Genomic DNA, 243,793 nt, shown 5'->3' on the forward strand with positions numbered 1-243,793 from the left:
CAGTTTTACTTCTTCTTTTCCTATTTGTATTCCTTTTCTTTCTTTTTCTTCTCTGATTGCCAAGGCTAGGACTTCCAAAACTATGTTGAATAATAGTGGTGAGAGTGGACATCCTTGTCTTGTTCCTGATCTTAGAGGAAATGCTTTCAGTTTTTCACCACGGAGAATGATGTTTGCTGTGGGTTTGTTGTATATGGCCTTTTTAAGTTGAGGTAGGTTCTCTCTGTGCCCACTTTCTGGAGAGTTTTTATCATAAATGGGTGTTGAATTTTGTCAAAAGCTTTTTCTGCATCTATTGAGATGATCATATGGTTTTTATTCTTCAAATTGAAAAATGGTGTATCACATTGATTGACTTGCGTATATTGAAGAATCCTTGCATCCCTGGGATAAATCCCACTTGATCATGGTGTATGATCCTTTTAATGTGTTGTTGGATTCTGTTTGCTAGTATTTTGTGGAGGATTTTTGCATCTATATTCATCAGTGATATTGGTCTGTAATTTTCTTTTTTTGGAGTGTCTTTGTCTGGTTTTGGTATCGGGGTGATGGGGACCTCATAGAATGAGTTTGGGAGTGTTCCTTCGTCCACAATTTTTTGGAAGAGTTTGAGAAGGATGGGTGTTAGCTCTTCTCTAAATGTTTGATAGAATTCACCTGAGAAACCATCTGGTCCTGGACTTTTGTTTGTTGGAAGATTTTTAATCACAGTTTCAATTTCGTTACTTGTGATTGGTCTGTTCATATTTTCTGTTTCTTCCTGGTTCAATCTTGGAAGCTTATAGCTAAGAATTTGTCCCTTTCTTCCAGGTTGTCCATTTTATTGGCATAGAGTTGCTTGTAGTAGTCTCTTAGGATGCTTTGTATTTCTGCAGTGTCCGTTGTAACTTCTTTTTCATTTCTAATTTTATTGATTTGAGTTCTCTCCCTCTTTTTCTTGATGAGTCTGGCTAAAGTTTTATCAATTTTGTTTTTCTTCTTTGAGAATCAGCTTTTAGTTTTATTGATCTTTGCTATTGTTTCCTTTGTTTCTATTTCATTTATTTCTGCTCTCATCTTTATGATTTCTTTCCTTCTACTAACTTTGAGTTTTGTTTGTTTTTCTTTCTCTAGTTCCTTTAGGTGTAAGTTTAGATTGTTTATTTGAGATGTTTCTTGTTTCTTGAGGTAGGATGCTATTGCTATAAACTTCCCTCTTAGAACTGCTTTTGCTGCATCCTATAGGTTTTGGATCATCGTGTTTTCATTGTCATTTGTCTCTAGGTATTTTTTGATTTCCTCTTTGATTTCTCCAGTGATCTCTTGGTTATTTAGTAATGTATTGTTTAGCCTCCATGTGTTTGCATTTTTTACGTTTTTTTCCCTGTAATTTATTTCTAATCTCATAGCGTTGTTGTCAGAAAATATGCTTGATATGATTTCAATTTTGTTAAATTTTCCGAGGCTTGATTTGTGACCCAAGATGTTTTCTATCCTGGAGAATATTCCATGTGCACTTGAGAAGAAAGTGTAATCTGCTGTTTTTTGATGGAATGTCCTCTAAATATCAATTAAATCTATCTGGTCTATTGTGTCATTTAAAGCTTGTGTTTCCTTATTAATTTTCTATTTGGATGATCTGTCCATTGGTGTAAGTGAGGTGTTAAAGTCCCACACTATTACTGTGTTACTGTTGATTTCCTCCTTTTTGTTGTTTGTTATTTTTTGTTTTTTGTTTTTTTGAAGATGCAAAATTTTTTTTAATGTAATAATAGTAATAATTAAATTACGTACCTGTGACTTCTTGTAAGAATTCCAAACATGGTTGATTACTTCCAGAAATGCTTATTGAAACAGCCAGTGGGGTCCATCCTTCATAGTTCCTTGTGTTTGTGTCTGCTCCATGATTATATAATATCCATGCACAAAGCACATCATCCCTAAGGGCAGACAAATGTAAAGGAGTCTGTCTGTCTTCTAAGCGACCCAAGTTTATGTCTGCTCCTCTCTGAAGGAACATTCAGCAATAAGAGTGATTGCTTTTGATCACAACGTATCGCAACAGGAAACCCTTCTGAATGTTGATGTTTGCATTGTGGTCCAGGAGTATTTTCACACAGCTTGACGTCTCTTGGATAATGGTGAGCTAAAGTGGCGTTGTACCTTTATCATTGAGCTGGTCGACCTCAGCCTTGAACTCCAGTAGGAGTGTCCAGATTCTGGTGTCAGTGAACTGTTTCTTAACCTTTAGTGCATTTTCAGAGGCAGCAACAAAATACAGCAGCAGAAATGTGATCACATGAATTAAATGCTTAAATTTCAATCTAACAGATTCTCTTTATGGAGGATAGTGGTCAGAGGCTCTCTGCTGCTTCTCTGGTGGGTGGGTAGCCCCATTACTGCTCTCTCGCCTCCCCTAGCCACCTCAAACCTGTCTTCTCAGCTGCTGCTTCTCTTACTTCTTTCAGCCTCCTCCTCCACACTCACCAACTTCTCCATTGAAGAAACAGCCCAGGCAAGGCCAGACACGGGTGTCCTTGATCCTCCATGATGCCTTACGGCCCCAGCCCTGTGAGCATCCAGACTGCTGAGCAGACTGGAGGTGGCAGTCCTGGCCTACAGGCAGCCTCAGGGCAGGGGTGCAGGGAGGAAGTCCTGGCTCGGGTTGGGGGGGCAGTCCCGTCTGAGGGCTCGGGAGCAGGGGGCTGCTGCGTTCTGGGCTGGAGTCTCCCTGCTACAGGGGGACATGGGAGGTCTTGGGGCAGCGAGGTCCTGGGTCATTCAGGGTCCGATGTGCCAGCTGTGGGGGCTTCAGGCAGGGGGCTTTTAGGATGCACTTTGCACTGGACCACCCCTGCACCCTCCCTCCAGCACTTTGGGGTCACTGGGATGGGAACAAGCCTTCAGCAGCCAATCAGCAGCCACACTGGAGCCTGAGCCTGGAGCCATAAACCAGGTCAGGGGTGGGTGGGGGTGGGGGTTGGAGGCGACTTTGTTGGTTGGTTGGTTACTTCCTTCCCTCCTGCTTACCCCAGCAGCCCCTACCCCTTGCCTGCGGTCCAGTTTCCTCTTTTATAGCTGTTAGCATTTGCCTTATGTATTGAGGTGCTCCTATGTTGGATGCATATATATTTATAATTGTTATATCTTTTTCTTGGATTGATCCCTTAATCATTATGTAGTGTCTTTCCTTGTCTCTTGTAACATTCTTTATTTTTAAAGTCTATTTTATCTGATATGAGTATTGCTACTCCAGCTTTCTTTTGATTTCCATTTGCATGGAATATCTTTTTCCATCCCCTCACTTTCAGTCTGTATGTGTCCTAGGTCTGAAGTGGGTCTCTTGTAGACAGCATATATATGGGTCTTGTTTTTGTATCCATTCAGCAAGCCTGTGTCTTTTGGTTAGAGCATTTAATCCATTCACATTTAAGGTAATTATCGATATGTATGCTCCTATTACCATTTTCTTAATTGTTATGGGTTGGTTTTTGTAGGTCCTTTTCTTCTCTTGAGTTTCCCACTTAGAGAAGTTCCTTTAGCATTTGTTGTACAGCTGGTTTGGTGGTGCTGAATTCTTCTAGCTTTTGTTGTCTGTAAAGCTTTTGATTTCTCCGTTGAATCTGAATGAGATCCTTGCCGAGTAGAGTAATTTTGGTTGTAGGTTCTTCCCTTTCATCACTTTAAATATATCATGCCACTCCCTTCTGGCTTGTAGAGTTTCTGTTGAGAAATCAGCTGTTAACCTTATGGGAGTTCCCTTGTATGTTATTTGTCATTTTTCCCTTGTTGCTTTTAATACTTTTTCTTTGTCTTTAATTTTTGCAATTTGATTACTGTGTTTCGGCCTGTTTCTCCCTGGGTTTATCCTGGCTGGAACTCTTTGTGCTTCCTGGACTTGGATGGCTATTTCCTTTCCCATGTTAGGGAAGTTTTCAACTATAATCTCTTCAAATATTTTCTCGGGTCCTTTCTCTCTCTCTTCTCCTTCTGGGACCCCTATAATATGAATGTTGTTGTGTTTAATGTTGTCCCAGAGGTCTCTTAGGCTATCTTCATTTCTTTTCATTCTTTTTTCTTTATTCTGTTCTGTGGCAGTGAGTTCCACCATTCTGTCTTCCAGGTCACTTATCCATTCTTCTGCCTCAGTTATTCTGCTATTGATTCCTTCTAGTGTATTTTTCATTTCAGTTATTCTGTTGTTCATCTCTGTTTGTTTGTTCTTTAATTCTTCTAGGTGTTTGTTCTTTAATTCTTCTAGGTCTTTGTTAAACACTTCTTGCATCTTCTCAATCTTTGCCTCCATTCTTTTTCCAAGGCCCTGGATAATCTTCACTATCATTATTCTGAATTGTCTTTCTGGAAGGTTGCCTATCTCCACTTCATTTAGTTGTTTTTCTGGGGTTTTATCTTTTTCCTTTGTCTGGAATATGTTTCTCTGCCATCTCATTTTGTCTAACTTTCTGTTTTTAAGACATTCATCATTTTATGATATGCAGCAGAAGTGCTTTATGCATACTTCCTATTTTTGACACAGCATTTTTAAAAGATATGTTCTCAATGGTCAAGCTTTAATATAATTAATAATTTTTATTTCCTAATCAAGAACACTTTTAAGTGAAACTGAACTCCCTCCAAGTGTATGGCAGTGAGAAATACAAATACAAATGACCACTAGTACCGTTTGGTAATACTGCCTTGATTCCTGTCCAGGTGCAAAGAGTTTACCCACCATTACTTCAGTACAAATGTCAACATGATGGTGAAAAAAGGCAAACAAAGGCTTAATATTATTATGAAACTCATTTTGGTCTCAGAGTTACCTTGAAAGCTTCTTGGGGGATCTTCAAGGGTTTATGGGTCACATGTTGAAAACCTCTCATTTAATGCCTCTCCCAAAGTCATGCATCTAGTAAGGAGTGGACCACTTCTTGAAACTAGGGCCTATTGACTCCCCATCTAATAGTTTCTCCATTATATCACAGAATGCCAAAATGAGTGATACAGATATGAAGTATAATGTGCACTCATATTAAAACCAAGTAATTAAATACAGGCACCGAATGTTTATAGCAGCACTATTTACAGTAGCCAAGATATGGAAGCAATCAAAATGCCCATCAACAGATAATGGACAAAGAAGACATAGCATATATATATACAAAGGAATATTACTTAGACATAAAAAAGAATGAAATTCTGCCATTTGCAGTAACATGGATGGACCTAGAGAATATTATGCTTAGTGAAATAAGTCAGACAGAGAAATACAAACATTGTATGATATCACTTATGTGTAATCTAAAAAATAATACTAATGAATTATTAGAAACAGACTCACAGATATAGAAAACAAAGTAATGGTTAGCAAAGGGGAAAGGGAAGGGGAGAGTGGAAAATTAGGGGTGTGAGGTTAAGAGACACCAACTACTATGTATAAAATAGATAAACAACAAGGATATATTGTGTAGCACAGGGAATTACAGCCATTATCTTATAATAATTGTTTAAATAAATTGATTTATTTTATTTTTATTTATTTTTGGCTGCATTGGGACTTTGCTCCACGCGGGCTTTTTCTAGTTGCAGCGAGCGGGGGCTACTCTTCATTGTGGTGCACAAGCTTCTCATTGCGGTGTCTTCTTTTGTTGTGGAGCATGGGCTGTAGGCGCGCGGGCTTCAGCAGTTGTGGCACGCAGGCTTAGTTGCTCCGCAGCATGAGGGATCTTCCCAGACCAGGGCTTGAACCTGTGTCCCCTGCATTGGCAGGTGGACTCTCAACCACTGCGCCACGAGGAAGCCCTATAATAACTTTTAATGGAGTATAATCTGTAAAAATACTGAATCACTATGCTGTACCCCTGAAACTAATGTAATATTGTAAATCAACCATACTTCAATAAAACATCATCATCATCATAAATTTCTACCAGACCCCTAGTTAGAAATGCAATTAGTGGTTAACAGCCAGATATGATCATTTTAAGCTCATCTAGTCCAGGTCATAAAAATAGCTTAAATAGATGTGCTTAAAACCATGAAGAGATGGGATATAGCTAGACAATCATCAAAGAGACAAGGTGGACGTCCATTCCACAGACTGAAAATAACAAAATTTAACCTCTGTCACCTTTGGAAAGGGCTTTCATGTACTCGAAATCGTAGAGTCTTAAAACTAGGTGGAACCTAAGAGGTAATCTCATCCATTACCACGCCCCATACAGGACCCTCCTCACAGCATCTCCAGAGGTTGGACAAATCTGATGAGAAGTGGCTTACCCCTCTCAAGACCTTGTAACAGCTGTCCTTGGGTCTCATTTTTCTTATGGGTCCCCATACATATGCAATTAAATTTGATTTTCTCCTGTTAATCTGTCTCATGTCAATTTAATTCTTAGACAAACAGAAGAACCTAGAAAGGGAAAAGGAAAAAGTTTTTCCTTCCTCAGCGTTACCCTTTCTTTCTCCACTGATGGAGCCCTTCTTGTGTTCTGGGCAATATGCCATTTAATTCCCAGAATAGCCCTATGAAGTAGATACAATCAACAGCCACTCCTCCTTTTTTAAGGCATTATGGGTTGAGGATTTTTGGTAATCGTATACAGCTGTGTAACTACCACCCCAATAGTAATATAGAACAGTTCCCTCACACTAAATTTTCCCTCGTGCCCTTTTGCAGTCACATATATAATTTTTAAAAATAATTTTGTACATACTATTTTTTAATCTGAATGTTTCTCTTAACAAGATGTATTAAACATCTTTTGATGGTAATTAATATAGTTTTACAAGATAATCTTAATGTCTGCACAGCAGTCCATTAAATGAATGTTTAATAATTTATTTAACCAATGTCCTTTTTTCAGATATCTATTTTTTACAACGTCCTGCTCCCTCTTTCTGGAAACAACTTGTTACTTGTCTTATATTAGTCTAGTCTGCTTGTTTTTTTCATATCTCATACTTAGTCTAGGTTTTGCTAGTTTTGCTAACTCTGTGTCCTCTTTAAGGAGGACACAGTTAAGTGTTGGTACGTCCCAAGATTCTGTTGCTGAAACTTCTTACTCTGTAATCTTTTCCTAGGTGATCAATTTTCTCCCTAATTTTGAAACCGTGCACCTCATATTGGGACTTGAACCCATGTTCCGGGACTCAAACTCAGCCAAAACCCACAGTCTTCCAACTGAGATCACACACCTGGTTTCAGGACTTAAGGAAGCTCAGGTTCTTGACATCTCATCACAGAAAGAATTCAGTGAGAGACAAAGTGATAGGTAAGAAGTGGATTTATTTAGAGAGAAACACACTCCACTGAGTGTGGGCCATCTCAGAAGGTGAGAAAGGCACCAGGGTACCGGGGTTGTCAGTTTTTATAGGGGTGGGTAATTTCATAGCCTAATGAGTGGGAGGAATGTTCCAACTACTTGGGGGGGGGGAAGGGGCGGGGATTTCCAGAAATTGGACCACCGCCCACTTTTTGATCCTTATGGATCTTTGGAACTGTCAGGGCCCCTGTGGCCGTGTCATTTAGCTTGCTGATGTGTTACAGTGAGTGTATACTGAGGCTTGAGGTCTAGTGGAAGTCGACTTGTCCTCCATCTTGGACCCATTTGGTTTTAATCAGTTTATGTCACGTCCTCGGGCTATGTTATTCTTTCAAAGGTTGTGCCCTGCCCCCTTCCCTCCTGTTTCAGTTTCACTATAAACCTTTGGATCTCATCTTTATTTCTCTTCTAAACACCAAGATTCTTATTCCCTACCATCTACTAGGTATTTTTTCCACATGGGTATTCTTCTTGTAACTTAAACTCCACATGTTAAAAATTGAACTCCTATTCCCTTTCCAAAATCTGCTTCTCTCTCTTTTTAAAAAACTATTTCAGTTAGTGCAGGTGCTTCCCTTCTAGTCACACAGGAGGGAAACCTCAAAGTCATTTCTGACTCCTCTCCCCGCTCATCTCACATATCCAATCAATTAAGTGCTACTGATTTGACTCCAAAATACCTCTCAGCCCGTGCCCTTCCTTTCCATTTAACGGTTACTATCCTAGTTTTCAGGTCTCATGACCTCCTAACTGATCTTCCAGCCATAACCTCGTCCTTCTTTGATCTGCTCCTTATGTTAACTTTCTGAAACATCAGAGTTTACTTTCTGAAAGACGGAGATTATTTTCCTCTCCCGCTTCAAAATAACTGACAGCTCCCTATCGCTCACAAAAGCAAGTCTAAACTCTCCAGGCAGGCTTTCAAGGCTTCTCTCCACGTTGCGCTCCCACTCACCCACTCCTCCTGCAGGCTCCTGTTACCTCAGCCCTGACCGCTCTGAACACATTCCTGCTTCTGCTCTACCCTGTGACTATCCAGTCTTTAGTCTGTTTTGCTGATTCTTTGCTCGCTGTCTCTTACATGACAGGTGTTTGCAGTATTGCAGATGAGAATAAAAATTAGCTCTGCCTACTGGCCTGTCGTGGTCAGCAAGGTCTCTTACTGCCTCAAAGGCAGTCATGGTTTAAGAGCCCATATTGATAATCCTGAGTTAGGGGGGGGCTGGCAGTGAGGGAGGAGAAAATCTCTCTACATTTTTTCGCAGCAGAGAAGCACCGGATTCTGTGCTGGGAAAGAAAGCACGGTGTTCTCCATTCCTATGTAAAACTCTCCTAGAATTCTATAGTGCAGATGTCTTCCCAGGTGAATGGTATTTCAGTATTTTCCCCATTCCAGTGAATGGCAAACTGAGGTCTAGGAGAGGCTGAGCTCTGAGTCAGGCTCCCCTCCCCAAAAAGGGCGGCAGCCGTCCTGTGATTCAAAGAGAGAGAGACTATAAGGATAGCACCTCCTGATTGGCGCAGACTGAGTCAGACAAGCTTGGGGGCTGTTGATTGGCTCCGGGTTGATCAGGCGCTGTTGGGCTGTTGTAAATGTAAATAGCTCTGTGACCGGCAGTAACCCCGGTGAGAGCGGGTGGAGAGGGAGGCTCTTCCTCTCCATTCACGTCTGCGCCCTGACAGGCCCAGACAGGCAGGCCCTTTAGCAGGGGGGCTGGGCAGGACAAGGCTAGGGCTTGTATGTTCGTAGATCTTAAGCTTGAGCTGAGAGTTAGAACACTCGCCTGCAGGTCTGAGCCAGGGCTGGCAGCTTCCACACAGAGCTGCTTCCTTTCTGCTCTCAGCTTTGACTGTTTAAGACAGGTTAATGGAATGTTCTGTGTGGGGACGGAGGTGTTGGAGGGCGCTAGGAGGGTTGTTTTATGGGGTAACATAAATGGCTGTGGTGGGTGTGCCACAGGGAGATGGAAGCCTGCCCTCCTCTGTTTCCTGGTCACAGAATCCTGTTTGTTGAAAAGGCAAGAGCAGAGGCAGTGCATAAGTCCAGAGGGGTTCCTGCTGCCCAGGTTTGTGCGTTGACCGTCTTTCTACCAGAGGTGCAGCTTCTCCCACCCTCTACTCCGGGGGAAAGGGAAGTCTGTTGGGACTGGCTTTCTTGGAAGTAGGGAGCAGGAAAGGAACAAATGTGTACATGTTAAGAAGAAAGGGTGAGAACTGCCCTGGTGGCGTCGTGGTTAAGAATCCGCCTGCCAATTCAGGGGACACGGGTTCGAGCCCTGGTCCGGGAAGATCCCACATGCCACGGAGCAACTAAGCCCGTGCGCCACAACTACTGAGCCTGTGCTCTAGAGCCCCTGAGCCACAACCACTGAAGCCCGCGTGCCACAACTACTGAAGCCCGCGTGCCACAACTACTGAAGCCCGCGAGCCTAGAGCCCGTGCTCCGCAACAAGAGAAGCCACCACCATGAAAAGCCCATGCACTGCAACGAAGAGAGTAGCCCCCGCTCAAGGCAACTAGAGAAAGCCCACGTGCGGCAACGAAGACCCAACGCGGCCAAAATAAAATAAATAAATTTATTAAAAAAAAATTTTTTTTAAAAGAATAAAGGGTGACCCTCACACATTGCTGGTGGGGAATGCTGCAGCCACTGTGGAAAACAGTTTGGTGGTTCCACAAAGAGTTAAACGTGGAATTGCCATATAACCTAGCAACTCCACTCTTAGGTATAAAACCAAATGAATTGAAAACAGGTACTCAATTACTTATACACAAGTGTTCATAGCAACACTATTCACAATAGTCAAAAGGTGGAAGAAACTCAAATATTCATCAACGATGAATAGAGAAACCAATTGTGATATATTTATGCAATGGTATATTATTTGGCAATAAAAAGAAATGAAGTAGAGATACATGCTACAAGGTGGATGACCCTCGAAAGCATTATGCTGAGAGGAGGAAGCCAGACGCAGAAGGTCACATGTTGCAGGATTCCATTTATATGAAATATCCTGAATAGGTGGATCCATAAAGACAGAAAGCAGACTGGTGGTTGCCAGGGCCTGGCGGGAGCGGGGAGTTGGCCGAGTGGCTGTGGAACAAGTACAAAGTCTTCTTTTGGGTTGATAGAAAGTTTTCGGAACTGGATAGAGGTGGCGGTTGCACAACGTTGTAAATGGACTAAAATGTCACTGGATTGTTCACTTTAAAATGGCTAATTTTATGGTATGTGAATTTTACTTGAAACATATGTATATGAAACAAATACAGAGACCGAAGGGTGAGTCCTTACTGCTGTTCAGAATTCTCTGAGGATCCCGACTGTGGTGAGGAGCAATCTGCCCTTTCACTTTCCCTTTCCTCTGGTTGGTCACAGAGTTCTAAAGCCTGGCCTGACCCTGGCTGCTCCCTGCTCCTACGGGAGAGGGCCAGCAGGAGAGGGCCCCTCGGGCCCCTCGAGACAATCCTAGCTTGGACACAGAAGCGCCGCGTGAGTCAGCACAGCAGACACTTGGGCTTTGTGAGCTCTCTGTGGCCTGGGTGCAGCAGGCAGGGCAGGCCCGGGCGGGGGAGGAGCAGGCCCGGGTCCCGAAAAGGGGAAGGCTGTGCCTCTAGCCACCCCAGTATAGAATCTCAGCTGCTTGGAACCTGCAATTAAGGCCTGTGGCATTTGCCCCAAAGTCAGTATGCAAGAATCAGCACTGTGCCCGCGGCTTAGTAAGTTACTATAGGTCACAGAATGCAACCCCACTCCCTGTGACACTTCACACAGTTTGTCGCAGAGACAGAATTCACAAGACATGAGATCTTTCAATAATTTTATCAAGCACTGATTGTTCAGGTGCAGGAGACATTTCTAAGAGAAGATGCCCTTAAGGATCTCAAAACGTGACAGCAGGGTGGAGTACGGTTTGCATAAGTATAGAGGAAATGTCAGCTATGCTTCTATGGTCTGAGAGCTTAAAACTCAGGGGTGGTTGAATGTTAAAACAGGTCACGATGTGGAGTGAGTGGGTTCTTCTGGACCAGAGGACGTGTCTGCAATTTGACTGAATAAATTAAGCTCCCTGCCGTTGCAGCCAGGCTTTGCCTCTGAGTATAAGTGAATATCACTGGGCATCTACTTGCATATATGAGATTTATGCACTCTGGGTTTATCTAATTTGTCATCTACTTCACACCCGCACGGAGAGCAGTTAATGAGCAAAGTTCTGGAGCTGGATCACAGCATCGTTGCTCACTCCCTCACAGTGTATTTTCTCTCCCAGTGAACTCAGTTCCCTCATCAGTAAAACTGGGGTAATAATAGCACCTGCTTTCCATACCGTGAGATAATGCACTGTCCAGCACTCACTACAGTGCCTGGCTATCGTGAATGTTATCACTGCGTCCACGGGTCTGGTGGACTCAGAAGTTGGATTTCCTGCATCAGAAGGGTGTGGGGTTTCTGTTGATGCCTGGCCTCAATCCCTCTATCTAATGTAGAACACGGTACATATATGGATTTTTCCAAGCAATCTGGTATCGCAAGTGTTTCATCTAGACTTGCTATGGTTTACAGCAGCTGTCCTTTCTCATGTGGCTGGTGTCTTTGTCTCCAAAGACAAAGGAGAGACTTGGAAGGAACAGTGCAATTATAGAACAACAGAAAATGGTCCAACCTGAACATTTTAAACAAAATAGAGGGAAAGGGGTGGAAAGCCAGATATTAAGCAAGTGCCACCATCAACTTATTAAGGTCTGGCAAGGCCTCAATGAATATAGACTTGATGTTGGATGCTCAGAATCACTCTGAGAGAATCTTGCTTCTTGTCCAAGGTGAGGGTGACCTTACATTAGAAAGTGAGGGGGGCTGGTTCTGTGGAATGCTTAGAAGCCCAGGCATTGTCCAGGTGGCTTCTGTTGGAAAATGGAGCTTCTTCAAACTGTAAAAAGTCCTTCTCTTTTCCACATGAAGATTCTCAGATAAGGTAGTAAAAGCTAAAGCCTTTTCCACCTAATGATCATGAAGGCCTCTCTACCCCAAGAATTTATAAGCCTTCCCTGGGATTGTTTTTCCTGTCTTCCTGCTGTTGTTAATCAGCATTTTCAGGAAGCTACTCTATTAGCGGGAGGGACTACATTTCAGAGGAATGATTTGGATGGCCCAGCCTGGGTTGCCAGGTACAGGACTCTTTCCAGAGTGTCTCCTGCTGCTCCCTTCCTCTCTTAGTATCTCTGTTTTGGGTCCATGTGACCATGGGACACACAGGAGTCCTGACATTTCCCCAGGCCCGAAGTGCCAGCTGGTGTTAATGTGTTTGATCTAATGGCAGCAGACTACTGGCTTCCTGTTGCCAAGGCTGAGTTTAACCTAAAGTTACCCCAGGAAGGGCAGGAGAGCAGGGCGGGTTACTGGGGTATGAGTCAACCATTGTGGCTTCTTGTACTTCTTTTTTACTCTTAAAGATATAGGAACAGGACATAAATAGGGTGGTGAATAAGTCCCAAGAGACTGAATCACAGCCAAAAAACTCTCAAACACAGGGCAATCAGATTCACTTCACTTTTATTAGGAACAAACACAATCTCAGATCAGTACAACTAGCTTCAGAGTTGATATTAATAGAAATTATTCCAAAATTATTCTTAGGTCACAAATAACTACTATCCCACATAAAAAGGGAAAAATCCCACCCAATCAAGGAAAAGGTATCCTGTGTATGTTTCCATGGCAATGAGTTTATGCATTCTCAGATTTTGTCTGGCTAGTTATCCACCACTTATCTAATGGGTTTATTCAATCTCTCAGAGAGAACCGTATAGATCCATGATAGCATCCAGGACACATGGTTCATGGTGGACACAGTTCACGGTGGATACTGCTACTATAAAAATACTCAGGACTTAAGAGAATTCCTCTGCTGAAGGATCCCAAAATGCTTTATAAAAAGCATTAGTCACGCCTCAAAACTGCCCTTTGAGGTAGGTCAGTATTATTATCTCATTTTAACAGAAGGAAAACCGAGGCACATTATAGTTAAATGACTTGCCCAGGGTCACACAGCAAGTCCGTGGCACAGTGGTAGGAGAGGCCCTGGCCTTAACCACCCGTGTAACCTTGACATCGTGCTTTCTTTAACTTTTCACGCTGACCCATTTGAGCTACACTTACAGAGAATACACTCAGGATACTAGCTAACTAGGAGAAAAAGTTTCCATTTTAAATGCTACAACCATCTTTTAATATTAAAAAAAAATTATAAGTCAAATACATTCAAATTCCTTCCACCCTCCATCATATGTGGGCAATTAATAAAAACAGCCCTAAGAAAAGTTTCCAAAACAAAGCCCAGAAGGGAATCCTGCAAACAGCTATACTGATAATTCTCCAGCCAGGCCCCCTTTTCTACTAGCCACTTCTGCAGGCTCTCAGGTGCAAAAGAACTCCACAGAGGGAGCAGGGAGGAAGCAGAGCAGGCTCAGATGCAACACTGATTAAAAAAGATGTAAGGCACCCAGATAAGTTGTCAGCACGCCCACAAAGCAAGGACTGTTAGAAACTGGACCCCATCCAGCCTTGTGTAGGGTCATGGTATAGATCAGATCCATTGAACACAATTAGAATAGAAAGATAAAAGTTGGTTTTGATCATCAGGTGTAAAGCAGGCCTCTGATGACCTGTGGAATTAAAACTACCCCACAGGCATTTCCAAGGGGTAGGTACTTGGGTCAGTGGATCTAAACTACAGTGATCTTCCATTAGATTTTTTTCTACTGAGAGGAACAGCTCAAAAGACAAGGATGCCTTTAGTCCAGCCCAACCCCTGTGGCCTCCATCTATTCAATTAATACAGAAAGAAATGCTCTCCTCCCTTCCATCCTTGGGGCTCAACAGTGGACAGAGCATTTGGTACCATACATTTCCAATCTTAATAGAGTAAAGCCAGGCTTCTGCATTGACGACGGAGGTTACAGGGACAGGAGTGGCCCAAGGTTCTCAGACACTGATGTTTCTTCAGAACTCCTCTATACTATTGTCTGCCCTAGCCTGTGTTGTGGGGAATGCTGGTTAGTTTGCTGAACAGAGATGCTGTTCAACAAAGTTCATGGCATCTCACATCCCAAGTCTCAGCCAAAGCTTTGCTGTATACCCTGGCTCCAGGGGCCGGGACCTCCTTTTGAGTGAGGCACTTTGGAACTCGCCTTTGCTTCTTGTGCTTCCCAGTGAAGACTTGGCTCCTCCCACTTCTGCAAGCATTGCACTGTCAGCTGGGAGCACTGACTCAGGCTGGGCAGGCTTACTGAGCAAGCAGGAGGCATCCAGCATCCTCTCTGGTTCTGACCGAGACACTGGAGACTAAAAACAAACCCTCTTTTGCTCCATGGCTGGCTCACTGGCACAACATGAGCATTTGGCTTGGCTGTGCCTCATGAGAGAGAATGCCTGTGCCCAGGATGTCTCCAGCGGGGTTTGCTAGCCTTGTCTTGAGTCATCAGTGTGGTGGGGAAGCACAAGGGTGTAGGTGGAGACTCTGGAGGCCAAGTGAAAGTGGCAGCTTGCTCAACTTTATAAAGAGAAACAGTGGTTCAGCTACCCAGCTGCCTGGACCACAGTAGCCATCACTGCCTCTGAATATACACAAAGGAGGCTTGCCTATCCAGAGAAAGAAGAAAACATTGGGGAGGAGATAGAACTGGCAGGAGAAAATGGACAGACAGGGCAGAGCCAGGAATCCATAGTCAGGGTAGTTAAGAGATTCCTACCCCTCCCCCCAGGCAGTCCTATACTTTAGGCTAGAAGTTAACAGAGAAGGAATGAGTGAAAGGGTTCAACACTGTGGGGAGAAGCCTTCTAGTTCTTTCTCAGTCCAAGGAGAAATTGAAATTAATGAAATGAACCCAACATCTAACTTGTTTGTATAACCAGCTTCCATATTAGGACACCCAATAACTTACTCAGTAACCTTCCAAATCCCACAGCCATGTGTTCTCAGAGCCCTTCTTTTGTAATGTTCCCTCTTAGGAACTGCCTACAGACCCTGCCCCTCAACCTCTCCATCTCCTGTCCAGCAGTGAGAGGAAAGGAGACAACCCGCCTAATTCTTCCTCTTCTTCAAGCCCCACTCTCCTTCAGAGGGAAATACTCTAAAAGGATTATTTTAATATTCCAAGCAAAGTACCCATGGACATATAGCTCTATGTTTGACCCAACTCCACCTCCTAAAATCCTTTCTTTTTTGGGAGGCAGCTATGCTCACCACTGTACCACCAACACATCTTTTTTGGATGTCTCAAAATGCTGAAGCCACCTTATTGCTATGAGGGGAGCTGACCAATATACCAAAGATGGCACAGCAGAGAGATGAAAGAATTTTGATGATTCCATGAGCTACTGGAGTCACCAATTCTGGAAACAACCAACCTCAAGATTTCTTGTTATCTGGAATAAGAAATCTTCCTGTTATAAAAGAAAGAAGAAAAATCCTTCCCCAGCAGAGACCACTTTTATCGTAAACTAAATGCTTCTTCTTTATCCTCAGCCTAAAGTATATTGGGACATTGAGATTCGCTTTTGAGTTCTAGCATTGCCAAGCTCCACGGCCATTCCCCAATCAGAGTCAGGAGAGAAAGGAAGCATGCTGGGTGGTGGGCAGGCAGCTGGGTGTCCGATCACAGCAGGAGCTTCCTGCCTTGTTTCCCACTTCAACTCATCCTTATTTATCAATCATATCATGCATGCTAACTCTCTCCCCTGACAATTTACCTGCTTTCAAAGCTTTGTGCCAATAAAGTTATTTTTCCATTTCATATAGCAAAAGCCTAAGCTGAAGCTAACTGGGGGCCTTCCCAGAAGATTTTGTCATATCTCTAGCTTGAGCCACCCACCTTAAAGCTCAGGACAGCTCAAGGAAAGGGTTATCTGGGGCAAAGACCACTAGTTTTGGAAAGGTTGTCTAGGCTTTGGAAGCTGGAAACCCACCAATGACTGACCAGCTGCTTGCCTGGGGGGCATTGAGGGGGAAGAGAAAGGAAGGTGATAGGAACAAAACAAAGGGAAGGATAATGGGAGTAGAAGAGAAAGAAGAAAAGAAAAGAAATAAGAACATGAGCTTAGCATCATAAAGGCAGAGTTGTTGGCTTTCAATTTTAAAAGAAAATTTAAAAGAATACTGTACTGGAATGGGTTAACGTCATCATCTTTAGCATCCTGGTAGCATTATTCAGTAGTTAATAAACAGAACATTAAACCTCTGCCCAGCTGGCTTTTGGAAAAGGAAACCGAGGGACCCCAAATTCAGCCACTCTTGTAGCTTTCATCTCCAGTTCTTTTAATCCTGGCCAAGACGGCAGCCTTGGATACTTTCTTTCGGTCATAAGCCAGACCGATGGCAGCCATGCAATCGATGAAGAATGTGGTAAAGTTGATGTGCCAGCGGTATTCACTGGCAGAGTAGTCATAGGGAAAGGAGTGGTGGTAGTTGTGGAAGCCCTCACCTGGAACAAAGCAGAGAAAAGTTATGGAGCTACACTGGATTGCTGGCTTCTTGATCTTGGCACTCTGGTTACCTAGCGGAGTACCTCAAACCTAGTAGAAACCTGCCGCTGTTGAATGAATGAATGAATGAATGAATGAATCCAGTCTTTTAAACTCTGAACCAAACAGATTCCCTCAGAGGCATCTTAAGAAATGACTGGGGAGACCCTGGTCACCATGGCTCTCTGGGAGCCTTTGTGGGAGGAGGACGGGCAGTTTCTGAGAGGATAAGATGACTTGAGAGAAACTTCTATCACTGGGAGTGGATTTTAGACTGGAAAATTCCCAGAGCTTCACTAAATATTGGTATGAGACCCTAAAGGCTCTGTGTATACATGCATGTGTTAGGGTGGGGAGAGGAGAGAGTCCACAATGAAGAACCTTTGCTGTGTTTCTTACAAAGGTGAGCAAAGGAGTACACCTTTCCCCACTACATGGGTACTCTCTCCAAGGGTGGAAGGTACCAACAGAATCGGGCAGCAACAGTCAAGTCAGAAGAAAGAAGGCCCAGCCCATGGGCCCAAGTTTCCTCAGCCTCTGCTGGTTCAGAGTAGACTGCTCTGGCTTCTAATTCTTTGAGCTTTGACCCTAGGGTGGGGGGTGAAGCTGATAAACAGAAGCCCTCTGAGGGAATAAGAATCAAAAGGCTTAGGTAGTCCCTCTAAGCTCTAAGATTCTGAGATGAGCAGTTCACTTTGCTGGATAGAGGAAAATCAAAGAGATTCTGGATTCAGGATAATTTCTGTAATGCATCAAGCTGTGGAAACTCCAGACAGGGAGTTCTCTAATCTGCAGCAGGATCTTCTTTCTGAACCTCATTCAACAATAACAACACCGACCCTTATGAGGCTGGGGTAAAGCTGGGTAAAGAAGAGCTAATAGGGACTTCCCTGGTGGCGCAGTGGTTAAGAATCTGCCTGCCAATGCAGGGGACACGGGTTCGAGCCCTGGTCCGGGAAGATCCCACATGCCACGGAGCAACTAAGCCCGTGCGCCACAACTACTGAGCCTGCGCTCTAGAGCCCCTGAGCCACAACCACTGAAGCCCGCGTGCCACAACTACTGAAGCCCACGTGCCGCAACTACTGAAGTCTGCGAGCCACAATTACTGAAGCCCAGGTGCCTAGAGCCCGCGCTCCTCCGCAACGAGAAGCCACCACAATGAGAAGCCCGCGCACCGCAACGAAGAGTAGCCCCCGCTTGCCGCAACTAGAGAAAGCCCGCGTGCAGCGATGAAGACCCAACACAGCCAAAAATAAATTAAAAAAAAAAAAAAAAGAATAGCTAGTAAAAGAGTGTGCTGAGCCCTTTGAAGATGAAAGAGCCCCAGTAGAGTAATAATGGCATTAATAACCAAAAAGGAAGGAAGTCCTGCGATGCGAAAGACACCATCTAGGGCATCATCTCAAGGTACGTCCTTTCTCTGACTATCCACAGTGCGGATCATCAGTTTATCCAGTGTGAACTGAGTAGGAGGGTAGGAAAACCCCAAGGCTAAAGGTACTGATGGAGGATTACTAATTTCCATAAACGACTTTGCAGCTAGGCTCTGTATAAGCACTAGCCAGGCCCACACTTATCAGATTTAAACTGAATCAGACACACACACACACACACACACACACACACACACACACGTTGCCAAGGGAGGAAAAAAAGGGGAGGAAGGTCAGTGGGCAAAAGAAGGATGAGACTTTGCAACTGGGGCAGCAAGATACAGCCCAAGAGAGGCTCAAGGGGTGAGGCCAGCTTTAGCAGAGAGAAGAAGAGCATGTGACTGCGGGGGAGGTAATTCAAGAAGAAAAAGATTAGAATGGCAGGGCAGCAGGCTACTGGAGAACAAAGGGTGAGGTGATAAGCGGGGAGAGCAGGTATGGAGGAATGATAACCGAGACAAAGTAAGCTACTGGCAGCCACTTTGAATGGATGTTCATAAAGAGGCTGGGGCTGGGGAAGACAGATCTGTTTGCAGGACAGGACCGATCTCATTCCAGAAACTTCCATAATGTTCATGAATTTTCTATGAAAATAGCCTGTATGATTGATTTCAAACATGGTTCAGAGTAAGAACATGGACAACAGTACAAGGTGTCTGAAAGGAGGGGGAAGGTGCATGAAAGTTAAAAAGAGATGAAAAAATGTCTTTAGTGCAGATAGTAAAAAAAGATGGTCAGGGTTGAGAATATAAAGGAAGGTTTTAAAGACAACAAAGCGAAGGCTAGGCCGTGGTGTACGTAAATGTGTGGAGCAGGGAGGTTGCCTCGATATGCTGAATGACCAACAGCACTGATGACCGGTGTGGAAGAGGCCATGGGGTCTGCTTAAGGAAATCTAATTTCAGGCCTTAGTCAAGGTCTATATTTAGTTGAAAAGAGTGACGGACAAAAAAAAAATGGAGACAGATTGTAGAACCCTGTTGCCTTAGACTCTGGCTATTGGAACTGGAATGGTATAAATAAATTCTTGAATAGTCAGCATTAGATCAGTGAGCAGGTACTTGTGATCAAACTAACTGCTTTACTGGGAGTTCCCTAAGCCACGTTGAGGGGAGGGAGTGTTCCCAGCACAGAAGAGGAGCAGAAGAGAGAAAAATAAAGGACAAGAGATGAGAATGGTAGGTGGTGATAAAGGGCCACCAACAGTTGCTTTGATGTCCTTCATACTGGCATCACCAAGCAATAAGGCATGAAATACTTCAAGTATGGCCTCTCTGAAAATAGCAAGGTGACAAAAGAGAAGCTTATTGAATTAAATGACAGCTATTTGTTCTACATGTTGTATAGCACGTCTAAATGTAAAACACTAGGCTTACCAGCCACCCAGATCGGAGATGACTGGAAAAAGGGCAACCCAAAGGGGCTCATCATACATAGCATTTGGGGATTGTGCTGGAACCTGGAATCAAAGGCATTGTTATTTTTCACCCTTTTCTCATTTATTTATTTATTTTTGGCTGCATTGGGTCTTCGTTGCTGTGTGCGGGCTTTCTCTAGTTGCGGCGAGCGGGGGCTACTCTTTGTTGCAGTGCACAGGCTTCTCATTGCAGTGGCTTCTCTTGTTGCGGAGCACGGCCTCTAGGCGCACAGGCTTCAGTAGTTGTGGCACACGGGCTCAGTAGTTGTGGCTCACAGGCTTAGTTGCTCCGCGGCATGTGGGATCTTCCCCGACCAGGGCTCTAACCCATGTCCTCTGCATTGGCAGGCGGGTTCTTAACCACTGCGCCACCAGGGAAGTCCCTCACCCTGTTCTCTTTACATAGGACTTGCTGCTTAATTCTCAAGGATTTTTAATATTGCCCCTTAGTTTTATAGTGTAAAGACAGAGAGGGGTCATAAAATAGGTGAATCTGGTTTTTCTGGCTCCTAGCCTAATACCCTAAGCTGCAGACCACTAGATGTGACTTACCTACAGCTCCCAGTGAAACCAGGAGATTCTCTCGGGGGTTAATGGTCTTGTCATAAGGGCGATATCCGTACAGGTGGGCAGCACTGTTCACCAGCCAGGTGGCATTGAGCACAACGGCATAACGCAAGAAGGTGGCGACTAACAGGCTGTGTGGAAAAGTTTCACCCCAGCAGTAGCAGGGCACGACTGTGGGCAGGATGAAGCACATCAACAGGACAGCGGGTTTGTAGTACCTACATTGAGAGATCACACGCCCGGTCAGTGGAGAGAGGACTCTGAGACCTACTTGATTTTCTATTCTCACACGGTTGGGCTGTCTCTTTCTTTCTACATTGTGAGCACAATGTGGCAGGAAACAGAGCAAGAGGGAATGGGGTGGGAAATCTTCTGAGAATGTAGTGTTATTATCATACTTCTTAGATGAGGTAATGAGGGGTTAAATGACTTTTCTAGGGTCACACCACCAGACACCGGTGGAGCAAGGATTGGAATGCTTTGTCTCCTGACTCTAAATCCATTGCTCTCTTTTACTACAGCATAATACCACTTTGGTAAAACAGGTGGGGTCCAAATTACAGACTGAGTTCTCCTTCGTGGGTTTTTCCATCCTGCCTTTGGGCTTCCTTTCTCTTTATCAGTGCTCTTGGCAGAATCTATGTTTAGTATCTTGCCTCCATCTCCTGCTAGCCAGGAATCCTTCTCATCCTTCCTCTTCTTTTCCCTCAGAGAGGCACTCCGAATGTCCTAGATGCCTGCAGGTCTGTCCCTCTGGAGGCCCTGTCCCATTCTTCATTCTCCCAAATGTACAGCAGGCCACTGACATTCCGAGGGAGCTGATTTCCTACATCCCTTCAGCAGTCAAGTCTGATCCTCTTGTATCATTAGTAACCCCTGCTTCCAGCTCCTCTCCACTCCTACCACCACTTCCCTGCACGGATCCCCACTACCTCCCCACCTGTGGCCCTGCTTCCCACCTCTTTAGCTCAAGGCCTTCTTTCACCTATCCCCAGAGTGACCTTTCTAAAGCACACCTCCAACCATGCCACATTCTGGCTCAAAAGCCTTTTCAGGGTTTCCTATTGCCTGGGTTAAATTAAACCTCATCTGCTTTTAAGAATCCAGAAGAATGGCATCGGTTTCCCTTTCTAGCCTTATTTCCTACCACACCCTGTACTTCAAAGGACTCTGTTGCTGGAACACACTTCAGCTCATTCTTTCTGTTTGCACTGTCCCCACCTCCTCACCTGTGAAAATCTCTATCCATCAGTGGATTCCAAAGCTACTTTCTTCATAAGCCCTTCCCTGATGTTCCCACTCTGCAACCTCCCTCCCCTTTGTGCCTCTCCTGGGTATGGAAAATATTTTGCCACGTATCATAGGTATTTGGACACTTGGCTTATCCCTCCACTCCCCAATAAGCTATGAACTCCTTGAAGGTAAGGACCATGACACATTCAGCTTTGTATCCATGACCGTCCTAGGTCAACAAACATTTGTTGAATTTAATTGGTTTAGATAGCTCAGAGAGAAAGAAACAACAACAGTCTATGGCTATGGGCCTGTGGGCTATTAAAAATTAGGGTTTTAAATTATAATTTGGGATATGGAAACCCAGTAAATTTCTCAGCTCATGTTGACAAGTCCCAGGAGAAAAAAGTGGGTCACCAAATGCCAGGTCCCCAGCTCCATCATCATGTCACTCACCTCCTCTGGAACACCAACAGCTTCTCAGCTTTTAGGTCAGATAAGTTTAGCAAACCACCCTTCTCTTTGACGTCTGGGTGTTTGCGCACAAGCAGCCAACCCACGTGAGAGAAGAAAAAGCCACGTCGGGAATTGTGGGGATCAGCATGTGTTTCCGAAAACTTGTGGTGGGCACGGTGATCTCGGGCCCATTCGTAAACGTCATTCTGGAGGAACAGAGAAGAGGAATGAAGGCCTGAGGAGAGATACCCTCTCAGGCGAGTTCCAATGGCTGGGGAGTCTGCACAATCTCTTCCTTCTTTTGCCCCACAGGGACAACGTGGGGAGCCTTCAAGGCATTAAGTGCTATGGCAGAGATGATTATGTAACCGTGGGATATTGCCATGGAGAAGGGGATTAATTTGGTTTCCTTGTTTTTTCCTCTTGCTCCAAGCTAAGCCTTACACTACATGCTATCCTTTACCCTCTGCTACTGCTTAATAACTATGAGTTCCCTTTCTCCAATTCCCTTCATTCTATCTCTGCTATAAACTTCCTGCTTCAACAAACCTCAACACTTGACTTAGGCAGCCTGGTAGCCCAACATAGGACCATAGCGTTGGTCTACCTAAACCCTCAGTGACACAATTTCCCGATCTGTGAAATGGGGATAACAATAGCAGCTACCTCCTAAGATCGTTGTGAGGGTTTAATGAGGTAATCTATGACAAGTGCTTAGAATAGTGCCAGGCATATAGTTAGCACTATAAAAGTGTTTGATCTTCTTACCTGAAAACAACAGAGTTCATGAATCTGTGAAACATTAACTTCAGCCCCATTGTGGTGGAGTCCTAAGACATTCAAGTAGTGAATGTCTTGTTCAATGTCTGCCAGGGAAACCAGGGTCAGTTCCCGCCTTCAGTTCCTGCCTTATGCACTTATGAAGGACCACAATGGCCAGACTTTGTGATAACAGAGGATCAAAAATGACCCTATACACTGAGAGTATTTCCTCTTTATCTCCTACCTCCCTTTTCCAGTCACTCAGAAGTAAACTTATGTTTTATGGACTTCAGGACTGAACTTGAACTTGACTATAAGGAGAAAGTCAAGTGGCTGTCCAGGTGCTGCTCCTCTCCAGGCACTGATCGCCTCCATTCTGCCCCCAGATCGTCAATAAAGAGAGAGGAAAAAAGAGCTGAGCACAGTTGGCTTCTCACCTGGAATGCCATCGTGTTGGCGATGATCAGGAAGAGCCGCAGGGGCAGCCGAGCTTTGTAACTTCGGTGACTCCACAGGCGATGGGCTCCTGCTGTGACGCCCAGGGCACTAATCAGATAGTAGAAAAACGCTGCCAGGAGAAGACAGGGCAGGGAGTCATTAATCTGGGAAAGCATTCACATGATGTTCTCCTCAGGTCAGAGTCTGTGTGTTCTTTAGCCTCCGAGTGAGGATCTGCTTTTTCCTGAACTCCAGGGATACCTTGATCTCTTAGGCTCCTTTGATTTTATCACTTGAAAAATACCATCACCTCTCATCCTCTCAACCTAGGAGCTGGAATAAGCTTAGGAGTCCCAGGAACTTCAGACAGGCAGGACAGAGAAGAGGGCTCTCACCCCCCAGCCACTTGGCATTCTCATTCGTGAAGGACACTCTCCCAGATCGCATCTCCTCTGACCTTCTGCTAACCCTCTCCAAGGTTTGAAGGACCACAGACTACTCCTGCAGTGCTTAAGACACATAAGCAAGGATGGTATTAAAATATTTAACAGACAGTATGGTCTGGGCACTGACCAATTCAAGGGTCCCTGGGTTCTAGTGGACATTAAGGGGGCTCAGAACTAGGGCTATTTACCAGCTGGTACAAAAGCATTTCAATCTTTTAGCAGGTGGTGTGGCCATAGGAGGGGAAAATTTGCCCTGTATGTAAGTCATAGCTGCACAGCGTCTTAAGCTTCGCCAAGGATTTTATATTCTCCGATTCACTGGATACCTTGAATGGGGTTTAATATCCTCACTTTGCAGTTGAAGAAATAGAAGCTCAGAGAAGTTAAGTGTTTATCTGTCGTCACATGGCAAGTAAGAAATGGAGCCAAGATTTGAAACTAGATTTTCTGTCAATAAGCAGTTTATGTTCGAAAGTCTGGCACAAGGATGTGTACCATCCACCTCCCCAAGATAGGCACAAGGTTCCTGTGTCTCACCTTTGCCATGTCCCTCTGCCAGCCCACACTCCCTCTGCCAAGGCTAATTCTAGATAATAGCGGCACGGACTCAAAGCTGTGGGTGGAGCACCCCAATGCTGTCCTGCCTCACCTTCCTGGAGGCCTGCAGGCTCCGGGGGCGCCAGACAGAGTCTCTAACTGGGAGGCGGGTTGCTTGGCATACCTACCTTCCTCTGTTCAGTAACTCTAGGAGGCAGGGGCTGAGGCCTTGGTAGAGCAGTGACTGTTGACAATGTTTCATTCCTAGGGAAGCAGCTAGAAACAATGGATCCTCAGTGGCCACTGAACTTAGTTGCAGTTGGAGACACCACACATTGTAACAAATCGTCCTGTGTTCTTCAGCCATAGATACCAGTTTCCTAAACAAGCTCCCACCCCACCCATCTTCCTCTACCCTATCCTATTCCTCCTACAGGATGGGGAGGAGAGCCATGGAGCTAGAGTCTGTCCTAGTGAGAGCTCTACCCACAGTCCCTCTGGGCTGAATTAGGGCCCCCTATGATTTGCTGGTCTCCAGCCACGTGGTAATATCCTCCCACATGCAGTATCTTGCCTGCACCTGCACCTGGATAAATGACAGTTGAGCTACAGCCCGCCAATCACTAAGGGTGAAGAAAAATGTCTTTGGGCACAAAAGAAGAAGCACTCAGCTCAGAAGCAAGGAAGTTATTGGGGTTGTTTCATGCCACCGAAGACCCTGGCAAGTTGACTCAGAAAGCACATAAGATCCTTGCATTAACAAAGGAATTGGGAAAAGCACCCAAGCCCTCTGGTGCCTTTTTCTCTAAGGCTTATCTAATAGAAGGCCTTGTGTCAGTTGGAAATTCATTCTCTATTAAAGTCCAAATTGATGGTTAAGCAAAACCTCATAGCTTTAGTCCTAAGAAAGAGACTGGAGAAGTTTTGCCCCATGGCATCTCAGTGTAGCCAGAGATATCTCTTCAGCCCTTCCCTCAGGGCTCTTCTGAGACAAAATTGCTCAAAATTGCTCAGTCATGAGAAATGCTGGAATCACAACCATTTGCTAATTTAACACTGTCCTTAGGGATAAAACAAGAAAAGGTAAAGCCAAGCTCCTGAACTCCGGAGGACCCTCTGACCCTCCCCCCAACCCCCTTTTGTTCCTTAAGAGTTCTGATATCCCCATACCAAATCGGTCATTCCGTCAGCTAAGCCATCCACCACAGGGCCCAGGGACAGGAGTAAAATAGTCACAACTCATCCAGTCTTTGTGTGACACATTTCTCTGTCCAAAGGCACAGCACACACCCATGGGCAGGGCACCAAAAAGGTAGCGGGCACAGCCCTGGTTCGGGGATAGCATTCTGCCCCCTGCGCTAGCAGCCGAGGAAGAGGAGTGAGCAGCAGCGGTCTGGCCAAACTCTGGACTTTACGAGAGGCATACAGGGAGACCTGAGGCTGGAAGGGGCTTGCAGGTGACTAAACACCTGGTGAAGACTCCTCTACTGGGGAGAAGGGGTAGAAAGAGGGGTCCACAGTCTCCCTGGGGAATCCTTGTCCCTGCTCTTGATTCCTCACGCTGAACTAAAGTTCTGCTGGGTCCTCAGAAGGGCTAGAGAACAGATGTCCCCCTCCCCTCACAAATATAAGAGCCCTTCCTGGTCTGCAGATGAACAGATTTCATCTGCATGTGGCCGGCCCCAGCAATGACACACGTGTAACTTAAGGAGCACTACCTTTCTAATCTCAAAAAAAGTACCGTCGTCCCCAGTGTGTATCTGGAAAAATTGAGAGAGGGGATCTACCCAGCTGCATTTCTCTGTCTGTGGCCCCAAGAGGATTCCCCAAGACAAAGCTCCGTGGACCTCTTTAGTCTAAAAGCAACTTTAGACTAAAGAGGTCCTGGAGGACTCGGCTGAGACCTGCCTGCTGGCCCTACTACATAACTCCCTTCCAAGAGTGCAGCTGTCTGCAAGTGCCCCGCACCCCGGACTGCTCTGGAAATCCTACAGTTGCTTCCTGGAGAGGGAGTTCTGGCCCACCCCCCTCAGACAGTGGCGATGTGGGTCCCCTGGGTCTTTAGGCTTCCCTGCTCTCCCCTTCCGAAGTCAGACTTACAGTGGCAGAGGTGGAAATGCCCTCAGCGCATGTGTGTGTGCAGGGGGCAGGGCCCTGCTCTCCGCCCAAGCCCATGGATTCCTGAAAGAGCTGAGCTAAGGGCAGGGCAGGGATGCACTGGGGACTGTCTCCCTCACTGCAGCAGCCTGAAGGCCAGGGCTACCCAGGCTCAGGAGAGAGGGGCTGGAGCAGGATGAGTGGGGAATGGGACATGAAACACTTCTTTAACCTTATCTCATTCTAAGAACATTTTGTTGAGTGGCATGTGCAGTCCCCTGGAGACCTACATGGAGTCACAGAGCAGCGAATCTGTGTAACTTGGGTTACGCAGGAGACTTCTTCACCTGTCTATGTAACTAAGGAGCCTGACAGGGCCAAGGGTCAGGGCAAAATAATTTTGTGGATGACCACCGCTCTGTTCCTCCCTCTTCTACAAACTCTTCCTGAGTAGCTTCTCTCGCTATCCCATGACTGTGCTCAGCATATACCCTCTAAAGCCACTAGTCTAGTCCCATGTCCCCATGCCTCCCAGGTAGGGACCTTGATTCTTTCGTGGCTGGCAGGGCTGGGACAAGCAGTCAAGCAAAAGACTTGAAACAGAAAACCTCTTTCCGGGAAAGCTGACTCTCTGGCACAGTTCTGCTCACTTCAAAACCTGTGGCCCATGGTCTCAGGGGTTCCTCCCCAACACCCAAATTAAAGGACCCCCAGAACTGACACTCCTGCATCCCAACCCCGCTAGGCTCTGTTCCCAGCCCACCCAGCCTCTCAGGACACCAAAGAGAAATGGCTGGGAAAACCTCAGCCTGGAAGGGCTGGTGTTTCTGTTCTATGTAAGATCGTACTTTATCAAGAGTGGAGAGAACCTGGGGTACTGGGTCAGGAGGACGGGGGAAACTCTTACCCCAGAGCAAGGTGTACATTTTGCAGGTGGGGATCCATGTGATCCCATACAGGGCTCCCAAGTGTAGCAGAGACATGAGGATGATGTTTCTCCAAACATACTCAAGCTTGGGATTTGGGCCCTCCTTATCCTGGTAGCTTGGGTCATAGATGTCATCTCTTATTTCAGGGCGGATGTCTTCTTCCAAGTATAGGGGAGTCTTCTCCAGCTTGCCCCCTCCATTCTGCAGGAGCCTGGCGGGAGGCGCTGTGATAGTGGTGGTGGTTGTGTAGGAGCTAGAGATCTGGAAGGGAGAGGAAGTGGAGGGTCAGGAGAGAGGAGAGGACACGTGGACGTAGTAGGGGCCACTTCACTCGCTAATCAAGCTGGGGGAAGAGCGGGGTATAGGCACAGACCTGGCCCCAATACCCACGTTACCTGAGGGCAAGGTCTATCCCAGATGGAAGAGAAGGAAGTCCCTAGGAACGGTGCAGAGAGATTGGGGAGGGGGGGTGAAACCTCAAGGTGAAAGGGAAATAGGAAAGAGGAGTAAAACACTCGCACCCCAACGAACACACAAAGACAAGCCCGCACGCCTACATACGTAAGAGTACCGGCACGACCAGATTTTTCTTTAAAGCTTAAGAAACAAAAGTTGGGGACCTAAGTTCCCAAATTACAATCCCCATTCCCAACAAATTGAAGGCAGTACAACTCGCAAAAGATGGCTGTGTGCAGAGATCTCAACTCTCTTCCCCCACCGAGTCACTTAGAAGCCCGACCAGCGCCGGCGAACCCGCGGTCTGGGGGCCATTACTTGGAAGCTCACCTCCTCCTGCAGCAAGTGGGCCGGCATCTGGGCTCTCGGACGCTGGGATCACTTTCCCAGGGCTGAGACTGCGGAGCGGAGTTCGGGGCAGCCCGAACTGAGGGTAGATTAGTTCCCGAGGCCGCTTTTGCGCGGCGATCCGCGGCGCTGCGCTCGGAACCCTTTGCTGCACGGTGCGCGCTGGATCGGTGTCCGGACCCGACCTGCTGTGCGTGGATCTCCCCAAGCTGGTGATTTAAAGGCTAAAGCTGGCAGTGGGTGACCGGGTCCCGTATTTCCTCAGACCCTTTTATTCGTTGCCAACAAGGGGCAAAGTAAGCAGAGTTGGCTCACCGTGGGAGATCCGCATGGGCGGGAGAGGGGAGGAGACGCAAAAATTGGATGCTGCAGACACACCGCGGCTTGGCCGCCGCAGCCCCTGCCTCTGGCCCTGCCCCTGGGGAAATTCTAATGGGCTTCTGTAGACTCTGGCGCGTCATTGGCCGAAGGGAATTTGGTGCCACCTCGTCCTGCCGTTGCCATTGGCTCGGCGCAATCTGCTGTTTCCTCTGCCGCGAGCTCCTCACTCCCCCTCCCCTCCCTTTCTCCTTCTAGGCTTCTCTTCCACCGGCCGCTGGGCCTCTGCCCGGCACCCCGCCGCCTCGGAGGCGCTCGGAAGGGTCCTCTCTGGAAGAGGGAGAGGACCCGATCGGGGAACTGGGGAACGGGGGGTGGGTGCCAGCCCAGGACTGGCCCCGGGCACTTCGCGAATGGATGGGCACTGGGGAAGTTTCCCGGGGAGGAGTGGGGAAGCCACACGGGCGACCACTACACGCAACTGCACCCCCGCCTTCCCGCTCGCCGAGACGCGTAGGAGGGGAGACTTGCTTTCAAGCCCGGGGTCGCGGGCTGCGGGCCCAGCGAAGCCCCGCCTCGCTCCGTGGCGAGCGCTCAGGGGGTGGGGGGGGGGGCGGTCGGTCCGCGGCGGAACAATGGCTCTGCCCCGCCTACCAGCGGCGCGGCGCTAACCCCGGACTGCTGAGCTCGCGGGTCTCCAGCCTCGCGCACGCATAGATGCACTGATGTGTAAACCTGCACGTGCGCACGATGTTCAGCCACTGGGCACGCCCAGCAGGGGACGTTCACCGCCAGGCACCAGTGAGCTGTCCCATCCCTGTGCCCACGCCTCCAGAACGTGTGCGGGATGTTTTGGAGATTCTTCAGATTGTCGGGTTGTAGTTTTGGAATTGCCTTCATGGGGAAAGGCAGGAAGCACCAGACATGTGCTTTCACTCAGAAGCAAGAGAAAGTACTTGTAAGTGGAACAAGAATAGCTAAAGTGTAGTGAATTGTTACTGCAAGACAATCCACAAGAATCATTTCATTTAATCCTTACTTGTGACCCTGTGAGGTGGGTAGTCCTTTATTCCCTTTTAAAGATGAGAAAACTGAGCTATGGTGAGATTAAATAACTTGTCTATGGTCACAGCAGCCAGTAAATGATGGAGCTAGGAGCTGAGCCCAGAAATGTGATGATGGAGCCCAAGGTCGTAATCCCTGCTCAGAATCTTTGGTCCCTGACATGTTCTGACTTCATTTGTCCCTCATGGCCCTGTCTTTTCTGGGCCTGTGGGAGCGTTACCATGGGAGTAAGCTGGGAACCAGGCAGGCTGTGCATTCTCCCAGCCTCTGCCACACCCCTGCCTCCCCAAATACTATCCCAGGAGCCTTCCTCTGGGAAGAGGAGAAAGTGAGGAGTTTTGTGCCAACCACTAGCTTCTCAGGAAGAGAGGCACCCGGGTGCCTGGGAGGAGGACTAAGGAGCTCCCTAGTGGGCCACTGGTCTTGGGGTCAGGCCAGCTCCCTGGCCCATCACCATCCACCTCTGTTCCAGTCCTGGCTCCCTGTCTAGTACAAAAGTTTTGAATGAGATTAGATGTCTTCAGATATGGATAGCTATCTCGTCACGGCTCAGAAGCCTTCAGCAGGTGTGTGGGAGAGAAGTCTAAGCACATGCTGCTCCTCTCCAGGCTCTCCCTGCAATGTCTAGTTTGCTTAATTCCTCTGCCATCTACAGGGTTATCCTTCAAGGGAGAAGATTCAGGGTTTCTTTGGGGGTGTACCCTCAATTGTGGCCAAAGGTGGCTCTACCGTTGAGACCAGCTTTTTCTTTCTCTTTAACTGCCTGTTTCCTCCAGACCCTGGACTTCAGCAGAGAACAAGCTGAAAAATCAGAGTTCCCTGGAAACTGCCCTCCTCCTCACTTAGACTCAGGTAGGTATTACTACTGTTATCACTTAATGCTGGCAATATTATGTAAGCCAGGTGGTAGGTCATTCATTTTTCTGCCAGAGAAAGGAATGGGAGACCTGCCAAGACAAAAATGGAGAACAGGAGTATTTTATTCCTCTCTGAAGACAAGATGCTACCCTTGTCCCAAAGAGGGAACCTTTGGGAGTCTAAGGAAGGTCTGGATAAGGAGAGAGTTTGGGGGAGCCCATCTCACTGTTGATAACTATGATAGAAAGGTGAATGGTTCCCTAGCTTGGGCTTCCTCCCTGAAGTTCATCTGAGGCATATCACATGGCTATGAGTGTGTCACCCATTACTTTAAAACCCTCAGTAGCTTGCCGCAGCCCATAAAACATGGCTGTGTGGTAGGAGTAATATTATGGGAAAAGCATGAGCTTTAACTTTTTTTTTTTTTTAATTTTTTGGCCACGCCGCTTGGCATGTGGGATCTTAGTTCCCTGACCAGGGATTGAACCCGCACCCCCTGCACTGGAAACTCAGAGTCTTAACCACTGGACCACCAGGGAAGTCCCAGCATGAGCTTTGATATCAAGAAGTATTAGGTCAATGGCAAATTAGAAGTTATAAATAAGTATGTGATCAATATCTGTATCCAATTGCATTTATACATTGATTAAGATGATAGATATTTTAGCATATAATAGGAAAGTATAAAGTATGCTTGGGAGATGGAAATTGGACCTATAAATCTTGCTCTACGAAAAGGGGCACAGGGTACCATGGCAGTTTCTGAACTTTGTTTTGATTCTTCAACTCAAGAGATGAAGAAGAAACAGACCCTGTTTAGCTCGCTTAGGTAAATAAGATGTCATTAGCAAGAAGTCACAGATAACAGTCTCTCTCTTCTTCAGCCCTTCTCAAGTGTTCCTGGATCTGGTCTTATAGGCCAAGAACATCTACAAAAAGGCTGCAGCTAATATTATACTTAATGGTGAAATATTCAAAAATTATTCCCCTAAAATAGGGGAACAGGCAAGCATGTAATCTCTTACCACTTCTATTCAACATTGTACTAGAAATCCTAGCTAGCATAATGGTCAAGAAAAAGAAATAAAAAGCATAAAGATATGGAAAAAACAAGTAAAATTGTTATTATTTGCAGAAGACGTAACTTGTGTATGAAAAATGTACAGAATACACACACACAAAAAGCCCAAATCAGTAAGTGACTTTAGAAAGGTCAAGGATAGAAAGTCAATATAAAAAATTATTCCATCCTACATACTATTTAAAAACAATTGGAGAATGAAAATTGAAATATACTGTTTACAATAGCATCAAAAATATCACATACAAAGGATAAATCTAACTAAATATTTGCGGGATAGCTACACTGAAAATGACAAAACGTTGCTGAGAGAAACTTAAAAATTCTTAAAGAAATGGAGACAAAATAGAAATTGAGACATACTGTGTTCATAGATGGTTAGACTCAATGTTGATCTATAGATTAATTTAATCCCTATAAAAATCCAACAGATTTCTTTGAGGAAATAGACAAGCTGATTCTAAAATGGAAATGCAAAAAGGGTCTAGAGTAGCCAAAAACAATCTTGGAGGAATTAAGTTGGAGGAATTAAACTATTTTAATTAGGACTTACTATAAGGCTAGAGTATTCAAGGGAGTGTGGAGTTAGAAAAAGTAGAGACAAATAGATCAATGAAATAAATTAGAAATTTTGAAATCCACCAACACATATATGGTTAACTGACTTTTTACAACGGTCCCAGGTCAATACAGTGTGGAGGGGAAAGTCTCTTTAACAAGTATTACTGGGGCAACTAGATATCCATATAAAATAAATGAACCTCAACCTCTAGCTCACTCCACACACAAAAATTAATTTGAGAGGGGTCATAGAGCTAAATGTAAAACCCACGACCATAAAGTTTCTATTGGGTTGGCCAGAGAGTTCCTTCGGCTTTTAAGTAAAAATAAAAGGCACATTTTTCATTTTCACCAAGAACTTTATCGAACAACATATTCACCGTTTTGTTCCACTACCTTCTGCCATTTTCCAGGCAACTTCATAATTCCATCTTCCTAAAACTTTTTGTCTTTTTGAGCAAAGAACTGTTCCAGGTGCCTTTTACAGTCTTGAAGGGAATTGAAATTTTTTCCATTAAGAGAATTTTGTGAAGACTGAAATAAATGGAAATCCAAAGGTGCAAAGTCTGGTGAATACGGCAGATGAATCAGAACTTCCCACCCAAGCTGTAACAGTTTTTGCCTGGTCATCAAAGAAACATGCGGTCTTGCATTATCCTGATGGAAGATTATGTGTTTTCTCTTGACTAACTCTGGACGCTTTTCATCGAGGGCCACTTTCAGTTGGTCTAATTGGGAGCAGTACTTGTTGGAATTAATCATTTGGTTTTCCGGAAGGAGCTCATAATAGAGGACTCCCTTCCAATCCCACCATATACACAACATCAACTTCTTTGGATGAAGACTGGCCTTTGGTGTGGTTGGTGGTGGTTCATTTCGCTTGCCCCACGATCTCTTCCTTTCCACATTATTGTACAGTATCCACTTTTCATCGCCCGTCACAATTTGTTTTAAAAACGGAACGTTTTCATTATGTTTCAGTAGAGAATCGCATGCAGAAATACGGTCAAGAAGGTTTTTTTCTGCTTAACTTATGTGGAACCTAAACATCAAAGCCATTAACATAACCAAGCTGGTGCAAATGATTTTCAACGCTTGATTTGGATATTTTGAGTTTGTCGGCTATCTCCTGCGTGGTATAACGTTGATTGTTCTCAATTAATGTCTCAATTTGATCGCTATCAACTGGTCTACCTGACTGTGGAGCATCGTCCAGAGAGAAGTCTCCAGCACGAAACTTCACAAACCACTTTGACATGTTCGATCAGTCACAGCACCTTCTCCATACACTGCACAAATCTTTTTCTTTTGCGTTTCAGTTGCGTTTTTACCTTTCTTGAAATAAGAAAGCATAATATGCCAAAAATGTTGCTTTTTTTCTTCCATCTTCAATATTAAAGTGGCTACACAAAAATTCACCAATTTTGATAAGTTTTTTTTTAAATGCACGCTGATATGACAGCTGTCACAATACAATCTAACAAAGTCGTTTCAAATGACGTTAAAGGCAACTAAGTGCTACTAGAGCCATCTTACAGAAAAAACCAAACTCTTTGGCCAACACAATATATAAAACAGAGGAAAATATCTTTGTGACCTTGAGGTAGGCAGAGGTTGTTTGGACAGGACACAAAAAGCAGTAACCATAGAGGGGGAAATGGATAAATTAGACTCATGAAATTTAACATTTTCATGCAACTAAGAGTTTGCATGCTGCAACTAAGACCCGGCACAGCCAAAATAAATAAATAAATAAATAAATAATTTTTAAAAAAGAAAGTTAACATTTTCTGATACCAAAAGGAACTATTAAGAAAACAAATAGAGGGCTCCCCTGGTGGCACAATGGTTAACAATCTGCCTGCCAATGCAGGGGACACGGGTTCCAGCCCTGGTCCGGGAAGATCCCACATGCTGCGGAGCAACTAAGCCCGTGCGCCACAACTACTGAGCCTGTGCTCTACGGCCCGCGAGCCACAACTACTGAAGCCCGCGCACCTAGAGCCTGTGCTCCACAACAAGAGAAGCCACCGCAATGAGAAGCCCCCGCACCGCAACGAAGACCCAACGCAGCCAAAAATAAATAAATAAATTTATTTTTTAAAAAAAAGAAAGAAAACAAATAGACAGGACAGGGAATGGGAACATATAGTACAGTACATAAAAAGATAAACAACTCAAAAATGGCAAAAGATTTAAGCATAACGTTTCACAAAAGAAGGCATAAAAATGGCCAATAAGCACATGAAAAATTACTGAAAAGCACTAGTCTTAGATATGACGCCCAAAGCATAGGCAACAAAGGAAAAAATAGATAAGTGGGACTTCATCAAAATTAAACCTTTTGTGCTTCAGAGGATATTATCAAGAAAGTGAAAAGACAACTCACAGAATGGGAGAAAATGTTTGCGTATCGTATATTGGATAAGGAACTCATATCTAGAACATACAAATAACTCTAACAACTCGATAATAAAAAGGCAACTAACCCAATTAAAAATTGAATAGATATTTCTTCAAAGAAGATTCACAAATGACCTATAAGCACATGAAAAGATGCTCAACATTGTTAGCCATCAGGGAAATGCAAGTCAAAATCAAAATGAGATACTTCATACCCATTAGGATGGCTATATTCAATACCACAAATAAAAAGTATTGGTGAGGATATGGAGAAATTGAAATCCTGCTGCTGGGAATGGAAAATGGCGCAGCCTCTTGAAAACAGTTTGGCAGCTCCTCAGAAGGTTAAACATGGAACTGCCATCTGATCCAGCAATTTCACTCCCAGGTATATCCCCAAGAGAAATGAAAACATATGTCCGCACAAAAACTGGTACACAAATATTCATAGCAGCTTTATTCATAACAGCCCCAAAGTGGAAGCAACCTAAAATGTCCATGAACTGACTAATGCATAAATTAGATGTAGAATATTTTTACAGAGGAATGTTATTCAGCAGTAAAAAAGAATGCAGTACTGGTACATACCACGACGTGAATGAACCTTGACAATATCATGCTAAGTGAAAGAAACCACTCAACAAAGAACCGTATATGTATGACCCCACTTACATTAACTGTCCAGAATAGCGAAATCTATAGAAACAGAAAGTAGGTTAGTGGTTGCCTAAGGCTTGGAGGGGGCAATGGGGAGGTTGTGTGTGTTGGGGTGGGGGTGATGGCTAAGGAGTGCAGGGTTTCTTTTCAGGGTAACAAACATGTTCTGAAATTGATTGTGGTATTGGACGTACAACTTTGTGAATATATTAAAAACCACTGAGTTGTACAATTTAAATGGATAAATCGTATGGCATGTAAACTGTTTCTCAGTAAAGCTATTTTTTAAAACTATAATGAGATACCACTAACACTAGAATGGCTAAGTGATAAGGACTGAGAACACTAAATGTTGGTGACCATGGGGAATCACTGAAACCCTCAAACATTGTTGGTGGAGGCATGAAACAGTACAACTACTTTGGAAACAGTTTGGCAGTTTCTTAAAATGTTGAACATTCATCCATCGTAAGATCCAATAATTCCACTGCTAGGACTGTCCTCAAGTGAAATGAAAACATATGTCCACCAAAAGACTTGTACAAGGAAATTCATTATAGCTTCATTCATTATAGCCTCAAATGGGAAACAACCCCAAAGTTTGGCAAGAGGAGAATGGATAAACAATTTGTGGAAAGAATGAACTACAAACACGTGCAACCATGTGGATGATTCTAAAAAACATGCTAACCAAAAGCTAGACACCGAAAGTATATACTGACTGATTTCCTTTATATGAAATCTGGTAACAGGAAAAACTAATGTGTAGTATGAGAAGTTAGAGTGTGGTTGCCCAGGATAGGGGGATTTGACTTGGAAAGGGGCCCAAGGGAAGATTTTGGTGATTGAAATGTTCTATATCTTGTTTGCGGAGCTGGTTACCTGATTATATACAATCGTCAATATTCATCAAACAGAGTACTTATGATCTGCATAGTTTATTATATGGTAATTTTATCTCAACTGAAGTAGGAAGGGTTGGGAACAAGCGTAGAACCCAGGAAAGGGAGTCCGAAAATTTGCTTCATTCATTTTTTTATTCATTCATGTAAAGTGCAATAAATATTCATTGAGCCTCTACTCTAGAGCAGGCACTGTTCTGGGAGATAGGGACACTGGTGAAAAAGCTCCATGTTCTTGTCTTCATGGAGTTTATATTCTGGTGGGAGAGATAATTAAAAAAATAAACAGATATATAACGTTGAATGCAGGAAAAAAAAGAATAAAGGAATTTAGAGTAAATGGTTCTATGAAATGCAGGAACTTTGGAGATTCTGGGCATGGTCTGTGCTCAAGAGGAACCCAAAGCTCACAACCTTTTTCTTTTTTTTTAAATTGCTGTCCGCTGGCCCTAATAGTCCCCTGCTTCAACATTTGTGCCTATTTCTGGGTTGAGTTCCCACTTAGCTATGACTTTTCTGGCTCCTCTTTGGGACACAAATATGTACTCAGACTTGCTGTCCTGTATGTTCCTGGGCTGGACCCAGAGTAGACAGAATCTCCATTGGTGAGGCTGATTTCTAGGCTGCAGGTAGTTGCAGGGAACAGCCTGCAGGCAGAGCTTGCCAGAGGGACTGAGTCTCTTCACCTGGCCTCTCATCCCTTCCTGACCTCTGCTAGGGGTGAGGCGGTTTCTGAGGATTTCTGTGCCCTAGCTCTTATTTCATTTTTTTTCCCATCAGAGTCCGGCAGCTGAAATATCCCCAGTACTTGTGCTGTTGCATATACCTGACCTCTGGCTCACAGGGACACCTGAGAAAAGGGAGGTCAATTCAGAGGACTTTTCTACCTCTTCCCACTGCTGGAAGGGCAAAGATGTTGATTGTCCTGTCAAAATTTCCTCCCACCCACAAAGAAAGGACATGACCCCAAGCAGGCAAGCAGGTCACTGTCAAGAGAGAGGAAAAAGAGAGAGAGAGAGAGCTGCCTCTGGGATATAGAGGCGCTTATCAGCATGGCATCAGCCCCTCCCCTCGTGTGAAGGCCTCTCTTTAATGACCTTGCTGCTCCAAGCATGGCTTTGGGCGTCCCACTCTAAGCAGCCCAGCGAAAGCGCGGTAGGCTTCCCTGGGAAGCCATGATCTGCCTGGAAGAGGAGTCCTCCAGGTGTGTGGGTAGGGAGGGTGGCCCACTCCCGGAGGTTTCCCGGGCTTTCAGGAAGAAGCAGACTTGTGAGGCAAAGTTGCTTCTCCCTTTTTCACCTCCCGTGGTTGTGAGTCACTCTTGGCTGCAACATCAGCTGCCATGTCTGTCAAGACAGTCCCTCTGTTGACTCTGACATGGCCGGGGCAAGGGTTTTGAAATGTAGGGGCACACACTCTGCATGCTGGTCATTCTGACAGTTTACTAGTGTCTGTCTGCTTCCTGGACTCAGGTTGAAGCCTCCAGAGTCCCTGTTCTGAAGACTCTGGCAGCCCAGGCATTATGATACTGGCTCTGCATTGCTTTGTGGCCAACCACATCCTACCCTTGTAGGTTTCAGTTTCTCTCCCTGTGCGCAGTAGGCAAGGGGGTGACACAGTAGACGACTCTGCTGGGCAAATAAGCTGACACTTAGGAGTATGGAAAATAGCAAGATTCCAGAGCCTGTTCCTTTCTCTTCCAACTCTAGTCCCAGCTTCATCTCTGACTTGCTCTTTTAATGCTGTCCCTCAGTTTCTTGTCTGTGAAATGGGGACAAGCAGACTTAAATTATCATATACTTCCCTCGTAGGTGGGAGGTCAATAAATATCTAGCTCTGGTCTCCCAGGGGTTTGGGGAAAGGATGAGGGCCCTGTGATAGGCTTTCTGCACGTGTGTGACCTTTATCCCGAGAAATCTCGTGATTCTCGTGAACACCTGCTTATGACATGGATAGGCCCCAGCACTGGACACAGTTTGGGCCTCCCTTTTCCCTTTCCTTGTTCAGGGAGAGGGAGCTTGGGGACACATGCCTGGGATCATGGCACATTAGGCTGCAGAAGGAAAGAGGAAGATGGAATTGCAGCTTAGTGGTGGGGCCGGGTGCTTGGGTAACACCTCCCTTGAGGATCTGTGACTGTCCCCAGTCAGATGTCAAACGGGGCTGGAGGAGAAATATGTTCACAGATCTTCATGCAACCTGGACAGTCCAGCCCACTTGACAGTCCCTTCCTTTTGCCCTCCACGATCTCTGTAAGGAGAGGCCAGCAACATCTATAAGGTCTGAGCCTGGGGAGGTCAGGCTTACAGAAGGACCAGCTGTGAGCCTCATAGGTGCTCAGGGACATCAGGCCTGTCTCCTGCCCCAACTCCCCCCGGTCTGTCCTTCCTTACCCCCTCCTTCCTCGCTCTTTTACGCAGATCTAAGCCAAACCTTGGATGTACATAAGTAAAGATAATACATTCCCTTCACCTAAGGTCCTACTCAATGATGCCAGAAACTTGGCCCATCTCTTCCCCCATGACTAACGAGTACCCAAGCTTTCTCCCAGCCACTGTCGCTTCAGCCCCTCAGATCCTGAGGGCATCTCAGGACAAACAAGCACACTGAGACAGGGTATGACCGAACTTGCCCCACAATGCCATCCACACTGCCCATGGCATTGTGACATCAGGGCAAGAGGCCAGAGCTGTATAAACTGTCCTCACAACCGTGACCTCAGGCTTTCCCATGGGATCTGTCAATGTGGAGGAGGGATGGAAGCCAATGCCCACATCTGGCCCGGGGTTTGCCCCAACCTGTCCTCTGTGCAGAGAGAAGGGGCAGGAGCCTCCTGGGCTGTGGGCTCTTCCCTGTCTCATGGTCCAAGCTGAGTCACAGGCAGCAGAGAGCCAGGAGAGCTAGCATCAGTGGACTCCCTTTCTCCTGCCTGGAGGAGTGGGGACCAGGCTGCTCTGCCTTCTGGGTACCCACTGGCTTCTGGGGGAGATCAAGTGAAACAAGAGATGGGGCCCCCACACCCCCATAAATATATTGGTTCCCTCATTCAGTGAATGTGGAGTGCCACGTGGTCCCAGGCACAGTGGTAAGTGCTGAGGTCATAAGGAGGTCCTGCCCTTGGGCAGTTCACCATAGTGGAGGAGATCCTTGTAACTGGCTGATGGAGTTTAGCACAGGGTGCTATGGACTCCAGAGGAGAGGCACACGCCAGACCAGCATGGGAGAATCAGGGATGACTTCCTAGAGGAGATGGCAGTGCTAAGCCTCAAGGGGCCACTGGGATGGATGATGTGGAGAAGGGCAGTTCTAGGACAAGTTTAGAGGCTTAGAAGAGGGAGAGAGACTCAGAACTGACCCTCTGCTGACTAGGACCTGGAGCATGCTCCTCCAGGGCCCCAGGCCAGAGAGATGGTGCGAGGTCTTGTGCTGTGTGACCCTGGTTGAGGAAAGGCCGGTACACTAGTCCAGCCAGCTCCCTGTATGACCACACGTCTGTGTATCTGTACCATCCCTGGAGCTGTGACCTACCTCTCTGCAGCCCTTCTCCCCCAGATTCTGCCCGTCAGGCACAGAACAGCAGTGTGTGTGTGTGTATGTGCACGCGCACACACTCACGTGTGCGTGTGCGCGCACGCGCACACACTCACGTGTGCGTGGGCGCACATGCCTTTGTGTACGCACATACTTGCATATGCAGCTATGAGTGCCGGGGGAGGGGCCTCTACCAAGTAATTACTACCTGTCTCTGGGAGCTGGGGCTATGTCTGCAGATCAGAGTGAGTGCTACTGGGAACAGTTCATGTCTCTGGGCAGAGTGTGTGAGCCAGGGACTGACAATCTGGGCAGGTGAGACCTGGGGACCAAGGTCTTAGGACCAGGGTCCAGGACCAGAGATTTCACTGACACCCCGGGTAGGTGAGACCTGGGGACAGAGATCACGGGACCAGGGCCAGGCCTGGCGATTTCTGTGGTGACCTGACCTTCCGCAGGGGATCTTCCCCCAGCCCGGGAAGGCATCCCACACCTGAGCATTTCATCTATGGTGGGCAGCAGAGAGGACAGGCACATACAGGCCCAGGGCCTCCAATAACAAATACGTGAGCTGAAATGAAAGTCTTTCTTGCCCTGACTCTGTTCTGAGCTGAATGGGGAGGAGAGGGGTTTGCCCCAGCCTTGCTTTTGTGGTCAGAGAGAGGTGTGCCCCCATTTGCTTCGTACAGTGGCTAAGTGCCCTAAAGGAGTCTCACTGTCTTCCACAATTCCAAACCAGTGTTCCCTCTGTCCTACAGGTGGAAGGTTCGGGGCCTTAGCCATTCCATGCCCTTCGCCCCCTCTCTTTGGCTTCTCTCCTCCCTCTCCCTCCCCCCTTGCTGCTCCCTGCAGGCCCCTGTCCGTACCCACCCCGCACAAGGCACCCTTTCCCCAGCTGATCCAGCCTGTAGCCTCATGCACCCAGGGAGCACAGACAGCCTGCTCTCCCCTGCCCTTCCCTTTGCCTGACAGTAACCTCTTCCACAGCTGATGTCACCCTGCTTTGCACTGACACAGCAGCTCAGCTGGGCACAGCAGGGCTGCAAGGTCCAGAGGGCAGCTGGCTGTATTCGGAGCCAAGCTTCCCTCTGTGCCCCCCTACCCCCAGCCTCTCCCAGCCAAGAGTCTGCTGCTCTCCCTCTGGGCCAATTCCATCCTCGGAGCCAGTGTATCCACCTGGGGATTGAGTGTTGACTGAGGCTTCGCAGTGCCCAGTGGAAGGTCAATTCTCTGTTCTGAAGGGGACAGGGGTGGAGAATGGAGCCAGAGTTCTGGTCCTGCCCCTGGGGAGCTCGCAGCTTTCCAAGAGAAACAGGACAAAGCACAAGAGCTAACCAGGCAGGATCGTATCTGTTGATGGCAGACTGTAAACATACCATACATGTTAAGTGGGGTATGGGTTCAGGAAAGTGAGAGGGGCCCTTCCTAACAGAAGTGCCCCTAGAATTGATTAGAAGAAGAGGATGGGCCTGAGACAAACACATTTAGCATTTTTTTAAGTGTCGACTCCTGAGCACTGGGCTAGGTGCTCTGACAAACTACTAATATTTATTGACATATTTAACCTTCTTTTACAAGGCTCAGAAAAGCTGTGCCAGTCTGGGGCTATTGGGGTGGAGGATGATGTGGTGGTAATGTATCTCCTACATCTGCTGGGTGTGTGGTAGATACTTCATAGATTTGTCTAGTAAGTAGTGCTTTGCCAAGCACAGAACGATCGTGCTAAGCAGAGAGTGGGAATGAGTTGTGCTGGTCCTGCATCTCCCAACCCCTACCTGAAAAGGGAAAATCCCACGCTTGCCCCCAGCTTTGCCTTTGATGTCTAGGTGTAAATAATGTAATCAGGGTGGATTTCCAGGCTATTTCTCTGCTGCTCCCATGCCAGGGGTTGGATGGATGCCCTTTTAAAGCCCGGAGTTATTTCCTTCTATTTCCCTAGGGGACTCTGGGTTTGCAATGTCATCTGGCCCAGACATGCTCTTGCAGAATCCTTGGTTTCCCCATGTGCTCCTTTCAGGCAGCAGCCCAGAGAGCCAGCTGTATTCATCCCATCCCTGCCAGGCTTGTCTTTCAACTGAGGGCCAGCCAGGGGGAGGGAGGCGCCAAACCCAGAGTTCCGTGCACAGCGGTCCCCTCAGCCCCAAGAGCGCTCAGGGCACCCTCAGAGGCTATTGACTCAGTCAGTCCCTGTCATGCCAAGCACCCAGCAGTCTTCTTTCCTAACACCCTTCTTACCAAACTTCTGCTTTCCATGGGCAAATGCCAACTTCTTCCTCCTGACCCCCAAGAGCTACCTGGGCCTCTTGACCATGTGACAAAGCTATGTCTGCCCTGTTATATACTTGGCCTTGGCTGAGGCCAGAACCATACTGCCAACTCTGGGGCCAGAGGAGGGTCACCCGAGACAGCAGGACCCCAGGAAAGGGATGGGGCCTGGTGCTGGCCAACCGCTTCCTGCCAGGGCAGGCTGGTACCTGGGCCTGTGAGTCAGGGCTGAAGCCAACACCCAGCTAATCCCATTACCTCCTTCACTTTTCAGGGCTTATAAGCAAGAAGGCGCCAAAGGCAGGGCCTGGAAAAACTAGGGCTTTCTTGGGAGGGTGCATGTGCCTGGATCCATCCAGGAGAGCAGAGAGTCAGATGCAGGGAATGGGAGTCTGTTCTCGGGTCTCTGGGGTGGGGTTGGAAAGTGGGGAGTAAAGTCAGCACAAGAGGTGTGAGGTGGGGATTGGATTACCCCTCTCAGAGGTGGGGAACACAGATGGCCCTTGGTGGAGACTCCTGAGGGCTGAGGCTACTCCTTCTCCAAAGGAAGGTGTGGAGGTCATGAGAACAGGCCTTACAGACCTCCAACTACTGGTGGAGTAGTTGACCAAGAGCCTCCACCTGGGCCGCTTCTAGGTGTGCAGCCTGGGAACTTGCAATTCCTAGGAGCAGCCCAGCCAATAATTGAGCTTAGCAGGGATATTAAGGCAGCCCCTTTCCTGGGAGATACAGAATTCTCCTGGTGGTTTATTTTGGCTCCCTGTAGGTCCTGGCAAACCTTTCTTAGACTACCTATACTGCAGGAATCCACCCAACTTTCCTACCCTCTCTCCTTCATTCGGGGTCAGACTTACATTCTGGTCTGACAACTCTCCCAGCCTTCCTAGGCTCACTGCCTGTTTTCACTCACAGGTGTTTCCCCCACTAAAAACCTTTGTACCTTTATCCAGTCGTGGCTACAGCTTCTCAAAAGACCCATATTAACTCAGAAAGCTACTGTGTCTCCAGAACGATAAATCCCTGTGGGTTAGGACCGGTTAGCAGGGCCAGAACCTTTAGAGTTACCCAGAAGAAAAGAATAAGTAACAGGAAGGAGCAGGGGAGAGAAACAGTCCCTAGGTTGGAGACCCTCTGAGCACATAGCCTTCCAAACTGGTTTTGTCTGCACTTAAACTAACAAGAGACAGGGTGAGGGGCCTGCTGCCACCTGGTGGACATTTTAGGCAAAGCACCATTGCACCTTTTCACTCTGTTCTGTGATTCTGCTCAAGAGGGTGGGAGTGGAGAATTTATTCTGGGGTTTGGGGTCCTCTCTCCCTCATTTACAGCATAAATTAGAGGAACTGAATTCCAAACTTTGCACTCAAACGTTTATCCTTTAAAATCAGCACCATAGTTGTACATGTCTGTGTAGATGCTAAAAATCATTGGCTGTACACTTTAAATGGGTGAACTGTATGGTCTGTGAATTATATCTCAATAAAGCTGTTTTTAAAATTCAGCACCATAAGAGGAGTTGGAATGAACTGAAACTTTTATTTTTTTTAATTTTATTTTATATTGGAGTATAGTTGATCTACAATGTTGTATTAGTTGCAGGTGTATGAACTGAAGCTTTTCGAACACGAAGATGAGGATGGTGGGTTTCGGTTTCTTGGGACATCCCCAAACAGATATGCAAGGAGGTCAAACAGCAGGTACTCAGTAAATACTTAGTAAATTACGTGTGCAGTTAAATGGAGCCGCTTCTTTCATTGCCTCACCACGCACCCTTTAACCTCTACACCCCGACTCCTCCAAATCAGGTATCTCTAGCCTCCTCACTTTGCAAGGTCCCCTGAGAGATTCTAGTCTAAACATCCAAAAGCTTTTATCGGACCCCATGACCTTGTAGCACCATTTGATACTGTCCATCAGCACCCCCTTCTTAAAACACTGCTCCTCTGGCTTTTGTGTCTTGAAAATCCCTGTTCCTTCTCCTGTCTCTAATGACTCTCTCTCCCTTTTGGCTCCTCTTCCTTCCTCCAGCTCCTTAAGCCCTTTTCTCTCTTTGTTCAATCCAATCCTTTGGCAATCTTGACTGTTCCTGTGGCTCCAATAAACACTTCTAGCCACATGATTCCCACATCGCTCTCCCCAGTCTTTATTACCCTCTCAAACTCTAACCCAAATTGTTCAATGGCCTCTCAGATTTCATCATCTTAACACTTTAGACTCAAATATACCTAAAGCTGAATTCATCACCTTCCTACTGAAATCCGCTCCTTTTGATCCTTCTCCTCACCCCCCTTTTAATAGCATCACCACCCTTCCAGTTGTCCAGGTTTGAGACCTTAGATGTACTTTTGATTTCTCTCCCTTGCATCCCACATCCAACCAGGTGCATTATAATTGCAGCAGCTTATGCCTATGAGATTTCTCATATATCTTTCCATTCCTTTCTATTCTTATTTCACCGAAGGAAATTCAGGCTTTCGTTATCTGTCCCTGAACTAGCACAGCAACCTTCCAACTGATTTTCTTGCTTCCGATTTCTCCCCAAACCAACCCATCCTGTTGTCACACTATTTTTCATAAAATATAGCTTTAATTTCATTACTCTGTTCAGATGCTTTCTTTGTCTTTCTGTTGCCTAATGAATTAAATGTCTGGCATCTGAGGCCTTCCATATTTGCTCCCAACTCTCTTTCCAGGCTTCCTATTCTCCAGCCAAAGTGGGATTGTTCTTCCAAAAGAGGCTTACTTCCAAGTTCCCACCTGCCTCCCTTTGTACACTCTGCTGCCCCTGCATGATGACACACAGGAAGTCATTATCACTGTAGTCAGACCCAATTCGGAAGCCTAATGCCACCATAAGTTCTCTCTCTGATCCTCAATTTCTTCCACCCATAAAGTGGAGATAATGAAAAGCTATCCCATAGGATTGTGTGAGAATTAACTGAGATAATACACAGTAAAGTGTCTGGCATGTGGGTGGTTAATAAATGGTAACTATACTTTATTACTGTCTCTTAAAATATTATCCATCCTTCAAAATCCATCTCAATGCCGTTTCGTTCAAAATTCCTTTCTTGACCTTCCCACTTCCAAACCCAATCACCTCCCTTCCTCTGTTAGATGCTGTACTTCTCATTACATTACATATCATTGTAGCTATTTTCACACCTGTCACACATTTCGCTCATATTCTTCCCCAACTGTAATCTCCAAGGAAGTAGCAATTAGGCTTAGAGCAAGCAGGTGATAAGCAAATCTATTGCATGATGACTCCCATGTCAAGAAATGAACTGTACTGATATTTCGCTGACAGGGAGAGCTAGTGTGGTGAAGGCAACCAGCCAAGAGGTTCTCTGAGTCTCAAATGAAAATGAACCTCAGGTCTCTGTGAACATAACTACTGACAACTGGCTTTTTAAAAATTATTATTTTTTCCAAATATAAAAGTACTCATAATCATTGTAGAAAAAAATCAGCAAAATAAAAAGCATCTATAATCACACCATCCAGAGCTACTGCTACTAAATTTTTTATTCTTCAATATTACTCCTTTTTTTTCTGATGCATCAATCTAAGTATATACACAGGAAATTTGGATTCTGTAGATGCATATGCCAGAATTTTCATATAACATATATTGAGCATTTTCTTATGACATTAACTATTATTCAAAAATGTCGTTAATTTCTGCACAAAAATCCATTATGTGAATGTGTCTTAATTTATTTAATCTTTTCTTTTTTTCTATTGTTGGATATTTGGGCTTCCTCTTTTTCAGCTTTTTCTTTTTTTTTTAAACTGTGATCAATCATGCTGATAGAAATACCAAGATAGAGTTCTAGATTTGGGATTACAGGGCCAGTGGAATAAAAGAGAAGAAAGCTCTTGGTTCTGAATTCCTGTTCAGGAAATTTTTTAAAAATTTTGAAATACAATTGACCTTTATTGAGTTATGATTGCCATACAAAAAGCTGTACTTACTTAATGTGTACAACTTGGTGAGTTTGGCGATAAGTATACACCTTTAAAACCATCACCTCAGGAAATTTTTAATCAATTTGTAGTTTCACCAACTACTCTAGCTCTTTTATTCATTTGTCTGCTTTTCAGATTTTGAAGAGATAACCAATTTCAGGAGTGAAAAAGTGGTTGGATCTGTGTCTTTGGAAAGAACCTGAGCCTTGAGTAATTCAAGCTTAGCTCAACTCACATTCCAGTGACCATGCAGGGATAAAGATCACTGTACGTTTTAACATTTTTTGCAGTGTTGTAACTTTCTCCTTGTTTGGTCTTTTAACTCAGTCTGTTTCCTTGTGCATACTTTGCTGCAGGGACAAGAAGGGGGAAGAGAGATAGAAATCATCATTCCATTCTTCACTGGCCTCAGAAAGTTGGGTATAGCCACACAGCACTTTTGCTTCTCCCTTGCAGCACTTTTTATGATTATAAATCATGAATTATTTGTGTATTTGTTTAATGTTTATCTTCTTCACCAGAATGTAAGTTTCATGAGACAGGGGCCCTGATGGTCTCATTTACTGCTTCATCCCCAAAGTGTAGCATAATCCCTACCTATATTCGGCACTCAATAAACATCTATAGAATGAATTACCATTGGAAGGACTCAGGATGGAAGAATATGTGTCTTCCGTAATGGGGCTCTCAGAGGCGGAGACAAGGAGGTGTCTTGGGTGCTTGCCCTGAAACCCTGAGGTGCTGCTGGAAGAGTGAGCCCTGGGGAATCTGCCCTGGCACTCCAGTCTCCCCTCCTCACAGGCTTGGGACTTTCAGTCAACGGTGCCTCATTGTGAGATTTGGTGAGTGGCTCCTAGGGGAAGAAGAATTGCGTTCTCTCACGTCCTCTTCCCTGAGCCTCTCTACCCTCCATCCCTTTTCCTTCTCATGCCTTTCTTTCTCCTGGTATCTCCTCCCCTTTCTTTCTAGGCTGGTATCTCCAACTCTCGTGGAGCTCTTTCCTTCCCCACTCCACCCCCTCCAGCAGGTGGCCTAACACTCCACACCAGCTACAGAACCCTGCCTGCCACAGCGGGAGCTCTGCCTAGAAGGGATAATGCTGACGGATTATGTCAGGACACGTGAGCTCTCCGGATGACCGGACTACACTCAGCAGGAGGACATGATCGTGGCCTCAGACCCATTTCCCAGGGCTTAGTCAACTGACAACTAACTTACTTATTTTTGTTGATGATATCATCTGTCTCCTACCACCTGGGTTTGATTGCTTCCCTCCATCTGTCCAATCTTCTGTAGAAGGTATGGACAGATGGACATTGATGTCCAGGAGGGTCCTCTAGAAATGGGAGGAAAGCTGAGGGTCTCATTCAAAAGGGTTCTTTTTGGAGAGATGGAAGATGCAAAATGTATTCCAGAAGGACTTTGAAATCAGAGAGGTGGAAGGAAGGGAGAAAAAAGTTAAAGTGGGTCCTTTTGATGAGGAGATGGGTCACCTCCAGCCTCTCTGTGAGGTCCCTGGTGAAATAGAACAAAGGCTATTTTCTTGCTGTCCTGGGCTGGGACAGCTGCAACAGGACTTCATATACCTGGACCTTCCAACAGATCTGGCTTGTTCATTCTGGTGTATGGAGAAGCTGGGACTTGTGGTGGCCCCTGGTGCAGTGCTGTGGTGTTTGTTACATGAAAACAGGCAGGGGAGGAGTCCCTTCTGCTTAGCCTACTCAGGTTGGTTTGCTTGGTCCACGATGTTTGTTGTTGAAGTCTTGTGCTACTCGAATTTCAGTATTTTTTTTAAAAATAAATTTATTTATTTATTTGTTCGTTTTTGGCTGCATTGGGTCTTTGTTGCTGCTCGTGGGCTTTCTCTAGTTGCGGCGAGTGGGGGCTACTCTTTGTTGCAGTGCGTGGGTTTCTCATTGCAGTGGCTTCTCTTGTTGTGGAGCATGGGCTCTAGGGGCGCGCGGGCTTCAGTAGCTGTGGCTTGTGGGCTCTAGAGCACAGGCTCAGTAGTTGTGCCACACGGGCTTAGTTGCTCCGCGGCATGTGGGATCTTCCAGGACCAGGGCTTGAACCCATGTCTCCTGCATTGGCAGGTGGATTCTTAACCACTGCACCACCAGGGAAGCCCCAAATTTTGGTACTTTTACCATGCAGATGACTCTGGTGGTGAAGGTTAAGCTCTTATACCCAGGGTTCTTTCTTATGGATAAGTGATTTCTAGTGTCTTCCACTGAGAATCATTGCCATAGTGAGCCCTTGTTACTTATAAAGTGTTTCCTACTGTTTATGTCTATTGGGGTGAAAAAGGTTGAGTCACTATGTAAAATACAAAAGGTGGTTTGCAGCTTGTTTCTCCCTGTAGAACCTGGACTGTGAATCTCCCCAGAGTTCCTTTCTCTAAAGTATGCAAAGTGTCTTATCCCAGAGGAAGTTCTATGGAAAACTTATAAGGAGATGGACCACAAGTTTCCATCTCATAGACTTTGATGTCTCTGGACTCTGGTGGTGGGAATAGGATAACTCTCTTCCTGGTGTCTTCATGAGGAGAGCATGTGACCAAAAAATTTATCCCACTGGAGCAATGGGACCAATTCACCAAGTGGTTAAGAGGCTTCATGATGAAGAGGTACTTTTGGTTTAGATGACTCACAAGGCTTGTCATGTGGTTATAAAACTCTTCTAAGAGGTGCTTTCATTGAAAGGCTACTTGTATAATACTCTCCACCTGAAATGCTACCATTCCATTCTGTTGGTATCATCTGAAATGAAATGGGTGTAGACACAGAGAGTTCTGGGACCCTTGTCCTTCAGGGGCAATGACAACAGAGTCCTGGCTGAAGGTGTCTACCTTAACCATGAACTGCTGTGTGTGAGTGGAATGCACCAGGATGGATGCAATGGTATGATCATTAAATTTGTTGTGTGCTTTATAGTGTACAGAGTTTATAAAGACGTCTATATTCTATTTTAGTTTTAAAATAGTCCTTAAGGTCAACAGGGCTGGCCTTATTATCAACAATTTGCAGATAGGTAAAGAAAGTCTCAAAAGGGACTTGCCCAGAACCATCTGGTTTGTGTGTTGCTGAACAAAGAGTTAAACCCAGGAGTTCTGGTTTCAAGTTCAAGCCTCTTGGGTTTTGCTACAGGACTCCCCTGAAATCAGCTGCCCTTTTTAACAGAGTGAAGTCAAGTGCCAATAGAAGCTGGAGGGCATGGAGAACTGCTGGCCATTAAATCATTAGGAGATCCCACTTTATTACCACATTTACAACTTCTTGAGTAAGACTAAACCTCCTAGGATCACAGAACATCTTTCAAGAACATTTCTCAAGCTCTGTTGCATAACCTGTGCCCCCTGGGGGCATTATAGGTTGATCCTTACTTGGGGAGTGCTCAAGACTGAGCAGGGAAGCGCAGTGTTGGCCAGGTAGGTGATCGTGACAGGACATACACTGCTGGCCTTAAGCTCCCAGTGATACCGAGCAGTGCCCTGTGGGGCTCCTGGGCACAAAGCCTTTCTGTGTCCCCCATTTCTTTGATTACAGGATATAGTCTTCATTCAGCCTCCTTGACCTTCCCCGAGTTCCAATGGGCAGATTCAAGCAGTTACTAATTAGGGAAGGGAGGGGATGAGAGACCAGGGAGAAACAAACAGTCAAGAGAAACAGTAGTGCAGCCTTGGGGCAAGGTCCTGGTTCCCCATCAACGATACACACAACAATATCTTTGAGCTGTTTTGCAGATACTGAAACCCCCTCCAGGTGGGAGAAGTTAATGATTAATGATGGTATGCTGCCCACAGGCATGTAGACCCCAGACCAGTTGGAACCTGGAGGTTGATGTTGCTGACTCCTACTTACCTCACCACCAACCCATCAGAAGAATGTCCACAAGCTGAGCACGGCCTCTTTGAACCATTACTGTAAAACTTCTCACTATCCTCTCCAAGAGGGACACATAGTTTTCAAGGGCAGGAGCACACTGTGTCCCCCTTTGCCTGGCAAAGCAATAAAGCTGTCCTTTTCTACTTCACCCAGAACTCTAAGATTTGATTTGGCACCAGTGTACAGAGAAGCTGAGCTTTCAGCATCATCAGGGGTCTGGGACCTGTCACGTGATGAACCTCCTTGGGTCCATCCAAACACCTGCTATTCACAAGCCTCCCTTAGGATACAAAATTACCACAAAGGAATCAGAAACCATCTCCAGTTCCTTTCCCCACTTCTCTGGACTATACTGCTAGCTTCCTGTTCATCACCTCTGTCCCAGAGTTCAGTTTTGCAAGCCAGGGGTCCTTTTGCAATTGTTTGAAAAGCATGTGGGTGAGAGGTAGCAGCTCCCTTTCCTTCACTATCAGATGATTTCAGACAAAATGAGCAGTACAGGCCCAGTTCCTGATCCTTTGTCTTCCCAAAGAAAACAAACACCTTGGAATGTATGTCCCGATAACCAAAAACATGGAAAGATGGGAACTCCTCCATCTAGGAAAGCTCACAGAGTGCCCTTAACTCCAGCCCAGACAGAGAGTTAATTCCCTTCGTAATATCTGGGCCTGGGGCAGGAGCTCCATGCAGCAGACCCAGGGGTAGGACAGCCGCTATCTCAAATGCTGAGGTACATTTATTTATCAAGGAGCTGAGCCCAGCCCTGGGTTGTCTGGGATCAGGATCTCTTTATGGGGACACTTAAGACTGGTGGCTTCCACCAGGCTGATGTTGTACTGAGCACAAAGGTGGGCTTCAGGCCACCGCATCAGTAGAGTAGCCCAGATGGGGAGCCAGGAGCTGGAGAGAGGGCAGCTCCCACTCCAGCCATCAGGGAGGAGGTAACCACCTGCACTTGTGGGACCAGCCGCATACTGAGCCTGTAGACGAACGAGCCAGGGCATGTGATCAGAGGCTGGATCTGGGCACAGGCAAGGATGTGCTCAAGGGTCCTTGCCAGGGTTTTGATTCAGAAACCAAGACTGGATAAAAAGCGGATCAGCCTGGATACCTCTTCTATGAGCATTTTGTGCTCCTGCTTTGAGTTCTAGGTCCAGTACTAAGCAGAGCCACAAGATAAGATTCTCAGCTGAGCTGGGTCCAGATATACCTTCCCCTTAAGGAGTCCCAGATCACACAGTCCTTGCCCTTTGCTCTCTGATCCATCTTCCCAGTCAGTGCTTAGCCTTTTCCCTAGGCTGAGCCCTACACCTTCAAAGAAGACCTTTCTAGCAGCATAGCTCACCCATAAGCTACAGGAGGGCAGACCTCGGAAAAAAGGATACAGATAATCTGGAACTCTGCAGGCTTTTCCCCTCCTCATCAGTGGCCAGAGAGCCTGTCCCTTAAGTATCTGAAGCAGGGGGTCCTCCTGCCACTATCCTTCTCCCCCAGCTTTGGGGGTGGAATGAGGTAAGAGAGGGGGCAGCTCCAGGTGAGACAGTAAAAGAGCCTCAGACACAGTTGGCTGAGCCTGGGAGGGAGGCAACACTTTTCAGTCTCCTGTGCCTGCCCTTGGTCCCCACCCCAATCCATGGCGGCCCTTTCAGGAGCTTTTAGTGGACATGAACTCAGACCTGCTGTGGAGTCCGCCAGCCTCCCACTCCTCCCAGCCCCACCCATTGCTCTTTCATCACCTCTTCTGTCTGACTCAGGACCATCCCACCCAGGCCCCATCTGCAAGCAGCCCTCCTCTCCCCACAGCATTCACCTCTCTCACCCCTCCTTCCTTCCAGCCCCAGTCTCCACAACCTCCTATTCCCCATCAAGCCCCTGGCTCCCAGTTCCCTCCCACTCCCTTTCTTCTTGGCCCCGGCACTTGCAGCAAGACAGGGGCAGAGCCCCTGATAGGATTGATGGTCATTCCCCACCCTTCTTCTCCTCTGCTCCCTCCCCTGAACAGGCACCGCTTTCCCCCTACAAAAGGCAGGAGACAGAGGCTGTGTGAGACCAGCTGCTCTCACGCTCCCTTTCCTTTGCCCTCTGCTGGCTAGGCTGGGCTGTGTCTTTGTTCTCTCTTTCTCCAGGTGAGAGTGGGTACCTGAGGTGCCAGGTCTCCTGACTCATTCCCCATGAATGCTGTGCAATGTCCCAAGGGGCAGGAGCTACAAAAGCTGGGGAGCAGAGCCTGGGACAACCCCGCCTACAGTGGCGCCCCCTCCCCGCGTGGGACACTGAGGATCTGTACCATCTCCAGTGTGGTGCCTCCTCAACCCCAACCCAAGAAGCCTGAAGATGGACCCCAGGAGAAGGCACCCAAGACCTTGGTGTCCAGTTGCTGCCTTCAGATCTGTCGTGGCATCAGAGGTACCTGGTGGCGGAGAGTTCTCCTGAGATACTGGAGTCAGGAGAAGGGGTCCACAGAAGCTGTTGGAAGGGAATACAGTCTGAAGAAGAGGTGGAATCTCAGTGTGTCTTTGAGGTTTGTGAATGGTCTGTGTTAGAGCTGAATGCCCCAGAGTACAGAGGCTAGTCTAGTGGTCTCCCAGAGGGAAAGCCTGGCATAGTCATCTCTTGGGGACCCAGAAGAGTGTGAGGGAGCTAGTCTGAGGGAAGACATGGATGTGATGATGCCTTAGACTGCTCCACCTGGGGTAAGGTGACAGGTAAAAGGGCTGGCGTGGAAATGAGAATAAAGTCCAGGGACTGAAAGGTAGGGTGACTGGAAGCAACCCTGCTGCTGGGAATCCTGGGCATCTTTCCAATGTCCCTCCCTTAGGACTTTGGGGAACAACCTTGACTGAGAACATAGCTGAGAACCGGGAACTTTATGTCAAGACCACCCTGCGGGAGCTTTTGGTGTACGTCGTGTTCCTGGTGGACATCTGTTTCTGTGAGTAACATCTGTCTCTGTGTACATCTGTGTGTGAGAACATCTATGTGTACAACAACTGGGCACACACCTCTGTGGGCAACATCTGTGGGTACAGCCTCCATCTGTATAAGCAGGCTGTGCCCTGGGATCTTTATATCAATAATAACATTCTATTTTATACCTTTTCAGCTTAAGATTTTTTAATTAAAAAGAACTTGTCACTGAGTTCAGGAGAAAAAGGCAGACTATTGGAAAACTTTTAATACAGGTTACTTCGTCAAGTGTTACAAGGGGAATCCACTTTTTAAGTTCAAGTTCCTGATATCTACTTAACAGCCACTGTTTTCTATTAGCAGGTGGAAGTTTTTACCCTTCTGTAAAGAGTGGAAGACACTCCTTTTATTTATTTATTTATTTATTCATTTATTTGGTTGCACCAGGTTTTAGTTGTGGCACGCAGGCTCCTTAGTTGCAGCTCCCGGGCTCCTCAGTTGTGGCATGTGAACTCTTAGCCATGGCATGCATGTGGGATCTAGTTCCCTGACCAGGGATCGAACCCGGACCCCCTGCACTGGGAATGTGGACTCTTATCCACTGTGCCACCAGGGAAGTCCCAAGACACTCCTTTCTGTTCAGAAAAAATAGTTTGGTGGGTTTCACAGAGTTATTATACTAGGTCTGATCCACATTTCTTTGGAGGCAGAAGGAAAAAGATTCAGCAGGCCTTAGAGCGCAGATCCCTAATAAAAGGATTAAAGATGCAAATGGTGTGGTAGTCAGTGCAGCTAAGGTTCTCCCATGTGAAAGAGCACCATGCCACAGGCTTCAAGGGAAGCTTTTCTGAAGATCTATCTATAGATATAAGCTGGGAAGGTTTGGTCTCTAAGTTGAGAGAAGCAAGTGAATAGATCGGTGAACCATGGAAGAATAGAGTCAAAGAATTGGAGATAATAATAAAGGTGGACCAAAGAGATGCTATAAGGCCTACAGATAAACATGCTTTGCTTATCTATTAATTGCTTCTTTAAATTTTTGCACAAGTGAATTTTGGCTAGTTTCATAGAGTTGTGTGTGTATGCGTGTGTTGATTGAAGTTGCAGCTTGGACCTTACAGCTAAGGTGCCTCCATTACTAGGTGGCTTTATACCCCACAGAAGCCTCTGTTCTTTTTAGGATGCATGAATCGTTTGCAAGTAGAATCTGAAGGTCTGATTATATAAGTTTTGGTTAAAAATTTCATCATCTTTGTGAGCTATCCACATGTGTATGAGCCCTCTAGGAAAGCTGAACACTTGTTTTGGTTGTACTCTGTTGGGACTCACTCTGTGGGGATAGACAGGACAGTTCTGCGTGTTTACCACAGGCCATCAGCATGGAGTGAGGAGGCAGAGCACGTGGGGAACAACAGTCAAACCAGTGTACATTTTGTGGGGCCCATTTGACTCCTTTCAGCAATGACTCTCAGAAATTCATTTGTTGACATATTGACTTTTTGTCTCAACCATCTGCTAGGAAGGAGTGTTTCTCTCCTTTTTCAGATCCTGTGACAGCAGCTGTAACCTGCAGGCAGAGCCTTTCTCTATAAATGACTCGAATATCTCCATTTCCAGGTTAGCCTTTGGAGCAAGATTGGGAGGTTTCTAGCTCCCCAGAGTTAGAGTGAACCATTCTGGCTTCAGGGTGGGAAGCTTAAGTTCTGGGAGCCCAGAAGTCCTATCCACTTGTGTTCTCTACTTTTTGAGATCTCAATGCACTGACAAATACTAGATGGTCTGTAGCTTGCCAAAGTCTGAGTCGTGGACTCAGTCCAATAATTACAGAATCCTTGAGTGGCCAGGAGCTTTAGAGATCATCTAGTTCAAGGATGCAGAAATCCTTTCTCCAATATCCCTCCTGCGGTGCTCTGTCAGGTGACCAAGCAGCCCCATCGTGGGAACATCCATGGGAGTTTCACTCTTTCATGGGGCAGCTCTTCTACTGTTGGGAAGCCCTATTTCCGTTCATCCACTGAGCTCCCCTTTCTGTGCCAGACATTGGACTGAGATATACAGAGATGACTGATCCTTGAGCCTTTCAGGGGCTCATCTTCTCCTTTTGAGAACTTCCTTCTATTGAGCCATCTACTTCCCTGTTACTCTCCGAAGTGACAACCCTTCAACTGTGACTGAATATGGCTATCATGTTTCTCCTTGGTAATATGTTCCCTGGATTAGTTACCATCTAGTTTCTCACTAAACCAGTCATTATAATATGGTTTCCAGAAGTGGTATTATGCAGAAATTGAAGGCATGGGCTCTGAATTTACACAGACTTGGGTTCAAACACCAGGTTCTACCATTTACCAGGTGAGGGACCTTGAGTAAGTTGCTTAACTTCTCTGAGTTTCAGTTTTCTCATCTGTACCTACCCAATCCAATAGGATTATTACATAAGGTACATGAGGCAATATCCATGAAGTCATTACCTCAGTGCCTAGCATATAGTAAAAAATATTCCATAATGCTCACCATCCTGCTTGCCTGTCTCTAGGCCTGATCTATATGATGCCCAGTAATGGACAAAATACTCCATAGTCAGTCTGACCAGTTCAGAGTTCTGTGATGCTGTTACTTCAGTTGTATCCAGATTTGGGGAATATATGAGGACATGCAGAGGAAATAATTTCTAAACTAAAATCTGAAAAATGAGGAGAATTTAGCTCCCTGAAAGAGAGGTAAAGACAAGGGAAGTTTCTGGGGAGACAGAACAGCATGTGCCAAGCCCCAGAAGTGACAGAGGGCATGGTTTAGTGAGAGTGCATCAGTGTGGCTGGAGCAGAGAGTTTGAAGAACAAAGTAGTAAAAGATGACAAGGCTGGCCATTTAAGCAGGGGCGGGTCATGAAGGGTCTTATAAGGTACGATAAGGAATTGGGATGCTATCCTGAGGACACTGTGGGGAGCCACTGAAGAGTTATAAGCACAAACTGCCAGCCCCCTCAAGAACATTCTTATGAAAGAGAATTTGGAGGCCTTCACATTCTGATGGTTCCTACAACACATAATAAAATACTACTAAAACTAGTTTCCTAGGCCCCATGCTCTCCCAGCCCCTTCCTTCCTTCAGGCTAATCTTCAGGCAACATTGAGCCTTGGACATGGTCTCAGGAGGGCTTCTTTGGTGCTCTCCAGGGTCCTGACCTCACCTGTCTGGCATCTCAGCTTCCTCAGCCTCCCTGAGCTCTGGCCACCTGCAACTAGACTATATATTCTCAGTGGGGATGATATAACCCCCAAAGGGGTGGAAGTAGTTTCCTTCAGGGCAAAAAAAATCCCACTTAGATATTTCTATAGCTTTTTGGCTCTCCAAAGGGCTATAGTACATAAGCAAATGTAGAAAATATATGTGGTATTAACATACTTTTGCCTAGTTGTATCATATTGTACACTTCCACTTACAATTATATCATAGTTCCTCATGTTTGTAAGTTGTTTTTATATTTTCATTTTAATGACTACAGTCACACCACAATTAACTAAAGCATTTCTCTTGTTATTTCAATATTTGCCTAGAGTAGGTAAATATATCTATGCTTGCTGCTTTTTTTCACCACTTTTGTTGAATTATCTCCTTGGAATTTCCAGGGAGAGAAAATTACTACAAAGACAGGAATGTATTCTTGGTACTTGCTATGTGTTGTCATTTTGCCTCTGTAAGCAATCATATAAATTTATTATGTTGCTAGCACTGTAAGATCATACCAATTTTTGTCACAACTTCACTAACATTGGATATTCTTATTTATATTTTTTATTACTGAATAGGCATAACGTAGTACAATTTACCTTAATTTATTGGTCTTTGGTTACTAGTGAGGATGGACAATTTTCTCATGTTTGAATATACTATGTGTATTTACTTTTGTGTAAATTGCATAAGAAGTATATTTGAAGACAGGCAAAGAAGAAGATTGGGGGTGAAGTTTGGCACATTAGACCTTAGGTGAGGGACCAACCATCAAAGGGCTTATTTCCAGGATGTGGGTTCCTGGGGCTGGAAAGAACAGTCAACTAAGTCAGGCATCACCTGCACAGCAGTTTGGCCTGGGATGGGCCCTAGTAAACTATAGTGGTCAGCCATACTGACCACATTTCTTCTCCCTTATGCTTTACTCTAGGAACTGGGTGGGTCTAGACACCAGGGCTATTTGGAGTCTCATCTGGCTAAAATAGATCTATCTTTTTAATGCAGGCATTGTGGGTGAACCGTCGATCTTTTCATAATAACCATATCAGTCGTGCAGCCCTTTAAACCTTACAAAGAGCTTCCATACCTATTATCTCATTTGATCCTGACAGCGATCCTGTAAGGGATAGATATTATTATTTCCATTCGACAGATTAGGAAGCTGTTATTATTGTCATTATGAATAGTCCAGGAGTGATCAGTAATTCAGAACGGTCCCTGATGGGTGGAGTCAGTCCTATTACTGGGCAGAGAAAGTGCTGGAGAATGATCTTCCTGCCTCCACCCCTTCCCTCCCACTGTCATGCTGTTTCTTTAAGGGCTTCCAGCCTTTTGTCTTCTTGGCGTGATGGCTGTAGCCTTTTGTTGATGGAGGAAACATTGAAGGTCTTTGTGTGGAAACAATGGCTGTTTGTTTTAGGAGACAGTATTGTTATCTCAAAGGTGCACCTGGGACTGCCCCCACTCCCCCCCACAGGAGCGGCTCTGAGCCAAGACAAGGCTGGGTCTGGTCACCATGGAGCTGGGGAGGAGGGCAGAGACCCTTGGCCTTTGGTGACTTGTATCTACACACCAACTAACGTCAGTTGGATGTTCTTTATCTGCTACTGGTTGTAAGGAAATGCCTGCCTCTGTTCACTCTGCTTTCTTGTAGAGAATTTTAAGGTTCTGTCCGTAGATTGGTGGAATCTTGCATTAACAGGAGGGGCTGAAGTAAGCTTGGAGATCAGGAAGAATATGTCTTTTTTTAAATTGAGGTACAATTGACATGTAACATTGTATTCGTTTTAGGTGTACAACATGATGATCTGATAGATTTACATATTGTGAAAGGATTACCACAATAAGTTTACTTAACAATCATCACCACACATAGTTACAGTTTTTTTTCTTGTAATGAGAACTTTTAAGATCTACTCTCTTAGCAACTTTTCAAATATAGAATACAGTATTATTAACTATAGTCACCAGTCCTGTACCCCAGGATTTATTGATCTTATAACTGGAAATTTTTATGTTTTGACCACCTTCACCCATTTTGCCCATCTCCTGCATCTGGTAACCACCAATCTGTTCTCTGTATCTATCAGTTCAGGGGGGTTTTTTGTTCTTGTTTTGTTTTTGTTTTTTGTTTTTTGGTGTTTGTTTGGTTTTCTTTGTTTTTTAAGATTCCACAAATAAGTGAGATCATACAATATCTCTCTCTCTTTCTCCACACACACACATACACACACATCACCTTCTCCTTATCCACTCATCCATCAGTGGACACTCAGGTGGTTTCCATGTCTTGGCTATTGTAAATAATACTGCAATAAACTTAGGGGTGCAGATATCTTTTTGTGTGTGTGTGATAACAGATCAATTTTAATTCTAGCACCTGAAGCTATTCAAGGGTATGCTTTAAAAACTTCATGGAACTGTTGTACACATTCAATAAAGTGACAACTGTGCAATACCACTTAGTATCTCAAAATCAGGAACATACTTTTGAATTGTTTAAACACAATCCACAGAATTAAAAACAAAATCAGACGTTATCCACAGTTATACTAATTGTCAATTAAAAGTTTTACCACTTACTACTTTATATAACAGTCAATATCTAGTAGGGGATATAGGAAGTGATTTCAGACTCTCATCCCATTGTACTCTATTGGGAAGGTTTCTTGAGTAGCTATGTGACTGGCCAAAGGTGGGTACAACCAGGACCAGAACAGCATGTAAGGCTCTACCACAGTTTCTGTAGTTTTGACTTTTTTTCCTTTGTCAGCTAAAAGTGCACAGTGAGAATTAAATACTTATCTTTACACATACACAAGGTATGCTGTGAAAGCATATTTGCTTACAAACATATAAAAATACTTGTTAACTGGTTTGATAAGAAAATAATGTATAAAAGTATATAGCAAAACATTAATCATCTCTGACCCTGGAAAGATCAATTCCATATTTTATATTACAAACAAAAACAGTTTTAGTTTTTTTGAAACCCTTATCCAGAAATACTTGAAAAGGAAGACAGACAGGAATTATTTATTTTTACTCTCAACATGGCTGTGAAAAGGGTTAAATTAAAAAACCAAGAACACTAAAATGACTAAGTCCAGAATGAGTCCAAATATTTGGCCACATAGAATTTTATCTTTAGGAATAATATTAAAGGCTTTACACGCAGTTTTTAACCTATAAATACAGTAGGCATTTTGGTATTTTGGCCACTGGAAAACAAAGGCTATAGCATCAGTAAAGGTCTGAGATGTCTCACTTTTGTGGATTCAATTCAGTGTATTTAAGGTTAACTAAAGTTGACATCAAAATTTTTAGAGATAGGCAAAAATTCACATTTAAAAAAAACTCCCTATGTTTCTATTTAGAGTAACAGTAGGCAATATGATTCCAGAAGTTAAAAGTTATTTCACAATCTGACTTCAGCTTGGCAAACAGCTTAGGTTCCAAAACTGGTTCATCCCTATTAAAAGTAAGTCCTTAAAAAAAGAATGTGTCTGTGTATAGATATCCATTTTAAAGGAATCAGATAATCCTTGGAGCAGCCTTAGTGTTTCCTTTAAATCTGTCTTGAATGACCATTGGATTAGCTTCATGGAAAGGATTAGCCAGCTTCTTGGTCTAAGGTTACCACGGTGATCATTTATCTAAGGCTAGAAAGGTACCAACGTGATGCAAACTGTAAGGAGAGAGGGAGAAGATGAGGGCTTTTCCTGGAAATTGGTAGCTAAAATTCAAGGGATTCTTAGAAAATGACCCAGTGGCAGCCTTTCTTGTCTTTTTCTTTCGTTGGTTCTGGTGAAGGAGGACGTTCCTGCTCTTGAAATTTCCTTATAACCTGGACAAGTTCATGGAAAGCTTTATCTATATTCATCCTAATCTTTGCTGACGCCTCCATATATGTTACCTTAAGCTACGGTGCTAACTGCTGTCCTTCTTCCTGCATTACCTGTCTCTGATGATCCAGATCTGCTTTATTATCAGCTAAAATCATTGGAAACTCATCACGATCCTTTACTCTGAGAATCTGTCTTTGAAACTTATAGATTTCTTCAAAACTGCCTCTATCTGTGACTGAAAAGACCAACAGGAAACCCTCGCCAGTTCTCACATACTGTTCTTTCATAGCTCCAAACTCCTCTTGTCCCGCTTTATCCAGAATATCTAGCCGGGCTGCCCGGTCACCCATCACACACTGCTTTGGGTAGGAATCCTCGACGGTTGGATCATAATCCGTTACAAAATAAGACTGGATGAACTGGTTGGTGAGCGCCGACTTGCCCACGCCGCCCCCGCCGACCACCACGAGCCGGTACTTCTTTTGGCCGGAGCCGTCCCGCCAGCCGGCGGAGGCCATGCGGACGCCGCCCGCCCTCGGCCCGGCTCCGGGGACCTGTGCGGCCGGCGTGCTGCGGGCGAGCGGCCGGGCGGGGCTCCCGGGGGCCGGGAGCTGCTGGAGGGCCGGTCCGGGCGGCAGCGCGGCGCCCGGGCTGACCGGGTCCCGACCGAGACGCGGAGAAGCGAGGTGACCGCAGCGGCGAGGGGCTGCAGCAGTCGGGGGCCTCACTCCTGCGCACGTCTTCGCAGTGCCTGCCGAACGCAGCCTCCAGCGCCCGCTGCAAATGGCCCTCTCATCAGATATCTTTTTGAGATAGTGATTTCATTTCCTTTGAATAAATACCTAGGAGTAGAATTACTGGATCATATGGTAGTCCTATTTTTAATTTTTTGAGAAACCATCATAGAATATGTCTTTCTTGACTGAGCATACCTAGAATTAACAAAGAAAGGAACAGAAAGATGTTGGATGTTCAGGAAATGTCTGTGGGTGAGCCCCTAACCCCCATGTGGCTGTAATGATGGCAGAAGATAATTGGTCACATAATATCATAACATTAGTGAAGGCACAGTGGTGACGGAGAGAGCATGGGACCTGGAATAAGGTGACTTGCTTCAAATGATGGTACAAACAGTTACTAGACACGTGCCTTTGACAAGATGTAGGTCAAGATACTTAAATCTCTGGAGGCCTTGATTTCTTTGTATTTTTTTTCTTTTCTTTGTTTTTTGCACGACTTGTGGGATCTTAGTTCCCTGACCAGGGATCGAACCCGTGACCCCTGCAGTGGAAGCATGGAGTCTTAACCACTGGACCGCCAGGGAAGTCCCCCTTTTTAAAAAAATTTTTATTGGGGTATAGTTAATTTGCAATGTTGTGTTATCCTTGTATTTCAAATGAGGATAATGTCTGCCTTTGTGAGACTAATGGAAAACAAATAAGGTACTTATTACAGTGCCTGGCATATAGTGGGCTTTCAATAAATATCAGTTGTCATTCCACATCATTTCCATAAATTTGGAAAATATTCAAATGTAAAGTTTAACCCACCGGAAGCCCAAGGTCTGTTTGAAAACACCAGGATAATGCTTAGCAAGGATCAGAAAGATTAGCCCTCTAGAAGGGGTTGCCAAGGATTAAGAATGGCCATGGGATGATGATTTCATGCCTCAGCACACTCAGTTACCCTTGGCCTATCCAGACCCAGAGAATTACGAAGTCCTTCTAGTACTAGGGTGAGGTGATCTGAGTCAGTTCAACTTAAACGATAGGGATTTAGGCCCTACCAGCAGGCTTTGACCTATATTTGCTATAGCAGAATTCCCTGGTGTCCCAGAATTTCCAGGGCATGGATCACTATTACAAGACCGGTGGGCCTGGACATATCCTGTTGTCCAATGCTGAGTGACAACTTGTCATTTAGTTTCCCCCATGTGGGACTGTCATTGGTCACTAGAAGTACAGTAGTACATTTAAGTGCTAGATCTTAGGATCAGGGAAAGGGTTTTTAAGAAGAACCCTCAAGAAGCAAAACAAAAACCATAAAGCAACAAGAGTAGCAATAGCATGAATAGAGGAAGTGAGACATCACTAAACTCAGATTTTTTAAATTCAAATTTATTTATTTATTCCATTTCTACAACTCTCTTCCTTTGCCACTAACCCTTTGGGTTCTTTCGCACCATGCTTCAGTCAAGCACAGAAGTGCAGGCAGCACTAGCTGATGAAATCTGGGCTACCACCAGTGTAAGTGGCCAGAGAAAGGACACGTAGCACGTACTCATAAGGCACAAGTCTGAGTGCTGACTCTGCCTCTCGTCAGCTGAATGATCCTGAGCTATTCATATAAACTCTGAACTTCATGATTCATAGGAAACCGCTCATGGGTAAGGTGGAACAATCAGGCCATGGCTGACCGGCTATAGCAAGATATTGCATGGAAAAGCTCTTTGAAAACTATGCAATGTGGTACACAGGTAAGGGATTATAATAATATTGATAATGATCTCTTTACACTATGGAGTGGTGGCAGCAGGAAGTCTAGGGTTTTAAGTTCAGGCAGATTCTCAGGTCTGGGTGGAGGTGCTAGTCACAGAAATGAGGCATAGGGCAGTGGTTCTCAAAGGTGAGCAGATTATTTCACAGCATGAAGGAAAAGGACAGGTGAGACAATGAGAGCTTGGGTATTCATACATTCATACGTTCAAACATTTATGAAGTCCTACTATGTGTCAGGCCCTAGGCCAACTGTTAAAGGGTTTGAAATAGAGAGACTCATCCTCTGCCTTCAAGGAGCAAAGGAGGTGGACATGTAAACCAACAGTGACCTGTGGTGTGATGAATGTAATGGTGAAGGAGTGCTCTGGACCATGGCAAGATGTGAGGGGCAAAATGGTCAGAGAGACCTGGGAACTGTTGCAGGTCCCAGAGGCAGGCAACCATTCACATCCGAGGAGGCCCAGGGTCAATGCCAGGGAAGCCTAAAGTCATTGCCGTTTGCTTGCTTGTTTGTTTTAACAACTCTGGCTTTCAGCCTGGAGGAGGCAGGAGTCGAAGGAGGCAGCAAGAGCCAGCTAAGACCTCAGACTATGGAAATGCAAGAGCTTTGCTGAGTCTGGAAGGGCAAGTATGAGAGGAAAATGTAATTTTAACTAATGCATAGTCCTTGTTTTAAAAAGTCCAATAGGGCCACTGTTATTAACCACTATTGATAGCTTGATGTATATCATTTCAGCCATTTTCTAGGCACATGTAAATATACATAAATTTTAGATAAGAGGCTTTGGTTGGTTTACACTAGAAGGCGGTCTGTGTAAACAGAGATGAAATGTCCACCGAAGGTGGGAAATGTAGGAGGCTTTCCCCAGGTGTTGATGGCTGATGGCAATAATCTCCGTGTAGGAGGATCTCTTGATGTACTTCGTAGAAACTAACACACTTCAAAATATCTTCCAGGAACTGCCAGCTTGCAGTGAAGGCAGGAATCAGGGGCAGTGCTTCTTGCTGGGTACTTCTGTATCCTGGCCTGACTCTCCCAGCATCTCTTTTTTTCTCTCTCGTCTCTTTCCCCAGCTCTGGTCCACTTTGCTTTCTTCTCACCTATCTCTGCCCACAGTATTTGACTCTTCTTTCCTTTTGACTTTTTTCTCTGGTCCACTGTCCGTAGCCTTTTCCCTGTCCTCCTGTCCCTGACACAGCTTCTTGAGATTTCTTTGAAAGGCTCTCTCTGATGGGAACTCCAGGGAAACATTGTTCACTTTTGGTTCTTGAGCCCCAGGGAAGGTGTGTTTTGTTTTGTTTTTTTAACTGAAGTTGATTTACAATGTTGTGTTCATTTCTGCTATACAGCAAAGTATTTCAGTTATGCATATATATATATATATATATATATATATATATATACATTCTTTTTTAAAATTCTTTTTCATTATGGTTTATCATAGGATACTGAATATAGTTGTCTGTGCTATACAGTAGGACCTTGTTGTTTATCCATTCCATATATAATAGCTTACATCTGCTAACCCCAATCTCCCACTCCATCCTTCCCAAACCTCCTCCCCCTTGGCAACCACCAGTCTGTTCTCTATGTCTGTGAGTCTGTTTCTGTTTCCTAGATAGGTTCATTTGTGTCATATTTTAGATTCCACATATAAGTGATATCATATGGTATTTGTCTTTCTCTTTCTGACTTACTTCACTTAGCGATAATCTCTAGGTCCATCCATATTGCTGCAAATGGCATTATTTCATTCTTTTTTATAGCTGAGTAATATTCTATTGTATATACATACCACATCTTTATCCATTCATCTGTTGGTGAATGTTGAGGTTGCTTCCATGTCTTGGCTATTGTGAATAATGCTGCTATGAACATAGGGGTGCGTGTATCTTTTTGGATTAGAGTTTTGTCTGGATATATGCCCAGGAGTGGGACTGCTGTATCATATGACAATTCTACTTTTAGTTTTTTGAGGAACCTCCATACTGTTTTCCATAGTGGTTGTGATCTTGGCGAGGCAGCAATGAGTGGTGGTGTGAAGCGAGATCTTAATTCCCTGCCCAGGAATTGAACCTGGGTAGCCTGGATGAAAACTAGGAAACCTAGCCACCACACCCCCTGGCTCTTGCCCCCAGTGAAAAATGCATTTCTCACAGAGGCAAAACTGTAAAAACAGGTACAAAGTTTATTATTAGAGACATAGCACAACAACAAGTGGGAGAGCACACAGAGAAACAGTTTGTTTAGTTAAGATAGAAGCAAGGCAGAGATGCACACCTGGAGAGAAAGGGTGGGACATCCTCCCTAATGAGGAGGAGTGCAGTAAAGAGGCGGTTAAGTCATTTATATAGGTCAGTTCTTCTGGGTCTTTGTTTACCTTTGCCCAATTATCTGGTTGCTTTTTCCACACCTGACCTGCCTTAGGAGCCTCCCCAGCATGCGTGCGCAACTTTCTTCCAAGATGGATTACAGCCAGAGGCCTATGGGATGGCCTTAGCATCATGTATTACGGGGTGGTGCCCCCTCCTTTTTGACCCCCAAGGAGCCTTTCTGCACATGTGCAATGTTTCCCTTGCCCCAAGGATGGGAAATATATGACCTATTGATCTTTTAACAGGGTGTAGTCCCACTCTGTCCCTGCCATAAAAATGTCCAATGTCCGGTTATTTACCCTATTTCTGTTGCTGGTTTTTATGAGGTGCAGATCTCGAAATATAGACAGGAGTCCAGTCATAAGTATGTAGTCCTGCAGCCCATTTGTCTCTTGCTTCAGGAAATGTAAACAGGGAGCTAGTAATGAATGTCTGGCCTGGAGCCCATCTTCTTCTTACCCCAGGAAGTGTGAACAGGAGGCCAGTTGTAAATGTCTAGCCTGGAGCCCATCTATCTCCTGCCTCAATTGTACCAACTTACATAGGAAAAGTTTGATAATGTGTTTCAAGGAGTTCACGCCCTTCAAAGCGATAATGACATGGTCTCTATTTAAATGATTTAAAAATCAATCCATATATTAATTACTTAAATATGTCTTCCCTTTCTATAGAGCAATTTGAGAGCCTCCTTTTGTGTACTGAGTGCGCATGCCCTGTAGTAAAGGAGATGATGCATTTATCTGCGTGTCTGAAGCTGTCTTCATACATTTTTCCTGGACTGCTTTTATTTTGCAATATCACATGAGCCAATCAATGATGGGCTACCCTTAACAGACCCTGTAACTCCAGAGAGAATCAATTCTTGGCATTGGATGAACATATGGTTTGGTCATGGTATTGATTATCCTACAATCTTCACGGAATCATTGATCCATGCAGCTTGGATTGCAAAATTACAGGTGAAATCCATGGCTTCTCTGCAGTGAAATCACTCATTACCAATTCTACTACCTTAGTCACCTTTCTGTAATCTTTTATAAGGACAATGTGTGAAATGGTGGCATCATAATTGGGGTAACCCCTATATATGTGGTTTAGGTATGTCTTGCCTGGTTTCCCGAGTTTCCTGGGTCCACATTTTCAAGGACTCTAGCCATGGCACCCTTTAACATCAAGGGTTCTTCTCTTAATGCTTCCTCAGTTTTAGTATTAAGTATCTCTTTGGTGTAGTTAGATATAGGCAGCAAAGTCTTTATTTTTTTAAAAAATTTATTTAATTTATTTATTTTTGGCTGGGTGGGGTCTTCGTTGCTGCACGTGGGCTTTCTCTAGTTGTGGCGAGCGGGGGCTACTTTTTGTTGCAGTGCACGTGCTCCTCATTGCAGTGGCTTCTCTTGTTGCAGAGCATGGGCTCTAGGCTCGTGGGCTTCAGTGGTTGTGGCACATGGGGTCAGTAGTTGTGGCTCACGGGCTCTAAAGCGTAGGCTCAGTAGTTGTGGTGCACGGGCTTAGTTGCTCTGCGGCATGTGGGATCTTCCCGGACCAGGGATCGAAGCTGTGTCCCCTGCATTGGCAGGCAGATTCTTAACCACTGCGCCACCAGGGAAGTCCTAGGCAGCAAAGTCTTTAAACCTCAGGTCTATAGTACTCTCCATGGCCTTGGCGTTTTCCAAGATGATCAGTCTCTGGGAGAACTCAGGCAAAATCTTTCAAGGAAACACAGATAAGAGCAAGCACAGTCTTCCTCTGTAACCTTCTAGGAGAATATGTGTAGAACCACTTCTGACTCATCAGCCAGTAAAAAAAAACCCATACTAAGACAGGTCTCTTATGTTATACCCCAGTTGGCATCTGCTCTTGAAACAGTGTGCCCTTCTTCTTAGAGACCAAAGCTATATATGTCTTATATATCTCTCCTGATATTGCTGAAGTTCATTCTATATCTTGAGGTTTTTGGACAAGAACAATGCTATTTGGGGGGCAGTATTTTTCTTTCCAGGATGGCCCTGAAGAAGACCATCCATCTTCCTCCGGGCCTTTGACCTCCTGGTTTAACTGCTGTCTTAATAAACGTTTCAAGTGGTTCTGAAACCATGTAACAGTTTACAATCCATCAGCTAAGGTTATATTAAATCTATAAGAATCAATTGCTTTTGCTCGCTCTTGCATCTGCACTAAGAAATTGAAAAGAACAGAGAAATTCCAGCAGCTAATCACAAGTGTATTCTTGTGGCCTGTTCCCTAGTCCCATCTCCAGTCATGTAGTATCTTATTTCAGTATTTCATCCCCTGAGATGATCTGTTACAAAATTGATTCAGCATGGACACATTTTTATAGGTCTTTCTTACCCCTGTCATAAGATCTCAGAGCTGTCAGAAATTTTAGGGGGATCACTAGTCAGTTCTTGGATTCGTTTTCCACTTCTCAGAATGATCACCTTCAGCCTGATTGAATTCCTTCAAAAGCAACTCATAACCCTGTGGCCGGGAATCTGATATCCTACGAAAAAATGGGCCATGTGTAGTCATAGGTTCTCTAGAACTTTATTCCTCTCAACGTAAGTCCTAAAAGGCTTGATAATGCTTAGTTACCAAGGCAGCTGTGAGTGATATAGTTCTCTCAGCTGTATTCTCTTAGATACACTGATGTGAAATCCTTCAGTGAACACTCTGAGGACTTAACCCTTCCCTCATTTCCAGGTCCCAACTTTCTTCTGCCTACTCTCCATCTTAAGAACCATAAGGTATTTGGAATCCAACTTTGGATGATCCAATAGCATTAATCAGAATGTGTGGGTGGAATGGCAAGCAAAGAAGAGCGTGAAGGGAGGAATTGCCCAAGAAGAAGAACAACAAAAGAATTTCTTTTTTAAAAAAACTTTTTCATTTTGTATTCGTTTGTTTATTTATTTATTTATTTATTTATTATTTATTTATTTATTTTGGCTGCACTGGGTCTTAGTTGCGGGATCTTCACTGCGGCATGCAGGATCTTAGTTGCGGCATGCATGCGGGATCTAATTCTCTGATCAGGGATCAAACCCGGCCCCCCTGCATCGGGAGTGTGGAGTCTTACCCACTGGACCACCAGGGAAGTCCTGACAACAAAAGAATTTCTTAATAGGCGACATCGTACTAAGAAAAGGAAAAATGTTCTGTGTATCCAGTAAATGGTTTTAACCAAGAGGCCTGAGATTAGACTTGGCTTTTCTTAGGATAGGAATTTTGTGCTAACAGCTTGTTGACTTCAACTCTTCTTCCCTCTATGCTTATCCTAATTTTCTTAGAAAAGTTCCTTTTGCAAAGTACCCTTCTGATATGGATGTATTCATATGAATTACTTCAGTTGGGATGTTGGTTTAGCTGCAATAACAGTGGCTTAAATAAGATAGAAGCTTGTTTCTCTGCCATGTAACAATCTGAGGTATAAGGAGCCCTGGACTAATGTGGGGCTCCACAGTCATGTGGGGCCCAGGCTCATTCTACGTTATTGCTTTGCCATCCTCAACATATGGCATCTGTCTCATGTTCCAGCTCCTGCTCTTACGTCCATGCTCTAGCCAACAGGAAGTAGGAAAATAGAAAGGGAAAGCATTTTCCTTCCTTTTAAGGACATAAGTCAGAGATGTACATGGGAACATATCACTCCACTTGTATTCCATTGTCCAAAATTTATTCAAATGGTCACTATACCTAGCTGCAAGGGAAGCTGGATAATGTGGTGTTCAGTTGGGCAGCCATGTGCCCCTAGATAAAATTATATTATGCAAGAAGGAGAGGAAAGCTACTGGGGAATAACTAGCAGTCTGTGCCAGGTAGGGGGAGAATAAATCGTGTCCATAGTTTGGCATGGGAGCAGCAACAGCTAATGGAACCTGGAGAAATCAAGGAACTCATAACCTCCCTGACATAAATCATAATGGAAGCTGATGCGATCTGGTTCTTTTCCATCAGGAGTGAGTATTAAAGTGTTTAGCTAAGCTATTGTGAAACTATCATCAGAAGCTGTTGGGGAGGCATTAAGAAGGGTGAGTTTCAGGGCATTGTATTTTATTTCACAAGATAGTAGACTCACCCTGTAGGGATAATCATACACTTTATTTCCCTCCAAATTATTTACATGACCAAAGCCAAATGGGATCCAGTGTCCTAATAAATAGGTAAAGATATTTCAGAGAGCTTCTCAGCAAGCCAGGTGATAAGAGAGGCTCAGGAAAAGGCCATTAGAGGACCTGTTGGTTAAATATATAGAATTGGTAAAGCCCAAGGAACTTCCAACTCTTCAACAGTTGGAGGACTGATATCACAGTGGAAGTTCTATCCACATAATGACTGCCAGGGCTGGGATTGGGGTGAAAGAGACCTCCATTTTTCTAGAGAAGCATCCTCAATGCTTTTCCTCAGAGCTAGCCAGCTTAGGAAAGAGCAGTTGGCTTTTGCGTGTCAAACACTTGAAGGCACAGAGTTTCCAACAGAGGAGTAGTGTAGACACACAAAGGAATTATACACTTGCTGGCAGAAGCACCCCAGCTCTTCAAGGTTCTTTGTCAATTAGTTGAGAGAAGGCATCTCGTTTCTGCTCAGAAAGAGTGCTGTTAGAAAAGGATGGCTATGTTCCCTTAAATAGTAATTAGGGACAGGGAAGGAGCTCAGTTACTTGATAACCTGTATGGCAATCACCTGGGAAAGGAGAGGCACAAAGCAACTGCTGACTTCTTATTGCTCTGAGCTGGGAAGGTCTTCCAGCAATTCAAAAAAGAGGACAAGAATATTTGGTCTCTACTATAAACATTGGAATGGATAAAATCAAGTTATTATTCAAGCTCACGATGATGATGATTAATAATAATTATTACACTCACACTTATTTAATTACAATATACTTATGCCCCACCTATGTCCAAAAGGAATCTGAGCCACTTACATTAAAAAGCACAGATACAGGGACCCAGTGGTTAAGACTCTGCGCTCCCAATTCAGGGCCTGGTCAGGGAACTAGATCCCGCATGCCATGACTGAAAAAAAAAAAAGATCCCGCATGCCGCAGCTAAGACCCGGCGCAGCCAAATAAATATATATATATATATATATATATATATATATGTTTTTAAAACACAGATACAATAAAATATAACCCTTTAGAATTGTAATAAAAAGACTTAACAAAAGATGTGGGAAGAGATAGGGGAGGAAGATAACTTAAGATAAACAAATGCACTGCAAGTGAGAACAAAGCCTGAGGTTCCTGGAAACCAAAGCAAAGAAGAAAACGCAAATAGATTGAGTAGTTCTCATTGTGAGTAAGAAAGAGCACACCAGTTAATAAGAAGATGCTAACTCTGGGAAGAATTGGCTTTGTTGGGTTTTATGTAAGAAACAGGGAATATCATAATGGATAAAAGCAATGTTAAAGATTGGAGCTACTTTTCTTTTGACTGTTTTTTATATCTGCCTCCCTTAAAATCTGTATAATATCCTTACTCTATAAAGGCAATTTTTAGGAGTAGGGATATATATTTACATACATATATATATTTATGTATCTCTATACATACATATATGTGTGCATATATGTACATTATAGATATTTATAAACACATATGAATGTTTGTGTGTATAAATTTCATGATATTCTAGAAACGTGACTTTACCCAAAAATATAGTTCAGAAAGCTTTGAGAAATAAATGGTAGGCATGTTCCTAGAATATCATCATCAGTTGACCTAGTCAGCAAGCCCTCTTCAATATAGGGTAATAATGTATTTTAATTAATGTAGACTTTGTCACAGATGTGCTAAAGTCATCCACAGCCCTCTAGAGACGTTCAGACAGTAGCAGAAGCTTTTCTAGCTCCATTTTCTTCAGAAATAATGCAATCTTTTTGAAAATGTCATGGTTTTCCTATAAGTAAGGAATATGTCACAATAAAATAAAATCCAGTGAAAACAGGCTTAAACCTGAATGGAATTTTTTGTCTAGGTAATGAAAGTCCAAAGGAGGGCAGGGTTCAGGGCTGATCAATCCAGTGGCTTAAGGACATCATCAAAGACACCTATATCTGTTATTCAGTTCTGTCAGCTGCACAATCAGTTTCATGCTAAGTCTGGATCATCTGGGGCTTTCTTATTCATATCTAGTAAGAGACAGTAGGTCCCAAAATGTTCCAGAAATCTCTCTTCATGAGCCCTTGATCTCAAATGGATTACATGCCCATCGCTGAACTGATAATGGTACCAAGGGTGGGGTATTTGTGGATTAGCTTAGCCCTGAGCTCCCTGTCCAAGTCCTAGAGCCAGCTGTGGATTCAGCACCCGGCAACATATGTGAGATGATTAGTAGAGGTGTGATACCTCAAATAAAATCATGGTATGAACCAAGAGAGGGTCTTAGGAAGTAGTCACAAAGCCCAGTATAGCATCCAGCACCTGGAAATTTCATCCTGTGACTTGAAAACAAATAGGTGGAAAGATTTTTAAAATGATTTTATTATTTTTATGTTCTATTATTATAGCATTAATTGAACTCCATGGGAATGAAGAGAAATAAAATCTGCCTATTATACTGTTCATTAAAAAGTCCAATTTTCCTTTAAGGTTTTATATATTTAATATTTTTAAAATATTTAAATGTAATGATAGCAGTGAAACAATTTTGCATTCTGCTTTTATTACCATTTCAATGGCTGTATCATACTCCATTAAGTGGCTCAGTGATATAATTTATTTATAATTATTTATAATTTATTGCCTCTCTGTAGGCCATTTAGGTTGCTTGTAATTTTTTGATATTGTAAATAACCCAGGTAACATTTTTATGCCTGTGATTTTTTTCCTTCTTTGAGACTCATCTATGTCAGAGTATGATTCTTCATACAGATTTATATACATTTATTCATTTATACCAGAATGAAGAAATTTGAAGCTTCTTTTTGTTTTTTAATTAATTTATTATTATATTTTTGGCTGCGTTGGGTCTTTGCTGTGCGCGGGCTTTCTCTAGTTGCGGTGAGCGGTGTGCGGGCTTCTCATTGCAGTGGCTTCTCTTGTTGCGGAGCACGGGCTCTAGGTGCACAGGCTTCAGTAGTTGTGGCATGCGGGCTCAGTAGTTGTGGCGCAAGGGCTTAGTTGCTCCGTGGCATGTGGGATCTTTGCTCTGCGTCATGTGGGATCTTCCTGGACCAGGGATCGAACCTGTGTCCCCTGCATTGGCAGACGGATTCCTAACCACAGCACCACCAGGGAAGTCCCTGAAGCTTCTTTTAAGATGCTGATCTTTTGAGTTTACCAACTGCTTTCATAATTTGCCTCCTGACTCAGATATTGAACTCTTCAAATAGTTTTCTTATAAGGACACCTTATAAACGTGCACAATCCTAACCATTTGGATTGACCTTTGGAAGGAGAGTCAGGTCCCTAATCAGAAGGATTTTGAGTAGTAGAGTGATATGTTAGTATAATGTAGAGCAGTGGCTAAATTCAGGGTCTTTGGAGAGAATCAGACCTGAGTTTGAATTCAAGCCTACCTGCTTGCTATCTGATCTTTGGACAAGTTATTTAATAACATTTTGGATTTCAGTTATCTGCATAAAATACAGATAGTTCCTACTTTATGAGGGTTTTTTCCAGGATTATCGGAGTCAATGTATTCAAAGCCTGGTGAATAATAAGTGTCAGTAGTGGTGATTATCGTTATTATTCAGCAACTGTGAATTTGATCTGAAGCCAAGGTTAAAAGGCATGATATAGTGTATAGGAGAATTTAGTTTCTGTCTAAGAGAAAAAAAATCAGATTCTCTGTAGTGGATGGCCACCTGGTCTCTGAATCCCTTTCACAGCATTCTCATGCAGTCATTGTGCAGTGTCTGAAAATGTCCTGGAATGAGGCCCTCACTACACCTAAAAGGTGTTAAAGTACTGACATACTGACATTTGATATACTGACACAAATTCTGATTCCTCCCTGTTCCTTCCCTTTCTCTGGCCTCGTGTTACCTTTTGAAACACACAGAGCAATTCCACTCCTTCACTGGATCTTAAAGGAAGGATCCAGGAAGGCCAGCCACTGCCCATTGCAGGGACCCCTTCCACGTGATCCTCAGCAGATGGTCCTTTGCTGACACTCTCAGGGGCAAAATCATGTTTGTGAAGTGTGGTCCTTTTCTTAATAGGAAGCACTAATGGTTAGGAATCTCTACCTTTTATGAAACTTAAGTTTTCCCTCCTGTAACTTCTACCTTTTGGATATAGTGCTGTCCTTAAAACAGAACAGAATTAGTTTACTATGGAGGCAAACAGATTTGCATTTGAATCCTGGCTCCCTTAGTTGTTTACCTTGAGAAAGTGACTTCAGCCCTCTGAGACTGGGAAATAATAGCACCTAATACATAGGGTTGTTGTAGGATTAAATGAAATAAGCATGTCAAGCACTTAACATAGGGCATATATTAGGTGTTCTGAGTATCAGTGGGCATTTGACTAGGTGAAACCATTTTTCTCAGAATACATAGTCTTTACTGTCTTGGATAATAATCAGTGATTTTATGCCTCTGTAAAGGGTTGACAATCTTTTCAGAGCAATACTGATTTTGAGTGGTAACTTATAATTGGAGAATTGGAGAGGAGAAAAAGATATAGCCGTGACTACCACCTAGTGGCCATCTAGAGGTATAACAATTTAATCAGCAATGTCTTTAGGAAAAGTTCAGCTCACTAACCATCAGTTCTAACTGCGGCGGACCCTCAGCAGACAGAAGTTTGATTTCCAACCCATTTTCCAGATCCAGAAGAGTTGAGTCTGAGTCCTACAGATACTAAGGATGGGAATCACAGATTTGATTTAGAGAGAAGTCAAGTCATTTCTTGGAATTAATAGAGTGGAATGCGGAAATGTGAAATAATAATGCTTTCTTTTTGCTGATTTCCTCCTGGAAACGTATGATGTTGCTTGTGCCTAATCTGGGACCACTCACCGGCCTCTCTTTCCCCCAAGACTGTGGATGAAATTCAGCCCACACCAAAGCATTCCCTTTCCAGAAAGGGAATAAAATATGTTCCAAGATTTGAAAATAAAATTCTTAAAGGGAATTGTTCACAAGAAGCTGACAAATCCTACTTTAAATTTTTTGATTTAATTTTTTGATTTAAAGTTTAATTAGTGAACTGAAAAGTTACAAGAGTAATACAAAGAGTTCTTACATATATTTCACCCAGATTTCCCAAATACGAATATTTTACCATGCTTGCTTTTCCTTTATCATTCTCTCTCTCTGCCCGCCTCTTTCTCTGCACGCATACACACACACAACTGTTTGAGGGTAAACTGCAGACATAATGTCCTGTTATTCCTAAATACTTTAATGTGTATTTTGTAAAAACAAGGAAATGATCAAAGTCAGGAAATTATCGATGATCCAGTACTATCATCTAATGAACAGACCTTATTACAGTTTCACCAATTATTCCACTAATAGCCTTTACAGCAAAAGAAAAAAATTATGGTCCAGGATATAATCCAAACTAGATGCACATATTGCATTTAGTTTTCATGGTTCTTTAGTGTTTTAGGACAATTTCTTTGTTTTTCATGACCTGGCTAAAAAAACTGAGTAACAATTCAAAATATTAACAAATTATAAAAATTTTTATAGAATTATAGAAATTTTAAAGAAAAGACAAGAATCCATGAGTTCATACTGATATACATACATGAATAAATTAATGAGGAAGAAGGAAAAGCTCTTCCTGAAGAGAATGCCAACTAATAAATGCAGAAGGAATGATGGAATGAGAAAATCACAGCTTGACAACCTTAATAGTAATAATTAGGCAAAAGTCGTCAAAGGATGCTAAAACTAGTAAGTGAAAGATTGATGAATAACAGGATATTTGCATAGTTTCCAAGTATTTCCCCACAAAATATGTATTCATTACAAAGAGAAAAATAATAATTGTATATTGAAGAAAGCTGGATGATACCGCCTTAACAAGGGATCAAAGTTAATATCACCAGTAATAATACAGTTAGACAATTTGTGCCTCCTGATATCATGCACTGAAAAGGACACAGTCTACTTCTTTGATATTCCTTGCCAAAAATGTATAATGTGAATTTAAACACAAGGAAATATCAAACAAATCTAAATTGAGGGGCAATCTATGAAGTAAATGGCTTATACTCTTCAAATTGTGCCTTTTAACCAGAAAACTTATAGCATCCCTTGACAGCCCTACTTCAGACTGGATGTGTATATTAGGGTGGTCAAGGGAGATCTAGTTCTTCAGGGCAAAGGCCAGGTTTTATTTTGATCTGGGGATGCTCTGAGTCCCTCTCTCAGGAGACAACTGTGCCCATCAGGATGCACCAGGGCCAGAGGTGCCATACCTACCTCCTACTCCCGTGACTGCAGAGTTGCTGACTCCAAGGTCCAGGATACCACATCTCCATTGTACGATATTTGACCAGGGCCTTGGCATACTCTAGAATTTGGAGGCATTTTCCCAAGGGCATTAATCGAGGACAAATAAAAGGAAGCACTACCTGATGCAGAAGGTAGAAATTTCTTGGCTCTGGGGAGTAAGAACTAGGAAGTTAAGCTGGTTCAGGAAGAGAAAAGTGAATATTCAGAATGACAATGTCAAGAGATAATTACTGAGTGGAGTTCAGTCTTTCTGAGGTGAGTTGGGAGGAGAGATAGAGAGCTTATAACCACAACTCTTCCCTAATGTATTCCCTGGTTTCCCCAGTGCAACCGTCAGCCTCCTTAGCCAACTCTAGGGGATAGGTCCCATCCGGGTGGCATCTTTGGCCTCAGGGCAGAGGCTTTCCTGTCCCCTCTGGATAATAGAGAAGGGAACAGTGTTCAAGACACAGCCTCTTGGGTTGGTTTATAGTGACCTATGGAATGACAAACTCCAGCGCCTATTACTACACCAAAGTGATGTGTGAGCTCTTCTTACATACCCCATCAGACACTGGAGTCTCCTTGCAGGCCATCAGCAGCATGGCGGACTTCTGGGATGTGAGTATGAGATCTCTTCTATCCCTCCCCTCTTCTTCTCAATGGCCTAAAGCCTGAGGCCACAGGCCAGGGTTCAGGGATGTCAGACAGTGGATAAGGCCATATCTAGAGACCAGGTCATTCCAGAATCAGGCTGAGTCAAAGGATGAATTAAAGGCATGAATTAAAGCGTCAGACTAGACAGAGTTCAGGTAGTGATAGGTTAGAAATCAGGATGATAATCAGAGATTTAAGTCAGTACTTAAACAAGTATTGAGAATCAGAGGTAAGGCAGAACTTCAAAATGTATTTTAAATAAAGAATAAGGCCACATCAGGCTAAGATCTGGCCAAGGTTCATGGGTCAGATCTGGCCAAGGTTCAAGGTTCATGGCCAAGGTTCATGGGTCAAGGTTCATGGGTCAAGAGTCCAACAGAAGCATACTGGAGACAAGCTGGAGGGGTCAGGGAATGTGGGAAAAGGTCATTCTAAGGGTAAGGGTCAGGATGAGGCTGGGTCAGGTTCAACCCAGTTCGTGGTCTAGTTTGCCCAGGGCCCACTACTGGACAGTTTGTATTGGACCAAATGGTACAACAACCAGAGCCTGGGCCACGGCTCCCACTCCTTCATCTACTATGAGAACCTGCTGCTGGGGGCTCCAAGGCTGCAGCAGCTGAGGGTCCGCAATGACTTCTGAGTGGTGCACGAGGACTTCCGCGAGGACATTCTGAGCTGCTACGACGTCTACTCCCCAGACAAGGAAGAGCAACTCCCCTTTGGGCTCCTCAGTGGCACAGCGTGAGTGAGTGCCCCCACCAGTGTCGCAGGGCTTGCCCCTCTGAGCCTGACACCACCCCAGGTTTGGGAACCACTTCCATTGAGTCTTAAGGAGCCTTGGGGGTACTTGGGGGAGCTGGGGGGCATCTCTCTGAGACCCATCTGTGACTGTTTGGAGACCTTGGTCTGGGGTCACTGAGGAACAGAGAGGGTATGTTAGCAGACAGAGCCATAGCCTCTGGACTTGTTTCCACACACAGGTCACAGTCACAGTTGCCCTACTCTGGAGGCAGTCCTGCCAGAGAAAGCATCCTTTCTTGCCCAGAATTCCCTCAGGGGTACGGAGAATGGATGAAATATTGATGCTGCCACACGAGTCATGTTTGGAAGAGTTTGACCCTTGGAACTAATAGGGGAAGGCAGCAAGGGGCCAAGGATGGATGAGGAATTAGGGAAGAAAGGGGAGATGTGTGGATAGGACAGGAAAGAAGGGGAAGGAAATAAGGGTCCAGGGAGGAAAGTTTGTGGACAGAGCAGAAAATCATAGGGTTAAGTAGACAGGTGCAAAACTACAAGAGCAGAAGGGGTCTTTTCTGGCTTGCGTGGGCCGGCTTGAGTTGCCTTATGGGGACAACTCAGGCTGGAGTCAAAAGTGGGCTTGGGTTTGTCATCCGTAGGCTTGGAGACAACGTGAAAATCAGGAGATTTACATTTGAGTTTCAGTTCTGCCACTAACTAGCTGGATTATCTCAGATATCTGAGTCTTAGTTTTCTCATTTGTAAAATGTAGATAATATTTACCCTCCCCTCCTCAAATAGTTATATTAAACAAGGTAATATATGTGAAATATATATTATATGTGTGATATATATATATATATGAAACTGTAAAGCCCAGACAATTATAAAGTATTGCCGTTGCCTTGGGAGACCAGCTTCTGGGGCTGGTTCAGACCTCTCTGTTCAGATGGCTTCTTCTGTGACAGATGGACCTACCACTCGCAGGATGAGCTGGGGGGCTCCTCTCACTGGGGCCGGCTCACAAGCTACAGCAGAGGTGGCTACTACCTGGACCTTCCAGGATCTTGACAGGCCAGTGCAGAGGCACTCAGGGACCTTCAGGAGGGCCTGTGGCTGGACAGGGGCAGTCGGGTGGTCTTCATTGACTTCTCAGTCTACAATGCCAACATTAATCTTTTCTGTGTTCTGAGGTGGGTCCCCTTTCCCTGCCTTCCCTCCATCCATGGCTCCTGATTCCCTTCTCCTCTGCTGGAGACCCTTCCCTAAACTTGTACCCTATGGTGGGGGTGGAGAGGGGAGGGGATGGGTAGAACTGTCCCAGCCCAGGCCCCACCAGACATCTCCCCCTCCTCCCACAGACTGGTGGTGGAGTTTCCAGCTACAGGAGGTGCCATTCCATCCTGGCAAATCCGCACAGTTAAGCTGATCCGCTATGTCAGCAACTGGGACTTCTTTATCATTGGCTGTGAGATCATCTTCTGCATCTTCATCTTCTACTACGTAGTGGAGAAGATCCTGGAGCTCCACATCCACCGGCTTCGTTACCTCAGCAGCATCTGGAACATTCTGGACCTGGTGGTCATCTTGGTGAGGGACAGATATCTTAGACTTGGGACATATGGGGTGGTGGAAGGGATCTACCCTGATAGGGGCTCCAAGTTCTTCTTTTTGGAGTCCCAAATCCTCCTTGTGACTTCTGGTCAAATCACTGAGTAACAGCTCCCTAAACCAAAGGCTGATGTTCCCCTAGCTCAGCCCTGGAAAAATCCTGTTTCCATATCCCCTCTCCCTCTGGCTTATGATCCAGGCTCTGCTCTTTTATTTTTGTACTTGATATTAAGTTCCTCTTCTGTCTCTTGCCTTCATGACCTGTCCCCTTGACAACCCCCCACCTTTTCTCTTCTCTTCTATTAAAATTTTCTGCCTCTTCATCTTCATCTCCTTCCTATTAACAGGACACATTAATTTCTGACCAAGGCTGGGAAGTGGTGGGGGAAATAAAATTGCTTGGCTCCATTTCTCCATGGTCCTTTACAACCTACATATTTACCACTGGCCCTAAAGCCTTCTCTTGGGCTTTAAGACGTTCCCCAGTCATCCTATCCAGTTCCATTTGAACCTGAGATAGTCAACAACTCAGCAGGGAAGGATGTGGTTTTTTCCCCCACCTGTCTTACCCACCGCAGCTCTCCCCTGGGACCTCACTGTTGAACTTCCCTTGAGATCCTCTTGACTCTCTGACACCCCCCGGGCCCTGTTGTAACAGCTCTCCATTGTGGATGTAGGCTTCCACATATTCCGAACCCTCGAGGTGAATTGGCTGATGGGGAAGCTTCTGCAGCAGCCAAACACGTATGCTGACTTTGAGTTCCTCGCCTTCTGGCAGACACAGTACAACAACATGAACGCCGTCAACCTCTTCTTTGCCTGGATCAAGGTACCCTGGGATTCCTCACCCCCGGCAACACCTCAGGGCATGCGTTCTCCCTTCCTCAGGACTTGTCTCATTTTCCTTGTCTGGTGTGGCAACTCCTGTGGCCCCCTTAGGCCCCTGGGATGGACCGTTCCAAGCTTTTCTGTTTTCTTCCCTAATCACTTGGTTCAACATGGCCCTTCCAGATATTCAAGTACATCAGCTTCAATAAGACCATGACCCAGCTCTCCTCCAGGCTGGCCCGCTGTGCCAAGGACATCCTGGGCTTCGCCGTCATGTTCTTCATCGAGTTTTTCGCCTACGCCCAGCTGGGCTACCTGCTTTTTGGGACCCAAGTGGAAAGCTTCAACACTTTCATCAAGTGCATGTGTGTGTTCTGCCCCTTCACTCCTCCCTGGCCCCTCACCCTCCAGCTCTGTGGATGTGTGTATCCTTGGGGCAGCTGAGTATGTGGATGTGGGCATGTCTGTGCTTAAGCATCTGTGTGAGTTCCTGGAAGCCCTGGTGTGTGTGCTCAGTGTCTCTGCACCCTGTTCTGTCTCCATCAGATTGGGTGGAGGTGCAGGGAGGGGTCTGAGTTCACTGAAGAGCAGTAGGGAGGAAAGTGGGATGGGGTCAGCGTTGTGGTCGGGCTCTGGGTGAATCCCAGACCCTGGTCTCTCAGTTTCACTCAGTTCCAGATCATCCTTGGGGATTTTGACTACAATGCTATCGACAATGCCAACCGCATCCTGGGACCAGCCTACTTTGTCACCTATGTCTTCTTTGTGCTCCTGGTGAGGGTCCCTCTGAGGGGTGGGGATTTAGGAACCTGAGGGGTGGAGACATGGATGGCCTGCAGGGTGGGGTTTTGACCCCCCTCCATGTTCTTCACTAATGATTATGATGGGTTTCTCAAATCAAGGGTGGAGAGGTGGGGGAGGGAAGAGCTTCTGGATCTTCTGAGAGCTGGCTAATGTGTGGTCAGCACAGTTAGGCAGTTTGCAGAGTATAAGGGAATCTGCAGGCTCCCTCACTAAAATCAAACCCCTATCCTCCAAGGATGGAAAGAGAAGGAAAAGTGCCTCATGAGGAGAAGAGACTGCCCCTAGAAGCTTCTCCGCCTATTCTCTAAGACTCCCCTTCCTCTGGGGATCTCTGGCTTTTTCTACTACCACTGCTTTGTATTTGCTCTCTCTCCCTGCCAACCATGAAAGATCTGGGTTTGATTTTTATCAGAAAAGCCAGTGTGTTTCTTTATTTGATCAGTAGATGGGGATACAGACATGGATTGGGGATGGATGGTAAAGAGAGCACAATTTTACCCTCACCTTGGAAAGTTTCTGGCTTCAGTGACTGGTGGACTCCTACATGGACGGGGTCTGTAGCATATGTTGGGGTATCTTTGTGGTCAGGTTACTGCAGCAGTTGAGTGAGGACACCCGGTTGATGAGGGAGCATGACCCATCTGTAACAGAATTGTGCTGAAAGATTGGGCTCTGGGGACCCAGAGATGTGGGGATTAGTGGGCTGCTGAAAGCACTGGCCCTTTTAGAACATGTGTCTGGGACATTAATAGGGTCAATGGGCTCAATGCTGTTAATGGGTCTGGGAGTGAGCACCCCGCTCCCTGTTTTATCCTCCAGAATATGTTTCTGGCCATTATTAATGACACATACTCAGAGGTCATGGAGGAGTTGGCTGGACAGAAGGATGAGCTACAGCTTTCGGACCTCCTGAAACAGGTGACTATTTAGTCTCCTTGAGCCACACATGTGCATCAGGGCCCAGGTCCAAGGCTCTGTGTCCTGGTCTGTGCCTGACTGGTTAGGGGCCTGTGCCCTTGTGTGCCTTCAGCTTATCCCTGGGATCCTGTCACCCTGTGGGTGGGGGTGGGAGCAAGAGATGAAGAGGAGGCTGTGGGAACTGGTGCCTGTTTCCTTTCCCCTTCCAGGCCTACAACAAGACCCTACTGAGGCTGCATCTGAGGAAGGAGCAGGTTTCGGACGTGCAGAAGGTCCTGCCGGGTGGGGAGCAGGAGATCCAGTTCGAGGATTTCACCAACACCTTGAAGGAGTGAGCACCCAGAGATCCAACCTTCCCTGACATTGGTCTATAAGTCCTTGACCCTCAAGCATACACCCTTTGCCTATAAGCCTCTGATCTTGGCCAGTGGGCCTTTGACCTTGGTTTACAGGCCTTTGACCTTGGTTTATAGGTCTCTGATCCTGACCTTCAGAACTGTGCCCTTGGTTTAAAGGACTCTGACAATGTTCTATGATATTCTGGACCTTGTTGAACAACTCTTAGGACTAGTGTAATAATAATACCCTAATCATCGTATACATCCCTCATTCCCACAAAGCTCTGATCTTAGTTCTATGCTCCCCCACAAACACAGGTCTATTTCCTTAGCCATCCTCTCCCTGCTTCCCAGGTAAACATATTAACAAGCATTGAACAAATACATTGTGAGCACCAGCTGTGGGCCAGGCACACAGTTGAATGAGACAAAGTCTTTGTCCTCCAGGAGTTCCTAGACATGTAAGCAAATAAACAGAATCACAGAACGAGTTCCACAACAGAAGTAACTAGAAGGGAGGGAGCATGGGGTAATAAAAGCACATACAAAGGCAAAGAGGTATGAAATTGAGCAACATATACAGGAGTAATAAGTAGCTGAGTATGTAAGGTATCAAATGAAAGGTCGGGCAGAGCAGGAGATGAGGCCAGAGAAATGGGCTAAGGTCACATTGGGAAAAGCCTTGAACACCACTACTCTATTCAAAGAATAGGGTGCCCAGGAGGGATTTTAAGCAGGGAAGGGGTATATTTAGTCTTGTACTTTAGAAAGGTTAATTACTCCAATTGCATTATGGAGGATGTATTTCAGGGGAATGGACGGCAATAGGGCAGGGGGGGTGGGGGAGAGGGCAGGTTATTTGGAGGCAAAGAGATTTCGCAATAATTCCTTTAGGAGATGATGAGAGCCTGAACCTAGTCAGCAGAAGTCAGGGAAGGAAGAAATAGATTCAAGTGATTTCTTGGGGGATCAAATCGCTACATCTTGGATATCCTGGCTTTCTCATGTGGCCCCCTTCTTCCCTAGAGAGCAAGACTCTTGCCAGAGTCTAGCAAAAAAGAGTGGGGAGTCCATAATGGAAAGCTCACAGCCACAGCAGGTCAGAAGTCATTTCATCACCCTGTTCTCCTCAGGCCGGGGCACATAGAGCATGAGATCACTGAGCTCATGGCTGCCTTCACCAGGTTTGACCAAGATGGGACTCACATCCTGGATGAGAAGGAGCGGGAACAAATGCGACAGGACCTGGAGGAGGAAAGGGTGAACCTGGCTGGTGGAGAGGCTACAAGGAAACTGCTCACCCTCCCCTCCCTGCCAGCACACCTGGAACACAAACCCAAACTGAAAATCCTCCCACAGATGCGCAGGAAAGGGCTCTCTAGAATAGTGGTTCTCAAACTGCTGCATATTAGAACGCCCTGGAGAGCTTTAAAAAAGTCCTCATGCTCCAGCCACACACTCTAGACCAGAATCTCTGGGGGAGTTGGGAGGCCCAGCCATCAGTCCTTTTTACAACCCCCCTGGTGACTCCAGTGCATAGCCAAGGTTGATCACCATTGCTCTAAAACATCATCTTAGGGAGAAAAGGACCAATTGTCTGAGAATCCCTGACAATTCCTTCTGAGCACCTGCCTTCTCCTTGGGGTTCTCCAACTCTGATCCTTAGCTGCCCCTGCTATGTCTGCTTCATCCCTATCCAGTATAGACCAAAAAGCCAAGGGTAAAAGGAACAGTGCCAGGACACTGTCCCTGCTCTCCCAAACGGAGTTGGCTTCTAGTGAGCGCCTCATTCATCAATGCTTCAAGGAGCTTGTGTTTTGTTTCTTGTGGAGGTGATTCTCTCCCAGAGGTTAGGCCAGCTTTGTGTTCAGCACGACCATTCTGATTCTACTGTCTCCAGAGTCTGAGAGGGAAGGGGAATAGCAAGCACTGGAGCCCAAGGCCTGGTCCTGCGATCCCATTAGAGCAGGTGATGGGGCAGGAGCTGATGGCTTCCAAGTCGTCTTCTCTCTGCTCTCTGACTTCCTGATCAGGTGGCCCTCAACGCTGAGACTGAGAACCTGCGCCGGTCCACTGTGAGTAGCCCACCAGGCGAGTCGAGTCCAGAGGCTGCCGAAGCAGGTGGCTGGGTTTCAGAAGAAGAATTCTACATGTACGTGCAGCCAGGGGGCGCAGGGCTGACTGTGTTTATGTCATCCTACCTTGAGCTTCTTTCCACAACCTTCCAATTCCCTGTACTACCCCAGGGAAAACCCCTCTCCCCCTTTAATTCTCCTGACAAGGCTGGGCCTTACCTTCCTTGCTCCCATCCAGACACATACTCTTCTGTACCCACTACCCCTGGAATCACTCAGCCCTCCACACACATATTTCTGCTCCCCTGGTCTCTCTCAAATCTTGCACAGGCTCACAAGGAGAGTTTTGCAGCTGGAGACTGTCCTGGAAGGAGTCATGACCCAGGTTGATGCCGTGGGCTCAAAGCTGACGATGCTGGAGGAGAAAGGGCAGCTGGCTCCCTCTCCAGGCATGGTGAGTGGTCTCTCACCTGGCTCCTCTCGGCTCCCACAGCTGAACTCTACCATCTTTTCCACTCAGTGGGGAGAGGCAAAACATTTTTTTTTTTTAATTTGTTTTTGGCTGCGTTGGGTCTTCGTTGCTGCGCGCGGGCTTTCTCTAGTTGCAGCTAGTGGGGGCTACTCTTCGTTGCGGTGCGCAGGCTTCTCACTGCAGTGGCTTCTCTTGTTGCGGAGCATGGGCTCTAGGCGCGCAGGCTTCAGTAGTTGTGGCACGTGGGCTCAGTAGTTGTGGCTTGTGGGCTCTAGGTGCGCGGGCTTCAGTAGTTGCGGCACACTGGCTTAGTTGCTCCGCGGCATGTGGGATCTTCCCGGACCAGGGCTCGAACTCGTGTCCCCTGCGTTGGCAGGCGGATTCTTAACCACTGCGCCACCAGGGAAGCCCGAGGCAAAACATTTTTGAAAGACCAATGTTTCAGGCTCCTGGGGCAACATGTTCCCAGTAGTCAGTGAATCGTGGAGGTGGGGGTTGGAGGGAAGACCTGAAGTTGGTTGCTCTGGCCTTAAGGGCAGCCTTAGCCTCTAGGAGAGGGTCTGGGGTTGGAGAAACAGATCCAGGTAAAAGGAAAAGTGGGACACAAGGTCCTCCTCCAAATGACCTGTCCCTTTTTCTTCCAACAGGGGAAACAAGGCACTTGGGAGCACCTGCAGGCAGCCCCAGCTGTGACTCCAGCCCCCTGGGGACTCCAGGGCAGGCAGGAGAGTGGTGGTGGGGGGGTCCTAAAGCATCAGACAGCAGGCTCCTCTGTCACCACCTCCCCAGAAGCCCCCTCAGCACACGCCCTCCACTTCTAGGGCAGCGGGTCCCACCACTGCTGCTGCTGAGTCCCGCCCTGTGCCCGGCCTTCTGAGCCAATGTTTCTGTGTGTAACTCTGTGAAATACCTCCCACTGGGTCTTTCATGCCCTGTGCTCTGAACTCTGCTGTGATGATTTTTTAAAAAGTCAATAAAAAATAATAAAGGAAAGGAGGGTAATAACTTTCCTAAGCATCTGGATAGCCATGATTTGTGAAAAAAGTAGAAGCTGAGAGAACAGCAATATCTAGATGTCTTCCTACTTGCCAGTGAACCTTTTCCTCTGTGCATCTAGAGATCCACTGCCAGTACCCATGGGGTTCATGTCTTCCCTATAGGGTTTCCCTGTGAAAGAGAAGGGGAAGCCAGAGAGGACACTTTCTCTTGTGGGGAGAGTACAGTGTTGCAGAGGAGTTGGAGTGGTGACCTCCCCCAGCCTTCCCCAGCAAAGTCCAGGAAGACTCAGTGGAAGAGCCTGCCTCCAGACATGCCGCTGAACACTGAGGGGGCTGTAAACCAGGACAGAGATGGAGCCTGAGGAGAAGCTGGCAAAGAAATGCCCTCAGGATTCCGAGATATTTGGTTAAAATGTGGGGGACTCTGACTCTGTCCTTCCATAGGACAATGTGGGTTTGCCTGGTGATTATCAATAAAAATCCTTAGGAAAACCAGGACTTTGCACTTGCTTCGGGACTGCAGGGGAAAGAAGAGAGTCTGGAACTGTGAACCATCCTTGTACCTGGGCTGGAGAAAGCTCACCCCTGCTGGGAGGTGTAGAGTTGAGGCAGTGACAATGTGAAGAAGCTGGCTGTCCCAGGAGTCCTGAAAGAAAAACTTCTGAGTCATAGGAATGGTTTGAAATAGTGGACACTACCACTGGAGGGAGTGGAGACAGTGACCTAGGGAGGCCTGGTCCTTAGAGTGAAGAGATTATGGTGTGTGTGTTTGTGTGTGCATGTGTGCGCTGTTGGGTGTGGGCGGTGAGAGTGCAGATGGAGGATAAGCAGGGATAAGACAAAGAACTCCTACACCAAGATTCTGGATGTATAGGCCTGCATCCTGAGACCTGACATTTATCCCCTCTCTCTGCCCCTGTGACCTTTATCCCCCCCTCATTCTGCACCTTCCATTGCTCCGCAGTTTCTTTTTTCATCCATTCCCTTCACCCACCCGCATTCTCCCATCCCATCAAATACATTCTATACACCCAGAAGTCTTGTGAAACAGCTGAATGCAATTAAGATAACCAGAGTGTATCCTCAGTCCTAAAAAATTATGATCTAAGCTTTCTTCAAGAAAGTCTGTTTCAGGACTTCCCTGGTGGTGCAGTGGTTAAGAATCCGCCTGCCAGTGCAGGGAACACGGGTTCGAGCCCTGGTCCGGAAGATCCCACATGCCACGGAGTAACTAAGCCCGTGCGCCACAACTACCGAGCCTGTGCTCTAGAGCCTGCGAGCCACAACTAGTGAGCCCGCGTGCCACAACTACTGAAGCCCGCAAGCCTAGAGCTCATGCTCCGCAAGAAGAGAAGCCACAGCAATGAGAAGCCGGTGCACCATAATGATGAGTAGCCCCCGCTCGCCGCAACTAGAGAAGGCCCATGCGCAGCAACAAGTACCCAACACAGCCAAAAATAAATAAACAAAGAAAGGCTGTATCAACCCAAGAGACGTAGGTGCCAGCCTGAAGTTTGGGAAAAAAGGTCCAATGAGCTGATATTAATCTAGGACATAGGAAGGGAGAGTATTTCGCCTCAGGGATAATGCCCGAAGGTTTCCCAGAGCCTAGATGAGACTATCTTCAAAAGCAAGGATTCCTTGAGCAGTCTTTCAGTGACTAATAGCAGCCGGGCTGAGGATTCTCTGGAGAGGGGCTAACTTGTCTCCGGTCATTTTAGTCAGCAGGCTGCACTGGGCTCGACCCATCCCAGGGAGGTCCTACTAGGCTAGTGATCCCGCCAGGGAGTGGCCGCAGAATTGAGCGCATCCTTGTTCCAGACGTCGGACTCTTGGCAGCTGATCGACTCACGAAGCCTATTTTAGCTTCAAATTCGTCTTGGTGCCTACGCTAGGCTATCACTTGTTCCTTGCGGTATGCCTTAGCCCAGAAGCGCAGAATCACAGGGCAATGAACCCTGGGCAGGGAGGGCGGGGCACGCCCGGCGCGCATGCGCAGGCATCCCAGACCCAGAAGCAGCGCGGGGCCGGGCATGGCGGCGGCGGCCGAGGGTGTCCCAGAGAGCCACCGCGAGGAGCCCGTTCGGGGTATGTGGAGTGGATGGGGATGAAGTGTCCAGTGGGAGGCCTGGGGCTCTGGGTTACGGGTCCGAAATGCCAGGGCTCACCTGGCGGGAGCGGGCAGGTCGGAGGGGCGCGCCTGTGTGTACGCGTGTTTGTCCTGTCAGGGCGACTGAGAAGGTTTGGCCGCGGGGTCGAGTGTGAGCTGAGGCCGGTGCAAGGGAGCAGAGTTGGCGTGTCAGGTGGGGCAGGGACGAAGTGAGGGACTCGAAATTACGGCACATGGAGAATGGAGCCGATTTGATGCAATGAGGACAGGTGGAGGGATGTAGGGAGTGGCTTCTGTGGCAGGATTAGGACCAGGGCAGGGTGGGGCACTTACTCATTCTCCTTTGATCCAGATGATGCCGCCGTGGAGACCGCTGAGGAAGCAAAGGAGCCCGCTGAGGCTGACATCTCTGAGCTCTGCCGGGACATGTTCTCCAAGATGGCAACTTACCTGACTGGGGAACTGACGGGTGAGGCGGGGCCCGGGTTGATTCCGGTAGTTCCGGGCACCCCTCGCTGGAGGTGGGGTTTGGCCCTGGTAGGCCTGTGAGGTGCTTTAGCAGCGTCAGTCTGCGGCTCCCTCCCTAACCCCACACACCTCGAAACATGCCTGGTGGAAGTTTGGGGAGGTCAAGAATGTGTAGGAAAGAAGTCCATCCGTCCCCTGGAGAAATTCACGAACTACTTTCAGCAACACAGGATAAACAACGAGGTCCTACCGCATAGCACAGAGAACTATATTCAATAGCCTATGATAAACCATAATGGAAAAGAATGTAGAGAAAAAATGAATGTATATATACGTATAGCTGAATCACTTTGCTGTACAGCAGTAATTAACACAACATTGTAAATCAACTGTACTTGAATAAAAAAAAATTCGGTACAGAAACACATAAGAATACTTAATACAGCCCTGCAGGCCTCCGTAGTGTAGACTGAGGCTGAGAAAACAAAAAAGAATTCATCAAGAAGTGCTTCTTTGGGGGAGGTGTATTTTGAACAGGGTTGTAAAGCGATTGGCCAAAAAGTGGGAAATGAATGGTGAGTGAAGTGGTATAAGCAAGCAGTTTGTTTGGCTAAGCAGATGTATTTACTAGGTTAAAGGGAAATGGGGAGTGACCTGCAGATTTAGGGATCTATTAGGTTCGTCTCTCCCACCCTTTGGGACATGATTAATTTTTTGGTCCAGTGTGTATTTCCAGGTGAACACATGACCCATGTGTGGAGGAGGATCTAAAAAATGAATTCTGGTCCAGTGTGGCTTTTCATAAAGGCTGTTATGTTGTTTCACTTCCCCAGGAAGTTGCTGTGAGATAAATTTATGAACCAGAATGTATGGGAAAATGCTTGGTGCAGACTAGGAGGGGTTGTGAGTCTCCAACAGCCTATTTATTTATTTGTTTGTTTATTTCTGAGCAAAAGAAACCAACAAAATCTAGATTTTTTTTTTTTTTGGCTTTTCTTTAAAAATTCCAAAGATTTGGCAGTAGTAGTCCCCCATTCTTGCAAGGCTCTAATTGGCTAGAGTTGGGCATTGTCTCCTTTAAATGGACCAGCGCTGTGCAGTTTATCCCCACTACTCCCTGTTTTCTTCCTTTTACTGAGACCTGGTGTCAGTTGCCATTTATTACTGTTCTTGTTGTTTTTTTAGTAGTGGTACAGAAATGGTTTTCTGTACCAATCAATGCCTATCAAAATAGGTAAAGTAAATGATAGACTAAGACTAAGAGGATCATAGGTTCCAAGAAGTGGGAGAGTATATTTCTTTGTAGAAGTGAGTAATCTTGCGTTTAATATGCAAACAGCTGGCTTGCTTCACTCATTTACATAATATTGTTGGCTCCTGGGTATTTGAGTGTGTGACCCTTGTTTGAGAGAGACTAATTTGATAGCAGTGAGAGTATGGATATGGAGGAGACACAGAAGGGCAATATTTCAGATGAAAAGTAACGGTCTGTGACAGAGTGATAGTAAAAGGAATGGGGAGGGGAGCATGGATGCAAGAACATTATAGAAGTGGAATTTATAGGACTTGTTGAAGTGGGTGTTAAGGGATGGGAGCAGCTTAAGATGTGTCTGCAGTTTTAAGCCTGGGTGGTGTCATCAGCCGAAATAGGCAGGTTGGAAAGAGGAACCATGTTGAGTGTGAAAATAATATTTTCAGTTTTGACTTGGCTGATTTTAGTTATTACTGGGACACTCAGGTGACTGTTACCAAGACATCCAGGTGACTTCAACATGTGAGTCCAGAGCTCAGAGAGTGATCAGAGCAGGAGAAACAGATTTGGAAGTCACCTGCATAGCAGAGTGAGTTGAGGCTGTGCAGGGTGAGACTGCCAGGGAAGACCATAGAGGTCGATAAGAGGACCTGGACTAAAATCTCAGGGAATGCCTGTATTGGGCAATTAATTTGTTTTTATTAACAGTACTTAAAGTACCTAGGTTTCCAAATGATTTATTACAAAATGAATTTTAAGTGGATTGTAATTTCCCTATGATTGTCATTCTTACCTATACAGATACTTTTTTGAGTTTGGAAGGAAGCTAGCATAACCCTGGGAATGCCCATGGAAATGTGCCACCCATGTAAACCTCAGCCATGTGTCACAGCTGAGGGAAAGTTGAGAACTGATAGTGAAGGGGGTTAGCTGAGAAGAGATCTGGTATAGAAACTCAAAAAGAGCAGTTAGAAAATGCTATAGCAGCTGAGGGAAATGAGTGTTTCATGAAGAGAGAGAGATCAGTAGTGTCAGATATTATGGAGAGGCCCAGGAGGATAATGACTGAGAAAAGGCCATGGATTCGGTGGTTAGGAGAGCACTGATGACCTTGGCGCTTGTAATTTTTCTGGGTGGTGGGGACAGAGACCAGACTGGAAGGGTTTACATGAGTGAATGGTGAGGAGGAGGAAGCAGTGAGTGTAAGCTACTCTTTCAGAAGGGTTAGCAGTGGAGCTCCTTTGCTTTACTGAGCAAATGATGTAGGTGTACAATAGAGGGAGTGCTTTTGGGCTGGAGGAAACCGGAATATATTTCTAGATAGAGAGGAAGGTGCCAGGATGGAGAGAGAGTTTGGAAGGGCAAGGGAAAGGAGATGACTGAAGACAGGCCCTGAAGAGGTAGAAGGATTGGGATCTGTCGTGGCAAGAACAGGAACGCTTCCGCCTCTTGAGAAGATACTAAGGTACGGAGAAGTGTGGAAGTGAGGCAGAAAGATTGAGGCAGTTTATGTCAGTGGGCTTGGCTTTTGGGAAAGTTGGAGTAAAGGCCATTTGCTTTGAGTAGGGATGGGGAAGGGAATTGAGGATGTGAGAAGCAGGCAAATGGTTTGGAAGTCAGTGTATAAAATGGAGTACAGAATCACAAGTAATAAATGAGTTACTAAGAAGTGTTGAGCTCCTAGTTGACTTTATATATATTTTGATATACATATGTATTTATGCTGCAGTCTGCCAAATTATATGTTTTCATGTTGTAGAGGTACCAAGACTGTTTCACCTCCCTTTTCTTGGTACATGAGTTTATCATTTTCCTTTCTAACTAAGATCCTGAAGCTTCTGGAGTTTATTTGGTTTAAAAAGTTTGCTGATTGTTGCCTGAATTTCTGCTTAGACATTTAGAGTACATAGGATGAGTATAAATGTCATAGATCAAAAGTGGCCTGCTTCTTTGACATCCCCTAGGTCCTGCCTTGAACTACCATTTGGTAGTTAATTCCACATTCCAGTTACCTAAACAAATCTTAAAGGCATCACATCTTCTGTTTGTTTTAAAGCCACCAGTGAAGACTATAAGCTTCTGGAAAATATGAATAAACTAACCAGCCTGAAGTATCTTGAAATGAAAGATATTGCTGTAAACATCAGTAGAAACTTAAAGGACTTAAACCAGAAGTGTAAGTAATAATTTTTTACAATTAAATGTGTTTGTATTTAATGTTCTTTTGCGCTTGGGGCAGTGGAGAAGGGAAGGGAACATGGCCCCTGTCCTCAGGGAGCTCATTTTCTAAAAGTGAATTAGAAAGTTAAGGTGAATTTCTTCCATTGTGAGGATTAGCATGCTTTGGCGGTATGGTTATTTCTGCTTCTGAATCTTGATTTGATCCGTTTATTCCTGGAAAAACAGTGAATTAATTTAACAGTGAAATCTATAAAGGACTACTTTATAAACAGAAAACCAGAACATCTATAATTGGAAAATGCTACTTTAGACTGGTAGAATGTATTTTCCCATTGACTTATATTTGTGTTCCCTGTTTATACTTGTGTTCCCTGTCTTATATTTGTGTTCCCTTCTTGGTCTGGGAGTACCCAAGAAACCGAATCAGTAACGGAAAGATTGCTTGAGGAGCAAGGAATTTAAGAGAGGAAAACCAGTAGATGAGAGAGACTTAACTTTGTTTAGGTCACCGTCATACCTGATCAGCTAGCTACTGTCTTCTAAGGCGTCTGCCTGCTAGTGATCAGAATCATGTCACTCCACCCACTCTGTCTTAGGCAGAGCTGGAGAGACACTAGCATGCTTACTTTCCACTTTTTTCTGCACTCCTTGTTGATGCTGTATAAACCTGTGGTCTGTCTTTGTTTTTAAAGATGCTGGACTACAGCCTTATCTGGATCAGATCAATGTAATTGAGGAGCAGGTAGCAGCTCTTGAGCAGGCAGCCTACAAGTTGGATGCGTATTCAAAAAAACTGGGTAACCATTTTTATTTCTGTTTTGATTTGATGAGTACCCTCCTGCCAGTATGACCTTATATAATAAGATGGTTAACATTTATGATGTGCCTACAGTGATCTATTTTAATCTTCACAAAACCTCTTGAAAGTAACTTTTTATTAGTGACAATAATAAAATAACATTTCCTGAGTACTTAATGATATATCAGGCACTGTTCTTAATATTTTGCGTCTATTATGTTTTTTATCCTTCAGTCTCTGAGGTAAGTACATGATTTTTATCCCCATTCTATTGAAGAGGAAACTGTGGTTGAAGGGGTTATAACTTGCTTAAGGACACAAAGCTAGTATATAGAAGAGCTGTATTTCAAACTAGGTCTGATTGATTACAAAGCTCAAGTTCTTCATTGTGGTTCAGCAGGCTGAAGCATCTTTAATAATGTAGATACGTGTCTTAAAAAACAGAGTAGTCAATCAAGGCTTTCTTGAAGGGTTACTTTTCCTTTAAGGAGGAAACTGGTACTAGTATTGATGCCTTGCTAATTGACTCTGGCTCTTACATCCATGATTAAAAATAATGCAGTTGTTTTTAGCCTAGATATAATTTACAGATTATTTTATTTTTATCATTGACAGTTGTTGACTACTTCAAGAGATTGGTTTGTAGCAGACTGAGATTTGACATGCGTGGTAGTTAGCAGTTTCATTGTCCACAATTAAATTTACTAAATGGTGACTGTGAACTTTAGAAGGCATTGTGCCAGATGCTTTCAAGGTTTTAAAGAAAAAGGGAATCCATAACATTGAGGTTTATTTAATGGTCTTTTAAATTTCTGTATCTTTCAAAATTGTTTTCCTAGAGTGAGGGGTAGGGATAAGAAAATAAAAGGTGAAACATACTTCTTGAAAGTCCCAGTCTGGCTCTCAGAGGGTGCCTGGGACAGAGCCTGGAGGGGCAATTTCCTGTGCTTTGTAAGGCTCCTGGTGGCTCAAGTGCCAGTAGTTCTGCTTAACCCTGGTGGAGCATCTGAGCAGGTACTGTTGATAGGGTTAGAATTTAGGGAACTCATGTTAGGTTCTCAGTGCTGTGTGTGTATATTTGACTCCTTAAGTTGTGCACATTGATTATATTTGGACAGATATCCAAATATCTGTCCTTAGCTAATATGATAGTTGCCATTTATGGTATGCCTATAATTTGGATACAGTTTGGACAGCTAAGAAGACTGAAGTTAATAGATATTTTTTAATGTAATAGACGTTTTTGAATTTGTCTAGAAATGCTAACTGAAAAGTATCTTTTTAAGAGCCAATTTTAAAAGATATAACTTCTTCTCCCTCTCCCCCCTGCAGAAGCCAAATACAAGAAGCTGGAGAAGCGATGAAAAACTTATTCCTATGGGACAAATTCTTTTTTAATGTGGGAAGAATGTTTTATAAGACCTGAATCTTGAGGCTGATGAATTGTCAAAACTCCTCAAAAGGCAACTATGTTGGTCGTCCCAGAAACTTCGCAACATTGGAGTAAACTGGAGGACTCTGGCTACTCCTGGAAGAACTTCTTCTGAGGCAGAATCCCTCAAAAACTCACGCTTATAACTCCTTACCTTTTACTTGAATGCTTCATCATCCATTCAGGACAGAGACTCTCTCAAAGTTTGCATAAACCTGGACTTGCCAGTAGAATCAAACGAGCGGGCCTGTTTTCCCTGGTAGCGGTTGATTACTATGTTATTTTCTTAAATGGTTGGTTTTTGAGTTACTGTGTAAATGGTTTTTTTCTATTAAGGATGTAATGTATTGCTAACAAGATTCTAAATTTAAAAAGGAAAACAAAACAGTCTTGTTCTTGACAGTTTGTCACCTTGTGAATGTCAGTAATTTTCCATAACATTGCAAATAACAGAAAATCTTAAAACAATTTCAGGCCAAGTCTTCTAGACTGAACAGAAACAGTGAAAGGAGTGTTGTTGCGATAGTTTGGTGTATGTGATGGGCCCCTCCTGTCTCTTCTCTGTATGAGTCAGATGGCTGGGGATGGATATCATCTTGGCATGTGCTCCCTTTTGGAAATATAAGGACAGGATGTGTACGTGTGTGTACGTGTTAGGTGGGGAGGTGGGGCTGCCACTCGGGCTGCTACTCATTAAATAAAGCATTTTTATAAAATATCTTCCTACTTGTGTCTGCAGGGTCAGGGGGGCTCCCAGGGACCTGTTTTCCTTTCAGACTAAAGACATCAGTGGATGGAGGATACTGACTGACCAGTCTAGTTTGGAAGACAGTCAACCATATCCAGAGTTGGGTGTTAGTGGTTAGAAAGGTGTCTGAGGTCCCCAATTCCATCTCCAAAAGAGTTCTTAACTCTGTTTTTGTCATTTCCCACCATTTAAGTTCTAGTCCACCATCATTTATCCCCTTCTACTCTGGACTATGGCTGTGGTCTCTTCTTACCTTAAATATCCCTCCAACCTGCAGTCCACGCTGCTGGCAGACCAATCTTTCTAAAATGTAAACTGGCCACATTACTCCTGCTTAGATTTCTTTCATGACTTCTCCTGGCCTCTTTGAAAAAGCCAGACTTTTTTTTAACTTAGAAACCAAACTTTTAATAAATATTTCGTATTACTTTTGTGTTTCTGAGGGTGAACTAGTCTAATGTAATTCTCTTTGGCTCTTTATTAAACTTTCTATAACTTTTTCATACAAGATTTGAAGCATTTAGCCAGATACACATCCTGACACAAATTTTGAAATTTTGAAATTGATATACATGAATAGAGTGGACAACATCCCCAATTACATTTAGGATATAGGGTTCTCCCAAGATAGAGCTGAAAATACCATAGTTTTACTCTTTCATTCTATTAATGTAGTGTATTACATTCATTGATTTGTGTGTGTTGAATCATCTTTGCATCCCAGGGATAAATCCCAATTGATCATGGCATTTAAGTCTTTTAACGTGCTGTTGAATTTGGTTTGCTAGTATCTTGTTGAGAATTTTTACATCTATATTCATCAGGGATATTGGCCTGTAGTTTTCTTTTCATGTAGTATCCTTATCTGGCTTTGGTATCAGGGTAATGCTCACCTCATAAGATGAGTTTGGGAGTGTTCCCTCTTCAATTTTTTTGGAAGAGTTTGAGAAAGATCAGCATTAGTTTTTTTTTTTTTTTTTGGCACTAATTCTTTATGTGTTTGTTAGAATTCACCAGTGAAACCATTTGATCCTGGGCTTTTCTTTGTTGGGAGGTTTTGATTACTGATTCAAAATTGTTACATATTATTGACTTGTTCAGATTTTTTCTTCATGACTCAATCTTGGTAGGTTATATGTTTCTAGGAATGTATCCATTTCTTCTAGGTTGTCCAATTTGTTGGCAGATAATTGCTTACATAGTCTTTGTATTTCTGTAGTCTTCTCTTTCATTCATAACTTTATTTATTTGAGTCCTAATTTGTTTTTGTCTTGGTTAGTCCAGCTAAAGTTTTGTCAATTTTGTTTATCTTTTCCAAACCAACTCTTAGTTTCATTATTCTCCATTTCTCTATTCCATTTATTTCTGCTCTAATTTTTATTATTTCCTGGCTTCTGCTAACCTTGGGCTTAGTTTGTTCTTTTTCTAGTTCCTTGAGGTGTAATGTTAGTTCCTTGAGGTTTATTTGAGACCTTTTTTCTTCATATAGGCATTTTTGTTTGTTCTTTTTCTAGTTCCTTGAGGTGTAATGTTAGTTCCTTGAGATTTATTTGAGATCTTTTTTCTTCATATAGGCATTTACAGCTGTAAACTTCCCTCTTAGAACTGCTTTTGCTATATCCATAAGTTTTGGTACGTTGTGTTTCCATTTTCATTTGTTTCATTTGATTATCCTTTTGATCTCTTTTTGTCCATCTGTTGTTCAAGAGTGTGTTATTTAATTTCCATGTTTTTGTGAATTTCCAATTTTTCTCCTATTACTGGATTCTAGTTTCATGCCATTGTGCTTAGAAAAGATACTTGATATAATTTCTATCTTCTTGAATTTATTTAGACTTGTAGCCTAATACATGATCTATCTTGGATAATGTTCCATGTGCGCTTGGGAAGAATGTGTTTTCTAAAGCCAGATTTCCTAGCATGCATACAAGGCCCCTATTTTATTCCTTTTTTCAATTTTATTCCCTGTTACTCTGACACGTAACACTGTATTGAGCTATCTTGAGCTACCTTAAATTCGAATGGATGAGATTTTTCCCATAAACTTTCTACTTTACAACAGACTTAGATTTGCTGGAAAGTTGCAAAGATAACACTGAATTCCATATACCTCAATTTAGAAAAAAGATAACACAGAGTTCTATGGATGAGTTTTCATATCTTAACTGAGGTTTCCTCTTCCTGAAATTATCACCTGCTCATGCTTGATAAACTTCTACTCCTCTTCAAGATTCCGTCTTGACCTCCACTGCTGGGCTGTGCTGTATTACCCCCAGAGCAGAAAAAATATCAATGTGAGAGCAGTACAGAGGCATCAATATTTTGAGGCAGTTAACTTGATTTTTCCCAAAAAAGCATTGTAGAAGTTGTGAGGAAAATCAGAACTTTGTTGTTCTTCCTTAAACTTATTTTAAGTTTTAGTTAATTTTGAATTGCTTGGCTGCCTTTGGTGAGTCTCCCATGCCCCTCAGTTGTCAGGAACACTTCCATTTCCTTAAACACTGTTGTCTCCAACCAATAAGGCCTTAATTCTCCAAAAAACTCAATGTCATGAAAAACAAAACTAAAAGGTAGGTGGGCTATTGTAGATTAAAAGAGACTAGAGGGACTTCCCTGGTTGTGCAGTGATTAAGATTCCGTGCTTCCACTTGCAGGGGGCGCGGGTTCCATACCTGGTAGGGGAACTAAGATCCCAGGTGCCCTTGGTGTGGCCAAAAAAATGAAATAAAATAAAATCGTGTGTTACAAATTTCCCAAGTACTCTCTTTTTATTTTTTTTTAAATTTACTTATTTGGTCTGTCTTGCCCACGAGAGTTACCTCATTAGTTTGGGGCCAACATCGTGCAGGGAGCTTTCTAGCAATTCAATAATTTCAACTGCCCCCAAATAAAAAATCACAATCGGAATGTTTGTCGTCCTTTGTCCCTTCTTTTCCACGCTCCCGGTTTCTTGATTCCTGCTCGAGGCAAAACCACCTGAGAAAGGCATCTGTCCCTCGGCGCTCTCCGTAGGTAACTGAGCTTTCATTGGCTGGGAGCGCTGACGTCTTATCGTAATGCGGCCGCCTTTTCCGGAAGAGCGTGGGTTCGCTGTCCCTATTTTCGGTGGTCGTCCCAATCCAGGCGATAAAGGCAGATGGCTCAGAAACCGCTGCGCCTGTGAGTGACCCTGAGTCTGAAGCGCGCGCGCGCGTGTGTGTGTGTGAGAGAGAGTGACCCTGAGTCTGAAGCGTGTGTGTGTGTGACCCTGAGCCTGAAGCGTGTGTGTGTGTGTGTGTGTGTGTGTGTGTGTGTGTGTGTGTGTGCGCGCGCGCGCGCGCGCGCGCGCTGCAGGGGGTTTTCTAAAGACAGAAAGGCAGGGGCGGAAGCCCGGCGGCTGCTGGTGAGCTTCGATCGCGTCTTTGCCTGGGCACTGCCGGCCTCTTTTCCTGTCCGTTTTCGCTTCTGAAGAGGGGGACTCTTGGCGACACTCGCTGAGAGAGGAGGAAGCTCTTAGCGTCAGGCCTCCTCCATATTAGGCCGTCTTGGTCTCTGACATCATTTCCCCTTCGTTTCTCCCCGCAGTACATTTACTAGGCAAAAATTGTAGGCATGGGGCCCATTGATGGGCTCTGGGCAGTGGTCGACAGGAGAGAGAGACAGGGCCTTTGCCCTGGCGCGCTTTTTGAGGGGATGATGAAGAGAGGACTTCCATTTATGCATTCATTCAACAATATTGATTGAACAGTTGCAGTGCGCCGGGCACTGTGCTAGGCGTTGCACAGATGGAGTTCCTGCCCTAATGGATCTTACAGTTTAGGGAAACGTATATTAATCAAAGAATCCAGATAAATGTTGAATTATGGTCCTGATAAATGTCAGGAGGAAAAGCTTCACGGTTCTGGGAGGGTGTATAGGGTATTTGGATTAATGTGAGGAATCAAGGTAGTGAGGATTGAGCCTTGATTAATAGTTTTGTCTTTATCCTAAAAAAGTCACTGGATCACTGGAATGTTTAAGAACGCCTTGGCATGATCAAATTTTCATTTTGGAAAGCGATTCTGGTTGCAATGTGAAGAAAAAATTATTGCCAAAGTAGAAAACAGCTAGGATTAGATAGCGTAAAGGCAGAGGAGAAGTGCGGGGATTCAAGGTTTATTAAGGAGAGGACAGCAACAGGGTTTGGAGGTGGTTTGGTTATGAGTGAGGAGGTGTCAGCATTGTCCCGGTCCTAGATTTCTTTCTTCAGTGGGATAGGAAACACTGGAAGAGCGCCCAGATGAGGAGATGATGAACTTTGAGGTGTCTTATGATGTACAAACTGGACAATGGCTCTCCCCAAAACAGAGATAATTCCATGTGACAACTGCTATGAGAGAGGAAGTGCAGGATCCTGTGGGAGCACCAGGAATTGGTGACTGATAGGGGCTGGAGGGCTTCCTAGAAGAGGTGGTGCTCAGAAGATAAGTGAAAGTGGTAATAATTTATTACAGAGATTGTTCTGAAAAGCTATATGGGTTTCTGAAGTTTTGAGAAGAGGACTTTCTGAGCTGGTCAGGAAGGCTTTAGAGATGTGATAGGCCTTGAAGGATGGGAAAATTTTAGACTCAAGATGGGTAGTGTAGGACTGTTAGGAGAAATAACTACCCCAAGGGAATGGCAGAGACAGAGAGTGATGAGATCGACAATAGGGAAGGTTTCTGTTATGGAAACTTGGAGAAAGCATTGGGAAGAGAGATCAGGGACTTGTGGAAAGCTGTGGTTCCTCAGGCAGTGGAGTTGTCTTAATGTTTTTGAGGAAAGAACATTAAACTGCTGGCTTTATGTAGGGTGGACAGGAAGAAGGGAGGGTATTAGAGGAAATGTAAGTATATTCTCTGCGTTGTATCCAATACCAGATTCACTGTATTTCTCTCCGATTCTGCCTTTGCATAAACTACAGGACTCTCAGTTGCTCGACCCTGTAATTATCCTCCATTCCTACTTCTCCACTCCAGTTTGTGTTCAAGTCTTCAGAATTCTAAATTTCTCGTGTGTTTCTCTACTCTCCATCTTCATTTGACATTGCCCTCTTTGCTGGTATTTTTGCTTATATAGTCACTTGTTCCTCCAGACCATCTTTCACTCTGTTACTAAAATGATCTTTCTAAAACATACATGATCGTGTCACTACCCACATTTTCACTACCTTGAAAATGTTCAGTGGTATGGACAGTAAAGCACACCAGAAAGACATACTGACAAAACAACAAGAACTATAATATTTCAAGATGAGTTAAAAGACATTAAGAAAATGATATGAGAAGTGGAAAAACCATGTAAATCAAAAGTATAAAAACTCAGAAACAAGATTATAGAACAAGTTACCTCACAACTTAGGGTTAGTCTGGCTTACAAACCTCAGGTCTTGCCAGTTTCTATCTCCCTACCCCATAACACTTTACACATACCTCCTATTATTGCCCTTTTTCATATAAATTTATAACTATCAGCATATCGCCCCTTCCCTGATTGTGTACTCTTTGAGGCTTGAACTGAGTCTCCTTCTTCTTTATACTCCTAACGTGTCCTTAGCATAGTACTTGGCATACTGCACTTAGCAAGCATGTTGTAGATGTCCTGAGTGTGTTTGTTGAATGGATGAATGAAGCCCTGTGCTAAGATAGTGGTAGTGGAAACAAAAAGGACAGGATGATTGTGAAAGGTATTTGTAAAAAGGAATTGAGGAGACGATGACTGGATGGGGGATTTTTGAGTCTTGGTAACCAAGTTGGCAGTAGACTCAGCCACAAAACTTGGCAAGTGAGAATAAGCTGGTTCAATTTTGGAGGAAATGATAAGCTAAATTTTAGATATGGTGAAGTTATTGGTGAGACCTTTAGGTGGAGCTGCCCAGTGGTCATTAATAGTTCACCTGCAGTGAACCTCTCAGGTAACCTCAGAGAGACTGGATCACATATCTCCCTAATCCAGGAAGACTAGTATATACCAAACCTGGCAGGCCTATTTGTGTGTCCTGCATTGCCTTAACATTTATGTCTTGTTTGCAGCTTGGCGTGTGGAGATGTTGAAGGAAAGTTTGATGTTTTATTCAATAGAGTTCGAGCAATTCAGAAGAAAAGTGGAAACTTTGATGTAAGATGTTTCTTTTTACTGCATTTAATTTGACTGTTGTAATCAAACATAGTAAAATAAAGTTTGGGCTCCTTTATACATTTCTCAGTCGAACACATACTCTCCTTTTTTGTTAGATTGAGTTCCTTTTTTTTTTTTTTATGTATACAAATTTATTTATTTATTTTTGGCTACACTGGGTCTTCCTTGCTGCACACAGGCTTTCTCTAGTTGCGGTGAGCGGGGGCTACTCTTTTTTGCGGTGCGCGGGCTTCTCATTGCCATGGCCTCTGTTGTTGCGGAGCACGGGCTCTAGGTGCGCGGGCTTCAGTAGTTGTGGCATGTGGACTCAGTAGTTGTGGCTTGCGGGCTCTAGAGCACAGGCTCAGTAGTTGTGGCGCATGGGCTTAGTTGCTCCGCGGTATGTGGGATCTTCCTGGACCAGGGCTCGAACCCGTGTCCCCTGCATTGGCAGGCAGATTCTTAACCACTGCACCACCGGGGAAGTCCGAATTCCTTTTCTGAGCATGGGAGTTTAGTAGCTGAAAAGTGGTGTGGGAAGGGAGATGTGTTTACTGTAGATCTTTCTATACTTTTTGAATTTGAATTTTGTTACTTTATTACTGTACGCAAAACTGAAAACTGACTAGCAGAACCTCCTTAAGTGATTCTGACCCTGGGTTTGGGAAGCACAGATCTATTTCATAGGTATATGGTATGAGTGAAGTCAGATGGCATATGTGCAAATGCTTCACAAACTAAAGAGCCCTATGTAATTGTTGTGTTGTTGCCAGCTAGACTGTAAATTTTTAGAGTACAGAAGAGTATTCTAGATATGGGGATAATTTGTTCATTGGGATAAAGGTTGAGTAAAGACAACAAGCAGGAAATGTGTCCTTTATGCCCTGTATCTCTCAGGGTATCTAATATAGTTTTGTATTTTGCAGAGAGATTTTTCAAGGTTGATTTCTCCATTTTTCCCTGACCCTCTTGTCTCCTTCCCCAGCTTGTATTTGACATCCAGGGAGCCAAAATTTAGTAATTTATAGAATCAGTAACTACTACAATTGTTGTAAAAGAATTATGTTTAGAAATTCTGTAAATTGATTAAGGAAATTCTGTAAATCGATTAAGGAAAAAGCTGAGATCATTAAATAGGATAATTAGCTCAATAACGTTATGATCAATTAATTATGTACTATTTGATATTTTTTAAAAATCTCATATATCTGTTTAAAAAACTCATTTTAGCTGCTGTTGTGTGTAGGAAATTTCTTTGGCTCCACTCCAGATGCTGAATGGGAGGAATATAAAACTGGCATCAAGAAAGGTACAGAACTTATTTTTAACATATGATTTCTAATAAAGTTTCAAGGCTACATGGTTCTTGCCTAGTTGTTTTTCACACGTTAGTGATTTAAGAGTTTGCCTTTGAGTTCTGCATTGACCTGGGAAGAATGCCTATGTATCTAAATGTTCACATTTTGAATTTGGTTGGACTTAGTTCCAGAAAAAGAATTCTCTTCTCAGTAGGAAGGAATTGAATAATGCAACCATATGTGTTTTTTTTTTTTTTCTTTTTCCCAGTTTCAGTGTTTTTTATTAAGCTCTTTGGGGTCTGTGTTTTCCTAACTATACATTGACCATCCTCTCTAGGATGTTACTTCATCAGCCTAGTGATACCATTTAATAGTCAAGCCACAAGGTTGGTTGTAGGATATCCTATGTGGTGACCATGTTCCATATATAGGACTGCAGACTCTTTTTGGCCGTGCCATGTGGCTTGTGGGATCTTAGTTCCCAGACCAGGGATCACACCCGTGCCAGGGAATTCCCTAGGATTGCAGACTCTTTACTTTTGCTACAAGTGTTTTTCCTATGGGGAAACAGTTCTCAGGTTCCAAAGCAGAACTGGTAACTAGCTGGTGTCATGTCTGTTTCTCTCACTAGCTCCTATTCAGACATACGTGCTGGGTGCCAATAACCAGGAAACAGTAAAATATTTCCAAGATGTTGATGGGTGTGAATTAGCTGAAAACATTACTTATCTGGGTAAGTTGATATCTTGTGTGTTTGTAATGAACATAATGTGTCCCAGGAATGAGCCTCCCAGGAAATTTGTGGCTGGATTCATCTGCCATTATTGCCTGAGAGAATGGGGATCAGGGTTTTTTTCCCTGAAGTCAGTGTCTATACCTTTAAGACTGTGTCATTTTTCCTCTGTTGTCTCCCACCTCTCCCCAATCTCCTTGTACTTTCACAACCCAATATATACTCTTTCAGCCAACTAGAGGAGTAAACTATTTGACTACAGTGTTTGGAGTACTTCAGGTATAAATTGTGTTAAAAAAAAAATTCTATGTATGTGGTCTCACCATATAACATTGCTAGATGTATACAGCTTATTTGTTAATTGGACTTCTAATTTGCTATAGCTCTAGGTTTCACTGAGGTTTTGAAAAACTCAATTTTTTAGTGTTGATTCTTGGGTTTTTCACTGCTTTTGTCCTTTTTCTGATTCCAGGTCCACTCTTCAATTCCAGGTTAAAATTGTTCCTCCACAGCCCCCTGAAACTCTTAGTGGTTCTTTCAGTGTCTGGCTGTTGTAAAAAGCACTGTCAAATTTTGCTTTTCTTCTCCACCTGCTCCCCTCCCCCCACCACTACTGCTTCTTGGATCATTCAACTCATTTTTTTCTAAAATGGCTCAAATGGTCTTCACATTTCCTCTCTCTTGGTCTCTCATTTCTTTAGAAAGCTTCTACATTTCCTTTGCTATAAATGCTCTTTTTATAGTTTTTTTATTAGTATGTGTGTTCCTTTTTTACTTTATTATTCTTTGTTAGTCAATATGTGTGTTCCTTTATTAGTTAGTATGTGTGTTCCTTTATGAGTTAGTATGTGGAAAGAGCCATTTGAGAAGAAGAGACTCAGTAGATGAAAGGGAAGTGAAAATTGATGGAACAAGGTTCTGGAGGCAGCAAGAAGGAAACGGAATCAAGGGCACAAGCTATGAATAAATTTAGAAGATGGCAGAGTCTCTTAATTTTTCACAAGTAATTGCTTTTTCCAAATGTTTTCCTTCATTTGGAAGCTTCTGCCTTCATGAAGAGTACATTTATTCTAGACTATAGCTTACTCACAGCTGCAATTATGTTTTTTTCTTCTCAGTGCCTCTCCCTGTATCCAGGTGTCTAGATTTCTTTTAGTCCCTTTGGAGTCTCTGGAAGGCAGAAAGCCTTTTTCTTAATCAGTGCTTCCCAAGATTTTCATTTGCAAGGCACCTGGGGCAATCAGACTGTGGGCTCCAGCAGCCTTCCCATAAGGACTGCTCTTACTTACTGAACAGGAATACTGTTGTAGCCATCTAACATTGAGACCTAGGAGCTGGAAGTGGGGCATGGGGAAAGAGATCATCACCAGAGTGACATTTCATTCAGCAGTTTGACTAAAACTTGTCCATTTTTCTTTGAACCCAGGTCGTAAAGGTGTCTTCACTGGAAGCTCGGGGCTGCAGATTGTGTACCTCAGTGGGACAGAGTCCTTAAATGAACCTGTCCCAGGTTACAGTTTTAGTCCCAAGGATGTGTTTTCCCTGAGAACAATGCTGTGGTCAACATCCCAGTTTAAGGGTGTTGATATCTTGCTCACATCCCCGTGGCCCAAGTATGTGGGGAACTTTGGGAATTCTTCTGTGAGTAGTGTTTGTTCAGTTGGAATTTCTAAAAGCAAATTGCAGTGGCTTAATTTTATCTTTTTTGTTCTTTATGTGACTATTTCAGCTCTTAGTTCCTTTCAGTAGAAATCTTTTGTGAATTTTTCGGGATACTTAAAGCCTTATTGGCTGACCAAAGCAAAAGTTGATCTTAATGAAAGCACGATTCACTGAAGATTCACTTCAGAATGCTGAAGTCTTACTTATAAATGAATTTTTTAAAAAAATTATATTCTCTGCTTCAAGTACCCTTTCTCAAGCTTCTTCTTAAGTTTTGAGGGGTCACTAATTTTCAGTGAAAAGATTTATAGCTAGTGGCAGCTCTGCAGTTTTATTTCCCCCTTTCCATTCAGATTATATCTTTTTGGCTATCAACATATTTTAAAAGGTGGAATCATCATGGGATTGAGGATAGTGATCTAAAGTTGGGAAACAATATATTGAAAACTTAGTACTTTTCTAATGGGAAAGCTTTAATGTTGGAATGTATTGGAGCGTGCCATGGCGTTCGATCTAAATATTTTTGTAGGAAGAGGATGTACACCAGGTTGGTGAGTGACAGCTATCCTGGGGAGCTACCTTGGTGGAAATCAGCCTAAGGAAGACCTTGAAAGGTTGTATGTGAGAGCAGAAAGCATCAGCTGAGCTTCAGTGAAGGAAAATGTAAGAATGCATTTAGGGACAAATATCAATTCCTAGATGTAGAGTTATCAGAGATGATCCAGAAAAGGGCCTTGTAGGCCACTCTGCCAACTTTAACATAATGTGTCCATGACTAAAAAGGCCAACAAAATACCAGGCGTTGTCAGGATTTTGAAGGGAGAAGGGACAACACTTTCTTCCCCTTCCACAAACCTATGGTTATTCTTCCACTAGTATACAAGAGGCAGTGCTGGTTGCAACATAGAGAAGATACAGCAGAACTAGGGAAGATCCAGAGAAAGACTACTAAAGTGATGATGGGAGAAAGACACGTGATACTCTATAAGGAAGAATGAAGAGCAGTGCTAAAAAAGTTTACAATTTTTGATTAAAGTAGATTTTGATGAAAGTTTATAAGTAATCATACAAGGTATTTATAGGGGAGAAAACAGTATATCTCACTAGTCCCTAAGGTACTGCAACTAACCTCAAGGTCAGTTCCCTGCCCTTCAGCAGACACCTGAAGGAGGCAAGCATAAGACAAAAGGAAGGTTTTGCTTTACTTAGTGGAAAATTAACTCTGGTAATTTCTTTATTTCCAGTTAATACCTTCTCTTAGAATGAAGTTCATAAATAATGTTATGGATGAGAGAGCACATAATTTATTGTTAGTGGAAGCTCTGGGAACAAGCCTAACTTTTGACAGACTTTGTATTACAAACTGTGACAAGGGCATGGTTGTGCCCTTCCACAAGCCACACCTTCCTTGACTGAAGCAAAATAAAGAATTGTATGCTTATGTGATGAAGTCCATGAATGTTCTATGGCAAATATTCTATGGATCCTAGGGGCCCTGAAAGCTAGCTTTTAATTTTGATCTTCTGCAATGACTATGACTGTCTGCATTGTCAGAACTACAGGAGCACAATGAAGCAAATTATAGACGTACAGTCTGTGGGCTCCAGAGAGAGAGTGCTTACTTTCCAAAAAAGGATTGTAATAAACCTTGTTTTGGGTTTTAGTATGGAGGAGTTACCTTCTCCCTTAACCTCTGGCTTCCAACAACTGTTCCTATTTCTGCATTTGTAATAGCCCGGTTCCCCTTATGTGTTGAGATTTCTCTGATTGCCATAAGTATGGAATTCATGATGCAAATTCTACTGCCCACATTGTAGCCACATAAATATTCCAAAGACATTTCAAAGTGTCTTGTTATATCTCTGCATTTCATGATAACTCTTAGGTCTGTTATGATGACTAAGTTTCTATTTACTAGGGAGAAGTGGATACCAAAAAATGTGGCTCTGCTTTGATCTCCAGTCTTGCCACAGGCTTGAAACCACGATATCATTTTGCTGCATTGGAAAAAACTTATTATGAGAGGCTTCCATATCGGTGAGTAGCATTTCATCCTTTTTGGTTTTTTGAAGAATTTGCCTGGATTTTCTGTGTAAACTTCTCATGTTCATTTCAGCCATATAATATCTTGGTTTCTTTTAGTTACTCAGGCATGAAATGAGTGACTCTCAAATCATTCCACTTTTCTGAGTTTGGTTTCCTAATTTGAAATACAAGGGATTGGATGATACTGTATCATCCAATGTATCATTTAAAGCCCCTTAAAGGTTTGAGGGTCTGACATAACAATGCTGTTTAATCATCATAGCTTGATGTACAGTAAGTCCTGTTTTGATCAGGTTAAACGGTTACTCCTTGTATAGTCTTAAACTCGGGATAATCACCTAAGAAGTATTTCAATTTAGGAATCAAGAACTTGTATCAATTTTTTCTCTCTCTCTCTTTTTTCAGTATAGCTTGGAGATGGAGTTTTTAAAGGATGTATTACAGAGAAAATAAAACCAGTGTTTTATAAGTAATAGAGCTAAGTAAAGTTAATTCTGAAAGATCTTCACTTTAAAGGCATGGGTAATCCCTAAAATGATTTATAAAAACCTTTTTTTTTAATATACAAAAGCAATATATGTGTTATTGAAAGTTAAAAAAATATAGGTGAGCAAAAAGAAGACTATAACCTGCCCTTTCCCTATAATCCCACAGCCTAAGATATAACCATAGGTACTACGGATTTTTCTTTTATATCTCCATATATGCATTCCAGAAAAACCTCTTGTTCTCTGAAACCATGCACTAAAAACAGAAGGGTTATAGGAATAAGCCACTCAAAACTTTTAAGGATCCAAATACACATTTCTCTGAAGAACATAAACCAGTGGCCAATAGGCACATGAAAAGATGCTCACGCATCATTAGCCATTAGGGTAATCCAAATCAAAACCAATGAGATACCACTTCTCACCCCACTAGGATGGCTATAATCAAAAAGACAAATAATAAGTGCTGATGAGGATGTGGAGCAATTGAAGCCCTCATACATTGCTGGTGGGAATGTAAAATGGTACAGCTGCTTTGCAGAAATATTTGGCATTTCCCTACCATATGACCCAGCAATTCCACTCCTATTCCAAGTGAAATGTAAACATAGGTTCACAAAAAACTTGTACACAAATGATCATAACAGCATTATTCATAATCGCCAAAATGAGGAAATGACCTAAATATCCATCACCTGATGAATGGGTAAATAAACAGTGGTATATCCATATGATGGAATGTTATTCAGTAAGAAAAAGGAATGGAGTACTGATATAAGCTACATGTGTGAACCTTAAAAAGATTATTCTAAATAAAAGAAGCCAGACACAAAATACCACATATTACATGATTCCATTTATCTGTAGTGTCCAGAATAGGCAAATCCATAGAGATAAAAACTAGATTAGCGGTTGCCAGGGGCTAGTTGGAGGGAAATGGGGAGTGACTGTTAATAGATACAGGGTTTCCTTTTTTAGATGATGAAAATGTTCTAAAATTAGATAGTGGTAGTGGCTTAGTATATGTGAATATGCTAAAAACTGGTGAATTGTATGGTATTTGAATTAGATCTTAATAAAGCTGTTAAAAAAAACAACAACAAAAAACCCTGTACAACTTTTTAACCAGAGCTGTAACAAAAACCCGTAACTATCATAATAAAAATACTGGCATTTTTTTTCTAGGAAACATAGACACTCATGTATTTTTATATTTTTCCTAAGAGAATGAAATCATGCTATGTATTACCATTTGAAGCATTTTTTTCCACTTAAAACTCATTTCTCTTTGTTTTTCATTATTATAGTTTTTTATTACACAAAAGAAGAGAGAATAGTATAATGATCCCTCATGAACCCATAACCTACTTCAGCAATTATCAACATTTTGCCAATTTTCCGACTCTTTTAAAGCCAAATTTAGAGTTTTTTGTGCTTTTCAAATACATGATCTCATTTTCTTCCTAACAGCAGCCCTGGGAAGTAGGGGTGATTATTCTACTAGATGGACAGGTAACATCTGAGATGTTACTGGTGGTGATGTAGTGATAGACTTAGGACCTGTGCTTGTTTCATGGCCCCATGGAGTCTACATATTTCATAATTGCAGATCAAAAGTAAAGTTTGTTGGTGGGAATTCCCTGACAGTCCAGTGGTTAGGAGTCGGCGCTTTCACTGCTGGGTTCAATCCATGGTCAGGGAACTAAGATCCCGCAAGCCTCGAGGTGCAGCAAAAAAAAAAAAAAAAAAAGGTAAAGTTTGTTGGTAACCTATTATCTTTCCAATATATTATAGAAACCACATCATTCTGCAGGAAAATGCACAGCACGCCACCAGGTTCATAGCTCTGGCAAATGTTGGAAATCCAGAAAAGAAAAAGGTAAATTTTGAGTATTTGGTTAATATTCATTGTCTACCTGATAAATGTTCCTCTTGCCCAGTTTAGCATTCATATCTTCTCTTCTCCCCAACTGCGATGTCCCAGTACTTCAGTGACTTTACACTTTATAATAATATGGTAATGAAAGGTCAGGTTTCCTTGGGTCCTTTGTAGGAGATTTTAGAGAAGGGTTTGGGAAAATAGGCCCAGTGGAACAAAGGCAAAATTTCAAATGAATGATGTCTTTCTTCCCACATCCATGTGGTCGTCTCTATGGGTATTTTTCATGAGTTTGGCCTCAGATGGTACTCTTGCTTTGCTTCTTTTAGCAACTTCATTTAGCAGAAATAATAAAATCTTCCCAAGGATTTACTTAAGCCCTCCTTGGCTTTGGGAATCTTAATCATACCTAGAATCTGTCTTTATACTGGAAAACAGTGCAGGTGAATGAAAGAGGGTATACCAGAAAAGTATATTGTTCTTCTCACTTCCCTGAGAGCATTTCTGATTCTGTAGGGCCAAAAGCAGGATATTGTGGATTGGAATAGCTAAAGATCAGAACAGTCAGTCACGTGGGAAAATATGTAAATTATCTGAAGATTATCCTACTATAATATGCCATAAACAATGTACATGCAAAAGATAAACAAATACCTATTTTGTTTTTTCCATAATATCTTAAACTTTTAGGCCCAATGCATTCTTAGCAAGTTTAGATTTGTAATTTTTTTAACTTCCTTCCCTCCCTCCCTTCCTTTCTTCCTTTTCTTAAACTGCCCTTTCAAGACTGAGCATCACTCACAGTATTTTTAGTCTATTGCTTTACTTTCAGGGACATGTTAGCCTTAACCCTAAGCAATGCATACTTCACTCAAAGAATATGCACATTTTAAAATTTGGCAAGTATTAGTAAATTCATTTCAAAATTTTGTTTCAGTTTACACCCCTACCAGCAGTGTATGAGTCTGTTTTCTCAATGGGTAGTGTCAAATTTTTATTAACATTTTTTGCCATTCTGATAGAAGAAAGTTGTGTATCATTGTTAATTAGTTGTATTTCCCTGATCAGTAGTGAAGTTAAGCATCTATTCACATCTCACGTAAAGTTTTCAGTATCTGTGCCATTAGTCCATGGTTTTAGATATTTATGTGAATATTTATTTCTTTGCTACTAATCCCTAAGAAAATCTATCAGCATATGCAGCAGAAATTGTATAAAATCAGAGGGAAACACTAAGTTGTCCAATTTAGTTTTCATTAGAAAAAAAGAAGGGCAGTGCAGTGACTATTGACAAAGTGCACAAAGATAAAGGACTCAGAGACAGAAGCAGTTTGTCTTCAAGGGTTATGGAGCAAGTCCCTCTGGGCCTTGCAGTGATAGTTGTTTTGTGTAAGGGCTGGGCTTTGATGAGTTGCTTGTTACTTCATCAGCCCCTGGTTTGCCCCTGCAGAGATCACTGAAATGGCATTGCTATGGATGCTCTGAACCGCAGATGGGCTGGTTGCTGCTCTTTGACCTTACTCAGTTTCTAAAGCTTTATGTGAAATTTTATGGTAAAATAGGTTGATTACATTTGCATAAATAGTATTTCCCTTAATATTATGTTGTTCTTCTCCCAAAGTATCTTTATGCATTCAGTATTGTTCCTATGAAACTAATGGATGTAGCAGAACTGGTAAAACAGCCTCCAGATGTCACTGAAAACCCGTACAGAAAGTCTGTGAAGGAAGCATCCATAGGAAAGCAAATTCCTGCCCCTGAGGTATGTTCTGACTGAGAGGTGGCATTTTCTGGGCAGGATTGCCCATTACAGGTGTCCTTTTCTTGGTTATAGTTTAATTCACAAGGCAAGTTTAATCCCTCGAATCTAAATCTTTTTTTTTTCCTTTGGGAAATCATGCTGGTGATTAGAAAGCCTTAGTAGATTTCCAGTAAGCTCAATGTGTTTTTTTGTTTTGTTTTGTTTTTGTTTGTTTTTTTAATTATAGTTTGGGGTTAACAGTTTCATATTTTTAGTCTTTCATTGTCTAAACTTGGTTCATATGTTGGGGTTACACATGTAAAGTCTTTCCTTGTCTAAAGTTAATTCTCTGTTCTTAACTTTTCAGGCAAGGATCCAACTGCTTGGTAGCAATGTAATTTGTGATTTTATAATGAGTGGTATAGGTGAATAAGATTTACTCTGAAGAAATTTCTTAATAGCAGACTTTTCTGAAATTCGTTTTCCCTTCACTAAAGCAAGGAATGTCAAGTTTCCTTACTAGTATACATGGTCTGCTTTCTCAGACTTTTTTTTCTTATCTTTTTAATTAAAACTCAGAATTGTTTTATCTGTGAAATTGTAAGACTGCACCATGTCCCTACTGAGAAAGGGAAAGGAATGTGGGTGGGTTCATGCTATTCTGTTTTAGGCAAGAATTGCTGTATAACTTGCATTTTAATTCACTTTTCCAAAGGAATAAATTTGGTGGTAGCTTGGATAAGTGTTGAGAGGTATGACTGAGAGTCCAGGCATCAGGATTGGGAAAATATTTTTCTTCTCTAGCATAGGCAGAAAGGGCAAGGAGGAAAGACATGACATGGCAGGAACGTTCCCTTGTATGTGGATGGTTGGCTACTTGTCTAAAGGTTAGTTTAATAACATTTACTCTTCTACCTTTGGCTGTTCCAGGAAGATTCAGCCTGTCAGTTTTTCTTTGATTTAAATGAAAAGCAGGGAAGGAAGCGTTCATCTACAGGCAGAGATAACAAGTCTTCTCACCCAAAGCAGCCTCGCAAACTTCGTAAGTACCTTGGTTCCAGAGGTCTCTTACGTGAGCAATAACTGTTATTTTGGGTCTTGTTTGGGAAGCAGCATTGCTAAGAGAGCCTCTTCTGGCAGAAGAAGATTGTATATTGAGTCATTAGGACCAATAAGAAAAATAAAAGAATGCAAAGGTGGCCTGACTTTGAGGCTGTCTGAGGCTATTCCTGTCAGAACTATGGAAAAAGCTCCTTTCTGTCATGTCTGTAAACGTAAGGTTAAGAGCCTACAAAACCAGTATGGGTTTATAAAATAATGGAATAATCAAACTGGTAGAAAAGACTTACAGCTATTACATTGAGATCCTCTTTCTCCACCCCCTTGTTTCAAAGATGAAGAAGCTGACTTCGGGAGGGTACACGTACTCCCAGGGTCATGTGGATAGCTGGTGGCATGACTAGAACTAGAATTGGGGCTCCAGACACCCAGTTGAGTGTTCTCTCATTGCAGTTAGTTGCCAGTTACATGCTACTTTAGTCAATATATGGTTATCACGTGGATCACCTACCTGTGGATTGGTTACAAATTCAGAACTTTTAATAGAGGTTTAGTTTCATTGATAATGGTGATGGGGGCAGGGGTCATAGTGGGAGCACAGCAGACCCAGTCTGTTGTGGCAGTACTGTGTACATATCAGTGTTTGCAGGATACAAAGATCAGACAAGGCTGAATTCTGTAGGGTGGTTATGTGCTGGAGTGCTTGGACCATGGTAACATTTGTCTTTCTTCCACATGAAGCTCAGCCTCCAGGACCCTGCTGGTTTTGCCTTGCCAGCCCTGAAGTGGAAAAGCATTTGGTGGTCAACATTGGCACACATGTGAGTTACTTCCGTGAACCTTTTACAGAGGAGACACCTGTTTGTTTTCTGTTAACTTTATTGAGTCATAATTTACATATCATAAAATTTACCTACTTTAAGTGTGCAATTCAGTGATTTTTAGTTAACTCACTGATTGTACAGCCATCACATAATACAGTTTTAGAACATGTTCATCACTCCAATAAGATTCCTCCTGCCCATTTACAGTTAGTCTCCATACCCACCCACAGCCCCAGGCAACCACTAGTCTTTTTTGTCTTCATTTCTGTCTGGGCATTTCATATAAATGGAATCGTACAGTGTCTTTGTGTCTGGCTTCTTTTACTTAGCATAACGTTCTTGATGCTCATTCATGTTGTAGCATGTGTCGGTTTTCTGTTCCTTCTGGTCAAATAGTATTCCGTTGTACGGATAGACTACATTTTGTCTATTTATTCGTCAGTTGGTGGACATTTGAGTTGTTTCCAATTTATGGCTATTAATGAACATTTGCATACATGTCTTTGTGTGAACATATGTTTTCATTTCTCTTGGATAGACACCTAAGGAGTGGAATTGCTTGTGATTTTATGTTTAACTTTTTAAGATACTGCCAAACTATTTTTCAAAATGGCTACACCATCTTGTTTTCCCACCAGCAATGTATGAGGGTTCCTGTTTTTCCACTTCCTTGCCAACATTTGTTATTTTCTGTCTTTTTGACTAGAGTAACTATAGCAATTCTCCTGTGGTTTAGTAGAGCCAGTTTCACAAGATTGCTCCTTCTCTCCCTCCTCTCTGACAAATAGGTATGGCTCTCCTAGGGTGATGTTTTTATGTAATTCTTGAACTTTATATGTTTTTATTTCATACTACTTGGGGGTGATGAGTTGCTTTTTTGAATTACTATTTAAAACAAGGATTTTCTTTTCTTTTTTTTTTAGTTAATTAATTAATTTATTTTTGGCTGTGTTGGGTCTTCGTTGCTGCGCGCGGGCTGTCTCTAGTTGAGGTGAGCGGGGGCTACTCTTCGTTGAGGTGCGCGGGCTTCTCATTGCGGTGGCTTCTCTTGTTGCAGAGCACAGACTGTAGGCGCGCGGGCTCAGTAGTTGTGGTACATGGGCTTAATTGTTCCATGGCACGTGGGATCTTCCCGGACCAGGGCTTGAACCCGTGTCCCTTGCATTGGCAGGCGGATTCTTAACCACTGTGCCACCAGGGAAGTACAAACACAAGGATTTTCTTTGTCCCAAAAAGAGAGTCTTCTGTTGCTTATACACTCATATTTGGCTAAAAATGTTGATATTCTTTTTTATATCTTCAGATTTAAAAACTTGAGTTTATTAATTTTTATTTGTGATAATTATGCAATGTTGGGAACTGATTTACACTGATTATATAAAAGACTAAAGAGATAAATTCTCAGTTTTGCCTAGTAGTAGAGGATATAGCTTCCTAATGATGGGAATACCCACATCCACATTCCTGGTATGGGTATCTGGGAACCCAAAATAATAATTACAAGATTGCTTGGTAAGCACTGAATCAGACTATGAGAACTGGATGATTTTGAGAAGGATTTTATTCAGGCTATGGAAAGTTCTGATGAACTATGTGTGTCTCACAGTAAGGTCATCCTATTTCAGATTTCCCCAGATACTTTTCCTTGGGCAGGGCTTGATTAGGTATTAAATAATATTAGTTTTTGATCCTCATTCCTCTGGGATTCATATAGACCATTATCCTTCTTTTTCATTCATTTAGAATGAAAGAAGCTTAATTTTCAGGGTTACATTTGCACCCTAGTCACCCATGACTAGAATTGGCTATTTCCCAAGGCTCCGGAGGAAACTATTTACAAATCATTTCTTAGTGTGTGATGCTTCTGCGGACAGATACTTTCATCCATTTTTCATTGATTTATTCTAATTTTGTTTCCTGGGGATGACCTTTTCCTCAGCTTATCCTGACAGTGAGGGCCCTTTTCTGTGGCCTCCTGTAGACTGACTAGAATCTGTGTCATCTTACACTCTAGTCACATCCATCTCCTGCCATTATTGTTTGACTGAAGAGTCCCAGTCATTTACATTTAATTTTTATGTCTTGCTTATTGGCACACTCCTGTCTCTAGGGGGAGCATGAATGGGGTCAAGGCCTGTGACACAGCTGGGCCATAGAGCCTGTGGATGAACTCTTCAGTGGGAAGAGAAGCAAACTTGAAAAACTCTTCTTTTTATAGGAATACCCTTTTGGGATTAACTCTTGGATCTTGGTTTCCTCCTTGGATTAGTGTATGCTATCCTTCTCTCCCATATGGTATGGTATGGGAGAAGGCTTCAGACTGCCTTCTGTTTAGGAAACTTCAATAGGTTCAGAATGCCGTGCAGGGCACAAGAGATTTGGAATGGGTGACTTAGCTCCGTGCTGCTCTGGGCCTCCAGGAGAGATGGCCTTTCCTTTCCATTTATTGTACCTTTCTATTGCCTAGGGTATCTGGCTTAGGGTATGAGCCTAGGGGATAATCAGGAAACCTGTTTGCTTCTCATCTAGACCTAAAGCTAGAGGGGCAAAAAGTATCTCAGATTTTGATTGTGGCCCAACCCAGCACCCCAAGTAGGAGGTCACATGATGATTTTAGCCTAGAGCCTACCTAGTAATCAAGTTTACACTTACCTGCGCTGTCCTTTGTTGTCAGAAACCTCTTGGGAACCTCTGGTGACCGTGGGTGTCTGGCACAGGGCTTGGAGTCCCCTCTGTAGCCACTCCTCTTGATCTCCTTTCATTACTTTTTTCCCCTGGCTTTTTCTCTGTCTTTGCCATGCCTTCCTCAAGGGATATACATAGAAGTATGCTAATGGCCCATGGCTATAAATTGGTAAAAGCAGGTGCGGGCTGCTAAGAGTCCAGAGTAACTATTGCAAAATCCATGCATTTTTTTTTATTTATTTATTTATTTATTTATTTACGGCTGTGTTGGGTCTTCGTTTCTGTGCGAGGGCTTTCTCCAGTTGTGGCAAGTGAGGGCCACTCTTCATTGCAGTGCGCAGGCCTCTCACTATCGCAGGCTCTCTTGTTGCGGAGCACAGGCTCCAGACGCGCAGGCTCAGTAATTGTGGCTCACGGGCCCAGCTGCTCCGCGACATGTGGGATCTTCCGGGACTAGGGCTCGAACCCGTGTCCCCTGCATTGGCAGGCGGATTCTTAACCACTGCGCCACCAGGGAAGCCCCCATGCATTTTTCTATGGGAGAAATATTCATTCAGGTCCTACTTATACATTTGAGATAAAATTAGAGATAATTCAAGTATAGAACAGATTACAAGTTGAGAGTTTGAAAAGAAGGGAAGAGATCGGCCAAGTGTGAAACTATTCACAAGAACTAGAAGGTACTGTCTTGGGGGGTGTTATTTAGTCTAGACTAGAAACTAGACTAGTCTAGACCAGAGACTAGAACTAGACTAGAAACTTCAGTAGCTTCAGTGCACATCACAGTATAAAAACTGCTGTTTATGGCGGTGACCCACTGACATAAAGGAAAGGCTAGAAGACTCAGGCTTCTAGAGTAACCTTTTAAAACAAACACAATTAAAAAATTTAAAATTTTTAAATTTAAAAATTTTGGGGAACTGATTTACTGGTTATTTAAAAATTTTTTTTAATGTTTTAGCACATATGAGGTTTTGATGAACTTTAGTCATCTGGGATATTAAATCTATAGATGTGTTCAGTCCTCTGTGCCAAGGAGATCAAGGGTGATCATGCTTTAGTTTGTTTCTGATACTTATCCTGTCATTCTGTTGGGCTTTCTCAGTGTAGATGAAAAATAAATGACTCCTTCCTTCAGCCTTAACTTTGAAGCCACCACACTAAAAGTATACTTTGGATTGTTTTTCTAAAGCTCCAGTACCTTCATTTGTCTGCGTTGATATTCACTGGCCCTTTCTCTACTCACTCAGTGTCTTCCCTTCAAAGAATGTGTGAGTGGTAGGGCAGTCTTGCGTGTTTGAGTTTTGACAGAAATATTTTTAGTTGCTGTTTAGCTGCCGGCAGCCATTGTTGGGAACTACAGTTTTTTTGGATGTACCTGAGTTTGAGGTTTCTTCTTCTTCCTTCCCTATTAGGTTATGTTTGCTTTCATTTTGTAGAGGTTAGGCAGCAGCTTAAGGCTGTAGGGACACTGGATGCTAATCACGTCATCTTAGCCTTTTTCGTGAGCCTAAGAGGTGTATTTAGGGGTGAGATTGGGTGTCACTGTAGGGAAAGTGGTCCATTTGAAGTCAGAAGTGGTATCTTTCTGTGGCTGGGGGTGATGATAACTGAAAAATTGTTTTCAAGTTCGGAGCCTGGGAGGAAAAACCAACCGTTTGTTCCAGTCTCCTTCATCTCTGGTGTGTTTGTAGCCAAAAGCCGGTCTGCGTGCTGCTCATTGGCTCCCAGTTCATTTGATAGTTGCATAGAAATTTGTTGCATCTGGGAACTCCCTGGCAGTCCAGTGGTTAGGACTCCACACTTTCACTGGAGAGGGTGCAGGTTCAACCCCTCGTCAGGGAACTAAGATCCCACAAGCCGTGCAGCCAGAAAAAAAAGAAATTTGTTGCATCTAATCTCATTCTTCAGCAGGTGCTTGACAACATTGTTGTTATAACCTCTAAAATTAGATTTTTTTTAAGAGGAGAATTTCTACTGAGAGCCTCTTGAGCACTTTTCCCACACCCTTGGGCTCACGCTCTGTAGAGGCTTTTCTCCCTGAAGAATCACACATGGGGTATTGACGTCTCACTTCTGTGTGCTTCCTCTTCAGTGCTACCTTGCCCTGGCCAAAGGAGGCTTATCTGATGACCATGTCCTCATCCTGCCCATTGGACACTACCAGTCAGTGGTGGAGCTTTCAGCAGAGGTGGTGGAAGAGGTGGAGCAGTATAAGGCTACATTGAGGCGCTTCTTTAAGAGTCAAGGCAAACGCTGTGTTCTATTTGAGAGAAATTATAAGAGCCATCACCTCCAGCTACAGGTGGGTGGTCTCTGCCCAAGAACTTGGAAGGGCTGTATGGGGACCTGGATATTGATAAATATTTAAATAATGTTAATTTTTTTGAAGTAGAGTTGATTTACAATATTGTATTAGTTTCAGGCATATGGCAAAGTGATTCAGTTTTACATATTATATATATGTATATATATATTTTTTAAGATTATTTTCCATTATAGGTTACTACAAGATATTGAATATAATTCCCTATGCTATACAGTAAATCCTTGTTGGTTATCTATTTTATGTACAGTAGTTTGTATCTGTTAATTTCATACTCCTAATTTATCCTTCCTCCCTTCCCTTTCCCCTTTGGTAACCATAAGTTTGTTTTCTATGTCTGTGCGTCTGTTTCTGTTTAGTATATAGAGTCATTTGTATTTTTTTTTTTTTCAGATTCCACATATCAGTGATGTCATATAATATTTGTCTTTCTTTGTCTGATTTACTTCACGAAGTATGATATTCTCTAGGTTCATCTATCTGTGTTGTTGTAAATGGCAATAGTTCATTATTTTTTTATAGCTGAGTAATATTCCATTGTATATTTGTACCATATCTTCTTAAGCCAATCGTCTGTTGATGGGCACTTGGGTTGTAGTGTAAATTGGTGCAGCTGCTATGGAAAACAGTATGGAGGTTCCTCAAAAAACTAAAAATAGAGCTATCTATGATCCAGCACTCCCTCTGCTGGACATATAACCAGAAAAGATGAAAACTCTAATTCGAAAAGATACATGCATGCCAGTGTTCACAGCAGCACTATTTACAATAGCCAAGACATGGATACAACCCAAGTGCCCATCAATAAATAATGTTAATTTTAATACTTAATTTTAATTAATATTTAAGTATTTGATTCTAATATAAGGTTAAGTATTTAAATAGTTGATTTAATATTTAAAATATTTAATATGAATTTTCATATTAATATTTAAGTAATATTCATTTAAAAGGTTAAAGAGTTTCTGGTGATAACTCCAGAGATTTTACAGGGATTCACAGGGAAGTGCATGGCAGTACAAGTGAATAGCACAGATAGTAAGTGCCTTGTTAGAAAAGGAATGGGTAGTCGAGGAAGGTTCCAAGAAAGGTGTGGGCCTTGATAGAGTTTGGAAGAGAGTGGGTATTTTGTGTGAAGCTCAGCATGAGTGGCAGCTCAGAGTTAGGAAATAGTCTCAGATCCTGCCTGGGGCTAGCAGCTCAGAAATTCAGAGACTGTTACGGATAATTTGATTGTCGTTGTGGTGGTTTTCTTTCTGGCACATTTGTTAAGTTTTCAAATGGGCCTGACTCTGCCACATATATTATATAGGAGCTGGCAAAGGCTTAATGACAAAGAGATCTCTTTCTAGCCTTTCCCACATCAGAGATGGGCTCCCACATGTGGCAGGCAAGCTCATAAGTTTAAGTCCTTACAGACAGGCTGACATAGACCTGTCTGGCCTGAGGAGAATCTCTTCTGAGGGGTGTTTCTCCACCCCTGTGATGGATTTGCTACGTCTCAGGGACTGTGCAGGAGGCATGACCTCTCTGAGACCTGCATGAAGAATTTCTCCTGCTCCTCCCCCCTGCCCCAGGTCATTCCTGTGCCACTCAGCCGCTGCGCTACTGATGACATTAAAGATGCCTTCATTACTCAGGCACAGGAGCAACAGATAGAGCTGTTGGAAATCCCAGAGCACTCCGACATCAAGCAGGTAAAACAGGAGGGGAAGGTCATATTCCAGGAGAAGTAAAGACCTGGCTTCTGATATGTTGAGCCTGAGATACTCAAAGGTGTTTAAAAAATGTTAAATAGGCAGGTGACAGTTTGGTACTAGAGCATGGGGTATTGATGAGACTAGAGACGAAGATGGTATTACATCAAGGCCTTAATGCTTTCCTGGGAAGAGCAAGAAATTAGAAATTTCCTAAGGCAGGAACTTAGGAAGGTAGGTGCTACTGGGAAGATCTTTGTAATATCTGCCAGTTTGGCTTTTTAAACTCTAGTTCCACTGAGTGGCTTGGGATTTATATCTGCTCACATCCTTTTTCTTGTGCTTCTAAGCTGAATTCTTTGCCAAATTAAAGCTTTTAAGAGATGGGCTGGGATTTTGACTTTTAAAGCACTATTGCATGTCCTCATATGACTCTGTTTACTTTAGATTGCACAGCCAGGAGCAGCATATTTTTATGTTGAACTTGACACAGGAGAGAAACTTTTCCACAGAATTAAAAAGAATTTTCCTTTGCAGTTTGGAAGGTTTGTACATTTTTCTTATTTTAAATGTATTTTCACTAGAGCTACTTTGAACGAAGTAGTGGGCTGCCTGGCCAGTTGAGTAAAAAGCCAAACAAGGAACAGTCCTTGCCCCAAGGAACCAGTAGTCTTAGGGCAAGTCAGATGTTTACATATATGACAGTAATCCAATGCAGAATGTGAAAAGTACCGTAACAAAGTTTTGAGGAACAGTGTACTTTAGAAATTCAGAGAAGGGAGATCCCATTTCTACTTGGTGGAAGGCGTCATGAAAGGGCTGAAGTTGAGCCTGAGAGATAGATTTAGAGGGTAAACTTTGGCATGTGGGCATTCTAGCCCAAGGGAGGAAAATGCTACTATTAATTGAACATGTGCTCTGTGCCAGACACTGTGCCAAGAACTTTCCATGCATTGCCTCATTTAATCTTCCGAACTCTGTAAGGTAAATACTGTCATCCCAATTTACCAGTATGAAGAATGAGGCTCTGGAGGAGTGCCAGTAGAACTTTCCCTGATGATGGACATGTTTTATAAAAGTACACTGTCCTATACAGTAATCACCAGCTACATTACTAGTGACTACTGAGCACTTGAAATGTGGCTAATGTGACTGAGGAACTCAATTTTTAATTTAATTTAATTAGAATTAAATTTAAATATGTCAGGCTAGTGGCTTCTATAGTGGACAGCATCGCTCTAGAGTGGTTAGGTAGCTTGTCCATGGTCACACAGTGACCCTGGACCCCAAAATGTGAGGTCTTAACTCATTACTCTGTAGTGTCCTAAAGGTCTGGATGAGGCTTCATTTTTGCTCCTCATATCATGGAGAACATGACTGCAGAACTGTACAGGGAGTGGTATAAATTAGGCAGAGAATGAAGGCAGGAATTTGCTGGCAAGAAGAGAGAGTATGGAGGGGAGTTGAAAATGTGCGGAACAGATTATCTGATGCTGGTGTCTGTGATTTGCAGTGGTTTTTTCCCTAGTTAGAACTGAGCTTTGAGTCAACCTTGAACCCTTTTTGGACCAATTTGGAAAGCCTCCAAGAGATTGCCACCATTGGATAAGTCCAGTAAACGTAGTTGTCTACATTTTCAAAAAGATAATAAATGAGAAGAAATGTGTTAGGAGCTTCAAACATCTGACATTATCTTTGTGTTATTGATTCAGCAACAGACACAGGTGTGAACACTGATGACACAGGCACATAAGCTCACAAAGGAGAGAGTCTCTGAATGATTTTGTGCTGTTGGTAGTTGGTTGTATTTTCAACATTGAGTATTTTTCACAATAGTAACTTACAGTTACATAGCATTTTACAGTTAACGAAATACTTGAAAAGACATATTTTTTTTCCTGCTGCACAAGAAGGGTGGTTCTGTCTTCCTTTTACAGATGAAGAGGTAGACTGATGGTCTGCCCAGAGAACTAGAACTTAAGCTTAGGTCCTTTGACTTTTAGAAGACTCATGTGATTTGTTTTCAGCCTTTCTATTTACTGTAGCTTCAAAGTGGAAAATGAACCATACAAATATACAAATAGAGTTCTTTTCTTTTTTTTGACAAGAAAGGATTTATTGGTGGGCACGAGTAAGGAGGAGACGGCGCCAAGGCTCTCTCGAGTGCAGGGCCCGCCATGTGTCCAGGGGCCACGATTAGGGATGTATTTGACGCCACAGCCATCCGGGATGAGCCGCTTTTCTGCCACCATGTTTTCAGATTCATTTAAACTTAGTTAAAGCCCCACTTCTTGGAGACGTGGATCTTCTGGCAGCCAGGGAACTTGAACTTCGCCCTGCGGAGGGCCTCAATCACATGTTCCTTGTTCTGCAGGAGCAGTTGCAGATGGACATTATGACTTGGCCAATGCGGACCCTGGCCACTGTGCCCTGGGGCTTTCCCAAGGCACTGTGCGTACCTGTGTGGAGCGTAGATCGGGGACAGCATGCCAGTCATGAATGTCCACTGGAAAGGGCTGTCTCCAGGGTCCCTTAGGGCAACCCATAGAGGCAACAGGCTGCATACACTACTAAGAAGGCTGCTGTTTTCAGTCATTGCACACAGGGGCCCCATGGGGAAAAGAGCACAGTCAGCTTAATTGGCTGCAAAGGAGTTATTTCTAATATATCAGAATAAGTAAAAGTATAAAGCAGTGGCATTTAGAAGATAGGTTGTGTATGTGGTGGTTTTGTTGACATTGAGCCTGTGCTGCTGTGCCTATGTAGGCCTGAGTGCACTAGAAAGAAAGGCAGAAAGTCAGAGTGGGGTATGAGACTAGGTGCCTGACTTTTCACCTCAGCACACTAATGGCCCGAGATGACAAAACTAGAGTCTAAGGCAGGATGTAATTACAGCTAGTTTGGTGCTTTGATTATGTTGTCTCCATACATCAGAAAACCCTTATTTTGCATTTCATAGGCAAAGAAATCAAGGCACAGTGATGAAGTAATCTGTTCAAGTCACAGACAGCAAGTGGCAGAGCTAGGAATGGAATCCAGTCCCTGATATTTCTGATATCAGGGGCTGCCCTCTTTCTACTGTGCCATGTTGCTTCTTTAGGTACCAGTAATGTAGTTCCAAGTTGTTCAGAGAAGTAAATGGAATTTGAGGGGCTAGAAGAGCTAAGACCTGAGCTGGTCACTTATAACAGGCGTGACTTTGATAGATAGAATGGCAGAGATGGCTCTCAGGGCAGAGAAAATGGTATGAGCAAAGTCAGAGAAATTTGCATGCCTTCTTTGGGTGATGCTGAGTGGAGCTCTCTGGCTGGAGAGGAATGGAAGGAAGAGTGGGTTTTGGACTGATACTGTCCGTTTTGACTTCTTTGTGCTTTTTGTGCAGGGAGGTCCTGGCTAGTGAAGCTATCCTTAATATTCCTGACAAGTCTGACTGGAGGCAGTGTCAGATCAGCAAGGAAGAGGAGGAGACCCTGGCTCGTCGCTTCCGGAAAGACTTTGAGCCCTTTGACTTCACTCTGGGTGACTGAGCAAAGGGAAAAGCACTTTATGAACTTCACAGGATGTAATGGCAGCCTGTTTTTTGAGAAACAACAGTCTCCCATGGGGACTGTTTCCCTGCCTCTTTTTTGTGTATTCCCATGGAACCTGCCTGCAGCAAGAGGCCTAAGATTGAATATTTTTTAGAAAAAGTCGCATTCTAGGATGAAGATCTTATGTTAAAAGCATGTCTGTCATCAAACTCCAAGTACAGCTTGTGTTTATCAACATTTTCAAAAATATTTAAACTATCATATAAAATCCAAATGCTTTTTCATGGTTGGGAAGTGTCTTGTGTTCATGTTACCTATAACCATTGAAATGAAGTAGTGTGTGTGTATAGTAGGAGGGGCCAGGGCTTTAGGCCCAGCTGTTATCCCAGGATCTCACGGGTGGCTTCTCACTGAGCAACCCAGGATGGAGAAGGCCTTTGCCATTTTTCTCTTATAGCAGTCATCTTACTGATATGGAAGAGCTCATTCGGTCCTTCAGCAAATACTTAACTCCTATGTGCCAGGCATTTTTCAGGCTCCAGGAGTATAGCCATGTCCCAACATGATCCCTGTTGTCCAGAATTTACAGTCTAATTGGGAAGAGGAGGGGCAGATTTTTAAAAAGAAGACGAGTTCTCCTTTAGATACTGAGTTTTAGTTGCTGTTTTATAGTTACAAATTCATGGAGATCTGGATTGGTGATAGGGTTTTGGGGCTCATCAGGGTATAGGCCATAGGTGAAATTATGAGAATGGATGGAAATAGGGTGAATACAGTCCTAAGCTGAAGATGACTACCTGAGAAATATCAATATTTAAGGAGTGCTCGGAAATAGAGTGATCCAGTAAGTACATGGAGAAAGAGCAGAGAGAGAGAGAGTGATCACAGGAGAATGCCAGATCTTGGAAGCCAAAAGAAAAATAATTGCTCCTATATACTGGGCACTTATGGCCCAGACACTGTTTTACTTAATCCTCAAAAAATATCTATGAGGTAGGTATTATTACCTCCATTTTTTACATGAAGAAAACAAACTGGCAAACTTGAAGATTATGGAGCCTGAAGTTAACCAGCCAGGATTTTTTTTTAATTCAGAAAAACCTCAAAAAGTGAACTATGGGAAACAACCCAGTTCCTGCGAAGATGGCCGCTTCAGGGTCTTCAGGTCCTCAGCATCCCTTCGCAGCTCTTCCAAGTGAGAATTATGGGATTTTGGCCCCACCTGTGGAAATCAGATACACTTCAGAGCTAGATGCTGTACACCTAGCAAGTGAGGGCTTCATACTATTAGAACAAGCTGCCACAATCATCTGTGCAGTCTGCCCAGCTCTAAGGGACATGTTTTTGGAGGTAACATTTGCCACCTCCAAGTCTGATGCTCCAGCTCCATGGCTAGCAAGCACATATAGGAAACCAGAATCTCTGATACCACACACAGGTTACTGATGAACAACTACAACACAACTTGTTTTGTATCATACAGCGATCAACATTCTCGTTGCAATATTCAGGGATTCTGGTGACAACAGACATTTGCTCTGCCAAAGCCCATTCAATGCTTCCAAAGCAGCCAGCAGCACTGCGGAGGTGCACATGCTGTATCCACCTTGAGAAGTCTCAACATGCTACATCTGTTGTGGCACAATCATGTGTCACAAAGTGTTAGCTGGAATTCTATGTAGTTCATAGGCCGGGCTGCACAAATCATGGTTCAAGTGCACATAATCTCAAACGAGGTTCAAATGACCACACTTAACAGAGCTGACACATTTCTTTAGAGAATTTAATTCCATGCTGATGTTATACCTTGGAGTGATTGATGAGATCCCCAAGTTCCGTGAAGCATACAACCAACTCAAAGTGAAAACGGGGAGCTGGTTCCCCTATTCTAAGGCAATCTGCCACTCAGAAGCACTTCTTGTTGCACCAATAGCATTCGGAAGCTTGCCCCTGCAGCCCTGCATTGCTCATGGGAAACAATCCCCACAATGAGGAACTACCGCGCTGGCAAACCCACAACTGGGGGTATGCCTGACAGCAAGCTCAGTGAGGGCGTTTAGGGAAAAGCTCCCGAAGTCAGGAGGAGCATTCTTTACTCCAGAACAGCGTCACATCCTTGAGTTGTTTGGGGTTATAGGGGAGATCCTGGAACAGGTGTATAGGAAGTCAAGCAAAAGAAGAGCTGACCTGACTGTCAATGGAAGATGATTAATCATTTAAGAGAAGAAAAACAGCTATGAAGCCTAATGCATCAGTGGGCCTGTTAGCGCAGAATTCTTTCTAGTTCTACGGATTTCGCAATATTCAAATCCTTGGTGGCCTTTGCCAGTGCCAGCTCAGAGGGTGGTGAAGCTGGAGGATAGATGGCAGAGGTCTGAAGAAAGGTGAAGTGTAGACAGGGGTGGAGACGACGTGACGTTTAGAAAAGACGAATACGGGAAAGACTGGTTTGGAAACTGATTTAAAGGGAATGAAGGGTTTGGAGGGATCTTATATTTTTGAAGACTGGAAAAACACATATGGGTTCTCTCAGCCACGAAAATTCCCAGGGCACTTAGAATGCATTGAAAATGCTCGCCGCCTCTCCCCACCATTTCCCCGGCTGGTCTCCTGCGGTCCCCGGGAGAAGTTGGGGCGGGGTTTTTCCTGCCGCAGTTACCGGAAGTGACGCATCCTCTCGCGAGAAGAGAGACCCGCGAGCCTCGGCAGCCCGGAACCGGCCTCGGAACAGTGGCGGAACGTGAGGCCGCTAGCCCTCCCGCCCCATGGAGCGGCCCCCGGGGCTGCGGCCGGGCGCGGGCGGGCCCTGGGAGATGCGGGAGCGGCTGGGCACCGGCGGCTTCGGGAATGTTTGCCTGTACCAACATCGGGTAAGGCGGGGCGCGCGAGGGAGCGGCGGTGGGTGTTTGTCAGGGCGCCTGTGGAACACAGTGACTGTATGTGAGAGATTGGTGGTGAGACCTTGGGCAGTATTGTGGGCCAGTGAGCGTGTGTGTGTGTAAGAGAGAGAGCGCACAAGTTGTGTTTGTGAGCCTGGTGTCTGAGTCCGAGGTTGTAGTTGAGGTCCTGGTCAGTGTGTGTGAGGTAGAGCTGTTACGGGGAACTTTTGTTATGACTGTCAAGACGTGACAAAGTGTTTACTGAGCGTGACGGTTCGTATGTGTCCCTCTGAATGTAGAGTCAGGGTGTGTAAGGCAGACGCACATCAGAGTGTGTGTTATGAGCATAAGTGGGGGAGAAGATGGGCCTGCCTGTTGGAATGTGTGTTCATGTGTGTGCTTGGAGGCCATGTGATGTCTGTAGTGCCTGGAGTAGATAAGGACGGTGTCATGGTGGGTCCACAGTTAAGCTTTTGGACGCATTGGGTAGGCTTCGGAATTGGGGACGCGTTCTAGGTAAGGAACAGTATGAGGATCAGCTGGTGAAAATGATCATGGCTTCACAAGGGAAGGAGATAGATTGAGGGTGAGGTGCTTTAGCAGGTGGAAGACAGCCAGCATCAGACTTGGGAATTGTGCTTTGATTTAACTGAAAATGTTTAACCATTGTAGCAGCAGCTAACAATAATGTTTGAGCCAGTCTTTTGATACACCAATAAAAGTTATGAACCCTTTCCCCATGCACAGATGCATACCCACACAACTTTATGCATGGCCGTTTGAGGGGGTCCATGCTCTTTTGAAGGACATTCACAGACCTGTTAGGTTTATAGACCCTGGAATAATAATCCCTGCAGTATAGCTTTTGTTTTGTCATGTATGAAATGGTTATAATAATGTATATACATCATGGGTCTGTTTGAGAGTTAAATAAGGTAATGATGTGTCTAAAGCTAAATAGAGTACCTGGCCCATGGTAAGCCCTCAGATGTTAGCTCCTGCTGCTGCTGTGTTGTTGCTATTGTCATCATCTTCATCATCATTAACTGACATTAAAAACGGAAATGTCAAGGTGAAAGTGGTGTTCTCAAAGATTTTTTGTAAAAGATAAATCTGTGTGGAGAAACAGATGGGACAAGATGAACAGTTAAGGTTTACTAAAATGCTTGCATTGCCCTATGAATTAAGAAGTGGATTGAAGAGGAGAAAGCCTGATTTGCTGTCCTAAGAAATATGGGTGTGAGTAGAGAGCCCACCATATAGGGTAGATGGGAATCTACCTGGGAGGAATAGGCTTGTTTGTGTGGCAGTTGCAATGACAAATGTCACTGATATAACTGAGGACATTTTGTGAAGCAGGTTTCTAGATAGAACATAGGAGGGAATCTTGGAGACAGGGAGAAAGGAAGGTGAAGGACTAAGGCATTAAGTACTTTGACAGCCAGACAAGTAGTAAATTTAATAATTTTCACCATCAGACATAAGGCACTCAAAGAGTAAAGAGAGGGAGCCAAATACTTCCAGCAGAATATTGACTGTGGTCTTGTTATCTAAAGCTCCCCATCAGTCTGGTCATAAGAAAAAGAAGTATGCATGCTAGCATGCTTATGTGACTGCTTTGCTTGGTCCCTGGCTGGGGATGGATGAATACATCAATTTTTTAAAAAAATTGTGGTAAAGTATGTATAACATAAAATTTACCATTTTAACCATTTTTAAGTGTACAGTTCCGTAGCATTGTACGTCTACATTGTTGTGCAACAGTCATCACCATCCATTTCCAGAACTTTTCATCTTCCCAAATTGAAACTTTGTACCCTTTAAACAATAACACCACCCCCCGCCCCCATTTCCTCCTCCCCCCAACCTCTGGCAACCACCATTCTACTTTCTGTCTCTATGGAATTCATCACTTTTTAAATGGAAGAGATTTGGGTTCCTCTAGAATCTTAGAAATCTCTCAGGAACTTTCCAGATGTCCACAGTGGCCCTTCCCCAGAACTGGGATGTTTGACAACTGAGCCTGTAGTGAGAAAAGAAGAAATACTCTGTCATAAGACTTGAAAACAGCATAATTACTTTTTCACTTACAGCTTTGAGTTTACAGCTTTCAAGATCCTTGTGTTTTGGTGGAAGCCACATCTCAATATTTCACCTGTGCTTCTTAAATCACGAGAAAGGGAAAAGGATGTGAGATGGTTTATTTAGCTGATTACTGTGCTGGGTGCTGATGGTACCAGAATCAACAAAAACAGTATTTTCTGCCCTCAAGGAAATTTCAAGCCTAGTGGGAGAAGTACAATTTGGTACCCTATATAATGAAGGTACTTGTAAAGTGATGTGGAAGCATGGCAAAATAACCAAAGAACTCTTCCTAGGGAATAATAGGGTGGCACATCTCAAAACGTGTTTGGAAAAACTAACCTTGTGAAATGCTTTGAAAAAAGGACACAGTGATCAATACATTGTATAAATGCTGCATATAATATTTCTTCATTTGGAGAGTCATAACCCACATTAGCATATTAAAAGCTCTGTGAAGTCCTATAGTAAAGAAACTAATTTAACTTAGTATTTTCCAATTTTTTTAATTGTTAAAATGGCATAACATTTGCCATTTTAACCATTTTTAAGTGTACAGTTCTGTGGCATTAAGTACATTCACATTTTGTGCAGCCATCATCACCATCCATCTCCCGAATATTACCTTCTTTTTTTTTTTAACACAGAACTCTTCTTTTTTTGTTTTGCTGGACATCCATAAACTTTCCACAGAACATTCTTTGTGAAAAGGTAGAGTGAAGAAGGCCTTCACAGAGTAGGTGAAATATAAACTGAGAAGTTGAAGGATCCTATAGGATGGGATCTTTTCGAAATAGATAGCTTCCTGCCTTATTCATATGATAATTTAGGACTTAATGTTGTTCATGGTTAGATTGACTCCCTGGTAGTAAAAGCTTACATGGGACCTAGCAGCAACTGGGTACCTACGCAAAACAAAAGAAAGGTTGAAGGGAGGGAGGACAGTGGTTAGGTTGGATTGTAGTCTGTCCTAGGTTCTTACTCTCTATACATCAGCTGTCTTATCTTTAGCTATCCCCCATTTCAGACCACCCCATACAAGCTGTCTTGCTTCCTGTTCCTGGGCTGCATTATTACTGTTGCCAGAATGTGATGAGGTCTGGCTACTTCCTGTAATGTGCATCAGGTTGGGTTTAATTTCAGTTAGAATTGGCTAAATTACTAGTCATAGAGGCAAGAGCTGTTAGGTTCATTTTATAGATATATAAATATACAATCATTGTTAAGATTTTTTTTTTAATTTTTTTTTATTTTTGGCTGTGTTGGGTCTTCGTTTCTGTGCGAGGGCTTTCTCTAGTCGCGGCAAGCGGGGGCCACTCTTCATCGCGGTGCGCGGGCCTCTCACTATCGTGGCCTCTCTTGTTGCGGAGCACAGGCTCCAGACGCGCAGGCTCAGTAATTGTGGCTCACGGGCTTAGTCGCTCCGTGGCACGTGGGATCTTCCCAGACCAGGGCTCAAACCCGTGTCCCCTGCATTGGCAGGCAGATTCTCAACCACTGCGCCACCAGGGAAGCCCCATTGTTAAGATTTTTTTAATGTCATTTGAAATGCAAAGGTTAGGAACTAATTTTGGAGTTTTTTTGTATTAGGTTTGGTCATCTTAAAACTATTTCTTGCTGTTGAGCCTGGGAATCCTGAATTATTCTCCTCATTCTAGTTATGCTGGAGCCTGGGGCCCTTGTTAGCTGTCTTGACTAAATTCAAAAAGGAGTTTACTAGGGAGACAGGGCCTTTGTATTATTCTAGCAGTATATGTGAGACAGTGTTCTGAAGAGATCTGTTATAGGATCAGCTTCAGTGTCTTTTTGCTTGTGTGCTTTGGTGTGTTTGAAGGTCAGTTTTAAAGCATTAGTTTAATAGTCTCATGGTTTACCTGGCAAAAGCATTGGCTCAAGAGAACTGTGGATAAATATGTTTAATTAGTAAAGCTAAAGAGTTTTGTTTCCCCGGGTTGGCATTTCTTTCTTAGCAAGTAAATCTGCACAAGAACCTAATTTATAATTTTCTGTTGATTTTCTATTTTGGCAGGAACTTGATCTCAAAATAGCAATTAAGTCTTGTCGCCTGGAGCTAAGCACCAAAAACAGAGAACGGTGGTGCCATGAAATCCAGATCATGAAGAAGTAAGTGTACTTGATGACTTAAGTTTCCCCAGTTTTGCAGCCCATCCAGATGTCATCATAGGGAAGGAGGCTAGGAATCTATTCTTCTTAGGATCTTTTGGCGAACATATTTTTCTTTCTCATTAAATATATGTGTTCTATTTCAAGTAATAATATCACATCATGCTTAAGTAGGTTTAGTTTAAAAAGTCAGCTAGGTATTATCAGACTCAGCTTTCTGAGAGCAGAATCTGTTTCTTCTAGATCTTGGGCAGTGCTCATCTATTACACTTTATAGTTAAATAACAATCACTACTCTCATTTCTTTACTCTCACCTACTTTGTTAAACAGTGTATCTATTGCTTTGTAAAAAATTATCTTCAAAGTTAGTGGCTTAAAACAACAAACTTGGTATCTCACAGCTTCTGTGGTTTAGGAATTTGGGAATGACTTAGGTGGGTGGTTTTGACTCAGGAGATCCCTCCTGAAACATCTCAAAATGTTGACTGGAGCTACAGTCATCCAGAGGCTTGAGTGGGGCTGGAGTATCCACTTCCACGCTTATTTAGTGTCTGTTCGTTAGAGGCATCGGTTCCTCACCATATGGGCCTGTCCATAGGGAAGTTTGAATGTCTTCCTGACGTGTCAACTAGCTTTCCCCAAAGTCAGTGATCTGAGAGAGAGCAAGTTGAAAGCTGACATATCTTTATGATCTTTCCTCAGAGGTAACACTCCATCCTTTACAAATAATTTTTTTTTAATAAATGTATTTATTTTATTTTATTATTTATTTTTGGCCGCATTGGGTCTTTCTTGCTGCTTGCGGGCTCTCTCTAGTTGCAGCGAGCAGGGGCTACCCTTCGTTGCGGTCCGCAGGCTTCTCATTGAAGTGGCTTCTCTTGTTGCGGAGCGCGGGCTCTAGGCGCGCGGGCTTCAGTAGTTGTGGCATGTGAGCTCTAGAGTGCAGGCTCAGTAGTTGTGGCGCACGGGCTTAGTTGCTCTGCAGAATGTAGGATCTTCCCAGACCAGGGATCAAACCTGTGTCCCCTGCATTGGCAGGCGGATTCTTAACCACTGCGCCACCAGGGAAGTCCTACAAATAATTTCTATTTGTTAGAAATTAGTCATTAAATACAGCCTCTACTCAAGGGAAAGAGAATTAAACTTTTGAAGGGAGAAGTAGACATATTTTAAAACCTCCACAGGTAGTGTGCTAATATGTGCTTGAAAATAATTCTTCTAGTTGTCACAACAACCCTGAGTTTAGGCATTATCTCTATGTTATAGAGCAGGAAGTTGAAGCTTATAGAGTCATACAACTGGTAGGTAATAAGAGTCTGGATTTGAAATAAGTACTTTCTGACTTCAGTGTTCTTGATGCACTATAATGGTTCTCAAACTTGGCTGTGTGGCAGAATCACTAGGAAAGCTTGTCAACAGTATAAATCCTCAGGCCCTACACATGGAAATTCTGTTTCTTAAGGTCCCTAGGCCCTGGGAATCTATTCCAGTTTTGAGATCCACTGCATGATAATGATGATGATGATGATGATGATGATGGGATGATATATTGCTAAGTTTAAAAAAAGATGTTAGGAAATAATATATAATGTGATTCGATATTTATTGAAAAAAATGTATTTGTGCACAAATTAAAAACTGGGAGGAAATATGCCAAAATTTTAATAGTGATTACAGCTGGGTGACACTGTAAGTGATTATGGGAGCGGTAGTATGATATGGGCTTTGGAGCCAGACTGCCAGATTTGAATCCTTACTTGACCACTTACTCGTTGTGTGATCTTATGTTACTTAACCAATTTGTGCTTCAGTTTTCTCCTGTGTGATGAAACTCTTAATAAATCTACCTATAGTAGGATTATTGTGATAAGTAAATGAGTTAATGTATGTAAAGTGCTTACTACTTGGCATATAAAAATGTAATAGTAGTAATTGTGATAGTATTTTTATCTAGATTTTCTTTTTAACAAGTATTAATTTTTAATTATACAAATGAGAGATTAGAATATTATAAATAATGTCAGCCTTTCTTCGCCTCACTGCCCCCCAATTAACTACCATTTCAAACTCAGTCCCTTTTCATTGGAAACAAATTTTTTATTATAATGTTTTCCCCTTGTTAGGTTGAACCACGCCAATGTTGTAAAGGCCTGTGATGTTCCCGAGGAATTGAATTTTTTGATTAATGATGTGCCTCTTCTCGCAATGGAATATTGTTCTGGAGGAGATCTCCGGAAGGTAGTGTGGATGTTTTGAGATGATGAGATAGTAAATCACGAACTTTAGCAGTGTTCAAATCCCACTCAATACAGTAGAGTAAGAGTCTGGAGTGTATGGACTGTGATCTGCTTTTGTGGCTGGTTTCTTGTTATAGCAGCAGAGTTGAGTAATTGTGACAGATTATATGGCCTGCAAAGCCTAAAGTACTTGCTTTCTGGCCCTTTGCGGGGAATGTTTGCTGACCCCTGATTTAGAACATGCATTTTTTGTTATTGGTGGTGCAGTTTTCAGTATGGGACTGTATTGATGGTTTTAGTCCACAGTATCAATGTTTAAAGTGTTTATTAATAAGTTGTTTTCTCTGTTGCAAATCTTTCTCTCCGATCTCATTTTAAACCTACCATATGGCTATCTTTACATATTTATCTGTGAGATTTTTCAACTTCTATTTCAAAAACTTTCTCCCTTTATTTTTACTTGTATAAACCTTGTCATGAAACTTACATGTCCTCAGTATGGATTTGGTAATTTTCCTCCTTATATTTTCTTAATCATGACTTATTTTCTTATTTGAGTATTTTCTCAGAGTATAATGATTAATGATTAATGTATCTGTATTACTGCCCAGCAATATTGGCAATATACATTTTTAGACTTTTTTTTTCTTTAGCTACTCAACAAACCAGAAAATTGCTGTGGACTTAAAGAAAGCCAGATACTTTCTTTACTGAGTGATATAGGTATGTAATCAATATGAAAATGCCATCATAATTTAATGCCCCTTTGGTCTATAAAAGATTCTATATACTACTTGGGAATTAGGAGAATTGTTGATGTACTGTACAAAGCATAGGTTTTTAACTATAAGAAACTTTATAAGAAATTTTTTATCTATAAGAAATTATTAGAAAAATTTAACTATTACAGTTGATGCTAAGTTAAAATTAGGATATTTTGTTTTTTATTTTTTGTGTTTGGCTAGGTGTCCATTTGACTAATAGATCTTCCAATTGCCAGAAAAAAAAATGGTGTGAAATGACCTTATTGAGTTGTACTCCTGCTCCCTCCCTGATTAACATAGTAACTTTATTTACCAGTGACATTGCATCTCATGGGCCCAGGTTCTTTTAGGGTGAAGTCGCTTTTTAATCATAATTACTCCTGCAGAATTCCTAAAATAACCAGGACATAGGCCCTTGGAGGAAGTTCAAAAGCCCAGACTATGCTTCTCTGTATATTTTGATTTTGCTTCTTTTCTTAGGTCATGGAGGCAAAAGTCTAGTTGAAGAGGGTGATCTAGGTCGGAAGGAAAGGCTCCAATGATAAATACAGGGATTTTCTCAATTGCTTGTTCCATTTCTTTTTAATATTAATTTTCATAAGTTAAATGAGTACATGTTATAATTCTGCAGTATTTGTTACTGGATTTTCTGTGGAGAAAATCTGAGCTTCTATTAAATCATTAATCATGTAGTTATGATGGTCCATATAAATTCGAGCATCAGAGCAGATCTGTACAAAATGTGAGATGAATTTTTTTAAATTCAGTGTTGTTTATTACCTCAAAATACATTTTAAACTTTATTTAGGATCTGGGATACGATATTTGCATGAAAACAAAATTATACATCGTGATCTAAAACCTGAAAACATAGTTCTTCAGGATGTTGGTGGAAAGGTAGGTAAAACCTGAAGAAATGTTCATGCCAATCGAATAGAGTCTCCATGATGTAGTTTAGTCTTTGAGGTTTGGTGCCCTCCATAGCATTCTATACTTCATCCCAGCCCTCACTACACTGAAGTGTGGTTTTGTGTTTAGTTGTTTGTCTCCTCTGCTAATACAGTTAGCTCCATTAGAGAAGGAACTACATACACCTTGTTCATTTCTTTTTTCCAGCACAGTATCTAGCAGAGGTAGGCAGTGAGTAAGTAATTTGTTAATCCTTACAAAGCACATCCAAAAAACACACACATCCTCCGTCTGCTTTAAGAAAAAAATATGTTTAAAGTATGTTTCTTATTTAAGAAAAGCAAAACAAAACAAAACTTTCTCTCCTCCCCAAAAGTCCTAAGTTCTATATTTAATTAAAATTCAAAACCTTGATTCCTCAGATTCCTAAAAGAGTCATCTTGAGAAGAACCAGAAATTGTGAATTGATTCCTGGAACGTATATTTTTATCAAAGTAATTTGAGCAGTTTTCTTGCTTCTGGTGCCCAAATTCCATTCCAATAAAGACATAAAGCCAAGAATCTGAACCTTGAATTGGATTGTGTGGCCTTAGGTAGTGAAGATAATGATCAGTTGGAGGTGATGAAACCTTGATGATGCATCTTCTCTTAGAAGCCCTTTGTGTATGCTTTGCACCAACTATTTGGGGTTTTTTTTGTATCCTGAGACTTCAGGATATTCTTGAAGTTAGATAGGTGTTTACTCACATTGATCCACTCTAAAATGGTATGATGCTTCTTACAAGTTTGGAAGTTGCCTTTGCCTTCCAGTTTTAATGGATCAAGCTTATTCTGAATATACCAAAATAAAAATTAATAGCCAGTCTATATTTAGTTTTTACCATATGTCAGACACTGTTAAATTATTTTCACTATTTCATTGATTCCTAATAGCAATTCTGTGAAGTAGGGATTGTTAGTAATACCATTACATAGGAAACTGAGAAAAGTTAAGTAACTTGATCAAGATCACATGGCTATTTAAATGATGGAGCTCAGGCTTGAAACATGTTTGTGTTATTTCAGAGCCCATGCTCTTCACCACCACCCTCTCCAGAGCCTTATAAGGACATCATTGCCTTTCCTTTTCAAATTTCTCAACCATTTAATACTTACTATTTTGCAGATTATGCATAAAATAATTGATTTAGGATATGCCAAAGATGTTGATCAAGGAAGTCTGTGTACATCTTTTGTGGGAACATTGCAGTATCTGGTAAGACATGTATTGTTTCTTTGAATTTAATTGTACAGGATTCTCATTCTTATTTCTGAAGGTTGTGAATATAATAGTTCAGAACTCATGTAGCTTTTCTCTTATAGTGTTGATGTTTAAAGCATTCTTTTCTTTTTAAGGCCCCAGAGCTCTTTGAGAATAAGCCTTACACAGCCACCGTTGATTATTGGAGCTTTGGGACCATGGTGTTTGAGTGTATTGCTGGGTATAGGCCTTTTTTGCATCATCTGCAGCCGTTTACCTGGTAAGCAATGGAAGAGAACTTTGTTATGATTAATGGGAATGGAAATTTTCAGTTGCCCGCTTCCCCCCCAGCCTTTCTTTAAATGGTATAATTACTTTTTAACACATAATTGAATAAAATTAAAAGGCAGAAATTCTTAGTGTTTGTGAGAATCAGGTTGTCAACTGAGGTAGCTTTTGTTTTTATAGGCATGAGAAGATTAAGAAGAAGGATCCAAAGTGTATATTTGCATGCGAAGAGATGACAGGAGAAGTTCGGTTTAGTAGCCATTTACCTCAACCAAATAGCCTTTGTAGGTATGTATATTTTAGTTGAGGAAGTTTGCCTCAGCTTCTTCAGGGTTGTAAAAGAACAGTAGAGTTGTTGTCTGTTTCAAGCAGCATTATCCAGTGGAACTTTCTGTGATGATGGAAATGTTTTATATCTGTGCCGGCCACATGAGTATCTGAACACTTGAAAGGTGGGTGGTATGACTGAAGAACTGAATTTGAAATTTATTTAATTTTAATTAACTTAAGTGTAAATGCAAATAGCCACTTGTGACTAGTGGCAACCATATGGACAGCACAGGTCTAGTGGAAACAAGAACTGCCATTCAACTGGTTGGCTTAGGTGCTAAGAACACTCTTGGGATACTATGGTGAATGGGTTCCTTAGGGAACGGAACTGGATTCACCTGTTGGAGTTGCCGGTAACTTGCATATGTGCGTTTGGGGTTGTTTTTTATGGAAGAAAAGCTTGTCATGTGTCATTTCATGAATTATTTGAAAGTAAGATATAAAATGATTCAAATAATGACAAAGGAAATGGACAACCTGTAAAACTACCTTTTCTTTTTTTTTTACAAAGCTAAAGGAAAATTGGAACGTAATGAGTTTTATCCCATTTTTGTATGTTTTCTAGTTTAATAGTAGAACCCATGGAAAACTGGCTACAGTTGATGCTGAACTGGGATCCTCAGCAGAGAGGAGGACCTATTGATCTTACTTTGAAGCAGCCAAGATGTTTTGTATTAATGGATCACATTCTGAATTTGAAGGTTAGTTTGAATGGGGTCTACTTCATAAGACTTGCATTGAAGTTAACAAACTTATTTGGAAAATGGGCATAAATATATTTTAATAATCTTTTCCTGATGTTTATATGAAAAAGAAGATGATATCCTTAGAGTGGATGCATTTTTATTTCTTTAGTAAGCGTTCTCAGTTTTACTTTGAAATGGTCTTGTTGATTATTCCTTTGTAGCATCTTTTGGATTTTCCCCTTTCTCAGATTGGTACCATTTCACCTCATTCATTTAGGTCTAATCATACTAGATTTGGTTTGGTGAGGAAGGTTCCTACCTGGCTTTCATGCCTCTATATTTCCTTTCCATCCTACAGTCCATGCAACATGAACTGCCTGTCTCATCTTCTGAAAATGCTTTTTTATTCTCCTGTCCAAGAGACTTAACAGTTCTCTCTTGCCTACCAAGTCAAGTCTAAACTGATCTGCTTGGCTTTTGGGGGCTTTCTTAATTCAGGTCCACCCCATCCAAGTGCTTGTTTTGTTTCTCTTACCCTTTACTTCACTTAGGACCAGCTTGTCACTGCTCCTTATGCCATCAAGCCCATTATGCATTTTTGTGCTTTGACAGATGCTTCTGCCCATACTGATATCTATCTCTGTGTATCTCCTCACCTACACTGGCACGTATTCAACTCTCCTTTTCTCTGAATGGTCTGTACTTCACAGTTTGTCATTTAATCATTTTTACTATTATATATTCTCTAATTGTTTCTCATCTCCCACTCATGCCTCTCTGTACAGATTGTCTTTTCAATGCTAGGATTGTTTTTACTACTTTTATTAACAGTTGTCTACCCTACCACCACACCGTCCCTATGCCGGCATTGTGTACAAAGCAGGGCATGTACCAGGTTCTCAGTAAATATACAGTGATATGAATGAGAGGTTCTATTATGCTGTATACCCAAAAACAACTCTCATCTATGGTCTTTTCATATTTGTTGATTGCTTGTAGCAGATAGCATTTCTAAAATTGAAATGAGAAAGAAGTAGTCATATAACTACTACATGAGAGTTTTACTCTCATGTTGATATACTTTTTTAAATAGGAACTTGAGGCCATGTTGGTGTCATTCTTGGCTGACATTGAAAAGATATCTGGTGTCATGATTTGGTTTTCTTCTACTGTGCCAAGGAATAAATCATCCCCTAATGTGTTAGACAAGCAGGACTTGGTGACACTCTTTAGTTCTTTGTTGCCTTCAAAAAATTTTGGTTTTTATCTCAGATTTTTTTTTGCCTTGTCATGGTAATCATAGCATCACTTTTACTTGGAAGGGGTCTGTGAGCATGTGCTTGTCATAGAGCATGGGGAAAGAGTCCTTTTGTGTTTTGTGGTTTATAGACTTTAGTCAGTTTGCAACACCACAGTTTGCATATCTGTGAATCTGGGAAAAAAAAAAAAATTAAAAAAAAAATACACACACACACACACGTATACTTACTTATAGCTCAGGTACAGTAATGTCTTCTTTAAAGGATCAGTATTATTTTGAGGTTGTACAGAATAAGGTATGTGTAGGGTACTATTCATAGTAGTTCAGGGATGCTTCCCAGACGTAATAATAGGACTGAATTTTGAAGGATAAGGAAGTGTTAATCCTGGGAATGGGCAGGAGGAAAGATATACAGGCAGGGGAATGTCATGAACACAGAAGCATGAACTGCAAAACAGGTTGGTGTTATTGCAGGGCATTTTTCTAAGGTGTTTATTACATTGTTCAAGGAGGGAATGGCATCTGTTTTATTTTCATTTAAAGAAGAAATCAACAAAACAGTTACTGAAATATTTCTTTCCCTTAAAAAAAAAGTTTAGCGAGTCTGCAGATTTTTCCAACTATTTATTATGAAAAACTTTATGTAGCAAAGTTGAAAAAAGTATACTGAACATTCTTTGCTGCTAAGAGTCGCTCCTTAGCTTTCTCTTCTTCCATATTACTTTTCTTCCTTTTCTTTGGCAGTCTCTCCAGTTGTATAACTTTAACTATAAACTGAATATGGATAACTTCCAAATTTATCTCCTTAGTTGTGACTATACAACTCTCTGTGGAGTATTTATAACTACACTTGGTGGTCCCACTTATCCAAGACATAGTTCATTAAAAACTGAGCACGTTTGCTCCGTTAGTTACTTCTGCAGCTTTTCCTGTGCCTCTTACTTGCACTGTCACCCTTCCAGTTACCTAGGTTGGAAACTTTGGCTGTCTGACTATTCCATCTCCTTCAATTTACATATCCAATTATTTTGTGAGATTTATCTTTTGAATGTTTTAACAATTCTGAACTTGCCAGGTTCTCAATTTAGAAAGCCTTCCATAGTTCCCTTTCGAAGTCCAAACTCTTACATTGGTATTCAGAATCTATCTTGGTCTCATTTCATCCTGCACTTCCAGGCTTAGCTCCTGTTATGCCCTAAGGGGTCATCATTTTAGGTACATTTGAACTGAATAATTTATATTCTCTGATTATGCTCATCCCTTTCTACCTCTCTGCCTACCTTGTTGTTTTCTGCCTAGAAGAACCTTTCTTCTTTCAATCTTTTCTTGTTCTAATCATTCTTCCTTTTCAAAGTATAGCTCAAATAGTGCCTCCTTTATAAAGCACCCCTCTCCTCCCACCAAGTAATCTCCTTTGGAATCGGCACAATATTTTACATCATTACAGTACCTATTGCATTTTGCATTGTATTTTAGTTCTTTTAATGTTTCTTAATATCTTTTATTTGACTATTATCCTATGGAGGGCAAGGATCAGTAAGTTACTCAATATGCATACCCATTACTAGCACAACACACTAAATAGTATGTACCATAGTAGGTACTTATCAAATATTTGAGTGAACAAAAGGATTAATTTAGGTTGTGTTTCCTCACCCTTTCTTTTGCTCCCTTCTAGCTTGGCTTTAGTAGTGGGATGCTATGATCACCCCACCCTAGTTTGAAATATACCCTATGTAAAAGTAAATGTCCACCTTAGGATTTTCATACTAAATTTCTGCTATTGTTCTTAGTGGCCACTGTCACAGTGTGAAATCTGCCTAGGCCAGGATGGAATGGAAGGTCCCAGCTTTTATGCTTGTACTGTAATCCATGTCAACTTGGAAGATTCCCTTCTCTTCCCCCCACCTTTTTTAAACTTAGAAGGTTATTATATATTAAAAGAAAGTTAGTGCTTTACTTCTGTAATAAACATTTCTAGCAGAGATAATTTTAATCATTTGTATACACTAGTCAGTATGAAGCGTTGGGGAAACATAGGTATTAACTTTGTATGGCTTATCTAAGGACAGTAGAAGGAAAAGGATTTAAAATTATGTTGTGTTCAAAAGACTGACCTCTAACTCTGTGGCTGTCCTTGGTTACTGGTGTAGAGCCCCACCTAACTCAGTCTCACACTTACTTGGCCTGTATCAGGCTATTTTCATTGGGGCTTTAGGCAAGAAGTTCTCAGAGCTCTGGTTCTGTCTTTGCCAAAATGGAGATTAGAAGATCTAATTAACAGGACGTTATGTGAAAGCACTTAACTTGTTGGCATCTATTAGGCAATTCATAAACATTTCCTTCCAGGTCAGTGATATATTTCTCAAAATAAGTGTTACCTTTTTATTTATTTATTTATTTTTTGAATTTTTGAATTTTATGTATTTTTTTATACAGCAGGTTCTTACTAGTTGTCTATTTTATACATATTAGTGTATATATGTCAATCCCAATCTCCCAATTCATCCCACCACCACTACCCCTCCCCGCCACTTTCCCCCCTTGGTGTCCATGCGTTTGTTCTCTACATCTGTGTCTCTATTTCTGCCCTGCAAACCAGTTCATCTGTACCATTTTTCTATACGTGTTACCTTTTTAAATTGGGGGTTTTATTTCTTGATTTTGTACATCCCTAGAGCTTTGAAACTTTATTCCTTGGAACTAACATCTGTTGCAGTAGAAAAGTAAACTCTACTCTTCAGTTTTCAGAATGTCATTCTATAATTATAGAAGGAGATCTCACTTTGGAAAATGAATGAACCTTGTTTAATGCAGAGATAATGCCTTTTGCTTAAATTCTCTTTAGTATCTAGCACTGAATCTTTTATGTAGCAAATGATCAATAGTTATTTCTCTTTTTTCTTATTTAAACAGATAGTACACATCCTAAATATGACTTCTGCAAAGATCATTTCTTTTCTGTTACCACCTGATGAAAGTCTTCATTCACTACAGTCTCGTATTGAGCGTGAAACTGGAATAAATACTGGTTCTCAAGAGCTTCTTTCAGAGACGGGAATTTCTTTGGATCCTCGGAAACCAGCCTCTCAGTGTGTTTTGGATGGAGTTGTAAGACAATTCTAATATACCTAGAGTATAAGAAATCTGTTTGCACAGAGGGATTGCATGCCCTGCGTTTTTGATGTATACTTGGAATCCTTTGGGGGATGGTCCGCATCTTAGAATTCTTCTTTTAGTTTTATCCTACTCATTACGCTTATTGCTTTGCAAGGTGAAAAGATAGAAATGAAACATTTGTTGTTTTGAACTATGCATGACTTTCTCTTTGGTGCCACTTCCCTCCTCCCTTTTTTTTCCCCTTTTTGTACCAAAGCCTAGAACCTTCAAATTAGACCAGCAGTCTCATAGGTCTTGTCAGAGGATAGATGGATGGTAAAATATGATTTTGGTCATGACTCTTTTTTCATTTTTCTTTTTTTGACTTTATTGAAGCATATTTTATATATCATGCAATTTACCCTTTCAAGTGTACAATTTAGTGATTTTTTTTAGCAAACTATCCTAATTGCACAGCCATCATCATAAATCAGTTCTTAAACATTTCCATCTCAATAAGACCTTTACGTTCATTAACTGTTAATATCCATTCTGTCCACCCCAGAAAAATCACTAATTTACTTTCTACCTCTATAGATTTGCCTTTTCTGAACATTCCATATAAATGGAATCATATAGTCTATAATCTCTTGTGTCTGATTTCTTTCATACTGTTATATTTTTGAGATTCATTCATGTCATAGCACATGTCATTACTTTATTCCTTTTGATTGCTGAATAGTGTTCCCATTCTATGGATATATGTTGTTATGACTTTTTGCTTTTGTCCTTTTGGGTCTAGTGATTGTTTTTCACTTTAGTCCATACTACAGTTATTTATTTATTTTTCCTAAACAAAAGTTTAGACCTTAAATCTGTGAGATGTATGCTAATGAAATTGACTTCACCATTGGCATTTCAAAGTAGGAAATCTGATGCTTAGGTACTCAGAGAACCTAGGATTTTCAAGGATCTTTTTTCTTAATTGTTTGTTTCTCTTTCAGAGGGGCTGTGATAGCTATATGGTTTATTTGTTTGATAAAAGTAAGACTGTATATGAAGGACCATTTGCTTCCAGAAGTTTATCTGACTGTGTAAATTATATTGGTAAGTATAGTTCATTTACTGACTGAGCTTTAAATCTGAAATAATATAATTTTGACTCAACATGACTAGTAGAAATGGTCCTTTGGTGTTTCTGTTCTGTGTCTCATACTTCAGGTTTCTATATGTGGTGAAAGATGGGTTTGTATGGTTTGAAAGGTGAAGAGGTAGATTTGAAATCACCACCAGATCCCTCATTTGGGAGAAGACTTACTTTCCTGTGGATAGGGTTCTCACATATAAAACAATGAATCTTCACTGTTAATTAAGCCCACTTTTTAGTTTCTCCTTCATTATTTAAGCATGTTCAAATACTTATTTTATCCTATGAGTACTGCTTAACATTCAAATGATTTCATTTATCCTGAGAGAATTATTATTTTCTTTTGAAGAAGTTAAGTGATCAATTTCTGTCTACCCAAAACTAAAAACAAGCACAAAATTATAAAATCAAGAACAAAATTGGGCATAAGGGCTGAAATTATATAATCTTTCCTTTTCATTAGTTTTTTTTTTAAAGCAGTTCTAGATTTATAGAAAAATTGAGCAGATAGTATAGAGTTCTTATGTTACTCCCCTCCCCCACACATATAGCTTCCCCTATTGTTAACAACTTAAACATTAGTATGATACTTTTGTTACAATTAATGAACCAATATATTATTATTAACTGAAGTTCATACTTTATTCAGATTTCTTTTAGTTTTTAATCTGATGTCCCTTTTCTGTTCCAGGATCCCATCCAGGATACCACATTACATTTAGTTGTCATGTCTCCTTAGGCTCTTCTTGGTTGTGATAGTTTCTCAGATTTTCCTTGTTTTTGATGACCTTGAAAGTACTGGTCAAATATTTTGTAGGATGCCCCTCTGTTGCAATTTATCTGATTTTTTTTCTCATGATTAGACTAGGAAAATGGATTTTTGAGAGAAAGATCACAGAATTCAAGTGCTGTTTTCATCACATTATGTAAAGGGTACATATTGTCAACATGATTAATGACTATTAGTATTGACCTTGCTCACCTGGCTGAAGTAGTGTTTGTCAGCTTTCTCCACTGTAAAGTTTAGTCTTTCTCCCCCCATTCCATACTGTACTCTGTGGAAGGAAATCACTGTGCAAGAACCCACACTTAAGGAGTGGGAGTTATGCTCCCCCTCCTTTAGGGTAGAGTATCTACATAATTTATTTGGAATTCTTTTGCACACAAGATTTATCTCTTCTTTCCCATTTATTAATTTATTCAATTATTATATCAATTTGAATTCATGGATATTTATTTTATATTATGGATTATAATCCAATGCTAGTTTATTTATTTTGTTGTTCAAATTGTTGGAGCTTACATTAGGAGCTCTTTCAGTTGGCTTCCTGTGCCCCTTTTACTTGCCCCATCAATAAGGGTGTTTCCGTTTTTGTTTTCTTAAGCACTTCCTTACTTTCTGGTACCGCATGGCATTCCAGGACCATCTTTTAAATTTCCTGCCCTAGTCCTAGAATCGGCCATTTCTCCAAGGAGCCCTGGTTCCTTTCATTTTAATTGAGAATAGTATTAGAAACCAAAATCTGTATACTTGATATGATACTTGGGGTATCATTTCTAGGCCCTTTCAGACTTTATTTTTGACAGTATATGATTTTTCTTCCAGGCTCTCCTCACCCAGACTCTTTTTTAAAAGGTGTGGGTTTTGTTTTGTTTTGTTTGTTTGGTCTGTTAGAGGAAGCCTCAGGAGTAAGTGTGGGTATATAAAAACAGAAGAAAAGTTACTTGAGGCTATTAATCATTATTAGGAGAGGCAAAGATTTTTCCAGATACACAGCTTTATTTTTTTGAAGTCTGTTTCAGATAATGTGTTTTCTCAATATGAAATCTAGTGTAGTGACCTTTCTCTGAAGATTTTCATTGGAAAAGAATAACAGAGAATATAATTGCCACCTTAAGTATGAGATGAATCTCTCTTCAATCTTGGAGAATTTTATAATGTTAAAATGGAATTTCATTGAACTTAATATATACCTGCCACGGTTTTAGAAAGAAGCATTCCCTTTGCCAAAGAAAAGACAAGAGATAATCATAAATAGATAATTTCGTTAAGTCTTACATTGAGGAAGGCATTTCTTATTAAGCTGCTGTTTACCCTGTAATCACATACTGTAAAAAATAAAGTTTTCCTGAAGCTGGGTTGGTAGTCCAGGAGATGAAATTTGTTATTCAGAAGCAGAAAAGACTGTGGTAGATTGTGGAGGACGTGGGACTTGATTTAGATCTTCAAAGAAATAAAGAATTTGAATTAGTGGAGAGAAAAAAAGTATTCCAGGTTGGAGAGAAGCAAGGAAAGAATAGACAGGAATAATTGTAAGCTTTGCGATTATGTAGTAATTATGTCTTCTTCATTTTTATTTCCCCTTGTATCTGGAGGGCTCATGTTAGGTGTACAGGTGGTCTGTAAATGTACATTGACTGAATGAAACGGTAACAAGTGGTTCTTTCTAGCATCCGTTTCTAGTATCTATGGGAATGCTATTTGTATGGACAGGAAATCACAAAGAATAATAAATGAACTCTAGAATCTTAAAAAGTAACTCCCCTCTCCTTTTCCCCAACTTCTTACACATAGTACAGGACAGCAAAATACAGCTTCCAATTATACAGCTGCGTAAAGTATGGGCTGAAGCAGTGCACTATGTGTCTGGGCTAAAAGAAGACTACAGCAGGCTCTTTCAGGGACAGAGAGCAGCAATGTAAGTAGATTCTCTTGTTTACACGCCCAATGTCATGTGCATTAATGCTCAAGAATTAATTTTGCCAGTTTTCACTAGTCAATATCCCATGCAATACTATATACTGGGCCAGTTTGAAATGTAATATTCTGATCAGACTTGTAGAATTCTTACTAATGGTCTGAAACCATCCAGTTGCAAAAGCTTGACAGTAGTTCCTGAGCAGTCCTAGTATAAGAAGATTGTTTTATCATAGAGTATCATGGGCAGGAAGTCTTTAGAGACCAGATTCTAGAGATCACCTATTTCTTATAGAAACATAGGCTTTAGGCTTATGGCAATTTGAGTCTTTAAACTTTTGTCCAGGGTTTCTGAAATGCTTATATCTTTTTTTTTTTCTTGCTATGGTTTAGGTTAAGTCTTCTTAGATATAATGCTAACTTGACAAAAATGAAGAACACTTTAATCTCAGCATCTCAGCAACTGAAAGCTAAATTGGAGTTTTTTCACAAAAGCATTCAGCTTGACTTGGAAAGATATAGTGAGCAGATGACTTATGGGATATGTAAGTGTTGGGTAATGTATTTGAAAGAAGTGTCTAGTCTCTTAAAGCCATTTGCTATGTTGCCTTCTTCTTAGCCAGTTGTTTCACTTACATTCATACTAGAACAAGAGAGAGGACATCTCAGATCATCATAAACCGTGTTTGGTTTGAATGTTAGTTTTTTTTTTTTTAACCTTTAGTTGAGCAACTTTATTCCCCCCCCTGCCCTCCCCGCCCACCTCCCGTCCCCACCACCACCACCACCACCACCACCACCACCACCACCACCACAGTTGGACTAAAATTGTTCAGCTTCAGAAAAATACAAAAATGATTTAAGAATTTGTAATTGTCAAACCTCATTTAGAAAATAGATACAAAGTCTGTATTGGGGTGACGTCTTAGCCTGGGAAGTCTTAAACTACTTATCTTTCTATAAATAATAGCACAAATAATTCCAGGGTTTTTGTTTCCCCCAAACCACCTACCGTGGAGTCCCACTGTTTTTTATTGTATGCAGCCTCCAATTTTTCAGTATTTCACTCCAAGTTTATCTCCCTTCAGATGTACTAAGGAAATGTGAAAAGCAGAGTTAAAATTCAAATAATAAACCAAAAGGGTCGCCTTCAGCATTTCTGTTTTCTTTCATGAAACAGATCTTTTTTTGGGAAATAAATCTGGTTTGTATACTTATCTTGAGCAAGGCATGTGTATTTCAGAATAAATGATCAGCAGTGTCTAGTTGGGTAAATAAATTTACCGACTAAAGCTGGTTCTATGATTGATGTTTTATTTCTATTTGTATATTATAGGCATTCTGATGAATGGCAAACAGTATAATTATTTTATCAAATTATCTTTGACTTGTCAGTTGTATATCTTATACTGCTGTTTAAAAAGAGTGATGTAGCCCTATGTGTGCTGATGTTAAAAGATCACTTAGGTCTTTAACGGCAGCAGTGTTTTAAGTTGGGGAAAAAAGCAAAGAAGGAAAAGTATATATAGATGGTCCCATTTGTGAGAGAAAAGGATATGTATGTGTCTATGTAAGAAATGACTAACAGAGGGATCCCTGAGGGTGGAGGATGGAGGGGAAGAGAGAGACTTTTCTTTTTATACCCCAATATAGTATTTGATTTTTTAAAAAGATCATGTTCATGTATTACTTTTAAATTTTTCTTTCTTTTTTTTTTTTTAAAAGAGAAAATCATCTGTGTTGGCTTCCTAGGGTTGCCATAACAAATTGCTATAAACTGTGGCTTAAAACAACAGAAATTTATTATCTCACAGTTTCAGAGGCTTGAAGTCCAGAATCAATGTGTTGGCAGGGCCGTGCTCTCTCTGAAACCTGTGGAGAAGAATCCTTCCTTGATTCTTCCTAGTTTCTGATGGTTTGCCAGCAATCCTTGGCATTCCTTGTCTTGCAGCTGTAGCACTTAAGTCTCTGCCTCTGTTGTCAAATGGAACTTTCCCTTCATGTGTCTGTGTCTGTGTCTCTTCTCCTCTTCTTATAAGGACTCTAGTCATACTGGATTGAGTCCATCTTAATTTAGCTAATTGCATCTGCAGTGACTCTGTTTCCAAATAAGGTCAAATTCTGAGGTACTGAGTTAGTACTTCAGCATATCTTTTGGGGGGACAATTCAACTCATAACTCTGTTTTTGATGTTGATATGGCAAGAAGATGGGTAGGTCAGTAATTAAAGCTATGGCTATTTCTGAGATAACCAATTAAGACTTTTTTTTTAGCCTCAGAAAAAATGTTAAAAGCATGGAAAGAAATGGAAGAAAAGGCTATCCACTATGCTGAGGTAAAATCATTGAGCTCACTTTGTGTGCTTATTAATTCCTGAGGTCTCCCTTAGAAATTGTCTTTGGTTTTGGTTTGTAGAGTATTCTTCATGTCATTCCTGAATATCAGCCAAATATCTAGTAGATACTTTGTATATATAGAGGGAAGTACCATAGTGGATGAAAACCAAGGCTTTGGGCAAAAGAGACTAAATTGAAGTCTCACTGAGCTTCAGTTTCCATATGATATTATAGGGACTGTACCTTTTTTTAATAGGGTTATACAGATTAAATGGGAGTGAATAACAGATGGTAGTTATCACTGTTATTTTTATGACTGGTTTAGATAGGATGGCTGGACATCCTGGTTTACCTGGGACAGTTTCAGTTTATACCTGTCTTGCCATAATTATCAATAATACTCTCAAAATTATGCTAGTTCAGACAATAAATTATATAACAATAAGTTATATGGTCACACTAGGTATAGATCATTCTCTAGGTGGCAGATTCCTTCCTTACCCGGTACATCTGTCTGTGGTCCCACTAAGTTGTTGCTCTTCTTGATGCCAGCACTTCCCTGAGGGCATGGGTGGGGCAGTTGGTATCCTGGGTTGGGAAATCCCATGCCTTTATCTTTCTGCATCCTTATTCAAGGCAGTTGGGAGGCAATGAAAATCATAGAACTGAGATGCAGTGGTTTTGATGGCCACTTTTTCTTGTTAGTGACACTTTTATCTTTTTGCTTCTCAGGAGGAAAAAGAAAATGCTAGTAGTCTACTGTTGTCAGGAGAGAAAAGAGAGAAGCCTAGGAATAAGTTGGTGCTCATGTGAAAATTACATGTCATAATCTGAAAGATAAAAAGGGCTTCAACAAAATCAGTGTTTTGCATTAAATCACTTAGTTCTCTTACTGCAGCCAGTCATTCTCTGAGTTCTTTGTGTTGTGTGGTGGTGAGCCTGTCATTTCTTTTGTGTTTCATCATATTTTAGGTGGGTGTCATTGGGTACCTGGAGGATCAGATCATGTCCCTGCACACTGAAATCATGGAGCTACAGAAGAGCCCCTATGGACGACGTCAGGGAGACTTGATGGAATCTCTGTAAGGGTGAACTCGTGTTGTTGGTGTTGGTGTCTGTAATTTTTGGTAGCAGATTATTCGTTCTTTGTACTTCTGGCAGATTAAGTCTATATGTGATTCTTTTCTACAGTTTTCCTTTCCCCAAATATTTTGGCATCATATTTAAAAAGGAAGTTCTTTCTTAGTCACAGTAAGTTTTGGAAGTAACTCTTTGGGTTGACCTTTGCTTTTTAAATCAAAACATCTTTTCATGTGAGTGTTAAGAAATTTTCAAGTATTCTAGTCACAAACTATTTCCCTACTTACCATACTTCTGGTTCAAGGAAGATATTGTCTATTAGATTCCCTAAATAAGGTTAACTTCCTAAGTGTTTTGATTAGAAACTTGAGATTTTTTTTCTCTAATCACAGGTCATAGTTTTTTCCCATTTAAGTATTTCTGGTGCAAGGACATTATATATGTGATAGTAGATCAGAGCAGATATGAAGTATTAATTTATTAAACGTTGCATCTTAAGATCTTGCTTATTACCCAGTGAAACGCTCTGTAAAATATTCATTGGCAATATGTACTTGCTTTAAAATGGGATCATTACTCTATTCAAATAATGTTGTTCATTTCAAGTTGGGGATTATTAAAGTCATTAAGCTATCTTCACATATAGAACCTTTTTTTCTCTTTCATAGGGAACAGCGTGCCATTGATCTATATAAGCAGTTAAAGCACAGACCTTCAGGTAAGACACTTTTTTCACAGTACACAAAGGCATTTTAGGAAACCATCACTAGCAAATCTAGGAGACTGGATTTTAAATAAGCTGCAGAATAAATTCCAGTTTTGGTATTGCCATTGAGATGTTTATGGTACAACAGCTTTTAAGTTTGTGAGAATTTAAGAAATTAGGAAGGCAAAGTAAGAAAATTGGAAGAGAAAAAACTTTAAAGGGAAGTGAAAGAAAGGAATGAAAGAGAAAAAAGGAACTCAAAGAAGGGAAAGAGGAAGCAAGAAAATGTGTGGAAAGATGGGAAAAAATAAGTGCTGCTTAAAATTAAAGAGATTGGAAAGAATTTGATACTGTGGGTTCAGGTGTGGAATGGGCAGAGGGATGCCCATGTGCTAGGCCAAAGCATTTACTTTGAAAATGATGCCTTCATCTGCACGTGGTCACTGATTGCTTATTTCGTTGGCAAAACAATTCTGTTGAACATCTGCTGAATACAGAGCATGTTCTGCTGGAAAGAGCACTGGATTGAGAATAGGAAGGCTTGAATTCTAGATAGGGCACTTTACTGACCAAGTGACCTCAGGCAAATAACCTTTTCTCCCTGTATCTCATTTCCCTCTTCTGCAAAATGGGGTTGAAACCTAGCTTTCCTAACTCAGTGACTGTATGTGGCAATGTATTTGAGAGGATGTTTGTGAAAGTGCTTTGAAAACTATGAAGTATTATGTATGTGCAAGATATTATTCTTCAGTTAAAAACTGATTTGTTTTGAAGGGTTATAGAAGAAATAAAAGGTGAAGTTTGTGCCCTAATTTGCTATATACTGAAATTGTAAAAAAACAAACAAAACCCATAAGTTTTACACCTTAAAATTTACAAACACATGCAAATTAATATACATCTTAAATTGTATTTAGCAAATATCAAAATCTCCTCTACGTTGGTTTTCATTGTAGTGGAATTTGTTCAGTTAATTTCTACAAACATTTATGAGGTACGTATACAATAGGCATTTAACCCTGACTGGAGGTCAGGGTTGGTTAGAGGAGGTTTCCTGCAGGAGATGATATCTGAGATGAGCCTTAAAGGATAAGTAGCAGTAGCTCGGTGAAAGGAGGTAGGCTCTTGCATATATAAGTATAATAGGTAAGGACGTATACATGTAACAATTAGCATGTTTGAGGAGATGCAGCGTGACTGGATTGTAGTTTCAGAAGGAGAGATGTGGCTGGATAATAAAGGATTTGGTATGTCATAGTAATGATTTTGGATTTCATCATGATGGCAAAGAGAAACCCTAAAAAGTTTTAAGCAGGGGAATGGCATGATCAGATTAGCATTTTAGAAATACTGCTCTGGTAGCATTATGGATAATGGATTAAAGTGAGGCTGGGCTAGAGACGTGCATTAGTTATAAGGTCGTTGAAGTAATCATGGCTCAGGATAAGGTGGGTCATTAGCTAAGGCAAAGAGCCTGAACTGTGGCAGTGGGGTGAAGAGGAGGAGGGTAAGGGCATGAGAGAGATTTAGGAGGTAGAACTGATAGTATTGGGTGATGGATTTAATATGGGTGGCAGGAGATGGGGTAGAGAATCATGGATGCCTGCCAAGTTTCTGGCTAGAGCAGCTGGGTGCATGGTAGGACCACTCACCATAATGGAAAGTATAGGAAAGATGACAGACTTACTGGGAAAAGAACATGAGTTCATTTCTGTACATGTTGATGTTAAGGTGTCAGTGGGACATTCAAATAGAGATGTCTAGTAGTATTATATATGTATGTATGTATATATGCATGTATATATAAACACACATACATATACACATACACACACACACACACACACATACACACACACACACACACACACACACACGTGTACATATATATATGGATTTAGCAGAGAAGTCCAGGCTAGATATTTAGCTATTTTGAGAGTAATCAGCTATAGGAATAAAGTGATCATCTTGAAAAAGTATGTTGAATAAGAAAACCAAGGATGGAATCCTAGGGAATACCAACATTCAAGAAATGGCTAGAAGCAGAAGAGCCTACAAATATTGAGAAATGGCTCAAATATGTAGCAGGAATGATATTATGGGAATAGGACAGAGAGAGTTTCAAGAAGAAAATGATCAGTAGGGTGAAATGCTACAGAGATGTGGGTAATAAAAATGATAATGAAAATATTCACTGGACTTAGTAGTTTGGATATCATTGGTGATCTTGGTAAAATAACGGCCTTTTGGGAACAGAAGCCAGATTGTAGTTGGCTGAGGAGGGAGCGGTACAGGAGGGAATGGAGAAGTCAGTCTAGATCAGCAATTCTCAAAGTGTGGCTCATGAACCCCTGAGGATTCCTGAAACCTTTTCAGAGGAGTCAGTGAGGTCAAAACTGTTTTCATAATACTAGCATGTTATTTGCCTTTTTTACTATGTTGACATTTTCACTGATGCTGCAAAAGCATTGGTGGGTAAACAGCTTGCACCTTGCTTAGCATGAATGAAGGCACGAGCACCAAAGTATGCTAGTAGTCATTGATTTTCACTAACATGCATTCATATTTAAAAAAAATACCAGTTTTATTTAAGAGTGTCCTTGATAAAGCAGTAAAATTTCTATTTAAATCTCAACCCTTGAGTATATGTGTTTTTAGTATTCTGTGTGACAAAATGGAAAGTACTGATAAAGTGCTTCTGCTACATACTGAGGTATGATGGTTGTCTTAAGGAAAACCACCTCAGCGGTTGTTTACATTGCTGTTGACTGGCCTCTTCTTTAATGGAACACCATTTTTACTTGGAACAATGACTGTCAGGAAAACTACAGTTATTCAGATTTGGTTGTGGGGCAGATATTTTCTAAAAATTAATGGAGCATGCCTATCACTTGAAGGAAAAAAGCCAACAGTATTGTCAATGATAAAATTCCATGTTTCCAGCAAAAAATTAAAATGTAGGAAAACATCTATCCATCAGCTGAAATTTGTCAGCTTCCCAATACTTAAATGCTTTTCTGATAAGATTGGTGGTGATGTTAAAAAGATTTGCAAAAATGTAAAACAATGCCAATGCTCTCACTAAATTTTGAGGGGGAAATGCAGTTATTTTGAATAAAAATGTATTAATAGATGAGTTTATTGTTATTTTTAAATGAATAAATAAATATTTTTATATTTCTCAGTTTAATTCCTGAAGAACACTTTGGAGTTCTTAAGAATTTTTGAGTGTAGGTGTCCTGAGACCAGTAAGTTTGAGAACTGGTTATCTAGGCTATTCTTTCCAGAAGCTTGGCTGTTAAGGAAAGAAGAGAGGTGAGCAGCTAGGAGGAGATGAAGAATCAAGGGAGGTCAGTTTTCAGAAGGAAGACTTGAGCTTATTTATGTGCTTGGGGCCAAAAGCCTGTGGAGAGGGAAGTCTCTGAACAAGTTTGAGAGGCTGACTCCAGAGAGTAGTAGGAGGGGTTGGGCTTGTTGCCACTGATATTAGAGGGGGGGATGTGTGTGGATACAGACACTTATGTGGGTATAGGGGTTGGAAGGTGAGGATCTTCCTGCTTTATGTCCTCCTATCCCGAAGTAAGAAGTGGGGTTATCTGTAATTGAAGAGGTGTGACGTCGTAGATTTAAGGAGTATGCTAAAGATTTTTGAAAGCTGGTGTGTGCAATGGCAGATGTTGCTGATCCAAGACATTTATTAAGAATCCAGAGCAGAAGTGAAAACCTGTGAATTAGTAGTTACAACAGAGAGAATGATAGTATAATTTTTTTGTTGGTAGTGGTTAGTAGCTTGGATACAGAAACTGATAGAGCAGGTGGTTAGACTGATCTAGGGTTAGGATCTTGCTGACAGTAAGAGGACAGAAAAGTTGAAGATATTGACAAAAAAGTGATATAAGTGATAAAAGTTGTGGTTAGAGTAAAATATTGAAATTTAAGATTTCAGATAGAGCAAGGCTAATTTTTTTTTTCTTTAATCGATATTCATTACTCTCCATCTTCTGGCCAATGAATCAGATATTGCAGATGAAGGATATAAAATTCCATCCATTGACTCAGTGGATTAACTTTCCACAGTCATTGATAACATTTGTTTGGATTATTTTTATAAAAACTTTGCAGTAGCCATACATATCAGCATATCACAGGGCCTAGAAATAAATTTGCTATCCAGGTAGCTTCTTTGAACTGATAGTCACCTTGAGTGACAAACTAGTTGTGAGAAGAAGTTTTGTCTATTGTTGGGGCTTATGTAATCACACATGAGGTATGGTTTTTGGTGTCTTTTCCAGTTTAGAGTTGCCTTGAGACTTTTGTTCAGCTGAAAATGGTGAAAACCAACTTTCTTCATTGTTTATGTTGGAGTAGGTTAAAGTTCTGAGGTCTTTGACCATCTAAAAGAGCTAGTTATATGGGAAAGCTGTTGGGCCTAGTCCGTGGGATTTATGAAGAAGTGCTGTTTGGAGAGGAGCCTTTTTGGAGTCTCTGTATCTGGTTGTTGTTGAGGGAGAGACAAAGAAAAACATGTGTGGGGAATCAAGTTGAGTGCTAGGTGAGGTCTTTGCAGTGCTAACAAAGGACACAACTTTTTTTAAACCTCTTTCGATACTCCTTTCATAGTAAAATGTGGGTAACAACAGTAGCCATCTCACAGGACTCCTGTGAGGGTTAAATGAGAAAATTTTAAGTGGAGAATAGCAAATAATAATAATAATATTTTTGCATTCGAGACTAATTATTGTCCGGGGAAATACCAGCATGATCCATGAGCAACCTTCCAATGTTTTAAAACTTAAATAGCCATTTTCTGAAATATAACAGTTAATTGTAGTTGTTTGTTTGTTTGTTTTTTAAATGAGATGGCATCTATAACAGTAGAACCCACTCACTGTGACCACACAACCATCCCATTTGAGGGCATTTGTCAGCTGCCAGTTTGCTTTAAGATTTTATACTACCCTCAAACTGAATTTTCAAGGTGTCTACAGGTCCTTTTATTAGTGCATCAGATTTGGCTTAAGTTGGTCAGCTTTTTTCAACGTTTTCATGGGTATAAACAGGTGGATAAACATGAAATTCCAAGCAAGCCTAGCTGGGATTCCTTCCTTTGAGTCAGTGAAAGTTTGATGAATTGTCCTACTGCTTCTAAACAAATGATGTTAATCATCCAAGAAAAAATAATCTCTTGTCCAGAAAGCTGCATATGTGTCTGGGGCTTGGGTTAGTATGGGTTAAGGATAGCTAAGATGATTCTTCTTAAAACTGAAGATACAGTTGTAAATCTGTATATACATTATATACACACAAACACACAGACTTCATTTTTAGTTATATGATTATTTATAGATATATAATCTTAAAATCTTTTATCTTAATTTAGTTTTGAAATTAAATGGAGATGTTAATTAAAACTAGTTTCAGATTTTTAGGAATTTTTTGTTTGGAGGCTGATATGTTCACGCAGAAGAGAGGTTATACCTACTGACTGAGATCTTTTATAGATCACTCCTACAGCGACAGCACGGAGATGGTGAAAATCATTGTGCATACTGTGCAGAGTCAGGACCGGGTTCTCAAGGAGCTGTTCGGTCATTTGAGGTAGAAATATTGTTTTCCTTCCTGTTGAAAAGCCAGGATACTTTTATCATGTTCCTTTCAAAGTGTAATACCCTTTTCTGGTAAATATACTAGAACCAGGAAGAGTACTGGCAGTACATTGGGAACCCTGACCACAGCTGCATGCATTTATGTGTCCTGTTTGTGTGCATTGCTTTGTAGATCAGTCATTAAATCTATGCTGATTGTGATTCATTCCCCCAGCTGGGTTTGGGAGTATGGGGTACAGTCTTGGGGGATGTATAAGTGTCTGACACAGATTTTACCTCTCCAGCAAGTTGCTGGGCTGTAAGCAGAAGATTATTGATCTACTGCCCAAGGTGGAAATGGCCCTCAGTAACATCAAAGAAGCTGACAATACTGTCATGTTTATGCAGGGAAAGAGGCAGAAAGAAATATGGCATCTCCTTAAAATTGCCTGTGTAAGTAATTTTTAATGAATTATGTAATATGACATTGATTTGCTGTTACTCCCTGCAAAAGGAATTTTTATCAGCATGATCTGTGTCCTCTTGAAGACGTGTGTATTTTATGTTGGGTTGATGCTCATGTTCTTTGCTTGGTGTCTCACTAGCAATTCTGATACAGGACTTCATGATCATCTTTCATTATCTCTCTCCTTTCCAGTTTCCTGTTTTTATACTCCTCTCAACCCTAGACCACTGTGGTATCCCAACCCAATTTGGGGGTAGATGTGCCTGACTAGTTTAAAAAACCAGTCCTTTGTTCAACTGGAGTTTTGTTTTTCCAACTAAAGTAGAATAGAAGGATAGATACATTCGGTTTTAGTCAATGAAGAAAGGGGTCAAGGACAGGATAGTTAGTAGGGGTGTGTAAAAGTAGAGATAGGTTTATACAGAAATAGTCTGGTTATGCATAAAAGTAGTGATAGAAATGTTAAGTCTTAGGAATATGAATGTGTGGAGGTGCTTGCCTGTAATCTTTTTTTTTTTTTTTTCCTTCAGACACAGAGCTCTGCTCGGTCCCTTGTAGGATCCAGTCTAGAAGGTATAACCCCTCAGGCATCAGCATGGCTGCCCACAACTTCAGCAGAACGTGAACATCCTCTGTCATGCGTGGTAACTCCTCAAGATGGGTGGGTTCACTTTGTTACAATAGATAGTTGTATTTTCAAGAGCAGTGGTAGGAATGAGGCAGTAGAGTGCAGTGGTTAAGACATATTCTTCACTGCCTTATAGACCAGGATTGAATCCTGATTGTCTCTTTGTAATAACCTTATACAGTTAACTTGACTCTTTTAATGTTCACATTTCCTTACCTGTAAAATGGGAAGTGCTGTGAAAATTCAGCTAGACAGTGTATGTAAAATGCTTGGGAAGTGAATCTTCAGCTAATGTTACTTCTTATTAGCTCAGTCCAGGTTCTAAGTTCTTTATCTGTTATTGGCTTATCAAATCTTTTAGCCAAACTTTATTCCTCACTTAACTATTTATCTCTGAGAAATTATGCTATCTTTTTGCAGTTATCATTTTAGGGCCCTTGATCAGCCCTCTAATGGAATTGAGTTTAATCTACTCATTTTATAACTTAGTATTTCTAAAATGACTTTTTTCAGTGCCTTAAATCATTTTTGCAAATAACTCAAGTTTGAAGTCCTATATTTTCTTTTAATTCCTACTCTTCTGCTAAAAGCTGAATGACTATCCATTTCTGTTATTTTTCTCAGCATAAGATGTGCCATATCCAGAGCCAGTGGCTCTTTGCTAGCTTGTGTATTGTCGCTTTTCTCACAACTCATGGAGACCTCTACAGTACCAGCATTTCCTGGAAGCTCTGCCCATAATTAGTTTTGCAGAGGTGCAGCCATGTAACATCACTGCTCAGGAGGTCATGCAGTTGCACATTCTGTACTCTGCTTTTATGAGAGAAAAGCACATGGCAGGAAGGCAAGCTGATACCAGGTATTTTATCTTCTTAAAGAAAGCAAGCTCCAGGGTATATCTTGGGGTCATTATACATTTGGCCCAATGTAATACATCCACAGCTACAGCATAGACTATAATTAATTATATGGACTTTAGGAAATATTCCATTAATCAGAATTGACACAAATAAAATTTAATACCTTTTTGCTTTCATTAAAGGCATGTAGGTTTATTAGGGGATGCAAATGGTTGCAAATGTTACCTCTATACAAGTGATTTTCAATGTGAGGTTGTGGTTGTTTGTAAAAGTATATTCAACAGGAATTTTTAAATACATTTTCCAGTAGGAATACATTATAAAGGAAAACTTCAGTTATAATGTACCTGCGGTACTTAACCACCAAAGATTGGGAACTGTTGGCCTCAATTTTTCTATCTGTTGAATAAGCTGAATGAGAATTTAGTTCTAAGCTAATAGTGACTATCTTTCATGGCTTAGAACTGATTCTAGTCGGGTAGGGACTGAGGGTTAGTAAAAAGTAAGGATGGAGGCCATATGGAAGAGGGAAGTGTAGAAGGTGGAAACCAAATTCAGGATTTCCTTCAAATACAAACTTCAGGGATACTTCTTGGTTCTCGGCAGCTCCCCTGTCACAGGTTTCTTCTGCTGTCCTCAGGAATCAGCTTGCTTGTTTTCTTTCTCATTGCTGTCATCTGTATTTTCCAAACAGTTTTTTTCACCTTCCCTGATATTTGCAGAAACGATTGTACTTTTGTATCTCCTCCCCTACATGTGTATTTCTGAAGTAAGCATGCTGATGTTTTTACTACTTATAAGGAAAGGGAAATGTTTCAGAAACAAAGAGATCTTTCATCTAGCTGTGCCACAGGATCTCTTTTTTTCCCCCAGTGAGCATTTTCAGGGGGAAAAAGTTGTATATAAGTGCTACTTATATTTCAGAGGAAAATCAGATTGCAGTTATAGTGGACTCCTTATTGTTAGAGCTGGGCAGAGGCAGCAGCTTGGAGTAACAAATAGGACTCTTGCCTCTGGGTGGGAGGGATGAGGAAACTGAAGACTACAGGAATCAGCTGCATTGGGTTGCAGGGTTGTAGTGTTGTCGGAAGGGCAGAATCATCCTGACCCTGAAGACCAGAAAATAGAGGAAATTCATATGCCTCTTTGCTTTCATTCCACAGGGAGACTTTAGCACAAATAATAGAAGAAAATTTGAAATGTCTTGGCCATTTAAGCACTATTATTCATGAAGCAAATGAGAAACAGGGCAACAGTATGATGGTAAGTTTTATATGGATACGGATGTCTGTTTTAGGTATGTTGGGTGCAAAGGATTTAACTTTCCATGCTAGATTTATCTGGCATTTGGGATGCAGATGGGGAATAGAACTCAGAGGAAAGAGCATTTGAGGAATGCTTGATCTCAACTCCCCATCTTCTCTTACTCATGGATATACTAGGATTATGTCATCAGTTATCTTCAACAATAGCATTTTTGGTCAAGTTAAATGAGTAGTGAGCTTTCTTTGCAGTGTGACCACTGAAATCGAATGGTTTGTACTTTTTTGCTTCAGCAATCAATTTTCTCCAATAAGATTGGACATGATTTGTACTGTGATTCAAGTATAGTAACTGCTGTATGCAAAATGAATAATGTTAATATGGTTATAATTTATAGAAGTGTTTATATGAAGATTTGGTTACTGTGAATTATTTGTTAAAACTTGGAGAAACTACAATAAAATGTTTACTGAATTAACTTTCACTACATTTAGTCTTGATGTTAATTCTTTGTTATTTCCTCTTTCATTAATTATTTGCTTCAAATACTTATAAAAACTCTGAAATATTTTTTTTAGTTAGCAGAAAAGGTAAACTAAACTCCTTAATTGTAACTTATTTGTACTTTTGGTTTTTCAACTTTTGATTATAAAATGTCCAAATATACAGAAAACTTGCAGAAATGAACACCCATATACCTACCACTTTTAGTCAATATCTAATTGTAACTTTTTCATGCCTGGTTTTAGAATCTTGATTGGAGTTGGTTAACAGAATGACTTGCCACTTACTGACTGTCCCAAACCTATGAAGTTGTCGCTGCACATGTTGGAAATTTGTTTTTCTCTTATGAAACCATTCTTCAGACACCAATCAATGGAAGAAATGACTATGATCAGAAACTACACATGATTTCACAGTGCAATATTTTGACTCGGGGTAATTTTAACCTCTGAACAGATAGAATTTAATGAGTCAGTGGACTTGTTTAAATACTACAGCTACTTAGGAGCATCGCTGGAATCCATTTGTCTTCAAACTTGATAAAACATTACTTATTTAACTTGACTATCTTTCAACATTTAACTTTTGGGTATAAGGCCAAAGTAATGTATACAGAGAAGAAAATCTCAACTAACATGTATTCTAAGTAAAAATTGTTTGCCTGTGTTTCTGTGGAAGAGACTGCTTGCAAGTAGAATTGTACTTCTTGAAGAATAAACTCTACCTCCTTGTGTTGCACTCAACAGTGCTTTTCCTGGCCTCATAAGGAGTTAGTTTAATCCCATTTTCAATTTCAATCCCAAATGCACATTTGACTGTATCCCTTTCCTACAGAAGGGATTGTGCATCTGTGCCTTTAATACCAGTTGATTCTTTCAAATCTTGTTAAGTGTGCTATGTGTATATGTATTTAAGATGTACATTTAATAATATCAAAGAAAAGATGCCTGTTAATTTATAATGTATTTGAAAGCTTATCTGTGTTTTCATTTGTAAAAATGGGTCTCTTGTTTAAGGAATCTTTCATGTCTTGTCATATAAATTTATAAAGGTCTGTACTCCTGATCTGTAATTCCAAAACCCAAAAAGCTCTGATAACAAGGTTTTTCATAAGCTTGGTGACAAAATTCACCTGCTTGCACATCCAACGTGAACTGACATTGAATCTATCCCATTTAGTGTGAATATTCTTTTTTTTTTTTCTTGCTGTAGAAATATTAACGTGTTTGCTTGTTTGGGGGTAGGGTGCTGCCACAGACCCTGCCTGGGGTTTATGTAGTATGGTATATGCACTGAATTACCTTTCTAAAATCTGAAAATTTCATAATTCTGAAACACCTGGCCCCAGGGGTTTCAGATAAAGGATTGTGGATCTATCATCTGTTAAATAATTTAGAAGGTATTACTTGTTTAAAAAAAAAATGTGAAATTCTTTTGTATTCTAGACAGTTTTTCACTTTGTGTATTAAATAATTTTTAAATTACTTTTTGAACCTCTATTCACTAAAATCAGATTATAATAATTGAATATGCTTTGGGAAAATGTGAAGGTTTTATGAAGCAGAGTTGGAGCACAGAATAACATAATGGGCTCTCAGTGTACTTTCCTTAGGAATGAAACAGGACTTATGGTAAAGACAGTATTGGGTAGCTTCTTTAATATAGTCTTTTCTCCTGAGATGTTCTATCAACACTATCCATGTCTAAAAACTGTGCTCATACCTCGCCCTATAAACTGCTGTCTTAGTTACACCATCCTCATTTTTGCTAGAGGTGTCATTTTCCCAATCATCTAAGTTTGATACCTTGGGGTTGTCTTCTCCTAACTCTAGTCATCTGGTACTACTGTTTCTCTGAATATGGACATTCTGACTACCAGCTGTTAAAATAGGCAGTCTCTCTCTTCTCCAGTTCTAGAAGGTTTTAATCAATAAACATTTATTGGGTACCTATTGCTTGGAAGATATTGAGCAAAATGGGAAGATCAGAAAAGTTAACACAGGCAGTACAATAAGAATGTTTATTTGGAATGAAATTATTGTTAAAGGATTTTTTAAATGATCATGCATTTTCTAAATATCATTGTAATAACTGATAAAAGATCTGGTAGAGGGTGGGGCCATTTTTATGGTTTGTGGCTGATGTGATCTTAGGCTAGCCTGATCTGTGTGATAGCTAAGGGCAAGTGGTGTGAGTCAGAACAGTCTTTTATAGTGCAATCACCTCAAATTTGCTTATGATACATGAGTTGAACACTGTTTATTGGCTGACAGCTTTTCAGAGTTAAGTGTCAGTTGTGCATTATATCCATTTCATTCCCTAATTCAAGCAATATGAAAAACTAAGAGAATCCATCCAGAAAACAGAGGCTGGACAAGTTATTTTTTATTCTCTTTGCTTTTTATCAGTTAAAATAGCTAAGCTCTGCAAATAACATTTATCTGGTACAGACAAGGTCCCATACATTCCTAGGTAGTAGAAGTCAAATGAATGATACAGGTAAGTGCATTTATTGAAGGGAGAAGATACAGTGGTCTGGGAGGGCTTCCTTTAAAGAAGATTTTAATTGATTCTATTTACCTCTTCCCATTTCCACTGTTACTACCATTGTAACCTTGGGCCTGCAGTTTCCTAACAACTTGGCTTCCCTGTCTCTTGTCTCCACTCTAAGCCATTTTGTAGACTCACTGGCCCTAAGGTACTGCTTTCCCATACTTCCCTGCCCAAGAGGTAACAAGAGTCCTCCAACCTTAGTCTACCTTGTCCAGTTGTGGTCCCACTGCTAGCCTTTCAAGGCTTACACCATTACTGCCCAACCTCTTCTAACATGCTGCCCTTATTTCCTTTGTATCCATCTTTCTTACTCCCATCTCTACTCTTTCACTTTGTCCTTTCTATTTCCGGTAATACATGCAGATAATGCATAATTTAAAAGAACAGAAAAATATGTAGTGAAAAGAAAGTCTGTCTCTATTCTCTAGCCATCCAGTTTTCCCTCCCTACAGAAAAAGTGAATTCGAGCCTTTCAAAATCTGGGCCTAGCCTAGCATCCGACTCCTTTCCATCACACAGGCTTCAAGGAAGCTCAAATGCTCACTGTCTTCAGTCTTCCCGGAGGACCTTCCAACACACACCCACGTTTACGTGCTTATTAGTTTATTCTGTTCTTATTGCTTGGATGGCTTTCATAAAGCCCTCACTGGATCAGCATTCTGGCACGTTAATAGGTGACTCTGCACAAGAACACGCTGACCAGTCCCTTGTCTCAGAGGCCCTCTCCGTTCCTTTGCCTCCTTCCTTACTCCACATTGCCGATTTCCCGTCTCTTCCGGAGCAGGAAACCAGCAGTACACAGTGGAGAGCCCACGTACCTTCGCGCGAGATAGCTCGGCGGGCGGCGGCGAGAATTTTGTCCCGTCCGCTCCCCGTCTCTAGTCGCGGGGCGAGCGCGGCGTCGGTGTGCGTGTCCGCGCAGCCGCAGTGCCCCGCGGGTGGGCGGGGCCGGCTCTTGGCAGCGGTTGGTGCGGCCCGGGTGGAGACTTCACGTGCGCGCGGGGGGCGGTGCGTCACTGATCGGTGAGGCGCGGCCGAGGGGTCGGCCTCTGTCCGGAGTCTGCGGCTGGCCCCCTTCACAGTTAGTGCTTTCCTCTGGGCGGGGAGGAGCGACTGTTGGGGGGGGGAGGGGTGTCAAGACGCTCACCGAGCAGGGGCGACCCACGGGCCGGCTCGCGCGGAGGGGTTGGCGACGGGGAAGCGGGCTCTGCGAGAAGGGGAAAGAGGCACAGGACTCCTCAGCTCGGCCTGCGGGAGGGGGCCAGGTCGCGGGAGGGCGAGGTGGAAAACGGAAGGTGGTCCTGTCACTCACGGGGCTGGGGCTCCGTTCCTTCCTCATCCAGGAGGAACTAGGATGAATATGACTCAAGCACGCGTTCTGGTGGCTGGAGTGGTGGGTCTGGTGGTTGTCCTCCTCTACGCCTCCATCCACAAGATCGAGGAAGGACACTTGGCCGTGTACTACAGGTGAGTGGCACGTGCAGTCAGCTCAGGTTCTAGAGCAGGCAGAAGGAAGACTCCCATTAGAGTCTGGGAAGTTGTTCCCTCTGCGGTGTCAGGGAGCTCTTTCCAGTCCTAGGAAGTGACTTTCGTCGCAGCCCTAGGGAGAGTATGGGAGCTGTGGCAGGCTTTTGCAGAGCATCCTCCAGGTGTTGGACAGTTTCAGTGCTATGTACATTGTGTGCAGAGGTTAAGACTCCCTGCAGTTGTTCCTAGTAGTCAGTAAACTCAGTCATTTGCAGAAAAAAATGAAGAGTGGAAGGCAGTGGTGACTCCACCTGTGGCTGAAGAAATGGATAAATCATTGTTAAATTCCATACAGCTGTACTGGCTTTTAGTTTGCAGCGGTAGGTGCTATTTAGGAACTGGTCCTGTTTGTGGTTGTTTCTTAGAATTTTTTTTTTTTTCCTTTAAAAAGTTCTGGTGTCTGGTTTGGGCTTGTAAGGCCATTAAGACCATGACAGTTGTTAAATTCCTGGACCTTGGGAGACAAACACAGGATTGTGACAGACACATCCTCCTCCCACCTTTCCCTGTCTTTTCAAGTTGAGGAAAGCAGTGGTGTGGAATGTGTTGATCTCTAGCTGAGATGAATAGCTTTTCCTTCAACGTAGTTACCACCAGTTCTTTTGATATAGACAGAGGACGGTTTGGAGAAACTGAGATAACGATGTATTTGAAAGAGCTTCAACTTTTTGCTGGCTTCTGTCATCTCGTAAAACCAAAATTTCTACTTTTAGATCCATCCTGAGTCTTAGAAAGTCTTCCCTCTGAAGCACTAATTTCAAATACAATTTTAGTGATATGTCTTAGCAGGTGGGGGGTCTGGCATTTTAAAAATGACAGATTAGTCTGTATTTCCATCTAGTTCAGCATTGTCTTCCTGATAGTAAAGCCAAGGAAAGAACATTTCAAGGTATGGCTCTCAAAAAATTAAGGATGGACCTCAAACAGTTCATCTTTTATTAGCTATTTGTTATGAATTCTTTGCAAACCTATTTATATTTTCAAGATAGGAAGGTAAGTTCTATTAATTTACTATTCATTATGTAAAATAGGACTTCTTTTTTATATTTGCCTCCAAATTACCTCCTTTTTATAACTTGCAAGATGTGCTTTCATGTTTCTCACATTCCAGAATTTGGTGAACAAGTCCACACTTATATCTATTTGTAGTCTTATCCCCTCACCCTTCATCTTTCCGTGCTAATTTTTTGTTGTTGTTGATTTTATAGAGGCTTTATGCCCCCAGTATTTTTTTCTTTGTTCCAAATAAGTTTCTTTTTTTATTTAAAAAAAGAATTGTTTAAATTGTTAATTTACAGTGTTATGTTTCAAGTATATAGCAAAGTGATTCAGTTATACATATATATATTTATTTATATTATTTTTCAGATTATTTTCTATTACAGGTTATTACAAAATATTGAGTATAGTTTCCTGTGCTATACAGAAGGTCCTTGTTGTTTACCTATTTTATATATAGTAGTGTGTATGTTAATCGCCCCCAACATTTTAATTGCTTTGTAGGTAGATTAAAAGAATCTTGAGCATCAGAAATTTTCTCCTTCCTTGAAAGTTTGTGTTATCTATTTTTTTTTCAGCCTGGTGATTAAATGTATTGTGTTTTGATCTGGCTCATGCTATGTACAATTAAAGTACATCAACTGAGAGCCATTCGAATTTTTTTCACAAGTAGTTCTCAAAAGGTTAAAGACCAAAGAGAATCTTTATACCTGAGAGTGGTGCTGGAGACCCAGAGGTATGGTTGGTAGAACTTGTGAAACAAGGTGTAACATGGGCAGTTTAATTTGATCTTTTCACTTTTGTAGGTGTGGCAGATATTTTAGGGACCAGCAGTTGTTCATCATTAGTAACTCATATTAGTGAGGCTTCAGTAGATCAATAGCATGAGTAAGAATGAATATTTATTATAGCATTTTAGATTTGGAAAGAGAATTTCTCTTTTTATAATCTTGTCAAATTGAAACATCTTTTTGCAGGGGAGGAGCTTTACTAACTAGCCCCAGTGGACCAGGCTATCATATCATGTTGCCTTTCATTACTACGTTCAGATCTGTGCAGGTGAGTGATTCCTAGGGAAGCCCCCACACTGGATAGACAGGTGTGAGCGGAACAGTGACCACATTCACGGGTGGAGATAGAGTTCCTTATTTCTTTTTTTTTTTTTTAATGTTTTTAGTTCTTATTTATTTATTTATTATTTATGCATTTATTTTTGGCTGCGTTGGGTCTTTGTTGCTGCGCTCAGGCTTTCTCTAGTTGCGGCAAGCGGGGGCTACTCCTCGTTGTGGTGCGTGGGTTTCTCGTTGCGGTGGCTTCTCTTGTTGCAGAGCATGGACTTTAGGCGTGCAGGCTTCAGTAGTTGTGGCATACAGGCTTAGCTGCTCCGCGGCATGTGGGATCTTCCCGGACCAGGGCTCGAACCCATGTCTCTGGCATCGGCAGGCGGATTCTTAACCACTGCACCACCAGGGAAGCCCGAGTTCCTTATTTCTTAAGCTAATGGTAGTATTTACTTAAATGTAGGAGTTAAAAGTTCAGAGTACAGTTGTCACAGCATAAGTTATGGTTTTGAACCACGTCACTCTCTTGAGGTATATTAGAAGTATGAGCTAGGCAGCTTGGAAGGACTCACTTCTCCCATCTATATAGTGGTATGCAGCAGGTTTTCTGTTGCTGCTGTCAAAATAAGAGCAGGACTTTGAAACACAACTAGAGATACAAACCAGTGATAACTTGGTTTAGAATGGTGTTTGGTTTCCATAGAGGCAAGCTCCTGGGCTACTGTTAACATGGAGGATCTGAATTTTTATACACAGCTTCTCTGCTTCACATTTTTGCCTGGAACATTAAGCATAATTTTATGTGGAACCTTAGTGAGTGTTCTATTTTGACAGAATCCCGGAATATCTTAAATAAGCGGCTGGTTCTTGAGAACAGACACTTAGTAAATATCTTTTGAGGTAACAAGATGACAAAACAGGATTAGATTGTTACTACTTTTGCAGGCACTGTGTGATTATAAATCTTTGGATTCAGAAGTTTGTCTATTATCCGCTACTAATTTTTCAGGGCTCGGGAAAATTCAATGTATTTAATCTTGTAATTTAAAGTCTAGGCTTCCTGCTAAGTGAGATTTTCATTATGAATACTTAAATCCTCCAGATTTCCCTCCAATTCCCTTTTAGATGGCTTGGGGCAAGAATTGTGTCTGTTAAAGTGAAGTATAGTGTTCTTCCCCTAGTCAGACTGATTTCCATATTGTTTTCCCATATTTATTTTATTCACTCTTGCCTAGGCTGATGCTGTCACCTCTTCTCTCACCATCTCTCTCTTTATTCCTTATTTCCTGTCTATATCTTGCCAGCCTTTTAAGGCTCATCACAAATCCCTCTCCTCCTCTTCCATAGCCCTTAAAGTCTGTATTGTAAGTTTTGGCCCTTGATCTTATTTCCTTTAATAATGTTGTCTTGTATTGTTCTCTTAAGTTTTTGTGTGAATTTTTTTTTTCCAGAAAGTGTCCAAGCTTTTTGAAGGCAGGGGTCATAACACGTTTATATTTCTGACCTTTCTGCTTGTGGTGAAAGTTGTTAAATTGAGCTGATATCTCTGGAAGCGGTATGGTGTAGTGAACGTGGGGCCAGAAACCCGTAAACTAGGTTCTGGCTCTGGCTCTGCCACTAATTGTTTACATGACTTTGCAGAAATCACTTAACCATTCTAGACTTCAGTTACTCCTCTGTGAAACAAGGGGTTTTATTTGCATGAACCCATCAACAGCTTAAATAGTCTATATTGATGTTATCAATGGCATCATCAGACCCTTAGAGATCAGGGGCTTTTTTAGATCTTGTTCAAAGCCAGGCAGATTTGTCTGTGCCTTCTTGGAGCTTAGTATGTTGAGTCATACTGATGCAGAGATATATAAAACAGATACAATAAACAAATAGATTTTAGAGTTTAATTACATATATAACAAATACACAGTGTGTGTGTTTATATATTTGTGTGTGTGTGTGTGTATTTGTACATATACACACACACACATAGAGTGATAAACTGTCATAAGAAGTGAAAATGAGGGACTTTCCTGATGGCGCAGTGGTTAAGAATCCGCCTGCCAATGCAGGGGACACGGGTTCAAGCCCTGGTCCGGGAAGATCCCACATGCCGCGGAGCAGCTAAGGCTGTGCACCGCAACCACTGAGCCTGCGCTCTAGAGCCCACGAGCCACAACTACTGAGCCCACGTGCCACAACTACTGAAGCCTGCGCACCTAGAGCCCGTGCTCCGCAACAAGAGAAACCACTGCAATGAGAAGCCCATGCACCGCGATGAAGAGTAGCCCCCGCTCGCCACAACTAGAGAAGGCCCGTGCACAGCAACGAAGACCCAACTCAGCCATAAATAAATAAATAAATAAATAATCTTATTTTTAAAAAAAAGAAGAAATGAAAATGAAATTAGTAAAAGATTTACTGCTGGAGTCAGTGTGACTAAATAAAAATGGTCTGTCTTTATATGTGAAACTGTAACGTTCTAGGAAAGAATTATATTAATAAAACCCTTTTAAGAAGTTGTTTTCATAAGAATGAGATAAAGCTTATTTTTAGGAATTTTTGGAACACATTAGAAGACATTGCTTATATAAACAAATGGCTTAACAGACTTGGCATTTGAAAGGAATATTTAAGAAGCATCTTGGGGAAATGTGAGATCCCATATATGATGTTAGAAAAAAAAACTATGTTTAGAAAAATATAAAAACCTTCAGCCTTTAAAATATATATTTATATAACAAAACCAAAGACTTTTAAAATAAACATTCATACTGGGAAAATAATTTTTGAGGTAATATAAAAGAAGTATAAAAGTACATGAAGATAGGATGTTAAATTGAAGATTTAACATTTGAACTCTTTCCTAGTTCTACTTGATTTGAAAATTGACTAGAGAATACCCTTTAGGTTTAAATAGGAATGTATATTTAAAGTTGATTTGGAAGTTGAATTTGGTTAATGTTTTGAAGGAAATAAATTGAACTCACCTCTCTATCAACTTCCCTCACTCTACCTAGATCCTGTCACTAATGTTTACTATCACCCTTTTAACCCCAGACTTAATATTCTATTCTTTTTCCTCCTGGAATTTTATATGAAACTAGTTATCAAATACCTTCTCTATTGTATCTCCTGGGTTGAAAGCTTTAAATTTCCATGGCCTTTTCTACATTAACCTAAATAAATTACTACTTTAGCTTCCCAGCTGGTTTTCTTGCCTCTAGATATGGTAGATAATGAGAACCACATCACACATAAGCAAAGGAATGAAAGAAAAGTCCTATTTTTGAAAGGTTTGTTTGTGGCTGTGTATAAGATGGACTAGGGAGAGCACAAGCCCCCCAGCAAACATTCAGGGCCCTCTACCTAACATCATCATGTTCTCTTCTCAGAGTTTCACCTCTCATCTATATTGTCCCCTCTGCTCCAGGCAAGCCAACTGCTTCCTCACACCTGTACACACAGTTTGTCCTCAACTTTGTGTATTTGAATAGATAGGAATTGAATGTAAGATGCTTCTCTGCCTTATCTGTTCTTATTTCTCCTTCTCTAGACTGGACTTATAAATATTTCACCTCAGAGAGCTTTTCAAATGATTATTTTACTCTATCACTTAATACCTAACAATTCAGTTTATACTCTGTTATTTGTACCTGTTATGGATTGCTTTGTAAGGATTTTATCTCCTGTGTTGGATTGTGAGCTCTTTGGAAACAAGGACCATGCTTCTTTTTTCTGTTGTATTCCATAAAGTACTATGTTGCTGTGGGCTTAATATGGTGCAGTGTGTCCAGATTACACTCATTATGTGCTCGCCTGTTGGAAGCCTTCAAGTGCAATAGGGAGTCATTCTGGATCCAAACCAAGTTGTGACAGAAGCAGAGTAATTAAGTACCAGATGGTTGGTTCACAAGGAGGAAGCAGTGCTGATGGTGGCGTTTCTGTTAAAAAGGAAATTGAGAGACTGTCTGAGAAATCTCTAGGACCTGAACTAAAATATTGACTATAGCTTTAGAGGAAAAGGTTGGTGTTGAGCTCAAGGGCCCCTTTGAGTTGAAGACTGCTTGTATGCATATAATAGTTATCTTTTGCCTTCATTGTAACCATTAATATTAGCAATGGAATCAGGGTTCAGAGTACAAATCCTAGCAGTAGTATCCTTGTGGGTAATCCATGTAGTTTGCAGTCCCAGGCCAGCTCCAGGCAAATAAGGGACTGACTGAGAGATTGAACATTGAAACTTTCAGATTGAACATTGAAGCTTTCCTGGTGCATCTTGACTCAAACATTAACTGTAAAATATTCTGTCTCTAGTCTTTCATGTTTGTCAGGATACAAAAAGAGATTGCTCTGATAGCTAATCTTTGGGGACTAAAATTGTAATGGAGCTCTCCTGTACTTACCTTTCAGCAGTTCTCTAGAGATTTTCCTTTGGGACCAGTGGTTCTTTGATGATATGTGTGCTGAGTATTGATGAGATATTTTTTCTTCCCCAGACAACACTGCAAACTGATGAAGTTAAAAATGTGCCTTGTGGAACAAGGTAAGCGTTCCCCTTGCTTACCAACCTCCCTTTGGTTCAGATGTATTTTCTGTTCATAAGCTGTGATCACTTAAACATCTTTCAAATAGGCATCGTAGTAACCCAGGGGGATTTCTCTTCTGAGCATTATTTGAGAAAAGCCCTGTCTCCGAATAGGACCTTTCCATCTTAGGAGCCATTTTAAACTAACAGTAGATAGTTTAAAATGAAATCAGCTCACCTTGTCATCTGTAGTATTAAATGCCATCTAATTTAGAGTTTCTGATTCAGTAGGTCTGGAATGAGACCCGAGAATTTGCATTTCTAGCAGAAGTCCCAGGTGATCCTGAGCTGGTCTGAGGATCTTACTTTGAAAAATCACTGCTGTAAAGTATTGGGGCAAGAAAGGCAAGCAAGGCCCAAATTATTTTTAGAGTATAATCAGTACATTGAATTGTATCAGAAGAAAAGTATAAAGTTCAGTGTATGTTTTAAATTCTGTATTTTAAATGACCAAAATATCACAGAAATGTTCTTAAAGAGGGAGCAAATTCTCTCTGTTTTAAGTTAATGTATTTGATACAAGTTCTCCCTAGGTCTATCTGTAACTTTTTTATGGATTCCCTTTAGAGGTGACTCAAAATTGGCAGCTGATGAGATGTTGGGTAAATTTTATTTTTATCTTCATGCTTTCCTGTATTTGTCAGATTTTTTTCAGTGAGCAGGTATTATGCTTTTTTATCAGGAAAAAAATGTCATTGTAAGTTGGTAGGAAGGCTTAGTTGTATAGTTTCAAAATCTCTTAACTTCATGTATCTTAAATTGAGGTTCACATGTTCCTCAGGGTCTGTGCTGATAGGCCAGGAAGTATAGGAAGCCATTAATTAACAAGACCTATCTTTCTGGAGTGTCAGTTTTACTTCAAGGTTTGGGGGAAAATTCTTCTTTTCATATTAGGATAAATACAGATGAAAAGTAGATTAAGATAAGGCAGGGAATCAAAAGAATTTCAGCCTGTGGCTGACCTCCATACCTCTGGGGAACCACTTTACCAGATTCCTTGATGGAGAAGTTTGAGAAGTGCACTGCCTTAGCTGTTGGCTTCATTTAATAAGGGCAAAGTGCTAAGCAGCTCTAGGTTATAGATCTAGTCTTCCTGTGAGCTGATTTTGATCACAGCAGTTACAGAGGTGAGCTTTTGGTTATGAGAGGAGCCAGGTGAGTGTGGGCAGGGTCATTTGAGTAGTGATCAGTGAGGTCAGTTTAATCAATCAGTAGTATATGTCTTTAGATTTTCCTTCTAAATTTCTGTCATGTGGGATTTGTTTGATGCTGTAGAATTAATCTAGGGACATAATAGGTTTGTATTTGGCTCACATTTTTCCATTTCTCTGTTTTTAGTGGTGGGGTCATGATCTATATTGACCGAATAGAAGTGGTTAATATGTTGGCCCCTTGTGCAGGTATGGTACCCATCTATTCTGTTATAGTTATAATCAGAGTTATCTGTAACTGAGAGATTCTTTAAGGAATAGGAATAGATTCCCTAAGGAAAGTTTTATGACCTCATTCATTTCTGATATATATTAAAAAAAATAATCGCTGGAATATTTTCCATTCCTAGGGAATGGCAACAGAAATAGGTCACAAATCCTGGACAGAGTTGACTTTCTGCAACTGTATGGGTTACTCTGAGCTGAGCTGAGTGTATCTAAGAACAAGACAGTCATTGATTATTTCTAGAATTTCTAGAAAGTAGCATTTTATCCAGTCAGGATGAGAAATAATATCCTTACGTGTTAAAAGTCTATAACTGATCAGTTCCTTGGCTACATTGATTTGTGACCATAGAAAAATCTTTTCTAGTTGAGATTTGCTATAACTTGCAAAGCAATCTGAAAGTGCTCAGTGTGGGGAGAACATTTTCTTGGTAAAAGATGAAAACTCACAGAGATGGAGTACTGTTCAAATCAAAAACTTAATTAGGAGTTATGAAGTAATATCGACCTTTTTAATGTTTGATTTTTTTTCGTAATTTCTTTTTATTCTGATAAAATACATGTAACATAAAATTTACCTTCTTAACCACTTTTAAATATGCAGTGGGCATTACATACATTCACATTGTTATGAAACCATCACCAGCATCCATCTCCATAACTCTTTTCATCTTGCAAAACTGAAACTCCCTACCCATTAAACAAGAACTCCTCATCCAGCCCCTCTCCCAGCCCTGGCAACCACCATTTCTGTCTTTCTGACATTTCTCTCTGTACTTTCTTTCTCTATGAATTTGACTACTCCAGGAACCTCATAAATGGAATCATATAATATTTGTCTTTTTGTGACTGGCTTATTTCACTAAGCATAATGTCCTCAGGATTCATCCATGTTGTAGTAGCATGTGTCAGAATTTCCTTCCTTTTTAAGGCTGAATAATATTCCATTGTATGTATATACCACATTTTGTTTATCCGTTCATCCATTGATGGACACTTGGATTACTTCCACGTTTTAGCTATTGTGAATAATACTACTATGAACATGGGTGTACTTGGGTTTCTTCGAGACCCTGCTTTCAATCAAAAGATCTGCCATTTTCAGAAGACCTAAATGGACATTTCTCCAAAGAAGACATACAGATGGCCAACAGGCACATGAAAAGATGCTCAGCGTCACTAATTATTAGAGAAATGCAAATCAGCACTACAATGAGGTACCACCTCACATCAGTCAGAATGGCCATCGTTTAAAAGTCTACAAATAACAAATGCTGGAGAGGGTGTGGAGAAAAGGGAACCCTCCTACACTGTTGGTGGAAATGTAAATTGGTGCAGCCACTATGGAAAACAGTATGGAGGTTCCTCAAAAAACTAAAAATAGAGCTGTCATATGATCCAGCAATCCTACTCCTGGGCATGTACCCAGACAAAACTATAATTTTAAAAGATACATGCACCCCAGTGTTCATTGCAGCACTATTCACAATACCCAAGAGATGGAAACAACCTAAGTGTCCATTGACAGATAAATGGATAAAGAAGATGTGGTACATACATGCAGTGGAATACTACTCAGCCATAAAAAAGAATGAAATAATGCCATTTTGCAGCCACATGGATGGACCTAGAGATTGTCATACTAAGTAAAGTAAGTCAGAAAGACAAATACCATATGATACCACTTATATGTGGAATCTAAAATGTGACACAAATGAACTTACCTATGAAACAGAAACAGACAGGACAGATTTATGGTTGCTGTGGGGGAGGGGTGGATTAGGAGTTTGGGATTAGCAGATGCAAACTATTATATAGAGAATGGATAAACAACAAGGTACTACTGTATAGCACAGGAAACTCCATTCAATATCCTGTGATAAACCATAATGGAAAAGAACATGAAAAAGAATGTGTACATATGTATAACTGAATCGCTTTGCTATACAGTAGAAATTAACACAACATTGTAAATCAACTATAATAAAATAAATTTTTAAAAAAGATCTGCCATTTTATTTTTATCCTTACTACTAAAATTTGCATGCTTACTATGTCAGGATACTGTGTTGGCAAAAACAATTTTAAAAGGTGAAGTTAGAGCCTTTGCCTTAAGGGCTTTTTATTTTACTTGAGAAGACATGATACTGACCTAAAATATATATATATATGTGTGTGTATATATATATATGTGTGTGTATATATATATATATACACACACATATATACGTATATATATACACACACATATATACGTATATATATAGGAATGTAAGGTCGTGCTAAGTTTCATATCACTGGTACAGGCACAAATAGCAAAAGAATTTTGGAACAGAGAGCAACCTGTATTACTATCAAGTGGATTTGGATTATATTTTTCAGCAATTAAGTATTTTCCTGTCTTTTATCATCTACTTTCCCTGGTCACAAATCAGTGGAATGGACTATGATTGAAAAAAATAGAAGAAGGGGAGATAGTGCTCGTTTTCTGGCCAGAGATAAAGAGGAAACTACTTATCACCAACTCATTTGGAAATGACCAAGAGGATGAGGTAGTCAGCAAGTATTTATTGATGGCCTGTTCATCTGTTGTGATCTGGAATCCGGTTACATCTAGTATCCTCCGTGGGAAGGCGAGTAGAGCAAGTCTTGGATTTGAAGGGAGAAAGCAGCATGTTTTAATAAGTGGGGCACAGGTTCTGGCATGTTCTAGTAGGTACCCTTAGGCACATTTCTGAAATTCTCTGTTTCTCAGTTTCATATTATGCAAAATTAGGAGATTTTTTGTGAGAATTAAGTGTTAATGTATATAAATTGCCTGGTATAAAGTCTGGCCCAGAAATGTTAGCTTCTTTCCTTTCTAGCCTGTTATTTTTTATTTTTATTTTTTTTTAACAGCCTTTAAAAACTGCCTTTTTGAAAATGGTCTTTTGGAGCTGTCTCCTTTTTTCATTCCCACTGTTCCTCAATTAGTTCAGGCCCTCTTTACCTCTTAGCTAAACTTTTACCTTGCAGTAATTGCTTTACACTTCCCCTGCCTCTGATTTATATGCCTCACAATTCATTTTCACTCTGCTGCCAAAGTACAGATCTGATTGTGTCATGCCCTTGCTCAATCTTTGACGGTTCCTTATTACCTCCAAGATAATATATACTCTCCTTAGTATGGAATTTGAAGTTTGCCCATTAGAATTGCAAATGCAGTAATATCTGGAGAATAAGGCACAAGGAACACATCAAGGCTTGGAGTTGTGTTTCATGTTTTCACTATTTCATTGGCACTTTTCCTCATGTATATTTTATCACTGTAACTTTTACCTTGGCTGAATTAGAGGATACACGGGTGAACATGGATAGTACCTCTCTTTCAGTGTTTGATATCGTGAGGAACTACACTGCAGATTATGACAAGACCTTAATCTTCAATAAAATCCACCATGAACTGAACCAGTTTTGCAGTGCCCACACGCTTCAAGAAGTTTACATTGAATTGTTTGGTAAGTGTCTCATTTGTTTTAAATATATAAATAACCAATTAGAAATCTTGTTCAACTTGTCTGTGAATGCTATAATAATATTAGTAAACATTATGCTATTTGAGCATTTCTTCTGAATTTATAATAGAGCAATTGTCTTTAAAATATTCTTTATCTTAAGTTTAAAATTGCTTAAATTTGCTTAAAATTGCTTAAATTAAACAAATAGTTACTCAAACAAGATATTTTAAGAATGATAACCATTTTCTGAAATATAAAGTATGTAACTTGGTAGAGATTGGAAAAAGATCATTTGTTACAAACTATATTCTTTGTTTTAATTAATTAATTTTATTTTTGGTTGTGCTGGGTCTTCGTTGCTGCATGCGGGCTTTCTCTAGTTGCAGTGAGCAGGGGCTACTCTTCGTTGCGGTGCACGGACTTCTCATTGTGGTGGCTTCTCTTGTTATGGACAGGCTCTAGGCATGTGGGCTTCAGTAGTTGCAGCACCCAGGTTCAGTAGTTGTGACCTGCAGGCCCTGGAGCACGTGGGCTTCAGTAGTTGTGGCGCACGGGCTTAGTTGCTCCGCGGCATGTGGGATCTTCCCGGACCAGGGATCAAGCCCGTGTCCCCTGCATTGGCAGGTGGATTCTTAACCACTGTGCCACCAGGGAAGTCCCAGACTATATTCTGTTTTTACTATGATAATATACTGAAAATTAGCTTTGTTGCTAGTTTAATAGATAATTTGGAGAAATTAAGAACCTGTGTCTTGGAGTTTCCCAAGACCCACCCCCACGTTTGATGATTTGCTAGGAGGACTGACAGGACTCAGAATAATCATACTCACAGCTAAGATGTACTACAGCAAAAGGATACAAAGCAGAAGGAAAAGGCACTTGGGTGAAGTCTGAAGGAAATCAGGCACAAGCTTTCAAGAGTCTCCTCCCAGTGGAGTCATGCAGGATACACTTAATTACTCCAGCATTGAATTGTAACAACACATGTGAGATGTTGTCTGCTGGAGAAGCTCATTAGAGACCCTCTAGGCAGGACTTTTACTGTGGGCTGGTCATGTAGGTACCCTCTGCCTAGCATATACCAATATTCCAGATTCCCAGAAGGAAAGTAGATGTTCAGCATAAAACATTGTTTGAATAAACAATTTAGGCACAGTGAGTCATTGTTATCAGTTCTGGGGATAGAGGGAATACTCTCCAAATCCATGACCCCAGGTGACAGCCAGAGGCCAAATTGCAAACAGGCCTTTCTAAGGATAGTAGTTTCAGGCTTGCTATGTTGACTCTCTTCTGTACAAGTTACTTTTCATTTGTGGTAGGGAAAGCTCTGGCCAGGGATTGGGTTGCTGCTATTGGCTGCTCACTTCTCCCTCCTGGAATTCTTAGTGAATTTCTTAGAGGCAGGCATAGGGATGGTTAATCAATTTAGAAATCTACCAATTGATTCCTCATTGATGATTGAGAACTATTGGGGTGGTGTTTGAGAAAACTGGTCTGTCCTTAATTGTCACATCACTGGTTATTTAATAATGGGGAAAGTACTGTTGAGGTGGATAGAAAATTCATGAGTTACAAAGCCAAGTGAAGTGACATCTTTATTGTCCATTCTTGTGTGCTTCAAGGACCTTCCTATGAGCCTTCCCCCCACCCTCTCTGTTTTTAAATCCAAAATAATTGGCAGAGGTCCATGGAAATGAAATTTAGTTATTTGGGAATTTGGATAAAGATTGACTGAAGATGAAAATTTGTTTTTTTAGAGAATCAGGACACATATTAAGTAGCAACACTGAATTTAGATATTAGAAACCTAGATTCTTCATTTATTTGATAAACTTCAAGTAGCTGCTTGCCATCTTTCCTTCTTAATTTCTTTGATCGGTAATTCCTCACAATTTTTCCTCACACAAAAGGAAAACTATATATATATATATATATATATATTTGTTTTCATATGTGTGTGAAATGGTTTAAGCTCTATAAAAGAATAGTACCATGGAAACTTTAGGTCTAATTATGATTGGTTTTGTTTAAATGTTAATACAATGTAAGGAAATTCTTTTGAGTGTAATAAGAGCTGTTGTTCTTGGCTTCAAAAACAGATCAAATAGACGAAAACCTCAAGCAAGCTCTGCAGAAAGATTTAAATGTCATGGCCCCAGGCCTCACCATACAGGTAAGCCCTTCTCCTAGGGAAATTCTTTGGGAATTTTGAGAGCTTTGTATTTAATTGTCCTTTCATCAGACTGTTTATTCAGCAGTTATTTAATTGTAGTGCTAGGGTGATTTACAGAATATCTTTCTCAGTTATGGGTGGCATTTTTTTCTGAACTCTTAGAGGGAACAAATAAGCTGAGGCTCTTGCAAGGAAATAAAATCCATATACAGCTATGTATGTGTGTGGCATTATTAAGATACAGTAATGGTTATAAATCAGTTTAAGACTAATCCTTGCCCTCAGTAAGATTATGAAAAAGAATTTCACGTATAAAATTTGAATAATAATTCTAGACAAAGTATTAATTGACGGATGAATTGATTGGATGATTATTGCTCTAAGAGTTTAAAGAACATTTCAAGAGAGTCTGCCTGGAAATGACTGATTGAGTTGGGATTTGATTGATAGGTAGGTCTGGAAGAATTAATAGGATTTATAAGGTGGAAAAGAGTAAGGAAGATATTTCAGGTGGGTGGAAAGACCTGAGTAAAAGCAAGGTAGCAGAGGAATTTAGTGGTGTTGTGGTGGTGGCAGTGGCATTGGGAGATAGAATGGTGAGAATGACTGCTTTTTTTGGGTATTTTTTCAGATTGGGTTGAAATCCACTAGTAGGTTCTAAAATCAATTTTAGTGGGTCACGACCAGCATTTTAAATAAGATGGAATTGAATAGGAAAAGAAACCGGAGCACATGGCATGTAGTAAGTTAAAGTATCAGTCTGTGAGGCTTTTGTTTGTTTTACATAAGTGTGTGGGGTAGATGTTAATATTGGGTGTCACTGTAAGATGCCTTTTCTACTGTAGTCATGGTCAGTAACATTAGAACACAGTGGCTTTGGATCTGGATTACCTGAGAAGTGGTAATGTGGCTTCTCTAATGTCCTTTCTTAGTTTCTAGATTGCACTGCTTCTGAGAAGTGTGCATTTACTGTGAGTGATCGTGTGCGATCTCATAAACAAGTCTGGAAAACTTCTGAAGGTTTTCCCCTGTCCTCCATCTTGCCATTATCTCTGCCAGGTGCCTGAGGGGGAACTGCCAAAGTTAAGGGTTCTTTTGAAATGTCCCAGAGCTAACTTTGTAAAACTCTCTTGGTTGTCCTGGAGTAGCTTTTCAATTTTAAAGATAATGTGAATGCCACAGATTCCTAGATTCTGCTCAGGTCGTTACTTGGAGATTTAGCTCATTCTTCTAAACAGCCCCCTAGAGTTCCTTGCCTTATATTACATAACCATTTCCCTACTGTTTCCAATTTTTTGCTATTAATAAACAATAGCGTATTGAATATTCCTGACACACCTCCTTGTATGTACACTTTATCTTTCAAAGTGGCTGTATAAATCTACATTCTTTTTTCTTAAATATTTATTTATTTATTTGGTTGCACCAGTTCTTAGTTGCAGCACGTGGACTCCCTAGTTGCGGCATGCGAACTCTTGGCTGCGGCATGCTTGTGGGATCTAGTTCCCTGACCAGGTACGAACCCAGGCCCCCTGCATTGGGAGCGTGGAGTCTTATCCACTGCGCCATCAGGGAAGTCCCTAAATCTACATTCTTACCAGCAGTATATGTGAATACTTGTTTCTCCACAACCTCATCAGCATGTAAAGCAATCAGACATGCTGATTTTTGCTGTATGGATAGATGTGACGTTATCTCTCTCCTTGATTTGCATTTCCTTAATTGTTAATGAGGTTGAGCATCTTTTTGTTTATTTTTTTGTCCATTTGTACTCATCTGTCAATTGCCTATTCATATTCTTTCCCCATTTTTCTATTGAAATGTTTTTCTTACTGATTTGTAGTAGTACCTTGTATATTATCAATATTTTTATACACACGCATGTTATATGTGTTGTAAAAATAATCAGATATTAGGAAAAAGATGAATAACAGTGAAATTGAACAGTAATCTTACTATGCAGAGATAACATAGTTCGTTGTATCTTTCCAGACTCTTCTTAATACAGAGGAACATATGTTTATAGTTATAAATAATGTTGAACTAAAATGGAATCATACCATAGCTGCTTTTTTCACCAACAATATATATAAGCATCTTTTCAAGTCAAAAGTAAGATTTGCTGCATCATCACTTTTAATGTTTTTATTTAATCCCTGTTGGCTTCCAGTTTTTACTGTTATGTGCATGTTATAATGACCAAGCTTATACATACATCTTTTAAAATCCTTCCCTTAAGATAAGTTCTTTTTTTTTTTTTTTAATTTGTTGTGTTTGTTTTTTTTAACAAATTTATTTATTTATTTATGGCTGTGTTAGGTCTTCGTTTCTGTGCGAGGGCTTTCTTTAGTTGCGGCGAGCGGGGCCCACTCTTCATCGCGGTGCGCGGGCCTCTCACTATCGCGGCCTCTCTTGTTGCGGAGCACAGCCTCCAGACGCGCAGGCTCCGTAGTGGTGGCGCACGGGCCCAGTTGCTCCGTGGCATGTGGGATCTTCCCAGACCAGGGCTCGAACCCATGTCCCCTGCTTTGGCAGGCAGATTCTCAACCACTGCGCCACCAAGGAAGCCCAAGATAAGTTCTTAAACGTAGGATTGATGCCTTGTTTGGGGGCTTTTTGATATATATTGCCAAATTGCCTTTCAGAAAAATTTTAGTAGCTTATACTCTCTCATCAGCAGTGTTGATGAGCCGTTGTTTTCTATACATTTGATTGTGTGATCATACTCAAATAATTAACAGATGCATACCTGCTCTCTAAATCCTTTTGGAAAAAATGAATCTGCCATTGTGTATTAATTATTGAGGTTGAATGCCCTAGGATGTTTATTGGCCCTCTGTATTTGATTTGTGAATTGTGTTTGCTCATTTTTCGGTTGTTTTAATCTGTTTTTCTCATTAACTTAAATAAACTGTTTTTGATATGTTAATTATTGCAACTCTTCTTTAAATGCATAGTAAACATTTTCTCCTAGTTTTTTTCTTTGTCATTTAACTTTTCTTTTCCCCTTGACAGTTCTGAAGTTTAATTTTAGTACTTTTAGCAGTAATTTTAGTATTTTTTTCTTTATGGCATTTTGCTGTGCTACTATGCTTTTAAGAGCCTTTCACCAACTTTAAAATATAGAAATTTAAATAAAATCAGAAATTACAACATTTTCTTTACTTTTACAGTTTTATTTTTAGATTTAAAATTTTAATTCATCTGGAATCCATTTTGATTTCATTTGTGAGGTTGGGCTCCAATCTGCCCCTCCCCCAATTTATTAGCAACAGCAATCACTGAATAATTTATGCCCCTCTCTCCTCTTTGTTTGAAATGCCATCATATTATTTGCTGAATTCCGTTATATAGTAAAGTCCTTTTCGAACTTTGTTCTGTTCCATTGATTTTTCTATTTCCTATTCTTTCATTAGTTCTTGAGCCCTTGGTCTTTTCCCATCCAATCTACTTCTCTCCTGTTTTTTCCCTCTTGTTAGTAAATGGCTCCTTCTTACCCTCAGGCCAGTCTAGAGGTATGGGAGGCGTCTTTGAGGACCCTCTAGCCCTTAACATCTAATCAGTCCCCGTATCCTGCTGATTCTACCAAATTCATCTAAAACATCTTCACTGCCACCTCTTTAGACCAAGTACTATTTCTTGCCTGGACTTCTGCAGTAGTCTTCTATCCTGTTTTCTCACTTTCACTCGTCCACATCATTTTCTGCACGGCAGAAAGAAGGATCTTTTAAACTTATCTATATTTATTTGTTGTTTTTATAAATGTTATTGAATGAAAAAATGTCACTTTATTGGTTTTAAACTGATAGATCAAGATCTCCATTTTTTTGGTTGCTTTATTCTTGTTATAAAATAGTTTCTTATGATAGTTGGAATGCATTTTTAGAACTTAAAGGCTATTTTTAATATTTTTAATGCTAATAGCATTCCTATTTTTAACATATTACCGTATGGTCATGATAATTCAACTTTTCATTCACTTTTAAAATTTGATAAGATATATTATCTTTTAAAAAAATAATGGCCTTTGGCAGTACAGTGGTTAAGACTCCACGCTTCCACTGCACGGGGCACAGGTTTGATCCCTGGTCGGGGAACTATTGGTAAGATACTACATGCTGCATGGTGCGGCCAAAAATAATAATAATAATAATAATGGCCTTTGATATTTCTGCCAGTTTATTCTACAAGGTGAGTTTTCATTATTAGTATTTTCAAGTCATATCAGGTACCTAAATTGGCTTATACATTTAAAAATTAGGAACATAGTCTATGACTTTACTTATAATTGTATTATCATTTTTGTTTCTTTTAGATTTTTTTTTTTTTTTTTTACTGTTTTTTAAAATTTTTAATTTATTTTTTGGCTGTGTTGGGTCTTTGTTGCTGCGCGCAGGCTTTCTCTAGTTGTAGCAAGTGCGGGGCTACTCTTCATCATGGTGCGCGGGCTTCTCATTGCGGTGGCTTCTCTTGTTGCAGAGCATGGACTCTAGGCGCATGGGCTTTAGTAGTTGCAGCACGCGGGCTCAGTAGTTGTGGCGCATGGGCTCTAGGACACACAGGCTTCAGTAGTTGTGGTGCTCAGGCTCAGTAGTTGTGGCTTGTGGGCTCTAGAGCGCAGGCTCAGTAGTTGTGGCTCATAGGCTTAGTTGCTCCATGGCATGTGGGATCTTCCTGGACCAGGGCTGAACCTGTGTCCCCTGCACCGGCAGGTGGATTTTCAATCACTGTGCCACCAGGGAAGCCCCTCTTTTAGAATTTCTGACCTAGGTGAGAAACCCATATCCCAAGTTAAATTAATATCCATGAATTTAATGAGCTTTAACGCTATTAAATATGTAGTCTTTTTTTTTTAAGCATTGAGGAATGCAAATGATTCTTGGTGACTTTATTGTATATTTGCAAGTTTGCTGAATTAACTGTCTCTAGTAATTCTTTTGGTTAATTTCCCTAGATTTGTGAGTGTGTGTGGTAAAAAATACTTAACATGAGATTTACCCTCTTAAAATTTCAAGTGTACAATAAATACATTTTTATTGACTATAGGTACAGTGTTGTACAGCAGATCTCTAGAGCTATTCATCTTGCTTGACTAAAACTTTATGAATTTCCCTAGATTTTTTTTAGTTATATAGTTACGCCAAAATAAAAATCTTGATTTCCACCCCAACCTAGTATTTTAATTCTTCACATAACACTAATAACTATCTGAAATTCTCTTGTTCATTTATTTGCTTTTTGTTGTTCTTTATTGCCTTTTTTTCTGCCTTTAAAATTTTAAAGTCCATGAGAGCAGTCTTGCCTTATTCATTGCTGTGTCCACAGTGGTTGGAACAAACAGTACTTGGTACAGACTAGGCACCCAATTAATATTTGTTGTTGAGTGAACCTTCTCTGTAACAATCAGTATTTTCATTTTTCCCTTCTCTGTATTTGTACCCCATTTTTTCTTCTTGAACAACTACTGTGGCAAATTAAAGTGGTGAAAATAGGCATTCTTGATATTTTTTCCTATGTTATTTAAGGCAGTGACTATATTTATTAAATGCTGGCTTTTGGTTTAAAATATATGCTTATAATCCAGTTTCAACAGACATACTCATTTCATCAGCTTTTTTTTTCCCTTTCTTCACTCACTGTGTGTGTGTCTTTGTGTGTGTGTATTTTGACCATTGTTTTTGAATATGTTGCCATTTTATTCCTTAAATCTCTTATGAAGCAAATTACTCATGGTATCTGTTACAGTAGGTGCTTATATTTCACATATTTGAAAATTATGAGATTTCCCAAGATTGGCAAGCATGTAGTATGTTCTTCAGCCTCACACAGCAAGATAGAAGTCTTCAGAAGAAGTCCTATTTCATGCTCTTTTTATAAGACTATAAAGATACATGGCCAGTCTCATAATTAAATGCAATATGACAGTGCTTCCCCCTGAATCATATTGGAAGTCATCTGTATTTCTGGTAGTCACTTGGGAAATCTGGCATCTCTTACAAATTCTGGTTCTGAATTTTTCTTTGTCTTCTGGGTATGTCCATGAGTTGTTCTTTATGGCCTCACATGCCTTACCATTAGCATGAAATGACTTTTTTCATCATGGTCCCCAGCTTCTTATTCCATTTCACTCTAATTCTTGTATTTAGTTATTATAATCCTCAAAATTATGTACAGATCTGACTTGTCTCTTTTATGTAGGGGAGGCTATGTTGCTTAAAAGTTTTAAAAGCCTTCTTTCATAAGCCCTAAAAAAAGGCTATGTGCTTAAAGGCCTTGTTGCTTAAAAGTTCAACCAGTTTTCAGAGGGAAATTAAAAGTTTCTTCAGATCAGCAAAGTGCTTTGTGTGTGTGTGTAGTAGGGTGGAGGGGTGGTGTAGGATGTTTAACTAGTAAAATCAAACATTTCTGAGAGATCAAGTCCTTGATACAGGAAAGTCAGCCTTCGGAATCTGTATTTCCCAAGCAGATGTAACCCTGTAAGGGATTATGTGCCCACAGCACAGAAAGCCAAACTCTGATAGTGGGTGTTTGCAGCAGAGTAAGGGTTTTTTTGCAGGGTCCAGCAAGGAGAATGGGCAGCTCATGCTCAAAGGGCCCAAACTCCCCAGTGGCTTTCAGGGAAGAGTCTTTAAAGGCAGCATTTGGGGTGAGGTTTGCAGGGGGCATGACTTTCTTCATGGTGATGTTTCAGAAATCTTAATCATCAGTCTTCTGATTCCAGCCAGTCTGGGGTCTCTGTGCTTGTGCTCATGTAGTCAGCACCCTCCACCTGGGCGAGGGCCTTAGTTACTTTAGAACAGCTCAAAGGTATGCATTAGGTTGTTACGTATATCCCTTGAGGAGGAACCAGGACTCTGTTTTATAAATTACTGTTTCTTGACTGCTTTTCCTTTGTTTCTACATTTCCTCACTCCCGAATTAGTAACTGCTTGAGTTTGTTCTTTGGAACTCAGGGAAGGCCTAGGAGACTAAAGCCTTTTTCTACAAACCAGAAACAGGGAACACAGAGGGGCTTTTGTACCCGGCTCTTGCACCCCAAAATTATCCTGTTTCATAGATAATTATGCCAAAGTACACTATGGTTAGGGAAACAGGGTCTAGTAAACAGTGTTTACAGAGATAAGTAGACTTTGTTTTAAGTGAGGTTCTAGGAAGAAAGAATACAAGCTGCTAATTGGTATTTGTTAATTGTTAATTGGTGTTTGTTTTCCCTCAGTGTTGGGCTGTTTGTTTGTAGCCAGTACTGAGTGATTACAGGTTTAGGAAGTGGTAAATTCATTTACTTGTCCACTGTATTAAGTTGCATATACTGACCTGGGTTTTTGCTTGTTTATATTTTTGGTTTTGACTGTTTCCTACTTTATAATTTAAATCTTGAAATTTTGCCTTCCTTCTGTTTCTTTGGTTTGCAGGTTTGAAAAGGAAACACAAGTATCCAACTTAAGAGCTTTGTGAAAGGTCTTTTAAGAGAGAACCTTTTCCCTAAAAATTTATTTCCTCAGCAGGTAGAGTGGTTTATCCTATAGCCAGGCATTTTTTAAAGGAAACAAGAAGCAGCTTATTTTGATTTTTGGAGGTGATGGCAGGAACAGTAGATTTTCTAGTGGGATCCCTACGTGTGTTAGTAGGCAGCTATGTCATAGCTGTTTTATTAGTTTCATTTGAGGAGCTGTTTTGTAGAAGATTTAGTTTGACGATTTATTTTTCAAATACACTTTGGCTTTTTCACTTTTATTTTTTAGGCTGTGCGTGTTACAAAACCCAAAATCCCAGAAGCCATAAGAAGAAATTTTGAGTTAATGTGAGTAATATGCATGGGATCCCAATATTTTTATATAGGGCTGTCTACATTAATTTACCAGTCTAGAGGAAAATTATGTTTCAGATATTACACTGGGGAGGGGTATATGTCTATCTTCCATTCTTTAATTCTAGTGATATTACCTATTCTGGTGTCTTAATTCCCACTAGACTCTTATTAGTTTTCTCTTTATATATGGACGTTTCAGGAGCAGCTTCAGTGGCTAAGGATGCAGTTTGCTGTAGAACTGTTGTTGGAAGCCTAAGGAGCTATAATTTGGATGTGAATAATACCTTGAATTAAATATTAATAGAGGAGAGAAAGAGTCCTAGCTGTTAAGGTTGAAGAGAGTGCCTATATTTTGTTACTGTGTTATAAATGGTAAGAATAAACACATTGGTATCAAGTTTGCTTTTCCATTGTATGTGATTATGTATCTAAAATTAGATGTGATCTTTATAATTTGCCTTTGGGGAAGCTTTGCCTGGGTTGACTCCTGGTAGTCTTCTCTTTTATGTGTCCAGGGCTGACTGGGAATGAGAAGTTACTTGCTTGACATTAAATTAGTTTCGAAGTGTTTTAGAAGATTCCTTTAGGGGACTACCTGTTGCAGTTGAAATGTCAGTATTATTCTCATATGACAAGTACTGAAAAGAAGAAACAAAAGTCTTTAGGAAACTTGACAGATATGTTAAGAGGCAAAATATGAAATACTGGAAAACTAACTTTGCAAAAGTCAAGAAAACAAAAGACGTATAAATACAGGGGGTCCAAAAAGTAATAATACTACTTCTTTGTAGAGTGTTACACTTCTGAGTTACTATTGTTCCCAAGTCTATATCTTTTATTATGCAGAGTTGTATCTTCGCTTTTTTCATTGTAGAAAAGGATTTCTTCTTTTAAAACTGTAAAGCACAGAGTGCTAGGCTGAGTAGATCATGGGTCTGATCCATTTATAGAAGAAAAAGAAATTTCTTGAAGGCTCAGGATGTCTTAGGCTTTAAATATAATAGCTTCTGGTGATGGAAAGATGAAAACTATGTGTTATCTGCCCTCAAATAACTCATAGTATCCAGAATGTCATTTTATGTCTTTTATCAATGTTGGCAGGAGGAAAGGAGAGAGATTGGGGGGGGTGATGTTTGGGGAAACTATTGGAGTTACTTTTCAGGTAATTCTGGATCTTTCCTAATTTTAAACACTTTTGGAATTCTAGAATTAAATGCTACCTTGGGATAATCCAGTCTAACTTCCCACCTAATAGTGATCTTTTTTTATACCCTTTCTTCCATGTGGTCACCCAGTTGCCACTTGTACATGCTTAGTGATTGGCCACCTATTTCCATTGTTAGAAAGCTCAGATTCTTAGAAAGTTCTTTGCATTGAGCCCCAGTTCACCACCTAATTAGTAACTGCCACTTAGTTATATCTTCTGTATAACAAATAGGGCTGCTACACAGGGGTGTCTGCCTGAAGAGGGGCTGAAATCCAGCCCCCTTCTGCTTGCCAAACCATGCACCCAAGGGGCTGGCTACATCTGCCCAGAGGTTAGTGCCTTTTACTAATTGGTGCACATTAGCTGGAGGCCTAACAGCAGAGGAAGCATTCATATACTCCAGACACTTCCAGATCACAGGCCTTTCCATGATACGATTAGAGGAAAGGGTCTGACTAAAATTCAAATATACTAAATTTGATTCCTATTTCTGGGTGACTTTGGGCAAATCATTTAACCTTTCAACCTCAAATTCATTATTAGTAAAATAGGATAACACCTCTCTTGCCTACCTTACTGAGTCAGAAAGTTCTTGTTGAAAATGGTTCTCTGACCCACTGTAGAGTCAGAATTACTACCTGTGACTGTACATCATTTCTAATTTTTTGTAATATTTTACTCCACAGGGAAGCTGAGAAGACAAAACTTCTTATAGCTGCACAAAAACAAAAAGTTGTGGAGAAAGAAGCTGAGACAGAGAGGAAAAAGGCTGTTATAGGTACTTGGATTTCTTTCTGAAATGGATGCCTCTAAGTACATGTGTTATGAGTTTGTCCTGTTCTTTGTCCATCTCATGTTGGATATTGATGGGACTCAAATAAGATTGCATCATACATAGTGGAGAATTCTGGAAATTCCTTTGTGTATTCAGATGTCCTAAAGCCTTTAAAAGTAGATGAGGCCAGTAGTTGATGAAGTGCTTTGGCTCTTCACCGTGGTGTTGGCCCCCACTGTTGTCTTTTGAGGACAGGAAATGTGGATAGGGTTTGGGGGCAGCTCTAGCCTCTGGTGGAGTAGGGGTTTTGTTTATACAGATTCAGAACAGGCAGGTTTTTTGGCCAAAGCTCAGGATTATACTATGCATCCTTGCTGTTGACGTGCACCTAGTTTTATCTGGATAGATAGATGTTACCGCCTTTAGAAGTACAACAGGATTGCTCACGGCTCATTTTGAGTCCCAGTGACTTCCCTAACACTCCAGCATATTGTGTATTCGACTGCCGTCTTAGGTTCTCAATTGTTTGTTCCTTGGTTTGCTGAAAGTTTGAGTTTTATATTAAATATTTCAAATATACAGGAACATACAGAGAACAATATAATGAAGGCTTAACATTTTGCCATATTCCTTCAGATCATATTTTCTTTTAGGAAAAAGTTTATATATCTATTTGAAGCCTCCTTTGTACCCATCCCTGGTCTTATTTCTTGACCTGTCTTCTCAGAGTACGTTCTATTCTGAAGTTGATGTATATTTTCTGTCCATATTTTTATACTTTTACTCTAAATATGTAACAATAAACAATTCATAGAATTGTTTTACTACAAAAGTGGTATCAAACTTCACCTTTTATTTCACAACTTCCTTTTTTTTACTAACATTGTTTTATTCATATTGATACATGTAGATCTAGTTTATTTTTAACTGCTCTGTATGTATCTCATTCTATGAGTGAGCCTCATTTGATTCTGATGGATTACTAATGAGTTAGTTTCTGGTTTTTCCTTATTACAGACAGTTCTGCAGTAATACCCTTATCCATGTCTCTCTGTGCACACATGCAAGAGTTTTCCTAGAGAAGTGCTACTGCACATGTGATGTGGGTCAGTGCCCTGTCACCGGCTTTTTGTTTTGGATCCACAATGAGATGAGTATGGAAATTGAGAATGAGTGTTTAGAAGTTCTTACAGCATTTTAACACAGTAATTTTATTGTCTGTTGAATCTAATAAAAAACTGGAGCTTATGTTTTTCTTTTTTAATATTTTTCTAGTAACTCATTATAATTTATAAAATATTGAAATACAAAAAAAAATGCTTTCCCACAGGTAGTTTGAGAAGCACTGCTCTAGAATGCATATCTTGAAGTAGAATTGCTGGGTCATAGGGTACACACATCTACAAATTACAACACGCTGCCAAATTGCTCTCCAAAGTGCTTTCTCCATTTTACCCTCTCCTCAGCAGTGTTTGAGTTTCAATTTCTGTGCTGCCTTATTCAATTCCCATTTCCACACATTGTCCTCTACCCTTGGAGTTTTTTTTAAAGATTTTTAAAAATTTATACCAGTTTGATGATGGGCATAGTATCACATAATTTTGATACGAGTTTTCCTAGTTACTAGTAAAGTTGAGTATTGTTTATGGGTCATTCGGGTTTCCCTTTTTTTGATATGTGAATTGCCTGTTAATATCTTTAGCCCATTATTTGATTACTTTTTTAAACTGATTTGTAGAAGTTCTTTGTATCTTCTGGATATTAATCCCTTCCGAGGTTTATGCATTGCAAATATCATCTCTCAATTTGTGGCTTGTCTTTGAACTTTATGATGTCTTTGACATACATATATATTTCATTTTCATGTAATCAAATTTATCAGTCTTTTTCTTTCCAGTTTGTGCTTTTCCTATCTTGTTTTAAGAATTCTTCCCCAACCCCAAAGTAATAATTTTATTCTAAAAGTTTTAAAGTTTTTCTTCTCCTATGTAGGTCTTGAGTCCATCTGGAATTTATTTTAATGTTTAGTGTGACATAGAAATTCAGTTTAATTTTTTCCAAATGGCAAGCCAATTGTCTTAGACTATTTATTGAATAGTTCCTTATTTCCTGTACTTATTTCTTTTTTTTCCTTTTTTTTTTTTAAATTAATTAATTTATTTATTTTTGGCTGTGTTGGGTCTTCGTTTCTGTGCGAGGGCTTTCTCTAGTTGCGGCGAGCGGGGGCCACTCTTCATCGCAGTGCGCGGGCCTCTCACTATCGTGGCCTGTCTTGTCGTGGAGCACAGGCTCCAGACGCACAGGCTCAGTAGCTGTGGCTCACGGGCCCAGTTGCTTCACGGCATGTGGGATCCTCCCAGACCAGGGCTCGAACCCATGTCCCCTGCATTGGCAGGCAGACTCTCAACCACTGCGCCACCAGGGATGCCCTCCTGTACTTATTTCTAATGCCACATCTGTCATATAATAAGATCCTATATATAATTTGTTCTGTTGTTAGGGTTTCTATTTTCTTTGAATTTCTTGGTCTGTCCTTTTACAGTAATACCTTGCTTTAATTACTGTAGCTTTCGTTTTAAGTCTTGCTATCTGAGAGAGCAAGTTCCTTCTTAACTATTCCTCAAAACTGTTCCTATTTCTAAAATTGTATTGGACTATTCCAGGCCCTTTATTCCTCCAAATAAATTTTAGAACCAGCTCCTCAAGTTCTATAAAATACTGTTAGGGTTTTGATTGTAATCACATTATTTGTATATAGTACATCAGTTTGGAGAGAATTACAATATTTATGATACTGAGTTTTATAAATCTGTTATATTTCTCCATTTATGAGAATGAAAAATGAAAGAATGGTCTTTCAAAAAAGTATCATAATTTTCTTCTCAAAGTTCTTACACACTCTTTGTTAGAGATTTATTCCTATATATTCCTCAAATTTTTTGCTATTATAAATAGGCTCTTTTTTCAAGGCACATTTTCAAACTGGTTTTTACTTTTGTATAGGTATGCTGTTAATTTTTTCATTTAGCAATCTTGCTGAAAATGCTGTTGTTTCTAATAGTCTCTTGGATTTCCCAAGTAATCATATTGTCTTCAGATCAGGACAGTTCTGGTTTTTTCTCTGTACTCCCACACCTTTTAGTTCTTACCTTACTGCTTTAGGCTATGACTTCCAGTGAAGTGTTGAAAAGAAAGATGGTGACAGGCATTCTTGTCTTGTTCCTAACTTTAAATACACAGTCCCAGTGATGTTTGCTATACTTAACTTTATCGGGTTAATGACATTTCCTTCTGTTTATTGCTTGCCAAGAGTTTTTATCATGAATGACTGCTAAAACTTTTAGAATTTTTTTTCTAAATCTGTCGAGATGACCATATAATTTTTCTTTTTAAAGCAATTAATATGGTGAATTATATTAATAGATTTCTCTTACAGAATTATTTGTCTTCCTGGAATAAATTCACTTGATCATGAAGTAGGAGTTTTACCCTAATAATTTCTTTTAATTTTTTACTTTTATTTTCATAAATGGTCAGCTTTTTTGTTTTCTTACATTCTTACTCTCAGGTTTTCAGGGGTTTTTTTGTTTGTTTTTTGTATCATGGTTACACTAGCCTCAAAATGAGTTGGAGAGCATTTCTTCTTTTTCTGTGTTCTGGAGCATTTTGTATAAAATATGTTTTACCTCCTCTTTGTAGGTATGGTGGAACTCAATTATAAAAACCATCTTGGTCTAGTGGAGTTTGGGCTTTTTTGTATGCTCGTTTAATTTTTATGGCAACACTTAACCTACTGATTTAATTTCTGTATTGTGTAAGGTATTTGTTTCTTTTTTAAGTCAGTTTTGGTAGTTATACTTTATAGAAAATTCTCCACATTTTATCTGTTATTTCAAATTTGGGGGCATAAATTTGTTTGTAAAGTTCTCTTATGATTTTTAAACCCTCTCCCAAATCTGTATGCCCCTTTTCATTCCTGATATTGTTTATTGGTGCCTTCTATTTTGCTGGATCAGAGATCTGTTTTATGCATCTTTTCAGAGAACTAAATTTTGATTTGGTTGATTCTTCAGTCACTTTCTTTTCAATTATTATTTACACTTATTTTTTATTATTTATTTATTTTCTGCCTTGAGTTTACTCACTGGTTCTTTTCTTACTTTTTGAATTACTAAATTCTTTAGTTTTTAGTCTTTTCTAATGGAAACATGTAAGATTATACATTTTCTTCGAAGTTCTGCTTTTAGGTACATCCACAGGTTTTGGATGTAGTTTATTTATTGGTGTTTGGTTTTCATTTTTTTTTTTAAATGTCCATTATTTCTTCTTTGACTCATGAATTATTCAAAGTATATTTTTCAGTTTCTAATTTAATTGGTTCTCCAGGGGCTGCCTTTTTATTGTTGATTTCCAATGTTATTGCATTGTAGTCAGAAAATATGATCTGTTATATGGATTCTTAAGTATTTGTTGAAGTTTGTTTTGTGGATTATCAGTACGTGGTCCTTTTTTGGTAAATGTTCTATGTGTGCTTGAAAAGATTGAATGTATATTCTCTATTTGTTGGATGCAGGTTTCTCTGCATATTCATTATGTCAGGATTATGAATTGTATTGTTCACATCTTCTGTATTCTTCTAATTTTTGCCTTCTTGAGCTATCAGTTACTGAGAGAGGTGTGTTAAAATCTCCCACTATGATCATGAATTTGTTGACTTATAACTTTTTTTCTTTATGTATTCTGGGGCTATATCATTAAGAATGTTTAGTTTCAGAACTGGATTGTTACATCTCTGTGTAGAATTGGTCCAGTTATGTAATAACCCTCTTTTATAGCCAGACATGCTTTTTGGCTTAAGGTCTATTTTGTCTGATGATAATATAGCTATGACAGATTTCTCTTGGTTAGTTATTTTCTTGATGTGTCTTTTCACATCCTTTTACTTTCAACTTTTCTATGTCATTATGTTTTAGGTGTGTCTCTTGTAAACAGCATATAGCTGGATTTTGTTATCTTATCCAATGTGAGAATCTGTCTTTTAACTGGTGAGTTTAGTCTTTTTATATTTATCGTGGTTACTGCTATATTTGGACTTGTTTGTATCATTTAATTTTGTGCCATTTACCATGCTTCTTTTCCCCTTCTTTTCTGATTGGTATTGAATTGATTGTATTTTCTTTATTATTTTCTTCCTTTTACTTGATTAGAAGTTTTACATTCTATTTCTAGAATTTGTAACTAGTTGTTGCCTGTAAAATGTTAACAAGCATACCTGACTTGACAGAATCTAAAGTTAATCATTCTTTCCTTCCTCTTCTTGAACAATACCTTAGGATGCTTTAACTCTTATCACTGTCCTCCAGTTTTACATATTATTGTTGCCTAGTATTTTAGTTTCATGTTGTTTTTATTCCCCCATTGATTATTATCATCACTGATTCTTACAGTAAATATTTTATTTTGATTTAAATATGTTGTGTAATTTTTTCCTCTCCATTGCTTCTGGCAATTCATTCATTTTTTCTGCTAGCTTTTTTTCAGTAAAGGCTAAGGACTGGAAAACTTATTCAGTCTTCCTTGGTCTGAAATACTTTTATTTCATTCTTGAATGGTAATTTAGCCTACAGTTCTAAGCCCAACTAAACTTACTTTTCTATGTCACTTTGGCAATATTATTTTGTTTTTGTTTGGCTTCTGCTCCTCTTTTTACTTTTAAGAATTTTCTCTGTTAAAAAAAAAAAAGAATTTTCTCTATCTTTGCATATTCTCTAGTTTCACTATGATATGCCCACTGGGCTGGTGGGTAGAGTTGCAGCCCTTTAGCAGCCTCCTCGGGTTTGATAGGGTGATTTTCAGTTTTAACATCTCAAGGCCTCATCTCCTGGCCCTGCATGGGCAATAGCCCAAGGCCCTTTCTCTTACTAGTCTAATAACCACTCCCAAGGCTGCCATCATACAGGCTCTCAGCTCTCTCTTTACTTGTCTCTCTTGAGGATCTCTCATTCTTTCGTATTGATCTCAATTTACATTAGAAAACAATTTTGGTATATTTTATCTAGCATATTAAAGGTGTTGGAAGGGTTTCTCATTAGCCTACTCCACCATTTTTCTAGAACTAGAGGTTTGGTCATGCTCTTATTGGTTTATGCCCACACGTCAGAGAACAGTGGTGAAATGGGATTACTGCATCAGTTCCCCATGTTGAGGCACCATTCTCTGGGTTCTAGCTGCAGGCTCCAGATTCCCTGACTTTTTATTCAAATTTTATCTTGAGTTTCTGCTTATAGCTAAATTTTTAGCCCAGCTGAACATAGCCTGTTTTTAGGATGGTATGGTGATAGATTGATTTATGCTGATGGGGAGATAGGGAAGTATGCCCTAGAGTAGCTGGTAAAGGATCCTGCCTTATGGAAAGAAGAAACCACCTGGAAATGTTCTTTCCATTATACACTTCCTCCAGAGGCCAAGGAGAAGAATGTTAAAATATTCAACTTCTTTGGCTGAAAAGGAGAATTGAGAATGTTCTTCAAGAATTGCAGTGATTGTATTGAAAATATAATTAGAGTCTTTCTTCCCTGGTCCTGAATCCTTTGGTTAGGCCAGAGATGTGCTAAGGATGTTTTGTTTTCCCTGCCTGTAACTGCCTGCTGCAGCTACCTTGTTCACTCCCAACACTTGTTTTCACATTCTCAGGTGAGTTACCCCGCTTTCTCTTTTGTCTTCTACAGTAGTCAGAATACTCCTCCTCTGGTAACCCTTCATCACATCATTTCCCTGAGGGTTACATAACAGTTGATCCTGAGTATATATTAAAGTTAAATTCCTGAGCCTGTCACTCAAAACAGGGGTCTTCCAGCCCTCTCTGTAATTTTTTTGTTGTCTTCTTTTGTCAGCTGGCTCTTTATCACCTCTTTAACTGCGACTTGCTATGCTAATTCGTATATCTTGTTTTTGCTTACACTTTCTGCCAGGTCCTCTTAGGTCATGGTCTATTATTTTCTTTAAGATTTCTTCCAGAAGGTCTTCCTTGTTTTATCTTCCTTATTCTTTATTTCTCCTGCCACATTATATAATTGTCCTATGTTGCCATACATTTGTGTTGCTCTGTTTTTGTTCTGAGAACGTTCATGAAGTATCTTTTTTTTCCCCATTAGCTTGTGGACCATTGCCATTTAATCCCATGAAGGACTGGAACTGTCACCTTTTGTACTCTTCCTTCCCACAAAACAAGCACTGTCAAAATAGAACAGTGAAGTAGGAAGTAATTCCCTTTTTTCTGTTGAGGTTGTTTATAGTCTGAATAGATAAAACAATGAAACAATGAGCCCATAAAACCTTATATAATTAAGTGTTAGACTATGTGCTCATGTTTCTAAGTACCTCTGGAACTAGAGAAGTGTTTTTGAAGGTCTTGTTTTGTATATAATTATAGAAGCAGAGAAGATTGCACAAGTGGCAAAAATTCGGTTTCAGCAGAAGGTGATGGAGAAAGAAACTGAAAAGCGCATTTCTGAAATTGAAGGTACCTCAAGGAGAAAAGAGGCTCTGACCATCCTGAACTGCTTCTCTGTCTCAGGGACTGGGTCTGGGTTATGGTGGGTGGTCTGGAGGAAGTAGCTGGCCTGATATTCTAGACAAATTTTTTTTAAATTGCCATTGCGTATCTAGCTCTTTTGTTTGTGACTATGGGAAACTCAGCCTTTCATTTTCCATCCTTAAGTTGGGGCTTATTTGTTCTCAGGCAAAGTAATCAGTTTTAAAGAATATACAAGATAAGAAACCCCACCACCAGTTTCTTTTCTACCTGTCAACCAAAAAAATAACCAAACAATTAGCTGGGGAAAAAAGAAGCCCCAATTTTCGTAGAGGCTCCCAAACTCTTGATTACACATAGTGGGATGTCGATGTTCTTAGCTCACAGTCTTGAAGACCAAATATTCAACCTCTTTTGCTTATATAATGATGCTTCCTATCATTCTACATTAACTGATTCTGAATCAGATTTGAAGGGGATGGAGACAGTGCGGAAAATAGAGCATAGCTCTCATGTCTGGACTTAATTATTAATACTTAAAGCCTAGAGCCTGGGTGGGGTGTGAGGCTTTGGGTGATGAGGGGTGGAGGAAAGAAGGAGCAACTTAAGGTGGAAAATGAAGTGGGTTCAGACGAGCTGAGAGTTAACTTGACATTGACGAGAGTATTCCCCTTTGAGAAGGAGTTGTCTGGGGACTGGGATTTGAAAACTGCTAATGTTGTTTTATGCCTTTAAAGTAAAGTGAATGATTGGACTATCAAGCAGTGGATAAAGGGGCTTCTACTTAAGGTAGAGTCTGAACTCTTACCCAGCTGAGGAAATGGATTGCAACTTTGCTCTGTTTTAAACACCCTGACTGTTTTGCTTACTAGATGCTGCGTTCCTGGCCCGAGAGAAGGCGAAAGCAGATGCTGAGTATTATGCCGCACACAAATATGCCACTTCAAACAAGGTGACTGGCTCTCTGTGTCACTCTCCTAGTAATACAGGTTAAGTTGTTGCTTTCCCCTGTGGGGGTTCTAACACGATGGAGGCGATTTTATCCAGTGTCAAGGAAGCGTAGTTACCATCACACCCTCTAGAATCGGCCAGTCACTTGGAAAGACATATGTTGCACATTCTATGGGTAGAGAACTTTGTATAGTTCTTTATAAAAGTGGGGAGCTAGGACAAAGGCAAGCAGATATATAAACCCAGGTCAAATGCCATAAATTCATCCATTTGTACTGCTGTATAAGGGCTCAATAATCAGGAAAGTTAAAGGTCTTCTCCTGAAATGACAAGAGTAACAGGAGAGGAGTAAAGTTCACTTAAAATTGCTTCCCAGATCAGGTAGACCTTTTGGGTAGATGCTAAGCTTGTTTAGAGCAGAGTTTCTCATCAGACATTCTTAGCATGTTGGGGTGAGATACTTTTTCATTGTTGCAGACTATCTCATGCATTCTGGCCCTTGCCTGCTAAACTGTCAGTAGTGCTCACCAATTATTTTAACAGTCCACACCCCCCACCACACACACACATTTCCAAATGCCCCCAGTTGAGTACTGCTTGTTTTTTGGATTTAAAAAATACTCTAGTCATGAGGAATTTCATATGTGGTAGTTAGAGAAAGGAAGTTGGGTGATGTGTGAGTGAACAATTTTTGTATAGGGACTGGGGTAAGTTTAGGTCTAGAGAGTACAGACCTAGTTAGTAGGAATTATTTAATTAAAAGTCAGCTAGAACCCCTAGTAGTCTGAGAAGGGAAGGACATAGGGAAGGATATGACCTAGGTTTATAAGGTTATTAATTATACAGTAGAGTGGAACAGAGGAAAAGTTGAGAAGGAGGTTGCTAAGGTATATGATGCAATCTGAAAGGTTAAAGTCAAGATTTAAGGTATAGACAGGGCTTAAACTTTTTCCATTTAGGAAGGAACAACATAATCTATATTCAGAAGAAGTCTGAAGATATGGTAAGTTGTCAGAACGAGAGTTGTCAGTACTTTGAAATCCAGTGTAAATTTAGAAATAAACTTAACATATTGGAGGACACAACTCTATAGAAACAGAACGGAATTTGGTCAAGATGAAGGCAAGATGAGAAATTTCAGTTTCCAAACCAGTGATCCAAATCTGTCATGGGGAAAGCTGCCCAGGCACAAGTGACTTTGTCATTGAGGTGAGCTTTATGCTGAAAGGGGAAGTAGTTTTATGCCATTCTGAAAAACGCTGTCAATGTGATAGCCACACTTCAAAGTGAGAGAGGGTCATTGGTAGCAATTCACAGTTGAGGAATGATATTCAGGAGAACAATAGGGAAAATCTGTGTAAGGAAAGAGAGTAGTGACTATTGCACCAAAGTGTTCTGATGCCTTTGCTCTTGTTTGCCTCTCACAGCACAAATTGACCCCGGAATATCTGGAGCTCAAAAGGTACCAGGCCATTGCTTCTAACAGTAAGATCTACTTTGGCAGCAACATCCCTAGCATGTTCGTGGACTCCTCCTGTGCTTTGAAATATTCAGAGGTTAGGACTGGAAGAAAAAACTCTCTCCCCTCTAAGGAGGCTCTTGAGCCCTCTGGGGAGAGCCCCATCCAAAACAAGGAGAGCACAGGTTGATGCAACAGGTGGAAATGTTCTCCCATATCAAGATATGGCCCAAGGGGTTAAGTGGGAACGATGGTTATACGACTCTTCAGATTTACAGAGAACTCATGCTCCGTCTGTTCTGCCTTTCCTGTGGTAGTCCTGGTTTATCAGCTGATTGCAGGATAGAGCCAGCTGTCTGGCACCCAGATGGTCTTTTCAGGTGCAGTTTTATCAAATATCCTGTGTGTGTTCCTTTCTAAACTGGTACTCATGAATGAGGGGAAGTCTGATGCTAACATACTGCCTGCACTGGAATGTTAAACACTAAATATTTAACAAGCTGTGTTTTTCTTAGCTGAGATTTATTGGATAATGTTTACATTGGTCCCCGGGGAAATGTGTGCTCAGTCATTCAAGAGATAGGAGGTCAGAGAGAAGGCGGCCAGGATGTAGTAAGTGTAAAGAAGACTGATTATGCCAGGACCCAGGCTTTCTCTTTGGGGTGCAGTCCCAGCATTCATCCATGTGATTAGCATCTAGTCCGCTGAAGTTCCCCAGGAAATGATCTTCCACTTGAGCAACTATTTACTTGATACGATTTGCACCTTTTTGTTTTCCTAGAGTCAAGATGGTGGCCTGCTGGGACATGCACCTTGCCACCCAATCAGAGATTCTTCATAGAGATTCCTAATCATTAGTTTATTGCATTAGTAGGCTCAAGAGATAGAGCTTAGTTTTGAAGTTTTGGGTGAGATGAAACCTTTGCTTTGAACCAAAGCTCTGGGGGCCGTGGCATACCCCTCCATTGGGTGATGCTGTCTATGTCACTGCCCAGGCCATGTGTGACTAAGGTGCCTGGTTTTTAGGCTCAGACAACTCCTTCTATGTCACCTCTCAGCTCTGGCCAAGAGTGGAACAGGACTTTAACCAGAAATAGAAGCAGCATCCAGTTTCCTAGCTGTTCACTGCACAGTATTGTATCATAACTGCAGGAAGTTTTGATTTTTAAAACTGGATTTGGGGTACATTCATTTGCCCCCGGAACCTCTGCCTAAAGGTCAGATCCTGGGGCTGCCATGTTACTGGCCCACGGGTTCTCCTTCTCAACACTGATCAGGAGCCCACCGGGTGGATCAAGGGAGTAACCTAGAAAGCACCCTTGGTCATCTTTGTCTCCTCCCTCCTGGCCCTGAGATGCTGAAATCTAAGTTGTTCCGCAGCTTTTCACCTCAACTAGGAGATCAGGATTATTCCACTGACCTCCTAGGCAGCCAGTGGATTTAAACTTACATGAGAGGATGACAGAGTTAGCCTGTGGCTATGGGAGATCTGTTTCATCTGGACGTTTTTTTAATCTTAAGATTAACTTTCTTGAATCAGTGTGCCCTGTAGTTAGGCCTGAGTTTACACAGTTTAAGACACCATTTGTGTACACTGTGTTCAAGCCAGACAGAAAAGTCATGGGACCACTTCCAGAAACCTTTAAGCGAACTGTCAGTCTCATGACAGCTTCTGGGTTGTGCCGGACACTTAATACAGGAAAGGAGTCCCAGATTTGAGGTCTTTTCCTGGGGCCTTATCCTGTAAAGGCATTTGTAATATGGAAAGAATAATTTTTTTGTTTTTGCTCATTTAATTATATACATTCTCTTTATGAATGAATTTTGTGTTCTCTAGCCCTTTTTAAAAGATTTTTGGAACTATATAATAAACTCTTTACCTGTCATATATTGTTGCTGCATATAAATAATGATTGTTGTGGGAAATCTGGATCATTGACCTTTGTGCTTTCATTCCTAGAGATGTTTCCTATTCCCATGAGCTAAAAACTGTTGCCCCAAAGTGATGAATATGGGTTTTCTTACAAACCACAGGCTCTGGTGGCAGAGTTGAGGAACAGGGAAGTAGCACTGTGAAGTTCTCAAGAAAGGACTTCTGCTTAAACTCTCCATGGAATGTGCTTCTCTGTGCTCACTGGGGCTCAAAGTCTGCCCCACCCCCCGTGCCCCCTTCAGGGATGTTCCTTTTGGTAATCTTGAAGTCTAAATTTATATGTGAAATGCTACCTTTTTTAAAAAAGAAACTAAATAAAATTATTTTACTATCAGTGATTTGTGTTTTTCCCATATGTCTCCTTTCTCTGTTGCTTAACCTGCTCCTCAGGCTGTCCTGCCCATTTCAGCTCGGGAGCCAGTTTATTTACTAGTTTAACTTAACTATAGATGCTCTCCTTACACTCTTCCCAGGAGCCTCGTGTAAGAATTTTGAAAGCAGGGTTTCCATTCTTTCCTGACTCACGGAATTTAACAAGGGGTGTTTTGATTCCTTGTGGGATGCAGCCAGCAGCAGAGGAGGGAAGAGGGAGGATGGAGCATCGTGCCCCTCGGAGACTGCCTGAGAGCTGAAATACTTACACTGAGGAGGGGAGGGGACATTATCCTGAGGTGGAGAAAAGACAAACTGTATAAATTATAACTGGCAATGGTATGATATAATTAACCTCACTAATTCAGATGTTAACCCAGGAGCCAGGGTTGGACCTGCTCTGCCCAAGCTCTCAACATTCCCTCCTGGGGACAATTTCACAGTGCTGTTGGGACATCAGGGCTTGATAATTGGGAGTTCTGGGGAAAGCAGCCCTTTTACTCGGGTTCCTGTGGGATCCACCCCATAGTATCCTACATCGTGGCTACAAAACCAGGGAAATTTAAATTCAAACTAATTATCCTGTAGGCTTTTGGTACGTCTTAAAATGAAGTGATTTAGAATTAAGTGATTTCTGCCTCTTGCTGTGGGGAAGGAATTTTGTGAATTAGACGTTGTGGCTTCTGATTGCTTTAGGATTAAGTCCCAAGTGTGTACACACTGACCTCTCCAGCCCAGGTCCTTGAATGTGCCTTCTCTCTGTCCCTTTGCATGTATTATTCCATCCACCTGGCCTACTTTTTCTCCCTTATAGCTCCAACTTTGCTTTGCTAACTCCTAAAGAGTCTTCACTTCTTCAGAGAGGTCTTCCGGAACTGCTTGCTCAGGTCAGCACCCCACGTTTCCCTGTTTGTAACACTCCACACGCCTCACGTTACCTGCTTAATGTCTGTTCTCACAAATGTTTAGCTCCCTGGGGGGCAGGGACTGTGACCATGCTCTTCCCTGGGATGGTATCTGTTGCTCATGCCTTGCACTGTGCCTGGCCCATATGAGTTGGTCAGTTATGTTGTGTGAAAGAACAAAAGGATGAATGTGAAAGGCAGGTAAGTGAGTAGTGGGGAAAAAAGGACATAGAAGTTAGGCTAGAGTGTCCACGTCAGGGCTTAGTGTGTAACCAATGGGAAATTACCTAATATCTCTGAACTTGTTACATATTCTTACAGAGCTCTTCAGTGGGTTCAGCAAGATCTGTTTATGCACCTGGAATAGTGATTGCACGTGGTGTTTGTTGGGGTGCATTAGTTCACCAGCCTATTGGAGTCGATATATGTTTCTGTCTCTGAGTAGCCTGTAAGTTCCTGTGATGAACAGAGAGCACAGTGCCTGATACATACAAGTGCATCAGAAAACACACAATTGAACTATGTCTTCAGCAGCCGGACTAAGCTAGCTGGATTTTAAACCTCAAACCGCAGCCCTCCAGGAACATCTCAACAAGCTGGGCCAGCTTCTCAGCTATCCTCTGGTCTCTTGTCTTTGTGTAAGCATTTTAAACTAATTTACTGTTAATTCATTGCTCACTCCCCCAAGTGTCCATTATTATATAACTCAGAATGACATTTTACTTGTTTTCCTTACCACGTTTCTTTGGAATTAGTGCCTTTCATGTTTTTCTCCTATTATCTCTTTGTATCCATTTTTCTACCTTCCATCTGCTACAGGCTGAATGTGTTCCCCTAAAAGTCATGTTGAAGCCCTAATGCTCCATGTGATGGTATTTGGAGGTGGGGCCTTTGACAGATATTGGGTTAGCCAAAAGGTTCGTTTGCTTTTTTCCCTAAGATGGCTCTAGTAGCGCTTAGTTGTCTTTAAATTCATTCGAAACAATTTTGTTAGATTGTATTGTGACAGCTGTCATATCAGCGTGCATTGAAGAAAAGCATATCAAAATTGGTGAATTTTTGTGTAGCCATTTTAATATTGAAGATGGAAGAAAAAAAGCAACATTTTCGGCATATTATGCTTTATTGTTTCAAGAAAGGTAAAAACGCAACTGAAACGCAAAAGAAGATTTGTGCAGTGTATGGAGAAGGTGCTGTGACTGATTGAACGTGTCAAAAGTGGTTTGCAAAGTTTCGTGTTGGAGATATCTTGCTGGACGATGCTCCACAGTCGGGTAGACCAGTTGAAGTTGATAGCGATCAAATCGAGACACTAATTGAGAACAATCAACATTAATACCACGTGTTGAAAATCATTTGCACCAGCTTGGTTATGTTAATCGCTTTGATGTTTGGGTTCCACATAGATTAAACGAAAAAAGCCTTCTTGACCGTATTTCCGCATGCGATTCTTGAATGAAACATAATGAAAACGTTCCTTTTTTTTTTGGCCACGTTGGGTCTTCGTTGCTGTATGCGGGCTTTTTCTCTAGTTGCGGTGAGCGGGGGCTACTCTTCGTTGCAGTGGCTTCTCTTGTTGTGGAGCACGGGCTGTAGGTGCAGGGCTTCAGTAGTTGTGGCTCAGGGGCTCTAGAGCACAGGCTCAGTAGTTGTGGCTCACTGAAAATGTTCCATTTTTAAAACAAATTGTGATGGGTGATGAAAAGTGGATACTGTACAATAATGTGGAAAGGAAGAGATTGTGGGGCAAGCGAAATGAACCACCACCAAGCACCCCAAAGGCTGGTCTTCATCCAAAGGAAGGTGATGTGTATATGGTGGGGTTGGAAGGGAGTCCTCTATCATGAGCTCCTTCTGGAAAACCAAACAATTAATTCCAACAAGTACTGCTCCCAAGTAGACCAACTGAAAGCAGCACTCCACGAAAAGCGTCTGGAGTTAGTCAACAGAAAACACATAATCTTCCATCAGGATAACACAAGGACCACATGTTTCTTTGATGACCAGCAAACAAAACTGTTTTCAGCTGGGCTGGGAAGTTCTGATTCATCCGCTGTATTCACCAGACATTGCACCTTCAGATTTCCATTTATTTCGGTCTTTACAAAATTCTCTTAATGGAAAAAATTTCAGTTCCCTTGGAGACTGTAAAAGGCTCTGGAATAGTTCTTTGCTCAAAAGATAAAAAAATTTGGGGAAGATGGAATTATGAAGTTGCCTGAAAAATGGCAGAAGAGGTAGTGGAACAAAATGGTGAATACGTTGTTCAATAAAGTTCTTGGTGAAAATGAAAATGTGTCTTTTATCTTACCTTTAAAACAGAAGGAACTTTTTGGCCAACCAATACTTAGGTTGTTAAAGTGGAGCCTTCATAAATAGAAAGTAGTACCCCTTATAAGAAGAGATGTCTCGCTGGGCCATATGAGGACACAGCAAGAAGGAGGCCATCTGCAAACAAGGAGGAGAGCTCTCACCAGACACCAAATCTGCTACCACTTGGTCTTGGACTTCCCAGTATCCAAAACTGTGAAATGAATGTTTGTTGTTTAAGGCAACCCAGTTTATGGTTATTTTGTTTATAGCGGCCTGAGCAGACTAAGACGCCAGCTATTTCAATTTTTTTATCTTCAAGTATTTTAAATCTTTCCTTTTCTTCCCTATAAATATTTACTGGGTATTCTAGTATGTGCTAGTTGCTGAGGCAACAAAAAAGACTTTTAGCCTTGTGGTGGAGGGGTTGCTGTTTGGGTGGTACGACAAATAAATAGGCAAGTATGATAGTGTGGTAAGTACCACAGCAGGCAGAACACTGGATGCAAGGAGTACAGGTGGGAGTCAAACAGCCTGGTGGTTTTCTAGGAGGCAATGTCAGATCTGAGCCACATTTTTAAGGATATACAGGAGGCAGCCAGGCAACTGAAGAGAATGATGGTAATGGTGGAATGCGTTCCAGGCAATAGGAGCACCAGATGCTATTGTATTTTAAAATGCAATCACGGGTCCCCATGCCTCAACAGTGCCCTGCAGGCAATTAACATGTTGTTTTTCACTGCAGGGTTCCTCCCATACTATGGACGCTGCAGTCATTCTGCAGATGTTTTCAACTCAGATATGCACAAGAATTAATATCCCGAGGGACAACCCTCAACCAATGGAAGAGAGGAGCACAAATGGTCAGAGTGGAGGTAACCCCTAAAACCTTCTCAGTGGAGACAGCAGCCCTCCTGACACAACAGGAGAAACAATGTGAGCATCAAATTAAATACAATTCGAGTGTTCAAGTGCCTGGTATGTGCCAGGAAACCTAAAATGTGTTAAGTATTGGACCAACAATGAACAAAACAATAGTTGAATAAGACATGTAGTCTTTGTTTTCCTTAGAAATCAACAGTCTCATGGGAAGGTAGACCTTAATCAAAGAATTCCAACTATGATGAGACTATACAAATGGGAAGAATGTACTACTGGTAGTGTAAAAAAAGAGAAGGGGGAGATAAAGAACGAGAAGGTATGCTAGCCAGTTAAAGATCAGGGAATAACAAAAATTTTACAAAAAAATTTTTTTTTAATGAGCAAAGGATCTCAATAGACATTTCTTCAGGGAAGATATACAAATGGCCAATAAGAACATGAAAGATGTTTAACATCATTAGTCATTAGGGAAATGCCAATCAAAACCACGATAAGATAAGACTTTATACCCACTAGAATGGCAATAACAAAAAAGACAGACAATAACAATTGTTGGCAAGGATGGGGGAAATGGGAATCCTCATACACTGCTAGTAGGAATGTAAAATGGTACAGCTACTTTGGAATATGTTTTGACAGTTCCTCAAAATGTTAAGCAAAGAGTTACCGTAAGACCCAGCAATTCTGCTTCTAGGTATCTACCCAGAAGAATTAAAACATGTCCACACAAAGTGAACTGTATACTTTAAAAGGGTGAATTGTATGTGAATTATATCTCAATAAAGCTGTTACTTTAAAAAATGAAAGCTCACATGTGGAGCCTTATAATGTGAAGACCTCAGTTCAAGAACCTTCCAGGAATGGACCAAAGTTTAGTACAGGTGTAACATTATTAGTGAGAATAGGAGCACCAAAAATGAGACTGGTGAGGTAGGTGTCAAGAGGGAAGAGGATCATTGTGGGCCTTCTGAGTCTTGTTACATACCAGTGATTTTTCCAAAGGTTAGAAATAAACCTTCAAGCAAAACATTTCAAATTTAAAATTAAAGCACAATACCATTTATATTAGCACCCCAAACTATGAAATAGGTATAAATCTAACAAAATATGTTATCTACAGGATCTATATGAGGAAAACTACAAAACTTTGATGAAAGAAATCAATGAAGAACTAAATAGATGGAGAGATAGTCCACGTTCATGGATAGGAACACTCATTATTGTCAGGGTGTTACTTCTTCCTAAGTTGATCTATAGATTCAATGCAATCCCCAAATCAAATCCCAACAAGTTATTTTATGAATACTGACATACTGATTCTAAAGTATATACGGAGAGGTAAAATACTCAGAATAGCTAGTGTAATAGTGAAGTATGAAGTTGAGGCCATGACCTAACTTCAAGACTTATTATAAAACTACAGTGATCAAAACAGTGTGGTACTGGCAAAAGAAGAGACAAGTAGATCAGTGGGACAGAAAAGAGTCTAGAAATAGACCCACATAAATATAGTCAACCAATCTTTGACAAAGGAACAAAGGCAGTACAATGGAGAAAAGATAGTCTTTTCAACAAATGGTGCTGGAACAACTGGACATACACATGCAAATATACCACTCTGGTTCAGGACTTTGAGGGAGTATATGGGAACTCTGTATCTTCTGCTCAATTTTGCTGTGAACCTAAAACTGCTCTAGTAACATAAAGCCTTAGTAATAAAAGGAAAAGTCTATTAAAAACCAAAATTTAAAAAAAAAACCCTTTCAAGATTTTTAAGCAGGGAAATTGATTAGGTAATTTTAAAACTTCCCTTTTCCAACATGTTTACCAGTCCACTCTGTTTATTCACTTGCTTTCAATGTCCAAAACATTAAAGTTCTAACTTTTCAAGCATTTCAAAGTCAATAATTTACCTCATTGTGGAATGTCTGCAAACAAATGCTTGCAAACAACTGAGGGTAAGCATCAGTGGACACTGGTTTCACAGAAAGTGCCGGAAGGAATACAGCAATGTATTAATATATGAAGTCCCTAAGCTACCTATGCCTGGGTTCTTCATGCACAAACCCATCATCGGCTATGGCTGCATCCCAGCCTAGTGGCCCCACAGCTAAAGGATATATGAATGCAGGCCAATAAGGTTGGTTAATGGAAGCAAATAGTCTGCTGTGGGAAAATACAGAGAAATACATGGCTCTGAAATTAGTGAAAAATAGTAAAGTTGAAACAATGAAGAATTTTAGTGCTAAATAGATTTTTTAATGTTTTCTGTAATAGTAGGAAACAACAGTAGACTTTTTTTTTAGATTTTGAAAAAGATTTATTTTAACAAATTCCCCATAAGATAATGTCTAGATTCTGAGACATTACTATTAATAGTAAGATTTATCTCGGGACTTCCCTTGTGGCGCAGTGGTTAAGAATCCGCCTGCTAATGCAGGGGACACGGGTTCGAGCCCTGGTCTGGGAAGATCCCACATGCCACGGAGCGGCTGGGCCTGTGAGCCACAACTACTGAGCATGCGCGTCTGGAGCCTGTGCCCCGCAACGGGAGGGGCCGCGATAGTGAGAGGCCCGCGCACCGCGATGAAGAGCGGTCCCCGCACCGCGACGAAGAGTGGCCCCCACTTGCCGCAACTAGAGAAAGCCCTCGCACGAACCGAAGACCCAACACAGCCAAAAAAATAATAAATAAATAAATAAATAAATAAAAAATTAAAAAAAAAAAAAAAAAGAATCCGCCTGCCAATGCAGGGGACACGGGTTCGAACCTGGTCCGGGAAGATCCCACATGCCGCGGAGCAACTAAGCCCATGTTCCACAACTGAGCCTGCGTGCCTAGAGTCCATGCTCTGAAACAAGGGAAGCCACCGCAATGAGAAGCCCGTGCACCACAACGAAGAGTAGCCCCCGCTCACCACAACTAGAGAAAGCCCGCGTGCAGCAACGAGGACCCAACGCAGCCAAAAATAAATAAATAAAAATATAAAAAGAAAAAAGAATGACCTTTAAAAAAAAAAAGTAAGATTTATCTCAAAGAATAAATAAAAGCATTAATTACCTTAAATGCAAATACAAGTGAGAGAACGTTTTCAAATACCAACTAAGTAATCGGTTTTTTTTTCTTTATTCTGGTAAAATATACATAAAATGTACCATTTTAGCCATTTTTAAATGTACAGGTCAGTAATATTAAGTACGATCACAATTTTGTGCAGTCATCACCATTATCCATTTCTAGAACTCTTTTTTTAATGAGGTAATAACAAAAATTCTCGCACAAGGAAGGCATCAGATTGTTTCACTGTGGCATTTTATCAAACTTTTCAGGAAAAATAATACTAATCTTTTAATTAAAAATTTAAAAACTTTTATTAAAAAGAAAAAAATGGAGCACTTGCCTACTTATTTTATCTGGCTGTCATAAACCTGATATTAAAACCAAACACATTACAGAGAACAAAATTTCAAACCAACATTCCTCATGTACATGGGTACAAAAATCCCTAACAAAGTAATGGCAAATCAAATCCAGCAAAATAGAAAAGTTTTATTACATCATGAGAAAGAAGAGGTGTTCATTCTAGGAATATAAGGTTAGTTTAACACTTAAAAATCAATCATTGTAGATTGCAATTAAAAAATTTTTTTGTTAGCTTTTTTTTTTTTACATAAATTTATTTATTTTTTTGCTGCATTGGTTCTTCATTGCTACCTGCGGGCTTTCTCTAGCTGTGGTCGGGGGGTGGGGGGCTACTCTTGGTTGCGGTGCGCAGGCTTCTCACTGTGGTGGCTTCTCTTGTTGCGGAGCGCAGGCTCTAGGCGCGCGGGCTTCAGTAGTTGTGGCTCACGGGCTCAGTTGCTCCACGGCATGTGGGATCTTCCCAGACCAGGGATTGAACCCGTGTCCCCTGAATTGGCAGGTGGATTCTTAACCACTGAGCCACTAGGGAAGCCCTTTTTGTTAGCTTTACAAAAATTATTTATTGAAGTATAATTGCTGTACAATATTATTTAAGTTACAGATGTACAATATAGTGATTCACAAATTTTAAAGGTTAGGGACTTCCCTGGTGGTCCAGTGGTTAAGACTTTGCCTTCCACTGCCGGGGGTGCGGGTTCAAACCCTGGTCAGGGAGCTAAGATCCCATATGCCTTGTGGCCAAAAAACCAAAACATAAAACAGAAGCAATATTGTAACAAATTCAATAAAGACTTTAGAACCGGTCCACATCCAAAAAAAAAATCTTTAGAAAAATTTCTTAAAAGTTATACTCTTTATACTTATTGTAAAATATTGGCTATATTCCCCATGTTATACAATATATCCTTGTAGTTTATTTTATACCTAATAGTTTGTACCTCTTAATCCCGCAGCTTTATAGTTAATGAATCATTAGTGCTAAAAGGAAATAGTACATGTAATGGAGAGGCTTAAAAAATCAAAAGTTGCAGATTTTGTGAACGAGAGGTAGGAAAGATATGAATCCTCCCTAATCTCAAGCTTCAGGAAGGTAAATACGGCCAAAACCAATTCCAGGTTGTTTTTTTTCCCAAGTCCAAGAACTCAGACCAGCCTTTGGCTGGCAGGTCGTACCCCGGGTGTGTACAGGACTTTGCTAACAAGCAATCCAGACAGTTACCAACATCGAGTAGCTGAGATGGCACTGCTGGAAATCACTACTCTTGCTCTTGTGATTTGTGTCACTTGTCTGGTTTTCCTTTTTGTGTGGAAGAAAAGTCACAAAGCGGGAAGGCTTCCCCCTGGCCCAACTCCCCTTCCCATCATTGGGAATCTGATGCAACTAAACCTCAAGGACGTCCCTGCATCTCTCTCCAAGGTAAGGGGGTTTCATTAGAGTCTGGTCATCTCCAGGTAAGGGGGGGTCGTCTTCAGGTTATCTTCATGTCATCTTCAAGCTTTCTTAGTTTTAACCTCACCACTAGGACACTTTGGGGTGTCTATTTCTGTATTACAAGACAGATATCTTTTTTTTTTTCTGGATTGGATCACTTTAGAGCAGGTAGTGAGGTGGTGTTGACCTGACCTGAGATACGGGTTGAATTCTAGTGAGTGGGAAAATTCTGAAGTCAGAACATACTTTGACTGAAAGGCTTCCAGTCCCCTCTGCGTGTAACACTTAACCAAAAGGCAAGCCAAGCAATGTAATAAATGTCCTTTTATATTATTATTACTATTTTATACTAATCTGTGGGGATACTTTGTGATCCTCCTTCTAAAGAGTGATCCCCACATCTTGCCTCTGACACAGCCCAGCTCTGCTACCCTGACTGACATTCACTCCTTTGGAAATATTCTTTGGGAAAAAGTATTATCTCAATGAGTTCATTGTGCAAGCATATATTCTCCAGAACAACCCTAATTAGTGTCCTCTGATGGATGAATAAAGAAAATATGATGCACACACAGGAGTATTATTTATCCTTAAAAAAGAAGGAAATCCTGCCATTTACAACAACATGGATGAACCTGGAGGATATTATCCTGTTATATAAGCCAGACACAGAAGGACAAATACTGTATGCACTCAAAATGTGGACTCTAAAAGAGTCAAAACTTGTAGGGAGCAGAATGGTGGTGGCCAGGGGCTAGGGAAGGGGGAAAATAGGGTGATGTTGCTCAATTTTGCTGTAAAGAGGAAAGTCATGTTGCCATAGCTGGAAAGGACTAGAATCCAGTGCACAAGTTGGAGAATTGGGCCTTTTTTAGGAGCATGGAGAGTCATTTATATTAACAGAAAACTATGTACATGGGCACAGATTCAGGTAAACAAGTAGATGCTATGGTAGAAGCATATGGACATTCTCTTCTGGTTATTTCTATTATCTCTGTGAAATAGGGAGCAAAGTCATCAGCTGCGGGTGAGGTTGGGAGAGGAGGACCTGGCATTTTGTGCCCCAAAATATAGAGAGACACTCATTCAAAGGGAACAAAGGAAGTAAGTTTCATTTTCCTGGGACAGAGAAAAGAGGCACAAAATGGCAAAATTCTCTACCATTTAAGTTTAAAAAAAAAAAGGCAAAAAGAAAAAAAGGTGTCAAGTTTTTCTTCTTAGAAATAATCATCATAAATAAAAAATGGAGGATTATAATATACAAATGGATTTTTTAACAAATGGATTTTTTTTTTTTTAATTTTTGGCCGCTCCGCGCAGTTTGCAGGAGGATCTTAGTTCCTCAACCAGCACTCGAACCCGCGTCCTTGACAGTGAAAGCACGGAGTCCTAAGCACTGGGCCACCAGGGAATTCCCTAACGGATTTTTAAACATAATTTTATTTTTCAACAATTTAATTTAGAACTTGAACATGTTTCTGCACCATTGTACATCCTTAAGTAATTTCAAATGGCTGCTTTGAATTTAACTGCACGGTTGTAAAATACATTTGAAAACACCCCTAGCTGTCAGATGTTGTAGCACTCTATTTTCCCTCTTGGCACAATGCTATCATAATATTAGATTCATCCTTTTTAATACCTGTGTAGTGAGCTCTCCTTCTGCCCTTATCCTGGCTGCTTCCTTCTCATCTTTAGTTTTACCTTAAATGTTACCTCCTCATAGATTCCTCATCTATTTTATTGTTTTCCCATTATCATCCAACATAGTACATTCTTTATCGCTTTCATAGAATTATGCTCAGTTTCTATTGCAAATGTAGTTTGTTCGGCTATTTACTGCCTGTTAACTTCCACTAGACTCTAAGTTCCATGAGGGTTCCTGGCACAGTGTCTGACACAATATATGTGCTTAGTAAATATTTGCTCAATTGTTGCATGTATAGATGAAGGAAAGAATGAATCCATGACTGTACCGCAGGTTAAATTCCTGAAAGGAAATTAATGGAGCAAAGTCTAAGCTACATGTGAATCATTACTTAATTTCCACTGAAGCCTCCAATGGAGAGATTTCACAATAGCCCTTACAACCACTTGCATCTCTTTCCAGCTGGCCAAAGAGTATGGCCCCGTTTACACTCTGTACCTTGGATCCCAGATCACTGTGGTCTTACATGGATATGAGGCGGTGAAGGAAGCTCTAATTGATCAAGGTGATGAATTCCTTTGCAGAGGACGTATTCCAATTATTGACGATACCCAGAGAGGATATGGTATGTTTCAAAATAAAAGTTAATTCTCTTTAGCAAAAAAGTCTGATTAACCTAATGAGTGTCTGTTCTGCAACAAGCTACAAACTAGATGCTGCAATACTGCACTGCAATTCTGATACTAACTACCCAGAGTTAGTGCAGACTCCATAGGTTAAGGGCATCATTCCCAAGAAGACTGCCCTCACTTCTGATGTCAGCCACAAGTTCAGGAGTCTCCAGGTTACCCACACTTCTGACCAACTGGCTAAAAATTCAGGGATTCCGTGACCACCTCAGGTTCAGTAATTTGCTAGAATGACTCACAGAACTCAGGAAGGTGCCATACTTACAATTACAGTTTTATTTATATGAAAGATAAAAATGGAGAGACACATAGGGCAAGGTTTGGGAGGGCCCGAATGCAGAGCTTCTGTATTCTCTTCCAAGGAAGCAGAATGCATTACCCATTTGATGCATTGATGTGTTCACCAACCAGGAATCTCACCAGAGCTTGGTGTCCAGATTTTTTAATTGGAACTTTATTACCTGGGCACGATTGATTGAGTCATTGGCCACGTGATAGAACTCAGTCTCTAACTCCTTCTATTCCTTGAAAGTCAGGAGGTCAGGCTGATATCACTTGGCTGAAAGCTCCAATTCTCTAAATACAAAGTTGGTCTTTCTGGCATGGCCAGCCCCACCTTGAAACTGTCTAGGGATCCACCATGAGTCACCTTGTTATCATAAACTGAAGTGTGATCCCAGAGACTCAGCATGAATAACAAAGACACTTCTGTGTTAGAAGTGGGCATATCCAAGGGTTTAGAAGCTCTCTCCCAGGAACCAGGGACAATGACCAGACAAATTCTTTTATTATTCAACAGATGCTCTGATAACTATTGAGATAAACATCAAAAACAGACTCCAAGTTCCCTTTAAGGTAAATCTGCAAATATGATTGTGATAAAAAGCAATCTGGGAACATTTTGAAAAAAAAAGTTGTCACCCAGAGGTCTAAGGGTTTAGGGAGCTGGAGAAGCCACGCTTGGGGTTTCATTTCACAGGGTACAAAGGCTGCAGTGGCATAGTGGCAGCAACAATAAACAGATGACTAGGTATAGAAATTACTGTGTTTTCAATGTCAGCCTGGTTTGGGGATGGCAGCGGGGGTGGGGGGGCGTGGGGGGGTTGGGGGGCGGTGGTGAGGGAGCCAGGAGATGGTGGTAGGATCAGAGCGGTAACACACAGGGAGCTACAATGGTCTTAGTCAAGCTCAACTTCTTCAGTGGGACAATAGGCTCACAGATAATTATTTTATTTTTATGTTTCAAAACTTAGACATATGTTACGTATATTCCTTCATATGTATGAAGTATTACACACACAAAAACCTAGGACAGCCTGAAAGTCTCCTCCAATCCACTACAAATTGTAAAATTGCAAGCCCCAAAGAAATAGAAACAATTCTTGTCAAAGCATATTTATGAATAATTAATTAAATATTATGCAGTGTACTAAGTGATAAAAGAGAAGCAATTTTTGATCTCTCACATAAGATCAGGATGCATTTGCTCACCTAAGAAGCAACCAAACCTTCCCGGTACTTCTTCCCTTTTTTCTAAACACGTTGATTACATTGTCTGTGTGTGAGCTTTAAAATCAACTTTTTTTTTTCTTTTGGCTGCGTTGGGTCTTCGTTGCTGCACGTGGGCTTTCTCTAGTTGCAGTGTGCGGAGGCTACTCTTCGTTGCACTGCGCGGGCTTCTCACTGCGGTGGCTTCTCTTGTTGCAGAGCACGGGCTCTAGACGCGCAGGCTTCAGTAGTTCTGGCACATGGGCTCAGTAGTTGTGGCTCACGGGCTCTAGAGCACAGCCTCAGTAGTTGTGGCGCACGGGCTTAGTTGCTCCGCGGCATGTGGGATCTTCCCGGACCAGGGCTCGAACCCGTGTCCCCTGTGTTGGCAGGCGGATTCTTAACCACTGCACCACCAGGGAAGCCCCTAAAATTAACTTTTGATTGGAGTGGGAAGCTTCTGGGTTGGATTGAGCTCAAGAGGGAAAAAATTATTGCTCAAAAAATTGCCGTTTTCACAACTCTGAGAAAATTGGTTTTCAAACTTCCTATAAAATCCTTGTTACTGCTCCTTACTTGCCTGTAATGGGAACAGATAACTCAGCTCTTCCTTTCCTAAAACTTTCTATCCTGGAAAATAACAAAGAGAAGAACCATTCATTGATATTTTAGTTTTCCTTCTGCATTAGTTTCCTGGGGCTGTCATAATAAAGTACCAAAAACTGGGTACAAACCTTAGGACAACAGAACTTTATTTTCTCACAGTTTTGGAGTCTAGAAGTCTGAGATCAAGATGTCAGTGAGGTTGGTTCCTTCTGAGAGCTGTGAGGGAGAATCTGTTTCATGTTTCTCTCCTAGCTTCTGGTGCTTTGCTGGCAATCTTTGTTGTTCCTTGGCTTGTAGATGTATCACCCCAATCTCTGATTCATGTTCACATGGCATTCTCTGTGTATATAAGTCTCTGTGTCCAAATTTCCCCTTTTTAGAAGCGTACAGTCATATTGGATTGGGCCCACCCTAATGATCTCATTTTAACTTGATTACCTTGGCAAAGACCCCATTTCCAAATAAGGTCATATTCACAGATACTGGGGGCCAGCACATCAACATATTTTGAGGGGAAACAAACCCATAACACCTTCGTAAATGAAATGTCTGCTAAAATACTAGATAGCTTTCTGATCTAGTGATCTTTGAACACTATAATACAGTGCTGAAGATTTGTGTCTAATCAAGTTGTTGAAACATTTTCTGTTAACTATCAACTCAATATTTTGTCTAGTGTTTTAATCTTTTAACATTTATCTCATTGACAGATTGCAACAGCTCAAGCCCTTACTTTATCTTTTTCTTTTTTTTTTTTTTTTTCTGAAAAAGTTTTATTGTGCACAGAGGGTAAGGGCTCAGTCCTTTTTGGCTGCCGCCTTCCTCATGGCGGCCAGGGCATTGCTCAGCTCTTCTCTCTTCCTCTTGGTATGGATGTGTGTCCCCACCCTTTTCTTGACGAACTTGAGGGCCCGCTTGTCCTTGGAGACCTTGAGCAGCTCCATGGCCCGCCGCTCATGAGGGGTGAAGCAGCACACCTCCCGGATCATGTCCCGCACGAACTTGGTGTGCTTGGTGAGGCGCCAGCGGCGGCGTCTGTGCCTCGGCTTGCTCACGTCCTTGGTCACCTTGTGGCCCTTGTTGAGGCCCAAGGCCATGGGTAGCGCAGAGCCATGGCTGCTGCTCTGTAATGGCAGCCGCGGCAGAAGGGCCTCCGACGCGCGGAACTCTGGGATTTCTCCCAACACGCGGGAGGCAAGTGCCAGAGAGGCCCCCTTACTTTAACGTATTCATTCAATCCACACACCAGTTTTAGATGCCATTGTTCAGTCGCTAAAATGCAAAAATTAAAATAAGTTAGTGCTCTGAAAGGTATGGATAAACAGCCATTCATTCTTTACCTGGAGGAGTGCAATGCTGTAACATTTTTGGAAAGTACTATATCTATGGACATATAAACTGTACAGACCTATTGAGGAATCTAGTTTACATAAATAGAAACAACCAACTATGTAATTATTCACCCATGCACATACTTGCCCCAGTGCAGTGGGAGTGGAGAGGGCATTGCTTCCTTGGAACAGTCCACGCCTGCAGGGATGCAGGTGTGGTAAAGAGAAAGAAGTATATTTTTTTAAAAGATATTTACATAATGGGTATAGATTCTGAACAAAGTGAGAAAAATAGGAAAGTATCACAGCTATCTCTTGTTGTGTAACAAACCACCCCAGACTCAGGGACGTAAAACAACAACCCCCCAGCCCCCACTTTTTTTTAATGCTCATGGATTCTGTGATCGGGAATTTGAACACGGCATAGTGGAAGGGGTTTTCTCTGATCCACAAGGCCTGGGGCCTTAGCAGACATCCAATTTTTTTTTCCCAAATAAAGCAGCTAAGGGGGATTCAAATAGCTGAGGGCTGAAATCATCTGGAGGCTTCTTCATTTACAAGCCTGGCTTCTGGGCAAGGATGACCCAAAGGCTGAGCTCAGCTGGGCCTGTCAACAGAGCGTCTCCAAGGGGCCCACCCATGTGGCTTGGGCTTCTCGCTGGTGCCTGGAGTCCAGGAGGGGGCATCCTGAGGGGGAGCATCTGGAGAGTGAGCATTCCAAGCTGCAAAGCTTCTTCAGACTAAATCTTAGAACATAGAACCATTTTATTCATTGCAAGTAATTCCCAAAAGCCAACCCAAATCCAAATGGACAGGAATTAGGCTTCCCTTCTTGATGGGGAAGTGGTGGTGGTCACACTACAGAAGAGAATGAGGGATGGGAGATATTGTTGTGGTTCACTCTGGAAAACACAATCTGCCCACAACAAGCAGGTAGAAGAGGAAAGTATCACCTCTGCACTGATAAGGGAAAATTTGAAGAACAGAAGTTTAAGTGGGAGCCAAGTGGTCCTGCAGTGGAAGATAGGATTAGAGAGTCTTCTGCATTGAGTCACAGACAACCCTGGACCAACACTGAACTCCCCGTGTAGAAAAGAAGAGACTGACTACTGTATGTGAGATTCATGTGCGTATATGTGTACATTCCCAGATTTGGACTCCCAAAAGCATTTCAATTTCGGAATAGGGCAATAGAAGACGTCAGATTTTCCTCTGAAATAGATATTGTCAAGAGCCTTGACCTTAAACTGACAGCATCAGTGAATCAAAGCAGCCTTCACATAGCTCATTTATTGTAATCAGAACCTAGAAAATATACTGGCACTCTCTCCCGCCATCACATTTGCCTGGCATATACTCCAACACTGGAAGAATTCAACCATCTTCTTCTCTGTGCGTGTGTCCAGAAGATAAACACTGCTAGAGATATTCTCTCAGTAATTACACTGGCTTCCCTTTAAATTAATACTTTAAACCTCAATTAGACTCTTAATACAACACATTCCTCTGATTGGCTCCCTTTTCCACTCTCAGAGACTCCTCATTCCTCCTATTAACACCCGCATTATACATTTCCTCTCTCAGAACCATTGTATCATAACTCATTGTAACAACAGAAGCATCAGAAAGGAACTCTCCAGTTTCTTAACATTTTATCTATGGGTCTATCTACCCCTGCACCCACATTCTCCTTTTTTTTTTTCTCCTGTTACAATTGAAAAAGTGTCCCTTTTCTTGACAGGGAAAATTTCCACATGTGCCCTAGATCCTATAGCATCTCACCTTCCCAAGGATTTTACTTCTTTGGTAATGCCTTCTCCATCCCTGATTACCCATCTCTCTCCACTTGTCTTGAAAGCCACTCCTCTCTCTTCCCTACTGGCCCTGGTTCCCAGTGCTACACTTACTGCAAGCTGAAATTCCCACACTCTTTCGACAGCTGGCTCTGACTGGGATCAACCAAAGAGAGGCACTGGCAAGAGATTGGGGAGTGGAAGGACAGCCAGAGGACCCCCTCTCTCTGTGCCTCAGATAACGTCTCTTCCAAGAGCTGCATGTCCTCCCGTAACTCCAGGGCCCCTTTGGTTCCTGGCCAGGTAACCCCAGCCACTGAGCTCCTTTGTCCCTTCCATGGGGAGATGGTAGCAGTTTTCTGCTGTTGATAATTACCAGTTGTCTCGCTGTCCCTGGTTTGGCCTCTCAGTGTTTCCATCACCTTAAAACCAATTCCCTGGATTAATTTTCCTCTGTTTTAAATATTGAGAGAGGCTTCTCTTTTGCTGGTTGGACTGTGACTGATAAACTCACTCTCCAGTGAATCATTCCCAGGAGCATGTGAATATTCCACAGCACTCTCCTCACAACTCCCTTCGGTTACTGTTCCAGGTTTCTTGCCCCTTAACAGCCAAACTTCTCTGAAGAGACATCCGTAATGATGGAGTAATTCCCCTTTAGAAACCTATCTTGAGAGATAATACAAGATGTGGGAAAAATTATAAACAAGAATGTTCACGGTAGTAATATTTTTAGAATCTGGCATGTAGCCGGTTTCAACCAAACAAAAAATGCACAGTGTGAGAGCTGTGAGTTCACTTTTATTTGGGGACTTACTGAGGACTATAGCCCAGGCGACAGCGTCTCAGATAGCTCTGAGAAACTGCTCTGAAGAGATAGTGGGGGAGGTCAGTATATGCATGATTTGGTGAAGGGGGCGCGTGCAGTCAAGCCCCCATCTCAGTAGAAGGCTGCTGCTAGTCACGAGGAGCAGATGTCTCCCTAAATGATTTCATTGCTTTTCTAAGTATGAGGAAATGCAAGAAATTGAGTTCCTAAAGTTTTCTCCTGAAAATATCTAACTCTCTGAAGGCCTGTTCTGTCAGCTTCCCCAGAGCACAAAGTGCCTCATTCCTGATCTCCCCGCTGAATTCCTTTCAGGGTCTGTTGAAGATCAGTGACTGCAGCGGCCATTGGCCTAATCCTTGTAGAGCCGGATGGCAAGTGACGTGCTTTAGCTGGCACAGGATAGCAATGAAAATTTATTAAATAAATGGAAGAATAAATGAAGAGCAAAAAAGGCAACATTTAGAAGTCTAATTAAGGATTAAATAAAATTGTACCAAACTTGTAATTGCTTTTGATTTAAAAGTGATGCAAAAACCGTTAAAAATTTAAAGAGATAAAAATATTCCTAAAATCCATAATAATGTTATTATTAATAATTATTATGAACATTAGATGTTATAATAATAATTGGAGTATTATTGAATTATTATTATAATAGCTATAATGTATAATCTTAGCTAATATTTATTAAATAATTCTTGTTTCTTTAGGTAGGCCTGTATAGCTATAAAACTTCCCTCTTAGAACTGCTTTTGCTGCATCCCATAGGTTCTGGGTCGTTGTGTTTTTCATTCTCATTAGTCTCTAGGTATTTTTTGATTTCCTCTTTGATTTCTTCAGTGATCTCTTGGTTATTTAGTAACGTATTGTTTAGCCTCCATGTGTTTGTGTTTTTTACGTTTTTTTCCCTGTAATTCATTTCTAATCTCATAGCGTTGTGGTCAGAAAAGATGCTTGATATGATTTCAGTTTTCTTAAATTACTGAGGCTTGATTTGTGACCCAAGATGTGATCTATCCTGGAGAATGTTCTGTGTGCACTTGAGAAGAATGTGTAATCTGCTGTTTTTGGATGGAATGTCCTATAAATATCAATTAAATCTCTCTGGTCTATTGTGTCATTTAAAGCTTCTGTTTCCTTATTTATTTTCATTTTGGATGATCTGTCCATTGGTGTAAGTGAGGTGTTAAAGTCCCCCAGTATTATTTTGTTACTGTTGATTTCCTCTTTTATAGCTGTTAGCAGTTGCCTTATGTATTGAGGTGCTCCTATGTTGGGTGCATATATATTTATAATTGTTATATCTTCCTCTTGGATTGATCCCTTGATCATTATGTAGTGTCCTTCCTTGTCTCTTGTAACATTCTTTATTTTCAAGTCTATTTTATGTGATATGAGTATAGCTATTCCAGCTTTCTTTTGATTTCCATTTGCATGGAATATCTTTTTCTATCCCCTGACTTTCAGTCTGTATGTGTCCCTAGGTCTAAAGTAGGTGTCTTGTAGACAGCATATATATGGGTCTTGTTTTTGTATCCATTCAGCAAGCCTGTGTCTTTTGGTTGGAGCATTTAATCCATTCACGTTTAAGGTAATTATCGATATGTATGTTCCTATGACCATTTTCTTAATTGTTTTGGGTTTGTTTTTGTAGGTCCTTTCCTTCTCTTGTGTTTCCCACTTAGAGAAGTTCCTTTAGCATTTGTTGTAGAGCTGGTTTGGTGGTGCTGAATTCTCTTAGCTTTTGCTTGTCTGTAAAACTTTTGATTTCTCCATCAAATCTGAATGAGATCCTTGCTGGGTAGAGTAATCTTGGTTGTAGGTTCTTCCTTTCAATCACTTTAAGTATATCATGCCACTCCCTTCTGGCTTGTAGAGTTTCTGCTGAGAATCAGCTGTTACCTTATGGGAGTTTCCCTTGTATGTTATTTGTCGTTTTTCCCTTGCTGCTTTCAATAATTTTTCTTTATCTTTAATTTTTGCCAATTTGATTACTATGTGTCTCGGCGTGTTTCTCCTTGGGTTTATCCTGTATGGGACTCTCTGCGCTTCCTGGACTTGGGTGGCTATTCCTTTCCCATGTTAGGGAAGTTTTCAACTATAATCTCTTCAAATATTTTCTCTGGTCCTTTCTCTCTCTCTTCTCCTTCTGGGACCCCTATAATGCGAATGTTGTTGCGTTTAATGTTGTCCCAGAGGTCTCTTAGGCTGTCTTCATTTCTTTTCATTCTTTTTTCTTTAGTTTGTTCCGCAGCAGTGAATTCCACCATTCTGTCTTCCAGGTCACTTATGCGTTCTTCTGCCTCGGTTATTCTGCTATTGATTCCTTCTAGTGTAGTTTTCATTCAGTTATTGTATTGTTCATCTCTGTTTGTTTGTTCTTAATTCTTCTAGGTCTTTGTTAATCATTTCTTGCATCTTCTCGATCTTGCCTCCATTCTTATATTCGAGGTCCTGGATCATCTTCACTATCATTATTCGAATTCTTTTCTGGAAGGTTGCCTATCTCCACTTCATTTAGTTGTTTTTCTGGGGTTTTATAGCCTGTTCCTTCATCTGATACATAGCCCTCTGCCTTTTCAATCTTGTCTATCTTTCTGTGAATGTGGTTTTGTTCCACAGGCTGCAGGATTGTAGTTTTTTCCTGCTTCTGCTGTCTGCCCTCTGGTGGTTGAGGCTATCTAACTAATACTTCTTATGGCCAGATACTGTGCTGGAGGTTTCTCATGTATTACCATATTCAGTTAACACAGTGGCCCCATGAGGAAAATATTTTTTATTTCCATTCAACAGAGGAAAAGCTGAGGCAACAGAAGTTAAATAACTCACCCAAATTAGAAAGTTTTGGAGTAGAGATTTGAGTTCAGTTTGCCTAACTCTAGAACTCAGAACCACTAACCATAGTCTCAATACACTAACCTATTCTTAAATTTTTTTTAATTTTTTAATTGAAGTATAGTTGATGTAACATATTTATTTTTATGTACCATCTCCCAGATGTTGTTCATATGCGCACATATTTTACATAGTTGTAATTATAGTATAGACATATTTGTATACTGATTTTTCTTTTAAATATTAACATTTCTGCTATTTTTACATAGTTTTCATAATCATCATTTTAACAGTTGCTTACTTTTCCTAATATTGATTTACTATCATTGTATAATTATGCAAAAAATTACCCTATCATTAGCATTTAGATTGTTTACAAATTTCTTAAATCAGTATAGATGACATTGCAGTGTACACCTTTTAACTTTTGCTGAATTATTTCTTTGTGTAAATTCTTAGGAAAGCAATTAATGGATCAAAGACAATTTTAATAGTTTTTGCTATAAATATTGTTTTAATTTCCAGAATAGGTTGTGATATACAAAGAGGCTAAACAATGCACCAAATTTGCCACAAGCTTGATTAGGTACAAAATTTCTTTTTAATGCTTGCTAATTTGGTAGATGTGAAATGAATATTTAAATTATTGTGTATTGAACATCTTCTATGTGCAAGGTAAGAGATCATCATGTGTCACAGGAAATATTTGGAGAGATGCGCCAGTCACTTAACTAAGTAAAATCTAGTATAGGAAGTAACACAAGTAAACAAATTGCTGTAATACAAGGTAGAAAAGATAAATTGTATTAAAGCATCATGCAAACCAATTCAGTTAAAGGAAGGCAAGATTACCTCCAGTAGAGGATAGGGAAGACTTCCAAGAGAAGGTTTTCAAGATGGCTCTTAAAGGAAAGCTAGAAACTCAACAAAGCGAATAGGGCGGGAGCAGACTTATCAGCAAAAGGGAGAGAATGAACAAAATAAGGGTGTAAAACAATGTAGTTGCATTTAGTGAACAGCTGTGATTGGTCTATATGCTCAGAGTTAGAGCCAAGGGAGAGAATGATGGAAATGTTTGAGGTTTTAAAGGTGTCAGAATGAGACCGGGGTGGGGAGGTGGGGGTGGGGTAGGGGGACCCATTGAATGAATTTTAGCACCAGCCTAATTGTCCCTGTATTTGATTTTGAGTAACCTGGAAACTGTAGATTTAGAGGAGTGAAAGGGGAAACTGGTTTGAAGATGATTAGAACTTTTAAAATCTGTAAAAGTGTTAGAACCTGAAATGTGGTAGCGTACTATGAATTGACAAGAAGGGACAGATGAGAAAGACATTTTGGAGGTGGAATCGACAGGACTTACCAAGTGCAGATGTATAGGGTGAAGGGCAAGAGGGATATGAAGATGCCCTGAGGTTTGGATTTTGGGCACTAGGAAACTGGTGGTGCATTAAGGAAATTCAGGACATGTAACTGGTTTTGTACAGAGGAAGGAATGAAAAAACACTGGTGTGAACATACTGAGTTCCTTTGCTCCTGAGTTTCTTCTTGTTCAGATTAGCTAACATTAGCTGTAGTAAATTCAGAGGCAAATGGAAACATATATTCCCTATTGCTCTGCTTTCCAGTTGCTTATCCTCTAATAGAGAAAATCACAGGTAGGATTAAACCACAAGTTAGAGGGATATTAAGTGTAAAACAGACACTCAGGAAGAGGTTTTGTGAGAACCATGCCAGTCTTTACTATTTTTAACAAAACCAGACAGAGGGCCCTTCCCACACTTGGGAATGTTCTCTACCTGCCAATGATCCCGCCTCCTGACTCCATCACCCCTGCCCTCTGTTGACCAGAGCTTGGGTTTTATTTTCTTTGTGACAAGTATTTCACCCAAACCAAAGAATATGTTGTGCTCTTCAAAGGCCAGTTGCTAAATCCCTGATAAGGGGCACTGGCAACAGTGCAGGGTGGACACAAGAGATAAGCTTCAGGGAAAGTCGGACTCCATGATGCAAAATTCTTTCCTGCTCTTTGCTTCTTTTCCTAGGAATCTTTTTCAGTAATGGAAACAGGTGGAAACAAATGCGGCGCTTCTCCCTCATGACCCTGAGGAACTTTGGGATGGGGAAGAGGAGCCTCGAGGAGAGGGTCCAGGAGGAGGCCCAGTTTCTGGTGGAGGAGCTCAGGAAAACAGAGGGTGCGTTCCATTGACCATCCTTTAGGGGCAAGGGGCTTCTACACACAGAGCTTCCCACCAAAGCTCCTCCTTTGGGAGGCACGCAATAGTCCACAATCTGCTCTATGAGTCAGGGCATTGACTAGGAAAAAGGCCACAGGAAGAAATGACCCAAAAACTGTTACTTAGGACTCATGAATCCTTTGTTTGGATTCATCTCCCAACTTCGGCACTTACTGGATGTGTAAATTGGACAGTTACTTAACTTCTCTAAAACGCAGTTTCCTCATGTGAAAAATGGGGCTAACAACCAAACCTCAGAATGAGGGTTAATAATACAGTTTGCAAACATTTACACAGTATCCAGCATGTATAATACTCCGTAATATTACCTGTTGCTCTTACGACTATTACAGTATTCATTGAATAACATAATAATTAGTAGTAGTAGCATAGTATAATACTATAGAGCATGTAGTACTAGTAGAAGATCCCTACATCCTAATCTGAAGAAGTTTAGAGAAAATAAAATATAGGTATCAATATGAGCAAGAGGGAGGCCCTGTTCTTGAAGCCCTAATGCAGGCTGATGAAATTCTAAATGTTAGAATTGTTTTTTTTTTTCTCACATCAGCTCAGCCCTTGGACCCTGTCTTCACCCTCTCCTGTGCTTCCTGCAATGTGATCTGCTCCGTCCTCTCAACGAGCGTTCCACTACAACAATAAAACGTTACTCTCCTCTCCCTGTTGAGTTGTTGAAATAAAAATTTAATAATCGAATTAAACTCTCCCTGGAACCAGGTAAAGCCAAGTCTGCATCTGCCTTGCGGTGATCTCATGGGGGCACTGGGACCCCATAGGCAGGGTAAAGGGCTGCGAGCTCCCCCCCCTGCCCCATGAGCATGTGCCAACAAGCACTGTCACCTTCCCTCCACGTGTGTCTTGTCGAGTGGATGAGTGCAGTGTCGCTTACCCCAGCACCTATGGAAGGCTGCCCTCTGCTTGCTTCCGTGAGTTGACTCCCACAAAAGAAGACATCATGTTCCCAGTTGCCTACGTTTCTTTTAAGGGCCCTACGCACATTCTCCCCATCTCTGACTCTGAGGTTGGCCAAGGTCGATTGAGCAAGGAGATGGGAAGGGGCTGCTCTCTCATGTACGTGATGGTCACCCTCCCTTCTCTTCTGCTCAGAAGCTGGAGGAAGAGATTCTCCCTAGCCAGACCCCACAGAGGGTTAGGTGCTCCACTTAGAAACACTGGTCTCTCTTCAAAAACTGAATTGCTGATGTATTTTTTTTCTCATTTTAGATTTACAATCTATGGCCAAAACTCATAAAGCATCTCCCTGGAGAGCACAAAGCATTCTCAAAAAGGCTTAATGATATTAAATATTTTATTCTGGAAAAAGTGAAGGAGCATCAAAAGTCCCTGGATCATAATAACCCTCGAGACTACATTGACTGTTTCCTCAGCAAGATGGAGCAGGTACTGTATGTGACATCTTTCCCTGATACTATATTTTAGCAGTCCATGGAAATGCAGGAAAGCATAATCACACCATGTAGGTAATTCTTTTTTTTTTTTTTTTTTAATTTGGTTGTGCTGGGTCTTAGTTGCGGCAGGCAGGCTCCTTAGTTGTGGCATGTGAACTCTTAGTTGCAGCATGCATGTGGGATCTAGTTCCCTGACCAGGGATCGAACCCAGGCCCCCTGCATTGGAAGCGTGGAGTCTTAACCACTGCGCCACCAGGGAAGTCCCCATTTTGGTAATTCTTAATATTTTGATATCTTATGGCAATGGGGTACACTATTAACAATAACAGAAATTTAAAAATAGTCCAAAGCCCTCTTTTTCCTTTGTATTTCTATTTACTTCCTACACTTGGATATTAGCATTTAATGAAGTGTTCTCGATACATATTTACAATGAGCTACATATATATATATATAAACATGCATATATATATATGCATGTTTCTGAGCATATATTTATCTTGGGCTGGCTAAACACACATGCATCTTCTCTACACATTATTTACACATACATAGTCAGCCATTTTTGCCACAGTGCTTCCCAGGTAGCATGTCATAGACCAATACAGTATAAAAACTGGATTGTGTTTTCCCATAGAACAATCTTGTTATTTGAAACTGGTGACAGATAAAGGGTTCTAAAACAAATACATTATACGTTAACCATGGATGGTATTAAACATATTGAACAGCAAGTATCACACAGCCACCAACCCTCAGAACATCACTGACATAAAATACCAGCATGAGTGTCCATGAGACATCAGTAGAAAAACAGTCAAGACTGTGACAAACAATAGATTGTAAAAAAGATATTTAAATGTATATACACATATAACAGCTTAAAATCTGAAAATAATTCTTTGAGCCCTATAAAATTAACCTCATTTATGCCAAATTTCCCCAGATATATATAAACAAAAGAAAAACACCACTCAAGTATATCATAAACGTGCAAGTTATAGCAAACAATTAATAATAACTTGTTTAGTCTTCTTAATCTCTAGGAGGGCTGATTTGGAAAGCTTGATTTCCTTAGAAAACATGTTGAAGGAAGGCATGTTGATGCCCTTTTTTCTTCTCAGAAATTTCCCTGGGGTCAGTAGAGTCATTCACACTCATTCCACTTATCAACAATGTACATCAAAATAGCCTCTTCATTCTGATGGAAAAGTTTGTTGTTGGCTCTCAGAGGACTAGATGTTTGTCTGGAAAAGAGAAAAAAAAATAGCCAGGTTATAAATTCAGTCATTTAAAGATTTTATTTAACACCAACTCTGTATCAGTCATGGTGCTTGGTAAAGGGAATAAAATGATGAATCAGATACTACCCTGTAATTTTCTTTCATAGCACTTATCACAGTTTAACAAAGTATTTATTTACTTTACCTCTACATTCTCCACTACACTGTATACTCCAAAGGGCTGCAGTATTGTCGATTTTTCACGCTTTGTATCACCAGCAACTAGCACAATGCCTAAAATATTGTAGATAAACATAAATATTTATTGAAATAATTATTGAATTAATTAATTAATTAATTAACAAAGATACAGTCCTTGACTTAATGGAGCTTACAGTCTAGTGCAAAGATCATCAAAACAAACAGTAACAATGAAGTGCTAATAGGGGAAGTACAAGATTGTTATGGGAGAATGTGGCAGGAACACTAATGCTAGTCTAATTCGAGTCAGGAAGGGACTTCTAAACCAAGGCCCAGTGGATACATCCCTGCTCACGTAAGTGAACAATTGAGCTGAGAGCTGAAAGGTGAGTAGGGATTATCTGCATAAAAGTAGCAAAGAAAAATATACCAAGCAGAGGAACAAGATGTGCAAAGGCCCTGAGGCAGAGGGAAGCTTGGGGATATGAGGGGTAGACAGAAAGTCAGTGTGGCTGGAAGGGAGGGAGCAGGGGAGAATGGTGGGAGAGAAGCTGAAACAGCAAGAGGTCAGCAGGCAGACCATTCATGCAGGGCCTGGCAGGACACATTATAATTAGTTTAGCTTTTATCCTAATATCAGTGAAAATCATTTTGCAGGGTCTAAGCACTGTTAAAGGATGACCATATTTGTGATGTGGAGGAGAAAGATTGTAGGGGTCAACAGTGGATGCAAGGAGAACAGCTAGGAGTTGTTTCAGGGGTAAATTTCCTGGTAGCAGAGCCTAAAATAGGGATTTGTGTGGAAGTGATTTATTAAGGGAGTGCTATCAGGAGAAACTTCTATGTATGTGAATGAGAGAAACAGGATAAGGAAGGGGAAAAATTAAAAATAGATGTGGTTTCAGGTGAAGCCTAGTCTCTACCTGATCCTACAGGGGGCTCTAGAGTATAAATTGCACTGCAGAGTTTGTCCTTCCCTGGGGCAACGGAGCTGGGCTTTTGTACTCTTGCACCTATCAGTCATTGGTCACAGGCAGCCCCATTAGGGTGGTCTGGGAGACTGATTCCCTCCCAGGCTTCTCTTGTCATTGTGGGTCCAGTGTCCAAGGAACTCCAGAGAAAGTTGCAGGTGTGAGCCAAAGCAGCTGTGAGGTAGGTTATCAGAACCAGTAAAAGGGATCTGAGCAGGGCACCAATAGCATTTTCTATACGAGATGATTGCACTGGCCCAAGGCAAAGAAGATGGCCAAGGGTACTGGTGGTGGAAATGAAGACATGTGGATAGATTTGAGATACTTTTAGGAGGTAAAATTAACAGTCTTGGTGGTGAGTTGGGAAATGCAAGAGATGAGGAGCTGTGTTCCTGGCTTGCCTAACTGGATGGAAGCTGGGGCCATTCACCAATACGGGAAACACTGGAAAGGGACAGTTGTTAGCATACATACCAAAGCCTTGAGATCCTCTGAAAGAGTCTAGAGGAAGGAACAAAAGAAAGTTGATACGCCAACGTCTGGATTTCAACCATTCCTTCCTCTCCTCCCCTCCACATCTATTTTTCCTTTAAGATAACTATCAACAGAAAATGGATAGAAACTTCTGAAGCATTTCTTCTTTCCTGTAAATTTTGTTGCATTATGTTTTAATCTCTAAACCTTACTACATAACAGATATGGGTGTGTTAAAAATTAAACAAAATGGTGGAGTTCACCAATTGTGGAGTTCTACTTAGCTAAATTACAGAGTTAGAACATAAATAGAGAGTTAGAACATAAATAGAAGATATGTTGATATTTCCATTTTCTCCCTCACTCTCTTCCCAAGCAAAGATTTTTCAAAACCTACTGGACTTTCTGTTGTGAGGGAGTTATTTAAAATGCTCAGTATTCCAGATCAAGGCAGTAAGAACTATAGGTAGGAAGTGGCAGTGTGCCTAAAAACTTGGACATCCATATGCAGAAATCATCCCATTTTGAAATGAACAGGAGAGACATGGTATAAAGAAACTGAGTTAAGAAAAACTTGATACAGAGCTTTAAAAGTAAAGCTAATAGTTAAAAGAAGTACTCTAATACTTTTCTTAAATTTAAAAACAGTGGTATTAGAAGCCCACCAAAAATTAATCAGCAATGAAAATAATTTAATTATAGTGAAAAATAGAGATTTTATTAGCTTAACTAGTTTATATATATTAAACAATAATTTATTCAACAAATTCTTAGTGCCGGCTATTGTGCCAAGGGTTGGGGATACCTCAACGAAGAAGATTTAATCCCTATTATTTTTAGTATAGTAATTGTAAAATAGAAAGCTCAGAGATTGGTTCAAGATGGCAGAGTAGAAGGACATGCACTCACTCCCTCTTGCGAGAGCACTGGAATCACAACTAACTGCTGAACAATCATCAACAGGGAGACACTGGGACTCACCAAAAAAGATACCCCACATCCAAAGACAAAGGAGAAGCCACAATGAGACGGTAGGAGGGGCGCAAGCACAATAAAATCAAATCCCATAACCACTGCATGGGTGACTCACAAACTGGAGAACAATTATACCACAGAAGTCCACCCACTGGGACTTCCCTGGTGGCGCAGTGGTTAAGAATCCACCTGCCAATGCAGGGATCACGGGTTCGATCCCTGGTCCGGGAAGATCGCACATGCTGTGGAGCAACTAAGCCCATGCACCACAACTGCTGAGCCCGCATGCTGCAACTACTGAAACCCGTGTGCCTAGAGCCCGTGCTCTGCAACAAGAGAAGCCACCGCAATGAGAAGCTCACGCACCACAATGAAGAGTAGCCCCCACTCACTGCAAATAGAGAAAGCCCGCGCAACAACGAAGACCCAACACAGCCCAAAATAAATAAAAAAACAAAAAACAAATTCTTTAAAAAAAATTTTTTTAAAAAAGAAGTCCACCCACTGGAGTGAAGGTTCTGAGCCCCAAGTCAGGCTTCCCAACCTGGGGGTCCGGCAACAGGAGGAGGAATTCCCAGAGAATCAGACTTTGAAGGCTAGCAGGACTTGATTGCAGGACTTCAACAGGACTGGGGGAAACAGAGACTCCACTCTTGGAGGGCACACACAAAGTAGTGTGCACATCAGGACCCAGGGGGAAGGAGCAGTGACCCATACATAGAAGACTGAACTAGACCTACCTGCTAGTGTTGGAGGGTCTCCTGTAGGGGGTGGGGTGGGTGGCTGTGTCTCACTGTGAGGACAAGGACACTGGCAGCAAAAGTTCTGGGAAGTACTCCTTGGCATGAGCCTTCCTGGAGTCCACCAACAGCCCCACCAAAGAGCTTGTAGCCTCCAGTGCTGGGTCACCTCAGGCCAAACAACCAACAGGGAGGGAACTCAGCTGCGTCCATCAGCAGATAGCAGATTAAAGTTTTACTGAGCTTCTGCCCACCAGAGCAACACCCAGCTCTACCCACCACCAGTCCCTCCCATTAGGTAGTTTGCACAAGCCTCTTAGATAGCCTCATCCCCCAGAGGGTAGACAGCAGAAGCAAGAAGAGCTACAATCCTGCAGCCTGTGGAATGAAAACCACATTCACAGAAAGACAGACAAAATGAAAAGGCAGAGGACCATGTACCAGATGAAGGAACAAGATAAAACCCCAGAAAAAAAACTAAATGAAGTGGAGATAGGCAACCTTCCAGAAAAAGAATTCAGAATAATGATAGTGAAGATGATCCAGGACCTTGGAAAAAGAATGGAGGCAGAGATTGAGAAGATGCAAGAAATGTTTAACAAAGACCTAGAAGAATTAAAGAACACACACCTAGAAGAATTAAAGAACAAACAAACACAGATGAACAATACAATAACTGAAAAGAAAAATACACTAGAAGGAATCAATAGCAGAATAACTGAGGCAGAAGAACGGATAAGTGGCCTGGAAGACAGAATGGTGGAGTTCACTGCTGTGGAATAGAATAAAGAAAAAAGAATGAAAAGAAATGAAGACAGCTAACAGACCTCTGGGACAACATTAAATGCAACAACATTCGCATTATGAAGGTCCCAGAAGGAGAAGAGAGAGGGAAAGGACCTGAGAAAATATTTGAAGAGATTATAGTCGAAAACTTCCCTAACATGGGAAAGGAAATAGCCACCCAAGTCCAGGAAGCGCAGAGAGTCCCATACAGGATAAACCCAAGGAGAAACACACTGAGACATATAGTAATCAAACTGACAAAAATTAAAGACAAAGAAAAATTATTAAAAGCAACAAGGGAAAAATGACAAATAACATACAAGGGAACTCCCATAAGGTTAACAGCTGATTTCTCAGCAGAAACTCTACAAGCCAGAAGGGAGTGGCATGATATACTTAAAGTGATGAAAGGGAAGAACCTACAACCAAGATTACTCTACCGGCAAGGATCTCATTCAGATTTGATGGAGAAATCAAAAGCTTTACAGACAAGCAAAAGCTAAGAGAATTCAGCACCACCAAACCAGCTCTACAACAAATGCTAAAGGAACTTCTCTAAGTGGGAAACACAAGAGAAGAAAAGGACCTACAAAAACAAACCCAAAACAATTAAGAAAATGGTCATAGGAACATACATATCGATAATTACCTTAATGAATGGATTAAATGCTGAATTAAATGTGAATGGATTAAATGCTCCAACCAAATGACACAGGCTCACTGAATGGATGCAAAACCAAAACCCATATATATGCTGTCTACAAGAGACCCACTTCAGACTTAGGGACACATGCAGAAGGAAAGTGAGGGGATGGAAAAAGATATTCGATGCAAATGGAAACCAAAAGAAAGCTGGAGTGGCAATACTCATATCAGATAAAATAGACTTTAAAATAAAGAATGTCACAAGAGACAAGCAAGGACACTACATAATGATCAAGGGATCAATCCAAGAAGAAGATATAACAATTATAAATATATATGCACCCAACATAGGAGCACCTCAATACATAAGGCAAATGCTAATCGCTATAAAAGAGGAAATCGACAGTAACATAATAATAGTGGGGGACTTTAACACCTCACTTACACCAATGGACAGATCATCCAGACAGAAAATTAATAAGGGAACACAAGCTTTAAATGACACATTAGACCAGATAGATTTAATTGATATTTATAGAACATTCCACCCAAAAGTGGCAGAATACACCTTCTTCTCAAGTGCACATGGAACATTCTCCAGGATAGATCACATTGTAGGTCACAAATCAAGCCTTGGAAAATTTAAGAAAATGGAAATCGTATCAAGCATCTTTTCTAACAACAACGCTATGAGATTGGAAATCAATTACAGGAAAAAAACTGTATAAAACACACGTACATGGAGGCTAAACAGTGGGCTACTAAATAACCAAGAGATCACTAAAGAAATCAAAGAGGAAATCAAAAAATAGCTAGAGACAAATGACAACAAACCATGACAATCCAAAACCTATGGGATGCAGCAAAAGCAGTTCTAAGAGGGAAGTTTCTAGCAATAAAACCCTACCTCAAGAAACAAGAAAAATCTCAAATAAACTATCTAACCTTGCACCTAAAGGAACTAGAGAAATAAGAACAAAAAAACCCAAAGTTAGCAGAAGGAAAGAAATCATAATGATCAGAGCAGAAATAAATGAAATAGAAACAAAGAAAACAATAGCAAAGATCAATCAAACTAAAAGCTGGTTGTCTGAGAAGATAAACAAAATTGATAAACCCTTAGCCAGACTCATCAAGAAAAAGAGGGAGAGGACTCAAATCAATAAAATTAGAAATGAAAAAGAAGTTACAATGGACACTACAGAAATACAAAGCATCCTAAGAGACTACTACAAGCAACTCTATGCCAATAAAATGAGCAACCTGGAAGAAAGGGACAAATTCTTAGAAAGGTATAACCTTCCAAGACTGAACCAGGAAGAAATAGAAAATATGAACAGACCAATCACAAGTAATGAAATTGAAACTGTGATTTAAAATCTTCCAACAAACAAAAGTCCAGGACCAGATGGCTTCACAGGTGAATTCTATCAAACATTTAGGGAAGAGCTAACACCCATCCTTCTCAAACTCTTCCAAAAACTTGCAGAGGAAGGAACACTCCCAAACTCATTCTATGAGGCCACCATCACCCCGATACCAAAACCAGACAAAGATACTCCAAAAAAAGAAAATTACAGACCAATATCACTGATGAATATAGATGCAAAATTCCTCCACAAAATACTAGCAAACAGAATCCAACAACACATTAAAAGGATCGTACACCATGATCAAGTGGGATTTATCCCAGGGATGCAAGAATTCTTCAATATATGCAAATCAATCAATGTGATACACCATATTAACAAATTGAAGAATAAAAGCCATATGATTATCTCAATAGATGCAGAAAAGGCTTTTGACAAAATTCAACACCCATTTATGATAAAAACTCTCCAGAAAGTGGGCATAGAGGGAGCCTACCTCAACATAATAAAGGCCTCATACGACAAACCCACAGCAAACATCATTCTCCGTGGTGAAAAACTGAAAGCACTTCCTCTAAGATCAGGAACAAGACAAGGATGTCCATTCCCGCCACTGTTATTCAACATAGTTTTGGAAGTCCTAGCCATGGCAATCAGAGAAGAAAAAGAAATAAAAGGAATCCAAATAGGAAAAGAAGACGTAAAACTGTCACTGTTTGCAGATGACAAGATACTATACGTAGAGAATCCTAAAGATGCCACCAGAAAACTACTAGAGCTAATCAGTGAATCTGGTAAAGTTGCAGGATACAAAATTAATGCACAGAAATCTCTTGCATTCCTATAGACTAACAATGAAAGATCAGAAAGAGAAATTAAGGAAACACTCCCATTTACCACTGCAACAAAAAGAATACAATACCTAAGAATCAACCTACCTAGGGAGACAAAAGACCTGTACGCAGAAAACTATAAGACACTGATGAAAGAAATCAAAGATGACACAAACAGAAGGAGAGATATACCATGTTCTTGGATTGGAAGAATCAATATTGTGAAAATGACTATACTACCCAAAGCAATCTACAGATTCAATGCAGTCCCTATCAAATTACCAATGGCATTTTTTACAGAACTAGAACAAAAAAAATCTTAAAATTTGTATGGAGACACAAAAACCCTGAATAGCCAAAGCAATCTTGAGGGGAAAAAAATGGAGCTGGAGGAATCAGGCTCCCTGAGTTCAGACTGTTCTACAAAGCTACAGTAATCAAGACAATATGGTACTGGCACAAAAACAGAAATATAGATCAATGGAATAGGATAGAAAGCCTAGAGATAAATCCACGCACCTATGGTCAACTCATCTATGACACAGCAGGCAAGGATATACAATGGAGAAAAGACAATCTCTTCAATAAGTGGTGCTGGGAAAACTGGACAGCTGCATGTAAGAGAATGAAATTAGAACACTCCCTAACACCATACACAAAAATAAACTGAAAACGGATTAAAGATCTAAATGTAAGACCAGACACTATAAAACTCTTAGAGGAAAACATAGGAAGAACACTCTTTGACATAAATTACAGCAAGATCTTTTTTTGACCCACCTTCTAGAGTAATGGAAAGGAAAACAAAAATAAACAAATGGGATCTAATGAAACTTAAAAGCTTTTGCACAGCAAAGGAAACTATAAACAGCCCTCAGACAGCCCTCAGAATGGGAGAAGATATTTGCAAATGAATCAACAGACAAAGGATTAATCTCCAAAATATATAAACAGCTCATGCAGCTCAATATTAAAAAAACAAACAACCCAATCAAAAAATGGGCAGAAGACTTAAATAGACATTTCTCCAAAGAAGACATACAGATGGCCAAGAAGCACATGAAAACCTGCTCAGCATCACTAATTATTAGAGAAATGCAAATCAAAACTACAATGAGGTATCTCACCTCACACCAGTTAGAATGGGCATCATCAGAAAATGTACAAACAACGAACGCTGGAGAGGGTGTGGAGAAAAGGGAACCCTCTTGCACTGTTGGTGGGAATATAAATTGATACAGCCACTGTGGAGAACAGTATGGAGGTTCCTTAAAAAACTGAAAATAGAACTACCATATGACCCAGCTATCCCATTCCTGGGCATATACCCAGAGGAAACCATAATTCAAAAAGACACATGCACCCCAGTGTTCATTGCAGCACTATTTACAATAGCCAGTCATGGAAGCAACCTAAATGCCCATTGACTGGCGAATGGATAAAGAAGATGTGGTACATATATACAATGGAATATTACTCAGCCATAAAAAGGAATGAAATTGGGTCATTTGTAGAGACGTGGATTGATCTAGAGACTATCATCCAGAGTGAAGTAAATCAGAAAGGGAAAAACAAATATCGTATATTAACGTGTATATGTGGAATCTAGAAAAATGGTACAGATGAGCTGGTTTGCAAGGCAGAAATAGAGACACAGATGTAGAGAACAAACGTATGGACACCAAGGGGGGAAAGTTGGGGGTGGTGGTGGTGGTGGTGGGATGAACTGGGAGATTGGGATTGACATATATACACTAATATGTATAAAATGGATAACTAATAAGAACCTGCTGTATAAAAAAATAAATAAAATTCTAAAATTCAAAAAAAAGAAAAAGAAAAAAATTGGGGAATATATGCCAAAATATTGTCAATGTTTATTACTTAAATGATAGGATTAATTTTCTTCTAGTTCCCCTGTATTTTCTAAATTTTTGACAATGTTCATGTATTTGTACACATATAATGCATTCCTGTATGTAACACTACAATGTATTTGTATTTCTATGATGTATATGTATTACTTTTGCAAAGTAAATGTAGATATATGAAAAAATAAAAATAAAAATATATTTTTGATTTAAACATTAGAAGGGTGAAAAAAAAAAAAAAAAAAAGAAAGCTCACTCACTGTTTTTAAGCCCTGGATCAGTTTATTTTCTAAAGACTTTGTAGATTCCATGCAAAAAATTATAAGTCAAAATGTCCTATATGTACAAGTACAATCTTCATAGTAGAAATGCCAATAATGGGGGTGGGTGGGAGGGAGGCTTAAGAGGGAGGGGATATATGTATACATATAGCTGATTTACTTTGTTGTACAGCAGAAACTAACACAACATTGTAAAGCAATTATACTCCAATAAAAAAAAAAGAAATGCCATTAATAATGATGAGTGTCATATGTGAGAGTGTGGGGCTGTGAATACCTATGTCTTTGTAAGTGAAGGAAACAGACCAGTCCCAAACCAGTGATTTCTCTACATTGTGCTCACATGGAGCTTATCATCTAGTCTTTTTCGTTAAATATAGTAAAAGAAGATACCATTCTTTGAGTATTTGTATATATGAAGAATTTTTCCAAGATCTTCCACCGATTAATTCTTTTAATCTTTATAATAACCCTATGGGGTATGTTCTATTTTTTACCCTAATTTCACAGATGATGAAATTGAGTAAAAAGGTAAAGTAACTTGCCAAGTGCACACATCTGTTCATTGACCAACCCGGGATTTGAACCAGAAGTTTCGATTCCATGACGGATTTTTTTATCTACCACCCCACCGTGCACAAAATGAAGCCTATTGCTAGGATGGGGTGTGATCATAGAACTCTGATAAGCCACTGCCATCTTTTTAACTCATGTGACCATTAACTGTACCATCTACAGGAGAAACAGAACCCAGAGTCTGAATTTCACTTGGAGAACTTGGCAACCTGTGGATCAAATCTGTTTTCAGCGGGAATAGAGACAACCAGTATCACTCTGAGCTATGGGCTCCTGCTCCTAATGAAATACCCTGAGGTTCAAGGTACAGCAAATATCCTAAGTATTTATGTAGGATAAAAAATGAGCTCCTGGCACTGGTGAAGGTGGGAAGATACTACTGGCAGTGACAACTTCTCTTTCTTTGGACTGCCTTGTAGAACATCATGCAAAGGGTCATCCATGTGGTTTGATTTTATAGATCAGAATTATATCAAATGATGCTGATAAGAAAGAGAGAACTTTACGAACCCAAAGACTTTCATTTAAGTTTAAACACAGAGAAGCTTCTGAATCCCAACTCTTCCATATGTGATGCAATGCTGAAGAGTGAGCCTTATTTAGATGAGGGATGCATGGATTCCCATGGTGGATTCTCATTCTCGGCCTGCCCATACCAGCCTGTGTGACCTCAAACAAGTTATTTCACCTCACAGGCCTGTGTTTTTCCATCTTGAAAATGGATCAGACTCCCCAAAGGGGATTTTTAGCTCCAATGTAATTTAAAATTAAAAAATGAAATTGTAGTAGTGTGATTTTCTCAAGCACGTTCTCAGAGCACAGGTCTTAGAAAGCCAGTGTTTATACTGCTTAACAGAATGGTGTTTGCCATTCCCACAAAGTGTGTAGGAGACTGGATGAGGCTGACAAAGCAGATGCTCCTACTAGAGTGAGGATTAAACATTTCCTCTCTACAGCTGCTTTGCCAGGAATCTGGGGTAAACCTTAATCCCTGCCACAGATGTCATCTCCTCACCTGTACAGGAGGACAAACCAATTCAGGCAGGAAGCCAAGGACATAGCTGATGCAGCTTTTATGTTTCCTGCAGCAAAATCTCTGGTCTTTTAGACCAGAAAATAGAAAATAGAAATTCCGTTGAGGAGCAGACCCGTGGGCTGTTTAGCAACATGTCTTTGACCTTGGGAGCCTTTTCTAGGCCACTTTCTATTATACATCGTAAGCATTTCCAGGTGTCCAGGGGACACATCTCTTGAGTAGCATTCATGATTCATGTCTTTGCAGCCAAAGTTCATGAAGAAATTGACCGTGTAATTGGATGCAACCAAAGCCCCTGCATGAAGGACAAGATAAAGCTGCCCTATACAGAGGCCGTGCTTCATGAGATACAAAGATACATCACCCTCCTTCCTTCTAACATGCCCCGTACTGTGGTCCGGGACACGAAATTCAGACAGTACTTCATCCCTAAGGTTAGAGGTGTCTGGGAAAGCTGGCTGGGATAGAAGGGGCAGCATGATACCTCAGTGGGGCCTGTTAGAGACATCTCAGTTCTGTTTCAGGAAGAGAGGCAATTGAGAGACATGGAAAGAACACAAGGTCAGAGTCACATGGCCTGGGTTTGAAATCTGTCATTGCCATGCAGTGCACCCTCAGGCCATTCTGTCACCTCTGTGGTCCTGTCTCTGCCTTCCTGGAATGGGGAAGCTGACCTGGGGCTCCCAAGGCCCCTCACACTCTCACATAGAATGTATTGAGGGAGAAGTGATTTGCATTAATGCGAATCTTGTGGGAACAGAAACCTGATTTTCCATGATGGATTTTAAAAAGGGGGAAGAGATGGAAAATGTATATGCAGCTCTAAAGTAATCAAGTCAAATGTCAACTTTCTTTAACCCGAATTCTTTCCTCTGAAGACCTCATATACCAGGACATTTGGGATATTGCTGCCCATGACAGTTAACAATTAACAAAAGAGTAGTCAGTCTTCTGTAGTCAGTCTTCTGTAGTGATTAAGGGGTTGGGTTTTACATTTAATCCATTCAAGGGTATAGAAGAGGAAGAAAAGGTGACAGAATACTGCAAAACTGAAACAGCCCCCAACCTTACTGCCAAATGTCAGTGCAAAAGTCTATTAACACATAAGTCTAGCATCACATTAAAAATACTACATCACCAGCAAGTGAAGGTAATCAGGAACACAGGAATGGTCTAACACCAGAAAATCTGGTTTAATAAAATTCACCATATAAATAGAATTTAGAGAAAAATCACATGATAATCACATTTGTACAGAAAATGCTTTTGATAATATTAAAGAGTTTAACCCTTAAAAAAATAGGAATAGATAAATACCTCATTAGCCACGGAAAACATATTTCCCAAATCATGCTTTTTGACTAAAAGCATGCCTATTAATATCAAGAATAAGACAAGGCTATCCACCATTACCAGTATTTAACTAGAATTAGAAAAAGGTAATGAGATAAAACATTTAAGAGCTGGCGTCAATTTGTAGGTGACATAACTGTACCTGGAAAACTCAAGAAAATTAACTTAAGTACCACTGCAAAAATAGAATTTTCCAGTGGTTGGGTACAAATTTATTATTAAAAAAATCAATTTCTACCCTATATAAAATAAAAGCTATGTTTTAAAAACATAATGAATACAAGCTTCTTATTGATAAAAACGAGGATAAAATACTTAGGAATATACTTGATAAGAGATTTGCAAGATTTATACAAAAGAAAAAACCCCTTAAAATGTTAATGAAAGATATACAAGTTTTGAATAAATTAGAAGACTTATTCTGTGTTCAGGTAGGAAGATAGTAGTTACCCTGAAATTAATCTATGCATTTATGAGATCTCAATGAAAATATAAACTAGATACTTTTTTTGGAACTAAACTAACAGATCTCAAATTTGATATGGGAAATTAAAAAATAAAGAAGAGTCAGGGACAGGTCCTACCAAATATTAAAACATAATAGAAGGTCACAGTTATTAAAGCACTATAATACAGCTTCTTGAGTCGACAGATCAATCAAATAAAGTCTAGAAATAAACGTAATTATACATGGAAACTTAGTATATGATAAAGGTGGCTTTTTCCTTGTAATCTAGAGGAAAAATATTGATTATTCAGTTGTAGAACTCCCAGGGGAGTTGGGAAAAAAAGAATAATAAATCCCTACCTCAAACTTTCATATAAAATAAATTTCATATGAAAATTTATTCTTGGTGGCTCAAATATATACACATAGAATATTAAACTATAAAAGTGCTAAGGATAAAAGCAATAATTTTTTTTGAGAATCTCAGAGTGAAGAAAGACTTTCTAACATTGACCAAAGAAAAGAAGAATAAGAGGGCTATACATTTAAAAATGGATAAATTTGGTTACATGCAAATAAGAAAAATCTACCTAAGAAAAAGAAACAAAGTCAAAAGACAATTGACAAATTGAGACAAAATGTTTCATAGTTCATAAGAACAAAGAACGAATTGCTGAAAAATAAAATGAACTCCTACAGTCAGCATGAAAAAACCCCAGAACCAACAGATAAAATGCATGGGAGACAAAATTTAAATTTGAGTGAAAGTAATTACAAATGGTTTTTAAATATGTGAAAATATACTTACACAATAAAATATATTGAAAATAAAAATGATAAAGAAACATGTTTTCACTTGTCACAATATGTTGGCAAAATATAAAAAAACATATGTTTTTGCTAGTAGTATAAATTGGTGTAACTTCCATGGAAGGCATCATTGCAATTTCTATGAAAATTCAAAATGTGCATAGAAATTTGAAAAGCAGTTCCACTACTAGGAATTTATCCTTTGTATATATATTTCCCCCAAAATAATATTCATTGCAGCAATATTGGTGCTGAATATTCATTTAAAAAGGACTTAAAATTATTATTATTATTATTATTATTATTTTTGGCCACGCTGCATGGCTTACAGGATCTTAGATCCCCGACCAGGGATCGAAACTGGCCCCTGCCAGTGAAAACACCAAGTCCTAACCACTGGACCGCCAGGGAATTCCCTAAAAATTATTTATGTAAAGTAGAATACTAAGCAAGCTACAGAACACTACAGGATGCTACTATTTGTGGAAAAAGTAGGAAATAGGTGTGCACCTTTTTTTTTTAATCCATAAGATATCTCATAAAGGATATATCATACACTGGTAACAGTGATTACATTAAGAAGGAAACCAGGGGACTTGAGATTAGGAAAGAGACTTATTTTCACTTTGAACCCTTTCGTACTTTTTTTTGTGTGTGTATTTTATACCATGTGCATGTATTACCTACTCCAAAACTTGTGAAATAATGTTTCAGGAAATACAAAATGAAGTAAAAATGGGAAGAGGAGGCTTTCATTTAAACAGGGGTGCTTTATGACCCATAGATAGATGGGTCAAATTCTAACCATGCCACTTGCTAAAAGTATAACCTCAAGTAAGTTACTTCTCTCTGAATCTCAATTTCTGCATTTATACAATGTGAAACAAACAAACAAAAAGAGCCTACTGGATATGGTTGAAGTGAGAATTAAATTTATAAACTACTAAACACAATGTCAGGTAAATGTGAAGCGTTCCATATCAATGGTCATTATTATTTTGTCATTTAAATCTCACAAAATCTAATGGGGCAAAGAGGAAAGCCTATTGTTGTTACCCCACCCCATTTTACAAGTGAGGGAAGTGGGGTTTGACCCAATAGATTTTATAGATTACAAGTTTCCATCTCTCATTTTCTTCCATTCACACTTGAATTCAGAAAGAAAAAAATAATGAAATGTGAGCTCTTTCAATTTGAGGCAACAATTCCAGTAAAGCGCATGTCTAGACAATATGGGTTGCAAACCTTAGCTTTTTAACAATTGATTATTGCACTTTGACCATAACAGTGCTCTTCCCACAGAGAACCATCTTACTACTTGATAAAAGATATTGTATGATAGTGTGTGTAAAAGAGCCATCACACGAGACAGTCCTCTCCAGGCAAACTTAAGAGTGCTCGATCCTATTTAGTCCACTGTGATTAAAAGTGTTAGACTTTTTATGAACCAAAGGTAAGCATGATAATGTGCCACTCCACTCTCCATTTCTTGGTTCCAGGGCGCTACTGTATTGCCATTACTGTCTTCGGTTCTGTATGATTGCAAGGAATTTCCCAACCCAGAGAAGTTTGACCCAGGTCACTTTTTGGATAAAAATGGCAGCGTCAGGAAAACAGAATACTTCGTGCCTTTTTCCATGGGTAAATACAAATACACCCCATCCAAACCATACACATGCACCTTTTGGATAACTTTTAGCTTTACTGAATATGGCATAACTAAGTAATCCATTGATGATAGCAAAGTCAATCAAATCAATCTGTTATAAACCCCCAAATCGGGATGGATCCATTTACGTCTGTATACCAGTAGGATCAGGTAAGTCTTCCAGGGACTCTTTTGTTGTTTGGTGATTGAGTACAATGCTAGTTTTTAAAGAAACCAAGGCAAATCAATTTAATTCAGGTGTCACACATTATCAGATAACAAAGGGACCTCCTTTTACAAACTCTTGCCTGTTGATCTCCCTTTCATAATATGACTTTTTCAAAACAAAATGTTCAAGTTTCTCTCTTCTTATAAAATTATTAACCATTATTAATTTTCTGATTCTTAGAGAGGCCATCAGAGACACCTTGGCCACTTCATCCTCTTTCTTCCCCTCTGAAGTCCCGAGCCCCACATACCCTTGCCTCTTTGCAAGCGCTGGTTGGCTCCCAGTTGCTAGTTCTCATAAAGTCATAAAGACAACTTAGGATTTCTCAGCACCCATTCTTTTTCTTTGTTACCCTAGTCAATCATTTGATTAGTATTTTCAAAAATAACAGTATGTTTTATTTCTAATTACAGTGATAGTAAGTGTTCAGTATAAAAGATGGAAAATGCAGAAGAGCAAAAAAAAAGAGAACGGAGGGACTTACCTGGTGGTGCAGTGGTTGGGAGTCCACCTGCCAATGCGGGAGACTCGGGTTCCGGCCCTGGCCCAGGGGCTCCCGCATGCCAAGGAGCGGTTGAGCCCGTGCGCCACGGCTGCTGGGCCTGCGCTCTGGAGCCCTTGGGCCGTGGCTGCTGAGCCCGCGTGCCTGGGGCCAGAGCTCCGTGACGCGAGGGGCCGCTGCGGTGTGGGCCCGCGCACCGACGCGAGGAGTGGCCCCTGCTCTCCGCAGCCTGGTGGGGGTGGGGGGCGCGAGCAGCCGCGAGGACCCAGCGCAGCCATAAATAGATGGATGAGTGGATGGGTGGATTTGTAAAAAGGAAAAAAAGAAAAAAGAAAAAGGAAAATCATTTGCAATTTCAGCTATAGCCTGAATTTCAGATTCAGGCTATAATCGCTGTTAATATTTTGCTATATATACTTCACACAGTTGTCTAGATATACATAATAAATGTATATTTTATTTTAAAAAATCAGGCTCATTCTGTACAATCTATTTGATAACCTGCTTTTGCTTAGTGTGTTGTGATATAAGACAGTATTAAATAATCTTCCGTACAAACATGTTTAGGTTGTGTTGCATGATAGATGCACAAGGATTTATTTAATTAATCCAGTATAGGTGGATGTCTAGTTTTCAACTAACTCATCAGTGTCATAAATAACAATGCAAGTGACACCCTCATAGGTGAATCTCTAATTCTTACAGATAAATCCCCAGAAGGAGAATTGCTGAATTAAGAGTGAAAATTTCTTTAGAGAGTTTTGATATGTATTGACAAATATCCGTCTAGAAGAACCGTACCAGTTCATTGTCCTCCAGCAGTTTCTTAGCCATCCCTTTTCTGATCGGTGTTTTCATTGGCTGTTAGGAGTGTATAGTATTTGAATACGAGCTATTGTATTTGAATTTGGAGCAAGCTAATGGAACTGTCTCCTCCTTCCAGGGAAACGGGCATGTGTTGGAGAGGGCCTGGCCCGCGTGGAGTTGTTCCTGTTTCTCACCACCATTCTGCAAAACTTTGTCCTGAAGCCCCTGGGGGAGCCAAAGGACATAGAGACCAAACCCATTGTTACCGGGCTTATCAACATCCCACAACCCTACAAGCTGTGCTTTATCCCTAGACAAAAGAAGAACTTTTCTCTTTTAACAATTTAAATCAAAGTAATTGCTTTTTCCTCTCATTCCTTCTCCCACCCCATAGTCTCTTTTCATTTTAAATACTGCCTAGGACAGAAACACTACTCACTAAAAGCTTGATGGACATTTGTTTAAACCTACAAATCCCTTGCCAAAAAGGATCTGGGTCCTGAAAACTCCAAGGGTAAAACAATATACTTACATCCTATAGAGTACTTTATAAACCGTGATCCAGCCAAACCAAGACCAGGCCCACAGAAGGCCTTTACTGAGACAATTGGCAAACAGTGGAGCCTTCACTCTTTCTGTGGCTTTGGAGATACGCTGATTTTCTATAGTTTTTCAAAATAGAGAAATTAATATTATGGCCTATGTGTATTTTTTCCTATTTCCAATGGAAAGCACTTACATGATTTCTGCCACATTCACAAAATAAATCCTTTTATTCCACAATAGATTTTCTTTGAATGTTTGACTTTATATCAATTCTCAAAAATCCCTTTCCTTGAGCTATGGGCACTCTATAATTAGAATATCATAAACAGATGAAATGATAATCCCCACCACAAATCTCTCCCTGCCCCACCCCATCTATTTGCAGCCACTGATTTACATGGGGGCCCAAGGAGCCCCCTTGGATAAGAATTCAAACCATGTTCATAGGTAGGATTCAGACATGCATAGTTACATCTTCTTCAGAAAGTGATGAGGGTCAGGGCTGGGGGTTGGAGAGCAAGTGGGCAGATTGCAAGGGAAGACTGAGTATTGCTAAGAGAATAGTGACTCAGAAGAGAATGGCTAGAACAACTGCCCAGTGGTGGCCCAGTGGAGTGCTATGAGCAGCAGCTGCCACAAAAGCCTGGCTCAAATGCCAGCAGGCAGCCCAGGCTCCAGGACACTGGGAGGGAAAGAAGCTTTAAAAGCAGAGCTTGGGACTTCCCAGGCGGTACAGTGGTTAAGACTCTGTGCTCCCTACGTAGGGAGCACAGGGTTTGATCCCTGGTCAGGGAACTAAGATCCCATATGCCACATGGCATGCCCCACCCCCCAAAAAAGTAAAAGAAAATAATAATAAAAAAATAAAAGCAGAGCTGAGTTTCTGGGTGTATACTCAAAAGAACTGATTTTTTTCAAGTTCTCTCCAACAGATATTTGTACACCCACGTTCCGAGCAGCATTATTCACAATAGCCAAAAATGTGGAAACAACCCAAATGTCCATTAGTGGATGAATGGATAAACAAAGTGTGATTATATACATACAATGGAATATTATTCGGCCTTAAAAAAGAAGGATTTATAGTCTAACACATGTTACAAATGGATGAACCTTGAAGACATTATGCCAAGTGAAATAAGCCAGTCACAAAAGGACAAATATTGTATGATTCCATTTATATGAGGTACCTGGAGTAGTCAAACTCATAGAGACAAAGTAGAATGGCGCTTGCAGGGGGAGGGGGAGAATGGGGAGTTATTGTTTAATGGGTATGGAGTTTCAGTTTGGGAAGATAAAGTTCTAGAGATAGACGATGGTGATGATTGCATAACAATGTGAATGTACTTCACATTGTGAATGTGAAGTACATTGTGAATGTGAAGTGGCATGTGAATGCCACTAAACTGTACACTTAAAAATGGGTAAAATGGTAAGTTTTACATCATGTATACTTTACCACACACAAAAAAAGTAGAGCTGAGGTCCTTGAGGTGGGGATTTTGAAGCTGTAAATTTTGGACCTAAATGTTAATGTGATTTGCTAACATGTGAACGTCTCTGTTTTCTTCCCACCCTCACACTCCTTTCTAGCTAACAAGAGTTTTGTCTTTTGTCACTCAGAGTCTCCTCCTTCCATGCATTCTGAGAAGTTTTGAATTTGCCAGCTAGTTTCCCTAACTTGGGATGCAGAACTAGTAGAATGAAGAGAGACCAGACAGAAGAGGAAACTAGTTTGGGAGGTGAGGTTAAATTCCATAATAAAATAACATAAAGATGGGACTTCCCTGGTGGTCCAGTGGTTAAGACTCTGTGCTCCTGGACTTCCCTGGTGGCTCAGTGGTTAAGAATCTGCCTGCCTATAGGACATTCCATCCAAAAACAGCAGATTACACTTTTTCTCAAGTGCACATGGAACATTCTCCAGTATGGAGCACATCTTGGGTCACAAATCAAGCCTCAGGAAATTTAAGAAAATTGAAATCATATCAAGCATCTTTTCTGACCACAACGCTGTGAGATTAGAAATCAATTACAAGGAAAAAAACATGAAAAACACAAACACATGGAGGCTAAACAATAAGTTACTAATAACCAAGAGATCACTGAAGAAATCAAAGAGGAAATCAAAAAATACCTAGAGATAAATGACAACAAAGCATGAGAATCCAAAACCTATGGGATGCAGCAAAAGCAGTTCTAAGAGGGAAGTTTAGAGCAATACAATCCTACCTCAAGAAACAAGAAAAATCTCAAATAAACAATCTAACTTTACACCTAAAGGAACTACAGAAACAAGAACAAACAAAACCCAACGTTAGTAGAAGGAAAGAAATCATAACGATCAGAGCAGAAATAAATGAAATAGAAACAAAACAATAGCAAAGATCAATCAAACTAAAAGCTGGTTGTCTGAGAAGATAAACAAAATTGATAAACCCTTAGCCAGACTCATCAAGAAAAAGAGGGAGAGGACTCAAATCAATAAAATTAGAAATGAAAAAGAAGTTACAATGGACACTACAGAAATACAAAGCATCCTAAGAGACTACTACAAGCAACTCTATGCCAATAAAATGAGCAACCTGGAAGAAAGGGACAAATTCTTAGAAAGGTATAACCTTCCAAGACTGAACCAGGAAGAAATAGAAAATATGAACAGACCAATCACAAGTAATGAAATTGAAACTGTGATTTAAAATCTTCCAACAAACAAAAGTCCAGGACCAGATGGCTTCACAGGTGAATTCTATCAAACATTTAGGGAAGAGCTAACACCCATCCTTCTCAAACTCTTCCAAAAACTTGCAGAGGAAGGAACACTCCCAAACTCATTCTATGAGGCCACCATCACCCCGATACCAAAACCAGACAAAGATACTCCAAAAAAAGAAAATTACAGACCAATATCACTGATGAATATAGATGCAAAATTCCTCCACAAAATACTAGCAAACAGAATCCAACAACACATTAAAAGGATCGTACACCATGATCAAGTGGGATTTATCCCAGGGATGCAAGAATTCTTCAATATATGCAAATCAATCAATGTGATACACCATATTAACAAATTGAAGAATAAAAGCCATATGATCATCTCAATAGATGCAGAAAAGGCCTTTGACAAAATTCAACACCCATTTATGATAAAAACTCTCCAGAAAGTGGGCATAGAGGGAGCCTACCTCAACATAATAAAGGCCTCATACGACAAACCCACAGCAAACATCATTCTCCGTGGTGAAAAACTGAAAGCATTTCCTCTAAGATCAGGAACAAGACAAGGATGTCCATTCCCGCCACTATTATTCAACATAGTTTTGGAAGTCCTAGCCACGGCAATCAGAGAAGAAAAATAAAAGGAATCCAAATAGGAAAAGAAGACGTAAAACTGTCACTGTTTGCAGATGACATGATACTATATGTAGAGAATCCTAAGGATGCCACCAGAAAACTACTAGAGCTAATCAGTGAATCTGGTAAAGTTGCAGGATACAAAATTAATGCACAGAAATCTCTTGCATTCCTATACACTAATGATGAAAAATCTGAAAGAGAAATTAAGGAAACACTCCCATTTACCACTGCAACAAAAAGAATACAATACCTAAGAATCAACCTACCTAGGGAGACAAAAGACCTGTACGCAGAAAACTATAAGACACTGATGAAAGAAATCAAAGATGACACAAACAGATGGAGAGATATACCATGTTCTTGGATTGGAAGAATCAATATTGTGAAAATGAGTATACTACCCAAAGCAATCTACAGATTCAATGCAGTCCCTATCAAATTACCAATGGCATTTTTTACAGAACTAGAACAAAAAAAATCTTAAAATTTGTATGGAGACACTAAAACCCTGAATAGCCAAAGTAATCTTGAGGGGGAAAAAATGGAGCTGGAGGAATCAGGCTCCCTGAGTTCAGACTGTTCTACAAAGCTACAGTAATCAAGACAATATGGTACTGGCACAAAAACAGAAATATAGATCAATGGAATAGGATAGACAGCCTAGAGATAAATCCACGCACCTATGGTCAACTAATCTATGACAAAGCAGGCAAGGATATACAATGGAGAAAAGACAGTCTCTTCAATAAGTGGTGCTGGGAAAACTGGACAGTTACATGTAAAAGAATGAAATTAGAACACTCCCTAACACCATACACAAAAATAAACTCAAAATGGATTCGAGACCTAAATGTAAGACCAGACACTATAAAACTCTTAGAGGAAAACATAGGAAGAACACTCTTTGACATAAATCACAGCAAGATCTTTTTGATCCACCTCCTAGAGTAATGGAAATAAAAACAATAATAAACAAATGGGACCTAATGAAACTTCAAAGCTTTTGCACAGCAAAGGAAACCATAAACAAGACGAAAAGACAACCCTCAGAATGGGAGAAAATATTTGCAAACAAATCAACGGACAAAGGATTAATCTCCAAAATATATAAACAGCTCAATATTAAAAAAAACAAACAACCCAATCAAAAAATGGGCAGAAGACCTTAATAGACATTTCCCCAAAGAGGACATACAGATGGCCAAGAAGCACATGAAAACCTGCTCAACATCACTAATTATTAGAGAAATGAAATCAAAACTACAATGAGGGGCTTCCCTGGTGGCTCAGTGGTTAAGAATCTGCCTGCTAATGCAGGGGACACAGGTTCGAGCCCTGGTCCAGGAAGATCCCACATGCCGTGGAGCAACTAAGCCCGTGCACCACAACTACTGAGCCTGCGCTCTAGAGCCCGTGAGCCACAACTACTGAGCCCACGTGCCACAACTACTGAAGCCCGTGCGCCTAGAGCCAGTGCTCTGCAACAAGAGAAACCACTGTAATGAGAGGCCCGTGCACCGCAACGAAGAGTAGCCCCTGCTCACCACAACTAGAGAAAGCCCGTGTGCAACAACAAAGACCCAACGCAGCCAAAAAATAAATTAAAAAAAAATTTTAAATCATTAAAATGAAAAAGGCTCTGTGCTCCCAATGCAGGTGGCCCAAGTTCGATCCCTGGTCAGGGAACTAGATCCTGCATGCCGCAATGAAGATCCCACATGTGGCAACAAAGATCCCGCATGCAGCAATGAAGATCCCGCATGCCACAACTAAGACATGGCACAGCCTAATAAATAAATATTTTTAAAAATATAAAAAATAAAATAACGTAAAGAGAAGAGAAGAGGAAACAGAAGGATGATGATTGCGGGGAGAATTCAGTTTGACTTGGTGACTTTGGGGAGACAGGGATAAATTCTAGGGGAGCTGCTGAGAGCAAGGGAATTGAGAAGGAAAAGGAAGAGAATTGAAGTATGTTTGTGGCTTAATGTTCTTTAAAAGACAGAAATAAATAATGGA

At 41.2% G+C, this 243,793-nt stretch overlaps 8 protein-coding genes, 2 non-coding genes and 1 pseudogene across 26 annotated transcripts; 7 read left to right on the plus strand and 4 right to left on the minus strand.

The window, feature by feature from the left end:
* Nucleotides 1-12,838: 12,838 nt before the first annotated feature.
* On the minus strand, nt 12,839-28,482 carry SCD (stearoyl-CoA desaturase). Its single transcript, XM_036828476.1, has 6 exons — nt 27,929-28,482; nt 27,121-27,403; nt 23,133-23,263; nt 21,934-22,139; nt 20,230-20,462; nt 12,839-16,784 (listed from the first exon to the last, which is right to left on the minus strand). The coding sequence occupies exons 1-6, from the start codon at nt 27,953-27,955 to the stop codon at nt 16,585-16,587; spliced, it is 1,080 nt and encodes a 359-aa protein (XP_036684371.1). The 5' UTR covers nt 27,956-28,482; the 3' UTR covers nt 12,839-16,584.
* Nucleotides 28,483-30,105: 1,623 nt separating this feature from the next.
* On the plus strand, nt 30,106-84,017 carry PKD2L1 (polycystin 2 like 1, transient receptor potential cation channel). The gene is given in 17 exon segments (XM_036829299.1): nt 30,106-30,181; nt 51,570-51,849; nt 52,262-52,375; nt 75,193-75,320; nt 75,844-76,097; nt 77,063-77,287; nt 77,456-77,684; nt 78,364-78,534; nt 78,717-78,898; nt 79,196-79,307; nt 80,130-80,255; nt 80,465-80,586; nt 81,727-81,853; nt 82,627-82,745; nt 82,999-83,122; nt 83,788-83,875; nt 83,962-84,017. Coding segments are annotated over 16 exon segments (2,412 nt in total). The 5' UTR covers nt 30,106-30,181; nt 51,570-51,614.
* LOC118882700 lies at nt 59,336-59,947 on the minus strand (annotated as a pseudogene).
* A 2,082-nt stretch (nt 84,018-86,099) lies between the features above and the next one.
* Nucleotides 86,100-93,098, plus strand: BLOC1S2 (biogenesis of lysosomal organelles complex 1 subunit 2). Its single transcript, XM_036829625.1, has 5 exons — nt 86,100-86,226; nt 86,601-86,717; nt 90,025-90,144; nt 90,842-90,946; nt 92,281-93,098. Exons 1-5 carry the CDS (start codon nt 86,130-86,132, stop codon nt 92,310-92,312), a joined length of 471 nt encoding a protein of 156 aa, XP_036685520.1. The 5' UTR covers nt 86,100-86,129; the 3' UTR covers nt 92,313-93,098.
* Nucleotides 93,099-96,188: 3,090 nt separating this feature from the next.
* On the plus strand, nt 96,189-121,494 carry CWF19L1 (CWF19 like cell cycle control factor 1). Of its 4 annotated transcripts, none has more exons than XM_036828948.1 (14): nt 96,189-96,287; nt 99,158-99,242; nt 100,473-100,551; nt 101,172-101,273; nt 102,700-102,914; nt 104,854-104,972; nt 107,264-107,348; nt 108,970-109,110; nt 110,020-110,131; nt 110,890-110,969; nt 115,753-115,962; nt 117,561-117,680; nt 118,128-118,225; nt 121,063-121,494. In XM_036828948.1, the coding sequence occupies exons 1-14, from the start codon at nt 96,265-96,267 to the stop codon at nt 121,205-121,207; spliced, it is 1,614 nt and encodes a 537-aa protein (XP_036684843.1). In that variant the 5' UTR covers nt 96,189-96,264; the 3' UTR covers nt 121,208-121,494. The 4 variants fall into 4 exon arrangements, with proteins under 4 accessions (XP_036684843.1, XP_036684844.1, XP_036684845.1 ...); XM_036828950.1 differs by having other exon boundaries at nt 96,250-96,287; nt 100,489-100,551; XM_036828949.1 differs by lacking the exon at nt 117,561-117,680 and having other exon boundaries at nt 96,191-96,287.
* On the plus strand, nt 117,221-117,368 carry LOC118883135. Its single transcript, XR_005016928.1, has one exon. It is a non-coding gene; the product is annotated as a small nucleolar RNA SNORA12 (small nucleolar RNA).
* Nucleotides 120,195-120,329, minus strand: LOC118883174. The gene has a single exon (XR_005016958.1). It is a non-coding gene; the product is annotated as a small nucleolar RNA SNORA70 (small nucleolar RNA).
* Nucleotides 121,495-123,912: 2,418 nt separating the features above from the next.
* Nucleotides 123,913-157,867, plus strand: CHUK (component of inhibitor of nuclear factor kappa B kinase complex). 8 transcript variants are annotated; one of them, XR_005016906.1, is made up of 22 exons: nt 123,913-124,080; nt 128,201-128,295; nt 130,420-130,534; nt 131,187-131,256; nt 132,106-132,194; nt 133,372-133,461; nt 133,602-133,726; nt 133,915-134,022; nt 134,630-134,765; nt 138,928-139,122; nt 140,115-140,217; nt 142,833-142,956; nt 143,349-143,500; nt 145,229-145,290; nt 146,264-146,373; nt 147,040-147,089; nt 152,579-152,675; nt 152,968-153,115; nt 153,659-153,789; nt 154,381-154,615; nt 155,780-155,879; nt 156,629-156,647. XR_005016906.1 is itself a non-coding variant. In XM_036829503.1 (21 exons), exons 1-21 carry the CDS (start codon nt 123,976-123,978, stop codon nt 156,656-156,658), a joined length of 2,235 nt encoding a protein of 744 aa, XP_036685398.1. In that variant the 5' UTR covers nt 123,913-123,975; the 3' UTR covers nt 156,659-157,867. The 8 variants fall into 8 exon arrangements, 6 of the variants coding, with proteins under 6 accessions (XP_036685398.1, XP_036685399.1, XP_036685400.1 ...); XR_005016907.1 differs by having other exon boundaries at nt 153,659-153,772; XM_036829503.1 differs by lacking the exon at nt 154,381-154,615 and having other exon boundaries at nt 156,629-157,867.
* Nucleotides 157,868-159,859: 1,992 nt separating this feature from the next.
* On the plus strand, nt 159,860-200,730 carry ERLIN1 (ER lipid raft associated 1). Of its 6 annotated transcripts, XR_005016908.1 has the most exons (15): nt 159,875-160,017; nt 160,280-160,403; nt 162,440-162,521; nt 167,017-167,063; nt 168,444-168,505; nt 171,913-172,038; nt 174,138-174,211; nt 181,954-182,012; nt 183,915-184,006; nt 191,436-191,525; nt 192,410-192,489; nt 193,916-193,950; nt 197,067-197,139; nt 197,479-197,795; nt 200,213-200,730. XR_005016908.1 is itself a non-coding variant. In XM_036829510.1 (14 exons), the coding sequence occupies exons 2-14, from the start codon at nt 160,291-160,293 to the stop codon at nt 197,596-197,598; spliced, it is 1,053 nt and encodes a 350-aa protein (XP_036685405.1). In that variant the 5' UTR covers nt 159,871-159,959; nt 160,280-160,290; the 3' UTR covers nt 197,599-198,068. The 6 variants fall into 6 exon arrangements, 5 of the variants coding, with proteins under 5 accessions (XP_036685407.1, XP_036685405.1, XP_036685404.1 ...); XM_036829510.1 differs by lacking the exon at nt 200,213-200,730 and having other exon boundaries at nt 159,871-159,959; nt 197,479-198,068; XM_036829509.1 differs by lacking the exon at nt 200,213-200,730 and having other exon boundaries at nt 197,479-198,068.
* Nucleotides 200,731-204,900: 4,170 nt separating this feature from the next.
* Nucleotides 204,901-238,655, plus strand: LOC118883005 (cytochrome P450 2C23-like). 2 transcript variants are annotated; one of them, XM_036829516.1, is made up of 9 exons: nt 204,901-205,190; nt 207,316-207,478; nt 218,467-218,616; nt 219,230-219,396; nt 219,904-220,080; nt 231,198-231,339; nt 232,318-232,505; nt 236,182-236,323; nt 238,005-238,655. In XM_036829516.1, exons 1-4 carry the CDS (start codon nt 205,011-205,013, stop codon nt 219,319-219,321), a joined length of 585 nt encoding a protein of 194 aa, XP_036685411.1. In that variant the 5' UTR covers nt 204,901-205,010; the 3' UTR covers nt 219,322-219,396; nt 219,904-220,080; nt 231,198-231,339; nt 232,318-232,505; nt 236,182-236,323; nt 238,005-238,655. The 2 variants fall into 2 exon arrangements, with proteins under 2 accessions (XP_036685411.1, XP_036685410.1); XM_036829515.1 differs by having other exon boundaries at nt 204,952-205,190.
* On the minus strand, nt 210,401-210,815 carry LOC118883006 (60S ribosomal protein L36-like). Its single transcript, XM_036829517.1, has one exon. The coding sequence runs from the start codon at nt 210,731-210,733 to the stop codon at nt 210,434-210,436; it is 300 nt and encodes a 99-aa protein (XP_036685412.1). The 5' UTR covers nt 210,734-210,815; the 3' UTR covers nt 210,401-210,433.
* Nucleotides 238,656-243,793: the final 5,138 nt, after the last annotated feature.

Source organism: Balaenoptera musculus, chromosome 16 (assembly GCF_009873245.2).
Source record: "Balaenoptera musculus isolate JJ_BM4_2016_0621 chromosome 16, mBalMus1.pri.v3, whole genome shotgun sequence".
Taxonomy (NCBI): domain Eukaryota; kingdom Metazoa; phylum Chordata; class Mammalia; order Artiodactyla; family Balaenopteridae; genus Balaenoptera; species Balaenoptera musculus.

Bases quoted from the DNA above. Each gene is read 5' to 3' on its own strand.
- LOC118883005 (XM_036829515.1), top strand. The intron at 232,506-236,181 runs GTTAGAGGTGTC...TCTTGGTTCCAG, and splicing joins GACAGTACTTCATCCCTAAG to GGCGCTACTGTATTGCCATT. The intron at 236,324-238,004 runs GTAAATACAAAT...TCCTCCTTCCAG, and splicing joins CTTCGTGCCTTTTTCCATGG to GGAAACGGGCATGTGTTGGA.
- BLOC1S2 (XM_036829625.1), top strand. From the start codon at position 86,130: ATGCGCAGGCATCCCAGACCCAGAAGCAGCGCGGGGCCGGGCATGGCG. The intron at 86,718-90,024 runs GTGAGGCGGGGC...TTTGTTTTAAAG, and splicing joins CCTGACTGGGGAACTGACGG to CCACCAGTGAAGACTATAAG. The intron at 90,145-90,841 runs GTAAGTAATAAT...TTGTTTTTAAAG, and splicing joins AAAGGACTTAAACCAGAAGT to ATGCTGGACTACAGCCTTAT.
- CWF19L1 (XM_036828948.1), top strand. From the start codon at position 96,265: ATGGCTCAGAAACCGCTGCGCCT. The intron at 101,274-102,699 runs GTAAGTTGATAT...CTTTGAACCCAG, and splicing joins TGAAAACATTACTTATCTGG to GTCGTAAAGGTGTCTTCACT. The intron at 117,681-118,127 runs GTAAAACAGGAG...TGTTTACTTTAG, and splicing joins AGCACTCCGACATCAAGCAG to ATTGCACAGCCAGGAGCAGC.
- LOC118883006 (XM_036829517.1), bottom strand. From the start codon at position 210,733: ATGGCCTTGGGCCTCAACAAGGGCCACAAGGTGACCAAGGACGTGAGC.
- CHUK (XM_036829503.1), top strand. From the start codon at position 123,976: ATGGAGCGGCCCCCGGGGCTGCGGCCGGGCGCGGGCGGGCCCTGGGAG. The intron at 128,296-130,419 runs GTAAGTGTACTT...TCCCCTTGTTAG, and splicing joins GAAATCCAGATCATGAAGAA to GTTGAACCACGCCAATGTTG. The intron at 134,766-138,927 runs GTTAGTTTGAAT...TTATTTAAACAG, and splicing joins ATCACATTCTGAATTTGAAG to ATAGTACACATCCTAAATAT.
- SCD (XM_036828476.1), bottom strand. From the start codon at position 27,955: ATGCCGGCCCACTTGCTGCAGGAGGAG. The intron at 23,264-27,120 runs GTAAGAGTTTCC...TTCTCCTGGCAG, and splicing joins AATGTACACCTTGCTCTGGG to CGTTTTTCTACTATCTGATT. The intron at 20,463-21,933 runs GTGAGTGACATG...CTCTCAATGTAG, and splicing joins CTGTTGGTGTTCCAGAGGAG to GTACTACAAACCCGCTGTCC.
- ERLIN1 (XM_036829510.1), top strand. From the start codon at position 160,291: ATGAATATGACTCAAGCACGCGTTCTGGTGGCTGGAGTGGTGGGTCTG. The intron at 167,064-168,443 runs GTAAGCGTTCCC...CTCTGTTTTTAG, and splicing joins AATGTGCCTTGTGGAACAAG to TGGTGGGGTCATGATCTATA. The intron at 172,039-174,137 runs GTAAGTGTCTCA...CTTCAAAAACAG, and splicing joins AGTTTACATTGAATTGTTTG to ATCAAATAGACGAAAACCTC.